At 41.3% G+C, this 235,968-nt stretch overlaps 10 protein-coding genes across 12 annotated transcripts in view; 3 read left to right on the top strand and 7 right to left on the bottom strand.

Moving 5' to 3' along the window:
* Positions 1–937: 937 nt before the first annotated feature.
* On the bottom strand, positions 938–28,245 carry mtnr1bb (melatonin receptor 1Bb; the record flags this gene model as incomplete). Its single annotated transcript, XM_080040939.1, has 4 exons — positions 938–1,375; positions 2,054–2,398; positions 2,519–2,637; positions 28,038–28,245. 4 exons carry the CDS (start codon positions 28,243–28,245, stop codon positions 938–940), a joined length of 1,110 nt encoding a protein of 369 aa, XP_079897065.1.
* An 8,712-nt stretch (positions 28,246–36,957) lies between these two features.
* On the bottom strand, positions 36,958–100,535 carry fat3b (FAT atypical cadherin 3b; the record flags this gene model as incomplete). The annotated part of the gene is made up of 51 exons (XM_080040354.1): positions 36,958–37,751; positions 44,567–44,605; positions 44,890–44,949; positions 45,672–45,764; positions 49,822–50,077; positions 51,966–52,382; positions 52,696–52,852; positions 54,420–54,573; positions 54,877–55,408; positions 55,531–55,697; positions 55,897–56,028; positions 56,349–56,911; positions 57,551–57,828; positions 58,313–58,510; positions 58,600–58,743; positions 58,941–59,078; positions 59,185–59,399; positions 59,998–60,211; positions 61,688–61,866; positions 62,476–62,709; positions 62,827–62,980; positions 64,852–65,048; positions 65,862–66,255; positions 66,388–66,522; positions 66,776–67,228; positions 67,971–68,191; positions 68,552–68,735; positions 68,845–68,952; positions 69,549–69,702; positions 70,011–70,375; positions 71,266–71,796; positions 72,136–72,309; positions 72,886–73,236; positions 73,600–73,881; positions 74,009–74,123; positions 74,458–74,640; positions 74,768–74,889; positions 74,979–75,137; positions 75,324–75,538; positions 75,691–75,901; positions 76,237–76,512; positions 77,151–77,287; positions 78,822–78,893; positions 79,977–80,187; positions 80,845–81,159; positions 83,132–83,193; positions 89,114–89,312; positions 90,483–90,601; positions 96,746–96,947; positions 97,335–97,469; positions 97,569–100,535. 51 exons carry the CDS (start codon positions 100,533–100,535, stop codon positions 36,958–36,960), a joined length of 14,367 nt encoding a protein of 4,788 aa, XP_079896480.1.
* A 1,599-nt stretch (positions 100,536–102,134) lies between these two features.
* Positions 102,135–109,558, top strand: chordc1b (cysteine and histidine-rich domain (CHORD) containing 1b). The gene is made up of 11 exons (XM_080040505.1): positions 102,135–102,319; positions 104,449–104,498; positions 104,578–104,634; positions 104,816–104,976; positions 105,310–105,410; positions 105,684–105,742; positions 107,132–107,202; positions 107,472–107,577; positions 107,731–107,850; positions 107,967–108,029; positions 108,295–109,558. Exons 1-11 carry the CDS (start codon positions 102,256–102,258, stop codon positions 108,466–108,468), a joined length of 1,026 nt encoding a protein of 341 aa, XP_079896631.1. The 5' UTR covers positions 102,135–102,255; the 3' UTR covers positions 108,469–109,558.
* A 1,039-nt stretch (positions 109,559–110,597) lies between these two features.
* On the bottom strand, positions 110,598–115,298 carry LOC307260739 (tyrosinase-like; the record flags this gene model as incomplete). Its single annotated transcript, XM_080041037.1, has 5 exons — positions 114,457–115,298; positions 113,608–113,824; positions 111,361–111,508; positions 111,009–111,190; positions 110,598–110,842 (listed from the first exon to the last, which is right to left on the bottom strand). The coding sequence occupies exons 1-5, from the start codon at positions 115,276–115,278 to the stop codon at positions 110,598–110,600; spliced, it is 1,614 nt and encodes a 537-aa protein (XP_079897163.1). The 5' UTR covers positions 115,279–115,298.
* A 3,346-nt stretch (positions 115,299–118,644) lies between these two features.
* Positions 118,645–135,209, top strand: grm5a (glutamate receptor, metabotropic 5a; the record flags this gene model as incomplete). Its single annotated transcript, XM_080041640.1, has 17 exons — positions 118,645–118,875; positions 119,009–119,142; positions 120,470–120,731; positions 121,587–121,701; positions 122,898–123,147; positions 126,466–126,701; positions 126,853–126,974; positions 127,070–127,194; positions 127,292–127,460; positions 128,643–128,769; positions 129,911–130,028; positions 130,352–130,538; positions 131,301–131,459; positions 131,582–131,707; positions 131,815–131,997; positions 132,151–132,320; positions 134,291–135,209. 17 exons carry the CDS (start codon positions 118,645–118,647, stop codon positions 135,207–135,209), a joined length of 3,633 nt encoding a protein of 1,210 aa, XP_079897766.1.
* A 4,225-nt stretch (positions 135,210–139,434) lies between these two features.
* rab38b (RAB38b, member of RAS oncogene family) lies at positions 139,435–144,526 on the top strand (the record flags this gene model as incomplete). The annotated part of the gene is made up of 3 exons (XM_080040938.1): positions 139,435–139,672; positions 141,397–141,674; positions 144,374–144,526. 3 exons carry the CDS (start codon positions 139,435–139,437, stop codon positions 144,524–144,526), a joined length of 669 nt encoding a protein of 222 aa, XP_079897064.1.
* Positions 144,527–148,700: 4,174 nt separating this feature from the next.
* bach1b (BTB and CNC homology 1, basic leucine zipper transcription factor 1 b) lies at positions 148,701–155,436 on the bottom strand. Its single transcript, XM_080040589.1, has 5 exons — positions 155,312–155,436; positions 154,925–155,174; positions 152,722–154,191; positions 151,368–151,574; positions 148,701–150,895 (listed from the first exon to the last, which is right to left on the bottom strand). Exons 2-5 carry the CDS (start codon positions 155,162–155,164, stop codon positions 150,551–150,553), a joined length of 2,262 nt encoding a protein of 753 aa, XP_079896715.1. The 5' UTR covers positions 155,165–155,174; positions 155,312–155,436; the 3' UTR covers positions 148,701–150,550.
* Positions 155,437–157,231: 1,795 nt separating this feature from the next.
* On the bottom strand, positions 157,232–165,445 carry map3k7cl (map3k7 C-terminal like; the record flags this gene model as incomplete). The annotated part of the gene is made up of 4 exons (XM_080040748.1): positions 157,232–157,409; positions 161,105–161,220; positions 162,257–162,315; positions 165,370–165,445. 4 exons carry the CDS (start codon positions 165,443–165,445, stop codon positions 157,232–157,234), a joined length of 429 nt encoding a protein of 142 aa, XP_079896874.1.
* Positions 165,446–170,766: 5,321 nt separating this feature from the next.
* Positions 170,767–198,964, bottom strand: LOC307260660 (glutamate receptor ionotropic, kainate 1-like; the record flags this gene model as incomplete). Its single annotated transcript, XM_080040937.1, has 17 exons — positions 170,767–170,934; positions 174,176–174,426; positions 177,589–177,814; positions 179,276–179,493; positions 180,855–180,973; positions 181,642–181,865; positions 182,397–182,600; positions 182,939–183,052; positions 186,238–186,285; positions 186,564–186,671; positions 188,341–188,484; positions 188,932–189,102; positions 189,203–189,256; positions 189,968–190,149; positions 191,454–191,711; positions 192,447–192,614; positions 198,883–198,964. The coding sequence occupies 17 exons, from the start codon at positions 198,962–198,964 to the stop codon at positions 170,767–170,769; spliced, it is 2,739 nt and encodes a 912-aa protein (XP_079897063.1).
* A 2,361-nt stretch (positions 198,965–201,325) lies between these two features.
* tiam1a (TIAM Rac1 associated GEF 1a) overlaps positions 201,326–235,968 on the bottom strand; it is a 57,744-nt gene continuing 23,101 nt past the window's right edge. The window contains exons 8-30 of one of the 3 annotated variants that reach the window (XR_013845202.1): positions 235,146–235,370; positions 233,222–233,407; positions 230,532–230,678; positions 230,286–230,360; positions 227,247–227,417; positions 225,908–226,012; positions 224,782–224,863; positions 224,417–224,503; positions 221,767–221,979; positions 220,543–220,676; positions 210,252–210,476; positions 209,874–209,942; positions 209,606–209,731; positions 209,158–209,266; positions 208,544–208,723; positions 208,291–208,409; positions 208,065–208,173; positions 207,248–207,306; positions 206,774–206,870; positions 206,011–206,098; positions 205,757–205,923; positions 203,133–205,237; positions 201,326–203,022 (exon numbers count right to left, since the gene is read on the bottom strand). Coding sequence is in view for 2 of the 3 variants with exons in the window: in XM_080041108.1 (XP_079897234.1) it covers positions 204,630–205,237; positions 205,757–205,923; positions 206,011–206,098; positions 206,774–206,870; positions 207,248–207,306; positions 208,065–208,173; positions 208,291–208,409; positions 208,544–208,723; positions 209,158–209,266; positions 209,606–209,731; positions 209,874–209,942; positions 210,252–210,476; positions 220,543–220,676; positions 221,767–221,979; positions 224,417–224,503; positions 224,782–224,863; positions 225,908–226,012; positions 227,247–227,417; positions 230,286–230,360; positions 230,532–230,678; positions 233,222–233,407; positions 235,146–235,370 (3,381 nt within the window). In the remaining variant the exon portion in view is untranslated. Of the gene's footprint in view, positions 205,238–205,358; positions 205,413–205,756; positions 205,924–206,010; positions 206,099–206,773; positions 206,871–207,247; positions 207,307–208,064; positions 208,174–208,290; positions 208,410–208,543; positions 208,724–209,157; positions 209,267–209,605; positions 209,732–209,873; positions 209,943–210,251; positions 210,477–220,542; positions 220,677–221,766; positions 221,980–224,416; positions 224,504–224,781; positions 224,864–225,907; positions 226,013–227,246; positions 227,418–230,285; positions 230,361–230,531; positions 230,679–233,221; positions 233,408–235,145; positions 235,371–235,968 lie in introns of all 3 variants that reach the window. The other 2 variants (XM_080041109.1, XM_080041108.1) reach the window with 2 other exon arrangements.

Below are 235,968 nucleotides of genomic sequence, written 5' to 3'. Positions count from 1 at the left end.
TTTGGTCAATGTATGGAAAAAAAAACAATACCAAGGGTGGCTTTACTGTACATGCATTACACAGTAACCAATCCTATGAACTGCTACTGCAGAAATGTTACACAATAATCAAAGTGGAGCAGCTGAAATGTAAAGGTGATAAGCAGATTGGTACTGTATATATAGCAGCAATGATAGATGTGTAGGTGTCTTCCAACTGCTACATCACATTCACCATTTGTTTTGGGACTTTAAAAAACAGCCATGCTAATCGGCATGTCTCACATGGTCTGATGCTAGTTTAATTCATGATTGTACCAACCATAAGTGACTTCCTGAATTAATCCATTATGTTAATTACTAAGTTTTTGTTTGCAGTGCAAGAGGGGCAAACCAGGCAGCTTGAAGAATACTGCCACATTATGCTATAGTGTTCAGTTCTGACCACATTACTGTCAAACCCCATGAGACAGTACATTATACACACATGGCAAGATCTAGCATTCATTTGAGGCGAGTTTGTACTTTTTGAGGCTTTTGAAGTTACTAAGGAGAGGTATATCTTTACCAGTGGTTAGCCAGCTCCATGAAATATGTTTAAGGGTCTACAAAAGCAGACATTAAAAGATAGTACATTTTTAATTAAATATGTATGTACCATTCAGATCATTTCTTTATAGAGTAACAGCAAAAAATAAAACTGCAATACATTGCTCAGTTCTCCCAGGACATAACATCCCTTAAATGTTTGCTCTGCTCTGGATTTGTAGCACTTTCAAGATCTCCTTATTGTAATAACATAAAAAAAAAAATTAAAAAAAAAACATATCCACAGATGTGTACATAATGTCAACCCGTAGAAAACCAAGCCATGTATTCTAGTTTCATAAGTCACTTGATATACTCCGTAGCTGCACAACTGTCTGAATGCCACATGGAAAACTATAATTTCACAGGCTCAAGAATCTAGCTGTTCATCTTTGTTAATGCGTTCTCGGACTGAATTGTTGTTGTTGAGGGGCGGGTGGGGCGACTGCCTACTCCTCAGGCTCCTGCCCTCCGTGGCGGCGCGCGAAGTCTCTGTCACAAAAAGGCGAGTCACCCAGACGGAGGTGACGATGCGCTTGTACTCGTTCCTGAAATTCCTGTTGAGTAAGCCGTAGATGATGGCGTTCAGACAGCTATTGAAGTAGGCCATGAAGTAGCTGACCACAAACAGCCACTCTGGGATGAGGGGCACCACGCGGGACGGATCGATGGCCACCGCCAGGCCAATCAGGTTGAGTGGAGCCCAGCAGATGGCAAACAGCACAAAGACCACAAACATGGTGATGAAATTCCGCATATCGCTTGGCCTGAGGCGAGGGCTCTCCTCTGTCTTCACTTTACGTCGCACCTGGACGTAATGGAAAAAACACATAAGATTGGAATTAGATTTCCAGTGATCCCAGAAGGCTGTTGTTTCTCCCAGCGTCTCTCTTGCACACATACAGACACACATAATCAGATAGAAAAATACCACACACACAGTGACATCCACAAATGCACACACAGATACCCACACATACAACCTCTCCAGGGATCTGGTCCATAGGTGCCTGACTGTCAAACACAATATCTCAGCAGAAATCACAGTAACAGACTGTGGCGGGCTGGCGGCCATCTTTGCAATGTTCAGTGTTTGTTTTAACTCCACACACTTACTGACAATTGATTGAATTGAAAAAAAATTATGTGGCAAAAATTATTTCAGCGGTGGGAGGATTTCTTTTGTATGTGTATTCTGGCCTTGAAATTACGCTGACTCGTCCACGACACGTCCAGTGAAAGGTCAACAATTAAAGGTCAAACTTTAGAAAACTTGGATTGACTTTACATTCTCCATTACATTTCCAATTTGAAGACTGATTGATCTTCTTTTTGCTTTGCTCGGGGTGGCCTGTGTTATTTACAACTGATGGCATGTTTATAGGCTTGTTTGATGGGTAATTCAATGCCATTCAAAGAAGGCCACATACCTTCTGTGTGCCTGTTAAGACATAAATAACTGAGAAGGGAAAGCAGAAACACTGACCTGAATCACGAGTACCCAGATGCGTAGATAACAGAAGGTAACAACAGCGATGGGAACAAGGAAGTGAACCACCACCACCATCACTGTGTAGGAAGCACTGATGTCCTGGGCGAAGGTGCACGAGTAGACCCGCGGGTCGTAGCGCAGGGAACCCACAAAGAAATTGGGGATGATGGCAACTATCGTGAGCACCCAAATTAAGGCAACAAACAGCAGAGTGTTGCGATAGCTGTACAGCTTACTGTAAGAGAAGGAGTGACAGATGTAGCAGTATCTGTTCACTGCGATCCCAGTGATGTTGAAAATGGAACCGATGACGCTCAGTCCCATAAGGAAACCGCTGACCTGTAGTCAAAAAAAAAACAGAGAGGGAAGAGTTTGTGTCGGACTGCCTTGGGAGGAAGGTTTAGTTTGGAATTGTATTGGTACTAGTACTGAAAGATGCTCAAAATGATGTGGTCTTACCATGCATTGTGTGTTTCCCAGTGCCCATCCATCGTGGAAGAGAGCGTAGAGAACCAAGGGGTACGGGTAGAACGCTACCACAAGGTCAGCGAATGCCAAACTCACCACAAACACATTACCTGGAGAGAAAGACATAGAGAGACAGTCTCTTAAATAATAACCTTGCTCTCTTTTGGTTGAGGGGTGACATGTTTCTATTAAATATACACTATAAATATACTGTTCTATTAAAGACTGGAATCACTATAATGTGGTTCCGATATTCGGGCTCCTTATCATCTCATACATTCAACCCACTCCGATAGAAGCGGGATTAGCATTCATCCACTTTTGATGGTATTACATTTGAAGTGCTCACATGTTTTGCATTCAAAACAACTGCATTCATATTCATAATCCAGTTAACATGCTTTCAGCTCTGTCGTGTTGCCACAGCACAGCGCATACATTTGTGGCCAACTGCATGCACATTTAGGAAAATGCTTCAAATGGCAACAAAAATTGGATCGCTACACATTATTTGATTATCAATTATTCCTTCTCTGACAGTAACCTAATGTGAGTGTATTTTGTTGTGTATTTTTATTATATATTGTGTATTGTGTATTTGTAATAACTCGGCGTCATTTTAAAATTGGGTCACCCCTCAATTGATCTTTCGGGGTTAAAAGAAAAGAAAAGAGTAAAAGTAATCAAAAAATGCAGTTCATATTGCATTGTTTCAATATTTTACATTGTGTGTGCATTGTCCTAATCCAGCAAAACTGTGCCTGGCAACTTTCAATATACTTGGAGCCTGTCTCAGGTCTGAGATTACATACCAAAGTTTTCCAGCCTATGTACTTAGCCGGAAGTCCACACCAGACAAATTGTTATTGGGAATGCTAGAGTGGCTTTGTTTTGACAGAGTAGGTGGACAATCATGTGGACACAGCTCTTTAGTTTGTGCGACACAGGGTTAGCCTAATCCAATCAGTCTGTCTTTCGTTCACAAAATTCTGCTGGTACGTCACATGAATGACGCATTGCTTTATTCTAGTCATCTTGGCAGCAGCTGCTCCATTCATGCTTCACTGTTAGTGGGATATTCATCGGGTACCGAGGCTTCCAGCTGACTGAAACATCTGATCTCATTTACAGGTGTACAAAGACAGCAATAACTACCTGACTTTACGTTTCTGTATGATTTAATTATTGTGTATATTTTTTGGGCATTTTTTTATGCTTTATTGATAGTGCAGAGAGACAGAGGTGAAATGGGGCAGAGAGGGGAGTGACATGCAGAGAACGACCGCGGGCGGGAATGGAACCCGGGTCTGCTGCTGGGCCCGGCCCGGGAGGGGGACGCCTTACCGACTGAGCTAAAGGCGCCCCCGTCATTCGGAATTTTCTGACACAGTTAATGACTTCCAACGGGTCGTCCCAAGAGTAAGCTATGGAGCGAATATAAATTTGCTAGTGGTGAGTCTGGATTTCCAGGGTGTAATAGGTGACCTTCAAGTGAAGAATTAGTTCTCCCAGCAGAATTCCCATCCCTACTCAGATTCTTTCAGAGCTTCCAAAAAGAATACACCAAGTCTAACTATCACCATTTGCCATAATACAATTTATTTGATGGGGCACTCCCGTGGTGTAGTGGGTAGACCCTGTAACATATTGTCTCAGACAACCTGGGTTCGAATCCGGGGTTCATCCCGTTCTCTCTCAGAATTTCCACTCTGCACTCTATACTTAATCAAATAAAGGTAAAAATGTCTAAAAAAACACATTTAAATTAAGAAAATATATATTAACATGTATTTGAGCTATTGAGGTTTCATGCACATAGGTGCTGTACTTGGAGGTGTACAATTCTGCCATATTTCAGGTTTGTTTATAAGAAACAAACAGATACAATAGTGCAGATCATTGACATGCCTTACAGTCTCGTACTGTCAAGGTATAATGCCTGCAGAGGTCATTTGCAGGGCAGCGTTTATACGCTCAATGCACAACAGTCAGCAACAACTAATGACCGCTCCTGTAGCCAATTCATCAGGACAGAACGGAAATGCTGGAGGGATGCCCGGATGCCCGACCTTAGTGGCAGCCTAAGGACAGAGGAGGAGGGGGGAGGCCACCAGTGGGTTATGTTCTTAGACACCTCTCAGCGGGATTAAGGATATTTGCCGTGGGATGCATAATCCATGTCAAAATTGCACCAGAGCCTTATTTATAGGCTTATACCAAAAAGTGTCCACACATTTCCTTTTGTTACTACAGTATGTACACATGTGGCTGTGGTGTGTGGCTGACACCCTTAAACTGTCACTATGCACTATGATGCACAGTAGAGACAGCAGTTCCACACGTACAAGGGCATCAGTTCCCTCCATTTGCCATTTGCTGATAGAAAAAAAGAGATGGGATTTGACAAGTCATGACTAGCTTCAGGCCCCCTTTAACTGATAAGGATGTGTTTCTGAAACGAGAGTCTTTCTAATGAAACAATAAATGTAAAATATAAAAACAACAAATGTGCAAATTTTGCCACTGTACTTATTCAATTACATGTAATCTTAAAACTCATTAAGGGTGAGTTTAATGCTTGCCATGTGTCTTTAAGTCACCACTGTATTGAGTGTGCCCTACCAGTTTCCCCCATGTATGTTTTGTTGCATGATAGGCATGGGATTTCATAAATAACTAGGGTTGGGCACCGAAACCCGGTACCAGTATGGCACCGGTGCCGACGTAAACGGTAGTAACCAGACCGAATAAGAACGAAAGTTTCGGTGCCTCATTTCGGTGCCGCCCCCTGCTGTAGTCACGTTTGTATTTTGACAGACTGATCGCTCTTTATGTCATGATCGATGAAGCATGTCCGCTCGCGGATACTGTTCTGTGTACACCGAGAGCAGCTGTGAGTGACGAGAACGAGCCCGACCGTCTCGAGGAGTGCGCACACGAGTGCTCAACACTCGCTCACGTTCGCAGTTTCACAGACTGATCGCTCTTTATGTCAAGGCTATTTTTGAACGCCAATGCAATGCATTTCTTTTTGCGAATGACACGCGATCTAGCAGTATTGTCACGCATGTATTAGGCACGTGTAGACTTACGATGAGGCAGCGGCCGTCAGCTGTTAGTGCTGCCTTTACGCACGGCGGTGGAGACGAACCCAAAAAACACACAGTGGGACACGGCGGCCCGGTGATATGGAAACGTTTAACAAGGAACTTCATAAAGACACACTTAAAATAACGATCTCTGCCCATACAAAAAGCTCTGACTTGGATAACTGTATTTCATTTTCATTTAACTTTTATTTATCCTCGAGAGACCAATTGAGGGGTGACCCTCATTTTCAATGACGTCGAGTTCAAACAAATTCAAAGGAAAAACAACAATACATTAACAATATTCAACGCAAATACATCAAATACACAACAACAGGTGAAGAGAAAAACAATTGAAACATTTACACAGTGGTGAAATTAAGTGGTAGCAATTAAAATTAAATGGGTGAGAGTACAATATAGCCTAATTAAAACAGTTACAGGTAGAGTTTGGCAGATTTAAAATAGTTTGTTTAAATTGGTTAAAGGATATGAAGTTATTTAGTTTAATTTGTTGCTGTAAGTTGTTCCAGGAGTCAGGGGCACTGAAGCTAAAAGCTGTCTTTCCTAGCTCAGACCGGGCTTGTGGGACATAAAGCATAAGCATGTCAGTGGAGCGGGTCTGATAAAGCCCATCTGAGATTTGCAGCAATTCAGTTAAATAACGAGGAAGCTTCCCGGTCAAGGCTTTGTAAATTAAAATATGCCAATGTGCGTCACGTCTCTCTTTAAGGGAGGACCACCCAACCTTTTCATATAAAAGACAATGGTGTGTGTCATAAGCATCTCCTGTGATGAACCTTAAAGCAGAGTGAAAAACAGAGTCCAGGAGTTTAAGACATGAATGTGATGCATGCCGGTAAACCACATCACCGTAATCAAGGACAGACATGAAAACTGCTTCAATAATCCTTTTCCTACTAAATAAAGGGAAGGTGGTTTTGTTCCTATAAAAATAGCCAATTTTTTGTCGTAGTCGACGAACAAGATTTTTTATATGAAAATTAAAAGTGAGTTTATCATCTAACCAGATGCCAAGATATTTGTACTCTGTGACTCTTTCAATTAAAAATCCATTATTTGTAAAAATATTAAAATCATTCAAATTTGTAGTTCTTGCTCTGGAGAAACACATATATTTGGTTTTGTCTGTATTTAGAACCAGCCTGAGGTCCACTAGACAGTCCTGCAGGGTGTTAAAAGAGCTTTGTAGGTTCTGAATAGATTGGTGCACCGAATCGGAAATGCAATACAGTACTGTGTCGTCAGCGTATAGATGGGCATGACAGTTTTTTAGCGATGAAACAATGTTATTTATATAAATTGTGAAAAGAACTGGACCTAAAATTGAGCCTTGTGGGACACCATTTGTAACAGTTAAAAACTCAGATTGGTATCTCCCGAGTTTAACTGACTGCTGTCTATCAGAGAGATAATCCCTAAACCAGCTACATGCAGAATGATCAAAGCCAATATGGAGCGATCTCTGTATAAAACCATCCGGTAGGCTACATGTGTCTGATGACGGGCCGTTATATTAATAATAAACAGCGCACTGCACATTAGAACAGCATGTACATTAAAGATCTCGTATCCTTCCTGAGAAGGCAAACATGACAATTTTTCTGCACAAAAATGGTTAATTTGACAAAGTTAATAGTTGTGGTCTTATCTTTACAGAAGACTACTTCGTATTTTTTATGTCAGTTGAATTTTGTTTCAAGTTAAATGCAAATGAGCACTGTTAATATTCCAAAAGGCTAACGCTCTTCCTTGACTGTTTTCAGTCTGTGGTTCTCATTGGATGTACTTATTCCCTTACTGTAGATCTTTCTTATCAAAATTATTACTTTTATCTTAAGTTTTATTTTAAGATTAGATTACCTGGTAGTCTCCACATTAATCTCCATTATTATATTGTTTGAAACAGTATTGTTGTATTAGATAGTATGTAAATTGTGTGAATTTTTAAATAGTTTATTTGTAAGTTACTCGTAATTATATTGTTAAAGTTAATTGTGTTAAATGTGGCACTATTTATAAAAGGGCATTATTTTTTTGACAAAGTGTGGGCAATTTGTGGCTTTAAAGTACCGTTTAAGCACCGGAACCGTTTCAAAAGTACCGAGTAGTAACCGGTATCGGAAAAAACCCACCCGATACCCAACCCTATAAATAACGTCACATTTCTTCTCCGGTTGTATTTTGTCCTTGGGGTGCACCAACACCCAGGGCCGCCCATAAGGGGTAGAAAGTGGGAAAGCTTTCTAGGTCAACCAAACAAGCGTTAGCTATGTATTGATGATGAGCAAGCTAACCTAGCAAGCTCAGTGATGCCAGGATCTGGACATAAATCAGGGTACCAGAAAAGAAAGGAAAAAAAGAGGGAACTTTCAAGGGCTTTAGACCCCCGGAAAATTCCTTAATATCAGTATTTCTGCCAGCAGAAGTGGATTTTCAATTCAGAGATACTGTGATATTTCATCAAGTTTTGAGGTGTCTTTGTAGTATTCTGTTTTCAGGGGCCCAGTCAGTTGTCTGGGCAGGCCTGCCAACACCTGCCGTAGCTTGATGTGTGGTTTTACTGGCGTGAGATGTTTTTTCATTGCCCGATGGACATTTTCTGTGACAGAACACATCTGATGTACATCAGGTGTACATCCCATTTATGCAACCCAATAAACCTGCCTCTCTCACAGAGAGACCATGGTTTACAAGATGGTCAATAATTGTGGCCCTTATCTCATCAGAGGCCACCGTTCTTGGACTTCCTCTCCTTTGAACGCACATTTTCCATCTCCCTGCTACTCAAATCAAATCAGTTTTATGTGTATAGCCCAATATATCACTATTCTTCTTTCCCTCCCAACCTGTCTTTCTTGATCCATGTTTCCAGACAAAATCTTCCAAATCGTTTTATTTTATCCTTAATATTTGGCTAAAATGTCCTAAATACAGCATTTAAATATGACCCTTTCAGAAGTGCTCAACATTTGCCATCATTGCTTTGAATGTGGTTTTTAACTAATTTGATAAAAGAGTTTTAGCATTTGGAAACATTTGAGGCACATACTGTATGTTTTGAATGTGGGTGAGAAATGAGAGTTCATGTTTTTTTTTAAAGTGGTCAATAAATGCATTCTGTGTTGAAGCAATTAAAGTGATTCCCGTATTCGTCCACATCAATGTCTGTTTCGCTGACTTTGTGAAGTGGTGTGAGAATGTGACAAACGCATGTTTGCAATTGAAATTGAAATATAGTCATCATTTTCAATACCACATTAAGTTGAAATTAGGCAGTCAGACTTTAAAAATAGTCTTGAAGTGTTTGAGTCTAAGAGAAAGAATCATCACAGTACTAAGCCAGGCAGAATTAAAAAAAAATTTTTTTAGAAAATTATTTTCAGTTGACTTCAAATTCATTCAGATGTAATTCTCTGACATTCATAACTCAAATTAAGGTTACCCGTTGAATACGGGAATTTTGATTTCCAATTGACATATTGAACTGAGTGCAGCTAGGACACAGCAAAGAGGGCAGCACCATTTGGACTGCAGCAGTTCCGCTGCACTTACTCCAGTTTTCAGTAGTAGTAGTTTTGAAGTCGATTTCAGTTAATTATCACAAAGCTGTCAGAGCCATGTTTTCATTTTAAAACAGGTAATCACTAACCAGAGCCGGCCCAAGCCTTCAGGGGGCCCTAAGCGAAATATGATTAGGGGGCCCCTCTCCAATGTCACACACCCAGTGTTTTCCGCTAGTGCCTCCACTGTGCGGCTGTGTGAAAATATTAGACAGCCGAGATTCAGACCCTCCTAGGGAGGTCCGGGGGTTTGCCCCCCTTGAGATTTTTTTAACCTTTTTAAAGTGAAATGCATGAATCTGGTGCACTTTGAGAGGAAAATTAAGAGGCTAAATCTGAGAAATTTTGTGTGAACCCCCCCCCCCCCCCCAGGCAGCCGGGGGCCCTAAGCGAACCCCCCCCCCCCCCCAGGCAGCCGGGGGCCCTAAGCGGCCGCTTAGTTCGCTTATGCCTCGGGCCGGCTCTGTCACTAACACGTCTGGGATATGTGAAATGACATGAAATGAGCTCTGTAATGGTGGGTCATTGCACTACATGAAAAAACAACACATGTATACAGCTGTTGCGATGCCTTCACTGAGGCATTATTGGGATATTCAACAGACTGGAAGTTGCTTTGCCAAAACCCAGTTTTTTTTCCATCACTTCTGTTGAAGCATTCTTTAACAGAGGATTATGTTTATGCATAATCAATGTATTTTTAGAAGTTATGAGCAGCAGGGCAGTTTCAAGGATGTATATTTATTGACCAAATAGTATTAGGTGTGCTGGTGTAACTTGTGTTAATGTTAAATAATCAAGGAGGAGATGAGAGCCAGCACACATCTCTTGGACATGCATCAGTACTGCCGTGAAAATGACAAAAACTGGTTGTAAAAAATTTAAATATAAATCCTTTACTGTGATAAAGGCTGTTTCTGACTTTTCTGACTACGCAATGATGTTAATGCACAAGGAGATAAGTAGCCCTTGACGCACGTCCACTGGCTCTGGCACGGACTCCTTAAAATCTGTGTCTATGCGCGTGAGAACACAGCAGCTGGAAGTGCGTCAGCCTCGGAGTGGAAAACGGAGAGTGGTGCGGGCTTCGGCAAAGCGGCAAACAAGTGTCTCACATGTGGGGAGCACACATAGATGCATGCTGACACACCTGAGACAATTCTTCAACCATCTGTTCACCAAGCCACTGATTACAGTGACGATCTTGTTTCATAATTATACAGAGGTTAAAGATCGTATGTGGTAATCTTGTTCCAGGGTAGAGCAATGTAAAGTGTAGTTAGATTACATATGACGCATGTATCCAGAAACCCCATCTGGGGAACGGAGTGTGATTTAGAAAACCAACTGTTCAGAAATCTTGTTTTTTTTGTGAATTTCCATATGAAAGCATGTGCACAGTCTCAAGTGATGACTTTAATGTCAAGTAGCAAACTGTTTGGCTGCACCAGCCCAAAAGTGAATGACCAAACATGCATAGTAAACAGTAGTTTGTTTCTCACATTTTTCGTTTGCCTAATACTGTCGGTGGATTGGATATTCCTATGCCTGACGTTTGGACAGCTCTTCACAAGGTCATTCATGTGAACGTAATTGCATGTAAATGTTGACTGAAACTTAATCTTCTTTGTTAAAACGAATGCATGAATGATTTGTTTAATAAACAATATTAGCCCCCAAAAAATGATGATATGCATTTTCCCTCAATGGCTGCAAGCAATTCCCCAGGGGCCCTCATTTGCTTTTTTCTTTAATGTCTTTCCTTTGGGAGGACATGCATGGTAGATTTTCCCTTGTTTGCATTTAAATTTGTTTTCAGTGAAGGAATAGAGAAGATGAATGATAAGGCAATGAACCCGAAAGGAGTGATGTGCAGGGGAAAAAAGTAGTCAGGCTTGATAGAAGTGGCACGGTCATGCAGAAAGGCTTCACAAGCAGGTAAACAATAAGGCTTCCACAGGTAACCATCCGAACAATCAACGGACCTTTTTTAATCTATAATGAAGCTGTCAGCTCCGGTCATTTATTGAATCTCTTAAATAGAAGAACATGGCCCAAGGACAAAAAGAGGGCAATGTCTGATTCAGTCGGCAGAGATTAATGAACCAAGCTGTCAACAGGAAATAGCAAATTAGGTGGATGGTGAAAGATACGAGGAGGTTAAAGATCAGGAAAGAATGGGATTGTTCAGTGGAAGTGTAGAAGGGAGAATAAGCTGAGAAGCAAGACAGATTAAAGACTAATACATGCTCTAATACTTCTGTAGGCAGGACAATAAACGATCATGTCATCGGCACAAAGCCCTCTCCTCGGCGTGCCAGCAGCCTCCTCACTCCACAGCCATGCTATATGTGTCAGTGTCAGTCTGGTACAGCTGAATACACAAAGGGAAGGGTAGACAACCGCCTTTCTAGCACTGTCTCTTCTTTATTTCATCTCTAGTAAAATGCATAAGGAGCATGTCTGTCTAGAACAACTAAGAAAATGACCTTCATACTACACCGTATTTCTCTCTTGACTCTAGTTCACAGAAGAGGAGATACACCAGCGGGGTTTGAGTCTTTTTGTATCCATTGGTTAGAAAATGAGCTGTATGATGTAACTGAATAGCAGTTATCGCTTTGGGCAACTACTGTTCAGTAAGTTAATTAATGACACTCTCATATGCTTACAGTTTCCGCAGGAGCAAGGACGAATATAGACTGCAGCACATCCAAATCTGCTTTCCCGTGTCTGATTCTGACGAAAATAATTAATCATTAAAGCTGCATCTGGCAACGTTAGAAGTTGGCAGCCTTAGCAGGTAACTGTTCAGAAAAAGTGCAACTTTAAAAAGCAGAACTGGTGAGAAGAGCAAACATGTTGGTGTTGAGCAGGCATCCCATCCATCTCAATCTGTGATTTCTTTGATAGCTTAACACGTTATCTAAATAAAGTTATCCAACAAATTTGCCTTTTTTTCAAAACCAGCACTATATTCTGTCTGAGGGGAGAAAAGTCATTCTGGTTGAGATAATTGGAAAAACACCCTAGAGGGAACATTTTAATTAGAAATTTGCAGCAATTTATCCAGTGATAGATGTCATAAGTTCATTTGAGCTGACCATGTCGATTTACCTTTGAAGTAAGTTCTGGACCCTAACTAGCTCTATTACATCAAACGGGGACATGCTCAGTTGGAGTGGCAGAACACGTATTTCTATTTTGAAAAAAGCTAATGCTGCTTTTTCGTTGTGAAGATGTATCACTAAACGTACAGGGATTTGTAGTTTTTATTTTTCTCTGCTTTCCTTGTTTAACTCTGGTCTTGTTTTTCTCTCTATGTCTTTTTGTTAGGTTTATGCAACATGCATTGATAAACAAAGGTCTTGGTTAAGGTTTATGTAACCCTAGATGTCAGAGCAGCACATATGTTTGTAATCCTTTGGAACTCTTGGAAAATCATGGCACTAATAATTTTATCTTGTTGCACGTCTACAAGAGGAAAAGTAACATTGGTCATGTTGTGTCAAACATTTAAACAAATGGCCAATGATGTTTGGTTGCAAGGGCAGTCTCAGTTCCCATGCTTAATGTCATAGAATGGCACCAAGCTGAAAAGCAGTTTTCTGAAATCCTCCAGAGGAAGTACCTCAGATTACCCAGCAATTCATGGTTGGAGGTCAGACAATGTTTTCAGGCTGCTGTTCAGTTACTCTAACAAGAGCAGAAGAGTTGGAAAAGAAATAACTGTACAGAAGTGTGTCAAGGCTATTTGTTGATCATTTCAGAGAATTTGATTTGGCGGTTGGCGGGCTGCCCATTCCTCAGGTCTCCCTCTCTGTCGGCACTGTCACTGATTGTTTTCAGTGTACACAATTTGAAACCCTCAAAATGATTCTTCATTTTAAATTACATTAACTGTAAGTAAGCACACCAATGTTAACAGTAAGCAACTAGGTCATGATGAAATAAACCATTTTGAAGTTTTGTTTTTTGACACGCACAAAAAAACAACACTAAATATTATTGCCCAATTACAAGAATAATGTATTCATTTTGTTTGTATTGTTGCAGTTGCTTTTGAGAAGTCGGAATTATTCCCCCATAGTGTTCAGCCAGGCACAAAGTAGAAAGAAGGTGTAGTATAGGGAGAGACTTCAGACTTCCTCCTCAACTGAGGCACTGAATGAAATGAATAATGAAAATATCGAGGTATGCATCATTAAACAGATGCTTTTCTCACAGTTATAAGAATAACAGCAGCAGCAGCAGCAGTTGGTTCATTTATCAAGTATAATATTAACTGTGTTCAACTATAAGTAGGTGTTATGGTAAAGGGTACACCTGTTTTAATTAAGTCTTAATGAATTTCATATTAGCGTATTATCGTAGATAACACTTCCAATTTACAAGGTTTTACATGTATATTCATATGCAAATAAATGATCCGTATCCGCCAAAAGGAGATTTAAAGAATAGTTCTTCAAATTTGACTGCAGTAAATTATACATTTTTGTTGACCATGGAGGAACTCCATGAATGGCGGATTATCAAATAACCTTTTTTTTAAAAAGCTCTAAGTTATTAGGTCATGTAAAAAGAAATCACAGTAGGATCCATATGATACTTGACCAAAAGTGTTTAATGTTCTGATCATAATGATATAATGCCTATTAAAGTTATGCTATGGCTATGCTATTAAAGTTATAAAGAAATGACATAATTAACATCCAAAACACATCAAGATGTCAGCAATGGTAAGAATATTAAACAAATAAATCGAATAAAATTCCACTTTGGAATAACGCAGACATGAGGAAAGAAAAAATGCACAGGCAGCACATGGTGTGAAACACAACACACGGTGAGGCATTTAGCAAACAGCTGGTTCTGTATGATTTGATCACCAGGTAACATGAATGCATTATCATATACATGAGGGCATGCCGAGTTGGAGTTAGGATAAGCCACTTACTTTCAAAACAAAATGAGAGCAGACAGTGTTGCCTTCCAAATACTGTCTGTCTGGCCATCGCATAATTTAGTGCTGCCAGTGCATATGGTTGTATTGTGTTCAGGTTTGGCCAAAGCGGGCCTCGTGGTGCAAGAGAAAGTCAGCATAATGGACAACACTGGAGGAATTACAATCAATGACGGATTACCGCATGGGCAAAGTGGGCACATGTCCAGGGCCCTGGCCAATAGGGGGGCCCTTGATTTTTTTTTTTATTAAAAAATTTTGACGGGGGTTTCCCCCCTGGGAATGGGTCGTAAAAAGTCGGGTTGTTTTATAATCGGGGTCTTATATTCGGCCGGGACAAGCGTGTGTGCGCTTGGATAGAGAACGATGTGTCTAGAGAAAAAAAGGCACGGGAAATGGCCAAAGAGCTCCACATCCCCGCACTGAAATCAAAGCCTCGACTCATTGTGTTGCGAGTCAACGTGTCAGAGGCACGAATCGGTACAGCGATCGACCTACAGTGGCTTTTCTGCTGTGGCAGTTGTAGTGAGGAGAGTTTGCCAACTGTGCGTTCCCTTTACGCACCAGTACCAGTGTAACGAGCGAGGCGGTTGTTTCACTTTACAGTTAGTCGGCAGTGAGATTGGGGTATCCAGGCTCGGGACATGCAATCAGATCGCGGAGCCTGTCCCCTCGACACCCGTTAACGTGCAGGAATCCCCTGTGATCATTTAGTTTTAAACCACAGAGTGTGTCTGTCTCACTGTGAACGACACCAACACAGCGTTTCACCGGGTGACGCGCTGCTTCGCTCAGACATTGAGTGTAGGCTCCGAGGGGGGCAAGGGTTGTCCAAAAAGCAGGCGCAGAGATCTTACAAAGGCAAAAAAAATCTGCTCGCGCGCTCGGCGCGCGCTCGCATCGTCGGTGTCTCTGCCCCAATCTAACTGTCTAGTAGGCTCCGGCGCAAAGAGTCTCTTTCTCTTGCGCAGCACCAGAGAGACTTTATAGAATTGTATTTCGCTCTATCTCTCTCTTTCTCTCTCTAGGCCGTGCACTGCATTATAATGTGTGTGATTGTGGATTGCACGGTGTGCTAGTGCGTGTATTTGCGTGTTGGTAGGGGTCCATGACTGGTTTGTGTCCAGGGCCCGTGGTCATGTTAATCCGTCCTTGATTACAATACAGTGTTGTGATGTGATAAAAAGGCGTGATGTTAACGGATGAGTGGAGGATTTACAGCAGGTGGGTTTAATCCACACGAAAAGACCAATCAAACCTCAAGGAAACGTCCTGCCAAAGAATGTCAGGCATTGAGCATCCAACCTCTTTCATTTGGCAAAATAGTTAGTTCTTACGGTAGCAATTACAAACACAAAGTTGTACTGTAATGTCAATAAAAGGTATTCAGATAGCCTAATATCAATGAGGTCTTCTTCGTTTTGACCCGTTAATTGACATGAGTAGACAATGCAATACAGGATTGACATACTAAATGCACAAAAGCACTGTGCGATGTTTCTCATAACAGTGTCCTTTCTTCCATGCCCAGTTTTGACTGTATGCTACATACTCTAAGCTCCCACAGTGATAACTGTGTCTGCTCACCCTGTCTTCCAATGCAGGACAAAATAAGGTTATTTTCACATGAACATAACTTAAGGCAGACTGTTGAAACACACTTGCACCATGCTAACATCCGGATGTTAACATGGTGTAGGGTTGCTATAGTATTTACCATGATCACAATCTTAGAATTAGCATGTTAGAATGATTAACAGTTGTTGATTGGCATCCAACTCAAAGTACAGCCGAGGCTGACGGCAATTGATTTTGAATGAAAGTTATTACGTGCCGAACAATAAATGTCTGTAGCTACCATATTTTGTGACAATTTGGTAAACCAGGGACACATGTAGCACAAATGCTGCGATAGGGATGCTCAAATCGACGGGCACCAATTGTAATCGGCCGATCTTCAATCCAAATTACTTGATAGGCAAATTGTCTGAACACAAAGGCCAATCTGTTAATAATTAATAATTTATTTTTGGCTGGAACGCAAAAGCAAGACCAGCCATAAAAACACGTTTGTACCTGAGTGACTGAGGTGAAATTTCAAGACTGGTCAGACAGTCATTACTCTGTCCTCATCGGTTATTGCCCTTTATAAATGAATCTGTGCCAGGGGGCGTTTCTTTTTCAGTATCACACACACACACACACACACACACACACACACACACACACACACACACACACACACACACACACACACACACACACACACACACACACAGGAATCAGCACAGTTTAAAAATAATACTCAGTCTGTCAATACGCTTTAGTGCCAGATTGGCTTCTCTAACAGCTGTGATTGCACCTCCTGCCTACCAACCATGCACAGGTGCCACATTAAGCATGTGTGTGCCTGGCAGGCTTAACTGAAGTGTTTTTAATTATACTAACCCTACTCTAACCACTACACCACAAGCGCCCCCTAAAACAATTCTTGCCTTTTCCCTGCATAGCTTACAGAACCATCTGACCGACTGCAACCTTTGAAAGGCTTCCATCTCTTTGAGAAGTCTATGTTTGAACGGAACACTTGGCATTTTGAATGCACAGAATTTGGGTTCACGGACTGTGTTTCCCCTGACAAGTTATAAAAGAACTGCAAACATGCTCATATCAGGAGTTGTGAAACAGACGAACAGAAAGCAAAGGACATGTAGCCCACTAGGCGGGAAAGTGACTTTGTTTGATTGTATTTGGTCTGTGTTTACGCACAATGACGCTTCTGTTGATTTAATAAAGTCTCTATTTGTTTTTTTTGTTAAACTAATACTTTCTGAGAGCAGCCCCATGATACATTTCGTACCAGTTTCAACTTGTTTTAACTGACATAGAAGAAAAACTATTGAAATGTTCTAATTTTCTCAGTTTTCTGAACCTATTCACCTACAAACTAATCACAGTATATAACAAAAAAGTTCAATATGTGAAGGAGAGGAAAAAATGTGGGCCTATTTGATTATTTAAAAAAAACTATCAGATGTGACTGAATGAATCAGATATTTAAGAAACGAAAATTAAATGTTCTACATGCATGTGACAAGATCAATATAATAGAATGGAAAAGAAGAGCCTTTGGTGATTAGACTGCAATTTGAAGTCATGTTAGAGGGGGACTTCAGGGTTTAAGTTAAACAAAAAAACAAGTTGAATGAAAACTAAAATCTTTAAGTTTATATGGCCAATCATACAGGGTCATGAATACCACTGACACAACACAATTGAAAGATTTACGTAAAAATTCAACTGTGTGGCCTGCTTCAAAGCGTAGATATCCATCTTGAGCTGATACAGTTAAGTGGAAATACATTTTTTTACTGAAAATTAAGTCACGTATACTGCTTGGCGTAGCTTAGCGATACGATACGATATTGGCTGTGCTGCGTGGGTTTTCAATTCAAACATCCGCTGTGTGAAGTTTCTACCACAAAATAAGACTAATCTCATCACCATTAAACTGCAATCTCAGCAAAAAGTCCTTTATACATTAAATATAAAGTCACTTCCTCGATGCATGTAGAATCAGTACACTACTTAACACATTTGGTCTCTAGGCCTTTATGTAATTGCACAGCCTGCATACATCTATTAGGGGTTGTATCCTGTTTACATTAGGAAGGTGAGTCCATCCTGCTTTGCTGACTCTTGCTGAACATTCTGTTCGTCTGCCTTGTTTGTAGAGTTGTTCGCATGAATGCACACTTCTACACATGCTCCTTCATCTTGTTCTTCTTTTCATCTCCTAGATTGCCCTTAAATTCTCACGTCTTTTTCCATTTCACCTCCTGCGTCCTTTCACTCTCTTTCTCCTTCTTGCAGAAAACTCCCTCGCTTCTTCTACCTCTTCACCCACTGCTGCTGCCTAAGGGTTTTGAGAAACTGTTACATAATTTGCTTCAAATCATCACTTTGCATGGTTTATGGATACCGGGAAACACTGGCAGGCTCAATGGGATTTGATAAGGAGTAAAGGAATTGAATTACACTTTAAATTGATCCCTCGATCTGTAGATTAAATGGGTCAATCTACCAAATTCACGGTTATGGAGATTAAAGAAAATTGTTCTGTCAGTGTCTGTGTGTGTGTGTGTGTCGGTGCAAACTTGTGCTATTGAGTCACCCCCCATCTCAGCACTCAAGTACTGATAACAACGGTGTTAATGTGATGACACATGACAGAAATCTTGCCTCTTCCCTTTATGAAACAGCATCAGTCTTTTTTTCATAGCGATGGAATTATATCCTTTCCTCACTAATTTTAAGGTTGGAAAGTCGTTCATTTTACTCTACCTCATTTACCGAAAAAGGGCATTGATGTGACGTCGAGGGGAGGGAGATACGCCCATCTAGCTGACATATACCTCCGAGGCGAAGTGAGGGCTAACGGGCGGCTAGCTGTCACTCAAGAGACCGTGCTTCTAATTATTCATACATTTTAACCTCCAAAAGAATAAAAACTAGCCTGCTAGAAATGGAAATGTCATGGAGATATGAACTAAACATACAGACTAGAATGTTTTTTGAACCAGGCCTCAAATAGGTTTAATTATGCTGTGAAAACGGCATATTTAACAGTCATTGAGAAATTGCTCTGTTATGAAACCTGCTCTTAGTGGCCACTCGGGTTCACTGTAATTTGTGTCACTTCCGCATTGGATGCTGGCAGAACTCCATCTAGCATGGTGTTAGCCCCTCCTATTTTCTTCATCCGATGTTTTTGTTCAAGGGCATGACAGAAATCATTCTCCACCCAACATATAAAGTACAGCTCAGGCAGATGAAGACTCACAGAACACTTAAAACAGCAGAAACACATCCCCGTCAGTCATATCCAACCTTCACTTTGGCCTAAACATTCACTGGGTAAGACAAAAAAAATAAAAAACAAGATGATAAAATAATTATATGGCAAAGCCTCAACACATACAGAAGAAAATCCCCCAAAGCCCCACAGACACTCTCCTGCCATGCATTAATAAAGATCAGTGGAAACTCAGCTCCCCTATGGATTCCACATGAAACGAACTGATGAAAGCCGACTGAGTAGCTAATTTTTTGTCACAATGGGATGTATAATGCCGAATGCAAGTTTAATGCATTATACCAAATGAGTCAATGTCAAGTAAATGGATTCATTCAAATCAAACTAGAGCAACAGAGTCCCTGTGTCTAATGTCTTCCCTTTTTCTTTCTGAGCTGCAGCTTAACATTCCTTCACTTCCATGTTGGCCCTGCTCTGCGATCTCTTCCTTCCTCTGCCTCCTTTTCTCCATCTCCTCTTGCTATGCACATAAAAAGGTTCCCAATAGGGATGCTGGGTGGATGAGCCTGCCTTATGCAGTCTGGTTTAGAGAACTTCTAAAACATTATTTTTTCACCCTTCATCAGAAATCTGATAAAGCTTCTCATGATGAAAGAAACTCTGATTGATCTGAGAACCTGTTCAGCTGGTTGATCTTTTGATTTTAATTCATTAGAATAAAACACCTAAGTGCCCCAATGTCAATGGTCGGACTCTGAAGCATTAATTATAGTAGAAACCAGAGAGGGCCAATGATCTGAGGATACATACAGGGTAATAGAGGGAAATTAAAGGTCACTATGTGAGCAGAATATTAAAATCCATTCTGAACCTACGAGCTGAGAAGAGATGCTGGATCGGGGTAATGGGGTAATTTTAAATGCAGTCACTGTTGTTAGGTAGCTGCAGAGGCGCCGGTTCTTGCAAGGTGCCCCTGAAGGCAGCAAACCCCCAACTGATCTGGGTTCCATCCTATGAGACTGGCAGCCCCTTTACTCTGGCATCCCTCCATAAATCAATGCATTTGTAAAGGTTCTGAATGGGCATGTCTGTATTTCAGACCTGTGTGTGTGTGTGTGTGTGTGTGTGTGTGTGTGTGTGTGTGTGTGTGTGTGTGTGTGTGTGTGTGTGTGTGTGTGTGTAAAACACGTGACATTTTTATTTCCCAGAGATAGCATGTCTTCTCATTCTTTCTTCTTCGCTTTTATAGCAAGTAAGTGAATCAGCTATTTTTAGAGACATTGAAACCATGGGTTACATAGTGCTTTATATGAAAAAGACTATTATATACTGTCCATACCCTGTATCTCACACATTCTTGCATTTGCTGTGGTTTCTGTCCAACATATTAGATGTGGTTTTGCTCCTTCTCTAATTCTTGAGCGCAGCAGTCTAGACTCACAAGGACAAACAAATCTGAAGATTGGCTTTTTATTGAGATTAATGCTCAAGGAGGAGGAAATGAACAGAACTGGAAGAGACGTCACTTTAACAGCAATACCCAACCACTTGTGTAGTTAAGTTACAATTCCCAATTATGCTTGCTCAACGCTTGCTAAGTCGTTTCTCAATTAATCCTGGGATAATAAATCCCATAAAAGGCAGCAGCAGGTAATTACTAATTAAGTCTTTAAGAGGTCCCACTTTTAACCACATATGTCACTCTGAAATATATTGCCAGTGCGAAAGTTATCTGTTATTTCTGCACAAAGCAAGATAAAACAAACGCAAAGCTCATTTTAAAAGAGATTTAGTAGTGGGTAATATGATATATTATCTAAAATAAAAGTGCACTATGTCCTGATATACTGGGGAAATTATAATGGGTTCATATATCTCAGCTACGCTAAAATTGCAACTGATATTTATCAAACAAATCACTTGTGAATGTCTGGCAGAAATCAGCACTTAATGTACAGTACATCTCCTAACAATTATCAGTACAGACAGGGCAGCGGGATAGCGTTAGCCTACAAATAAATTCCTCACTGTATAGTCTGCCAACAGCCATAGGCCCTTTCAAAATGTCTCTGAGCAAGATACAGAAATCCTCCACTTATTCATTGGGGGACACTTCCAGATCAATGTGTCAGCACTGTGCTGTGTGTGGGTGTGTAAAATGTAAAGATGTGTAACGTAGACTTGGGAACTTTCCAATAAACTAAAAAAGCTGAATTTGCAACTTAACAACTGCACTTTTTTTTCTCACATTTCCCTCTCAGTCATATGTGCACACATCTGCACACGTTTGAGGATAATGTGTTGAAGTGCAGTCATTCACTGGGGGCTCACAGTCTACTTACAGGTCATCAAACATAACCACTACACACTCTTGCCGTAAAGTTAGTGAAAGCTGTCAGGACCAGCTGTCACAAACCAAATTATCTTCAGGAGGCCTTGGGTGTTCAAGAGCTGCTTCTTACAAGTATAATTGTATTAGATGAGACACACACAAATGTGCAAGTTTGCCCCTTCTCTCTCGCTGCCAAAGGAAAATCACTTTTTAATGTTTGTTTCAACAACAGCTAACTGAACTTCAGCTAGAACAGAGCAGCAGTATTATTCGTAGTGGCAGTATATGTCACAGAGGACCAAAGCGCTGTTGTCAAAAAGACCATCTAAACCGAGACCAAGTCATGAGTCACACCAGAGTGTATTGAGGCCGAGACAAGAACACGACTTTGAGGGATTAAAACCAAGTAAAGAGACAAGTCCAAGGCATGATAGTGTGAGTTCCACACTACATTACACAGACACTTAGAATAAAATGGGGAACATGCAAAATTAGGCACTCCTTAAATTGATCTAAAAGATCAATATTACCATAAAGACTCCCCCAAAAAGGATTTCCTTCATTCACCTCTTCCATTGCCATACACTGTATCAATGTGTGTATGTCACAGTGTTACAGTTTTTTTCGATCGCTAAACCACAGTGGGCACAACTGGAACGACAAGTGCAAAACTCTAACAACACTATGCACAGCAGCGGTTCATGTGGACCAAACTCTAGATCGTTTTTCATTGCTTAAACACAATTTTCAAAACGTTACACACTTATCTCATGGCTCAACACACTGCTGTCACAACTGTAGACCACACATTCAAAACAGAATGGATATCAGCCTAGTGAATTTTAAACACTGCAGATTGCAATATCAACTGAAACACTAAGAAGGTGTCTTGTTTTAGACTTGTTAGTGAACATACTGTATATACAGTATAGGGAAAGCTCAAAAATAGGAAGACAGGTTGTTGGAGGGAGAAGAGAGGCAGTGAGACTGGATGTGTGGAGGAAGACCTTGAAGACATTGAGCTGTAATTTCTGATGAAGTATCTACAGTAAGGGCAACACTGATAAACCCTGTTGTGAATCATGGTCTCTCATTGAGAGAGGCAGGGTTGAGGGTGCAACGCAATCTGCAAAGATCTAAAGTTGCATCTGTAATACGAATTTTCAAGCAAACAAAAATGTAAGAGTTGCACCCTTACAGTAAATAACAACATAACAGGAATTGATTTCTGTATTACAATTATAGAATATTTACACATATACTACATTTGGAAATGTAATCAATAAAATATAAAATAAAAAGATGTATCTATTGAAGCAAACTTTTGATCTTCATTTATTTTTGTTTACCTAAACATAACTGGTTTGTTATAAAATAAACTATTTCATGTGAACTAATTTCACTCTTTCCTCAAATAAAATATTACTTTATTTGTGTGAAGTAACTAAAATTATTCAAAACTGTAAAAATTAAAAGTTTGTAATTTGTGTATTGGGGTTTGATGCTAGTGTTTATACTCTGAGTGTGTTCTGAGTGACATGTGTGTTATCTCAAAGAAGCTGGTTCATAGTGTTTGCTGCACTGAGCCTATTTTGCAGGTGAAGTAAACTGTTCAGCTCCAGTGACTGTTGGTAGTGCAGACTGTAGTTAGAGTTTTGCACATTGAGCTACAGTTGTGCCCACTGTGGGTTAGCAATCGAAAAAACTGTAAAGGTTGCTTAGTATGCTCATTTTCAGGTTCAAAATTGTAATTTGGGTTTCTACTAGAAACGGTTTTAATTGTGTAGTGTCCTAGTAAAAACCCTTTATGTTTCTCACATTGCCATTGCTAAATCTCCTCTTCAGAATCTGTCTTAAGAAGGTCCATTTTAGGGCCTGTTTCTTTAAGCCCTGCCTTCCAAAAAGCCCAGTCTACTCTGATTGGCCAGTTGGATTCAGGGTATCTAGGGGTGTGCTTATCACAGGTGGAGGTAGTGCTAAGTTAGGGTTGGTCATGGGTTGTGTTGCTTCTTTCCTTATGACATCATAAGTGGAGAGAACTCTGACTGGGGTTTTTGAACACAGGTTTTCAGAAAGGTGGAGGAGAAGAAAAAGAGGGTCCCATACAGTATGAATGGTGAAAAAACGTGAATAAGTGCCTTTTGCAAAATAGATGACCTTTAAGTGATATCTTTGCAGCTGTGGTCTTGAGTCTGGGGAGATGGGTTTAAAGTTTCAGCAAAATGTTAAAGAGTCAGACAGGAAGATTTGAAGGCCTGTTTTAAAACAGAGTTGGGACTTGTGTATTTGGGAGTTTAAACTTCCTGAGTTCAACTCAAATCCAATCCAAACTCCCCGGAAAGCGGCGCAGTTTGCTTGATATGAAATTGGACAATTGGAACAGCAGTTGTCTTGCTCAGCAAGGCTTTAGTGATTTGGCTACACTTCAACAAAACTGTACAACAGTTCTCCGACAAAATACCTCCAGTCCAAGCATTGCTAACAGGATTTATTTTTACGTTTTGCTGCTTTCTACTGGATTGACTGGGATAAAGGCAACAGTTATTTTGACTGGAATGTTTATCTCCTACACACTCTACTTATTTTTCATTTCATTTAGTCTTCTCTTGGTGAAATGCGCCGATATATATACATATAGGCTACAGTACTCAAAGTAGCACTTTTGTGCAATGTTCTAATGGGCATTCATTTGGTTTGAGTGACATGGTGAAACCCAGATGAAAGAGACTGTTTTGTTCAGTGTTTCAGCACCATGGATAGAGGCAGACTGAGGGAGACTGGATGTGAACCGCTGCACTGTGTAAAAGTGTCTTTTCCTTTTCGACCCTCATTCATAACTAACGAATATGTTGAGCGTCATTTCTGTAGAGGCAGAGAGCTTTAGAGAAAAAGGAGCTGGAGAGGAAATGAGGAGGAGAGGGAGAGATATGATGTAAATAAAGTCTCTGGGAACAGAGTCTCTGCAGTGAGTCTGTGTTACTCTCTTTCAAGGTGTTGCAGCACCTACGCTCCTTCAAAGACAAATCTCAGGGAATAAAAACTCTGCCCCACACAACTGTACACTTTTCTCATACTCACACACTCTTTCATTCGGGAAAATTATCACAATGGGATACACAGACCTACAGTATTGTATTATCATGGACACACTGCATATGTGTTTATGCATGCACGGCTGTATGTTAGGGTGCTTATGAATGATTCCAGGCTTTTCTTTTTTTAAATGCTTCAGCAGACAAAAGGCTCAAATGGCTCAGGAATGAGTGCATATAAGTGTGTCTGCGTCAAGAGATTTGCCTCAATACAATAGCACACGATAAGAGAGAGAGAGAGAGAGAGAGAGAGAGAGAGAGAGAGAGAGAGAGAGAGAGAGAGAGAGAGAGCCCTTTAAATGAAACATTATGGTCCTTGAAAAGACAAAACAGGGGAAAAAAGTGAGAGGACAGAAAGAGAATGTGAAATCCCTTTGCAAAATGAATGCAGCGTGGATACAGGATCCAGCGCACGTTCAGTGTTTTGATGAGTGTGAATATGATGCCAAATCAGTATCAGAATATAAAAAAGTCTGTACTATTTACTACATTGGGAGTATGCATATTGGGCAACTGTGGGTAGGTCATACAAAAAGCACAGTGAGTCATCACTCACTGAAATAGCATCTGACGGAATATAATGTCATCCAACACACTACGTTTACTTTGTTCACTGCGCTACTAGTGGGTAAGGCTACCCTTTGCCCTTGCTCTGACTCTTAATATACCATTGTTAAGTCAGGTGTTTCCCTGTCCAAACTGTTGTGTAGGTTTGCTGCAATGAATCTACTGTAGTGGTCGTTTGAGTTCATGACTGTATGAGTTACAGGATCGGTTCCTGAACTGCAGAGTGGGCTGTTTGAGTGGAGATAGATCAGCTTCAAGGCAGAAATGTACCATGTAAGTAGCAGCGAAACCACTCATATATAACACTTTGTGGTGAGATAGGCAACGGGAAAGTAAAAATAGATAAAGAAGGGATAGCCCACAACATCCAGGAACACCCTTGAAAATGTATTATGCAGGCCACTTTTAATTCAGCTATCAAATTGGATTTTTTATTTTATGATAGTCTTATCTGGTTTATTGGCTGGTTTCTATGGGACACATTGCAGACCAGCAATTACATCGAAGATATGAGCAGGCAATTGTTCTAGAAATTGTGGATGAGACTGACAAGTGTTCTATGCGTTATACGGAATACAACATTTACATGTCAAGCCTGTGGTACAGAGGTCCTTGAAATTGACATGCTAACCTTTTCTTCCAACATACAAGCTACAAGCGCTTCCTCTTAAAAGCAAAAGGGGCACTTGAATCAGGCTAAGACAGATGCACATGTTTTGCCTAAGGGTAAACGTGATCTTATCCAATACCATGAATTTTAATCGAATGTCGGATTGTATGTGTTTGGGCTGTGTGAGATTTTACATGGGGAAAGAAACTATCACAGTTATTTATTTTTTATTTTTTTCACTGGGATCACGTGGCTGTATGCACTCGAGTGTGCTCCCAAGACTGCACATGTCTTGTATATTTAAAAAGGTTATATTATAGTAATGTAGGGAAAAAAAGAAAAAACAAACAAGATAAAGATGTTTAACATGGTTACACCAACCACCTCTCTTTTAAATAAGGCACAATCTTTGTGTTATTCACTCAAATGATGTGAATATGAATGTTTGACTACATTAATTCCTCTGAATGCAGCTCCCACAGGTCTGCCACCATGCATAGAGTTTAATAAGAAAATGCTTAAAAGGATGTTTGCAGGTTATGCTAAACAAAAACGTTAAAAAAATCACACTTCACGTATTGCGACCGATTTAAAAATGTGCAACTTTTTGACTTCCACTGCCTCACAGTACCAATACATAAATAACCTTGTTCTCAGGTGATCATGGCTTTGAATAAACTGCACTTTAACCTATACTACGGTTTATAAATAAAAGAAAGTGCAGAATAGGGGAGTCTTTCTCTGATGACAGGGTTGGATTTGAATGCTTCAGTTATTATTGTGTCCAAAGAAAATCTTTGAATAAAAGTAGAAAAGGTTTTCCTATATGAATGAACAAATAAAAGGAGAGGTTCATAATGTCCCTAAATGAGAGGAATGTAGTTGTTTTAGTTGATCCTCTGGGTATTTTGCCTATCGACTATTAAGGAAGAAAGACTCCTGGTTCCATCCTACTGGCTTAAGAAAGTTGCTGCTTCATATTCAAATAAATGCATATTTCCTACCCTAATTGGTGCCTGATAAAGCACAAAATAGCCAGTCAGCAGAGTGTGGGAGACTTCACTGCATAAGATATCCTTCTTTATGTTTCCTCATTTTTAGTCTCTAAATTTTTCATAAGACATTTTTAAAAGTATGCCATTAGGGTCAGATACTAGTTTCGTGGGTACTTTTTTCATTCACTTTTTAAGAAAACAAGTGTCAGAGATTGTATGGCAGGGGCAAGCAAAAAAAAAGAAAAAAAAATGTATGATTCAGTGAAATTCTTCAAAGGGGTTCATTTTCATCAGAAAATAGTTGAATTAAAACCCCCTGTAGTACAGTTTTTTTACCTGGAGCGAGCGGTTCACTGAAAGATTACTTCCATGCATTATGATTTGGCATTATGTTTCACTGTATCCGCACAAAGCCTCCTGGATGGTTTCACACACCCACATGAGAAAATGTTAATCAACATCAGACGGCTTTCAAAACGGGATTCTAGTCACCTGCGCTGATTATGCAGCAGGGGAGTGAGGCTATACCAGCAGCTGTGGCTCAGGGGGGTAGAGTGGCGGCGGTCCCCTGAGCGCAGGGTTTGTGGGTCAATCCCCGCCGCATGTCCAACTATCCCATGGGCAAGACACTGAACCCAAAATAACCCCAGGTATAGCCTGCTACCATCTGTATGTGAATGGGTGAATGAGATGAGTTAAAAAGGCCATGTAAATCCACTCCATTTACCTTTGAGTGGATAGAGAGATGGAGAGAGGGACCTATCTTTTAATATCATGAGTTATCAATCAAGCTGTCACCATAGTGTAATATAAAGATGTGAAGACATAATTGGCAATCATTGGTCTTTAACCCCCAATCCCTTAACTGGAAGGTCAAAACTATGTGCCTTGCAGATGCCCTTCAGCAAGATATGAAGCTGTTTGTGCTCTGGATGATGTTGTCAACTAGAAGCTGTAGCCTTTGCGTTGCCACCCTTATCCGAAAAGAAAGCACGTAGGTTCTCTTTGGAATGAGATTACATGACTAAATAAAGGTGACATTAAAAATGTATTAAAAAAGAATACATACATCCATGTACACTAGGCCTCCATAATTTGTAAATCATTGTGTGATGGGACCCTAATGTTAAAGCTATAACATTAGGATCCACAGTGGTATTTGGGGGCAAAGTGCTCTGAAAGGTCTGTGGTTCAAACCATGAGGGTAGCCTGGGGAAAGAAGTGCAGGGTAAAACCAACTTCATTTATTCTACCCTGAATTCACCACACATGGAGATACACCGTCTTTCATTATTAAACGAAGTCATACTATAGGGAATTGTAGGATCAGGTATAGGCTAAGAAGCAGGTGACTCTTCCCTCACTCACTATTAATGGTTGGGCTCACTGAATCATCACCAGGTGCTTTGTCATTGTCTAGTATTAAGTTGCATGGTGTAGCAATAAGCACAGAAGATCTTACCCGAGTTCCTCAGCTTGCGGTTTCTGAACACCGAGATGATCACCAGGAGGTTCCCCAGCACGTCCACCACCGTGGTGAAGATCAACACGCTGGCCAGGATCCCTATGACCCAGGCGGGGCGGACGCTCGCCTCCGTGGCCAGTGTGCGCTCCAGCTGCCCCAGCCGTGGCTCTGTCCAGTTCGTTATAAGTGGGAATGCGTCCGGCATCACTGGCCTATAGCCCAACGCTGCTTCCCAAGTCCCAACTGCGGCTTTATGCCCCGCCGGTACCAATGTGTCCTCCTGAATGAAACATGGAGCGCACCTGAGTGGCTTCCCGGGGTTTCCTCCAGAGCGCACTCCCCCCGCGGCGTCCTCCTCCGCGTAAAGGCGGTATGAGTCACTTGATATTATGTAGTGACCACGCTTGGCCTATATAAAGTTACACGGACACTTGACTTGGCTTTCTCTATCTTCGCAAAAAGTCATCCATCCTTGTGCCAACAAGATCAGCTGATTGGACATGCGGCGGTGCCACACCTCCTCCCTGGTGAGGACATGTAAAGTATTCGTCGGTTGGGAAATATTTCATTAAAAAAGATCCAGGCCATTCATATTTAAAGTCTTCGTCCTCTTTAAGTGCCCTGGGCGTGTTGGTAGGCATCTACAACTCCCAACCTTCAGCATGCGCCCACGTTAGAAAATAAATAAATAAGGTTTCTCAAATATCAGACCATTGCACCGTATCGTGTGTCTCTCTGATTTAATGCGCTATTCCCTCTCTGAGCTAACAGAGGAACAAATCATCTTCCCTAACCATTCGTGATGCCCTTGCCGCTGACTAGACACAACTGGAGCCGTGCGTTTTATTTAGCCTACTATCTATGGATGCGAGGCGGCACTGGTAAATATCACAGTGAAGCCCTCAGTCAGGCACACAGCAGGATGTGGAGAAATCCTCACAGCGTTGACACGGAGGGACGCGGCTTCACAAACAACATCTTTATTTATTTATTTTTACCTTTCGGCTCGGCTTTATCGCTCCCTTTCTCTCATCCCCTTTGACTCTGTTTCTCTCCGTCCCATGCTGAGGTGTGCGCGCAGGCGAAGATTCCCCCTATTTCCCCCCAGTCATTCCCAGCGTGATTTTCCAGAATCTGTCTTTGATCCCGGCACAATGCTCGGAGTTGCTGTAAGTGTGCACACAGTGGTGGGTCGGCGCGGGACGTCCAATCCAAATCACCCCACTGTCATTTGCTGCAGGTCTTTGCCTGTGTGTGATTGCAAGTAGGCTATAAGTGCACTTTCTGATTTAGGCTAATTGGTTTATCAAAACCTCAAAAACCTAATGCATTACCTTTAAAACACACACACATACACACAAGATAGATAGATAGATAGATAGATAGATAGATAGATAGATAGATAGATAGATAGATAGATAGATAGATAGATAGATAGATAGATAGATAGATAGATAGATAGATAGATAGATAGATAGATAGATAGATAGATAGATAGATAGATAGATAGATAGATAGATAGATAGATAGATAGATAGATAGATAAATATGATCACAAAACACACTATTTATTGACCCAATAGGCTATATATATATATGCAGTGTGTGCATGCATGCCCACACCATGGTGCCATTTTTGGACTCTTGACCCTTTACGTGGGTACCTGGTGGCAACAGTGCTGCAGCCTAAGTCTCCATCAGATCCAGTGGATGGATACTGTTAGCGCCAGTGTGACACATTGAGGCCAGCGCCTTTTCGCCTGTTTAACTGGTGGCTGCTTGGTGTATGGTTGTGTAGCGGATGCCCCCAGAGTGCAGCAGCAGGAGGAGCACATTAGAGCAGCCTAGTGTCAGCCTTAGAGCATGGGTTACATGTTCCACCGGTGTGATGTGTTGTCCAGGAGACAGACAGGTCAGCCAGATTGAGACACACAGGCAGGCACACACAGACACACACACAGACACACACACAGACAGACACACACACACACACACACACACACACACACACACTTTGCGTATGAAAACAAACTCAATAGCCGCGGGACAGGGGCTGAATGAACTCATGACAATATCACACATCTTCAAATACAAAAGCATTAAAACAATCTCATAACTAAAAAACTGCAAAACCGGGATACTGCTGTGCCTGTGCTGAGTATGCTTCACTGACTCCTGAATCCATAGCCAATGTGATTACTGGGTTTGCCTGCTCCGAGCCGTCCCTCGTTCATCTTTGGCACTCACTTATGGCAGTGGAGCATATTGCTGCGGGAATAAAAAGCAGGGATGGGGAGGGGCTCTGACAAACTGGCCACAACATTTGGGTGTCAACACTGTCCTCTACAAGAACCAGTGTCGTAGCTGCTCCATATGGCCATGTCTTTTTTGCTGTTCTCCACAGGACAACATGAATTTATTAATATTCATTAATGTTTGTCGGCTAACTCTGTCAGAGTCATTGTTCGGCAGAGAGCTTTTTTTTTTATTTAAATCGCCAGATGGTGCCACAAAGAAAAATATTTAGAAGTTATATATTTATTTGTTGTGAGTGTCTCTGATAATTTAAAAGTGTGACCATATTGGTATTGCATTCATGGATTCAAACAATGACTTCTAATCTTTTATTTCTACAATGCTAATTGAGCTGGAAACCAGCTTTGGAGGAGAAAGAGAGGTTTCGATCTTTCTGAAATAATTTGAATTCAAAAAGTTAACGTTGGGGCATAGTGTATTCAGGTGTATCCGCGAGATTGCTTTGGCAGAGGTTGGTGCTCTCCAGATGCTCTAGGTGTGGCTGAGCCTGTCACACAATCGTGTGCGTTATGATTGGTTTTTACACAGGAGTCCTCAGATGGACTATAAAGGTTACAAGCACAGATACAGTATTTCACTCTTACACGGTTCAACAAGGACCCTAAGAAAAATCCTGTAGCAACTTCAGATCTATATTCTCATTCTGCTGGCAATCACAAAAAGGCCCTGATGTTCAAAGCCCAATACAGATCAGATCTCCTTCTTACTGAAGTCAGATCCCAGCAATCTCGAGGGTGGACAGAGCACCAATTCCTCAGAGATTCAAAGCTGAGCTCCGCGCTCTGCAGCTGATGCAGCCAAATCTCTTGACAGCATTCCCATCCATCAATGTGTCTCACCTCTGTGTGAGGCAGCTTTCCTTTACGAGATCAGAATGAGCTGGGAAGCAATATAATCAAGACCAACTGTGTAACACTCAACAAGGGCTCTGTCAAAGCAACAATCGGAGCTTGAGCCAAGACTTATAGAGGGCAAAATAAACATATCCCTGATCAAGGTACACTCAGCTCTTTCTGTGCTCCTTCATAGTTTGCATGAAGTGGCCTTGAGAAAAATAATATATTACCGTCCAAAAGAAATGTCCCAAAGTTTGAGCCAACTGCTGTTTTTTTATTGTCACATAATAATGTTCAATACCAGTTGAGTCCGATGACATTTACTGTATGTGCTTTCGTCGCTCAAGAAAAATACAATAACGCACATGAAGTGCAGTGTGGCAGTTCACATTCCTGCCTCGCACATAACCCATTTTGCAGGCATATGCCAGCAGTTTGCCATAGTAATAAACTGTTGGAAAAAGCAGGGGGAGGGGAGCAAAGTGATATGCCTGGTGCATAGTCTACTCTACTCAGTCACACACTGCTGAGGGCAGCTCTCTGATGTGAATTCATATTGTCATATGTGGACGTGGCCCCTTGCCATTCAATTTTCCCATCCCCCTTCCCCTGTCGCCTTGTTACAGCCATGCAGGCATGTTCTGTCTGATTATGCTGGTAAGATTCAAAGAGTTTGTGAATAATACATGCGATGAAATTGCTTGAGACATCGGGCTGCATCTGTAACCATTATGGCCATGCGAGCGTTGTACGTGCCCGTAGGACTGTGTGCCTGCCTGCCTGCCTCTGTCCTGAGAGGCAGATGTTATAGATTAGATCTGACTGGGTGTGTAATCCTGGTGTTATTGAGAAAAAAGGGTGGATTTCTAATCACCCACAATGCTACCCCTCCATAGGCAGGGAACTGGGGGAGTGGTAATCTCTTTTACTTTTACCACTTCACTACCCATTTCTCGCCTTTCTTAGTCCTTAGTTCGCCTCTTCCCATTATGTAACATCATTACACCCTTCTGTCCATCCCTTCCCTGCCCTGCTGTTCCTGACCGGATTGGGAGGAATGTGTAAAACGCAGTGTGGAAGAAGATGGAAGAAAACAAATGTGGGGGTAGGAAAAGTGTTTTTTTTTAAGTGGCTTATATAGCTGACTCTGTGGTGTAAATGCCAGATGGTCAAATGAAAAGCCTGCAGAGCTAAAGGGACTGGCAGGTCGTCATCATTTTTCCTCTGATGCATGATGAATAAACACAACAGACATTCTGTCTATCGCTCTCTCTCTCTCCCTCCCCTCAAACGCCCTTGTGTTTGCCTTTGAATTGACCCTGTGCCTGTCACCAGAACAGCCAGCACGCTCGGAATACGTTGAACAAGCAGGACGGTCTTCAAAAGAGTGTGTCAGAGAGAGTGTGTAAATTATTGGGACACGTTACATAATCCTTGTCATAATAATTGAATAAGCTGTGAATCTGGCCGAATAAATTGCTTGGAGTATTTCCACTCCCTTTGACCAGACAGCCAGACTGTTTTCGCATGTGGTGTGTTGTTTACGTTTTTCGTTTGTATCACACGTTCGGCTGGAGGCAGGGAGTAATGTTATGTAAGGTCTTCTTGCCCCAGAAAATTGAATGCCCTCTTGGTAATGACTGTTGTTTTTATACCCTCTAAAGACCCTAAATGAATGCAGGATCACCACAAATAAAATAAATTAATACAAATTAATGGGTGGATTCAGAGAAGGCTGACACGCCACCTGCACCTTTTTAAAGAACTCTGGCTGGGATCACTTGAGACAATTTTAGCATATTATGCTAATTGATGCAATATCCCTTCCTGTGTTGCCTTGTTGTGACAACAGCAGAATGATGGAAATTCTACTGTTGTGATCACATTGGGGAGCAAAACAAGCTGATTGTTTTTTTTAGGCTGTAAAGTCTTTAATAGATGTTTTAGAATGTCCCCTGCAGTGACGAGTTTCATCAAGTTTAATGTGCACTTTACACAGTAATGCTTTTTTTTCCTGGGCTGGGGGAAAATGGAAATTCATCTCCCTCGAGTTCTGCCTTGTGCTTGTTTGTGCCTTTTGTGGTTCATGGTTCCTGCAAATGTTGGCTGCAAGCCAGCCAGCATTTGACTATGAGCTATATCCAACCATTGCATTGACACAATCTGGCATGCACTAAAAGATATATGAAGTGTTCCGCTCAAAAGTGATACCCTCTGTTACATTTTGTTTTTTACATTTACTGTGACATAATGACTGCTGTTATGAAAATACAGCAGTCATTATAATGACTGAAAGAGGCAGATTTTAAGATTCTTAAAATGTTCCATTATTTCTCTCTTAAATCTAAGATACCCAGGTATGCAAGACGTGACCGAATCCTAAATTATCTTAGTGCATGCATAGACAATATAACTTCATAATATTATATGTTTTAGAGTGGGTGCTTAATCGTGTGTCAAGGAACCCTGCTCTCCCCCTATGTTGCACCGCATCAAAGAAACATGCAGTATTTTGGGAGCTGGAATGTTCATGTGAGACAAACATCACACATGGACAAACACACATACAATACACTTCTTCACCCTTTAATTGAACACAAATATGTTGTATGTGACAGAAACACAACCATGATCAGGAGAAAGTCTGGTTTACACGGGAATGTTTTCTGGCAGAGATTCAGCCCAGTGGTGTTTATACGAGGATGGTTGGATGATAACGAGGACAGAGTGTGTGTGTCAGCTCCACAGGGGGCAGCCATTATCAAGAACCAGAAAGGTTCCACACTGCATCTCATTGTTAGTTACAAAGATCATGAGTGAGGACAAGAGCATGGAACACACCCTGACCATTGCCTGAGTCCAACCATTTTGTCACCATTCAAGAATTAATGACCGGTTATCTTTTGAGGATGTAAAATAAAGCGATTTTAGAAAATGTCAACTTACTCTCCGGTGGCAGACTATGACGCATGCAGTGATTAAAGCTACTTCAATTTGAAATATGTGCTGAGGCGCACGTTCTGTTAATCTAACGGAAACTGACTGAGGCTGTGGAATGTAGTTTACATTTTTCATGTGTGGCTGACGGCTGGTGTAAAAGACTCGGCAGACAGCATTACGTAATCGCAGATAGTTGCTTTTAGAGATGCACGGCCTGCATAATTTGATCATAGCACGGGGTCAGGGTGGAAACAAACTCAAAACTCACAGGCACAGAGAGTAAAGCACTCAACAAGCCAGATGCATCCGATCAAGTCAGCAAGGAAATCAGCTCCTGAGGTAAACAAAAGGGCATCACGACAAGCTTTAAGCTGAGTAGAGGCAATCTAATCATCACATCCTTTTCAAATACTTTAAAAATAAACATTTATTGATTGGCTGAACATACAGTTTAGATGCATTTAACATTCTAGGGGACTTTCTCACGCCTTGTGTCTCCACAGCACATTGTGGTCTTTAAGCTTTGCTGAATGAACCTGCCAGATTCCACTCGGGAAAGGAAAGTAAAAACATAGAAGAGGCGTGACTAGACTGACTTGATAGGATTAAATATTTGATGGGTATTAATAAGTTATCTCTTGTAGTCTGCATTGAGGTTGTAACACCTACAGTTAGGCCTACAGTACACCAGGTTCATATTCATCCTTAAGACAAAAGCCATTTTCTTCCCCCTTAAAGTACGAATGAGCTTGTGTGGAGAATATCTGTGACGTCCTCGTTATGTGGCGCATAAAACTTTGAGCTACAGCTTGTCAGCTACCGGAAATCACTTAGAATCCGGTGTACTTGAAAGGTACTTTGCGAGATGATTCACGGGCATAGGATGGCAATAAAAGTAGAGACACTTGACATCAAAGGTGTCCCATTCGTCCACAGTGCTCTGAGCATTAGGGGTTATACTTCAGCCTGTAATAGCTGCTGTTGAGTTTGCACTTTGTCACAGAATTCCCGTGGCTTTTCGCTTCCACAGTTTGTGCAGTCCAAGTTCCAGTTAAAAAAAACTGTAAAGTGCCCAGAGGTGTGAATGTTTTTCTTTTTCCTCCGTGTGTTGGTCTGACCTGTCTGGGGTATTTCTTTGCTTGTTTCCCAATGCAAGCTGCGGGCAACCCCACTTACAGAGGAGACCTGAATATGAATGAGTAAAGAGGATACATGGATGGAGACCTGTCAGTTTGTATATCAGTGTTGGTGTCGACAGAGCTACTGAGAGTTAATCCATATTTTTGACCTTTTAGTATGAAATTATTTGACAATAATTCAGAAAAAAAATCATGCAAATACCAAAACAGTGTTGCATCTTCATCTTCTGGTGATTTGCTTTAACACACAATGCAAAATTGTTTGCTATATGATTTTATCTTGCCGTTTACATCCTTGAGTATTATGGTTTTACTCTTCAAGACAAGGACAAGGTATTCCTGTTTTTTTCCTTTTTCAAATGAACCACAATGAGTCATGTTTACCAGAAGTTGCATCAAAGGTGTGAGATGGGGGGCAGGTCTGTGTAGCTGTTTCCATTACTGGAGTCTGGCTTGTTCACGATCCATGCATCCTGTCATTTGGGAATACATTAATCTTTAAATACTCCTAAAAACGACCTGCTGCCTGTTTGCTCTGCATGTTTTTTTCAGAGTTGTTGTTACACCTTTAAGGGCAATTCTGTTTACATGCCCTTTGTTGTGTGGGAACTGGGAAAACTGCATCATTTACACTGTGTTATCAGCTAAGGCAACCATGTGTACATGTCTTTGGGTGAGTGGTTTTGTACTTCACGGCTGCATTGTCAAATAATTCCCAAAAGCCTTATGGCACATAAAGTCTGAACATTCATATCACGTGTGGGATAAATTAAATTTGAAAGCTCAGTTTTTCAATATTTACAAGGTAAACAGTGTGTTTTGGGAGTAACAGAATCTGTGTCAATTGATTCAGTCATGAGTTATAATGAGGTCAGAGCTATGGCCATACATATGCAGCCCTAACTAAAGGGCTGTATTTTACCATAGTTTTTAACCAAGTGAAAGATACCCCTGATAGTTTGTTTATGAAAAGGCTCATAAGCCCCCAAGCAAATAAATAGTGCAACTATTATGATAATAAAACATTAAAATAATTAAGTGACGAACAAGATCTCCTTGTAGCAACTAAAACTAATCTTAAAAGCGTTGAGGCGAGGTCTTCGGTGTGTGTTCCCTCTCTTCAAAACAACCCCCGAGCGGGTGTCAATAAGAAAAAAGAAAGTATTACATGGTTGAGCTAACAAAATGATTGTGTTTGTGTGTGTGTGTGTGTGTGTGTGTGTGTGTGTGCCTCAACAGAACAATGTGTGAATACATGATAACAGAAGTGCATACATTGTTAAAAAAAAAAAAAAAAAAAAAAAAGAGGGGCTCCTTTTATATTTTCATGTTAATAAATGATTTGCTCCAGTGAGTCTATAAATAATAAATGTAATAGTATTGATTCGTAGCCAATCCCAGTTAACTCTCATGCAGCACAGGTAGAGGCGTCTATAGAGAACACATATATTTAATTTCTTCTTCAGGCTTATAAATGAGCCAGGGGGATCGGTGGTGGTGGATTAGTGTATGCTGACAGCGGGATAATAGCTATATGTGGTAATATTCTCCTTTAATTATTTCTTTGGGGGTAGGCCTTTATCATGAATGTCACATATAAACAGAAAAGGGCCCACTGCCTGGTTCATGTTCGTTCATAACGGAAGGAAAAACATTACATTTTTAAAGAAGTCAGTCTAGCTGTGCTCATTTCAATCCATCACAGCCCGTTGTGGGTTCGGACCTGGTGGAGGCTCGGTCTATTCGCGTGGCTCTCCTGGCTCGCAGCGACACCAGGTTCAGTAGTCTCTCCAGCTCGTCTCCGGAGCCCACCAGACTGCCCGGGCTGAGCTGTTGGTGCCCCTCTTGCGACCCCCTCCACTCCCCTGTCTGAAGGTCCCAGGCCCTGAGGGGGGGCAGGAGCTGGGCCGGGTGCAGGTTGATGCCTGGCGGGTTGGACGGGTATCCTTCGTAGGCCGGTCGGGTCGGGGGTAGCGTGTCGTAAAGGGCATCGTCTTCCTCCGGGTCGTGGCTGGACTCTCGGTACTCCTCGTAAACAGGCGATGAGGAGGAGCTGTCTTCACGGCCGCCGGGCAGATGCTGCTGCTGCTGACGGCCCCCCCCTCGGTGGTCCTGGCTCGCCCCCACCATGTCTCTGCCTCTCCTGCTGCTACCGCCCGCTGTGCTCTCCTCTCCTTCCCCGTCGCGCCTTCTCGTCTCTTCTCGCTCCAAGATGCGTTTTCTAACCCACTCGCCCGACTGATTCCTCTCCCACTGGAAGGGCCTCCTCTCTGGCTCCTCCTGTGCTCGCTCTGGGCCCCCACCACCACCACCAAAGCCCAGAGCTTTGTAGTCCAGCTGGAGGGAGCGCGTGCTGCCTCCTCGCCTCATGTTCTGCTGGGTGTCACTGAGGTCATAGTGGGAGCCCGCCTCCGGTAGCCTCAAGCGTGATGGCGACAACCAGCTCATGGTCGTCTGAGCAGGAGACTCCCAACGGTATGCTGTAAAAAGAAAAGCACAAAGAGAGACAGAAATAATACATCTTTTACAACTATTTTGGAATAGCTTCAGTGACCAGTAGTTGGGAACGAGTAGGAAAGAAAGACATATGACCTACTTAAAAGAGTTAAGAAGAAGGGATTTGAGTTAATATACTGTCTTAGGAGCCCGAGGCTTTATTTCCCTGGACTGAACCACTGCTGCCAAATCTCTGAAAGTGTATGGCCCTCACTTGAATGTGTGAGCGTTCTGTTACAGTCAGCCTTTTGTGCACTGCACACAGTGGAGTGGAGGCCAGGAACGAGAGTATCTATCTAATGGGATCAGTCCCGCTTAAGGTGCCACATCGATAAATCACTTCACTTCCAAGAACTGTAAGGCTTCGGGGGGGAGTTTGGGACACAGGTGCGGACCAAGGGGTTTCTAAAAGTTATCCCCGGAGGGATAACCACTAAATCGCAACGAAACACTGGGAGGGGGGAGAAAACAAAAAGCACAAAGTTGTGCAGGGCCACACAGGCTACCTTTTAATATTGAAAACTAAAACACGAACCAAACCACCACTGCCAAGCAGCTGAATGGACACACACACAAAACAGAAGACTTAGACACACAGGGAGCACTCAGAGACAACCTCTCACTACCTCTTAAGGTGAGATAATGAGCAGCACAAAGCACTGGGATCTCAGGGCATATATCATCTCCTCACACCTGGGTCCAATCAGCCAATCAGTGCCACACACCAGATTGCAGTGAGGGAATCAGTCACCATTCTCACGGCGAACCTTCCGTTTCCTCACAGGACCACCCCTCTAAGGAACGGCACCTGACGTTCCAACAGGACCCCCCACCCACCCCGGGTGGAGGCCTCCCTGGAGGGGCTAGTGGATCGGAACAGACTGGCTGGAGGCGGGAAACATGAAACAAGGGGTGAATCCTCATGGACCGAGGGAGCAAGAGGCGAACAGTGACTGGGTTTATCCTTCAAATGATCCTGAAGGGACCAACGAAACGTGGCGGCAATTGGCGAGACTCTACCCGCAGTGGGAGATCCCTTGTGGAGAGCCACACCCTCTGCCCCACCCGATAGTTTGGGGCTGGGCGGCAATGCTGTTGTGATGTCTTGTTTCGGGTGCAAATTTTGCAAGCTGCCACAAACTCGCTCACATCTCTACCCATCCGGGGCCACCAGAATCTCCGTTTGAGAAAACCAATAGTGCGACGAACACCAGGGTGATTTGTGAGGTGTGCGGAGTGGCCCCACTCAAGGACTTGTGATCGCACTCGTGCCGGAACATACCGACAGCCTTGGGGCCCCCCTCCTGGGTCAGGCTCCTGCTGTTGAGCCCCCTGAACCACCGAGTCAATCTCGATGTGAGGGTTGTGTTCCTTGAGCCACGGGTGTCCCAGAATGAGGGGTAACTGAGGTGTATCAATAAGAAAAAACGTAATCTCTTCCGTGTGATTGCCAATGCGAATGAAAATCGGGCCGGTGACCCTCTCAACCCTACCCCTACCCAAAGGTTGCCCATCCACTGCAGTAATTGCGAGTGGACAAGGAAGATCATAAATGGGTAATTTGAGCTTTTGGGCCAGGGTTGAGTCCATAAAACTACCTGCTGCTCCTGAATCAACAAATGCCGAGAAGGTGCGCCAGTGTCCATCCCAAAATAACTCAAAGGACAAAGGGGTGCGACTACTGGCCACAGGAGGGGAATTATTAAGACTCTGCAAGACCTCCCCAAGGTCTGACACGCCTACCCTGATTCCCTGCTTATTGTGTTTCTGCGTTGAGGGGCACTGGCGAATGAAGTGACCCACACTCCCACAGTATAGACACACGCCACTGCTCATACGCCTCCGTCTTTCCACGGAAGTAAGCCGTGTGTGTCCTATTTCTATGGGTTCCTGATCATCATTGTTAAGGGACCCCTCAGGCAGGGTAGGTCTTTCACAAGGGATACTAAACTCCTCGGACATCTGGTGGGTGTACGCTTGTTTTCTCTCTCTATTGCGCTCACGAATTCTGTTGTCAATTCTAATAGCCAATGAGATTAAATCCTCAAGTGAATCTGGAACCTCACGGGAAGCGAGCTCATCCTGAACTCTCTCAGACAAGGCATGACTAAAAGTGGTCACTAGAGCCTCCCTGTTCCAACCTGATTGCGTAGCTAAAGTCCGGAATTTAATTGAAAATTCTGCAACGCTTGCAGAGCCCTGACGTAACCTAAGGAGGCGTTTGGCTGCTTCGTGGCCACTAACGTCGTGGTCGAACACACGCCTCATCTCCGCCATGAAGAGGGGCGCGTCAGCGCAGACTGGAGTCTGCCTATCCCATAAGGCTGTAGCCCATGAAAGGGCCTTTTCCGAAAGAAGGGATATTATATATGCGACCCGGGCTCGGTCGGTGCTAAACATAGAGGGTCGTAACTCAAACACTAAACTGCATTGGGTTATAAATCCCTTACACCTCCCTGGATGCCCGTCATAGCGGGCTGGGGTTGCCAGCTTGGTCTCCTGGCCTACAAAAGGGTCATGGGGTGGAACTGGAGGTGCTTGTGCTTGGGTAGGGGTTGGCCCAGGTGGTTGTAAACGGGCCAGTATCTCCCGCAACATGCAGTCCTGTTGCTCTAAAATGGCACGTAGGGTTTGGTCGTGCGAGCCTAACATGGCTCCTTGAGCAGAAATTGCCTGCCTATGGACCTCTAAGCTGTCACTAGCAGCAGCACTAGTGAGGTCCGCTGTGCCCTGCATTGGGCTGCTCATTCTGTAAGGCTTCGGGGGGAGTTTGGGACACAGGTGCGGACCAAGGGGTTTCTAAAAGTTATCCCCGGAGGGATAACCACTAAATCGCAACGCGACACTGGGAGGGGGGAGAAAACAAAAAGCACAAAGTTGTGCAGGGCCACACAGGCTACCTTTTAATATTGAAAACTAAAACACGAACCAAACCACCACTGCCAAGCAGCTGAATGGACACACACACAAAACAGAAGACTTAGACACACAGGGAGCACTCAGAGACAACCTCTCACTACCTCTTAAGGTGAGATAATGAGCAGCCCAAAGCACTGGGATCTCAGGGCATATATCATCTCCTCACACCTGGGTCCAATCAGCCAATCAGTGCCACACACCAGATTGCAGTGAGGGAATCAGTCACCATTCTCACGGAGAACCTTCCGTTTCCTCACAAGAACAACAGTATCATAGCGGTCTTATATGCGTGAGGTAACCGAGGTGACGGCGGAGACAATGCCTTAGTGAATCAGTTAGTGGAATGGCTGATCTCAGAAGGTGCTCCCAATTACAAATCACCACATATATTCAACACAGCCCTCCTGAACACAGCCCTCCTGAAGCCTCAATGCCAGGTGTAAGATCACCTACACAATGAGCCAGGATGTGGATGATTCACCGCCTCCTAATAAGCAAAAGTCAAATGTGCATTACATTAATGAGTAGCCTGTGTATACAGCTTGTTCTGTTTCTTTTCTATTTTTTTTATCTTTAGTCTTTCCTCTGCTTATTATCGACGACTCCCCTTATCTCAGTTTTCTAATTTGCACCAAATTGTTTCGCTTGTTAGTTGTGTTTGCGTGCTGCATTTTTTTGCGTTGGCGATGCACCGGGGAGGCTGTTGAAATGGCTTTGTTTTCTACTGCGGTGTTGACTGCGTCGTTCCCTGGGACTGTGTCTTCAAGTTGTGTAATTGCTCCAATCCTCATTTAGAATTTGTCGATGTGCAAATAAACCCCAGTCAACAACATTCACTTTTTTGCTTTCTATAGCTGAGCTCATGCTGGTAAAATGGACTGCTGCAGAACTCCCCGCTTATCCACCACTGCTTAGAGGACTACAGCATGCAGGTTGCATAATTCATGATTAGGTTAATGAGCTGTGAGTGACAACTTATTATACTGACGAACTGGAGAGAAGCCAGAAGGGGTCATCCTCTGCGTGGGATGGAGAGTAGACTTCATTTACAATGTCAACTACTGGTATATAATGCAAGACACGTGTGTGGATCTAATAGACTGCCTTGCCAACCAACCACAAATAGTATAGCAGTGCTTGCTTACAACATGCCATGCTGTTGAGATCTCTCTACTTCTGGTTGAAGTACTGTATGTTCTAATGAAAAGTTAAGAGGGATTCAGAATAAACAAATGCTCTTACAATCCACAGTGTGCTCTTTGATGAACTCTACACAAATCTCATCTTTGCTCTGCAGGTGGCGAGCCGCTGTCAAGTGAAGTGGAAAACAAAACAAATATCTCATGGGACAGGAAGCCTTTGATGATGAAACGCTATTCTCACAGAAACAACCGAATACAGACAGACAGGGGGGATTGTAACATGGGAGACAACACACTCAATAACGGGAGAGGGAGGCTGGCAGAAAGCCATTTAGCACTGATACATGTACACAGACAGAAGCAGAAAAGAAAGCCTTACACCCAACATAGACAAACTTGTAAACGGCATTGAAAATATGTCAAAAGGAGACTGGAAAATTTCACATGCCATTCCTGCAGTGGTGGCTATTTTAACGTTGATAATAAATCCTAATTCAGACAACAAATCTATTATTTGAAGCAGTTTTGGCCCCAAAAGAAGCACTGTGAAATGATTAAAACCCCCTAAGTAAATATCCCCACAGCGGTACATGGCAGAGGAGAATATTGATTTAACCATTTCTCCCCCAAATTGATTTTAATTTTTGTTTTCCAGTGTGGAACAGTGACCATAGATTATTTTTGAAAAACAGCAGTTCAAAATAATAAGAACCAATTTGGCTCTATTTGGGAAGCTGTTTATCTGTGGGCCCTCTACAGTCTAATCAGTGCTTGGATTGAATGGTTTCAATTATGATTTATCAGTCGTATGTTCATCTGATATTCTGTGATCCAGTTAGTGCTAACCGAGAATCACCTAATGCCTCTATTGTTCAGTTTTAAGAATAGCTTCACTGTAGCAAGAAGCCAGTTAACTCTAGATTGTTAAATGCATTTTTGTGCATTTAACACTGAAACAGGAACCTGTTCCTCTTAAAATCTGCACAGATGTTGATGCTAAGCTTTACATTTCTTTGGCCAAATGCTGGTTATTCTTTTATTCTACTTTCACCGTTTAGAGATATTTCTGTATTTTTTGTTGTTGTTGCTAACCCTTCAGACAAAATAACATGCATCTGTAAAGAACAAAAGCATGAAAGACCATTCAAAAATACAAAGCAGTCCTCCCAGCCATCTGACTGCACCAAATAAAGCTTGAGTGGCGGGCAATTCCAACCTATGAAATATGTTTGAATATGTTTTAAGAACACAATAACACTGAATCCATTGGGAAAATTGGAGAGACCTAGCAGACAACAGCTTCCTTCATCATTCAATTCTTCATATCTGAAAGGATGCTTGTTATGCTTCGGTTGTCTGGCAGTGACAGAAGGCATAAACACAATCTTGCTTGGGGTTACAAACAAAATGCGTTGTGGACCCAATACATGACATGCAACGGAGAACAAACAGACTCGGTAACTACGAGCCAATTAATAGTGTTTTCAACACGTAGCGGGAGCAGCTAAATAGAACATAGGGATCTGATAGGTGAATCTGGATCACCATCTTTGTTTTTAGCGAAACCATTGCATTTGGTAAGAGTGTAAAGTCAGTGTCCCCATGTGGTGTGGAGCAGAAAATGTTTGAAGATGCATTCTTTGCAGCCATTGTATGCAGATGAGTGTTGGCTTGAACTCCGTCCTCAAATCCAGCGAGACGCTCTTGAAGGCCATGGGGGAAGGCTATGCTCAGCTTGGAGAGAGGACTAGTGCATCCAACATGCCCTAACTATTAAAGTCATCAACAAATGATATACAGTAGGCACCTGTGTGTGTTGTAGACTGTCCTGGAGTATGTAGGTGGGGAGGGAATTGTTTTACAAGGAGTATTTTATAGAATATGTTTTGACTAATGTCTTTATTTAAAGCTAGAAAGCTTTGTTATATATGGAAAATGTGTTATAGGTTTGGGTTTGATAACGACGTTTCATATGAACTGAATCCAGTGTTCAATCCACCTTTCAAACCAAATGATTTCAAAATTACTCATTCTCGGTTTAACTTTCAACAGTTAAAAGCAATCCGATACAAACAGTATATTACATAATAATTGAGAGGTTTATCAGTATTCGTTGGTTCAAGAAAGCAGAAACACCACAGCACTGTTATTCTAAAAAGTATAGTTGAAAAGAAGATATATAACCTTTAGCACCCGAAGGTTACAATAACAACAGGAATGCTACATGTGACATTGTGAATACTAACACCACTGGAACATTATTGCTGCTCTGTAAACTTAGTTAAAATGTTACTTTTTTTTGCTTTTAGTCAGCTGACATATTTACTAAAACAATGTGTCTGTGATAAGCTTACATTGGCTAAAAATGACCAGAATAGAATGAAAGTTAATTTCTCTACTGCCCATATAATCTGGGAGTTAACCAAGGAAAATCTACAGAGACGAGAAGTGTGTCTTCTTTTTGCTTGGTTCAATCAGGAAACATAACTAGAATGTGTGGCAGCAGCCTTTTATATTTAAAGTCTGGCTAGAAAAAAAAATAAAAAAGAAAGAGAAAGAAAAAAGGCATGAAAAGAACCAGTTATATGAGCTCTATAGAGGGTATGATGAAAGTGTCCAGGGAAACATAATTTAAAGCATACAAAAGGCTGGGTTTTTTGGATCATACTTGGAGAAGAAAAGCCAAAAGCGACGGAAAGTTAATAAGATGTTTTTCAGTTACGTTGCATCTCACTCACCATGGCTGTTCCGCCGCTGCTCTTTGTCCATATTCGACACTACAAAGGGATAGAAAGAGAGAGAGAGAGAGAGAGAGAGAGAGAGAGAGAGTCAGAGAACGACTGAGACAAACACAGCAACCAAAGGGGAAAAATTGAAAAACACAAGAGAGATCCACTGACAGAAATGTTGGAAATCTAAGCAGGATGTTTTATTGTGAATAGAAAAAGGGTTGGAACAGCATTCAGCACATTATACTGTAATCTTAGTGAGCAAACACTTTGGCATGAAGGGACAGACACAGAAGAGATAAGAGGAGAGACCAGATGATATTCTGTCATACCTTCAGTTTCAATATTATCAACGGCATCATTCACTAGACGTATGACTGTCACTACGGAGGCTAGGCAGTATGCAGAGACAGAGAGAGAGAGAGAGAGAGAGAGAAGATCAGAAACAATGTCAGTGCATTCATGAACAGGAGTGAGGTTTTCTACTGGGGTATGTGGGGAGATATGTTAAGTCTTGACAACACGTTTGAATGTCCGTGGTGTGTGTGTGTGTGTGTGTGTGTGTGTGTGTGTGTGTGTGTGTGTCCTATAGAGGAGTGGGGTTGCCATGACATAAGCACTCCTTCGTTTGCAGCTATAGTAATTGAATGCGAAACAGAGCATCTATATGTGTAGATGTCTTCTGAAAAACACCCACCCACACACCTGCACACACACAAACCAGATCATTAAGACGTTTGGTTTGAGACATTCTCGTACTTAGAAAGTAAGATCAATGGTATTGAGTTATCTGAGAAAAAGACGGGGGATAGAATTCAAGAAAAAAGGTTAATGTTATCGAGTTATCTGGGAAAAATGCCCGCTATACAATTTCAGGGAAAGGGCAATAAAAAAAAGATCTTCCCCTTAGGAGCAGTGCATCGACTCTTGATGCATTTGTGTGTATTCATTTGGTTGCATTAAGGTGCCTCTCATGTTATATTTGCATTGGTCTATTGCCTGCTTTGCTTCTTACTATGTTAATTTAGTCAATGCATTGTACAAGAAGTGCAAACTGGACTTTTCATACATTCAGGGAATCTAAATGGGTCTCTTTTTAGCATTCCAGTCTCACCGTTGTCATCGAAGGACTCTGAAGTGTAGGAGCTGAGGTCCTCAGAGGTGGAGTCTGAGAGACATGCTACCTGGTCCACCAGCTTTGACAGGTCTAATGTAAAAGCACACACACACACACACACAACACAGAGGTACATTATTCATCTTGAATCAAAGTCTGATAAGTTTTTAAAGGATGGGCCTTTATTTCCTATACAATACCCCCATGCCTAGTACTACATATGAACTGGGGAAATTAATACAAGGACCGAAAGTGCTTTCTGGCCATCTGAGTATGTATACAGACTCTGAGAATGTAAAACAATCTAATATATTTATATCCATACTTTCACTCATCTATCCATTTCGTTTGTCGCTGGTTGTAGAGAAAAACGTAATCAACTTAAGCTCATAGCAAAGTGTTCACACCTAAAGGCATTTTAAGTTCCACTATACTCCAAATGAATTCTTCTCTGTTCCCCCAAAGGCTGCCATACTTTGGAGCACAGCATTTCCCAAGCAATCCACTGCCACTCCAGGTCTAGTCATTTAATTCTGTGTGCACCAGCTGGACGAGTCAAAGCAGTCACAGAACTACTTATGTTTAGTGTACTGTAGTGCCGCAGATGTGAAACAGAAACTCCTCAACACAGAAGGCACTTTGGACAAAATGATGGCCACAAGATCACTTGAGAAGTTGGTGTGGCCGGCCTGCTAACACTGCAGAAATCAAAGCTCTTATTTCCACTCAGAAACCTGACATTGTGCGAAACAAGTCAGATGGAACTTCATTTGGAGAAAGCTGCCAGCAACAGGGTCTCTAGTTAAAGCCTTAACACATATGTCTTCAGAGGCAACATTTCAATAGATGCTTTTAACTTACTGTGATTCCTGACACTCTTTTCATTTGCTAAGCTGCTATTTATTGGGGCTCATTACTGCCTCTGAGCAATAATTTGTCAACAACTGCCAGAGGGGCAGAGCAGGTACTTATGTGTCACAATTACTTTGGAAAAAAAGCCATGTCGCTCTGAAGACTCTATATACCAATATCTTTGAAGCTATTCTCTACCAGGTACTCTCATGCAAGTGGTCGCTAGCAACAATAAAACGCCTGGTTGCACTTAGTGTTCCGCCAGACTGATACGCTGACCAACTGAGCAGAAACCATGGGGTATGGGCTCTGGCAACAATTCTTTTTGGATTATGAAACAGTTTGAAAATAAAAACTGGCAGCTTAGCTGATGTGATTAAAAGTAAGTTTTGGTAAAACTAAAGAGGCTTTATGTTGGTTGGTGGAACACATGGGAAAGAGCAGGATGAGACAGCAGTTTGCTTTACACTGCCCCTTCTGCTATATCTCAGTACACTTAATGTACCGACCCTAATGTGTGAAATCCAGTGTCCTTGATCGGCATTGAATGTTCAAGATTCTTGTCTTAATCAAATAATCAAAACATTAGTAATTACAGACGATATGTAAGATCTTGTACAGCTGCTTAAATAAAGACGTTGTGTCTCTGTGTATTTATATATATACATACACACACACACACACACACACACACACACACACACACACACACACACACACACACACACACAATGTGTTAGTGTTCCTTAGTAGGATTGACTGTTTTAAGAGGCTTTGTGGTGGCTTGCTTATCACAACTGCACACACAGTGTCTTTGCCACCCTTGTTTGTCCCTTGTCTTCTAACATTTAAACATTTCAAAAATTGTGTTTACACTATACATTCTGCAGGCAACATATACAGAATAAACAAACAACATCTTGAGAGCTAAACTATATTCTGTCCATGAGAACCAGGATGTCTTTTCATCAACTTTAGCTTTCTGAGGCCGAGCTCTGTGGTCGTCGTGCAATCCAATGCGTATGAAACAAGTGAAAAGCTCCCGTGGGAATTTGAGCAGTAGGGCAGTTCCATCAATCATACTAAATAAGAATGGCAGCGCAGCAGCCACTGGTCTAATGCACAGGAAGACACTTCTAAACATAGTACGTTTCAGTGTTGGGAAAGTTTACTTTCTAGCCTACATGAACAAGTTCAAAGTTCAGTTCACACACTTTAAAATGAACTAGTTCAATGCTATATTTCTTTTAGGGGTCATTTAGCTCAGTGGGTAGGGTGGTCAACCCTCAACTGCAGGATCGGTGGTTCAATCCCCACCACATGTCCCAGTGTCCCTGGGCAAGACACTGAACCCTAAAATTGCTCCCGGTAGTTAGCTTGCTCCCTGCATGGTTGTTCATAGTTCATAGTTCTTTTTTTTCAATATGTTGCTGCAAGAAATTATTTAAAAAAAATATTGCCACAGCCCATATAGAACCACAGACAGCAATTGTTGTATCAGTTTTAAAACTGAAACTATGTCAATTTACACGAGGCACACTGAAATTTGTCTTTTCGCATATCCCCTCTCAAGTTACCAAACTTCGGAGGGGGTCAGAGCGCGGGGTCAGAGCGCAGGATCAGCCATAGTACAGGGGCCCTGGAGCAGTTAGGGGTTAAGTGCCTTGCTCAAGGACACAATGGTAGAGATGGTGGGCACAGTAGATGTAATGCCAGCCACCACTTGTCTTACAAGTAACACCCTGCTGTCCGGTGCCGGGGATCGAACCAGCGACCTCACAGTAACTGGTCGGCCCTCTTTCTAGGCCATCCTACCGCTAAGTAATCCACTGCATCTGACATTCCTTAAGAATAAGTTTAATTAAGTTGAATCAACAATTAACTAATTAGTTATTACAAAATCGGGTTTGGCTTCCTTCACTTTTTCAATTATTTTTCAAAATGTTCCATAAAGCCTTGTTTACAACATTTTAATTGAAAATACTTTTTACCTGTAATGCAAAAACCGACAGTAGGTCTAATCCAAACTCTTGGACGGCATTCAGCAACCATAACAGCCTCAATCATGACTCTTTAATTAAAACTATATACTAAAAGCCTCCTGAAGATGAATAAACTCACTCTGATACATCCCACAATTGCCAAAAAAAAGTGAGCAATATGGGACCTGATTTCTTCCGTATTCCATTATTCATTGCATTTAATTTATTCATGAGCAGCCGGGAAAGACAGACAAGCGACCGGTATGTTTCCTCACGTATTGACTTAGGACTAAGTATCGCAATAATCATTAGTATATCCTGTCTGTGGTTTCTGTGGTGTGAATAAATAACTAAACCGTTTCCAATTGATTAACTAAATTGGCAGTTAACACTGGAGTCATTAACACACTCCTAAGAACATTAGTTAAGCTATACGTTTTAACACAATCACAAACATCAATTACCTCTAATTATTACCCTCTATGGACATGTGCAATTCTTCTTTTGTGCGTACACTCAACGGGGGAGTAACAATAAAACAACCTTTCCTACTACCACAGGAAGGAATCAATATTTAACATGCAGGAAGTCTGCACTGCAGGCTGTATTATTCAAGCAACAGGTTGGACAGGGAATTGAAACATGCTATGTCCACCTTAGCAACGAGATGCAACATTTTTCATTTCATTATCGACAGAGAACAAACTGTGCTGCTTTGTCGTCCGTTTTAGATGAACAAATAAGGAAACTGTAGGAAACTTTGCAGAAAAATAAGTTTTTTGAACAAAGGTAGGGCAAGAACATAGGGCATCAGTTCTGGCTGATTACCCCTGGTCATTCAAACAGAAGTCCACAGGAGATTTAGGAGAGTTACACTGATGCAAGAGGACTTGATGGCAAATCAAATCAGTTTAACAGAAGGGTAAGCTATTTTATTATTATTATTATTATTATTATTATTATTATTATTATTATTATTATTATTATTATTATTATTATTATTATTATTATTATTATTATTATATATTAGGTATTGTTCCCAGGAAGTAAATAGTTCAACTAAAATGAAATGATAAGCAAAATAAATTCCTTTCCTTCTTTGCCACTCTTGCCTACTCTGGCCCATTTCCTTTGATGTGTGCCATCAAAAGACATAAGATCACTGCGAATCAAAGCCCTCTGAGTGGAGATAATGAGATGGGTGAAGCACAATGAGTTCATAACGTGTGTTGTCAGTGCCATTATGATCTCACTTTAGAAGCAGTGTGTGCTTGCGAGTGTTTGTGCACACATGCACATGTGTGCAGTCTTACCCTGTGGACTGTTATCTCTCTGTGTTCTCTCCAACTGAAAAGCTCTCTGCCCCCATTCCTCTTCTCTCTCATCCCTCACCCTCTCCAGCCCTTCCTCCCTGGTATCCTGGCCCTCCCAGGACACTTTGTGGGCAGGACTGTGGTCTGACTGGCAGGCCGATGCCGACGGAAGATTGGGTGCCACGCTGCACACTGCGATGCCCCGCCTAGTAGCAACCCCTCTGACACTAGGCATGTCTGAGAGGAAGCTGCTGAACTGTTAAGAATGAAAAAAAAAACACACTTCAAGGGTTAGTCTGGTGATATTGTGTATTTTTGGTGTCAACAAATCCAAACTACCAACTATTAGAAAAAATAACCCTTAACCCAGCAATGCAATACTGGACATGGTGTTTCATTATAATGGCCATGGGCACTGTATTAATTTTGGGTCAATCCCACATACATCAATCTGCTCCCAAGATTCTCGCAATTGTAGTTATTAAGTGCCTGAAAATATGCCCCAACAAATGCACTAATCAAACTTATTTTGGTTATGTTTGCTAAGAACTGCGGTGCCCAAGTGTTTTAATTATTTAATTTGTGTTATAAAAATCAGTATTTGTGACCCAAGACCTATGTCTTCAATATGAAAGAATTAGCATATTGAGAGAAAAAACAATGTTTATTGGCTTTGGTCTTTTTATGGGATTTGACAAAAATAAAGACAATAACCCCAGCCTTTCCCTTTAACTATTCATTTAAATAAGCATCTGATTCCTAAAGGTAACATGTGCCTTTTTTTGTGTTTTGTGTCTACTAGAAACTGTTTTCATGGTTTATTGTTCAAAACCCTGACTATCTTTCTCACACTGCCCATAGCCTCATCCAGACCATTTATTCCGCAGCCAGGGATCCAAAATAACCAAACTACTTTTCTGCTTATCTAACTGGCTTAAAACGAAGCTCAGCAATAACATTATTTCTTGCGGATTGGTAGACACACTAAATACCCAAATGTATATAGGCGCAATCACTCAAAAAGTGAGTTTTTCATAATATGTCCCCTTTAAGATGCATTTCAATGGATCTTGAATTTCTCTTGTGGCACGAGTTGTATTGTAAAATAATGAGACCATATCAATAGAATACGCTGCAGTTTATTCAGTGCAGTTGCTTTCAGCCCCATGTCCCCAGGTCGGGTTTTCACAGCGGCTACTGCTGTGGGGTGCCAAAGTTGTGCATTGTCAAAATATTTACATAGCGGCTTAAAGGAATAGTTCAAATTTTTTAGTTTTTAGCTTGTTGTCTCACTCTCAGGTTCAACACAAGGCTGCAGAAGCCATTCCTTTAACCCGTGCCTGTATTTTTGAAGAAGAAACGGGCAAAGGTTGCTCATCGCTAGTTAGCTTAATTTACATACTGGAAGTCAATGGGAAGTATTAGCCTGCCTGCACTGACAGTCTGAAGATAAACTTTACAACATCACTTAACGCTCCTGTGTGCTTGTTGTGACTTGTTCATTTACAATTTTTATGATCAAACCACTGCCGATGAGATTGTCAGTAGGTCAACAAAACAAAATGGGGCGACCTGGGGCTCAGGTGGTAGAGCGGGTTGGCCAATGATCCAAGGGTAGGCGGTTCGATTCCCGCCAGGCCACCAAAAATAAACATTTATTTTTTTAATCTTGTAAATGTATTATCCAAATCATATGTACCCTCAACGTGTTCAAAACGTATGATGTGAGTAAATTAAAGTGTCATTGTTCCATATTTATTATATCATAACAAACTTCCATCACTCTAACTTCCTCTGCCATGAAATAGCTTTTCTCGTTGTTCAACCCTGAGGGCAGAGTATCCTTTTTTTAAGCATGCTGCTGTGGCTGTTAATAAGACCATAAGACCGTAAGAATAAGACCATTATCCTGAGTCTCCTTCAAACAGTGAAAGTAGTACAACTGAATTACTGAAGCATTTCTTTAATCAAAAATGAGGAGCTGGAAGACATATATTTTACGACATAAAATCAATATTGTAAATAAAACTGCCATTACAAAGTCTCCCAAGTCCTTTACGGCGAGGGTCATATAATGATACATGAGACACGGGAAATAAACCTAACTAATCATTAATAAAATGCCCATGCAAACGTTTTCGTACCTGACTGCCCTCACTGGAGGTGGTCTTGTCACCATCTCCACTCCTCATGCCGGGATTGCCGAATCCTGCTGGTAGAGGGGAGTGGGTATTGGGACGCACCATGACCTGTGGAGGGCCACCAGTGCTGCCTCCCACCTCGCCATAGGTACTTGTTGTCCCTGGTGAACCTGACACTCGCACAGCTTTAAACTCAATCCCTTCTGACCCCATGCCAGTCTTGTGCAGCATGTAACTAGTCTCCGTGGAAACCGCTGACACGCCAATCGCAGCCTGAGTCCCCGAGCCCGTGTCGGAGTCTTTCCTAAATTTGATTTTCTTTCTAAAGACGATGAAGAGTGCGAGGAGGACGATGATGACGAAGGCAAGGACCCCGATGCCAATTATCTCCCCTGGCCCCACGTAAGACAGTGGCTCAGCCTAGGAGAGCAAAAGTGAAAGAGAGAAACTATTAACAATTTAAATATGTATCACCGGTGAAACAAAAGTCAAAAGCGTGACAACTTGAAATGGAAACTGTGAGTCAGCCATTACCACACCTTCATTCATCTACTGCGGAGACAAACGTACCAAGCTTGTGAATAAAACCTTCCCGGGAAGTCACTGCAAAACTCACATAACATTCTCAATGCAAAAAAAAGCAAGCCTAGAGCTAGTACTTTTCGGATCATGCGTGGGTATGTTCTGTAGGATTTACTCCTTAAGTCATTTCCAAGTGTTGTTTACACCATACCTGCATGTCATCCCCCGGATCACTGGGTGTCTGATCATAACAAAACAGACCCTCGTAGCCCTCTGAACAGTTACAGAAGAACGAACCAAATGTGTTTACACACGCTGCTCCGTTACCGCACTCGTTCTGGTCGCACTCATTGACATCCTCATCACATCTGCAGAGGCACAGACAGATAAATTGCCATGCATGGCAGTGATGAAGTTGACTTGTATCAAAGTGAAAAAGACTGATTGAAGATGAAAGTGGGTTAAAAGACATACGGTATGCTTAAATGCAAAACAGACAGACACACAGACACACACACACACACACACACACACACACACACACACACACACACACACACACACACACACACACACACACCTCTTGATAGTGTAGCCAATTCCAACAGTGAGAAATAAATATCACATCCGCTATTTCATCCCACACACATACATGCTCATCTTAGCTTGCCATTTCAAACATAGTTTCCTGCTGGGACGGAGATAGAAAATAGGTGTATTTCTCTTTTCAGTTATTTCTTTTTCTTGATGAGATTTTCAAATCATGGAACAAGAGTTGGTCTGAGGTGAACAAAAAGCAATTTTGTTGGAGGCTTCCTTGTATAACCGATATTTGCACATAAATGTTAGAATATTTTCATTGCTCATTTTCAATTTATATTCTTGACTTTGCAATACGTGCTTTTTTTATTTATCTCCGTTTATCGAATACCAAGGCAAATTGCTTGTATGTGAAACCTTACTTGTTAATAAACTGTATTCTAATTCTGATTCTAACTATCCAATGGTTTGCTTTAAGTCATTAAAAACATAGGGAATCAGTAAGCATACACAGTTTACTCAACAAGGCCTCGATATATTGACCAGTGATATTTGCTTATGGGCATTTTAGAAAGTGAATACTGTATTCCTCACTTATTCACAGCTTTTTAAAGGGACATTTTCACATTCATAGTGAATTTTACAATTGTATATAACTTTTCTTTTTTATTGTTATTTTAATGCAAATATAATCTGCATTAAAAACAATTTCAAAGCCAATCATACTTAATTAAAATCAAACAGTTTTACTTGAGGCAAATTAAAGTATTTGCTTTAGTTATGGTTTCAATCTGTGATTTGAACAGTCTGTTCCCTAAAAAAAACTTTTTTGTTCATTACTTTTCACTTAAATTCGTTTCTAATCAACTTTCAATTAAATATTTTCTATTATTCTTTGACAAAATAATAAAAATATGTTCTCCTTTGAGGGAAAACTGCTCTCTAGTGGCTCCTCCATTGAACATCCACATTAGCAGAGAGGTTGTTTCAAATGCAATTACTGAGCTGTAATTAAGTAGGAAGCTAGAGAATTATAATAGGCTTTCAACCAAAATGATACCCAATGAAATTAGAAACACTAAATTATCTCACACAATAACAACTTAAACAACACATTGGGTGACGGGGTATTAATATGGGCTAATGAGTATGTGTGTGTGTGTGTGAGTCTTACACATATCATTTAATGTTTGAATATCATTTGTGGTAAAGGGGAGATACATGTTAATATATGTCTCAATCCTCACTAACCCGACTGTCTATATGTGCATACCTTGTAAACAGTCCATGCAATTCATCGTACACAGTTTTTACAATCAGTAATTAAGATGCGATAAAGTGTGTGTGAGTGTGTGTTTGTGTTTGTGTGTGATGTAAGGCTATTTTTTATCTTACATTAGTCCCCTGAGTCCTCTAGGGCAGCCACAGAGGAATGCACTGCCTACAGGCTTACAATCCCCACCGTTCTGGCATGGGTTTGGCATGCAGGATGTCAACTCAGTTTCACAGCGCCCTCCAGTGAAGCTAGCACTGCAACTGCAGATGAAGCCTGATAGAAGAGAGATTCAAAATGTTTCAAATTATGTGTATAATCATACGTTTACATGAAAATAAATCAAATCATATTAATGTCATTTGATTTCATTTGAGTGATATATTATATAGGTACCATACAGACTAAATATACACAAGTGGATTGTCACTACTGAAAAAGAAAATCAAAAATGAAAATGTTGAAATTGATACTGAAAGTGTGAAAACAGATTAACTTGGTTTCATATGACAACTGTTATTTATTTATACACCAAGATGTCTTACTCCCGCAAACATTCATAGTGTCATCTCAACAGACCTCCAGAGGGCAAGCTGTTGCAGATGGCTCCATTAAGGCAGGGCTGGCTGACGCATGGATCTGGGAAAAGCACGCAGCCCAGCTTGACCTCGCTCAGCCCGGCAATTTCGGCGTAACGGCTCCTCTTGTTCTGGAGTGGCAGCTCGTTACCGTTCAGCATCAACGAGCCCAGACAGCCCTGGAAGCCATCTTTGGCTCTCGGGGGGCCCATTACTCCACGCTCCCCAAACGCTTGCCCTCCCTGGCTTCTCCCCTGGCCCGGTCTGAGCCTCTCACTTTGTTCATTGGGCGCCCTCACTTGGGCCCCGAAGAAAAAGGATGAGTCGGGTGCCAGGGGCCAAAGGCGAACAGGGGCCCGGGCTGCTCGCCGGCGCTCCACATAGCTGTCGTCCAATGACAAGAGGGTGTAGTTCCTAGTCAGCTCCAAGGTGACGGCGTGCCACAGGCCGTCGTTGATTGGTCTGCCAGAGATACCCATAATGCCAAGGGTGTTGTCACAGTCCAGCTGGAACCAGAGCCGACCCCCTTCAATCTGTGGAAAAGAAAGATAAACTAACTATCTTTTTTTTTTCAAACGCTAAAACACAGTTTACCCTTCACTGAAAACATCAAGCAATTCAGTAAAGTGTAAGATTAGGATTTAAATGTGTTCACCTTGAGCATTGTACAGGGGTTAACACGTGTAAACATAATGACTCCTCTTCTCTGAAGGGTTCTGATCCTCAGGCCTAGCCTCATCTCTCCACTCTGGACACTCTGGACACCCTCAGTCACTCTATACTTGATGTAACTGTTTCCAGAGAAACTCAGAGAGGTTTGGCCTACTCGTAGAAAAAAAACAACAACAACAAAGTAATACAATATTAGAGGTTAAAGGAAAAGGCTTCAACGTTTTGAGAGAGAAAAAAGAAAAAATCAAATGATGCATAATTAGATCCTTGATGCATGGTGATCTACATGTAGCCTTCAAACAGATACAAAGAAGTGGTACCACCAACGCCAGACATAACGAGGTCATACCTGCACACTCGTCTATTCTCTCAGGCTGACACTGGCAGACAGATGGCGCTGTAGGACCAGAACGGACACACTGCATGTCTGCAGGACAGGACTGACCTTCACAAAGCTCCACAGGAGTGGGGCATGTCCCTCCTGTGTAGAAAGGGGGAAATATTAGCAATATTAGACATTACATTGTTTAAAAAATATGTAATGTATGTATGCATCTTTGTAATTATTAATATGTCTGGCTCTCTGTTATATTTTTCAGATAGACCATATTTCACTACTGTTATGATTCCTAATTCACAACCTAGTTAGAGCTTTATTCAAAATACATACAGAGTATTGGAAGCAAGAATAATAAAAAACAAAAAATCAATTAAAAAAATACAGTGACAGATATTGAGAACAAAAACAATGTGAGCTGGCCTTAGTCAGATTGCAAGAGATCTCACGGGTGCAGTGCTCACCAGGGCAGGTGCAGGTCTCTGTGCGGGCGAACCTGGGTGACACAAAGCTGACCCTCTCTGTGCTGTAGGTGACAGGAGAGCCAGGCTCCAACACCAGTGTCTGTTCACACACCTTGTCCCCACACTCCAGCTCCCCGGAACAATCGCTACTCATCACCACTGCCCCGGCCAGCACACCTCGAATCTGGCCCCTCTCCGCTGTCTCCTCCAGCTTTGCAGATAACTCCTGCTGCGAGAAGAAGCCGCCCACCCGCCCATTGCCTGATATCTCTGGCCTCTCTATGGCCAGAAGCAAGTCCACGTCAGATGTGCCCATCACCGGCTGCACACTGAGAATGTGGAGGGGGTCCTGTTGTCCCGGTGACCATTTCCAGCCGGCTAGCCCCCGTAACGTTAGCTTGATCTGATTCAGATAGCGACTTAGCAAGTCCTCCGGGGACAGGGTGCTGAAACGTAAGTTCAGGGCACTACCCAGGAGCTCGTTGGTCACCTGTTCCACCTGGGCCGACATATCAGCTATCACAGCAAAACGTCCGTCACTCACTGTAGCATTCATCTGGTACCTGAGAGGACAAGGATATTTGTTTTATTTGACACAAAACAATTTTTCCATATCAACTAGTTTAAAGCCTGTGTGTGTGTGTGTGTGTGTGTGTGTGTGTGTGTGTGTGTGTGTGTGTGTGTGTGTGTGTGTGTGTGTGTGTGTGTGTGTGTGTGTGTGTGTGTGTGTGTGAACCAATTTGAGTTTTAGAGTAGTGAGGAAATGTTTTGGAAAGTGAGGTTCTCACTTTGGGACAGGCCTTCAAAGGGTTAGTTAATTTTTATTTATTTTATAAGTAAATTTTTTAGCATTTTCAAGCTTTATTTGACAGTACAGAGTTGAAATGGGGAGACAGAGAGAGAGGGGGGATAATCAGCAGTAAAGGTTCACGGGTCGGATTTCAACCTGCGACCACTGCAACGAAGGCCAGAGCCAATATGGTACGCGCTCTATCCACTATGCCACCGGACCGAAGACTAGGTTCAAAGGTTAAGGTATGAATTAGGATTAGTGTTAAGGGTTGGGGTTAGGCATTTAGTTGCATTATGTCAATGAATGTCTTCAGAAGTACAGCTGTACAAACGTGTGTGTGTGTGTGTGTGTGTGTGTGTGTGTGTGTGTGTGTGTGTGTGTGTATTTGTGTGGGTGTTTGTGTGTGCACCTTCCAGGTTCCAGGCCTGGCAGAGCCACAATGCTGCCATCCTGTCTGCTTATCCTAAACATGCTCTTGGGCTGAAGCCTCTGGGTGAATGACAACACGTCACTGGGATCTCGGTCCGTTGCATAGATCCTACCAATCGGGCCTCCCGGAAAGGTATCCGTTACCATGACAATGAATATTTCCAAGGGGGAGACAGTGGGTTTATACTGACTGTTCCCAATGACCCTCAGAAAAATCCAGGACGAAGAGGTCAGACTTGGCTTTCCAGAGTCACTTGCCTAAGAGACCAAAAACAACAGTACAAGATGTTCCAAATCTCAAACTGAACAAAACAGAATTATAACAAACTGATTAAAGGTTAAACACTCATTACTGCTAGTTGCCTTTGGCTACACTTTATTAGATGATGATGTTTATAAGGGGTCATTTTATAAGAATGTGTTTGCACCCAGACATTACATTTTCCTGGCATCTGCATAAACAAGCAATTAAAAACCGAATATATGGACAGCTATGTAGCTGGCACTGAAAAAAGGAGTGGTGTTAATAGCCTCTCCATAAAATAAATTAAATGTGTTTATATTACTTTTTTAAAACCCAAGACTCTAATAACCTTACTAAGCAGCTAATGATGAGAGACTAATGTCACTAATGGACAGCTCTATATGCTGCTGACTGTGTGTAACAATGCTAACAAAGTAAATTTCAACATTTGGTGAATACATACTGTACAGTAGTGGCGGCAAAACACCCGTCACTAACCTGGATTTCAAGAGTGAACTCTCTGGGGTCTTGAGGGCCAAAGACACGGTTGGACCTTAGAGTTCCAGTCTGGTCCAGGGTGAAGAAATTTCCCTCGTTTCCTGACACAATGCGAAATGCAAAGGGAGAGCCGTTTCTAGGGGAGTCTTTGTCGCTGATTGACAGCTTCACCAGTGTTGTGCCGTCCTCTTGGTTTAGCTGGAAGCGTGGTTAGAGATACGTAGAGATGGCACAACCAGAAAAACACACCAACGCAAAGAAACTGACAAAGAAAAAATGACTGTTACCTGTATTACAGCCGTGGAGTTGGGAGGGCTGAAGACGGGAGGGTTGTCATTAACGTCGGACATGTCTATGTTCAGGGTGACAGTGGAGGACATGGCAGGAGAGCCACTGTCGAACGCCTGCACCGACAAAGAGTACCTTGACACCTAGGTGGAGCAGAAGGGATTGAGAGTGCCACAGCATCTTAAATGTGTCAGACAATATGAAAAGTGCTGTTATGTGCTCGCAAAAGATCATTGGGTGTTGTTGACCTTGGTATTTTTCTGCCTCGGCTGTGCTCATGAACCAGAAAATTAGTATCGATTGTTTATGAGATATTGTACTTAAAAAGGCGCATCCTTACTAGTTCTCTGTCAAGCCGCTTATTGACTTTCAGCAGTCCCGTTACAGGGTCAATCCAGAAGTGGTTGCTACGGTCACCTTTGAGTATAGAGTAGGTGATCCGCCCGTTCACCTGGCTGTCCAAGTCTTCTGCAGATACCTGGAAATCACAAAAAACGGAGTGAAGTTAATGAAAAGGACAGAAAGGTATAGATAGACCCGTTCAATGACGGATATCAAATTAAGCAAATCCGCCACTTTTTTACCTTAGTTATTGATTGCCCAACAGAAGCATCCTCGCTGACCAAAACATTATAAATGCCCTGGCTGAAGGCCGGAGCGTTGTCGTTTACATCCATGAGTTCAATGGTCACCATGGTAGCAGTGCTGAGTGGAGGGTTCCCGCTGTCTCTGGCCTCGACGGTGAGGTAGTAGTCCTTACACACCTCAAAGTCCAAGTCATCAGCCACAGAAATAGATCCTAAAGACATACAGATAGTAGAGTGCATAAAGGGTTTACTGTAATTGTAAAAGTAGGGATGGGTAGTAATTTTGCATTTAGTTTTGGAAGTAAAGTTGGAGTCAGTGATTCTGGAGCATGCTTGTTGTCAAACTTACAAAAATCAGTGAATGTCTCCTCATGATCCGCTACATGTCCATACTGTGTGCTAGCCTGGCACCGCCCGCCTACGTACTTCTGCTAAATTTTAATTTCCCTTCAGTAGTCAGTCTGGGCCTGCAGTATATTCTTAGGTTTTCTACGGACAGATTTTTGCCCGTCCAATCAGCGAACAGAGGGAGTGGCTCAGAAGCCGGCATGTTAACTGGCATGTTGCTCGCTATGGTGCAGCCCCTTTGTTTGCATACCATTTGTTTACATGTCAGTTAATGGAGCTTAGGCTGTGTATTAACACCAGATTTTTTATTCAGCGCACACACAGAGTACGGACAGGTAGAGGATCGCGAGGAGATAATCACTGAAGTAGACAACAAGTGATTTTTGACAACAAGCTTGCTCCAGGACCGCTGACCCCCGTCCCAACTTTAATAAGCACATGTGCAAGGAACCTTCTGCTCACCCAGGTTTCTGTCTATGGTGAACTTTCCCAACTCGTTGCCCGACCAGATGCGGTAGGTGATCTCAGCGTTGGCGCCGATGTCAACGCTTGTCGCCAAGACCCGCATCACCTCGGTTCCCACGGCGACATCCTCTGGGACGGTGACAGCGTAGACCTTCCTCTGGAAGACTGGAGCGTTGTCATTCACATCCAGCACCAAAATGGTTAAATCCACCTTTAGGGAGACGCAGGAGACCGTTAACAAGACTCCCTATCTATTAATATGTCTGTGTGCTGCTCCACTCCCAGAGGGCGTAGTACTTTCAGCACCAAGGACACTCAGCCCACAAACGTTAATGGGAGCAAAAGATACTAAAGCACGGGGGACTGAGGCAAAAATCAAAGCAGTCAGAGAGATAATTTGTTGGCAGCTAGACACATTTTAAAGATTTGTGGCATTACTGCATCAGATAAAAAGTTTTTTTTTTCTCTATGGAATTGGAGTGAAGTTTACCTTTTCTGGTGCTGTCATGTAGGAACGTTTTGTTTTTTGCAAAAGTTTTTGTTGTCTTAGTGTATTTATATTTATATTTCTACTGTTAATTGATCATATTTCACCATACAATATGTTTTCTACAGATTGTTTTAATTAGCTGTAAGGTTAAAAGGGTTGCATCTTGGCATTAGCTCAGATGGTTAACAATGTTTTAAATATAACTTGAATGGCATCAATATTGGGTATGGAAAGATGACGGTCAGGGTAAGCGCTTTCTGCCTTATGGGTTGCTACTTGTGATATTATGATTGCTACTTGCTTTTATGTTACTGTGTCTACTACAAACACTGCTAAAACTCCTGGAAACATTAGTGTTCCCACACTACGCAGTGCTATTGCTTCTATTATAGCTAACACCTACTGCTCTAAATAATAGTTTTCATTTTCAGCACCATGGACAGTGAACCTCACATAAACAAAAAAATCCCATATCTGTTCAAAACGGTCACACCTGAACCCACTGTTGCCAAAGGGCTTATTTTTCGTTTGTGTTTATGGCTTGTCCTGGTAACCTGTAAATGACCTAGATAGAGAAACCTGGACGGTGTAAACCAGCCAACAGTGTCCTAGCTTTTCTTATGGTCTCTCCCCTCCTAGTTTCTGCACTGCCTCTGTCTCTGCAACTGACTCCGTCCCCATATTTCCCCCATCCCATCTTGATTAAATCTACTAGGTTCTTTATCTTATCTCCTCGGTAAACAACACGTTTTGTATTCATTGGCTTCTCCCTCATCCATTCGCATGGACGGAAATACAGATTGCACATTACCTGAAGGATGACGCATAGGTTGTGTAGGAATTGTAAACACATCATTGTGATAATAATCAGCAGTACCTAATCACTTCTTCTTTATATATAATTGATGTTAATAGTTAGACGCTGTGTTAATTACTTTGTACCTAATTGAAATACTCAGACAATGATGATTATATCACCTAAAATATAAATGTTGTGTAGACTGTTGTACATTTCAATGAAGTTAGTTTGTGCAATATAGTACATTTTATTATTGCATTGAGGCATAAGTGGCATCTTTTAATGGGAGTTGTATTATCTTGTGGAGTAACAATCCCCACAGTTAGGTTGGTGGATAAACTAGATAGCGTGGCAAAACATACATCCGAGTTCCAACGTGTGTGACTGGGACAACCAACCTGTGAGGACAGAGCCCCCTGTTGCCCGGCCTGGTCGGCGGCCTGGACACGAACGCGATAGGAGTCTCTGCTCTCTCTGTCCAGTGATCTCTCCAGAATAACCATACCAGACACAGGGTCGATTGAAAAGAATCCACCGACTGAATCCACCAGGGAATAGACCACTGTACGGTTAAGACCTGCGGAGAGAAATGTATGCACTCTGTCAAACAAGACTAAAAAGGTGGAGTCAGTTATTCTGGAGAACACTTGTTGTCAACAAAACCTTGTTCAAAATCAATGAAAATCTCCTCCCGATCGGCTACCTGTCCGTACTGTCTGTGCGCTTAAAAAAAAAGTGTTAATACACAGCCTAGGCTCTGCAAACAGGCATGTTTCTGGTCACGGGCCCCTTTGTTTACATACCTGTTTACAGAGCCTAGGATGTGTATTAACACTGTGTTTTTTGTCAGCACACACACACACACACACACACAGTGCGGACGGGTAGCGGATTGTGAGGAGATATTCCCCGATTTTGACCAAACGTGATTTTGACAGCAAGCGTCCTCCAGAAACTCTTGAATCCACCTTGAATATGTTAAAATGTTAATTTTTATCTTTTTCAGTTACAGGATCATTGACATGTGCACATTGAGTCAGCAGAAGTCTGCAGTGTAAATGCTTTGGGATACAGTGGCTTGAACTTGCATTCAGTGTATGTAGGAACATTTCTGTGCTCCTTATCACCATTACAGTTGACAGGTTGCACTGCCAACATTTAACAGCATCACATCACACCAGCTTACCTTCGTCAGGGTCGGTGGCTTGCAGCCGAGTAAGCAAAGCCTTGGGAGCGGCATTTTCATACACACTAGCCAGGTAGGAATTGGAGGAGAAAGAGGGGGCATTGTCATTCACATCCAGCACTCTGAGAGAAATGTCAGAGCGGCAGAACAGCCCTCCTCCATCAGTTGCCTGGGCGATGAGTTTGTAGGTGGACGTAATTTCTCGGTCCATAACAGTGGACGTACGCAACTCACCTTAGGGCGCAAATGGAGAAAGTTGTATTTAAGCTGCTAAAAGGGACATGTAGTCTGTGGTTTGCATTGTTTTGATCATACAAAAAAACCTGAAGAAATGAATGCTTGTGGGTGTACCAGTGTTTGCATCCATGTAGAAATCTTCCACCCCAATGCCAAACAGGGAATATTGGATCTCGGCGCTGGAGCCTGAGTCAGCATCTGTTGCAGCCACTGTCAGGATGCCCTTGTTAGAGGAAATGTCCTCAGGAAAAGAGGCGCTATACACCGCCTGGCACAACACACACACACACACACACACACACACAGATAAATAAAAACGCAGTGAGTTTTTTGAAACCACTATGTCTGAAAAAGAAAAAGTCCAACACACCAGAAAAACACTGTAAACTCTTGGGCACTGCATCCATTATCCTTGACGAGAGGACAAACAAAACAGAGTTGCGTGCCCTTTCCTGACCTGTCCTACAATCTTGCCAGAGGCTACCTGCCTGTACTAAGGATCTTTGTGACCCCACTGTTTCAGTGAAACACAGACCAGCACAATGGGGAAAACTACTGTATTATGTCCAAGTACACATCAATCACACACTGCTGCTTTTTGCTCTGTACTGCAGAGGTATCCTATCCTGGCACCGCCCGCATACCTACTTCCGCTCAATTTTCAGTAGTCAGTCTGGGTGTGCGGAATATTAGTGGGTTTTAAGTCATATTTCCTCTTCCAACATGACTAAGACTACTGCTTGTAGCAAAAGTGGCATTAGTGAATGCACTTTTACTGCCATTAGATCCAGTACTACCTCTACAACTGCTGTGCCACCACTTTTTCAGGTAGAAATGCTATTGCTTCTCTTTCCTACAAGGGCAACCCTACTACTACTACTACTAATACTGCTTATTCCACTTAATATTAAAGAAAAGTATGAACCATACTTTGACAACACCGTTTTAGTTCACAGTCTGGTACTTAATGTTGTTTGATTAATTTGATGCTGCTTCTGCATAACGGAGTAAACATTTTGTAGAAACACAAACCTAAAATATCTAATAAAATAGATAAAATAAGACAAGAGTAGAGTGGATTGATTTAAAAGAGAATCAGTAAAAGTTAGTAGGCAGAGGGAGAAGGAAAGTTTCTCAGCTAATTAAGTGAAATGGAAGACGTTCCCTTCTAAATGAAGAGGGACATCCCCAAATGACTGCCCAGTCCAATTATTTTCCCCTTTCCCTGAGTTTTAGCCGACTGTTATGGTATGTCTTAGAGTTGCAAGTTAGGAAACTATCGCACTGGGCTAAAGCTTTTCCACCCCCTCTACCCACTAATTAATGTCATTTGTTATTGCAAATGATATCATTTGTGTGAGATAAAGAGAACAGCTCATCCGAATTGAACTGTGTATTTTCAATACACAGAAAAAGCACGATGTACAAGCAAATTTGTACCCAAGTGTAAGTACCTTCCTTGAAATATAATACAAAGACATTTAGTTTAAATGAATTCACATAGAGTTTTTGCTTTGGTGCACCTTAGAACAGAGAATCAATATTTGAATGAACAAATAATTGCTGTTCTACTAAAGCCCCAGATTTTTAGCTTTGTGTATGCAGTATGCAGATTTTAACAGTTGTGAATCGATTCATTTTCTGAGCCAAGCCACCCCTAAACATGACTAACTAAGCAGCACTGTGTGATAGTGTATATTGTCATCAGATATTTTTGGAGTGACTGACAATGATAATGTGAAGAAAACGATTTGACTATTAACCATCAACTCTTCTCAGCAGAACACTTGTTATAACTCTTCATTAGTAACTAAGTTGTGCATTCATTCATACAGATCTGTTTTTAGTATTTAAAAAAATGGAGGAGTGCAGTAAATGTATGTTTCCCCTCGCTCATTAACTAATACAGTAACTTGCCTTTTGACTAATATTCACTAGATACTGACTGTTATATCATATGATGTATTCAAAGGACATTTATTCTTTCTACTTTTATACAAAACATTCGATTGGAATGTGGTCAGCTCGAATACAAATAGTGGATTAAGTCTGTACCATTAATCCTAGTCAAATTTGTAGTCCATCTTACTGGATTCCGCAATTGTATTTAAACCATTTCTATTTGTCTGTGTGCCTGACCTGGTTGCAGATGGGACTGTTGTCGTTGGCATCCATGATGGTAACTTCCACCACGGTACGAGCGACATACAGGCCATCGCTGGCTGTGATGTTGAGCAGATACCAGTCCTGTTGCTCTCGATCCAGCAGACCGCTCACATAAACCTTCCACTCTCCCTGCACCAGAGCCAGGCCAAACACGCCCCGCGGGTTTCCCCCTGGAGATTACAACAGGTGAGGATTAAAAAGGGCACAGCGCGCCGCACAGACAAGACAAAAGGTTTGATAACCAATTATAGCAGACTTGTAGCACAAAATGGAAGTCTTATTAATTCCCAAGATGAGTAAGCATCAGCGCCCCACCTTTCTACTCCCATACACATACACATACACATACACATACACATACACATACACATACACATACACAGACACAAACACACAGACACACAGTGAGACAGACACACAGACTGACAGACACACATACAGACACACATTAACACACACACAAATCTTGCAAGGACCCTTTGGCACACTCAACAAACATCACACATCATCACAGTAAACCATGCAGGTTGGCTGTTTCGCAGCAATTGGCTTTCAACGTTTAAGAATCTGACCTTTTATTACGACACTTCCATTAGGCCAATCAGTTTTTTTTATATGCCAGACCACGGGCCAAAAATATATCATCCTTAGTCATTATCAGACAGTATTATGTGACTAGAAAACATCAAGCTCAAGGTGAGAGCTTTGCTGAGGGGCCTCACAGTGTTATTTTTTATATCACTCCCATAAAAGAAAGAAGTGGCCCCCTGAAAGTCACATGTGAGTCTGTAAAGGACAACGTTTTATTTTCAATTTCAAAGGTAAGTCGTGTTGAACATTTAATAAAAGCTAACTCATTAGGCCAATGCATGATTCCATATGCGACAACACAACCCTAACCTAACTGCATGACGGACAGTTACTGCAGGACAGAATGTTTTGAACTATAATAATAATTGTCAGTGTTCTCTTCACTTCCTCACCGGTGATGTAAAAGCTGACCAGGCGGTTCTGATCGGTGCCATCTCGATCTTGGGTTTTGAGAGCAGCTACCGTCTCGCCGAGGGGATCGCTCTCCTTCACTGCGCCGCGGTACAGCTCCCTCTCAAACAGCGGCGGGTTGTCGTTGACGTCCGACACGGCAATGGTTACCACTGTTGTGGAGGAGAGGGACTGTAACTCCCCTAGGTCTGAGGCCACCACTTCAAAGTTGTAGCTGGAACAGGTCTCGTGGTCCATGGGACTCACTGTTGTGATCCAGCCTGTTTTACTGTCAATGGCAAAGACAGAGCCTATGGTGAGGGAGCCAGTGAGGGAGCGAGCGTCTTTGGTCAAGTCCAAGTTGTAATTGAGCAGAGGTCCGAGGCTGTACGTCACCTGCAATTCAGCGGGAAAGAAACAATACATAAGCTTATCAATGCATCTGCAGTGCTCTACGAACTGAATCACTGTACTAAGAAACACATTTGTATCCATCCAAATATGCAGTTGAACTGGGCGGCCACACACCTGTCCATTAGAGCCCCAGTCTGGATCGAGTGCACGGACTTGGATCACTCGTGTGCCTACTGGCATCCCCTCCATCACTGTGGCTACATAAGTGTTGGTCTCAAAAACTGGCTTGTTGTCATTGACATCTAGGACCTGCAAAAAAATGACAAAATGGGGCATGTGTTGCTCTTAGCAGTGTTAAACGATCCTTGATCCTTATTGGTCACGTGTGGTAAATATTTTGACTGACTCATTCCAGTACGCTCAGAGATACATGATACATCTATATCGATTGCTTTGGAGTTTTCCCACTCCATTACATTTTATTTTATTTCAAAGCATTAAATAAAGATCAAATTCAATTCTGATGAAATGGTCTCTCTGTTAAACTACGTCATTCACTGACCTTAACCTCCAGGTCCACGGTGGAGACGGACTCGATGAGGTCTCTTCGGGTTGTCGCGGCGACCTTAAAGCGGTAGGTGTTGACCTGCTCGTAGTCCAGCGGCTTGAGCAGACGGATCAGACCCGTGTCCGTCTCCACGGTGAATGTCCCTCCCTGGTTGCTGTCGGACGTCTCTCCTCCCACCGTGGAGAAGGAGCCGGTCTGTCCCGTGGCTATGTACACTGACCCCAGAGCAGTTCCTACCGCAGTGTCCTCGGGGATGGTGAAGGAGTACTGAGGCTGGCTGAAGGAGGGCACGAACGCATCGGGCGGCACCACGTGAATGAAGGCCGACACCAGCGAGTGTTTGGCCGGTGAGCCGCCATCCGTGGCTTTGACAAAGAAGGACAACACGGTGCCCTGGAGGTGGTCCACCGCACTCTTAGTCATCATCCAACCGCTGTCCGGCTCCACCTGGGCCAAGTCAGCCAAAGCACAGCCCTATTTAAATCTTTAGTGCCTTCAACTTTGCAAAAAAACACTAGTTATAGACGCTTGTATCTTTCACTCTCAGAGCCTGAACCCGACAGTGTTTCTTAGGCCAACAAATTCTTATTTGTTTCACCTCTTACTTACTAACTTACTTACTTACTTTTATTTGACATCACTTGTGTTTGTCCTTTTATTATACTGTAGCGTTGTTAATAGTGTTACTTGAGCTTCAACTTGATATCTACTACTTCTATTCAATGCATACAGTACTTACTTACTTACTTACGTACGCCTTACACCCCTACTGGGGTATAGGCCGTCGACAAGGGACCTCCAGAGTTCACGGTCACTGGTGTTTGCATACAGTACATACCTTGTATTCTACAGATTTCTATTTCCTTTACAATCATAGGTGTTTAATTGTTTTCGCTTTGTAATTGTGCTTGCTTCTGATCAGTGAAAACTGACCAGAGCATCAATCTTAAAGTAACATTGTTTTGATCTGGTGAGTACAAATTCATAATGATAGATGTTAATCGACCTACTGTAAGTGTTGAGGGTGTATCGGTTGAGAATATCTCCTGATTGACAATCAATACTTTGAGTCTTTTATTAAAGGGGAACTGAGACGATGTTTGCAGTTCTAGTGCAATCTAAGCCCACAGCTATGTAGTGTGTTGTACAATAGCCTAAAGTATACAGTTGAAGAGCAGAACACACTGACCTCCAGCACATCAACCAGTGATAGGCGTGCCTCGCTGTAAAGGGAGTAGGTGATTCTCCCATTTGAACCAGAATCAGGGTCAGTGGCTTGGATCTGTGTGACCAGAGAGCCGCTGGCGACATTTGCTTTAATGCTCATGCGATACTCCACCGCTCTGAACCGAGGGGCGTTGTCATTCTCATCAGCAAGAACCACTCGCACTGTGCAAAACGAGGCACGGCCTGCAGGAATGAAAAGAGCGTATATGTAATTGCGTGATGTTTACAAATGTACGTAGTTTGAGTACAGAAAAAGAACTCGCCCTTATTTTACTTCTGCATTCAACGGAACTAACTCCAGATGATGAAATGTAATGCATCTATAATGGGAAAATACTTAAATTAATCTTCAAGAGTGTTATCATATTAAAGATAGCGTCTTACAGGCGACAGTTACAGTGCATTTGCCAAAAAAAAGAGGGACCACTCATGCATTACAGTAACGTAAGCCAAATGTTTTGGTCTGCCAGATTTATATGGGCCAATTTGAAGATGGCTATTGTCAGTTTACAGTCCGTCTGGTCGGTGTCAATATAATAGTACCTCCACCATCCAGGGCCATAACTGTCAGCACCATGTCCTTGTTGAGAGGGTTTTCTCTGTCTAATGTCTTTACAGAGAATATGAATCCATCCGCATCAATAGAGAACTGAGTTTTCCCCAGATCGTTGATGAAGGAGTAGGTGATCTGGCCAAACAGCCCGGAGTCCTCGTCCGTTGCACGGACCTGAGAGGGTTCACACAGAGATACAGAAGGTAGACATAATAAATAAACAACATCATCCATGTAGGAGGTTTCTGTTGGAAACGTTATTGAGTGAGAAGGAAAAACTTACTTGAATGACCTTTGAACCCGGAGGGGAATTTTCTTGGACTTCGGCCAGGTAGAACCTCTGGCTAAACACCGGGCTGTACAGGTTGGCTCCCAGCACACGCACGGTAACCTGGGGGGGATCAACACCATCGTTCTAATTGTCATCCCATTATCATCATCCTCATGTCTGCTTACATTTTGTTGATGCCAGCCTCACCGCGATTTGTCAAACGCGAGCGCATCAGCCTGATTCGCGGACCGGCGGTTAAGAGCATCAGGCCCGTGACCAAATGGTGATTGATGCAGCTGCAAACACTCAGGCCTCACTTCATTTCACATCACAGTCAGAAGAAGAGGAGGAGGCAAACCAACGTGTCATTGCCGCAACACATTATGTGGACTAGAGATGTGGGAGAGCAGAGTCCCAATTGTAATTACCACTGTGAGATAAATGTGGATGGGTTTTTTTTTCTCAGTTGGCAGATCATCATCACAGTTAATGTGTTATGACAAGAGCGTACATTAACCTCCAGAGCAGCTCGGCAGCCAGTGGTAGCAAGCAAGCAGCTGTACTGCACAGCTGCGAATGTGTGTAACAAATCTGAAGCGAGGGATTGCTAAAGAAGGTCACTGGGCTTGCTTGCCTTTCAATACCGTGCAAAGGTTAAAAAAAAAGAGCAAATCAGTTGGCAACACTAAACTGTAACCGCTGAGAAGCTGTCTCACCTGAGCAGTGTTGGTGAAGACTCCATCTGACACAGACACATTGAGTTGATACGAGGATTTCATGCCTTGTCTCCTCTTGTTAGACAGACTGAGCACCCCTGTATCCGACTCAATCGTAAACATCATTCTCTCATTCCCAGAGAGAATACTGTACCTGAATCGCAAAACCGAAAGAAAGGCACATATTGATTCAATAATTAAGAATCTGCAAGAAACACCAGCATCACAAGTATGAGCCAAGACCAAAACAATTAGAAAAAAAACAAATAAGAGATGGAGCGAAAATAACTTTGTTTTTATCAAACGATACACAAAAACAAGATTGCCTGGTTTATAAAGGAACTGAAAAGTTGGCAACAGTTCCAACTTCGTTCATTTGGTAAAGCATGTAAAAGAAGGAAATCTAATCTCAACAAACCATTACAGAGAAACAAATCCCATAATGTCTTTCCTTTTTCTTACCTCAGCCTTTGAGCATCACAGATGTCAGCGTCGGAGGCCTGAACACAGGTCACAAAGTGTCCTCGGGGAGCCAGCTCGCTGACAAAGGCCTCGTATAGTGCTTGGCTGAAGTTAGGCGGGTTGTCGTTTGTGTCGGTGACAGAAACAGTGACGCTGACATCACTGTTGAGGGCGGGCTCTCCGCTGTCCGTGGCTCTGACTATGAAGTTGTAGCGCTGGACCAACTCGTAGTCCAGCAGGCGTGCAGTGAATACCAGGCCGCTGCTGCTGTCGATGAGAAAGTAGTCGGTGCTGTTGTAGATGTCAGATAGGATCTGGTAACTCACAATGGCGTTCTTTTCCGAGTCTTGGTCCTGGGCAAACACCTTAAGGAAAAGCAACATTAAACCATTGCACTTGTTCCCACATTATTCAAGATAAGGTCTGCTTTTTTTTTTTTTTACCCTGATATACTATATAGCTACAGTACCCACACTGACTTAAAGTAGCAAAAAAAAAGGTTTTGGGTTTCAATTAGATACTGTTAGGATACAACTGCCTCCAGAGCTGCATACAAACATTGTGGAGCATCCAGCATGATTATTCAGGAGAATAACATTTCTTGTTATTACGCTGTATGCAGCCATTGTATGGCTATAAATTAAAGAAGAGTGAAAAAAAAATTAAGAGTGAAATTAATTGTGATTGTAAAGTTTTCTTTGAGCAACCTATAAAATAGACATATATTTTTTGTATTAAGTTTGCAATGTGTCAGTGTTTCATGGCGTAGACATAATCATTGCTGCTGTATGGTGATGCCCCTGAAGCCCTCAACATGCGTTAACGATGCAAAACCTATGTTTTTATACAATTTTGTAATATTGCTCACAGAGCCCAAGTGTTACCCATGCTTGATAAACATTCCTGATTCAAGATGTCCCTCTTAATTCTTAAATCATACATTCAAATAAAGCCATTAATTTAATTTGATGACTGCCTAACCTCAAATAAATTGTAATAGATATCCATGAATTTAACAGTTTCCTTGTGCAAACATGCTCCTCAGTGTGCAACAACAGCACTCGTCTATTATCTCGCCCAAAAGGGCGACAGCTTCCACTGGGAAATGTTGAGAGGAAATATCACACTATCTTCTCATAAATAAAAGAATTGGCATTTACTATTTATCGAGTCTTAAGTGTAAACAGTCATTCCGTTAGAGTACACACTGGACTGACAAGATACAAAGACAAGACACACATACACTTGCACACACCTGCAACACAGTCGTTCCAATCATGGAGTTCTCAGCCAGCACGGAGCAGTAGGAGGTGTTCTGAAACAGTGGCGGGTTGTCATTCACATCCAGCACCACAATGTCTACATCCACGTCAGACTTTGCCCCGGTCAGCGTGTCTGTAGCCTTCACCGTTAATCGGTAGTACTGCATGTTCTCGTAGTCTAAGGGGTAAATCACACTGATGATGCCCGTGTCGAAACCTATGTCAAACTGGCGCGTGGGGTCTCCGTTCATAATGGTGAATATGACGGTTTGGCCCTCGGGACTGGTGGCGTTGAGACTCAGGACGGAGGTGTAGACGGGCACGTCCTCTCTAACGGTGACGCCGTAGAAGGGCTTGTCAAACACCGGCATAGCTTTGTTCACCACGGTAACAGGCAGCTCCACCTCACTGGACAGAGGCAGGTAGCCACTGTCGGAGGCCACCAGGACCACCTTGTACTCCGCGTTGGATAAGTCTGCCTCGAAGGCCCTCTTCAAGGTCAGCTCTCCTGTCTCAGGGTGCACCTGCGTGGAATAAGTACAGTAAATACCAGTTTGACATAAGGACCATAATAACGTGAAAGAAAAACGTTTAAAAGATACTCCGAAGAACTTTCAGTTAATGTTAATTTGTGCGCCCCCTTTTGACAAAAGCAGTAGTGTTTTTACTTGGTGAGTACTGGTTTGTGGGTGAGCGTAGCCATGAAAAAGACATAAAGAAAAACTATATAAAAATAGCATTCTTTGCACTGATGGTCTCATTTGCTGTTACATGTATTTAATGATGATCAGAGGAAAAATGAGACTGTTTCAGAAATGTTTAAAAGTTCCTCGTATAGCATCTTTAAGAGCAGCACATTTAACCTGAAAGTTCCTGTGCTCCTCCTTGAGGCTGTAAGTCACTTCTCCATTCCGAGCATAGTCTTGGTCAATGGCTGAGACCCTGAAAATAGATGATCCTGGCTCTGCTTCCACCTGCACTGCAGCGTAGTAGGGCAGGTTCACAAACTCTGGAGCATTGTCGTTCACATCCTCCACCTAGAGAAAGAAAAGTCATTTGGCTATTGTAACGATATAGTAAAGAAAGAGACTTTGGTGGGAATTGAGGGCTTTTAAAAATCTGTCTCTTATCAATGTATCTACACAATTATGGTAAAAAGTAACCAACCCTAGATTATAGTGAGTAACTTCAAAACTTTTTTTAGTACAACTTTCCCCTGTTGTATCTGTATGTAGTGTATGGCTTAATGAGTGTGCCCCCATTTAATTGATGCCACCATGCAATCATCTATACTGAAATATTCAAAACAAAAATATCCTATCGAGCTTAATGAAACAAAGCAAAAAAATTAAAATAACAACCTTCGGCTTGGGATCCAGAGAACTTCATGATTGAGTTTATATAAGTTGTGTTTCATGAAGCAAAATGAACCAATGCAAGAAAATCATCTAATTATGTAATATCAAACTAAACAGAAAAGACAAGCACACTAAGTAACAAAAAATTAAAAAACGTAAGGGATTTATTTAAAAATAAGACAAGAAAATAAAGTCAAAAAAACATACGTAACAAACAACACACTTTTTACATTATTTATCCCTGTATATACCCACCTGGACTTGTACAGTCACCCTGGCCACCCTTAGAATCTCATCCTCCCTGCTGACCTCCACCACCAACTCGTAACGTCTTCTCTCCTCCCGGTCAAATGGCACGCCGGTGGTGAGCAGCACTCCGCATGTGGGCCGGATGGTGAAGCGCCCGCCGGGGTTCAGCAGACTGTACTTGAGAGGCTCGTTCAGACGGTGGCCCACCGTGTTGACAACAGTCACTAAAGACACATTGGATATGTTCTCTGGGATGGAGGCAGAGTAGACAGGGGAGGTGAACATAAGGCCGCTGTCTAAAGCTTCTCGGACAAGCACTGTGACAGACGCCATGCTGGAGAAACGTCCATCCCATACCTTCAAAAGGAAAAAAAAGAGAGAAAAAGACGGTATAGGAGTGCCTTGTTGGGCCCCTTGGTGCAGACTATAATGAAAGCCTTGTTTGCATTTATATGAGAGCTGCCTCATAGTAAAGTACATTTAATTGTGTTTATTTTATTTTATTGTGTATTCAATAAGACTTTGCATGCTAAACAAAACAACCCCTGGGGCATAAAGAGTCCTGGAGAACCACAAATCTACTCAGGCGGAAAAAAAACCCAAGTAGATGACCCGACCTGTGGGTAATAATTACAAGCTAACTGCCTGCTGTTTATTTTTAAGGGAGTGACAGGATACATAAAAATGATATGTGTCTCTCTCTCTGGTCCAATCACCTACCTTCACATTAAAGCGGTAACGGTCTTTGTTGAGGGCGGGATTGATGACGGTCACAACTCCGGTGTAGCGCTCCACAGAGAAGTATCCCACATTGCTGTCAACTAGAGAGTAAAGCAGCTGGGGGGTCACGGACTTGTCAGGGTTGAGGGTGGGGTCGGAGTTCATGTCAGGGTCAAAAGCCTCAACCCTTAGGACCTCAACTCCCTCGTAGGTGGGCAGGAGGAGCACTGCCTCGTAAGTGTCCTGGGATAACTTTGGAGGTGAATCATTGATGTTGATCACCTAAGGCAAGGTATTACAAAAAGCCGAATGTAATGTCTACAAAATGCAACACCAGTGTCAAAGTGAGTCAGGAATGGTTCATGAGGCTTCAGTGGGCTCTGATTCACTGTAGATGTCATTTACTCACCTTTATAATCACCTCTGCAGGGCTGTCGGCACGTCTAGGAGGCTGACCGCTGTCTCGAACGTGAACCCGGAAAAGGAACTCAGAAAAGGTCTCATAGTCTAGACTGGCGATCGTTCTAGTAGACGAAAAAGTCAAATGAGAAGAAATAAAGTATACCAGTTGAATAGTGGGTGATTCAAACATCCTCTGGTTTCTATCGGTTTAAATTGTATTTGATGTCATTTTAAAATGTACAAGTTGTATTTTATGTCATTTTAAATTGTTAAAAGCTGTATTTCAGGTCATTTTATATTGTATATCATGTCTAATGCATTTCATCACACCCTCCTTCCCTTTTCCTTAGTGTTTTTTTTAACCCTTGTCCGGCCATCATTGCAAATAACTACTTATCCTTCATTACTTGCCTGTAGAAATAAAGATGAATTTGAAAAAAAATATGTGTCACCTACCGTATCGATCCAGTCCCAGAGTCCACGCTGAAAAACCTGCTAGCGGTCTCGTCTACTATCTGGAACACCAACAGGGCATTGTGATTACGGTCCCTATCCGACGCCTGGATGACTAGAGGGTTTCCATCTTCTCCCAGGACCACGCTGTTGACTGGAGCAGCCTCACTGATTGCGCCCACATACCTGATATGATAAAAGAAGAAAAAGCTACTTGTATCCATCCACTACACATGTCCAGACTTACCATGTCTCTAGCAAACAACACAGGAGCATGCCAGTGAATTTATTTTTACCACCACTGATAGGCTACCTGATTTGCTGGAAGACAGGTGGGTTATCGTTGACATCCCCCACCTGGACGATGACAGTGGTGCTGGCCTCCACTCCAGCCATGCTCAGGGCACGGACCACCAGAAAGTAAGATGTGGTTTGCTGCCAAACAGAGAAACTTCAGTGACTGTGGCTGCAGGTGGTTGTAAAACGACACACCTGCTGCCTTTAAAACACATGCTGTAACAAACCTCAAAGTCAAGTAGTTTTCGTGTGGTGATTACACTGGTGTGATGGTTGATGAAGAAGCAGAGGTCCTCGTTGCCCCCGGTGATATCATAAATAAGTGCGGAGCGGCTGAGGGCGTTAATGGTGATCACGTGCGTTCCAATAGTGCAGTTCTCCATTATCTGTAAATACAAAGACATCAGTGATAATACCATAGGCACTTAAGTTTTGTGCAAAATATAATTGATATTTTTTCAGCTACTGTATGTCTGTCCAGAGGCATACCATCCATCCCACCCTACCATCCCTTCCCACACCTCTCCAGCATATACACCCATGTTATCAGCCCGCCATCTGTCTCTCTTTACCTCAGCCTGATACTCATTCTGAGAGAATTTGGGTTTGGAGAAGTCGGAGAGTATCAAGGAGATGCGAACCGAGGCTGTGGCCATTAGCTGAGGAAATCCGCTGTCCGTGGCACGCACGGTGAGGGTGTGAAAGCCCACGGAGGTGATGTCCAGCTCCCTGGCAATGAAGATAATGCCGGTGGCATTATCAATGCCAAACACACCGCCGCTGTTTCCTGATCGTAGCAAGAAAAAGGTTACAGACTTCATTACCGGGAATCGCAATTTGTTTCTCAAGTGACAAAGCACTGTACAGCCAGTCCCAGTTCAAACTGCTGTTTAAAACAGAGTCATAAAAAGTAATACACCCTCAGATAGCATCACACACCTGCTTCCATACTGTAGGTGAGTTGCCCATTAATCCCATTGTCTTTGTCCAAGGCTGTTACTTGCGCTACAGAAGTGCCTATGGGAGAAGATTCAAAGGCAACAGCATCGTATACGGTGCTGGTGAAGTAGGGGATGTTATCATTGGCGTCCTCCACCGCCACCAGGATGCGAGCCAGGTCCCGGTTGAATGGAAACTCCTGATCCTTGACCTGCAGCCAAATGGAAACATGGATAACGTTGGAGGAGAAAAAAATCCAGTTAAAAAGTAAGTAAGGCAGGCAAGCGAGCAAGAAGAGCACCACTTGGAAGAGAGCACAGGTACACAAATATATGTAGTAGCAAACACACGCACACACGCACACACACGCACACACACACACACACACACACACACACACACACACACACACACACAAATCATGCAAGGTCCCTTTGGCACAATAAACAAACTTCATATCATCACAGTGAACCTTGGCTGTGTCGCATTCGATGGGCTTTCAACGTTTATCGACATACTGTATTCCTTCCATGTCTCCGTTCTCACCATAACAGTGAGGATGTGCTGTGTTCTGGCCTCGTAGTCCAACCTGTCCGCGGTGTAGACCACTCCTGTACCAGGATTGACCCTGAAGAGTCTCATACTGGCTGGGTCTACACTGCCGTATATGGAGAAGCTCAATCGGGCGCGCTCGTCCACGTCCGACGCTCGAACGCGCAGCAGCTCCACGTCGACCGGCACGTCCTCCGAGACGCTGACATCATAGGCCGGCTGTGAAAATACCGGAGGGTTGTCGTTGGAGTCTTGTATTCGGATGAACACCTGAGTGAATAAAAGGCACAGACGAAGAAGTTTAAAACCACACAGAGGTTGGTACAGAGTAGAATTGTCCTCAGTATGTTATCCTTCAAAATAAAGATAGCTTAGGTGATTGATCATTTATGATTTAGTTAGTGCTTTCATTTTTTTCTTCTTGTTTTAATTTTTTGTTGTATTTAAAAAAAATATACTATATATATTTTGAAAGATGGAGAAACTAAAAGTATTTACATTAATTCCTTATAGTCAAAGTTGCGGTATCTTTTTTAAGCCAGACCAGTTGTTTAACTCAGAGGGATCTGGGTCCATCTTTCGCATTTACACACACACTTGACCTTTATTTGCCCTGTCTAATCCCAGTAATCCACTGACATCAAGGATTCCCCCTTGCAAGGCAGACCATGCAGGTCGGCCAAGACAGCAGGAACACAGGAAATGCCAAAGACAGAGCGACCAAAAGCACATTTCACGGTCAGCAGGAGATAATTTTAGAAAAAAGGGGGGAGTGCAAGCGAAAAGAGAGGAGGAAAGCTGAGAGTAAATAGCACTCCCGGGGACGAGGTAACAATAATTCAATTTGATGCGGGTCTGGAGTGTGTAAGGGGCACTGCCGGTGCATAACAAATCAAAGGTGTGTGTACCTGTGCCGTGGCGAAGTTGGTCCCATCTGTCACCTGTATTGTCATGTTGTACACTGATTGCACCTCTGCATCCAGTGGCTTGGCCACGACTAGAGTCCCAAAACCCACTTGAAGGTCAAACTGCATGTCAAAGCTCCCTGGAATGACACACACACACACACACATGGTTCACACATGAGTTTCAGTCATTTCGTATTCACTGTGCATGCTCAACTCAGGTGCTCTAAGTTATTACTGTGTAATTGTTTTGGCCAGGTGCCTGCGTCTGGAGCCGCAGGGGCCGTGTAATAAAGTGAACTGAAATGCGGTGCCATGTAGCGCCGAACCCGCTTGGCAACCCCGGAGCTGTTAACAGCAGCACAAACACGTGTCTTATCATTCCAAAACACAACCCATCTCAGAGATCAGAAAAACCCACAGCCTGGGTCTCTTTCCACGGGCGGTGAGTGAACCATTTAGAGGTTTAATGTTTGATTAGAGCGAGGAAGAAGATTGATGCGTGTTAGGTATTCAGTCCCACCCTTCGTCTCATTCCAGCTTCCCTCCTGAGATATCCGGGATCCAGCCCTCCTCGGCATATGAATACTGATTGGGCATTTTTCACAGGACCACTGATGCGTTTAGTCTGAGCAAAGTCACAGGGATACGCTTTGCTTTTGTTAGTTTGTTTGTTGTTGTTGTTTTCCTGGAAGACAGACTACAGCAATCTCACAACATCAAGTAAAACAGAAATCCCAGTCTGTAGCCTCCAAATAAAAAGAAGTATAGTTTATTTTTTGTCTGTAAGAGGTGCCTCTTGGGGCTTTGATCATGCTTCAAAGGTAGTTTTAGTATTTATGGTTGTGTTTGTATTTTACAATCGCACAGTGATACAACATCTGAACAGGTACACAGTGGTTACATGTGTGGTATATGTCTGCAGAATAAATTGTGTAGTAGCCATAGTGGTCAATAAATGAATGCTTGGTTTTCAAAAGGTATGGACATACTGTAAATGTTTTAATTGGTGTTCTGTTAAATAGCAGATAAATTGTGCTTCATTTGACACACTTTTTTAAATTACTCAAGATAACAGCCTTAACTTCCGTCAGCAGATTAGCGACATGCATGATTAATAATCAAAGGTGCCCCAAGGAGTTTTTGATCAATAGTGATAAAGTGTGTTTCCAGGGGGTTCAGGTGTTGTTCGTATCTCATATGACACCATCACAGGAACCTTATATTAATGCGAAGACACACATGGACTATTGCTATGACATTAGCAATCTTTTCCCCTATTGTAACACAACATGTTGGGTTAAGGAGCAATTGCAGAAAGATCATCTGGGACATCACATTAAACACTCTTTCCATACAGGTCCTTCTTCATATAGATTTTCCATTTGAAGAAGTTCCTCTGAAGTAGAAACCTTACATTTACAGGCTGACCGTGTCACAGTACTTTCCAAAGTAGTAGCATAGCGGCTGAACTAAAGATATGAACCCGTTCTGCTGTCTGGGCAGAGATCAAAAACTATGTGAGAAACCTTTTTCACGGTTACATCACAATACCGCCTTCGGCTAAACAAGGTGCCGGTATACTGTAGTATGCTTCATCTTCTGAATTTTCTTACATTTCTCCAGTACAATTACTGAAAAGATAATTGTGACAAAAATGTGCTTTGACCTGACCTGTATCCAGTGAGCAGTTTCCTCCACATGCATTCTGTGGAATGTAGAACATGTCTCTGGCTACCCGTCCGCCTTGACAATGAGAGACAGAAGGAAAGAGAAGAGAAAGAGATCATTAATATTTAGGGAGTCAAGGGAATTCAAAGGTCTGCTTCATCTAAAGTAAACAGAGCAGTCAGCAATGTCGACCTCTTCACATTTAAGTGTATTATTTTAATGTAATGTACTGTGAGGGTACTTTTCCTCAGAATACTTCAGTACAATATGGGAAATGTGATTTATTCATGCATGTTTTAAGAAGTTTGAGAGAAAGGGTAATCACCACGTTTTTACTTTTTGTATAAAACAAGAGAAAAAAGTGAAAGATGAATGAGCTTTTTCTGCCCAATTACTTTCACTTTCGCTGACAACAACAGAAAGAGTGAATGAGAAAAGGCCCACATCATTTGCATTTTAATTTTTTTTTATGTGTGTGACTGAAACAAAGAACAATCAACTAATAATCGAATCCTTTTAATATTTAACATCTGAGTAAAGGAGCTCCGTCACTACAGACATTTTTGGTAATCAGAACTGTTGTGTAGTCAATCAATGATGATTATTCTTTCAAAGACTTGAACCGTAGGGCATAACAAGGCCACTGAGAAGATTCCTTGTTTCCAGCAGAGCCAGAACAGCAGCACAAGCCGTTCTTTTATTTTCCTTGGTTTGCCAGCTTGCTTCTTGTACAGAAGTAAAAAAAAATTGATTATGCACCTTTGCCTGTGTACAATACAATACATGACAATTACAGGAAGTGTCCTTTAGATTTAAACAAGCTTATTTTGATTATTAGAAATATCCATTAAACGTTCTGAAAACTGTCATCAGCACCTCTTCAACAGAGAGGTTAACTGAAATATTTACAATTTCACGAAAAGTAGAAAGAAGCACTTTGAGGTTAACTGACCATCTCTCCTACATGGACACAAATCTGATAGCTTCTAGCATGAAACCAAATTTCCATGTTAAAATGTATCCATTAAAAAGTGGATGGCAGCTTTACCACTTTGCAAGTGTGGCCTGGTAATTCTATTTCATAAGCACAAGACACGTTTTAATATACATCTTCCTCTGGCCTGTTAGCAGTTTAATACCATTCATAAATGTTCTTACCGATTATATTGAACCAGACAGGTGTGCTTGACTGGCTGACAGCGACTACTCCCACCGGCTGAGCTACTGCAGCTGTCTCCGAAATAGAGAAGTTGTAAAATCGCTGGGTGAATAGTAAGGGCAAGGGCGACGGGACAGGTTTTCGAATCCACTCCACATGGAGTTTGACAGTAGACCATAATGGAGGATCACCGCTGTCCTCCGCTTTTATCTAAGAGAAAAGAACAGTACTGAGAAATCCAGACGACACCATCCAGCAGCCAATGAATCAACCATCTGGGAATTTAAACAAAACCATTAAATAATGATAAGCCAGACTGGAAAACGGAATAATTTTTATCGGTGAACGGGCTAGATTTACTCAACGTTGGGTCAACAACACTTCATTTGTTCTGGTGTTAGTACTATGCATGTATTCAGGGGGAACAAAACACCCAGGATGTAGTAGGCTATTAGAATTGCTAGCCTCTCCACTTCAAACAGATGTTCTACTCTTAACTACTGCAAAGCTGAGATATATGCCCATCTTTTCTACTCTGACACTTGTCCCTTTGTTAACTTACACCTATACACCTCAGTGACCATGTCCTATCCATACATAGTATGTCTGCTAACCTCAAAATGGATCCCAGCATACACTGTATAATTTGATGGGGTGGCCTGCTCTATAACAAATATGTAAAACATTAATGAAAAAAACATCCACCTAGTCTTTGGAGGGACTCATTTGTGAGTTAATTGTAAAATATAGCTCATACAGCAGATATGTGTGTTTGTTGTGCTTGTAACTGTAGAAGGCTGCTTCCAACCATTTTAACTATGTGCTTTTTTTCCCCACTTTAACACCTGCAGATATAAAAAAACTCACTGTGAGGATATCGTAGCTTCCGGCTGTCACCATCTTCTTTGACGACACCATAGCCGTCCTTGGGTCAATGCCGAACTTTTCGTCCTCGTTGCCGTCGACGATGCTGTATGTGATGTTGCCATTGGCTCCCAGGTCGCGGTCGTAAGCAAAGACCCGGTAGACTGGTTCCCCGCGTTTGTTGCGATCTCGTTCGGTCAAGCTGATGCGGTAGGTGACCTCTGGGAAGATGGGCGGGTTGTCATTTTCGTCCTCAATGTGAACTATGACCCACACTGTGGACTGGCGAGTGGTCACTGGGCCGTCTATAACTGTTACCTAAGGAGTGAACAAGCATGCATACAAATAAACACATCAGGCAGTCATAGAGATGCATAATTATTATTATTATTATTATTATTATTATTATTATTATTATTATTATTATTATTATTATTATTATTATTATTATTATTATTATTTATTTTTTTGGCTTTTTCAAGCTTGATTTGATAGGACAGAGTTGAAATGGGGAGACAGAGAGAGAAGGGGGAGGACCTGCAGTAAAGGTCCACGGGTCGGATTCGAACCCGCGACCTCTGCAACAAAGGCCGGAGCCAATATGGTACTCGCTCTATCCACTATGCCACCGGAGCGCCCCATAGAAATGCATTATTGTCTCTTGGACATGTTTTTTAGTTTTTCACATGTGTTGGGTTTTTTTTGTGTGAGTTCATATATTCATTAAAGGGATAGTTCAGAAGTTTTGAAGTGGGGTTTTATGAGGGACTTATGCATAGTTAGTATGTTACCTTGTGGAAATGGCAGCATCAGCACAGTCACTATAAGGAGTTTGGGGGGAGACATCGCTGTCAGCCTTGTACTGCTGCAGAGGGGGCCAGCCACAAAATGTTTTCACCACGTGTATAAATACTTACCTAAAAAGGAAATATCCATTCAATTGTACGGTAAATTTAGTTTTCTTCCACTGCTGAGATGCTGCACTTTTTTCAAGGGTACGTCTTCGTATGTATTACTACCCCAACTCGCGCCAGTGTAGCGTATTAGTCCGCAAATCAGCAGTGAAGAAATCCTACGTTTAGTCTACAATTCAACGGATGTCTATTTTGTAGGTAAGCATTTTTTATATTTGGGGTAGAAGTGTTTTTCTGTTGGCCCACACTGCAAAACAAGGCGGACCTCTGCTACAGCGACATCTCTCCCCTTAACTTCTTATAGTGACTGACAGCCATCTCCATAAGATAACACACTAACTACGCATAACCACCTCATACAACCCTACTTAATGCTGAACTATCCCTTTAGACAGCTTCGGCTCACAGTGTGTGGCTGTCGCTGTGGAGTGCGTGGAGCACGTGGGGATGAGCTCACGGGAAATCTCTTTGTATTATTGATCCCCCGGAGGCAAAGGCCGAGGTCTGATCACTGATCAATTGAATCAGATCGGGGTGAGCACCACTGCTGCCAGCCTGACTGCTCACTCGACTATTAATTACAAACAGGCAGCATGGACTGACAGGCGGAGCATCGGGTGGCATACAGTGACTGGCAATCCTATCGACATATCAGGACAGGACATAACAGGACAAAGACCTCACTCCCCCCAATTTCAAACTATGTTTAAGATTATGATGCTGTTAGATGCAAGCTTTTTGTTTTTTACATGTGTTGCTGATATCCTTTTGTAGTAGCTTATATTGCCACACGCTGGTTTCTTATTAAGTACTGGAGCAGAAAGAGTTCGGGAGTCTAGACAAGTCAATTGGCGGGTTCGAAAAAAAACAAACCACCAAGCTGCACTACCGTGGGTCAACTGTGGGTTATTTCATTTCATTTTGTAGAAGGGCAAAGTGCGTGTGGATTCAGCAGCATTTTAATACGTTCTAAGAAAAGTCTGGGGTAGTACTAGAAGTTTGCTCATGTCTCCAAAGTCGAGAAGAATCGCTGATTATCAGGTTCATCTGCATGCAGAGCAGCGGGCAGCAGCAACAGAAATGGTAATCACGGAGCTATCTGTATGCCCAGTGTCTGCGCTTATCAAATGCCGGGCAGACCAACTCCTCTCCTCCCTGTTCCCCGTCCTGGGTAGAGAAGATAACCAATGATGAATGATTACATTTAGAAAATCCTAAACCGGAGGCCCGAAACGACGGCCATTCATCACAGTTTATGGAGCCTTGAGGGCCTGCCAGGGTTTGTCCTCCACGCTGTCTTTGTTAATAGTTGGCTGTGGCAGAAACGGATAAATAAATAATACTACAGATCCATAAAAAGTCAGATGTATCTTTACCTCTAAAAAGTGCTCAGCCTGTTGTTCTCTGTCCAGTTTCCTCGCAGTCGTTGCGATCAGCCCTAAAAATCATCAAAAAGGGCAATTTTAGATGACACAAACACAGATTTGCAGACTGTTCTTTCACAAGATTTTCCTCATCTTTCACGACAAAATATTGCTCAATTAGAGAGGCTTCCACTTAAAATGTTGGGGGGGCGGGGGTAATCACTCAAACGCACAGCACAGCACACACACACACATTGCCCCCAAAAACTACAGCCTGCAGCCTTGGCAGAGGCAATGGGATTTGGCACATGTTCATATGGCCTTGTATAGATGAGAGTCATTCAGTTGGCCAGCATGGCCACCAGGACAGAGGGAAAGGAGGTTATTGATAATAGCTTTGATCGAACCAAATTATCCCGATGAAGGTTAGACAATTTGACATATACCCCAGCAGGCTGCAATGGAGATCACAGGAAACAAAAGCTCCATATTTCCCTGAAGTCTTTTGTTCTCGCTATTTCATTCAGTGTTTTATGATTGTGTCATTTGCTTGCTAGCTCAATGTCATTTTACAACTTCAAAGGTAGTACGCACACAAACACACACACACACAAACAGACACACACACAAATACATGCATGTGGGCGTACACTCACACACACAGACACACACACACACACATACGCAGAGTTTGGGTCAATAAATCAATCATTTCCTGGTTTTGTTGGTAAAACACTTTGTAAGTCAATCTAATCAAAAGCTGACAGGGAAGGGGTGAGGATGGTATTAATCCATAAGCAGATTCAGACCAGGATGTTTGTACAATATTGTAGGCCAGCTTTTGTTTTCCTGAAGAAATAATAGTTGTCGATCACAATCCTTGTAAGCTATTCAACATCTTTTGAGGTTTCCCAAACACAGTGAAATGGGCAGAGACTGGATTGATTTAAAAAGTAAATAAGGAAAATGTATTTTGAAAAAGAATACATCTGTCTGCTGAAGAACTCTCATTTTCCTTCATAGTAGAAAGTACTCTACACCAGATGACAAAGGAACTACATGTAGTACAGGCATGTGCAAACACACACACTGTGGTTGTCAACACTCAATGGATAGACTATAGACCATGGTGCACCCACACTTACACTCTCCTGGCTGCACACATCACGGTGTCACCTTGAGCTGGCTACGGCGGCTAACTTCAATTACGAAAATTAAGAGTAAATCTAGAGCAGCGGTCACAAGCTGTAGAAGAGAGACTTGAGGTGAGACGTGCACGGGGCTTGTTCAGCAGAACACAGTGCGAGTAACATCTCTGATAAAAATCAATTATCTGCACCTCGCAGCACATTTGCAGCTGGACAATCCTCTGTTTTAATTGGATATGAGAAAATCTTCTTTTCTAAATCCCCATTCAAATATTCACACACGTACACACCAAATGTATGTCATGGCCAACTCAGTGGCCTATATGAAATCGTTAGACTTTTCCTCCGTCCTATGTTTAAAGTGTTGTACATTAAATCAATGCGTAGCTTACTTCTAAAGCCTTGTTTGGGAAAAGCTCAGATTTACTTTCTAACTGGAGTAAAAGTAAACATACACACTACAGATTTAACCATTCATACTTTTGTCCATTGTAGATCATGAATATTGACTCCAACACATACAATTGATCCCTTCATATGATGGTGCAAAAGAGCCAATACAATCTAATAGTGGATGGTACAAAAGGTCACACAGCCAACACATGACAACACACCGCAAACATGGTGCTGCTTTTACAGTACAAGAAGCACTCCCTGCATCAACACTTCAATTCTGTTATCACCCCCAAAGGAGGTAGGCTTCAATCACACAGCACCTGACAAAACAGACAGCACCACGAGCTGTCACAGCACATTTACACACTTTGCGCTGTTTTTAATTTCGGCTTCTATGCATTTTCAGGAATTGTTGCAGTACCTTTCAACCCATCAAACTGACACCTCCAAGGGCAACTTGTATGACTTTGAGCCAAGACAATTGAAGACAATTTGAAACTTGAAGAAGTTCAGGTCATGGTGTGGCTGACAGCTGCTTTGTGACAGCAAATCAATCAGATGGGTTTTGTTTATCCATCCAATGAAACCACTGTGGCACACATGGAAAGTTTTTTAGGCTATTTCATATCGAATGCATCTCTCACTCATGCCACGTCTCATTACCAAACTAATAGACTTGCACTGTCGGTCACATCATTGTAAAAAGTCTAGTAGTGATGTATTTCAAATCCCACTTTGTGATTGTGAATCCCAATTCTCATAAGTTATTCATCGGGACTCAATAATCAGATGGAAAGCCAAACTTAAGTGCAGTCCCTGAGAGGAAAGATTGCATCAAACATTAAAAAACGATTGCTCAGTATTGCAGTGAAAGTTAATTCATCACAGTGTGAACCAGATATAAATCAATATCATATAAGTCCCCTTGGGTAAGGAATTAATGAGTAAAAGATAACAAACTACTGTGGGTCTATGACAGAGACAGACAACGGGGCTCAGATGGCTAAAAACTCTCCCTCGTGGCACAACCACACACAGCTCACACATACACAAACACACAACGGCAAATTATATTTATACAGCTGTTAATCCAGGGAAGGCACACACAGAGAGACACACACGCATGTGGATTTGCTCTGGCATACAGGCAGCCCCATCTTTGTCAACTCATTGCCACGAAGCTGCCCTCTTTAACACACTGCTGTGACCGATTCATCAATTGATTACATTCCCACCTGCAGTTGAATGTACGTGTAATCAACTTGGTTTGATTTTGCACCAGTATTAATGACATACACATCTGATGGATGCATTGACGCTGATTTCTAAAAGGTCAAGAGTAAGTGGGAGAATGCCAGTGTGCTTGTTGCAGTTTACACATTAATTACTTTGTCAGGACAAGTGTGTCTCTATCAGGATCAATATTAGTCAATTCACCCCGGTTGAGTGTGGTCCGCTTCCTATAGTTATTGTCAGTATTATATAATAATAATATATTTAACTCAATTTATCCATCTAACTGCAATGCAGAAATGCATGTACATAGCAGATAAAAATAAATACCCTTTTTGATTTACAAACAGAGAGAACATGCAACTGCGCCCGATTCGGGGATTCCTTCTTCCTTTAGCTTAATATATGACTTGCCGCTTGTTTAATGCCGACCATCAGTATTTGATCATGACATTGACATTTCTTTTAATCAGAACAGACAGGTTCCTGTAAAAGCTGAAAGCCTTTTGTTGTTTACCGAAAATACTCATAATTTAATCTAGGGCAGAGACAGAATAGACTTTGAATAAAACATTTCTCTTCAATAATTCTTTAATGGGAGCTCCAAGCAAAGCTTATTCTGGGAATTCATTTGTGGCCCTCCCAAGACGGCCAAAACAGAAACACAGCTGCAACGTTTTTTTATATATATATTTATATGTACGTATATGTATGATAACTCTTTTAAATGTCAAATTTCAATGAATCAGAATTATTAGAAAATACTATAGGACATTGAAATCTATTTATAACAAACCAGGACTGCGAAGAGTAAAGTATGGGATCCAGACACACCCTAAACGGGATCCTGACTTTTTCAAAGCGTCTAAAAGATGTTGAGTTTAGAAACAATGTTCATGTTGTGAGATGCTATTCAGTTCACAGAGAGCAGTTGTAAAGCATATATATTAAAACATCACAGCCTGATAAAAAAGTTCATAAGAGAGGAATGCGTGATCAAAGGGGATATGCACACACATCAAATTCAAAAATATTTGTGGAGCTAAAAACTTGATGAATGTATGTAACCTATGTGTCATAATGTTGCTAATTATGTGGTTTTTTTTTGTTTGTTTTTTTACATATTCACAGGTTCATTTCTAATACAGTATTTTCCAACAGGTTAAAAAGCATAAATATACCACAGGCATTCATTCCCAAAGCTCACAGTAAGGCCCAGGCCACACATCCTGCGTTGTCGAGACCCACGTCTCTTTCAAGCATGGACAGCTTTCAGGTCTCTCTGCTTTAAAGCAGCTCCGAGTAACATTTAAATATCTTTTAAATAGCCTCATGTTTCCTCCGATAATCATAAATTACCTTTAACAGCAAACGAGACCATCAGTGCAATGAAAGACGTGTTTATATAGTTTATATTACTGCGTTTGGTCTGGTCGCACACCCAGTCTGATTTTCGGTTCGCGCGTGCAGGCTCTTTGGTCACATATCCGTATTGGTCGCAGATTTCAGTGTGGCGCAACAACGCGATTTGAGAAGCCTATCCCTCCAGGTGAGGGAAGGGGAGCGGGAGCTTTGTTTGAGACAGTTATTTGTCGTCATAATGACTGATAACGGGGCTGAATCATCAAAGATAAAAAGGAAATGCAATGAAGAAAAGCTAAAAGGGAGAGTGGTAGACGAATCAATCAATCAATCAATATCCTTTATATAACCAGGTAAAATTCATTGAGATTAAAATCTCTTTTTCAAGAACGAGCGGGAGGGCGTTGACAAGCAACGTATACACAATTTCCCGCGAGCGAACTGCAGTGTTTACTCCTAAATGAATGAGCGGTAGCCTACTAAAACAAAGTTTACTTTGCCTCACCATCATCAGATGAGTCGACCATTATTCATCTGAAATAGTCATTATTTACAACAACACAAACACATTACCTCATCATGATCCATACTAACTGCCTTCTCTCGTTCATTCGCTTTCTGTGAGGACACGGAGTCTTTCAGCTCCGTGAGAGTACTTCGGTGACACTGCATCAACTCATTGCAATCAGGTGTGTGTAGCACTTACTGGCATTAGTTGATGCTGTGTCACTAACCACTCTCACGGAGCCGAAAAGAGTCTGGTGCCCTCACACTTTCAACACACGGACATGCACTATATTGCTTCCTGATAATGTGAATCTCGCACGCCCGGGACAGCTGGCGTCGTAAAAATACTACCGCTTTTGTCCAAAGGGGCCGCCAAGGGACCAGGTTACTCGTAGTGGCTTTAACTGATAGAGAAAAACTCTGTTTCACCATTTCCTGGTGTGTCCCTTTCAAAATAAAACTTCCCATTAGCGCAAATGTGGAAAGAAAAGAGAAACAATGTTTTTTTTAAAAGACAATGAGGCACACAGAGTATTGCCGAAACTCAATATTAATAATATATATCATAAAATAACATGAAACAACTTCATATAAATGGGAATTATCTATGAAAACTATGTGTAGAAAGACACGGCTTTTAGAAGCAGCGCAGCAGCAGTAGCAGCAGCTGAGACAACAGAGAGAGAGGCAGCAGTAACAGACGCAGACGCGCTCCAGAGGAAGTGGCCCTGGCGTGACCCTGTCCTGATCTCATAGAAGTTGAGTCATTGTAAGTGAAAGGGTGTTTTGAATAAACACCTGATTCCAAATCCAGGCTAATACTGCCAAAAACCTTTTTTTCCCCTTCAGACTTTGTATAAACATCTGACAAAAACCTATTTCTATTTATGTTACAATATATCACAGAATGCATAGACAGACCCTACGTCTGGGAAACAAAAAATTGCCTTGACTGTGCCCTCCTTCACAATAAAAATAAATTCACCCAAAAAAAAACGAACTACACCATTTTCTACAAAGAAGACCGGAAGCAATATTTAACAGTGAAGATTGTCTGAGCGGCTTATCGGTGTCTTAGCTGTTTGACTGTGCTGGCACAAAGGTATTTTTAAATATGTTGTGTGGGAACAAAAGTCATTTATAGAATGAATGCGGAGTAGGAGTTTGTGATGAATAGCATGTCAAAATGTAAACATAAACGATTCGTCTGATTTGTATTTGTTTGTAAGGCTATACTGCTAATTACGCCATTAGTCTTTACTCTAGACTAGAGCATTATACTGCCAATTATGTAGCCGAGATGAGTCAATTCGTTTCTAAAGGTGTGTAATTTTTTTTTGAGTGTTACCTGTTTTGGGGTTGATGGAGAAGAAATTCTGCGGGTTGCCAGCGGTGATGCGATAATTCAGACGACTGGGCGTAGCGGTAAGGTCAGGGTCCTGCGCCTGGATACGGATGACTGACACATCCTTTGGAGAGTTCTCCATGACGACCGGGTGATAGATAGGATCCGAGGTGAGGGGGGCATTATCATTGACATCTTCTACCTGAGAGAGAAAGGAGACAGGGATTGGTCAAAGGAAAGTCATAAGCAGTGTAGTTTGCATCTATCTTAACCGTCCTTTATCTCTCATTTAGATTCCAATTGGTAATATATGTGTTGATAAAGCCAAACCTTCTAAATCTGCACGTCTGGTGGTAATATTGCGTTGTTGTAAAGTAAAAATCTATCTGCAGATTTTAGTATCTTTAGTTAATCAACAGCTCATGAAATGCTGCACTCAGACTGGGTCCGGGGTTGATCCGTTATCCATCAAGACATGGAAATTTATTCACCAGAAAATGTCGTAGATGTCACACTTTAAATGCGCCGCAAATTAATTCCCCTTCTTACAGCATACATCTAGATTATTTATGGCAAACAGAGTCATGATTGAGTGTTTGCTCGGAGGCATAGAGAGCCAAGATGGTTCAGCCGGTGAATGAGGAGCACCTGTGCCTGATTAATCTCCCTATTTTTGCCTATGATGTAGCGACTGGTCCAGGAGTAAAGTTCCACATCACACCACACACACAAACACGCATGCAAGCACGCACGCACGCACGCACGCACACACACGCACGCACACACTTGAATATCCCGTAGCTAGAAAAGTTTTTTTATACACACCCTGCACTCTTCCCCAAAGGGTGAGTAGTCTTGTTGTAACAGTGATGTGTGTATTTGATTGTTTAGACAGTGGATTAGTTTAGTACCAGATCAAATAGAAGCTGACGCAGAGATTTCCCTCTAGTCTGTATCTATTTCTTACAGGCTGAGCATTGCTACTGTATAGTTATCCTCTGCATCAGGCAACATCAGTAAGTTACACTCATTGTTTAGCATCATTACAAAAATTGCCACTTGCCCAAAGTGACATGTTTGCAAGCTGTAAGAATTTATCAATGAGAAAGACAAACAAATGAGATGAATATATTATTGGAGTAGAAAGATGTCGGAAGTTTCATATGCAAAGAGTGCACAATGAATAACCAAATATATAATTTATAATACATGTACAAGTTAATGATAAGAGTCCATAAAACGGAATAATTTGGGTTAAAAATGTTGTGGTTTGATATTTTGTAAATTTGTGTGACATTAAAACATTTTCTCTGTATAATTCCTGTAATGGAGGCATACTATAATAAGAATGTTGGCAGGAGCATGTGAATACCTGAATGAAGACTTCAATAGAAGCTGACAGGGGTGAAGCCCCTCTGTCTGTGGCGTAGACAGTAAGCCAATAGGAGTCTTTGGTCTCACAGTCCAGGAGACCAGCAGTGTAAATCACCCCTGTTGAAATAGAAAGGAAGATTAATGCAGTTGTCACTTGGGCTTGAGAATACATATCTATCAGGTGTTTGCAAATGGGGGGACGGAGGGCGGGGGGAGTGGGTGTACTCAGCAGAACCCATCCCTTAAATATCTCGCAGGGAAAAGTCTTTGAATACTAAGTGTCCAGATGCAAAGACACATTTGGAGAAAACTTTGTGTCCTGGCTGCAGTGACATTCACAGGCATTAGTGGCGCCGCTCTGTTCACCTTCAGTGTTTCAGATTCTCTACAGCTAATCGCAGCTGACCAAACTGCTCCCGCTGCAATTCAGTCAGTGCTAAACGTGCCCAGAACTGCCCTACAACAATAGCGAGTCACACAGACACTCAGACGGTCACGCACGTTGACTGGCGTGTTTTAGTGGCCTTAAGGAAGATGAGAAGCTGACAGCTATGGTGACCTCTTGAGGGACAAAGAGAACACTCACAAAGTATGACACATCGGTGCCTCTGCTTCACTTTTTTTATATCAGTCATGCTGGACATTCCATACAAACACACATGCGTGAGTTCCCAATGTAGATTTTGGGGTCCAATCGTGTCATTTCTAACATTGCCAAAAGCGCTGAAGCACAGTGGTGCAAAGTCATGAGAGTCACATGCAGTTTATTTAAACATGGAAACTTAGGGTCAGGATCAAAAAGAACATATATCTAATTGAATCATTTCTCTCATCAAAAAACGAATGCATGCAAGATTAAAACTTAAAGACGGAACTTTTCATATTTACTTTCATCATATCTTCAGTTAAATGTTAAATTGTGGCACTTTTAAAGGCCAGCTCAGAAAGAGCTAAGGCATACCAGTATTATTTTTTTCAATTTTCGCAGAGTCTGTGCATGCATCTGTGCTCCAGTAAACAAGCAATTAACCCCAAGAAGACGCTCGACAGAGCTAAGACCCACCATGTCTGTTGGGGTAGCATGGGTATATCTACTGTGGCTCATTTATACCTTCACACGTTACACTTTTTATAAACAAAAACTGTTTGATGCTGGTAGGGCTAGGTAGTGTATGGCCTTCCAGGCTATTTTTGTGCCTTTGCAAAGACTTATGTGCATTCAAATTAGCATTAGAGGTAGTTCTAGTAGTAAGAGTAATATCTGGTGTTGGTTTTTTGCACTGACAAATTTCAGGTCAACAAACATAATATTCATATGTGCCTTAATGTTCAAAGTATGCCCTATGTATGGTAAAGTAGTAAGGTAATATTAAAGTTGGAGTATTTTTACTTTGATCCACTTAACAAGAGAAAACATCAAGATAGATTGATTAAAAACACAATGGATCCAAAATGTTTCCCCCATGCCATTTAGGGCAAAAAAACAAAACAAATCATGGATTACTTTAATTTGACCAAGATTAATAAAGGCCGATGTCCGTAACTGCCGATGCAGAGAGAGCCAAGACGATTAAAACCCTGCCTCACTGCACTTCTTCTTAGCACTCAAACCACAACAAACCACTCTGTATACCTAACTTTGGCCATCCTATTACAACCTTTATTGCTTGATATCATATAAAAAACCTTAAGAATAACTTGTTGTTCAAGGGACATCATCTTAACAGAAAACTTGAGCAAAGGTACTTTGTCGGTGATCCCACCTGAAAAGAGAATATTGTATTTCATAAGATCCTTTCATACATATTAATATGTTTGGGCCGCAGGAAAATTAACCTGATGCCCTTTCACACAGTTGAGTCCCGAATGTGGCCTTCCAGTCCAAAAAACCCCACATGCCCGGGCAACAGTCATACAAGCATACAAATCAGCAACTACACATTGACTGTGTGGCCTTTTTCGTGCACTCAAGTCAGTCTTGTTTGCAGCTTTATCAGCCACATGGCGGAGGTGTTACCTTATCGTCAAAAAGTGCGTGCTCGTGACAGATTATGACTAAGCAGCAGCCGCAATGGGAACGCACAATGCATAGTAAAAGTGTTCGCTGAAACACATCCTTGCGCTGTCGTCCTTGACTGTGTCCTTTTCAAACCACATCTCATCTCTGTCAAATTGCTCGACAAAGAGAGAGAGAAAGAGAGACGTGGAAAAGAGAGCTGGCTGTTTCAAAAGCTCTTTGAACTTTAAGACCGACAGGCACCGTTCGGTGAATTCAATATAAATCTGACTTGACAGCTTCCATTCTCACCATAAATAACACACTCCAAAGAGGGAACAACATTTTCTTTTGAAGGAAATCGTGGCATATTTTCTAATGTAGAAGTTCACTGTATGCTTTTGGCTTACATCCATCTTGTCTGTTCAATTCCTCCATTCTTGAGAAATAGGTTTTGTGGTCCCTCTATCTAATTAATGAGACTCTATCCAATAATCTATCCCAAGATTGATGAGAAAACATTGTGCATATTTCTCTGCATCTTGAGACCCACAACCAAATATCTCTGTGATATCTCTGTGTGGTGCAAATGAGAGCATCAATTAAATAGCCTGTTCTTTCATGAGAAATGCAGAATAGAACCCTTTCTAAAAGTGTGTTTTGCCTGTAACTTAAAGAATGCTTTATCCTGTCTGGGACAAAGCTTGGAACTCGGAAATCCACTAATAAAAGAGCAGCAGCTTCTGACAGCTGCCCAATGAGAAATTGCAGCACTAGCTCGTTGCCTGACCAATGACAAGAATACCAATTTTTGTTTCAAGTACAACGGTGCCAAGTATTTAAGCCTGAGAAGATCCTACCTCTTTCTGATAGAAGCCCTGTATTTTTTCAACAATGGTCATTTTAATCATGTCAATATTAAATTTGCAAACACATGGGGCAACACCAGATGCTTCAGAGTCAATTTATTAAGTAAAAAAGGGGGTTAGTTGCAAAAGTAAACAACAACATAGATTTTTAATTAGACAAGAAATTGATTTACTACACTCTCCTTCTGTCTGTCTCTTTTACACTCTCTCTCTCTTTATCTCTCTCTCTCGCTGTCCATCACACTCTCTCCTCACATACTTTAATTTGGCACTAAGAGACACAGATTGACAAGCAGTCTCGTCACAGCCACTCAACATGGCAGCTAAATGCGCGGTGGGAGGACGGCGCAGCAGTGTTCTTTCGCCGCCTGACAACACTGACTTATACGCTACAAGATAAAATGGAAACTTGATGAGGGAGACTTGGCATGGACTTCACTGTGTCTTCCAATCTGATATCAAAAAGAACACTGGTCAGACACTCTTTCCCCCTTGCTTCTGAATTTAAAGAAAAACAAAACAAAAGCGACAACTTAAAAATAAACTTCCCCAAAGAACAAAAAAAAAAGATTTAAAGAGGCCGGGGAGGAAGAAAGCAGTATTTTTTCTACTGACACTTTTTATGTACTCCAGACTCCCCTACACACTCTGCCTTCCTCTCTTCGCTTCACTTCCTCTCCCTTCTTCCTTCACTTTATGCTCTAACAAGCGTCCTGATTTCCCCTGGAAAATCTGCACTCACTAAACGTTCCTCGCTGGCTCTGATGCTCCCTACTGAGGTGTTAATACACAGGGATCCGTCTAGGGGAACTGTAACACATTTTTTTTTTGTGAGCACTTCATTAACATTAGCGCAGGCGGAATTGCGCATACAAAGTTATGCACTGTATGTGAAGAGGGAGAGGCAAGAGACACCCACTATATCTGTGCATCAGTTTCTCTCTCGCTTTCTCTCACAACTACAGTCAATACTAATTACCCTAGTTAAAGGTCAATACAGGCCTCCAGTGAGCGCCATGTACAATAGGAAACGGTGAAAGAGAGAGGCCAGAATAGGAACACCGTCATGTGCTACCTATAAATAAGTGCTAAAATAGGCTCCACTGACTTCAATTGACCACCATTACTTCTTTTTTAAGCCAGACACTGGTCTCTACAATTAGTCTGTCATAACAAGTCTAGCCACTAGGGACAATGAAAGTTTCCATGGTGCAGAAGGAAAGCAAATCATACTATCTCTAATACAGACAAGTGAAACTGTGTCAGATATGAAAGTAGTATTGGATGGGGAAATGTAATACAAATACTTGACTAAATAAATAATGTCGGGTTACCTCACAATCCCCACAAGGTTCACCATCGCAATACAGGACTTGTCAGTAGCAACACCTCACTGCATCAGTGGTGATTATGAAATACTACTCACCAAGGAGTTCCCTACACAGAATCAAGGCAGGGAAGAGAGAATGAGTGACGAAGGGAGCTTGGGATTTCAGCACCACGGAGAGAGACAGAAACTGCAACAGGCTTTGATGGGGAAGCAAGAGTTCCCCTGCTTTAATTCCCATGGACATTTCAAATATGCTACATTTGCTAACTTGGTATTGGCAGGGCCATCTGTGTCTTAGATTCAACACCATATATTTTCTTTTTGGGTGGTCTGCATGTTTAGTATATGTCTTTTGCAATATATTTTGAATTTTCTAAAGTTACCTTAATAAAATATATCACAAGAACTTCCTTTGCACTTAAAACATGTGCCTTCATGTCTTTAAATAACTTATCATTTATGTACATATTGCAAATACATATTTCCATACTTCCAGTATTTTATTTTATTCATCATATTTATTTTAACTTATTTTATGTAATGTGTTCTTTTATTTTACTTGCAGTATTAATGTCCATTGCATTAAAGCAGAGATTCTGAGTACACACATTTTCATAGCTTCTGTTTTTGTAGAGCACACAACAATGAATGACTGAACTTTCTACTTAGAACACATTTTATATCATGTTCAGCCTTAAGAGTCAAGTAGAATACCTATTATTTATATGATATCTATATATAGTTGGCCTTATTTTCTGTACATGAGCCAATATGAACTAATATGAACTGGGCTTTGTTCATACTGGGTATTTGATTCATTTTATCCCTGGGTGAGTGAGTCATGGCTTCCTGTTTGGATCAACAGCTGGACCGTTGGGGACAAAATGACACACTTTTCTTTGGGACAGGCCTCCCTAAATAAGTCAGCTTGATTTCCCTATTCTTATAAAGAATAGTGGTGCTTTTCAGGACAGCCTTTATCAATGTTATACACACAGCACCCGGGCAGTTGTACTGAGGGGCCTGAGGCCCAGCCAGTGTAGCTGCCATGGACTGCCCTCATTACAGTAATGATCTCCCAGTACACAGCTCCCACGTGAGACTCTGACTGTACCTCACATTTAGTTCACCTCCCTTTCCTCTAATGCACACATATCCGGGATGCAATTGTAATAGGTATTGATGGTATGATTATAGTCGGAAGAAAAATCTAGATTTCACAGTTAATAGGTTACAGTATAATGCATACTTTTCCAGCCCCACATTTTTGTTAAAATAAGATTAGGATTAATTTTTATTGTCCCTTGGGGAAATTTTATCAATGACTTGTCTTATTATCATCAACTCTCATCCTGATTATAAAATCTTTTTATATTCATTTTTAATAATCTATTTTGAATAATTAATCTAGTTTTAAATTTGGCCTAAGAAAGTTGTGTCTATTATTGATTTTTGTTTGTGTGTTTGTTTCAGTAAAAATGTAAAGAAAGATATCGAGAAGATCTCTTATGCAGGCGTAATTCTCTTGTGGGGCTAACATGCCGTTTTGGTGAGCGTTAATTTACAAACGCTGTCGGGTTACGTTGAACTGAAAGACCACCTCTAATTAACCACTGCTTCGTTGATTGTAATTGACACTCTTACATTTAATTCTCTTCCAACTCATATGTAGCCAGATTTTAATTTAGATGTTGCAGTAAATGTTGAGGTGGTGGACCCTTCAGCAGTGAATAAAATATGACGGTAACAAGCTGTGACATTTTAAAGCGCAGTTAATAGTGAAGTCGACTAGTTGCTGAATCCCTAACACACACACACACACACACAAATTCACTCATGGCGATATTTTATGTTTATCGGCAATAGAAAAACCACAATTTGACAGAGGCACAAGAAACAAGCAACAACATGTGAAAATCATTAGCAGTGGTGCAGAGACAGTAGAATTTCCTATTATCTGCAATGATCAGCAATATATTAGGAATTTGATATTCCAGGCACGACACTGTGAGTTATTGGATTTTCACTTTACATAAATAGGCTACAACATTGATCTTGTGTCAAACCTGTGTCTTCGTCAATGGTGAAAGTGCCCAGTCCGCTGCCACCTCTGACAGAGTACCTCAACAGGCCATCGCGTCCCTTGTCGTCATCCTTAGCGCTGAGGGTGAGGACGCTTTTGCCTGCACGAGAGTTCTCCTTCACTGTGCCTCTCACAGCAAAGTCAGGGAAGTAGGGTGCATACAGATTCTCATTGACATCCACCACCTGAAAAAAATGTTAATGGTTCACTTCAATCTTTTAAAAGTGAACAATGTTTGTAGCGTCAAATATTATAAATCGCCGGAGTGGGATTATACCATTATACTAATATTGCCTGTAATGAGATTATTGTTAGCAGCTATTCTTATTATTGTAACAGCTAGTTATTGTTGTGGTTGATATTGGGAGTTTTGGATTAAATTCTGCTAGTCTATCCGAAGAATAAAAACAGAGGATACATTAAAGAAAAAATGTAAATATGGACACAATGTATCAACAAGTGTTAGCTTGAAATGAACCAACAAACTATCAATGCTATTTCATTGATGAAAGTGATAATTAGAATTGATTGTCAGATTTGAGTCTACACGTGTCAGTGGGTTTGCTACGCACCTCCATCTCCACAAACGTCTGACTGCTGAGGCTGAGAGCTCCTCTGTCTTCAGCGAGTACTGTCAGGTTGAAAAACTGCTGTTTCTCAAAGTCCAGCTCCTTCCTTATCCGCAAAACTCCGCTCACTCCATCGATCTGTACAATGCATTACAATCCCATGTGTCATAAGCTGTCAATAAAAAGAGGATCAGTGATGGCAACAGTATTAACAGTACAAATGGGGACATCACTTACCTCAAAAGTGCCATTGAAGTCATTAATCAAGGAGTATCGGACCTGTCCACCGGGGCCAATGTCTGGGTCCTGAGCCTGCACCCAGGTAATCACAGCCCCTTGTGGGAGGTCCTCCGGGATTCGAGCACTATAGCTACTAGGGATGAAAGCTGGGGCACAGTCATTGACATCCTCCACTATTATACTTAGAGTAGTAAGTGCTGACCTGCGAGAGCCTCTTTCGGCCTTGTCTCTCACTTCAATCTTCAATGTGAACATTGGGGAGGTTTCTCTATCCAAGGGGTTAGCAACAAATACACTTCCAGTTTCGCTGTCAATACCAAATTGAGGCACACTGTTCAGTATTAAGTAAGAGAGCTGTCCATTTGGACCCATGTCTCTGTCGAATGCAGTGATGGTAATAACTTCCATACCAACGGGAGAGTTTTCTGAAACAATAGCAGAGAGGCTGTCCTGATAAAACTGGGGGTCGTTGTCATTTGCATCCTCAATGATCATAGTCAACTGTCGCCAATTTGACTTCTGAGGAATGCCCTGATCATAGACAGTGATATTAAGGAAGTAACGGTCTGTTCGCTCACGGTCTAGTGGCTGTAATATGGTTATCATCCCATTCTCCATGTTGATATTGAAACAATTTTCTTTGTTACCATCAGATATGGCAAAGAAAACACGACCATTGAACCCTGCGTCACCATCTCGGGCTCGGACCTCAAAGACACTTGCACCAGTAGCAAGGTCTTCTCTGACTAAAACGCTAGTGGGCAAGGCCTCAAACTGTGGAGACTGTTTGTTCACTGAGAAAAAGTCGGTGTATCTGTCATCTGTTCTTGGTCTAGCCATAGCAGATGCTTTTGTGAGCATTTTTTCTGCCAACAGCTGGGCTACTCGTGTCTCCTTGCAGTTGAAGCCCTTGGGTGGCATCCTACCCCTCACCACCGACACATTCACAAATGTGGGATCGGAGAACATCTCTCCATCTGTTGCAACTACTTTCAGGTTGAATATCCCACTTTTTAAATTTGCAACTGCTAACGATCTTTTCAATGACAAAACCCCAGAGTCTGGATTCAAGTTGAAATAGTCTAACTCGTTACCAGAAAGTAGCTGGTACCTCACCATCCCTAGCTCATCCATGTCCACAGCGGACAAGGTGACAATAGTCTGGCTAACGGGGAAATCACGGTTTATCATTCCCCTACAAGAAAGCCTTTCAAAAAGAGGCTGATTGTCGTTCATGTTTATCAAGCGAATTGTGATATTAACCTCACTCTCCCTTCTGTACGGGGAACCCCAATCAGAGGCCCGCACAGCAAAAGTATAGATATCATCTGATGACTCAAAATCCAGATCTCTTGTGATCCTCAACTCCCCTGTGTCCTGGTCTATGGCAAATGGAAGAGACTGTTCACCGCTTATTGTGTGGGTGACGAACCCATTTTCTCCTTTATCAGTATCCACAGCAGACACAATCATAACAACAGTGCCGACAGGTAAGCTCTCGTTTATTGCAATATCATAGAATTGCTTGTCGAACACTGGAGAGTTGTCATTAGCATCCTCTATGGTAAATTGGATCCGTGTTCGCTGCTGACTAATAATATCAACCACCTCCATCTCCATGTAATCCTGTGATATCCCTGTCAGCTGCCTTGTGGTCATAATAACTCCAGTCAAAGGGTTTATATCAAAGTAAACTGGATCTGAGAGGCTGCTGAAGCTGTAATTGACACTAAGCAGAGCTGGGGAGATTTTCACTACCTCTACAATAGTGCCTGGGGGAGCTATTTCACTCAGCCTGACTACATAAACATCTTTCTCAAAATTTGCCAACACTGGGTCTGACTTGTTAACCAGCAACTGAACAACCTGGGTATTAGAAAATCTGGGAGGTATACCCCTGTCTTTAGCCTGAAAGGTTAAGTTGAAGCCATCAGGGAATATATCCCAGTCGACTAATTCTGATGTCTTAACCATATATTCATTACCGACAGATGATCGATCAACCACAAACTGTTCATAGGGGTCACCCTCGATGATAGACACCCACTCTATATCCCCTGATAATCCCTCATCTTTGTCCTCCACAGTCACTATGGCATAGACTGGGTCCTTTTCCAACCATGATGGAACAACAGCAAGAGCACTGAGAACAGGGGCAAATTCATTAACCCGCTCCACAGTTAGGACCAGCCTAGCAGTGCTGCTGATACCATTGTTCCCATAGAGTTTCATCCCTCTGTCAACCACCTGCACCTCCAGCACAAACCGGTCTTGTTTGTCTATCCGGGGCCGACCCGTTAGGGTGATGACCCCGCTGGTCGGATGAACAGCAAAGAGTTCAACTCTGTTCTTGAAGAAGTAATAGAACTCCCCGTTGGCACCCATGTCAGCATCTGTGGCTGTAACACGTCCTATGCTGGTACCCAGAGGGGCAGTCTCAGATACAATGAATGAATAAGAGGTCGGGGAGAAGAGAGGGCGAAGATCATTGGTATCTAAGACCTTGATATAAACGGTGGCTAAAGCTTCTTGGCCTCCTTGAGCAGAAGCCTTAACTGTTAGCGTGTAATTGTCCTGCACTTCCCGGTTTAATATGGAACCACTGCCTCCGTTGGTGCGTATACGCAGGAAACAAAAATCTCCAATTACAAACTCTTCCGCCTGGAAAAATCCCTCAATGTCTCCAGACTCAATGGAATATTGGATGTTTAAAGACCGAGGTGGAACAAGAATGATGCCCATTTTGACTTCACTTCTTGTAAAGGTTCTTGCAGCAGAGTTCTCGAAGATTGAAGCATTATACGCGGGCTGGGTAAACAGCAGAAGACCCTGTCCTGCCCTAGGTTCTGGCAGGAACTGGGTATGGGTGGATGGGAAGGAGAGGAGAAGCAAGAAGCAAATACAATGGAAAAGAAGAGAGAAGTCGGGTAGAGGAAGCATATTTCCCCACCGATTAGGCTTCATCAATAATCCATCGCCCAGTCACCCTATGGAAATAATAACACAGAAAAAGAGATCTGAATTCGGCAGGGGATCTTTAGAGACATGCACTCTGCCTGCTAAAAATGTGATGGAGAGCGTTGAGAAAAAAGTTAAAAAGACAGTTCAGAGCCATAGCTTTTCACTCCAGGGATGTGAGAGCATAGTTGTATGTTGTGCTCAAACAGTTTGCATTCAAACACTAAATATTGCACTGGAAAGGCTCTGAAGCAAAGAATGACATATCTTTAAACAAACCACATCAAAGCAGGGCGTACTTAGACAGCCTCAGTGAAACATATCATGTCATGTCACAAAATAAAATAATAGGGATCAGGAACTATCACTGAATAAAAAGTGCCTAAAAAGACACAATGACTTGTTATTCTGTGGCAACCAGGGTTAGTGTTTTCACAAGAGAAAATGTAGGATAAGATCATGCTCTGAGAAACATCATTGTGCACTTAACAATATGAACTAAACTAATACTGTTAAAACGATGTAATTAGCTGCATACCATTTCTTTTCAAACAACACACTGGTTTCAAAAAGTTAGAAAAGGGTTACCTCGAATGCACAGCCCAATTTAAAACTCAAATAATAATTGTTCGAAAGGTAAGGGGAAATTAGGTAACCTATTTATAAACATGTTATTTTATCTTCATAGGCCAATCAAAAATGTTTTGAATTATAGCCTACTGCATTTTTCACCTGAGGCTACAGTAACCATTAGCCTTCAACTTCAACGGAATCTATCAATAATAATTAGCCTAACTGATAGCCAAATAATAAATGTAAGCCCACTTATAGGCTACTCTAGCCTATAGAACTAACATGTATTAGCACCACGTTGGGTGCCAGAATTCAACGAATAAAATCAAAAATGTTCAGGGACTGTCCCGGAAGATTATGGGGTAGCCCATGCATTATCTCCGGTGTTGATGCAAATTATACGGGACTCACTTGCCTCCTTGCAAAACGAAGCCATAGTCTGTAGGCTACTATATTGCAGGCTACTATATTGTTCATAGACTTCACTTACATATCTCAGCGTGTCCTACCTTCAGACGAAACAGCTGTCATCAGTGAAAGCAAATCCTTTCCATCCATCCTGTCTCCGACTGAAAATTGTATTCAAAAATAAAAAAGAGAAAAGGTGACACGCGCAAAACATTCTCGCAGAAGTCGGTGGTGATGAGCGAAATGGAAAATTCCTGTGAACATATCCCGTCAGGCAGTATTGTCTACAAGGCTGCAGCCATCCTTGTAAAACTAAATAGCTATTGCGGCCAGTTTCATGCACCTAATCTACTCTAACCGTGAGCGCAGTGGGCTTTTTTCGGCTTTATCGGCAATATTTAACACAAAACTGACGTTAAAACAGCCAGGTGTTCGTTTCCTGAAAGGTTACGGTCCGGGATAAATGTGATGTTTCAAGAACACGTCGCTTAGAGCAAGTTTGCAAGCGGTCAGCATCAGTTGTCGGGACCACTGTGCGCTCTGGGGTGGAGGTGGCGGCGGGCTGGGCACGTTCCGATCTTTGTCGAGTGTAGCCGACAGCATCCGGAAGTGAGACCGGTGTAATGTAGGCTACAGAAGTGTGAGGCAACGGTTGCAGCTCGGTTTCTGTATCTCTCTCACATACTAGCTCTATAGTGGTTAATTACAAATCTAGCCAACAGTTAAACTTGTTTTGCCCAACACCATGTCCGTCTTGTGTTACAATAAGGGATGTGGACAGCGATTCGATCCAGAAAACAACCCAGACGGTGAGTAGTGCTAACTGTAGCTGTGTCCTGTAACTGCCTCTTAGCAAGCTAGCGTTAACCTCTGAATATCCAGACATTTCTACATCAACCAGGCCTGTTGGGCCCGTGCTGCTAACCGGATATTACTTGATACTGTCTCAAACACAACTAGCGACTTCATTCATTAACTCTGCTGCTGTAAGGTAAAAACTCAGGAAGCTAATAACACGTGGGCCTGCTGTGACTTTTACCCGATGTGGTTAGCTTGGTAAGCTCTTGTTGTTAGCGTTAGCATGTCATGGGGGAAATGTTTTAAGTCTTTGGGGAAAACTTTGCACTTTGAAAAAACCATTGTCTTGGACAGAGGCATACCGTGTGCGGTTTAAAGTTAGTCTACAGGTATAGAAACACGGCGTGAAATGGCTTAATGACACGTAGACAATCTACACAACATATTTATCGACAAGTGGTGGAAGAGCAAACTGTGCTCTTGGGGGGAAAGGGAATTTACTTCTCAACACACTCAACTTGTATTTACAGCTGTCCAAAGACTGTCCCTTTACTATCTGAAAAAGATGCTAACACAAAAAAACATAAAAATAGCAAAGGCATAAAAGTGTATTAAGAGAACAGGGGGGTTAATGTTATTAGGAAAGTGGTTTACTGGTTAAATATGCTATAATAATAATCGCAGTGTACAGACATAAGGTAATTCAAGCTTACTTTTGATGGCACAGTAGGTTTAACCCTCATAATTGTGGCACATCTGCTCTTCAGCATACAACTAGTTTATTTTCATAACAACAGCGTATATTAATATCATTACTATTAGAGGTTATCTATGGCAATGTTGTACTGCAAGGGGAATGCTTGTTTAAAGTTTCATTTAGCCAAATGTTTTTTTTTGATATTCATACCACAGACAATGCATGTTCTCTTCTGGGCTGTTTCAGAAAGAGGACATCAAACAAAAAAAGTACTTCTTTCTGTTGAAGGCTAATCTCAAGTGATTTGTTAAACCTTATGATGATAGCTTCAACTTTATTGTTAAGCTTAGTTTGCTTGCCTTGCTTGCTTGCCTCTAAATGTTGCCCCTGTTTTTCCTACACAGAGATTTGTTCCTTTGGTGGGAAGTTCCAATAAATATTTCAAATTAATTTCTTAAAGCCCAAGTGAATAATTTATCTATGCATCTTGCACCCAGTGTTTTATTCAGGACAAATGCAAATCATCCAAATGTTATGTTAAAAGTTTGCAAAGTCTGTGGTGGTTTCGTTTTGTTTTGTTTTGTGTTTTGTTTTATTTATGAATATGTTTTTGGATAAGTTGTTGTTCTGAACACCAAGGATGGTTTTACCCTTCATAGCTTTCGTGTTGTTACCGGTTAAACACGGACCTCCTTATAGAGAGAGAAAATGAATATGTTTATAAATGGTGGCTTACTTTATCCTTGATTTAAATTTGACACACAATTTAACTTCTTTCTTTTTTTCTTCTTTTTTTTAACTTCTTTGCACTATTACATTTTTAATAAATATCTGTTAGAGGCAACCGTGATCCCAGACAGTCATCACATCATATACTGCTGGAAACAATAGAGCTGAGTGTAAATTAACAAGCTAGTGTTCTCTGCTGCTCAACTTCTAAAATGACTTCAAACGGTGTGGTTTGAGGCTCCACCTCAGAGTTCTTTCCGATATGCAAGAATTCATCCTGACAGAAGAACACTTGAAAGCAGCATTAGACACTGCTGCTGACCCTTTGAGAGATGTGCTATACATGAAAGAAGCAAGTGCAGTTGAGACATCACTGATCTAGTAGTGCTTTACCAGGAAAGGATGTGTCCATCAAACAGCTGAACATTTCTATGGAATATGTGTGGTTCTCAAAATGCCTCGCCATGTTTAAAAGAAAGTTAAAGGAATTAGCTTCAGCTTTTTTTTGCAATTGCAAGCAATTTAAGGTACACCATGAAAGCTGAATGTTTTGTTTATTCTGTGAAAGTAGAATGAATTGTAAGTAGGCCAGAAAGGCAAGTCTGTAAACAGTCAAGTTTGCATAATGCTGATGATGTGGATACATTGTTACTCACTTCACTATATTATTCTTCTTCCTCTAAATTAATCAAAGTTCTGTTTTATTTTTAACAGATGTCTGCACATATCATCCAGGAGTCCCAGTATTCCACGATGCATTGAAGGTAAAAGGTCTGGAACAAAATGAACAGAACAGTTGTCTGGTTATCTGGTCAAAGTTAACGTCTCGCTGCCTTCCTCCAGGGATGGTCCTGCTGCAAGAGAAGAACCACAGACTTCTCAGACTTCCTCAGCATTGCTGTAAGTTTTTTTTTTTTTTCTTATTTCATCCTAACTGTCACTGTTAAACCTGGTCATGGTCATGAAATTCCATTGTTTTATTGTTTCATGGGCATTGACTGCCACCCTTGCTACAGCAGCCATATTGGCCCAGGGCTCTCCCTTGTTTGTGAGTCCAACACATTGACTTTCTCCTGTACAGGGCTGTACGAAAGGTCCCCACAACAAGGAGAAGCCCCCTGAGCCGGTCAAACCAGACGTGACGACATCAGGAGAGAAGAAAGACGCCGATGACCAAAAACCAAAGTTTGACGAGTACATCATCTCCGCCCCAAGGCCTCAGGAGAAGATCCATAGACCAAGGTTCTCTACGGCTGGCTTCAAATATCGAATTTATTTTATATTTGAATCAATACCTTTACAAATATTTACTTCCTATTATTTGTGCAGAATGCTGTTTAAATCAACCAAACATTATAACAAGCTGAAATCATCAATCAATAGTAAATATGGGGAACCAAAGGATGGGCAGAAGCATTCTCTAGTATTTTACTCTGGATTCAGGCGATTACTACTGAATAGTAAAACTCCTTTCAACTAGGTCTGTGGCTGGCTTTGTAACGCAGACCTAGTATTTTCTTTTGGTAATTGTTTCATGACATGCCTAATATTTATTTATGTTTGCCACTGTTACAGTGCTGATGAGCCGATGGGGAAATTGCAGCATAAAGTCTCGACTTCCCTGAAGCAAGCTCTGGAGAAACTGAAGCTGTCTGAAAATGCAGAAGAGGAGAAAGGTAGGAGCAGTACTTTTAACTTTTGTTTTGTCCTCTTTATAATGGACTGCCATCCACTTCTTGATATAGTGGACATGAAGGTCATGTTGACAGTGGCAGCTGATGGATTGCCGCTGGGAATCGGCCTCCCTCACCTCCGTCACTCACATCATGACATATGAGTAAAAGCTGACAGGCACAGGACTACTCATCATAACTGTGGATGCATTTTTTTTGTTGACGCTCTTCAAAGTATGGCTGTCATTTCTTTGTCTCTTCTCTCTTTCTTTCTAGAGGAAGATAGTGACGAGATCAAGATTGGAACAATTTGTAAAAACGGTGGATGCGCTAAAGTAGGTGAATGTGTCGCTGTGTGTGTGTGTATATAGGGGAACACGTATTGATATAAATTCTAATGGTGTGTTGAAATGTGTGAAAATGTATGTAAGGGTTTGGTAACTGCATCTTAAAAGTATTTGCTTTTAATTCATGCTTGTGGAATCTGTCGAATACGTTTCCACGTATTCTTAATTTTCAATACACCTATTTAAACAATTCTATGAACAGATGTTATTAAATGAAAACAAAAATGAATCATGGTAATCCAAGCTGATCCTGACTAAACAATGAGAACGCCTGGGAGGAGCTGGAGGCTCTTCCGTGCTTGCTTTGTGACAAATGCAAAGCAAGATCAATTTGCTTTAGCTAATCTGACCTGTCAGAGCAGAAACCCCAAGATTATTAAATAAATTGCGAGGAAACGTTTGCATTACCTTGGTTCTTGTAGAGGCTTGGAGTGGGACTTGCATGATTTACATAACTGTACTTCACCTGATTTGATTGAAAGCCATGAGATGTTCTCTAAAGGGTTGACTGCTTTTAAGTTGAATAATCAATTGGGGATCTCTTCGTAATGGGTACTTATTATATTGGTAATGTGTTTAAGTCATTACTCAATCCCAGGAAATTATACTTTAATTACAATAGAATTCAGTAAACTGCTTTAATAAGCAATAGATTTTAAGATATATTGCACGTTTCCATTCATCTGCAAAACAAATGTTTGATTAAAGTCTTGATGGTTAAATTAACTAATTGGGAATCCAATAACCATTCACTAATAGCAAACATATTTTTTCAGTGCACTTGGGTTTCCGACGCCTATCAATTCATAAAGTGCTAAAATATGACAACCCAGTCAGTTTATTTTTGGCTGTGTGGCTCAGAAAATATGTGATTCAGTAAGTCTATTAGATTTGTCGCCTGTTTGAACGCTTATTAGAATAACAATGTTCATGGCTCACACTCAACAGTTGCTGTGTTCACACTGTCAGACTCCAGAGAAGAGAGGAAAGTAAGATTGTGGAGAGAAACTGTGTGTTGCTGAGCCTCGTTTTAAGCCAGTTATATAACCAGAGTAGTAGAGACAGGTGTCAAAACCTAGTGGTTCAGACAGACGTGAAAGGCTGAAGAATAGGTGATAAAGAAATCGTCAGTGTGAGTAGGATAATGTTTGTTTTTGTTTTTTAACAATGAACCATATAAAACAGTCTCTTGTTAACAAGGAGGATACTAATCTGAACCTGAAAATGAGCATCATGTGTCAACTTTAAGTGTTTCATTAGCTGAGGAGAGCTTAGGTGCCATTCATATGCATTTAAGCCTAATTTTTAGCAAAACCAAAACGAGGTGCTCCAGTCTTTTAAACCGATTGTTTTTATTATATTTGTTGTTATTGTCAGAGTTTTGAAGGACCTACAAGCGATTCGGAAGTGTGTGCATACCACGCTGGATTTCCTATCTTCCATGAAGGGTTGGTATCACTGATTTTAAATCATTTTCCCCATTTCTAAAGAGATTTTAAAATCCAAGACTCAAAACCTTAACATTTCGATTGATTGACGCCAGCGACCTTTGTTGCATGTCATACCTCTTTCCCCGTGTTTCCCTTTCTGTCTCTTAGCTTTCAAAACCTTTAGCTTCCATCTCTGCCTTTCACTGTATTGTCATAACACAGTAGATCTTTTTTAAGTGACGAGTTACAGACTGCTAAGAATCCTTCTCTTTTACTTTTTTCTCCAGGATGAAATACTGGACCTGCTGTAAGAGAAAAACCTCTGACTTCAACACCTTCCTGTCTCAAGAGGGCTGCACCAAGGGAACACATCTATGGAGGAAGAAAGACCAGGTGTGTGTGTACACATGTCGTCAATGGCAGAGCCTCAGCTGTGACTCCATCTAGTGGTGTATTTTAAACAATTACAGAGGGGGAGAAAGATGCTGTGTGGTAGAGTTACTGACTGTTTATTTTTTTATTTTTTATTTTTTTTACTCTTTGCAGGGTAAGAAAGTGGTTCCATGTCGGTTTGACTGGCATCAGACCGGCTCGCAGGTCATTATCTCTATCTACGCCAAGAACGCCGTCCCAGAGCTCTGCTACGTGGAGGCAAACAGCACAACGGTCAGGGATACTCTTCTCCACGTCTAATGATTTTTGTCCAAATCTTAGGCTGCTTAGTGTTCTCATCGTGTTCTCCTCTCAAACCCTGATGTTTAGTTGTCTTTTCTCCCCTTCAGGTCAACATCCATGTTATATTTGAGGGAGAGAAGGAATTTGAGCAGAACATCAACTTGTGGGGGGTAAGTGAACCAGCACCAACCTGTTTTCTCATCAAGACTTTGGGTGGATACAAATAACATTACTGCATTTAGGATGTGTTTGACTTAAGCCCACTGAGGCAAATTATTTATCATGTTCGGCTATTTAAATTAGGATTTCAGCTGGCAAGACAATATCATCTTTTGAAACTTAACCTACTGCTGTAATGGGTTACATTTTGACTACACTGTTTTGCTTAGAAACGAGGTGTTTGTCTTTTGAGACTCTCCCTTCTATGCCTTGCAGGTGATAGATGTGAGTAAAAGTGTTGTGAACATGATGGCCGCCAAGATCGAGGTAGCCATGAAGAAGTCTGAACCCATGTCATGGGCTCGTCTGGACCTCCCTCCCCCCGTCCCCCCACCCAAGGAGAACGAGAAGAAAGAAGAGGAGACCGATAGTGAGGATGAAGTGGATTGAGGAATTTTTTGCTGAATCTAAGTTCCCCACGGTCCATTCCTTACTTCTTTTAAAGAGTCGCCTCTTTTTGTCGTCACGGAACTCTGGCCTTAGCTTTTCAACATTACAGTCTTTCCCTTTCGTTCTGATGCGTCAACTTACTTGATTTTTACCCTTTTTTTTCAAGTTTGGTTCCTTTTAGGTTGGAATGCTAAAGAAACTTCAGATATTATTCACCACAGTTTCTTTTTTTACACTTGACTGAATGACAATAAGGGGATTGTGACTTTTATAGACTTTTAATCAAGTCAGACGATGAAACACTTGAATGCACTGAAAATAACACAGCACAATAAGATCGGAGCCAGGTGTTATGCTTCATCTAAGACCCATAAAGAATTTCATGTGGATTGCTTACATTAAGTCATCGATTTGGACCACATCTGTGACCGTCTTGTATTTGAACAATGTTTGGTTGGTTAAAGATTCATTCCATCCTTTGGTTTCATAAATTGCATATGTTATGTCCAGCTGTATCACATCTGACAAAATGCTGTTGTGACAGATATATTCCATGATATATTCCCACATCTGCCTGATAATGAAGCCTCTCTATATATATAGTTTGAAAATGTCCACACTTGATATGGAGTCTATTCTCAATAAAGTGCGTTATAAGAAATGCAATAGTTCCATTGGACTCCTAAACGTAGATATTTCATGACAGATGCTCTGACTATCTCACATCTTTCACAGATTAATATGTAGATCTGATCCACATTTTTTTTTTTTTTACATGACTGTACCTGTAATGTTTATTCTGTACACGGTTTGCTTTCGAATGATCAATGCTGTATTTATCTCATTTATTGTCCAAACAGCATAGAACAGTTTTAATAATCCAAATGTACTTTACTATCTGAGAATGCCAATTGCATACTTAGTAGGCCTATATTAAGCAAAGTAATGTATCATTATAAATGCTATGCGAGTCAGCATGTTTTCAGGCTTAGAATGTTTGATTTAAATGTGGCTGAATTGAGGCCATGATGTAAGGATATGAATATTAGGTAACCACTTTATCTTATCAAAATAAACTTTTCTGATGAACTTTTAGAACTCCTATGATTTATATATTATTATGTGACTATTATTAATACATTACATGTATCACAGGTTTTGTTAGTGTTATTAAAAGTGGATTCAGCAATTCTGGAGAACCCTTGTCAAAATCACTTTTCGACAAAATCAGTGAATATCTCCTCACGATCAGCTACCTGTCCGTACTATGTGTCTGCTGAAAAGAAATCCACTGTTAACACACAGCCTAGTCTCTGTAAACAGGCATTTCTAGGTGGCCCCCTTTGTTTACCCTTTCATTTTATATCAGTTCACAGACCCTAGGTTATGTATTAACACTGGATTTTTTTCAGTGCACAAAGTGCGGACATGTAGCGGATCGGATATTAGCTGATTTGTATAAAAAGTGATTTTGACAACAAGCATTCTCCAGAATCGCTGACAGTTGGGACCGCATGAAATAATCACTTCTCTTGAGTTAAAGCAGACAGCCTGACATCTATGGAGACGTCACAGTTGTTCCTACTCTAAAGCTAGTCTCACACCACAAACATCAGTCAATTTAAATGTTAATCAAAGTGTGATTCAGTCAACACTCCCACATAAAGATAATACAAAACAGTCCCTGTTTCCTCGCTCTGAATGTCAATTGAATGCCTGGAGTTGGATATCATAACTCCATTATAAATTCCTGCATGCACTACTGATGCAACACACTGCAAAACTTGAGTGTGAAGGTAATCGGCCAAAACCATGTAATCCCAAGGGACTAATATGAAAAGTCATAATTGAACATAATGATAGAACCCAAAAAATGTTGCAACGGTCATGACTGAAAAAACCCAATGCTTGTACTTTTACAAGCTGTGGGTGAAAAAAGTTAAAAGTTGAGCTCAAATACCTCAGGACCCATTTAAACAGGCACAGTTATTTGCACTTATTTAATGCATTGCCATTAACAGAGAATATAGTGCTCATTGCAATAAGTCGATGTAATGTATAATTCACAGTGTATTGATTTTAAAATTCATAGATGCAAGAATCACCACACATAGGGGCTGGCTGTGCCTTCACATAGTTGTTTGGTAGTTGTTCTCCACTCTCTCACTGCTGCGTATAAGTGGCTGTGTTTCAGGAAGACTGAATGTGTTTCTCCAGCTCCAAGGCGACTCTTTGTATCGCCTCTTTGCAGTTAGGACAGCAGCGGCTATGGCCACAACTAGGATGGCTCCACAGAACCCTGCCAGCAGCAGCCAGGGCCACACGCCCTGCAATTCCTCCAGGAAAGGACGTATAGATTCTGATAGCCTCTGGTCTGGAAAGAAAGATAGAAAATCATTCTTTTTTGAGACAGAAATGAACTTCGGTTTAAGACTTTTTAGATAAATGCATTGAAAAATATATTAGCATAGCAACTGAAAAGCAGTTATGGATTGCCTCAAATGAAAAGGAATGTGGGAAATAAGAAAAACTCCACTTACTAGCATCCAGCAGATATGAATATTCATATCCCAGGTCCTTGCTGGAAAGGAAGTATTCTCTGTTTCTGTGGAGGGGCAGGAAGGGAACCATGTGGTATTGGGCGTTGTGCCCTATTGGAGCATTAGCCTCTGGATACTGTGATGGAGATGGTCTGTATCTCCTGAGCCACGCCTCGTATAGGCTTTATTGAGAGTGAAAAAACAAACATGGTTAAGCTTTTAAAAGTGCCATTGTGTAAGTTCACCCAAATGATAAAATGTGTGTGTGTGTGTGTGTGTGTGTGTGTGTGTGTGTGTGTGTGTGTGTGTGTGTGTGTGTGTGTGTGTGTGTGTGTGTGTGTGTGTGTCTTACCTGTCCACAAAAGCATGATGGAGAAGGAATATGGGGTCATTTGCTGAGCCCTGCACCGAGGACATGGTTCCGTTCATGAACACGTGGAGAGCAGCATGCATGCCAATGCGAGAAAAGTTTCCCAATCCAGTCTGAGGATCTCCAAGTCCTGTAAAATAGAGAAGTGTTGAATGAGCTAGCTTCACCGTGCAGAGGTGATAGGTAAACAAAGGCAGTGTAATGTAAAATAAGTTATTGTCACACACAATCTAAAGAAGGAATTGCACTTTAAAGGTGCTACGAGGAACTTTAAAATATTTCTGAAACCGACTCATTTTTCCTTTGATGAATTCCATGTAACAGCAAACAAGACCATCAGTGCAAAGAATGCTTTTTATGTCTAGTTTTTCTTAATGCCTTTGTCATGTCATAGGATGTGTGTGGCAATCTCCATAAAGCTCTCCTACCAACCCAGTCTTTTCTAGGACGTCTGAGATGTTTGAATATATTATATTCAACCCACTATTAATAGAAAATTGGTGTCACGCCTTTGTACGATTGCTGGAATTCTGCCACATTTGTTATCCTGAGCCAAAACATTTAGATTTAGAGATTAACGCAAAACGCAGATAACAACTATGTATTTGCAAGTCACCCGAAACTCAATAGACATTCAGGGGATGCAGAATATTGGCAAAGTGGATGTTTTCAGTTTGTTATTTGTAAGGCCCAGTTTCACAAAATGTCACTTCCACCGCATACTATATAAGTGTCCCAGTGTACATTGTTATTTATGACTTGTTAATCATTAAACAAACAATAAAAGCATATGGGCTCATAACCTGAATGTTACTAAGGGTGTATTCACACATGCCGTGTTTAGTTCGGTTGAAACGAACTCAGATGCACTTCTGCCTTCGGTGCGCATCTTTCAGGCAGGTGTGAATACAGCAATCGCACTCGGGTGCGGACCAAACAAACGCTCCGAGACCCAGCTGAAGAGGTAGTCTCGATGCGTTTCCAAATGCACTCTGCTGCAGTTCGTTTGTGGTGTGAATTTGTTCGGACTCGATCCGACCCAAATGCAGGAGGCACTGTGCCTTTTCTTTCTTTTCTTTTTTAATAAATAGCCGTCAGCTTCACATTATGGGAAAGTGTTGTTGTCACCATTATTAGGAAGATTAGTTGTGGTTTGACCGGGAGCCCAGAACAATATAAATGCTGAATGTGTTCAGCGATCAGATGAAGGAGAGGGGAGCGTCTCTCGCACAGTGCCAACAGGTTCACGCTGCGCAAGAAGTGTGTGTTTTTATTTTGCTTCCCATGTACGGGACCGTCAATACTATCCCCGTGTCAGTTTGGAGCTGAACTGCGCCGACCCAGCTGATACACAGCTTAATCAGCTGAGTGTCAGCTTGAGCCTATTCTTCTCGCGTGACGCGCATCCAGCACCAAAAATACAGTAAAAATGATGTTTCACATCGTAGGCTACAAGCCACATAACGTGGCATTGACATAAGGCTACACATTATGACCATATGAAACAACAATAATTTGATGTTTTTCCTCTTTATTTATAGGTTAGATGTAGGCCCTTTTATTATTTTTAGCCCCATATTATATCAATGATATATATTTCGCAGTTTAAACTTCGTGCTTCCTGTTTCTCTCCACCCCAGAATGTCTGTCCAATGAATGAATTACCTCAGATCACGTGTGGTTTTGCTTCGTAATGCTGGTTCACTTGCAAAAGGGGCAATATGAAAGTGGACCACACCAAACAAAAAAAATCAAAACTCTATTTGGTCTGGACCAAAGCAAGTGCACTAGCGGACTTTCCCAGTGTGAATACACCCTAATACTACCGATACTGCTACTACTACTAGCAGTTTCTTACAACGAATAAGATGCTACTGTATATTGCATTATGAAAACTAATTTGGGTTGCCAGATTATGACTATGTTTCTGTGCTCAGTATCCTTTCACTATTATATCCACACAGTGCAACCACAGTGAAAGTGAAGAAGCCTGTGTGTGTGTGTGTGTGTGTGTGTGTGTGTGTGTGTGTGTGTGTGTGTGTGTGTGTGTGTGTGTGTGTGTGTGTGTGTGTGTGTGTGTGTGTGTGTGTGTGTGTGTGTGTGTGTGTGTGTGTGTGTGTGTGTCTGTGTGTGTGTGTCTGTGTCTGTGTCTGTGTCTGTCTGTGTCTGTGTCTGTCTGTGTGTCTGTGTCTGTGTTAGTACTGTATAAGCATCTTTCAAGCTTCTGACCTTCCATAGTGTTCCTGAAGCTCATGTTGGCATTGCGGTCCATGGCTCCGGTGTCATAGTCGCTCAGACTGAGAGTGAACTCCACCTCTGCTGAAGTTGGCAATCGTTGGACCAAGTTCCGATTGTGGTTTCCTGGGTTACGACGAATCGGGCCCTCTTCACTGGCATCACATAACACACCTCTAGCATTGTAGTCCTCTGCTTGGGAGCACAGCACCTGATGATGGAGATGCACACAGGAACTTATTGCAATTCAGTGCATGAGAGCGCCAGCACACATCCCAGCAATAAAGACAATACCAGACAGGCAGCTAAAGGTGGAGTCAGCAATTGTGGAGAATGGTTGTTGTCAAAATCCCTTTGTCAAAGTCAATGAATATCTCCTCACGTTCCGCTACCTGTCTTTACTGTGTGTTGCTACAAAACAAATCTTAACATAGGCTCTTTGAACTGCTAGCCTAAGTAAACAAATTACATGTAAACAATGGGGGCCCCACTAGCAACATGCTCTGTTACATTGCCTAGGCTAGGCTGTGTATTAACTCTGGATTTTGTTCTTCTCCTTCGCACACCCTACAGCCTACAGCCTACTTTTGGAATCCTCTTGATCATTTACTCATGTAAAGGTTCAAATGTTCCTGAAATTTATATATGCCTATACCGTGGCATATATTATAGGCATATTGATTTCACTTATGGCTACCTATAAAATCATTTAGGTAAATATCAAAATCAGTCCACTCATAGCCTACATAAACTTATATATCTGGTGAGAAAATAGGGGGGGGGATAAAATATTCTGGCAACCCCCAGGAGATAAAGTTGGGGGATTACATGAGTGGCATTTACCTGCCAAGAAGAGAAGACCGAGCCTGGGCTGAGGAGATTGGGATCCTGGGGGCTCCGGTCCCCCATCAGCTCGTCCGTGCACACATCACATCCCTGAGCGTCCCTCCAGTCCCAGTACGGGATGGTGAAGTTAAAGTCTCCGGTCAGTTTCCTGATGTCATGCTCCCAGTTCAGCAAGTACACGCGGTGCCACGGGAGAAACGCAGGTGCCCAGTGCGCAAAGTCCACATTGGTCCACACATTCCCCGGCCCTCCTAACAGCGCGTTCCGAGACACGTAGTAATGCATCCACACATACACATCATACACAGACACATCGGCGAACATCGGATTGGAACCGTTTTCCATCTCCTGGTAGGTCCCAGTGACCACAACATAGTCCCGACTGACTGTGTGCTTGGCCAAGTTCAGGTAAGACACGAGTTTTCTCCTCTCGGCCCTGGACAGGTGAAAGATGTTCCTCCTCAGGGACTCTCTCCTTTCATTGCAGTTGTTCCCAAAGTAGCCGAACTTGCAGTCTGCGCAGCTGAAACCCATAAAGTTCCCCGCACACTGGCAAGTCCTGTTGTAGAAAACCAAGGGCCACTTCTCCCTGTCGTCCAACCCGGTGAAGGGGTACTGCTGCCCGTTGGGCTGGTCCGTCACCTCCACATCATTACAGAAACCCCGACCCGAGTTGGCTCCGCAGGCCGAACCGTCCCCTTCCCAAGGCGGGCAGCACTCCTTGTTGCGCAAGGCTTCACTTGTTGCGCACAGACGGGGGAATTGTTGATAGCTGGGTGTAAAACCCAACATGAAACTAGTGATTATCAGAGCCCACATTACAGCAAGGTATGACTTTAGACACGCCAAGCAGTCACCGACAACTAATCCAAGAACACACAGTGGGTAAGTAAACCCATTTGATGCTTTCAGGCAAATTCCTTCAGTTTTTTTCCCATGGCACCCCCCACCCCCCTCTTTGTTGAGCCAGTCACATGCCGCTTAGCTGCTTACTGATGCACACATCCCAAGATCGCAGCCAACTCCTTTCAGGGAAAAAACTAAAATTACGAAATTCAATGTAGCATTAGCCCACTATATGAGATTTGCAGTATTTGTGTTGCTCAACTAGGGGTCAATGAAACTTTTCTCACAACAATAAATGGAAAATAAATAATAATACTAATAATTTGGTTTGACTTTTAATCAATGTTTGAGTGATTGATAAGTAACCCTATATCCTTACTTCTGCTTGTTTTACAATATATATATATATATATATTTTTTTTTTAAACTGTAGGCTATTTGATATTGTTATTTTATTTACTTATATTTTAATGATTTATGTTAGGCTTTTTATTCACGTTCACTTATTTAGCTATTTTGATTATTTGATCTGTTTCATATCAGAATTATTCATTTTACTCTTTCAATATTTATTTTATTACAACCACCCGGGATTTGTTGTCTGGTGTTCCCTCAAAGAGTCTGAAAAAGCAATTCATGGAATTGGGGTGTGTTGCCTTTACTGGAAAAGTGTTATATAGAAAGTTTGTTTGATTCAGTGATTGATTAAACAATACAGTACTAAAACCTTAGTCATAAAGCTTCAAACATATGGAGGCATATATGAGACCTGAGACTTTTTAACTGCCATTATTTAAGGTAAATGAGAACTTTTCTATTTGTATTAGAATATGTGTACGAAATGCTCCTTTTAGTGTTCAATAAGTTTTACCAAATACACACATTTATGGTCATATGAGCCCATAAAACTGTATTTCGTCATAATAAAGGGACTTGAACAAAGGATTTACTGAGAACCAGCTGATGGTTAAAGCATGATAAACACAAGGCATCGCCTAAGGCAAGACTATGTTGTCTTTGCATCTGTAGGCCTACAATGCTGTCTTTTGAGCTCAGTATACTGCAGCCTCACATGAGTCTCTACACCTTAGACTAAGCACTGTGCCGCCTGACCTATGACCCTTAGGCGTATGATTGTCAAACTGCATGTGATATTCATAGTGAAAGTGTGGTGTTTGAATGGAAAACATGTTATATCCAGTTATGCCTGTAGGGGGCGCGATAGATCAAGTAACTGTGTAACCAGGAGTTGCTCGAAGAAGCCAGTATGTAAGAGAAACAGACATGTTCATTGTTGCTGTACGCCTGCTATTAAAGTTGCCACGTTTCTATGCATATTCTTCTCTGTCGTCTTTCAGCATAAGTATCCACACAGTCTGTAGAGACACAACAGAAAGAACGTCAATTTCAAGACAAGTGAGTTCCCACCAGAGGGCGCCATGTGGCTACTACTCCGATACTACTCTCTCTCTAACGACAGTTCACCAGAGCTACCTCATCTTTCTCTCTGTCTCCCCAGGCAACTGACAAACCACAGTATTTCTGGCAGAAATTCAGTCATTTGGTTCCTCGTAATGAATCCCCATGAAGTAGGCTAACATCCTCAATCACACATTTGACCCCCATTTCATTAGCCTTTCCAAACATCATCTGAGATTGTTGGTCTTTATTAGATAGCATCATGCATCTGCCCTACCAAATGGTCACATCATGCATTCTTACTGTGCTTATTAACCCTGTCCCGAAATGATTTTATTTAAATGTGAGCCCGTGGAAAGCGCTGATGGTCTCTGCATGTTACACCAGCAGAACACACTGAATTCATACACCGCGGATGTGTTCACATCTCTGATTACATAGTCGAATGTAAATGAGTTACTGAGGCTTTCAAGTAGGCTATGCTATTGGCCTCTCTGCTATCAATGGATTAAATGTTCCCAAATTGCACACATCATCGTGTTTGCCCTCGATCTTCTTACAGGGTTCACGTTGTAGCCTCTCAAAGTTAAAGCTATAGTGCGTAACTTGTTGTTCATGTAAATTATTCTCAGTTACATTCAAGCCATCGCAAAAAAGTTGACAAAACCCTCCCTGTATTAGCAGCGTTTATAAACTGGACACTTGGGCTATTAGGCTCCTTTCCATCCAAAACATTACGAAAAATGTAAGGAAAAGCAATGAAGCATCAAGCCCGATAGATATAGCCAAAGTGTTTTGTTGTTGTGAACTTTACATTGAGTCAAATCGACCGCATGTACCTTCATGTCAGCCACAACACACACAAAAAAAACATGGGATTGTATGGTCACTGAAGTGGGTGTTCACAGTATTTAAAATTGTAATTGAAATGGACTCATCTCGGTGGGCAATTGAGCCTGGATGTATTATCACTTCTCAATGGAATGATGTCTTTTTATGGATTCCATCAGTTACCTCACTCAAAATAATGAAAGACAGGGTTGAGGATTTGGGATCATTGGGAACTTTAATTGCAAGAGCATACACGTGATCAATGGATCGTGAGCCAATCGCCCACCGATAAGCTATTAGCCTACTGCATGCACTCCACAATCAACCGCCACTGCTTATTAGTTCATGGTGAGTCTGTTGTATGGCTCGCCTGCCTCCCATAGCTATCCACACCACGTGTAACCATTTAGTCACTGTGCAAGACTGTAGATGCTCCATGCTTTCCACTGTTTTGGAGTAGGAGGTGGAGGGAGGGGGCGCCGTGTGCGTCAGTAAGTCAAATATGTTCCAATAACGTTCTGTACTATCTGCTGCTATTTGCAGTTCGCTGTAGCCAGGCGTCCGACTGAACTCGAGCAGAAAAACCTGCCGCGCTTCTTTCTTTTTTTTTCCCTCATCGCACTTCTGTGATGGAAACGTTCTCAAAAGAAGTGATTTCGTGTGGAAGGCTACTGGCAGAAAAGAGGTAGGGGCTGAAGTTGTTTGTTATTTCGGGGATCTCGTGCGCACAATAATGAATTAATTATTGAATACAGAAAAATGTAGTTGTACGTATGTTAGTTGATGCTTTTGTTGGATCCTCAGTCATTACTGTAATACAAGTTGCACGATGCGCTGTCCACAACGTTTCAGCACCATGGGCAGCTACTTGATGCCATTTTTAGCAGATAAAAACAAAACTGCAAACTTTTGTATCAATGCAGCTAAAATTCATAACTGAGAAAGTCTTATTTGTGTCTGTCAATCAAACACATATCCACTTGCTTATACTGAGCTTATTTAGGATTCTTCTTTTTCTTTTCTTTTTCAGCACCATGCTGAAGACAACACATACATCTAAACCTTAGGAGTTCCAAAAAGGGTCATAGGATGGCAGGAGGTGTAAGGAGAAACACAGGGATGATGGGTAATATATTAGGGTTTCATCTGAAGCTGCTGCCATTGTGTGTGTTGCTGGGATCTGATCTGAGCTGGCTGGGCCTGAAACACCAGGTTGGGGTCAATGCCCAGAACAATGAGAGGAGGGTATTGGCACACATCCCCGGTGACATCATCATAGGAGCTCTGTTCTCTGTCCACCACCAACCACCTGCAGACAAGGTATGCATTCTGTGTGTGTTGAAGTGTGTGTGTGTGTGTGTGTGTGTGTGTGTGTGTGTGTGTGTGTGTGTGTGTGTGTGTGTGTGTGTGTGTGACAAATGTTAGTAATCCAGATGTGTTGCACTCTTTTCAGGTCCATGAACGCAAATGTGGTGCAGTGCGTGAGCAGTACGGCATCCAGAGAGTAGAGGCCATGATGCACACTCTGGATCGAATCAACGCAGACCCCACCATCCTCCCCAACATCACCCTGGGCTGCGAGATCAGGTCAGAAAACAGCCACAAAACAACTCATGGGAATCAATCGTTAGTAGCATGCATTGTTGGATTATGAGTGGACCCATGTTTCGATTTACAATGAGGAATTTGATACAAATGAAAGGCTTGCAACCATTTTGTGACTCATCCATGTTTAAAATAGAGACACAGAAATGACATTGGATCAAATTAACAAGCAGGCTCACAAGCAACCAGAATGTTAGCAGATGTAAGGTATAAGTTAGTTTTTTAGACTTTTAATATAAAAAAAAACAGTGCACTGCAGCAAGGTCTGTTATATTAATTGCAGTGTTTTTCCTAAACCCATATCCAATTATCCTATGAGGGTGAAGGTGTGATTGATGACAGAACTGTATTTTATTTTTATAAAAGAAAATATAAATTCAAACAATAAAATAAGCAAGGCAAAATTGCTCTCAAGGAAGTATTTCTTAATTTGGGGCAAACATTCCTTAAGGATTTTGTCCTGCACCGTATTGTAAAGTCTTACCATTGAAGGAGCCAGCAAATGTCCAGGGAGATTGTTGGCAATTACTGTAAAGAGGGCACTCTCTACAGACAGGTGAACTGTGGCTGCAGAAATTAGGCCACGAGACAAGACTGACGGGTACCAAAAGTCTGAGCAATGAAGCGACATTGTGCCAATTTACAGAGGCACGCGTCCACTATACAGTAACCCCACACTATGTTAGAATTTCAGGACTCAAAGTACAGGTTCAGATTGTTTCATGTGAAGGTTAAGACAGTACTCAAATGCCGCATGTGCAGTATGTTGGAACTGTTGGTCGACTCAATCATTCCTCCTTTCCATACGGTCTGTGAAGTGATCTCTTTTAAGTGCATCAACATGATCCAAAAAGAGGGACAAGAATCCACAGTACAAAACTCAATCTGAAGTTCAGCCAAAGCTATTATGAGGCCTATAATGTTACAAGTGGTGTACCAAAGCAACAAGCTTACATGTGATTATCAGAAAGCATCTCTATGTCACAGCTCAGAAGGACAACACCGTCCAGGGGAACAAGATAATGAAAAAATATGTATTTAAAAGACTTTGGAAAAAGACAAATTAATTGGACTGACTCAGACTGCGGAAACCTGCTATTAGCTTTGGCTGCACTTTGGATAGCATAGTTCAGTAGTTGCCACTGCTTCAAAAAATTGTGTTAGTCAAGTGGTTCTTTCAAAAGCATGAAACTATCCACTTGAATACTCTAAAAGCATCCAATTGGGTACTTCAATCTAACCATCTAATTCCCCATCCTGCTGTTCTAAACCTAAAATGTTTAACTCCATTTCCTTTTTTCTACACCAGGGACTCGTGCTGGCATTCTGCGGTGGCGCTAGAGCAGAGTATTGAGTTCATTCGGGACACGCTGGTGTCCAACGAAGAGGAGGAGAGCCAAGGCAGGTGTGCTGCAGAGGCAGGTAGCGTGCTGGTGCAGGGGAAGAAGCCCATAGTAGGCCTGATAGGACCAGGGTCCAGCTCTGTGGCCATCCAGGTGCAAAACCTCCTGCAGCTCTTCAACATCCCACAGATAGCTTACTCAGCCACTAGCATGGACCTCAGTGACAAGGTAAGACCACTTAAAAGGTAGAGTCAGTGATTCTTGGAGAAGGCTTGTTGACAAAATCCCTTTTTGTTCAAATCAGTGATTATCTCCTCACGATATTCATACCGCTACCTGCCCGTACTATGTGTGTGTTGGAAGAAAATCCATTGTTAATACATAGCCTAGGCTCTGTAAACTGGTACGTAAACAGAGGGTATGTTTACAAAGGAGGTCCACCATAGTATAGCAACAAACCCGTTTACAAAGCCATGGCTGTGTATTAGCACCATATTATTATTTGTTACAGTGCCCACACAGTACGGACAGGAGGCAGATCGTGAGGAGATATTCACTGATTTTGAAAGAAATTAAATTATTGACAACAAGCATTCTCCAGAATCACTTACTCCACCTTTAACCAAAAATAATCAATAATCAAAGTTCTCAACATTTTTCAGTCTTTCTAGGCATTATGATTTTCAGGTTGGATGAAAATCCACTTGATGTTGATATCAACTTCATGTTTGCTTTTAACTTCAAATGAATTGTTTTGCAGAATAAAAACAGAAATTTCATTTTGTTGGATTACCTCAAGTAGGTTTCTCATATCGTAAATTAATTAATGGAAAACTGGTGTTTGGAGGCAAGGTCAAACACATGCAATAGTCTAAAGTACTATGCAGGAGTAGATCTGATTTGAAGTAAATTGTCTAAAACTTGCTTAAACATTGTCCATACATTTTCATTTGTTTTACAAGGTTTACAAGGGTTTATAAAAAGGGGTTGTAGTAGACACGTGTGTAACAAATAAACATGCTGTCACATTAAAAACAGCAAATATACTGCCAGACTTGTCAACATGCAAATTCCTTTCAACAGAGCCTGTTTAAATATTTCATGAGGGTGGTGCCGTCAGATATGCAACAGGCCAAAGCCATGGTGGACATCATCAAGAGATACAACTGGAGCTATGTGTCTGCGATACACACAGAGGGTAAGACTGTGTACGCATGGGCTTTACTGCTTCACATGTATTAAGTTTTTTTATGTCATCATTCTAACCTTTTGTCTCTCTCTATCATCCTCATTTACACACGGGTTATGCAATTCAATAGTTCTACAGTCATTTGTAGCTATAGTGTGCATGTAGTATCTTCTTTTTTGACTTTGGGTCAAAACTTAAAAAACACATTTATCTCTATCAATGCGGGCAGTAATAGTAGTAGTAGTTTTTGAGTTTATTGAATTATTCTCCATTTATTATTATTCTTCAGTTTATCATTTTGAGTGCAAATGGCCTCCTGCGGCAAGCACACTGAAGCCAAAATAAGCCTGCACAGAACTAAACAAGGCAAACATTATGTGCACAATTTACAAGCTTTTCATGTGCCTAAGAACTTGTTTATAACAGACTCTGTTTTGGGGTTTTTAATCTTCATAAATTGTTAGAAATATATTGCTCAACATTGGTAGTCCAACACTTCATTTATAATATCACATAAATGAAGGTGTGTGTTGCTTGTTGCTCTGCATTTCAGTTGCATGACACTAAGGTTTATGATCCAGTAAATGATGTCAACTTTCCCATATGTACAGCTAAGAAGCACACACAATTGCTTTTAAAAAGTTTATTCACATATATTCACATATAGTTCTTTAAATGACACAAATACACCCGGGTACAAAGATGCGAAAAACTCGATTTCCTTTTGCCTATAACTGCAAACAACAAACTAAATGGTCTCTACAGTGTTGGCCGCATGGATGGAAAAAAGGCCTATTGTAGAATTAGAATGGGGATGTAGGAAATATTAAAGAAGGAATTAGGTATGAAGCCAACAGAAATGGCAGCATCATGAACAACAGAGAGTTGAATCGAGGGGAAAATGAAATACTATGTTACCACTGTGTGTGAGTAAAAGTTCCTCGTAGTAAAACAGCGGGTGCCTTAAACAGTGTCGTGCCCAGAGTGACAGTACACTTGCACAGCAGCAGAAAGTAGGTGACCTAATTTCCAGCAAAAAGAGGGAAATCTCACCCCATTCAGTTCTCAAGCACTGTGTTAGTGTAACATCAGTCTACACTGCATATGAAGAATTTTCTGAAAGTATGAACTTTTTGCTTTGTTGGCTGGACCAGCATTTCCCTGTGCAATAATTGCGTATGTGAACACCATTCCGCCCTCTGTAGGTAATTACGGCGAGAGTGGTATGGAGGCCTTTAAAGACATGGCAGCAATGGAGGGGATCTGCATCGCCCACTCTGATAAGATATACAGCAACGCAGGGGAGAAAGGCTTTGACAAGCTGTTGCAGAAGCTAAGAGGCCACCTGCCCAAAGCAAGAGTGGTGGCGTGCTTCTGCGAGGGAATGACCGTCCGAGGCATCCTGATGGCCATGAGACGACAAGGCCTGGTAGGAGAATTCCTGTTGGTTGGAAGGTGAGTGGCGGTTTGCACTTTGTAGAATAAATGAATGCATTTCTCCCTCAATGAGCTTCTTGCTTTTACTGCAGGCTAAAGGAATTGGCTGAAATATTTGTGCTTAAGGATTCATTAGTGTTGTTCATTCGTTTTACAGTCCAGACTTCATTCAGATGTCCAGCATCATCAGACAGGACGTGTTTGTTGACATTGCCATCTTTGTCCTCTCATCTCCATCTGTTTTCTTCATCAATTTCATGATGGTGTCAGACACTGAAGGTATTTGTAATGTTTTTCATTTATTTCATGTACAGTATACATATTCATAATAAACTGTATAGACATGTCAATAACACTGTTATTTATTTATCTTAAATACAATTTTCTTGATCAAACGTTTACATTCATGCCACAGAAGTTGTCAAATGAATAGATAGAGCAGTGATGATTTGTTCAATACGATTCAATATTTCCGAACCCATCTTTATGTAACATGCAAAGGTGTTCATGCATAAAAAAAGACATTTATAAAATGCCTGTTTGGGGAAAAAAATCAAAGGAAGTTGCACAATAATGTAAGTAAAAAAACAAACAATTGAAAAAACAAGTGGGAAAGAGGGGGTTGAACTAGCAGGAGGTTTCACTCGCTCCAAGAATAACGTGTTTTATTTTAAGGTTTAGCTCTCTGGCTGAGTCTCGTTCCTGCTGCTCTATAAATGCCTTTCCTCATTAGGAGCCACATATGTAGGCTGTCGCTCAAATCTGATGGCAGGAAACATAAAATAACCTTGAACTACATTTTGAAAAACACTGTGCTGCACAATCATTACGACCACGCAGTGTTGGTGTTGTCATCTGCTCATTATCAAAGCTTTTTGTGAATGTATTACAGTAAGACTTTGTCTCGGTTTTTCTGTTGCCGTTTGAGTTTTCAGGGAATTTTGATTTTGAGATATACTGTCTTTTTTGATGCACATGCATCAGTGCGTTCGAATAAGAGCATGCACATATTTATGTACGTGTCCTAGCATTCCGTCCTATAAAGTTTTTGACGCCGCTTTGTTGGCTGTATCATCTTTCTTCTGACAGTATTTTAGTTTGGTACGTGTACAAACCATCAAATTCAAGAATGTGTCACTGATTTGTGTATGTACATGAATTCAGACATAAAGAAAAACACTGAAGGAGCCAAAGATTTTTGTTTGTTCAATAAGTTCTGTGTGTTTCTAGTCCAAGCTGTCATGTACACATAAGGAGTGCACATGAGGTTAAGAGTCTCAGCAACCTATTAAACGACAGATATCAGATTATGATGTTTATGTTTGCTTTTAGTCCTATTTGCACACATGCATGGAGTTGTTTGTGCTAGCAGGGCTAGTTGAATATATGGGCACAGCAACACACCAACCAAGCCTGCTTAGGTCCAGGGAGAGTTGTTTCCCTCAGTTCCATTCTGGCAGCTTTTTCACCTTTTTTTTCAATTCATGTCTAATTAACAAAATGGACACCTTTCTAGCCAAGTTTGCAACGCTAAAGAGTTTTAATGGCCACTCAGAAAAGATCTGTCTGGAAAGTTTACTAGTATTGTTTTTGTATGAAAAAGTGTATTATGTGTGTGTGTGAAAGTGAAAGTGTGTGTGTGTGTGTGTGTGTGTGTGTGTGTGTGTGTGTGTGTGTGTGTGTGAAAGTGTGAAAGTGTCTGTGTCTGTGTCTGTATCTGTGTGTGTGTGTGTGTGTGTGTGTGTGTGTGTGTGTGTGTGTGTGTGTGTGTGTGTGTGTGTGTGTGTGTGTGCCTTCAGGCTTGTAGGTGGTGTAGCAATGCGCTGCATACAGCATATTGCCCTCCCAGGTCGATGTGTGGGTTTCAGAGCTCTCGCTCAAGAGTGATTCAAACTATCCAGAGTCAAAGCCCTCCATGCTTTTCATATCCATTTCTGTGTTTTTTCTATACCAGTGTATGATTTATGCGCTTGCTTCTCTAAGGATGTGTTATGATCTCCTACCTCACCCAGAGAACTGGGCATAAATTTTTTTTTAAACGCCCACACTACTGTAAAGTTTATCAAAAATGACTTATTTTGCTATTTTTGTCGGTTAGAAAGAAATGAGTGCACTTCTTTGCGCCAGTGAAGTGTGGGTCTCTACATGTATGCACATGTGTGGAGGTGTTGTCAACATTCCCTTTTTGTTGATTGTAGACAAGTGTCCAGAGGGAGCGGTATTAATAGATGACGTAGAAACCTTTAAAAAAAACTGCTCACTGATGAAATAGCAAGAGTCAAAGCCCACAAGCGTGTTGAATAAATGTGTCTGCAGTCTGGTGGTATTTGTCTGGTGTCTAAAGATGATTGAGCATTAGGCTTTTTTGTAGTTAGAGTCAGAAGGTGTGGTGCTAAATGGCCTTTCTGAACAATAAATATGCATTTCCAAGTACCAAATTAATTCTCTGAATTTGTCGGAATTAAAAATGCATTAAAAGATAGAGCCACAAGAACAGGGTATTTCTGCAAAGCAAGGTGTGTACTGTATCTGCAAATACAAGTAACAAGTAACAAGTGAATCAATATGCTCATCATCTCAATGTTAATCACAGATAATGAGCCTGAAGAGATCGAAATAACTAGATGCAGACTTTGCAAACAAAGTTACATGACCATGGAAGCAATAAGCCTACATACTAAACAAAGCATACAACAAAATTACAGTATTTTGAAATGAAAAGACTCAACAGGCCTCTCCCCAAGCACCATCAACCATTAATTAATCACTGGGGGGTTTATTATAAGTTATCTTAAACATGAACATGATAAAAAAAATAGAAATTATAACTTCACACTTTTTTTTGCCTCGGATAGTGGGCAGAATGTTCTATTTTCTTTAATTAGTGTATCTTGTGTTGGCGTATCTGATTTACCGTTATACATATTTTAATCTTTGTAACTTTCTGCCGAGCATTCATTAGGTTTTTTTCGTGAGGCACCACTTGTCTCCTTGAGAATGTTCTTGACAACTTGAATAACTTTATTTCATTTTATTTTATTTTATTTTATTTTATTTTATTTTATTTTATTTTATTTTATTTTATTTTATTTTATTTTATTTTATTTTATTTTATTTTATTTTATTTTATTTTATTTTATTTTATTTTATTTTATTTTATTTTATTTTATTTTTCTTAATAATACTATTTTAAACTACAAACAGTCATCGCTTTTACCATTTTTTATTTAGCTAAAACCTCGATTTCTGAAATAATTTCCCTCAAAGTACATTTTACTTTAAGTCTTATTGGGACTGATCCTTTATCTTGCTCCCTTTCTCCTTTCTCCTGTCCAGTGATGGCTGGGCAGACAGGTACGATGTGACTGATTCCTACCAGAAGGAGGCAGCTGGTGGAATCACCATAAAGCTAAAGTCGGCCTATGTGACCTGGTTCGACGATTATTACCTGAACTTGAAGCCTGATGCAAACCTGAGGAACCCCTGGTTTCCCGAGTTCTGGCAGCATCGCTTCCAGTGCAAGTTGGAGGGACATCTGCAGGAGAGCAGCAAGTACAACCGCACCTGCACCTGTTAGTACCTCTCAGAGATCATGCTCCACAAACCTCTTCATGCACTTTCAAATCGCCAGCTAGTTTGCATTAACATCCTGAAAGTTTCCACATCGATTCATATTGCTGTGCTTTGGGTTTCTCCTAATTAGCAATTCTCTGTTCTCTACAGGGAAAGAATCTCTGCGCCATCAGTATGCACAGGACACCAAGATGGGCTTTGTCATAAATGCCATCTATTCCATGGCTTACGGCCTGCACGCCATGCAGCAAACCCTCTGTCCAGGATACAAGGTGCAGTAATGAGTACAGTGTATGCATCATTTGTATGATTTCACATTGGGCTTGGCAACATTGACAGTGTTTCATGATCATCCCTTTGCTTCTAGGGTCTGTGTGACGACATGAAGCCCATTGATGGTCGCAAGCTGCTGGAGTTCCTGATGAAAACCAACTTCACTGGCGTCTCTGGGGAGACCATCCTCTTTGACCAGAACGGAGATTCACCTGGCAGGTAGAGGATTATGATGACGGAGAAGATAGGAGGGGAAATGAAGCACGTTTAATGTATGCATATTTGCTGTTTCATGCAGACAGTATATGTTCCTCAGGTACGAAATCATGAACTTCAAGGAGGTAGGCGAGGATGAGTACGCTTACATCCATGTGGGAAGCTGGGATCAGGGCGGCCTACTGATGAACGACGAGGAAATCTGGAGCAACAACAGTGACGTCATCCAGTCAGTATGCTCTGAGCCCTGCCAGAAGGCACAGATTAAGGTACGCACCACTCCAACTCACAAGGTGTTGGTAACTTTACCTAGCCTTTTATTTGCTTGCATGCATAAAGTAAAGCATACAGTATATTAACTTCATCTGGCATGAATTGAATTAATGTCACATAGTCCACATAATTGTCTTTAAGCTTTTGCTATTATTGGCTGCTGTGTGTGTTATGGTAATCTCAAACAAAAATACATGGTTTCATAAATTCATGCTTCACCATTGACCAGAGAACATATTTAGTTTCACTGTGGAAAACCGTCAAGCAAGACAAATACAGCGGCCTTGACTTGTTCCAAAACCTTTACATTTAGAACTTGGTCCAATCCAATCCTCAAGTTTAGCCCACCAAGGACTGGGAAAAGCTCTTTGTTTCCAGCTTTTAATCATGTCCCATCTGGGTTTCTGTAGCTCCCTCCAGCCCATCCAAATCATGGAGAGCGCTGCAGTCTGCCTCCTCTTTATCATCCCAAGAGTCTCCAACATTAAACCCTTCCTACACACTCTACACACTGACTCTCTGTAATGTGGCAGCTTGTAGGAGATTCAAAACTCCAATCGCATGTACAGTATAAGGTTTGGAGGAGATCTGTTTAGAGGAGGCCTTAGTAGCCCAGGTCCCTGTGGATGCTGACCTTGACAACAGACATTCCTTAGACTTTGAGAGGAACCCGGGGAACACAGCGTAGCCTCGGGAAAACATACAAGAAATGGAAGAAAAAAAATGACATTTTAAGACAGAACTCTCTGAAAGTGAGGACATTAACCACTGACCCACCATACGCCCACTGTGCCTTCACTCTCCTCAGCTTATGTTTTATTATATCTCCACACTGATGTGCTGCCTAGGCAAAGAGAACATTTTTAAAATAATGAGGCTCAAAGATATTATATAAATCTTTCTTTTTTTTCTTCTTCTGATCCCCTGATGAAAAAAGAAAATCCTCATATCACTTACAGGGCAGTCAGAGTTTAAGATTAGCTACAGAAAGGTACCTTTGGAGCTTTGAGACCTTTCCACCCTTTCCTACTGGTGTGTGTGTGTGTGTGTGTGTGTGTGTGTGTGTGTGTGTGTGTGTGTGTGTGTGTGTGTGTGTGTGTGTGTGTGTGTGTGTGTGCGTGCGTGCGTGCGTGCGTGCGTGCGTGCGTGCGTGTGTGTGTGTGTGTGTGTGTCTCCAGGTGATCCGTAAGGGAGAGGTAAGCTGCTGTTGGACTTGCACTCCCTGCAAAGACAATGAGTTTGTGTTTGATGAATACACTTGTCGAGCCTGCGTCCTTGGTTCCTGGCCTACGGATGACCTCACTGGTAAAAACACACTGTGTTGTTTATGTGTCTGTTACTTACAAATGCAAGAAGTCGGAAAAGCCTTGAATCTGGGTCACACACTCCGAATCTGTGTCACACACTCAGTGTGCATCCAAAATCCCCTCACATCTTAACGTACCACAAACACAAACTGCCAACACTGAATTAAGACTCATTTGCTACTGCACAGAAATACACATGTACTGTTGACACACCAAGATACTTTAGATCCTTGCCAGTATAAAGGATTTGGCTGTAGTCAGATTTCTGAATTCCAAAGTCTGTGAAAACTCTTCCCCTGCCTGTTTGTAAACACTCATTGTCTCCCAGAACATTTTCAAATTCTTTGTAGTTTGAAAAACAAACAAACAAACACATACATTTAAAAAAAAAATCATACATCTCTAATGACACCACTCTATCTTAAGACTGAAGTTTTTAGACATAACAACATGCATTATTAGCCTGGCACCGCCCGCCTACATATATCCGCTCAATTTTCAATTCCCTTCAGTAGTCAGTCTGGGTCCGTGGTATATTCGCAGGTTTTATCCGTTGAGATTTCTGCCGGTCCAATCAGCGAACAGAGGTAGTGGCTGAGAACAATGACGTTGAGGTTGTGCGCCAGTTTCAGTTGTAGTCAGACGCCGGCGCATGGCATACGTCACGACCAAACGTTATGCGATTGGTTATGGCAGATCCAGAGTGGCACTGGGCAGATCCAATAGTTTTAAACTTCAACAGACACCCGCCTTCAAGTGAGTTAACGTTTGTCAATTGAGCGATTCCAGACCCTCTGTACAAATGAAATGAAGTACTATGGTCTGGTGGGACCAGGCTAATGCATTATTGCTGCCCCAAGTAAATAGTGCAGTATGAGTGAATTTCATCAAGCTATGAGGCGGCTACATATAAACACATGAATAGTTGCTTAATGAAAATTGACTGTAATAAAATAGTGCTTTTTCTCAGAAGCCTCAGACTCAAAGCTCTAACATGCAGTAAGTAGGAGGTGGATTTCGCCATGACGGCTGCTCTACCCCCCTAGCCGCTCCAGAAACACATATCTTTTCACTATCCCTCTTGCAGAACAAACCTAAATTGCCCAATTTGCTAACTATTCTGTTTTTTTATCCCTCAGGTTGTGAACCAATCCAAGTGCAGTTTGTGCTTTGGGGGGATCCAGAGCCCATTGCTGCAGTGGTCTTCGCCTGTCTGGGCCTGCTGGCTACACTTTTTGTTACTTCTGTCTTCATCAAGTAATTATTATTGCCTACAGGTGTTACTAATATGTGTACCCTTTGGGAATTTTGAATACTTTTGTACAGATAACCATACATTTGTGATGCTTGTTGACACTGGAACAAAGAAAATATATTTCAGTTTGAGTGAATAACCCAACAGTCTGTGTTTTAAAATATACTGTATACAGTTATACAGTTCTCTTGAGCATGTACTGTAGAGTTTTGTTCAATCAAATTGACAGTAGATACAAAATATAAATATATTTCAATATGAAGATAAAGATTTTTTAAAATAGCAATACTCTACAATAAACCAAATATGTGTGGTCTCTCTGTAGATTTTGGGACACCCCTGTGGTCAAATCATCCAGCCGCGAGCTCTGCTACATCATCCTGGCTGGAATATGTATTGGCTACCTGTGCACCTTCACACTTATCGCCAAGCCCCACATAGTCTACTGCTACCTCCAACGGCTGGGAATCGGCCTGTCACCTGCCATGAGCTACTCTGCTCTGGTCACTAAGGTACTCTATTTTTCAGTTTTTTTTGTGGCCAGGAAGCTGGTAGAGAAAAAATATGAACAGTTTCACTCACTTAGGTTAGTGTCATTGTACACTTCATGTCACACTTTGAGAGTTAAAGTTCCTGTATATCCATCATCAACTTTATTCGATATTTGACTTTTCTATTGAAGTTGTTGTCACAGTAACACTGCACGTGTACTGTCTATATTGGAGCTTTTGGAAGAGGAGAGAGCTGCCAATGATGCTGCAGACTGACACACATAGACGTTACTGTTTATTATGCCAGACATGCTTGGTAGACATGTTGCATATGAGACTAAATTACTTAAGACACATGTTTTTTCTTCTTCTTTTTCTTTTTGCAATGTGGGATCACCGCTGAGTGCATGATCATTTTCCTGAGAATAAATCAGTACTGACATATCCAGGCTATTTTTATGTCCGTACCTTTCACCCTTGTACAACAACATTGATCAGTCAACTCGTCTACTATCATAGTCCAATGTTTTTTGAGCATTTTAACATAAATAGAAGGGCATCCAAGGATAAGGGCAAGATAAAAAAAGAGCTACCTACAGAGATTGGATGATGGCCAATTGTAAGGGGGGTATGCTACAAGTTCAGAGTTCTGTGTGTGGGCTGGTGTTGATGTTTAAGATCTGGCAACCGAAAAGGGGATTATAGGTATGAATCAGTGCATTACATTCTCCACAGTGGATGTAAGTGAAACCTGCTCAACCATTTGATCTATTTTTGATCCAGACCAACCGTATAGCACGCATCCTGGCAGGAAGCAAGAAGAAGATCTGCACCAAGAAACCACGCTTTATGTCCGCCTGCGCACAATTGGTCATCGCCTTCCTACTCATATTCCTGCAGCTGGGGATTATTGTGGCCCTTCTTATCATAGAGCCACCGCAGGTGTGTGTGTGTGTGTGTGTGTGTGTGTGTGTGTGTGTGTGTGTGTGTGTGTGTGTTGTAAATATGTAAATATAAAATGTTTCATAAAATTAGAGTGACCTCTGCCTTTCTTCCCCTCTAAGGTGATCTATGATTACCCCAGTATCCGTGAGGTACACTTGATCTGCAATCTAACAACTCTAGGGGTGGTGGCCCCTCTGGGTTACAATGGCCTGCTAATCCTCAGCTGCACCTTCTATGCCTTCAAGGTACTTTAGCACAACCATATTTTTTCTGTCTTTGTACTTCTGTCTCCTTCTGATTCAATTTGCACTGCTTTAGAAAAAAACATTTTCCCTATTTTTTTCCCCAACAGACTCGTAATGTTCCGGCTAATTTTAATGAGGCCAAGTATATTGCCTTCACCATGTACACTACCTGTATCATCTGGCTGGCCTTTGTCCCTATTTACTTTGGCTCCAACTACAAGATCATAACCATGTGCTTTAGTGTCAGCCTCAGTGCCACAGTTGCTCTCTGCTGCATGTTTGTCCCAAAGGTAAGAAACGGAAATGTTCACACCAATAGAGTTGCAATAAAAAACACACTTTTGTGTGAAGAAGAATGTTTTATGGTTTTAGGTGTTTTTTTCTGTTTTTTCTCCCCTAAATCTTAATGCTAATTGTTCATTTGTGTACATTTTCATGGGAAGGTTTACATCATGCTTGCCAAGCCTGAAAAAAATGTCCGGAGTGCTTTCACCACATCCACAACGGTGCGCATGCACGTGAATGATGCCAAGAAAGCGGCCCAATCTGCCAAACCCTCCAGCAGCATGGCCAACTTCTTTCGACGTGGTGGCTCAGCACAGGACAACATCAGGTATGTGGGAGGAATTAGGCTATACATATATGTATGTCCAAGTTGCATAAAGATAGTTCATTATATTATATTATATTATATTATATTATATTATATTATATTATATTATATTATATTATATTATATTATATTATATTATATTATATTATATTATATTATATTATATTATATTATATTATATTATATTATATTATATTATATTATTAGGGCTGTCAAGCGATTAAAAAAATTAATCTAATTAATTACAGGCTCTGTGATTAATTAATCTAAATTAATCGCATACTTATATGACACTTTTATACCTGTTTATAAACAGCTGTATAGCCTACTACAGTTTGTTTCTCTCTCTCTCTCTCTCTCTCTCTCTCTTTCTCTCTCTCTCTCTCTCGCGCTCGCTCTCCGTCTCTCGTAACTTCTGTCTCCTCCCCTCAGCCAGCTTTATACATGAACTAGCGCCGAATTTTCTCAAAAAAAACAAGCAGACAAATGACGACTTTCCATCTCCCACAACAGACAGCGTTGCACTGCCACCATTTCGTAGCCTACTTATAGGCAAACATATTGACACACACACACACACTTGTTTAAGTGCGAGACAGCTAGCAAACAAAATTGGAGGAAGATTGAGAGATAGGCCTACTGTTTTGAACCTATAGCCTACATTGTTGCACCCACTAAATCAATAATGCACGAACACTGCGGAGAATTAAGTAAGATGTCTTCCTACCTTCATGTTTATTTGCCGAAGCATCCCATAAACCGTCCATAGAGCCCTCGAGTCGGCCCCTTTCCCCTGCTTCACTCTTTACATTTCTCCCTTTTACCCGCGCGCCCGGCCCGGCAACATGGACATATAAAAGCTACAGGTGCAGCTCCGCACCACTTTTGCACCGGATCAAAGGGCATTATAGAAGTGCGATTAATCTGCGTTAATTTTTTTAATCGCGGTAATTTTTCTGTGATTAATTAATCGAAATTAACGCGTTAATTTGACAGCCCTATATATTATATTATATTATATTATATTATATTATATTATATTATATTATATTATATTATATTATATTATATTATATTATATTATATTATATTATATTATATGCTTTATATACTCTATTTCAAATTATATTTATACTGCACACATGTTAATAATAACATTGGTCTCTGCAACCAATTGGATGATCAATAATATATTACATATTTAATTTGTAACACAATAATGTCTTATTTTGGCATATTCTTTGGCCTAATTTATTTCTGTTTTTAAGAGCAGGTTAATAATTAAACTACCAGCACAATCATGGTTTGCATTGCAACCACCCAGCATTGTACCTTAGCTAATGACTTTATTGGGAATGGTGTTGGGTACAAAAGGATTTATTCCAGCAAGAACATGAAGCTTCAGTGCAAGTAGCAACATGACAGACATAGCACAGTTTACAGTAATAGCCAAGAAATTACCTGCCTGCCTCAAATATTAGGCAATTATGACTCCTCTTCAAGCTTTAGTTGTTTCTGTCCATAAGTCGATGCATAGATGAAGACTGCTGAGATATTTCAAAGAATCCACCACAACAGGCTGGGGTATGCCAAGAAATAAAATGCTCCCTTAGCTGAGAAAGACTACCTCATTTGGGTTAAACACTCCCAGAGGTGCCCCACTGCCTTTAAGGATTTCTCTTTCTAGGGAAGATAAAAGAAAATTGAATGAGATGTGAAATTACACAGGAAGTGAATGATAAAATGGGGGATGGTAGAAAATACTGACAAGAAGAAGTAGAACATGAACCTAGTTTTTTTTGTCATCCTATTGAATTGATTATAAAAAGTATGTAATACACACTGTAATGTAGTGTTATATACAATACACGCAGTACTACACTTTATTACAATGGATCTGTCATATTCATTATGACCTTTTAACAAAGGTGTAACCAAATGTTATGTCTTATCATTCATTTGTTTCGCAGTTCCAATGGGAAATCGGTGACATGGTCGCAGAATGAGCGCGGCCAACAACACAGACCAAACCTCTGGAAGAGGATGTCGTTCCATGTCAAGAAAAAGGACACGGTGGAGGTGAACCAGACGGCCATCATCAAGCCCTTCTCTAAAGGGGGGGACGGAGACACACCCGCCGACACCTGTGTGAACGAGCATTACCGAGAGCCCCCCCAGGTGTCCCCGCCGCCTCTGCCCACCATCAGCCAGCAGCACACAGCAGCCAAGGCAGGGGGTGTGGAGGGTAGAGAGGAGGCACAACAAGCCTTACCCACATGTGTACCATCAGAGCCCCCGGCCGGGGTCCGACTAAGAGGCGGGGACAACGGTGTGGTGGACTTGGGTGACATCAGCGTGATAGGGGTGGGCGACATCGGCATGGGGATGGGGTCGATTGGCGGCCATCCTCAGGGGGGCGCCACCACCACCATCATGGACCAGATCAGCTGCGTGGTTAACCGCTTCACCGCCAACATCAGTGAGCTGAATACTATGATGCTGCCGGGGGGAGTCACCCCAGGCGGCGGCCCCACATCCACCACAGACGCAGACGCAGACGCAGACCCGGGCCAAACTCAATTCCCCAATTCAAGGAGCAGACAGAGCCCAGCCTCCTCCTCCGCGGTCACCACATGCGCTGAGGTGGCGGCCGTCGCCAGTCTCTGCTGTGAGAATCGGCCGGCAGCAGCAGGTAAGGTGTACGAACACCTGGCTGTGAACAGCAGGAGAGCCAAGTGTATGGAGGAGCTGGTGGCACTGACGCCGCCCTCCCCGTTCAGGGACTCATCTCTGAGCTCCGACGGCAGCTCCCCCCCCTCCCCGGACTCTGAGGCCGAATACGACCAGCTGCTGCTCAAACACTACAGCCAGAGCTCCTCCTCTCTCTAAACATGCGCTCTCTCTCTCTGTACTCCTTTTTCCTCCTTGTTTATCTTCTTTTTTTGGAGTAGTTAAAAACACAAAATGACTCTTGGATGCCTTTCTACATGTGGAAATATTTTTAATGTTTAAGCAGTTTTTCAAATATATATTTTTTCCGATTGGATTGGATGTACACACATGCCTCAAAAAAAAGAAAAGGAAAATACAGCAAATTCAGCTGAGCAATTGACGGTGCTTCATCTACAAAATGAAAGAAATACAGGCATTTTTATACACGTAGTTTTAAGCTTTTCGGGCAATACTTTACAATAAGGGTCCATTCATTAACTGTTAATTGTTACTTAGTTAATGCTTAAAGATCTCCTATTATACTACTTTTCTGGTCTTAATTTCTTGTTAAAAACTGCTATAGAGCAACCTGACACGAATCACATCACAAAAAACCATGTAGATTTTCGGGACACTCTTCCTCTCACCCTAGCGAGCACAGCAGTCTGCTCCACACACTGCTTTGAGCTTCTCCGCCCATCCCCCCCCCCCCCCCCCCCCACCCTCCTGCAAACCCCACTCTGTTGTGATTGGTTACCTTCCTTCCGGAACATTTCCAGCAGCGCGCGGGGAGATTTCTGAGAGCGGGAAGGTGGGGGCATGGCCGGAGCTTGCCTGAGCAGCATTACCATACATGGAAACATCCGGGAACGTGACGACACGATACCCGGAAATTTAAACAACTGAATTCTCGACCGGCTGCCCTAGTGTTTAGTGCTCTGCACAGCCACCCCAGACGGTAAGCAGGGAATACGTCTAAATGCATGTACGTAATTATTTGATACGCTAGTATGGTTAAACATGACTATAAATCATTATAACAACGTTTATAGGTCATAAAAGTCGAAAAGTATAATAGGTCCTCTTTAATAAGCATTTACTACCTTTATTGTAAAGTGTTACCACTTTTGGAAAAGCAAAGAAATACTAATAAGCTGAGAGAACAAACGTAAAATCGATCCAATTCAATTACATGTTTATTTCATTATGGAACCGTTTTCAATCAAAAATGGGGGAAATTGACCAAATATTTATGTTCAGTGATTCTTTGGAATTAAAAATCCCATTTACTTTGTTTGGTAAGATTTTAGAAGAGCAAAGATAATTTTTTTTCATTTGGTCATACACACATAAACTTAACATAATCTCAGTTCCTGTATGTTTGGTGTTTTTGCTGACAAATGACCCTGATGTTTGATAATTGGAGAGCGAGGGGGATGCAGACTCTATCAACAGCATAGCTACATGTCTCCAGAAGAAAGAAAACTCAAATGATTTAGCCAGAAATCGAAAGGTCAAAAGTGACACTTTTTTTCACCACATCAGGGAGCATCCCCATGCTAAAGTAGGAATTGAACAGATGCTGCATAATGCAAATCAAGAGTGGATGTTTCTATGTGTCTGAATGACCTTCCCTCTTCTGGAAAAACATTTACAGGAGGTCTTAATGGACACAGGCAGCATAATCGGTCGTCTGACCCACAAAGAGATTATGGACTACTTGGATGAAATATTTAATTCTTTTTTTCTAGATGTGACTTAGTTGACTTAGTGACTGAGTTATCATTTTCACGGGGACCAAAATGATCATGTGTCTGAAACCAAAATACTTTCTGACTTCAACTCCGACCTGCCGAATGTGCGCCGCCCTCTGACGGCTCAAAATGTTTTCCAGTTTGCATGATGTCAAAGATATGTTTGCACTCTTCAATTTAAACTTGTAATGGAATACTTTTTAACATGTATCGTATTAATACAATTAAGGTGAATAGATACAGTAGCAAAGTTATGATACCATTAGTGATATGTATGTGTTTTCAAGGTTAGTTTAAGGAGCAGGGAAAGCAATCTGAAAGTGTGCCCGTTTCTTTTAAGACAAATATTGCAAAACAGCTTGTTTGCAGACTGGCTTTTTAACTACACATGTGCCAATGTCTCCTTGTAGTATACCACATTGCCCATATAGATTATAATCTTGTAGACATTTCAAGCATTTGTTTTTTTAAATATTTGAATGAAATTTTGATTATGCTATTTCCTATGCTTGGAACATATTTGATGAATATTTGATTTGTATGTATTCATTTGTTTTTGTCTTCATATTGGCCTCTGGGGATGTAGATACATGCCAGTACAGATAGCAGATGTAACTGAGGAAGTTAATATGGGAGTTAGCTTGAGTTTGTTTATCAGATATTTTGTGCTTTATTTTTTAGTCTGGTTTCATTCTTACTTTTGCTGTATGATTACACAGGAATGAGCAGTTTTTAAACTGGTTTTCAATGTAAAAAGAAAAAATCATAGACAACTGTCATATGCATGCAGGTGTGTGCCATGTAACATTTTGCAGGTGCATACTACGCTTTATGTGAATAATTCACGCCTTTATCTACAGAAGACATTTTGTCTTGGTCTTATCTCTTCATCTGCCTTTCAGACATAAATCATTTTACTATTTAGACTTGTGCTGCATTAAAGGTTTCCATCGAAAATGCAGTGCCATTCTTCCCAGTTGTTTGTTATTAATTGTAAATTCTTCTTATTTACATTCTACAAATATTTCATCCACATAATGCTAAATCACAATTATAGGAATGAGTTAAACTTACAAAAATCAAATTTAAAAAGTACAAATATAGTAAAATTGAATTTTCCCTTTTCATCAGACCTAAACATCAAAAGTTCCAAGCTACATGTTTATCAGGGTTCCAGGAGTCACGTTTCCTCTTGGAAATTGTGTGCTGTGTTAATTTAACACTTTCTAAGCTGATTTTACTCATGAACCTTTTTCTAAATAAGAAGATAACTGTGTCAAACCGCCTTGCGATAATGAATAAAACCGGGAAACAGGGTTTCTAGGGCACTCTTTATTGAATAACACGTCATATTTCCTATTCTGTAAATAGTAGAGCAAAGTTGATGAGTGGAATTAATATTTTGGCGGGCAAAGTTTATTCATAGTCAGAGCGTAATATGTTTGATGAGCCCATGAGAGAGCAAGACCTCAATGGACCAACTCATTGTTTATCCTTGAAAATCTGATGGTGTGATGCATGCTGTTATATTGTCAGCTTCTTGCTGGCATTTGATTATTCTCTCTCACTCCTACAGACCTGAACTGTACTACTTTAAATTCACACATTGCAAACTAACTAACACAAGCCACATCTCTATCTATTGAGGCTGTTTTGTTTTCAGGAGCATACAGTATGTTTAACCGAGCCTTGTCTCTTTTCACACTTGGCATAAAAGCATGCTATTAAAGGCAACCGAAAACAACCTTCATTATTAGTATTAGTATTAATATTATTATTTATTTGTTATTATGTGTAGGGTACTGCTTTTTGTCCAGCAGTGGTGTGTAGACACTGTCAGATGCTCTCTGTGTGAAAGTACTAAACCTAAGCTCTCAAACCAAGTTGAGTCAAGTAGAGCTACCTGTGCGGTGGAAAAGCGCCAATAGAGAGCCAGGTATTACTTTGATTAGAATAATTTGCTTATATCATACTTATATTTTATGGATCATAATCTGATTAACAACTGAATATGCATCCCGTTCACATTATGTCCCTGTCGTCATATCATATCTGCAACATATGCTAGCTAAATGTGTTGAAAATGTAGCCTATACTTGATAGAGATTTGTAAAGACCTGAAAATTACCTTTTTAAAATTAGACATTTGTGTGCCGCATTCCCTTTTTGGAATTAAGTAATTGAACGGCACACTTTATTTTTATATTATAAAAAAAGAAACTGGACCATAGGGTGTAGAGTAGGCCTCACATTGCTGTATCGTGCACAATTCATACAATGGAGCGACTGTTTCTCAGCGCGCAAAGGGTCAACGTCATGACAACAGTTTTAGCCTACATTTTGTACAGTACTAGGAGATAAAGCACACGAGACTTTCAAGAAGCCCCGTAACAGGAAACTACTGACTGCGCAGCACCTATTCAGCAAACCGTGCGCAGGGTGACGAAGATAGGTCACAAGTTCCCAAGCACAGCCTCTGAGCAGATCACACATTATGCCCCCAGGGAGGGCGGTTCCTTAACCCATCCAAGGAGGGAGACACACACACACGGGATCATAGTGGACGAAGCTTAAAACTCACACTCACACCGAGACGAATCAAAAGTTGCTGAAAAGCTGCTGCCGCGTCTTAAGATCCTACTGGTGGAATGACCAATCATCACCCGTCCAACTCCAACGGCTGCGGCATGCAAAGCCTCCACACGGAGCACCTGTACAAGGTGCTGGTGATTGGAGACCTCGGGGTCGGTAAGACCTCCATCATCAGGCGCTACGTCCACCAGACCTTCTCCACCAACTACCGGGCCACCATCGGGGTGGACTTCGCGCTCAAGGTGCTGAACTGGGACTCTGAGACCGTCCGGCTTCAACTGTGGGACATCGCAGGTGAGTCGGTGAAGAGGTTGATTAGGTGTGTAATGGGTTTCATTTGCTTGGTGTATATAGGATCCTTAAGTCATCTCCTGCTGTCATCCGCAGGGTCCAAAACATGTCATTGATGAATGTTACTCATTTGTATTGCACACTATTTATTCAACTCAAACTTGAGTTATTCGCTGTTATAAATGCGTAAGAATCGTATCATTCCATTATTGAAAAAACTCTAAATGTTCTTTAGCAAGGCTGCCTGCTTGTCATAGTTCCTGAAAAGTCGATAGTTTGGGGAGATTAGATGCAATCTTCAAAATGACAGTGAAGCATGACTGTTGTAAACTCACAGCTCAGAGATGCACCGTCACTGTGGAGAGCTGGTATCTCTCGCGCACGCACGCACACACACACACACACACACACACACACACACACACACACACACACACACACACACACACACACACACACACACAACTAATGGTTGCTCAGGGAAGACCAGCTTGCTGTCATTGAGTCACCCATTAAAGGTATGGTGCTGCATCATGTGATTACAACCATGTGAGGGAGATTTAAAGAGATCATAGGTCACATCTGATTTAGCCTTGTCTACCTGCCTGAAGGATAGACTCACCACTGTCTCTGTGACTGAAAGTCTGGTTTGTTATAGTTTGTGAAGGGGTAAATTGTACAGGCTGTAGTTGGAAGTCATGCAAGGCTTCAAACTGCGCCATCAACACATTGAATGACAGTGTGTCAGATGAGGGTCCCTTGAGTGAGTGATGGAAATTGTTCATAGATTCTCTTGCACAAAAGGAGGAAGTTCTCAATTGCACGTCCTGTCAGATTTTCCATTTCCTCATACTCGCAGGGCAAACAGCAGCATTTTGTCCCTGTATCAGTATTTCTATCGAAAAGCACTTAAGGAGTCTGTGTATCTACCAACTCCTTACGAGAAGAAGCAACCCTCTCTATTTCTGTTTCGCCACCTTTCTGAAAACCTGTGTCCAAAAACCCCAGTTAGATTTCTCTCCCCTTATCACGTCACACGATAAGAAGCCCTACCTTCACCTGTGATAAGCACACCCCCAGATACCCCTGAATCCAACTGGCAGAGTTAGATTCAAACCTGCAGTTCTTTCCAGGGACATTGTTTTCATTTTGATGTGACCTTTTATATTTATCAGCAATATGAACTTTTCTGCTGAGGGCATGGGGCATCATGCCCAACATGCAGGTCATCACACAGACACACTCAGCTTTGGAGCAACCAGTTCTCACATTAGATAGCACAGCACAGGGGTGAATGTCTTGTTGACAGCTTCTCCAACATGCTCCTAAATCATTTCATTTCATTTGCCTGCACACACACACAGGCATCCCTTCACAAACACATTTCACATGGTTATATTCGCAGAGATATTTTGTATGAACATGGTTTTATTCTTGGTCAAAGTACAGACTTAATTGAGGTAGGCCTATTACCAGAGGAACAAGCAGTTGCATTGACCATCTGGTTAAGTGCAACGTGACAGTAAGTAGGAATGTGCTGTTTCATGGGAATGCAGGTACTGCTAGCTGCGGTCCTAATGCCAGCTGCATCAGTTGTTTTGCTGCAAAAAAATATAGGAAAACAATGAGTATCTGTTATTTAACTGATGGCTGGGAGCCTGGTATTGCCACACTGGTCAATGAAGCTTCCTGTGTGTTTTTGTAATTGTATTTATTTTTCGTCACAGGTCAGGAACGTTTTGGAAACATGACACGGGTGTACTACCGTGAAGCCATGGGAGCATTCATAGTTTTCGATGTGACACGGCACACCACCTTTGAGGCCGTCATCAAGTGGAAAGAGGACCTGGATTCCAAACTAATGCTGGCTGATGGACAGAGCATTGCCACTGTGCTGCTGGCTAACAAGTGTGACCAAGGCAGGGAGCTGACCAACAACGGCATCAAAATGGACCAGTTCTGCAAGGACCACGGCTTTGTGGGCTGGTTCGAGACCTCCGCTAAGGTGAGCCCAGAGTAAGCTTTAGGTTTGTCTTGTTTGCCAATCATCCGGATGTGTTGTCTTTAGTCCTGCCTGTCATGCGGCCTTCAAGGGTAACAAAATGGTGGGAGTCAGATGAGAACGATGATTCCACACATATTTTCCACGAAGATAAGTGGCTGTTGGTTGTAGCTCCATAGACCTCATATAACCCCTCAGCAAAAATGCTAATTAGCATATTTCCCACAATGTTGAAGCATTGCTTTAATTATCGACATGACATGAAAGAAACAGATTGTAGGCCTTTGCAGTGAGTGGCTGACACACTCAGCAGAGATCATCTCCCACTCAGGTCACTTCAGTCAGTGATAACACATCCCCACAGGGCCAACTGGAATTTCATATCCTCATGGAGAGTGGCTCTGCGAGATACATTTACAAAGCAGGTTCCGAACAAGTTATTGAAGGGGAAAAGTTTAAAGTATAATATTGTTCCTGCCTGCTGTTCCAAAACTCCATCATTCAGGCAGTTCGGCTCCCGATCAAAGAAGAGTCATTTAATCAATCATGTCCTTGAGTAAAATTAAGTCACATAAAAAACAATTATTTTGTGTCTGGTTAAAAGAGACATGACACTGAAGCTTTATTACATTTTTTATTCATTGCATTATTGAAATGCAATGTTTTCTTATGACAGTGGAATGACATGGAAATAGACAATTCTGTATATTCCTGTGCAACACATTTTTCATCATGGTATGCTCAGTAGCACAGGGATGTTCATTCTTCACATATCCCGTGTTGACACTAGTGTGTGGCAGCAGCATACATGTGCTGCCAATCTTGTGACATCGAGCCTCAACATTCTGAAAGGTCAAAGGTTAGAAGGTGCAGATACAGTCACAAGTGTCAAGAGGTAGGCTATGCAAACAGTCTTCAAAAACTTTTAAGTGCAGTCATGGTGTTGTTCAAACCAAGCGTTTGTGCATCATTATGAACTTTATAGGCCTGGCTGAGGCGGTTATTTAGAATAATCTAGAGTAAAATATTAAAATTAGTTTTTCCAAAGGCCCATCATATGTTTGCTTTTAATGTTTTTGCTCGGGGTTGTAGATATGTTAAGTCTCTTTTGTAATTGTCCTAGTGCAATAATAAAAGTTCAAACAATTAGACAGGATATACAACCCAAAAAATTAAACTGTAAGAAAAAATTTAACTTTACGGAGCAAAAAAAAAGATAAGTAAAAAAATTAAAAAACCTATTTGTATAGCATTTTTCAAAATAAAAGTGCTTTTACAGAGCAGATTATAAATGTATACCCAAAAGGAGGGAGACACACACAGAGTAAAAACAGCAATACATTTATTACAACAACGTTCTTACACTCAACAAAAATATAAACGCATCACTTTTGTTTTTGCTCCCATTTTTCATGAGATGGACTTAAAGATCTAAAATTCATTCCAGATACACAATTGTACCATTTCTCTCAAATATTGTTCACAAATCTGTCTAAATGTGTGATAGTGAGCACTTCTGCTTTGCTGAGATAATCCATCCCACCTCACAGGTGTGCCACATCAAGATGCTGATCTGACATCATGATTAGTGCACAGGTGTGCCTTAGACTGTCCACAATAAAAGGCCACCCTGAAATGTGCAGTTTTGTCTCACAGCAAAATGCCACAGATGCCACAAGCATTGAGGGAGCGTGCAATTGGCATGCTGACAGCAGGAATGTCAACCAGATCTGTTGCTCGTGCATTGAATGTTCATTTCTCCACCATAAGCCGTCTCCAGCAACTTCGCACAGCCATTGAAGAGGAGTGGACCAACATTCCACAGGCCACAATTGACAATCTGATAAACTCTATGCGAAGAAGATGTGTTGCACTGCATGAGGCAAATGGTGGTCACACCAGATACTGACTGGTTCTGAGTCCCCAGACCCCCAATAAAGCAAAAAAATGCACATTTCAGAGTGGCCTTTTATTGTGGACAGTCTAAGGCACACCTGTGCACTAATCATGATGTCAGATCAGCATCTTGATGTGGCACACCTGTGAGGTGGGATGGATTATCTCAGCAAAGCAGAAGTGCTCACTATCACACATTTAGACAGATTTGTGAACAATGTTTGAGAGAAATGGTACAATTGTGTATCTGGAATGAATTTTAGATCTTTAAGTCCATCTCATGAAAAATGGGAGCAAAAACAAAAGTGATGCGTTTATATTTTTGTTGAGTGTATAACCAGGAGAAAGTGTCTTATTTTGAAATAACAAAATCTAAGTAAAACAAGAAGACATTCATTAAGTTTAGTTCTTAAGTGATAAAAGTGAGTTTTTAATTGAAATGTAAAATAAGTCAGTCGAGTGCTGTTAGGATGGGAGTGATATGGTCCAGCCTTTTAGAATTTTTAAGGAGTCTAGCAGCAGAGTTTAGGATGAGTTGTAGATGGAAGATGGCTTCTCATGATTAAAACCCCTTGAATGTAGAAGTATATCAAAACTGAGGTCAGAAGGATCAGACACCTGATCTCGAGCTGATGGCTTAACATCTCAAGGTCAGAGGTTAAGTGTGTGGAACTATCCAATAGAAGTGAAAACACAAAAAAAATACAAAGAAAACCAGGGGAGAACAGTACCAACAGAGTTGTGAAGGTTGTAAATGAGAATATTGTGCAGCGCTCATACCTAACTGCAGTTAATCTCTCCTTTAGGATAATCTCAACATTGTTGAAGCTGCAAACCTTCTGGTCAAGCACATCATGGCCACAGAGAATGACATCTTAAAATCTGTGATACCGGACACCATCTCACCTCAGCTTAACTCCAGCAGGCAGATGAGTTGCTCTGGCTGCTTCAAACAATGAAAGGAAGGAGCAATGGTGGGACCAAAAAATAATGACGACACAGTCGGACAAAGAAGGACAAGCACACCACTACGACCTTCCTTGGATATTCAAGTACCTACAAAACAGTTTGGCTTATTTGGCTCAAAGCAGAGTTGAAGATTTAGAGTTAGCTGCATGTTTTGTTCTCAGTGCCCAATTGCAGAGCTTATTAACTCAAATCACATGTGTTCAACTTGATTGTGTTGCTGTTCCTCCATTATTCACCTTCACCTCCACATTAACTTGGTGAAAAAAACAGAGTGGGAGACAGGCAGGCTTCCTTTACTGTTAGTCTGCAGTAGCCAAATAATGCAGTATTGACCACTTTTAGTGGATCCCAGAAAATGGTATTGTGTATTAATGTGAATGATGTGAATTTATTGCCTTTTTTATTGTGATTTTTAATTTATTTCCAGTATCCTTTTGTGAATGTAATGCTGATTAATGTATTTTGTTTTTCTTAAGCCTTATTTAATCAGGCAATTCAAGTAACAACACTTTCGTTTTTACAGCAACAACTTGGTCAAAGCAGGCAGCTGCAGTGAGTTGAACACTTAGGCAAACAGACATCCTGGAGCTCGCCTAGGCGACTATTGTCTTTTATGGCCAGTGGGTATTTTGGGCAGTTCAAGTTGACATGGTCAAAGGCTCCTCAAACATGTTTGTCTGCTAATGGATGGAAGCAGTTATCCGTCCGTGTTTTTGCTTTATTTTTTTCCTTCATCTTAAGGAAAATTGTCTTGATTATCTAAATGAAAACTAGGCATTCTTACGAGAGTACTTGCTAAAGCCAAAGCTCTCTGTATCCATGGTAACTAGATCATGTCTTTTTCTTTGGGTATCTTCTAATGTATGTGTGAGGCTATTTCTCGCTGCACCCGAAACCACACCGACATGAATGCACACGCACAAACACCCATAGGTACCCACGCTTTTCTTCCTCTCTCCATGTCCTTTCTTTTTTTTTACCTTTTCTTTTTTCCTGTCCCACTTCACTCCATCCTCATTAATGTGGCCGCTCTCTGCGTCTCTCTTATACCTGCTTCTCTTTTCTATACTTTCTGGTCTGATACACAGCATGTACAGCACGTTATATAAACCCCACATGCTACACACCCACAGATGCAGCACTTTTATTGATCTTCCAACGAGTTGACACTGCTTGCATGTACGTGAAGTTGTTTTCCTCTTTCTGGACTTCTGTATTACTTACATAGTAGTGTCATAGTGAAAATGGTAAGGTAGTTGAGCCTACCATTGTCTTATTTATTACCGTAAGTTAAGAAATAGAATGTTTTTGACTATAAAAACTGAAGTTTATATATACAATTGCATACTGTGGTCTGTTGTCATTGACGCAAATGCACAGTGAGGGTATAATGAAATATGTTTATTCCAGCAGTGTGTTTAAGCCCGATCACAGTGTCATTTTGTATTGGGCTATAGATAGACACATACCTATCAGACTTAAACAATTCCTTCTCCACAGAATTACAATTTCACCGTTTTCATATGGCTCATCGTGCGGGGTGTGTGACATAACACACCATGTGATATCAGCAGGGTATCACACAATAGATTTTTTAAACTGATTTGAACTCACTTGAGAGCTCACACACACTCACATGCATTTGCCCACATCAACTCTAGATAACAGGCACACACACATGTGCCTTTCTGCAAGACAATACATTGTGATCTTTTGTAAATTGTAATTTTAGTAAATAACAATTTAACCTTTAAACAATTGTACAGCCTCGTGATCACTGTAGTACTTTAGTAAAGCTTTGCAAATGTAGTGTAAGAGACAGTGACTGAGCCTCAGTTTTTATTAGTTTATACTGAGAAGTGTGTGTGTGTGTGTGTGTGTGTGTGTGTGTGTGTGTGTGTGTGTGTGTGTGTGTGTGTGTGTGTGTGTGTGGGTGTGTGTGTGTGTGTGTGTGTGTGTGTGTGTGTGTGTGTGTGTGTGTGTGTGTGTCCGCAGGCTGATCCAAGACTCTCAGGTTCTCATTAGGAAGCCACATGACTGTTGGATTATTCCCTGCCTGGGGGATTAGATTTGGTCGTCTGCTTTTGGCTCACGTCAAGACATCACAGATCAACAGATCCAAAAAATGCTTTCTAACCACAGAAATTCATCAGGCAATATCTAAAAGACATAAATAAACGAAGCATGCGGTTTCAAGAGACGAGCTCACTCCTCACTGAAATTATGCTATTTATGTTGATTAAGAAATGCAACTACATTTTATAAAAGATGTCATTGAAAATAACTAATTTCATTTTGGAACTGAGTTCTCCAAGTTTTGGTCAGTCAACTCGTCCTATGACAACAGCTGGCACAGATCTATCTATTCATTACTGAGATTATGAGCCCAACATATTGTGTTTGCTGTAGCTCTGCAAGAGAACCACCTACAGAAAACACCCACATATTCTCTCAGAAAGAAAAAGAGAGGAAGAGAGACGGGGAGAAGCAAATGGTAGGGGAAGTCAGATGAAATGGGAGAGGAGCGATGATTAAATCTTGCAGCAACACAAGGTTACAGAGGCAGCTCATTCAGACTGCATGCCGGTAAACAGAAGCAGACACAGCAAACAGATCACCACTTTTGAAATATTATTCGGACAGGAATCCCACATTTTACAACTAATAACATTATATCAGAAGTTCAGAACACATTCAGACATCTTAATCACATGCAGACCAACCGGGTGGTGTGTCAGGTTACATAATTCTTTGACAACAACTTAAGATCATAGAAAAAACAGTAGAAGTGATGTGATCCAGCGTCTTTAGCCCTGTTCTCACCTATCAGTTATTGGTCATGTGGTGCCATCTGTTGTCACATTACTGTAGTAACAGCACATGCATTTTTTAATATGTATAGATAAAAGAGTTGCAGTGTATCTAAAGGGTAATCAGCTCAACACTTATTTTTAAGCAAACACACCCTCAATTTGTCAATTTATGGGTAATGAAGGTGGACACTTAAAAATGAAGCTCACAGAAGTTGTAGTTACTATATAACAACAGCAAGCATTCAGAATAGCTGACTGCACCTTTAATAAACTAAATGAAAGTAGCCAATCGACTCTGAAGAGCAATCAGAGCTAGAGTTGACTCTACCAACCAACCAACCAACCGACTAATGCTACACTTGCGGGGATTCTTGTCAGCATACAACTCCTAACACCTGGTCATCTACTGCACCCAGCAAGCAGTGGAGAGAATGGAACCTCCATTACACGTAGTTATTCATTTCTTAACCCTTTTTAATCTGCTAACCTCTCCTATACTTACACTAACTGAATTTATATTGCCTAACAAAGGGAATCATCACCAGGGCTGACTCATACAGTCCCAAGATGCCTAATTTCTAAATAAGAATCACAGAGATAAAAAAAAGCATACGCACACACACACACACACACACACACACACATGCTGAATTGTTAAAGTGAGGTGCAGTCACTTGAGAGTAACTGGATTTGAAAACATAATTGCGGTGTGTGTGAACACTGAACGCATGCTTTCCCAAGCAAAACACCCTCCTCTATTAGGGTGGCTTTCTCATCCTTTAAGCCCTGGGACCTCAGCGACTTTTGGTTCCCACTAATGAGTGACCAAAATACTTTAGGCCAAGATGATCTCCCTTTATTTCTCTCTTTAGGGACAACAAGCGAAATGGACCACCATTACCGTGAATTACAGATCATAGACGTTGTGTAAATCATCCGTGGAGTATAACACTGTGTTTTTGCGCACATAAAGAAGAAAAATTGGGAGATGAAATAACAGCCTCTGCTAATTAAGTAAAATAGCTCCCCAGAGAGGGAAAGAAGAGGAGTGAAAACGGAAGACTGGAAAGAACGAGAAACTCAGAAAGTAAATTAAAAGTAACAATCAGGAAAAAGAGATGTTGGCGTAGATTCACAAGGGAGAAAGATGAAAGATCAATAATAAACCTGTCCAGGCTGAAAGACGAGTCCTGTGAAGACCCCATGAGCTCTGCTATATTCATCACTCAATCCCAACACTGACAGATGTTACATCACATCAACTTGTATGAGAGTTGTTCAATTACTCTGCATAATACTGCAATCATCTCCATAAGTAAACACAAACACACATTGTTTACTGTTTGGAGCATTTCTTTATGAAACTGTTTTAATGCTTATTAGTTCTGCTAGGAAAATGCAGGAATCAATTTGGACAGTGCCATAGATACATTCATTGCTTGGCAATAAAAGAACACAATACAAAAATCAATCTGTGCAGGACGTACTACTAGTCTATCAACTGTACATGCAATGCCACTAGAGGGCAATAAGCACCTGCATTTTCATGCATTCCTGTGACTTTTTCGGCTTGGTAAACAAATGAACATACCTTTGTCATTACGCCACACTGGTTGTGTAGATTTCCCTCAAACCCCTCTGTCCTCAAAAAAAAAAAAACCTGAATTCACTTTTTACATTATTATTCATTTCACAGTTTACACAAATTCTTTTTTAAGAAAATGCTGCACTGTGGTGATTGTCGTGATTGAGAAGGAAATCCATAAATATATGCACATATAAAACAGTGGACCTTGATCATGAGGAATTGAGAAGTTGCAAAACGGGTTATCTGTAGAGAGTCCTGAATGTCATAGAGCTATACCGCGTCACTGAATAAGCAGGGAGAAAAATGGGTGAAAGGTTATGGGTGAAAGTCAATAGAAAAAAGCTACAGAAAATGGAGACAGGAATGGAATGCACCACACAAATGGAAACGATTGCGCTGTTGATAGTAAAGGAGACACACTATATAAACATAAATCTGCCAGTACCTAATCCATCAATGAGTTATTGCTACATTGTTCTCTTGACTGTAATCCAGATAAGGGCTGTTAAAGATAGACAGGGTGTGGGTAACACATAGTATGTGTCCATCTAAGAGAAACAGAAATGTCCTATGGCTGCCACATTACACGACAGACAAACAACGTTGGACTCGTTCAAAGATTTTCCTTACACAGTGTGAGCCGGCTTTTCACCTAAATGTGTATTCTGTTGATGTATAAAAGCTTTGCCAAGGTCCAGTTTCTTTAGACAGCACTTCAAACACATCAAGGTTCATTTACGAGGCCTCTTTGTGTGAGTCGAGGCAAATATGCGAGAGAAGTGTGCAACCTAAAAGAGCTGTGTCACTGTGGTTAGGCAACCACAATGACAGCATGAATTATGACAGCCAGACATACGACCAGACGGTAAACATGAAACACTGTGTCAAGTCTATTTGTTGAGTCTTCTGGTTTTGTTGCAAGTTGATATTGTGTGTTGAAGGGAAACCCCAACACTGTCTGCAAGAGGTAATGTGTGCTGAATTCCCCTATTGACACATGAGACACCTTACTGTATTAAACTGTATCAAACTGTTTTTTCTCACAAAGTATATACAGTATGTTCAGCAAAAGGATAAGTGTTGTTATACTGAGGTAATCAAGCAGTGAAGCATTATTACTAATACAGTGACCATTGTTTCCTTTGATTCGTGACTAAAGTTGTGATTGTCTCTGTGCTGCAATTTAAACATTACAAACATGCACTATGGCAGTGTTGATTTGTGAGGGGGCACCTTTCCCTTTACTATAATAACCCATTTGCAAAGGTGAGAGCATTCACTACCTGAGGCCATCAAAGACTTAATGTATATGGAAAAGTCACAATTAATGGGTTTGGACACCTGGAATGCATTCCTGACCTCTCAATAAAAGTATTTTCTTTCCAAATTGAAAAGGTAGCAGGAGTTAATTGAAACCTGTGCTGAAAGCTGTAATCACCACAGGTTTCATTCTTTAATGTGTTGTACTATTTGTACGAGTACAATGCATTTTACTTTTACTCGCTTCAGCGTCTGTGCTAATGTCCTTGTAGATGCTGTATAACACAGGGTGGGAATCTTTGGCTTGTCATAGCCTCGGGCTCCTCCTGCAGTATGTGTGGGTATGTGTGTGTCTAAAGCAAATGCTGACTCTCTCCTGTATTTCTAGTATCCCTGCCGGAGCTGCACGACGCCTCCTCAGACGGAAAATACTTATCATTGCCCACCGAACAGGCCGAGAGTGAATCCCGAAGCTGGGGAGGCAAGCCAGGCTGTGAAAGGAGTGCGTCCATGTGTGGGAATAAAGGGGACAGAGGGCAGTCTGGGCCGGTGTATCTGGCTAACACCTGGAGCTGCTCTGGCTGTAGATTGGCCTCGTTGCAAACCCTCTGGCACAAGGCAGAGACACTGTGACATGTTTTCAACTTCTGCTGGCTCAGCTGGCTCTTCTCCATCATCAGTTTCTCCCTCTCTGTCTTCTGCAAGGGACAGAGACATGGAAGTGCACAACATCTGAATAACAAGTCTGTAAAACATAAAAGTGTCTTAAAGGTGCAGTCAGTGATTCTGGAGAAGGCATGCTGTCAAAATCACTTTTTGTCAGTGAATAACTCCTCACGATCCGCTACCTTTCCTTATTGCGTGTGTGTGTGTGTGTGTGTGCGCGGAGAAAAAAATTAAGTGTTAATACAGAGCCAAGGCATGTTGCTAGCTACAGTGGCCCCCTTTGTTTACATACCCTTTTTTACATGCCCGTTTACAGAGCCTAGGCTGTGTATCAACACCATCTTTTTTTTCAGCGCACACACAGTACAGACAGGTCGCGGATCATGAGGAGATATTAACTGATTTTGACAGAAAAGTCATTTTGACAACAAGCATTCTCCATAATCACTGACTCCACATTTAATAAGGATTTACTGAGTGAAAAAAAAGAAAGTTTTGTTTTACCAGCTTGTTGATTTCACACTGGAGATTGTATATGCAGTCTAGTTTCCTCTTGCGGCAGCGCTGAGCTGCGAGGCGGTTTTTGCTGCGGCGTCTCATGTCATGGACAAACTCCAGCTGTTCGCGCGTGAAAACCTGTCGTTTCAGCAGCTGTTGGAAGTCATTTCTGCTCAGATCCACAATCCAGTCCACGGAGCATGGCAACTGCATCTGAGGACAACCGGAACAGGAAATAAAGGTTACACAGGAGAGCACAACGAGGCATCAGTGAAGGACACGCTTCATGACAGATGGAGCCAAAATCAATGATGCTTTTCATATATATTTTCGTTATGAAGTCATGCTACAAAATGTTTTAGTTGCATTGAGACTGAAGGCACTCAGATAACTTGCAAGTTCAATAGGCTACATATAAATCTGCTTTATGGCAGCCTTGCGAGAGAGGTTTGATTTGCTCGCCAATGTCATAAGAAACACTCGTGATCATTGTCAACATGTACTTCTTGACACTGAAGGAAATTGGAACTAATTCTAGGACATCATTCAATGGATTAGAATGCAACGGATAGAATTTTAGAAGTAGGCTATTTAACATACTGTAAGCCTATGGAAAATGGGCCTACATGTGGAGCTTGCTGTCCAGTATGCGACAAAGAGAAGTAAAGTGAGAGAAAAGTCTAAACGAGTGTATAGAGGTAAGATAGTAGGTTTGCTTTTTACCAAGCTGTTAATTATTAACGGCAAAAACCAGGAGTTCACTTTCAAACCAGATCAAACCAGAGGCCAGGTTCTTCTGGGTTATTGCCGCTGCTAATGTGTTACAGGAAACACACGCTCACCAGTTTATCGGAGCAATAAGTCTTGCCGTGTTTTATCTAGGGGTAAATAAAAAGCACTGTTTCCCCTTCAAAATGACCTTAGCTTTATCTGCGCTCTGCAGTTTGTACTTTTAAACAAATCCAAATACTAAGTCTGGACAGTAACATGAGAGGTTCCTCAAAGCTCTTGTTTGTTTCGCCCGTTGCCATTGGTAACTCAACAGGCTGAGCTGTCAGTTTCAGCTGAACTGGACTCTGAACTAATTAGTACAGCAGTCAAAACAAAACACACACACACACACACGCACACACACACACACACACACGCACACACACACAAACGTCATCATCGTCGTCTGTACGTGTACCTGTACCATATCTCTCTGTTATCTTAAACAAACATAGTTGAGACAGCCCGTATAGCTGATGTAGGCCTACTGGTAGGGTGAGCTGTGTAGACACATCTTAACTTCAGCATATGAACTTAAATCAGAGCTGCATAGCCTTGGCAAGACTTGACTCAAAGTTGAACTGGTCACCTGTATGGCCCTCTCTCTTGCGTAGGGCTCACTGTCTCCCTCTGTCTCGGAGTCTCCATCCTCCCCCGAGTTGAGGGACGACACCCCTGACTGAGAAGCCCCCTCACACTCCGACAGCTCCCCGGCTCTCTTCCATTTGCTCTGGTCCAGATCCTGGAAGAGGGGGCAGCTGATGGTGGTTGTGTTGCTGCGGTTGCTGACGTGGAGCCACTGTAAAGATGTGCCCCGTGCCCCTCCTCCGCTCCCCGTATCGGAAGAACTTCCCGCATCCAGCTCCTGGAAGTTCATCAGCTCTGACCCCATCATCCCCTTGGCCAGGTGCTCGGCCACCTCCCTTTCCACCGTGCTCCTTTCTCTGGAGTTATTTACCCATAGGGCTTCTCCACACTTCTCCATGCTGCTCGTTTGTCCTTCTTTTCCTTTTTCCTGCCAGTCACAATTCATCTCTTCACGTGCCCCTTTCTGCTCAGCTTCAACCTGATCCTCCTTTGCGGTTCGATGGATGGATGCTGGTACACTAGAGCCCCTTGTTTTCTCGCCCTCTGTAATGTCCATGACAAACCCCTTCTTCTGATCCGTTGACTCAGTGATTGCAGGGCCCTCGCCAAAGGTCTTCAAAGGGCAATGGTGAACGATTAACCTCTCGCCCGGCACTGTGCTCGCCTTGACACAGGGTCTGTCTGAAAGGCTGAGGTCTTCCTCCAGATCCATGTCTATCTCCTTCTCACTCCATTTTCCCTCCTGACTTACGTTTGGTTCTTTCTTAACCATATCAGCCACCTCACTGCCAACCCCAGCCTCCATTTTCGTGTCATGTATTTCAGTTTTCCATGGTTCATCACCAGCCACTCCTTTGCTCTGTGTGCTGGGATCCGAGGTGGAATTTTCCTGGAATTCAGTTTCATTCTTAGTGTTGGTGTGACTGTTGGAGCGGGGCGAGCAGTGGGGGTCACAATCACTCCTAATTACAGTTACTGGATTGTTCACACTCTTCTCCTGGAGACAACTTTCCTTTCCGCAGGCCAGCTGGAACTTGCGATACTTTGGACACTGAGTAAAATGGTTGTTTGTCCCTTCAGCTACAGGTGTGCTTGTGCTTGTGCTAGTCTGGCTTCCTATTTTGCTGATGACTGATTTGCTACAGACCCAAGCCGCTTCCTGTTGAAATGGTGAGTCAGCAACTGGTTTTTCTTCTTTCTCTTCCAACAATATGTCGTCAGAGTCTTTGTTCACGTCACGGTCTTCCTTTGATAATTGCCTCTTGCATTTTTTCTTGCAACAGGTCTTTCTCGGAAAAGGGGCAGAGCTGGAGAGGAACTTGGGGATGAGGAAATCAAAGCAGGCCTCGTCGAGGTCTTTGAAACCAAGAATGGAAGCTGAGTTTTTTATATCTAATACGTCGCCTTTCCCGAAAAGAAGTTTGGAAGTGTAGGCAAACTTCAGTAAGGGTTCGAAGCCAGCGGCTGTCACCTGCAAAAGGGGAAAAATGACATAAATGAGCACTTGTTCCTAGTTTAATCTCAAGGATAGCAATAATTCTATGATATTTTCTGTCAGATAACCATGCATTGTACAATACAATAGTCCCACATTTGAAAATAGAGTTACTCTGATGTTGTAGGACTGTACTTGCACAGCAGCCAATAGTTGTGATCATAAGATTTACTTTTTTTGGCTTTTGCAGTTGGAGAAGATGTTAAAATATGGTTCATGGAAATTAGTTCTGTAAAACCCAGCACTTGTGGAAAATACATTTGCATGGCTAAACCAAAAGGAAAATAAAGAAGACTAAAATTGTTCAACATTTTTTCTTTTTTGAATTTCTATTTTTGTTTGCCAAACCCCCCACTGGAGTACCCTTTTAAATTATATTGTGTTTTACTTGGATGTCTGGACTAGGGCTAGGGAAACTACTAAGAACAATAGACATTTCAATGTTGACAAGCATAAAGTCAGAGCGGGACAGTACATTCGGGTAGGGTCATTCTACACTGCCCTTCAAAAGGCAAACTTCAGTCACAAATTGTGGCTTTTCAACGTTGCAGTTGCTCAAATCATGGTTAGATTTGAAATAGCATAAAAAAAATCTCATACTGTCAGCCTTTGTAACATCAACACTGAGGAACCAAACCTTTCTGTAATTTTTTCCCACTTCACTTTACACTTTAGGGTTGTTGTGAGGGGACAATGTGTGACACCTCACCTCTTGTGGCAGGCTGATGACCGCTCCATGCTGTGTGAGGGCTGATATCCTCTGTGTGAAGTACTCGCTACAGGACGCCAGCACGGAGCGGTGGGCTCTGAAACTCTGACCTTCAGCCACCACCGTCACATCACACAACGTGTCCCGACAACGCTGCTCGTCGAGCAACAGCAGCACATGGGTGGAATGCACCGTGGACTCAAACGTAAACACAGAAGACCGGGGGGAAGACATGGCCATCAGGGGACACCTATATGCACACACACACAGGGAAAAACACACACACACACACACACACACACACAAGTTAACCATTTACCCTATCTGTCAGGACACATACTTCTAAAAGTGTATGTGACATTCAAATAACAACAATAACATGCTCACCTTACAAAGTTGACCTTATATCCAAGCTTCTTTAGAGTTTTAGAGGGAGCCCCAGCTGTTGAGCGCACATGGTTATTTCTGAAAAGAAAGGCTAGGCTTCCCAGAAAGCCTTATCTCATCTCTAGGATACAAACTCAAAACTGAGGTTGACTCAGTCATATGCCCTGTGTGTGTGTGAGTATGTGAGAGAGGGAGGGAGAGAGAGAGAGAGAAGGAGAGAGAGAGAAAAAGTATGTGTGTTGTGTGTGTGTCGCAACAACTCTGGGTGTAACAGAGCGCTGACTCATGTACTCCTGCTGATATAGGATGAGCAAGCAGTTTTTCCCGTCCATACCAATCCCACCCTTGTATTTTGTCTGGTAAATTCACAGGCTTTTCCCAGGAAAGCCCCTTATATAATTACCCTCAGCACCATTCAGAGATTAAGGTGAAGGATGGCAATATAAAGCCAATGTTTGAACAGGATATTGTCTATTGTCTGTCTCTAGCTGTAAAGCTGTCTGGACTTACTCAACTAATGGCAGTGCGTTTTCAGAACAGGTTTGCGAAGAACAGAGCGTTAAAAACGCTTGTGTGTGTCATAGAGAGTGTGAGAGAGAGGGAGAGAGAGAGAGAGAGAGAGAGAGAGCATATGTTACTGCTGGCAGATATGTCCTCATGGGAATTTTTGCACTTTGGATTTTCTTTGTGGCCTTTGAGGTGTCATCAGCTGTTATGGGCCATGGAAATATTTATCAGATATCTATGATAGGATGACTATCTACACAAACTGTGTAATGTTAAACTTTGCGAGTGAGTGTTGTGTAAAAGAAGAAGTCGGCCTACAGCTCCAAAGCCGGGTAACCAGGCAACAGAATAGGCTACAGCCGAGAGGAGTAATCTTTACCGCAAAGTACACTTGCCAATGTCACATGATTTGAATGAGGAAGAGAGAAGCCTGCCAGAGTCGTCCAGAATTAGCTAATCTCCCTCATGAAAAAATAAAAGAATAAAAATCTAGTTCCTTTTTCCATGTAAACGCGATATGGTCATAGCACACAACAAACACAGCAGCACTGGCTTGGAGAAATGAAACTAAGGAACTCACGCTGGTGTTAAAATAAAATGCATTTTATTAATAGACGAAGAGCGACAGTTTACCTTGCTGTAGCCTATATAGTTCCCCTTCTACAGGTGGGTGAGACACGCTACATCAAAAAAAATGTACAACTCTTACTGTGTTGTGTCGCTGCAGTTTATCTATTGTGAAATAGACAATCACCCTTCTTCTTTTACTGTTCCTCAGAAACGGCTCTAATTCCCCAATCCCTGACACTGCGTTATACACTCATCTCGTATCCTCTTTAAAAAAAAAATCATAACAGGAACTTGACGGGCAAATGTTGCGGGGGACGGGCTAGAGAGAGGGGAGAGGAAGGGGAGACACTCCTCAAAATTCAACATTTGGACCTCATCATAACCACCATTAGCTCCCTCCACTGACCTAAGGTAAAAGGTCTGGGTCTCCGCAGGACCTGAGACGGATATCAGAATATCTGGTCACATTCACAGCAGCTGATATTGTATAGGCCTAATTAAATATACTGTGTGGTATTGCAATAGCGACCAGGGGTAGGTTCTGCAATTTCACACAATAACAAAACAGTCACCAGAAAAAGTGGCCTTATGTCATTGGCTTGGTAGAATCACTCTAACAACTTCACACTAGGCCTACTGATGATGACAGTACGTCTCTGGTTCAAACAGATGACTCAGGCCTAAATAAACACGGCGCCTTTCTGTGTAATTAGCTGATTCACTGACTGTCGTTGTGTAGAATGAGCACTATTAGCTGGGACTTTATTTCAGCTTAGTTCTTTTTCTGGCCCCGGCCATCAGCTGGATGTTGGGAGGTCTCAGGGGTCCACGGAGGTCATGAGGTCACGAGGAGTCCTGCCTCTTCTGATTGGTCAGGCAGAGCCTCTCCAGCTGCTGAGCGCGCTCGTTGTGAGCTGTCACCAAGGTGCGGTTCTCCTCTGTTAAACGCCGAAACTCTTCCTCTAGACGGGCAATCTCCACTGCAACCCCCTCATCCTCCATCTCTGCCAGCAATTTACGCCTAAATACAGTAGATGAAAAAATTATTTTTACTGTAGGCCTACATACTTTAAAAAAAAATATTATCAAAAAACTACCGTAGGCCTATATAAGTTGTTAAATATATCTACATATTTATGCAGTAGAACTTTCTTGTTATTAAAGGTGTGACGTCTTTAAACAATTTCAATGAAGTGTACAAATCTGAGTATGTCATTATACAATGTAATATTTGCATATTTTTGCTTAAAAAAAGATTTGAACAAATACCATCTAAATGCATCAAAGCAGTAAGCTATTGCTATTGCTATAAATCAGTAATTAATTGACTGTCGAGTTTATTTTTCGGTCTCAGGTTGTGAATAGCTAGAGACCATCCCAGTAAACACTTGGCTGTGGGCAGAGAAACACCCACATCAGGTTGGCAGTTTAGAGTGAGGCAGATTGGCAGACGATCACGCACATTCATACCCATGTACAATTCAGATCCTCAAGATGTCTTGTTACAAGAATGTGGAAGGATTCCAGAGAAACCAAAATAACCATGGAAACAATGCAGTCTGAGCTGCTTACACTCTGGAATAGAAATAGTAATATTTAGTGTAATAGTGTAATATTTGTGATGCTCAATGCAAATTGTTCTTTATGTAAATAGAAAAGAGGGTGTGTTGATGTAGGAACATACATTACAAACAGATACAGTATAAAACAGAATTTCACCAAATGTTAAAGAAGGTAACAGGCAAAAAAAAGCAGCATCAAAAAAGAACAAAGGAGCCTTTCTTCTACAATACAGGATGTCTGTGGACACACACACACACACACACACACACACGTGATATGTTTACTATAGTGGTAAGATTAATTACTTTTTAAGCTATTTTTAGAAGCACACCAATGACAAAAAATATGAGGAAACAAAAAACATGTGGGCTAGAGTGTCTGTCTAAAGGGTTTGGGATGTTGATTGAACGGTAGCAGGTGCAAGTGTTTCGAAATGTTGTTACTGTGGCTACTCTCTTGAACATTGGATCACAAACCGTTGAAATATTTTCATCAATCATACAAAAACGAAATGTCATATTTTAGAGTAATGGGACATTTACGGTCAGATTTTCCAAAGTAAGTAAGGCTATCTGATGGTTACAATGCATTATTCGTTTTACAACCTATTGTTCAAATACCTATAAAAGCAGTTTCAGACAATTCATTTCCTCAAAGACCAGATCAACAAGTAAGAAACAAATAAATAGAAAAGACACATCTATTTGGTGGAAACTATGAAATGTATCATCTTCACATCCGCAGTCCATTTACAGTTTCAAAGCATTTGAACACTTATGACGGTCACTTTCGTTGAGTGAGCATAACTTTAAAAGAGGTTACTGTAATATACAACTTTTGATTCACAGCGTCGGTATATGTACTGTGTATTCAGTGAAAAGTAATATATTATTACATTTGCTCATTTGTAAACATCTAAATTAAACATTTAACCATCTCAAATACTTGTTTTTACTACTGTTTCACAATGGAGCTTGTTATTGTGCAATCTCTTGTTGCAACCTAGACTTAATTACATTAGGTCTAAATCTTGGTCAATGTTTTTGTACACACTGAAGTGGGTTTTTCCAAAGTTGAGAAAATCAATATTCCTGTTAAAGTTATGTTGGTGGAATGAGATTAATTTCACTTCTACTTTTGTAAATCAGTGATTCTTGAGAACCGGGACAAAAGGCCGTCTTCCATATGTAACTGCTGTTATCTTATTTAAAATTGTAGATGTTATTAGGGATTAAGAATAGAATGTCTGGAGCACAATTATCCCCTTAAATTTAATTGTATCAATATTATGTCAAATATATGACACTTGTTATCTTCTCACGACGTCCAAAAGATAACAAGTGCAATAAAACATATTAAAAATGTACTTAAATGATTAAAAAGTGCTTTTTCCATCAAATGCAACACTAAATAATCTCTCATATCAATAAAAACTGTTTTTCTTCAACACATTCATGTCTTATATGGCTACTAGATAAATTCCATTTGTTCTGTTTAAGAAACGTTAAATATGTCAACACCGTCAGATGTCAAAAAAATGTATATTCATATACATTTTGAAAATATTTCTTGTGGCCTCTGTCAGTCTTGGTGAATATTTGTGATCACTATACTGTACATCTCATGGGTCTAGCATAAATTGAGGGAAAATTAAATTGTGTTTTTGGTGTCTGATGGTGTTGACAAAAAATAAGGAATGGCAAGCTAAAAAGCCCATTTTGATAAGGAATGGCAAGGTAAAAAGCCCATTTTGATAAAAAGGACAAAAGCTGGGAGTTTGTGTCAAAGCTTAGCTCAGTAGCTTATAGTATATGTTGGATACATACATGTAATTTAATTTGCCTAAACATAGGGTTTGTATTTTTTCAACATTGCACCCTGTTTTGTCCCACTTCTCAAGAATCACTGAAATAATGGATAGTTTAATGGGTTCAAACCCAGAACACAAATGAGAGCATGTACTTGTTTTACAGTATACTGACCAAAATCAGACTTTTTGAAAATCTTTCCACAGATTGTCAGTGTTGTTCCTACTGCCATTCTGTGTGTACATTTCCACTTGTGGGAAATTTTTTTTCTGTTATGCATGTCTGTTAATGGTTGCTGATCAATAGCAGAGAATAGTCTTAATTTACTGCATGTGGGCATCTGCTTATGTGTATTGGAGGATGTTGGCAATAACCACAGAGTGAAAAGAGAGAACCAAGTATTGTTTGTACCAGCCTGACTCATCATGTTCTTATCTTAACTCAAGGCTAGTCATCCCATCAGAGTGTGCCTGCTGTTCTCTATTTAGGAACTGCCAAGTGGTGTAGGTTGTGTGTGTGTGTGTGTGTGTGTGTGTGTGTGTGTGTGTGTGTGTGTGTGTGTGTGTGTGTGTGTGTGTGTGGGGTAACGACAAGGGCCTTGAAAATCCCTCTGCTAAGACTACCCACAGCTGCTGAGGGCATAGGGGACAATATACACTGTGTGTGTGTGTTAGTATTATACACTCTTGATTGTGTGCAAGTATATACATATGTGCATTAAAGCATACAGCAGCTCTAATTCAATTACAACTAATGAGGGTTGGAAATAGCTCAGTATTCATGATCCAAGATAAACTAAATCACTATGTACAATTATTTATGTTGATTCTAGTTTAAAAAATAATCACAATCATACAAAGTATATCTGAAATCAAAGTCATACATTACCAGCTGTTAAAGCATACTCATAAAGAAACTGCTCTGAGTAGATCATGTCCGAGATATTGTATCAAAGCTACATGTGCCATCTAGTGGACACTTTTTTCATTTCAGAATGCCTTGAAGTCTTACATGTTCGCACTTTTGCTAAAAGGGGCCATAGTGGGATTTAAATTCCCAAATCCTGTAAGTTTATATACAAGAACTTGCAACTTTATCACAATAAATTGTTATTATCATTATAAAAATTGCCAGTACCAGTTAGTGGATAGTTTAACATGTCACAATGCATTTTTCTTGTTACTTATGTGCTTAGCTTACATGGCAAAGAAGACTACAGACAAAGCTGCCATAGTATACAGCAAGTCTTAATCTCCCTTGAATATACAACATTTTGACCTGGAGTCAGACGTGCTACAATGGCACCTCAAAATCTCCCATTGTGTTTTATTTTATAGTAACTCACTTGCGGTCCTCAAGCACGGAAATCTCATGTTTGACCTGGTGGAACTCTCTTGCCATCCTGCAATGTTCCTTGTACACCTGCACGCTCTCTCTCAGAGACCCACAGGGGGGCACTGGCTGCAAGAGGTCAGAGAGATGCTGGAGTTAGTTAAGGACCATTTTAACATCAAATCACATAAGCAGCACTATGTACAAACCCAGACCCTTTTATCTGGACCAGCGCTTTCCAAGTTGGAAGCTTTGAAAAAATCTATTGTGCTAATTGTGCTCCAGGGCAGCTAAAGGTCTAATTCCCAATGACTTTTGTGTACCCCATGACCTTTCTCACAGTGCTCTAATAGCAGCACCTTTGACCCAATGGAAGGTATCTTCTTAAGTCACTACCAGTGAGACATAATGTTGGTGTAGATAAGTATAAATAAATACAGTTTATATCAAAACAAAAATCAAAACTTGGATAAATTGGAAGGAAATGTAAACCTGTCAGCATCTATACCCTGTAGTACAGTGTATGAACGCTGTTACTACTGTTGATACTCTAAACCAGCATGCACTTTGTGTGACCCCAGCATTGGCACTTGCTGAAGGATAATTCAATGACAACACTAATAGCAGGGTGACGACGGGCACACAGTTAAGACATTGATTTACAAGGATGATAATGTACAGTTTCAGCTTCTACCATAAACAGAAACAGAGCTTTAAAGGACAATTCCACCATAACACACCCTGCCTGTTTTGCATAATTGTCCTGTAATGACTCATTTACTCAAGAAAGAATGAGGTTCATTTTTGATATACCTTTGTCTCTCAACCTACGCAGTTCTTTTTTCAGTTGATGATTTCCAAAATGTTTTTTTTCTGGCCCGGCCTTCGGTTGTGAGTTTGAGAGCAATAATGAGACCCATAGAAATGTTAACAGATCCAAAATATTTAAAATTAAAACATATTTTAAAAAGGGAATTTATGCACATACGCAAATGTATTCTAGTACCTAAAAGAGTACAGGACAGTTTCCCTTTAAAAAACATGCAGCACTGGGAATTCAAATTAATTTAATTTCCCTTAATTTGCTGCCTATCCCTTGCCCTGCAAACAAAACAAGGTGTGTGTTTCAACATAAAAATGTCATGCTACTCTATGCACTGAATACCTGTAATCGCTGTTCAAGATCTGGGAAGGTCTGAGCAAGGTCCTCCACATCTTTTACATCTGTCGGGACAGAACACATCATTCAATTACAACTTATTATTGTAAATTATACGTATAAATAAAACTTATTACACATTTCCTTTTTCTTTATTGCATTTTGAGAGGAGCCTGGGACTTAAGAATGCCATTGCCAATGACTGCTGCTGTAATTATTGTGCATATGACAAAAAACCTTCTTGATTCTTGATTCTTGAAACATAATACAATTAAGAATGCCACTTATAAAATTGTGAGCTGAAAACAATAACTAATCAGCACTATTGTGCAATCCAATCCAATATTATAAATCAGTCACTGATACCAACAATTTAACATACTATTTGGATGGTTTTGCATTACTAGAAATTGCATATGCAAAGCATTTTCCAAAGCAAATTATTGTGTATATTTCTCACTTGTGTCTTGGCTTTATTTAAGTATCAGTAAAACTGTAAAAATACTATGGGTTCTGCACCGAAATATTAACTTAAGTAAATGTCTCAGCATAAAAATAGTTGAAATCATCAAAAGTATAAGTACTTATTATACAGAATGGTCCCATTCAGACTGTTATTAAAGGCTTTATTGTATTATTATTAAAGGACATGTGGGGCTAACTTTTAAAAGGACATTCATTATATTTGGTATTAAAGCTTAATGAAAGTAACTAGTAATTAAAGCTGTCAAATAATTGAAGTGGTATAAGAAAGTACAATATTCCCTCTGAAATGTGTTGTATTTTATTGTAGTATATAGTAAAAGATAAATCAAATACGCATGTTAAGTGCAACTACCCCAGAACAATCAATAATCAGCCTGCAGAAACGTGCGGGAGATTGATTATTTTGTCAAATCTAGGTCAGAACCATGTGGTGACACCACTGCCAGCATAGCACATGCTTGGAAAATATTGGAAGCATTACAGGAAGCTCTTACATTTGGAATTTACTACAATAAAGTGTTGCAGTCATGAGCTATGTCCTATAAAAAAAACAACAACAGGAAGACACACGAGCATCAACTTATCATTTGAACTGCTACTGCTGAGGACAATTTGTCAGAAAGTCTTCTACTGTAAGCAGTCAAAAGTTTGTTTAAAATTGCTCGCTGTGTGTCCTTGATGTACAGCCAAGTGACATGTCCCGCGGGCAGTTGCTTTAATGCCTTTCCCCGCCTCATAAAAAGTCACACAATGAAACACTATAGGGGCCTCTTACAGTATATGACACCACAACATAGCAGCACAGTGCCACACTTTTAAATGAGCGATGTGCTCTTACTGCACACAGCAGTAATGAGCTGTCAGCCCGAAAGACATGCAGGGCAGGGGTACAGGACAGACAGACAAACACAGCGGGATGTATGGACAGTGAAGGCATTCAGACAGGCGGCCAGACGTACGGACAGACAGAAACAGACAGGTTGCCTGTGCCTCGCCAGTAATGTCCCCCAGGAGTAGCGGAACACATGTGGAGAATCCTGGGCTGATGCAACCTTCTAAAAGCAGGAGTATTAGCGGGGCCGGGCCTGCAGCCATGGGGCCAATTACGATGGGGAATAAATACAGTTCTCATGCTTAGGATTGACACAGTGTGGGGGTTTATAACTATGCCTGGCATGAAGTCATGAAGGGCCTATAGGATGATCCCCAGACAGAGCGGTCTCAGCCCCCCCTGCTGAGAAACACCAGTTCAAAGAGACAACAACATGATCGTCAAGGGGGAAATATCCTGAGTTTTATTTTGGACGTGAGGGACAGATTGTGCCCGAACAGCTCTGGAGCTACATGTAATGCTACACTTAATCAAAGCATGTAATCAAATTAGTTAAAATTATATATATATATTTTATATAAATTATTAAAAATTATAAACCAGCCCACAACTCAATAAAACATTTTAGAAAAGGAAGGTGATTTTAAGCAGTCAGCCCCATCACTAAACCTAGGCGTTGTTGGCCCCCATAGCGACATACCCTCATCATACTAAAGTGAATAAGCAAATGGATGTTTGAGGTTGTTGATGGCAGACAAAAAAAGCAAACAGGAAGCAAAATAAAAATGTGAATGATTAGGAATTGAAAAAGTAATTCAGTACAGGGGCATAGTGTCATGTGCAAACGACTGGCAGAATGTCATGGAGTTCCATGAATCTGTGCTCCGGGTGGGATTTGTGTGTGTCGTTCCTACTCCAGCCCTTCATCTCACTTCCTAAGAGACAGACACGGGGGGATCAGAGATGGGCGGAGCAGGACTGGAAGTGTTAACCGCCCTATAAATATAGTTCAGTGTTCTAAAAGCTGAACACTGAATCAGGCAGCGGGGACACTGTTAGTATTAGAAGGGAAACCTGACTCTACCATTGCATAGCTGCAGCTGCTGTCCCAGTGCCTGGCCCCACTGCAGTAAAACATCCTGACAGACAGTACCTAGCAGCACCATAGGTAGGGTAGACCTTTGAGAATGTCGGTGTGTGTGTGTGTGTGTGTGTGTGTGTGTGTGTGTGTGTGTGTGTGTGTGTGTGCGTGCGTGCGCGTGTGTGTGTGTGTGTGCGTGTGTGTGTGGGACGGATAGGCAGCGACAAAAGGTATATGTTTGCAAATTAAAGATTAAATAAACAAACAAACAAACATGTTTCTGGAACGCTTGTGAGGGGGCATGCGTATGAGTTGTGCAAGTGCACAGCTGCGTACACGCAGGTGTGGTTGTTTTTTTTAATTTTATATGCTGTGGTCCAACAGAAATAGAGAGTGGGCACCTGTCTCCGCTACAGTGTAGAAGAATGAACACAGTTAAAGTGGTGGGGTGTAGGGGAGGGAGGGGGGGCTGCTTTGGGTGAATTGTGCCTGGTCTGTTTTGGTGGGAGGAATGCCGTGCATGTGTTCCACACATACTAGAACTGCAGTGAGAGTAGAGCTCCAAGCTTTGTCAGCTGTTAAATGATCACTTTAGTAATAGGTGTAACTATTACTCAAAATAAGTTGTTAGAATGATTTTGAGATACTGGAGCACAGGTGTTCGTGAAGTACACACATGGTCAGTAGCATGTGCATGGCTACGTGTGTGTGTCTGTTTACCTGATGTGTCTTCGAGGCTGAAGGCGATCCGTACTTCAGATTTATCAGGAGACACTCTTCTTGTTGAGGTGATCATTTATCCCTACATGAGGTCACAGGCCCAAAACAGAGCTGTTAGCACACTCAAAAGGCTCTCAAGAAGGACTAGTGATGTTGCAATGATGAAGTACTTAGCCAGATAACTCAAAATTAAAAGCAATGTTAATCATCTTTTGATTATTTAACGATATTGTGAAATAGAAATTGTGACATTCTGCATTCCTCCGGGTAAAATGACTTTGGGTTTAAAACCAGAGCAATCTGAAGGTGTCACATTAGGTTCTGGGACATTGTGAATGACATTTCACAGTTTACACCAGTTTAAAGACTAAGTAGTTGATATAGCAGAAAGTAATCAGGAGATGATAAGTAGTTATAGTTTTAGCCCTAATTTGATGTGTGCATGTTATGTCCACTCTGGCATGAAAGACAGAAAGTAAGTTTTTTTCCCGTTTCATTAAGTAAGCAGGTGCAGTGTTCAGTTGGAATGAAAGCCTGCAGAGCCTTATGAACGCACACTGCCACCAGTTGTGTCATGCATTTAGAGTTGCAGAGGGATTAAATAATTGGGGGAGCTTTGACAGACTGGCTCTGAGGTCAGGATTTTGTGTGCCACTTTCCAGTGAAGGTACAGGCTTTTTGTATCAGGGCTTTTTAGCCTGCATAAACCCAAACCCTCATTCTCACATTACATTCTAATGACCTTCTGTGGTTTAATTTGGCTATTATAATAACACATGGTATGACAGTAAGAGTATCAGTAAGTGGAAAAGCCAGATATTGGCAGTGCAGATATTGCAGGAATATAATGATGGTGACTTGTATATTTCACACATATGGACTTTATTTACAGCATGCACAGGGTGACTCAGAATGACCCATTTGGGCCAGCTGTTCATTGTTACCTGAAGAGGCACGAACCCAACCCAGGAAATTCCGTATAAAAAAGTGTATAAGCAGGTAGCAGTGTACGTCCTCAATGCTGATTGAATGTCCGTCCCCCCGTCAGACCACTGCAAATGTCTCTTCAGGAAAAGCAGAGGTTGTCTCTCAGTCGTTGCGCCCCTGCGGAAGTTCAGCAGATAAGGGACAACTATATCTCCAAGATTTGACCTCCACTTCCCCCTTGAGTCTATATTATGTTGTATTCAGAAGTTTTCCACCATATTCAAAGCGTCCACTGCATTGATGTCAGTCAAAAGAGACTCCAGCACTTCAAGTGAGCGAGGGCATAGACATTTTATCCCGGACTGCAGCCACGCTGCGAAGAGCAACACAGGCAGTAGAGGAATGCCTTCCGCTGTGCCCCTGTAGCGGCCCAGGGCCAATTAAATGTCTCAGATGACATGACTGTAGCCCGCAAAAATGCCCATAGCCCCAGCACTGCTTTGAGTGACACGGTCATGCCGCTGGGACGGTCGTTGGCTTTGTAATAGCTGTGCAATGAGGCAGTTGCTCAGAATGAACATCTCATGCTTTAATAGCTCCTGCGGGAGCAGAAAGTGTGTTTATGTTTTGGGGGGATTGTTTTGGGAATATAGTGCAGGGCAGGCCCATCTTAACGCGGGCATCGTTATAGGTATCTTTATACTCTGCATAACGTTTTGCAAGGCAACATTAAACACATGATTCAGGCGTCTAATGTGGGCTTTTAAAAGGAAAAAGATCTTGAAGCTTACCAGGCTTTTAGAATTGTGTGTATCCCAGACCCATGCGAAATGCATGCATTTATAAAATAACGAACTCATTGGGAAAAGTGTAATGATCATAACACTAAAGTGCATTGTAGGACCAAAATCAATATTAGGGATATCTCCTCCTCTGTTGCTTCAAATTTGAAGTAAAATGTATTTAATCTGTATCTTGTCAATCCACCATCTCTAAAGATGTACAATGCTTAGTTGAAAGAGAGTATGCCTTTTTGATAAAGATGTACGTGGCTGCTTTTCCTTTATCGTCACAATACAGATTGAAACTCGTGGTCTGTGTGATTTAGAAATGTTTCAGATGAACTGAACCCTTAACAGTTCCTTCCAGGAGTGAGAAAAATTATCCAACTTCTTAAACTGAATGAACCATTTAAAAGCTTTCTGGAGTATCTGAAAATAACCCTATTGAAAAGAGGGCGTTTTTTTTATCAAAAAGATAACCATTTTGAAATTCATTGTTTTACACGATAGCAGCAGCAACGATATGCATTTGATCTTAAGAGTCTAGAGTTCACACTTTTAATCAGAATGTGTAAATTGGCTTTTCTGGTCTGTTCACAGACTGACATGAATGTGCAGGATTCAAATTAATAACGGGCCTAAATATTATGATGATGATGATAATGATAATAATGATAATAAAATAATAATAACAATGCTTAACTGATCTTAACTGAGTCAGGAAAAAAGAAAGAAAAGTATTGTGCATGGGCCCCGCTGTTCTCTGAAATAATTCTTGTTCAAGTTAGGTTTCCTCACATTCTAGATTACTGTCATGCACACCAGAAGATGAGGGCATCCCTGTTACATATTTAAAACCAGGATTTCAGATGGTAGAACAGAGAGGGAGCCACAGATTCACAAACCGAGAGAGAGAGAGAGAGAGAGAGAGAGAGAGAGAGAGAGAGAGAAAGAGAGAGAAAGAGACGATGCTCTGCGCTTCCAAGAGTCGTGATCCTCCCAGTTTGTCTTCATTGACAGGCTGTTGACACAGACCTGCCTTATCAGCCCCAGAGGCCGTTCATCTTATTGTGATGGATGAAACTCACTCAAATGTCTGCCACTCATTCTGTCACAGTCACAGTTCAGATTTGAAACTCCTGTACTACCCGTGTGTGTGTGTGTGTGTGTGTGTGTGTGTGTGTGTGTGTGTGTGTGTGTGTGTGTGTGTGTGTGTGTGTGGTTGAACTCAGACTTGACAGGTTTGAAGAATTTCTACGTGAGATTTAAGATACATTCTAAAATAAATATGCGTTTGCTTTCTGATACAACATATATTTTGTATGATGCAGTTGGTTTTATACAAGTGGTCAATATACAGTATATATACTATAATATGCTGCCCCCTTTTGGCATATTGGAGATGTCAACAACAGACACCACTATTTCTCTCTATCTTGCTTTCCCTGGATTGATCTCTCAATGTATTTCCCTTCAGCTGTGCGAAAGGTACAGAAGTATGGATCCTAATCTCTGACCTTCTTACTGACAGCATAGACAGATGCCACTATCCCTTTTATCTCTCCCCATTTCTCTTTCTCCTCTCCACCGTCACAGAGGGTTGGGGGCTCTGTGTGTTCCAAGGTTTCTGTGAAAGAAACAAACAATGACAAGGACACCGAAAAGACCGAAAAACATTGTCCGGAACCAGAAAATTGTTAAAGTGAGCTGCTTGTATAGGGTTAAGAGGAATGGGAGTCCTGCTCGACACACAAAGGTCGGTGTTGTAATCCATGGCCTCATTCATGACGGATTAGACAATGTTTAAAACAAATACTGACTTCGGTTTTGATTAAGAATTATGGGGTTAGGAGATTAGATCCAACCCAACGCTATTACATTGGACGGAGCCCAATCCCAGAATTAATCTGAATACCAAAAAAGAAGAAAAGTCATTACATGAAGAGATTAAGGAAATCTGGGTCCAATTCTCTTAGGATCCATACAAACCATGCAGTGCACAGAATCCACCGGGAGAAATGTCACAAGAAAAACCTCTGACTCCAGTCATTTATAAACTATTTATATCCATTTATTGCTCTTTTTTTGTTTGAAATGTCATTGCATTCGCTGGTAAAGCCTGAGAATTGGAGGTGACCTTTGAAAGTCTTGACATTATTGATAATGAATTGCATCAGGAAAGAATGCATGCTTATTGAAAAGGTGCCACATTAGCACTCTGTTCCCTCTTTCTTTTTCCTCCTCTACAATTTGTTTATTTCCAAAATGTCAGGAATTCTGAATAGGTGGCATTTGGTACAGATAATTCTAATTCTATTCTAACTTCCACTCTTCCTCAGTTTCACATGACTTAAATCATTCCTGGGGATATAGGGAAGCTCTTAATATGGCATGAAGGTATAGGAGGATGCATTGGAAAATATTGATAGATGCCCTCTACTTCAGCGAGATAATTGTAGTTTGTAAAATAAATTCATCCCTCATTCTGATTACAGCACAAAGGTCAGGCTCACCCTGATTGCCAGGCTATGATAGGTCTTCCCACTTCAAATAAGTGCAAAATAAATCATGTTTGTTTGAGTTTGTCTGAGTGAAAGCAAGAGTTGTGTTCGCACAGTGAATCAAAGAAAATCCATTAAAAGAAATGTGTGACCACCGTTTTAACTTTTTGGAAAATGACAAAATAAAGGTATATGTCTAAGGATCCTAATCTCACACTTAAACAATTGTAATGCACCTTAAATCAGTGGAAGTCATACAACATATACAGTACGCCAAACTTGTACGTTATTTAAGGGAAGCTTTTCACTGTTACAAATGCTCCCATCCACTGAGATTCAAAGTCACTACTGGGAGACAAGATATTCCCTCAGGCTTTCATATTCGACAACTGCAAACAGGGGAAAAAGATGACTTATTGGGAGAAAAAAAGGTGGTTACTCTATGGGGGGGAGGGGGCAAGAAAACTGTGCTTTGTATGTTACCCCCTGCCAATTTAATTCTTCTTATTTTGTCCTTTCCTTCTCCTGTTGTCATATCCTCACTCTGCCGTATGTCATGATCACACACATTTGTGAGGCTGCGGGTGTCTGTGATGTTGGTGCTTAAAGGGTATGGAACAGCAGGTGTGCTCCTGACTTTCCTTAGAGGTCCTTATCTCTTTTCACTGGCCAGGGTTGGCTCAGCAAATTGCCCTGAAGCTACTTTGCTTTGCCGCCTGCCAACAGGCACAAAAGACGCGGCCCTGCCAAAGCATGCACAACAACAACAGCAAGTTGGACGACAGTTTAAAAAATGCAAAAAATCTTTTTTACTTTGAAAATCAGTGATGTCATAATACAGTACATTTTCACATTTACATAATGGGGGGAATCTATAAAGAGTGCAGATTCAACTCTGCAAACTGCTCAGAACAGTGAACTACAGCCAACAACAATACTATGAGAGAGTGTGCAATCATTCTCGTAGTCATCACCTGTTTTAACATTCTAAATGTTGAGACAAGGCCAGGACTTTGTAAACTACAGCTACAGTTTAACATGTTATCCATACACAGTGGGCTATAAAGGAAGGAGTGAGGAGGAAAGTACTTCATATCATCCGGTGGCCCACAAACAAATCTGGGGAGTGGGTGAAACAATCAAACAGCAGTCTCTATGTAAGTTCAATCAGTTTTCAGATCCAAGGCTTAGGGGCTAGAGTCCTGTCTCCTTCCCTCCCTCTTTGCAATGCGTTTGGGTTGACAGAAGATGCAAGCAGACCTTGCTCCGCTGTGGGGTCGGGACCTCCTCCGGATGCCTTTGTAACACTGCAGGGAGATCCCCATCTCCTCCACCATGGCGCTAAAAGACACACACTGTCAAAGAGAAAACAATTAACAGCATGGTATGACAGCATCACAGATATTTACTGTATATATTTGTCATTATGAGAGTTATAAACATTGGCTATGAGTTTAAGGATTGTATGAATGTGCTACACAAATAAATTACTGCTGCCCCATAACCTGGGAATTATTTGATAATACAAGATTAACTGAAAGCTATATACTAATTAAGGTTAACACCTGAGGCGATGACATTTGGTCTTGCCTGCTGCTGAATGTGAGCAGCCAGTGATTGCAAGTAAGCTCTTAAGTTTGAACACACAAACACCAGAGATGAAAAACAATAATATCCTGTACATTGTAAATCTATCTAAAAGAGTTGTAAAAGACTCGTAAACACTGTTGTCTCATCGAAAAATCCAATTTCACAGACGAGATAAAGTGGAGTGTGTGGAGCGATGAATTCATAATATGGTAATTATTTGAAATGATCAAAGCGAGGGCCATCTGAAATGAGAAGCCTCCTGTGTATTTGATTCTGCAGATTAACACGATGCATTGGACTCATTAATTTTCGATCATCATTATTTGCCTTTTTGAAGGGGTGCAAACTATCCAAATTGATTTAGCAAATTATCATTCACAGCACACAAAGCCATCATGATTTCTTCTGTTGGTCTTTGCATCTAAGGACCACAGGTGTTGTTTTTTCATCCTCAGGCGTTGCCTAAGGCTGCACAAAAAAAAACATTTATCCCGCGGCTATCCCACGAATGCCAGTATCACTCGGAACGTCAGTGGTGAAAAAACCACCTCATACCAACCTCAGAACATAAAGACTGATACAATATTTCTGGAATTGGTAGACACTAAACCATAATCACAGACCAAATAGGAACTAAATTCGAGAAAGAACATGAAATTAAACTAATTGTGCCGACCAAACATCGCCAACCAAAGACCATCCGTTCTAAAAACAGGGTTGAAGACGTTATCTAATAAGGTATCTTAAACACTTATTTAGTGGTTTACACAATTATGTTGTATGCATTATGTTGATCTCAGTCCCAGGATGCAGTGAAAAGCTTGTAACACTCTGCGATCCCCCCTATCATTACTTCAGTTGAAAAGCCTGCACTTACTAGAAGTTGTTCAAGAAATCACAACTTAACTTGCGGCATTGAATCTGTCAGGGCACATGTTAAACCGACACGTTGTGTTGTTCCCATCACCGTCATCCGAATTTCCGCCAGGTCTATTAATGAGCTTAATAAGGAAAATATTTGAATAATTTCCCCAAAGGCATTCAAAGACTGCTTCTAAAGTATACACACTGCCTACTGAGACTACAATGAATGGGGCAACGCGTGTGGGCTGGTTTTTGGAAAGCTGCGAGCGAGAAAACAGCGGGACAGCACTGCAGATGCCACATTCTTTCAAAACTATCCTGAATTTTAAGAATCTTTTGTCCAAAACACTTCTTTTAATAACTCACAACTTACAAAAAAAAAGCTTTCCCGATATCCTGAGTGCTTTCTTTAATTAGAGTCGGTATGTTGAGGCTTTCATAGGTGAAGTGCTCCGTAGGTGCTTTTTAACAAGAGTATGCAAATGAGATCACTCATAGTCACTGCATGATGATGAGGTGTATTCCTTCCCTGCATAAAACAAGCGTATTAGTTTCTAAGAGAGTGAAGTCTTTGTGTCCTTCTGCTAAAATATATCCAGTTTCAAAGCATCATTTATGCTTTACAATGTCTTTTGGAAGAAAAAGGTATGAATTTGAGAATACAATTTCTGTTAAAACCAGTTCGAAAAGGGGACATTTTGCAAGGAGGTACCATGAGGAGGAGGGTAAGGTACTGACGGTATAGCGTGGTATTTGGGATTGGCTGTCACAGGGGCAGGTACACAGGGTTATTTTCAACAGAGAGAGAGAAGAACACCTGGGTTACAGACCTATGGTCTAGATTTGTGCATGCAGTTGCAACAGGTGCTGCCTTGGCTACTCTGATTCATCCCCCAGTAGCCTGCCGCTCTCCAGATCAGTGGATAAGGAGGTGCCAGAGGAGGAGGTGGAGCCGCGCCGCTGGAACTGACGAGACTGCACCCCGTAAAAGAAACAAAATGCCTGACACGAGCATGCATAGAACAGAAAGAAAAAAGGGATGGAAGGAGAAAATACAGAAGAGACGAAAACAGAAATGTAAAAAAATTTGAAATATTCTCATAATTAATAAAAAAAAGTGTCAAAGAAAAGAATTATAAAACACACAAGAAAGGCTAAGCAAAGAAATAAAGCAAATTATATGAATGGTACTGGGCTAACCGACGGACAATATTATGGAAAATTAGAACCAAATCATGAAAATTCAGGCATAATCCAGTACTGATGACAGATTGACAAAATTGAGGGAATGGTTAATTTGCCTGTCATTTGGAAATGCCAGCTCACCACTTCTTTATGATATTCAACCCACTGTTTATGTGTGGGACTATCAGGTATGATAAGTCCTACATCCATTTAGTGATTTTTTTGTTTGTTGACAAGACCAAGTGCAAATATGATTTTGTAATAAAATCAACAACATCTAAACAAATATTCTCTAGCTAGACAGTAAAATAATAATTCATTTACAAAGACAACTAAACAAAACACGGCTTCTCCTCAGACTGAAAAATGTGGGTGAGAATAAATTTGCATAAGAATATTTGAATTTCTCCCCCTTGTACTCAGGATTTTTTAACGATCCACGATAAATGAAAGCACATTCTTCCCTCAAAGAAACAAAGATCTCATCACAAGTTTGCCCCGGTTTCCGTGGAGTACACACTGCTTTTAATCCTGTCATGTGTCTCCATGACCCCACCCCACACCCCCCATTCACCCTGCAAGAACTCTGGACTTTGACCTATCTATACTCAGTCTGCACATTGAAATGCCCTTGTGTACACTTTCAATTTCTTCAGTTTACTACATATTGCACATACAGGTATTGAAAATAATCTTCGTCATATTGCACGTTTCAATTGATTTTTCTAAACTGTTTTATTTGTGCCTTACCTTTTGCACCTTATTAAGAATGTATTCATTGTATATATTACCTATTTCATCTTATCTTATTTGATTATTTTGTACCTTTTGCACCGTGGGTCAGAGGGAAACGTAATTTCAATTCCTCTGTGTGTCTGGCACATATTGAAGATACTGACAATAAAGCTAACTTTGACTTGACTTCGACTTGAACAGCAGTTGCTCAGCCTCCCTCACCTCCTCTATGTCAGCATTCCTGCGAGCTTTGTAGATGAACTCTCCGATAGCCACGAACACGGACAGGACCAGACCAGCCGCCAGGACGATGAAAATGCCGCCGATGTTTTCTACGCCTAAAGCGTTGGCCTCTTTGTTGTCCTCCTCTGGACAGCCATTGCCTCTCCACCACTTCTCTTTCATCATGTGCAGCTTCCCTTCCTCCTGCAGCTGAAGGATGGCTATGGTCACTTTATCCCTGTATGGAGAACCTGGCCAGGAACAAGGCAAAAGACATTATGTACGGACAAGTGCAATGACATGCTTTTTCCCTGTTTGTCCTTCCTGAATGATAAGTACCTTTTAAAAGCCCCATTAATACAATAAGGCCTGGCAGCCCTGAGTAGGCATGTTGAGTGTTTCACTGAACAATTATAACTGTTTACTGTGAAATTTAAGCTTTTGCAACTAGAACATAATTAATTGTATGTGACTGGAAAATACAGATGTACATGTATCTTGCGGACATACAACTCCAATGCATTTGCAGTGTTTACTGTAATTTAAAGGGATTTTTGAGCAACACTGCTGAGCTACGTTATTTTTCATGCGAAGATACATTCGCACTCTCTCCTTTTACCAGTATTAAGAAGATAGCTTTTATTCTATCATCACTAATGATTGTTGCTGTCTGCATTTGGCCTGTACACTTTGTCAGTGAAGCTTCACATACAACATCTTCTGCATGTAAGAGGGATCTCTCGTCTGTTGCTCTTCCCTGAAGTTTCACCAATATATCCCACTAAGATCTGTTGGGGGAGTTGAGAGTCTAAGAATAAAGGAGGTCATATTCTCTATACATTTTAATTTGCTGTTAGGAAAATGTGTTATTTGTCATTTTTGGCCATACCGTCCAAAGTAATTGGCGTGATATGGTAATAGAAGACAGAGCTACCAGGAATAATTGCAGGTCTGCTCATGCAGAGTGGAATGAGAACCCACACTGACTACAAGCAGACCAAAGATCAGGTGACTGCAGAAGACATGGATAGGGTCATGTGTTTCAAGGAATTTAACTATACTCTTAATAGGTTTAAGAAATAGGATTTTCTCTATTCACTTCCCAACTCCTCTTAGGCATTCCCCTGCAGCATCAACCAATGACCTCCAAAGGACTCGTTTGTCAGCTCAACTTAACTCAGTCACAGCGGCATCCACCCTGAGGGCATCGGCCTTAGGGTGCTCAAGTGGTGTGTCACTCAGCTGTGTTTAGTTTTCAAGCATGTTTTTAGCCCAAACCGGAATTTGTACAGAGTCTCTGAACTGTTAATTGTATTTTAATCTTTTTAAGTTGTGAAGTAATTGGTCCTGACACACAGTCGAACCCTAGTAAATGCATGTCTGGACTTCTTGGAGGCATGATTTTCGTGCTTTGCATGTGTGTTTGTTGTTTTCTCCCACTAGTTATTTTAATGTTGTATAACCTGACCAGCTCTGGACTCGCTCATGGACATACAGTAAATGTAATGAAAAGGGTAGCACCGTGACTTCCAGAGACATGAAAACATTTAGAAGAATTAAGACATTAAAAATGGAGTGACATTAAGTAATAAATAAGACACTTAGTAATACGTATTAAACTAAAAACCAATTGCAAGAATAAAAATAAAAATACTACTGCAATTGCTAAAATGCTCCACTTTTTGTCATAGATTAAACATTGTCCGACTTGTCAGCCCCAGTATGTAACTGGATCATGACAGCTGTTGAATCAACAAACTCAACAAAGTTGTCTTGCTGGCCTGGGTGGAGTTTCAGTGTCTGGTGGAGGATGAGTAAAACAACTACAGATTAAAATAGTCAATGGCTCTAGAACCCGGCGTGCCACCCTCATCACATCATGCAGGGGGTGAGAGGAATTGCCAAGGATCCTCAGCTTGAATGCTTCAGGAAGTCTTTTGTTTCTGTGACTCCTCAAACTGTACAACTCCTCCCCCTGCTGCTAGGAGGGGGAGGAGTTGATATTTTTTTTATTGTGTACAATTTATAGGTTTTATAGATACTGGCAGCGAGTGAACATCTCATTGTAACTGCAGAAAAGTGGATGGCAAAGCGTTTAAATGGACAAACTGTACTTGGCAGATTAGGCAAGTGCGACTTTTGCAGTTGTGGATAATGTTCCTGCCTGGCAAACACAGATGGTGCTCAGCAAAGCTAACCCAGAGTTTAACTGGCTCTACACAGTGAGGCAGACATTTAAGAGGGAGAATAATTCATTAAAATAAAACAAAATAAGAGCCAGAAAAAAATCTAGAGAGAGGAAAAGATAAAAACACAAGAGAGACACAAGATGTGAAGCACTGCTGAGGTAAACATCCAACAGCACCGCCACAGGCAAACACGGTCCAGTGGGTTGTCTCGCTTCCAGTGTAAATTCTTAATCCAACAAACTGGCCTGAAACCTTACATGAACATTTCAACTGAACAGCTGGCAGAGCTTTTTGATGGAAGGAAGTTCATACAAGATGGCAGCACTGCACTTGAACCTCCATTGGCAGAGACTTCCATTAAAATGTTATTCTCCCAACACAATTGTCAGTTGTCCTTCAGTGCATTTCAATATTCTCAGGAGTATATGGCTTGTAGCCACTAACTTGGAGGCTTGATGTGCACTGTCCACCTCAGAAAAAAAGAATGCCAGACAGGTTATACAATGATAAAGGAGACCCACTATGTTGAAGTTACAAGGGCAACTATGAATGTTTCTCCTGAGTACTGTTTGCAAAATCATAAGCAAAATAATGTGTTGGCAGGAACAACACATTAAAGGTGCAATGTGTAAAGGGAATTGGCATTCTTACCAAGCAACAGACTTGGTAGAAATGGAATATAATATTCAGAAGTATATTTAAATTGGTCTATAATAAAAATAAATACTTTTATTACCTTAGAATGAGTGTTTGATTATAACATAATATGGCCATGGAGGCCACCATGTTGCACCACCATGTTTCTACAGTAGCACAGAATGTACAAACTTAACAAACGTTGGCCTTTTTTGACTGTATATAGCGGGTGTCCTCTGGATATGCACTTAAATAGCCTACAACTTCACCTCATCACTTTATATTGTGGAAAGACTTGAGGCAGTGGTTGATGATCCATCTATAGTAACTAGCTTCTTGCCTTGGAGGCCACCGTAGCTTATGTAAATTCTCAGTAGGGGTAGACAGTAAGTACCTTTCACCACTAGATGACGCAAAAATAATCCTATATTACACACTGTACCTTTAAAAAGTGATACGTACAAGTGCGTGTTTCCTTGATCAACAGTTCATCTAAGGTTTCCGCTCTCCATCAGCTGACGGAGATGGTGGTGAGGAGTAATTCTACAGCATACTATCCTACAGACTCTATGTTCCCATCCTTCTTACCTATAGGTGTTCCCACTCCGTAACCCTTGGAGTCGATGAGACCTCCGATCTGTGTGAGGTTGCAGTTTCTCTGGCTGATGTACTCGATGCTGGTGGACTCCATGAGCATGGCGTAGTCTGTGGTCAGGACCCGGGTGATGCCTTCCCTGTTGTTCTTAACTAACGCTGTGTTCTTCCTGCTGCTCATAAAGGCCCACATCTTCTCATAGGTGGAGATCTTTGATTTCTGCCAAAGGAACCCAAACAGGCAAAGACGATGAAAATAATTGTGGGTACCACTTTACGAATAAGGGTACACTGTTAATAACTACTTAATTAGTTCTTAATAAGCAGTTAATGCTTAACTAAGCATTAGTTAACTTAGCGTTAACTGCTAACCTAGCATTAAGTGACAGTTAAAAAGTAAGCATTAACAGTTAGTTAATGCGAAATAAGCATTAACTGACCATTAATAGCATTAACCAAGCATTAAATAACAGATCATTAATGTACCCATTTGTAAAGTTTTACCGAATTTTGAGTTAGCATGGGCTATATGTGTTTGTGGCTGCCCATAAACACACCATGCACTTAGCAATATTTCAAATGCAATCATAAACACATCTCAAGTTCAACAGCACGATGCGTGGGACTCTTATCTATCTCGGAGAGTGTGTCACGGGGTATACATATATGTATTTGTGTGTATGTGTGTGTGTGTGTTTCTCCTTTGCTCAGCCAGAGAAAATGGGACAGCTGTGTTCTAAATCTCCTCCAGCTGATTCAATTTGTTCGAGCCATCAACACAGCCAGCTTCTTCCCTATCCAGGCAGCCGTAATCACTGGCTGCAATCTGGGAGGATAAAGCCATGCATGGATCAACCCCCCCGCTGAGCCACCAGGATGCAAGGAGGGTGGGGGTGAGGTTGAGGGTAAGGAAATGACAGCTCTGCCTGCCTGAAGACATCCGTACATGCAGAAGTTATATAATACCAGCTTAAAAGTTAACACTGTTCTTCACATCAAAACAGACACCCTAAAAACCAACACAAATTAAAGTCTTAATAGGCATCTCCTCCCATTTCCACCATATGCTCACCTTTTGGTGCATCTACGTTGCCTTTCATTTCAAGTAAACGCAAGTTCTTTTTTTCTGCCTCTTTCTTTCTATATTTTTTCTGTTTTAGTGGAATGTTTGGCACAGATAGAGGATGATGGAGGGAGCAGCCGAGGTAAACCATCCCAACCCTGATTTTATGGTAGTGGAGGTATAGTGTAACACTGACTGGTACACACATCTAAAAGTATGACAGAGATAATAGGATGGGAGTAAACTTCAATTCAATGAACACGACTGTTGTGTCCAGTGGTTTGGTTCATTTGTTACCTATTTATATTGCATATTTAAATACAAAATCACGTACTTTGTGGAAATTACTCAAAATAGAAAGCTAATAGGGGTAGCTTCCTTTCTCATGCTCTTGGTTTTATTAAAAGGCACACATGATATTGCAGAAGGAAATTTTCAAATAAAGGATTTACGGTATAATTCATATGGGACATTTTACTATCCATGAATCAGGGCTTTCATGTGACCTCTGCTGCAGTGCTTATTACATTGCTTGGTAATTTCCACTATCACTTTATATGCTGTGATGACTTTGTTTAAGTTAAAAGCTCAACTCAGAGCCCACACTAGCAGTTGTACCTTGAAGAAGGTCATGGTGGAGCCATCCCTCACTGCCCCGTATTCAATCCTGGTCTGCTTGGCCAGGTCATCTGCTGAGTCGATAGGCGCGTCCATCCTTTCCACAGTGAGGAAGGCAGCCAAATTGGCCGTGTAGGAGGAGATGATGATTAAGGTAAAGAACCACCAGATGCCCCCAACTATACGAGTGGACAGAGCCTTGGGCATCACCTCTGAGCCTGGAAGCATAATGGGGAAAGAGAGGTTTAAAAAAGAAAAATTGCTACAAAGATCTAACATAAGTATGTAACAGCCAGTATGTTACAACCAGAATAGTACGAAGTGTAGTTTATATGTGTACTATGTGTAAATGGTCCCCTTAAAAAGACTTCTTGTTTACTTAAAACCAAGAGTTGCAACAAAAGTAGTACAATTGAAATGTGGCCAACAAAACAAATCTGAATATGAAGGAAGGCAATGAGGGAACACATCATGTCAGATATGTACCCAAAGATAAAACTGAGAAGCAGAATGAGCGCCATTCTTTATCTTTTTTTCTCTGTGATCAGATAAAAGAAGCAATGAAAAAAGATGGATGTACTTGAAGAAAACAATTACGGTTTATATTGTGCCAGGTTCGGGAACATTTGTGCCTATCATCAAACCTTTTTTACACACACACACACACACACACACACACACACACACACACACACACACACACACACACACACACACACACACACACACATGCATATGCAGAATATGACACAGTTACCTCCCATTCCATTAATTCACTATAAAACCTTTCAGACCTCCTTTATGATAAGATTATGGGATGTTTAATGGGAATCCTGCTACCCCTCAGCTGGACACAGGAAACCGAAAGGTTTATCAGTAATCTGGTTTACAGATCAGAAAGAAAACAAATTGAAAAGCGTCCAACTACGCTTCGTCTATCAAGACTGTTGCATTTCAGATGGGCTGATAAATTCTACATATTTAGCTTGCTGTCAGCCTAATCACTACATTTCATCTGCATCACCATTTTGTTGGGGACTGGTGTCAGTATAGGTTTGATGGCCGTCAAATCAGGTATGTCTGACTTATCCTGCTCCAATCTCCTGCCTTTGAGGTGAGGTCAAGTTCCCAAGGAGTGCAACAGCATTCTTAAAACAAGGTATGATTGTAGTGCATAGAGACTGGGTGCAGGATTCATGGAAAGGGAATTAGGTGAAAATAGGTAGAAGGAGAACAACAGCATCAGTCATCTCAGCAAGTGCCCCAAAATGAAATGTAATCGTTTATCATTGAAAGTATGACGACAAAGGTCCCCTTACCTTAACATGTATTTATTTTGATCCAAAACCATGATCTTTCCCCAAACCTAACCAAGTGTGTATCTCTGCCTCACATCTAACTAAACCTTAACCATAGTGTTATATTTCAACAGTGACTTATGGAGTTTTGGACAAACAATGCCAGCAAGGGGTGTCATATCACGAAAGCAACATCTTTCACATACAGGTAGTCATTTAATCCAATATAAATATAAAAACAATGATTAAAATCACTTTAAAGGTGAACTGAGAGTAAATACCTTGCCGCATAAGAGCGCTAACACCGAACCAGAAACTGTTGAGTAAAGTGAAATTGTTCTGTACAAGAGTCGAGGACGGGTTACATTGATGTGGGTTGTACCACTCGTATGGAGTGAACCTGAAAATAAAAGAACAGAGAGAAAAACACAGAAGAATGAAAATAAATGCCAGTATCAGAAGAGAGGGTGCAACATATACATAACAACAAAACCTAATTGTTGTACTATAGCTAATCTTGGGGCCACACTGGCAATGCTCTTCACTTCACTGTGGGCTTCCAGTTATTTTCCTTTGATATTTACACTTCTCCTTGATTAGCATTTTGTTTTGCACAGCAAATATATATATTTTGGTTTTACAGACTACCTGAGAGGGAAATGAAGAGCAAGCTTGCAATCACTCCAACCTAATTGGTAACCAAAACCAAAGCCAATCTGGCAGCTGAAAGCATATTTTTGAGAAGTTTAAATTAGCCCTGCAAAATTAGGAATTTGCTAAACAATCATGCCAATTATTCCAGACTATTTGGGATTCCTGTCGTGTGAATGTGTACCATCCGACCATGTATTGTTTAGTTTTTTACATACTCAGTGCTGGCACCATCTCAAAGCTTCCCTGTCTTTTGTGCTTTCAAATGATCAACAAAAGAGCTTGTGGTAAAGGTAGTGGACAGTTCTGTCAGCAGTCAACATTTATATATCCTTCGGGATACCCTCAGCAACCCATATATGTTTCCATCACATCATACATCAGCTCATTATCATGAATATGAATCCATCCTCTTACCTGGCAATCACAAAGAGCACACAGCTAACTCCTGTGCAGGCTAGCAGCACGTACATCCAGATGTCCGGAGACAGGGGATTAAGGAAGGAGAACACGCCCGGATTGGTGCCGTTAGGTTTGCGATACAGGATGCTGATACCCAAGGTCATGAAGGGCTTGGAGAAGTCAATGCTTTTCTCTCTGACATAGGTGATGGTCAAAGGAGCCACGGCAAGGTCTGCCACCTTGAAGAGCCCAAAGAGGAAGCAAGACTACTGAAGGTAGAACTCAAGGTTACATATTGCTTCTTTCAGTATTTGTTCAACAGTATTTCTATCAGTCGAACAGACAAATGTCCAAGTGTATAAATAACTCAACGACATATAAACCTGGTTAAAGTTGTGTGTTCTCCTCTGCTGGTGAACAAACTGTGATATTGAATAAATGGGTACAGAATAATATACTGTCACACTAACAAAGCTGAAGATGAATGTATGAAAATAACAAATGTTTTCCGTTAAAGTGCTAATAGAATAGGAGTGCAACCTCATGGTTACTGGTCTACCATCTCTACCGTTGTGTCCTTGAGCAAGGCACTTAACCCTGAACTGCTCCAGGGGCGCTGTACTATGACTGACCCTGCGCAATGGCCCCCTTCGAAGTGTGGTAACTTGAGAGGGGATATGCGAAAAGAAAAATGTCAATGTACCAATTGACTAATAAAGTAACTTAACTTAACATAAAGGAACCCTGGAAAATGAATGCTATTTACTCACGTGGTCAATCAGCTCTCGGACCATCCCATTCCACTCTCCCTTGTCATTCTGTGCTCCGTATTTCCCATCACCGACCAGCCTGACTTCATATGTAAAACCCAGGATGTTTGAGAGCTCTTTCAAAAGGTCCAGGCAGTAACCCTCGTAACGATCGTTCCCAATCAGCTCCTTGTCCGACTTTTTAACCATCACATATGGATTTTCCTGTACAGAAAAGAAGGGAAATACTTAATTTCACTGTTTTCAAGATTGTCATTCAATATGCTGTCTAAGTACTAAGTAAAATGCAACTGAATATGGAGCTATAATCTTGAATATGCTGCACCACGTCCTCAGTTCCCATACCTGACAACCCTGGGATAAGTGGTGAAACATCTAAAACAGCAAATCAAATTGTCTTTAAATGACTGTCTGATATTCTTTTTCCACCCCTTCCCACCACCTCTCTCTCATTGTATTTTACTGTGATGACCCCCTGCGTGCGCTCTAACACACCCCATACACAGCCAATCTGCTGTCCTCTATTTAACCTTCTTCCTTACCTGTATCGTGGTGACAACAAGAGTTCTGTTGGCCAGAGAGTCAGTCACATTGTTATTCTTGTCTCGGAATGTCTCTGTCATCTTCATCCCCTTGTACGAGTTCCACACAGCAATCTGGAAAGGCAAACAGGGCTTTAGATTTATTGAACCATTTTCTGCTTTTATCAGACCCAAAGCAAGAAAAAAATGTGACTTCTGCGTTTGGAGTCACTATGGAAAATAACTGATGTGTGTTTCGATGTTTTAAGAATTTTCTGTAAAAGCTTTAAATAAGGCTGTATCGTTAATGACCACTTTTCAAATTGAGGAAAATAATCTAATTGATTATTCACGTTATCTGTGCCACCATACTATTATATATATACTGGGTCTGACCTAGTCTGTAAGTCTCAACACAAAACTCTAAACTGCTCTGATGCACTGCATATTAATCATATTTTCTGATTCGTCGAACAGAATAATGAAAAATAAGTACAGGGGTTACAAGACCTGACACTCCTGGTGCATTGTTCAACCTTCTGCTCAATTCACTAACTAAAATTCCCTTTTGCTCAGCTGTGCTCTGATGATGCTGGGCAAGTTGCCCAATACATTTAAATATATATAATTTATGGGGTGAAAGTGTAAATGAAGAAGTAGTTTGTTCCAAAGGGAGCTTCAGATTGTGTGCCTCAGGCAAAGGTATATTGCGATTTTACAGCAAACCAATATCACTCCTGTTGTGTGCAGCTATTCATCTGACTATATAACATTTTGTGCAGCCTGAACAACTGAAGCTGTTATGAAATAATGTGTACTATTTCTTTATGGTGAATTATTTCTTGGGATTGACGTATGTTCCATATTTTAAATCTGAAATCCTACTGACAGCAGCAAATCCAAATGTTTGCAACATTTAAGTGACTGTTACTTACGTACATATTATTACACGAATATAGATCTGACACGATTAGTCGATCAATAAAAAGACATAAAACAATGGTATTAATAAATGAATCAGTTTAGTCATTTTGCTTATCAATTTGTAAGAGACATTAAACTGAATATTTGTCCTCAACAAGACTGTTGATGAAATTACAATGGGCTTTCAGAAGTTTTACTAATTTCGTTATTAATAGGCCTATATATATGTTTTTTAATGATTCATCGATTCATTGAGAAAGTAATCCACAGAGTAACCGATAATGACAACACTTGGATATGACAGCATCAGGGGACAGTATGAATGAAGAAGGGCAGAGTGTGACGGGGCCGAGTGTGACGGCGTGAATGAGATTGTTTGGGTTCATCAGACCAGGCGGGATAATCCAGACAGTTATCAGATTAGAAGAGGCGTCTGGCGGCTGGGTTTTGACCCTTTCAAATCCCCTCACTGGTTAAGAGCTGAGCAAAGGTCAAATGGGCTCATGACAGCAACACAACAAAGTTAAGGGGGCATTAAATGATCAAGCTTTACTGTAAATAAGAAATAATGTCAAGTGATGGGGGAACACGCTTTCCTCCTTTGGCCAGAACGATGGGCCGTTCACGGCTAAAGAGGATGTGTAGTAGTGAACGCATTAGTACCTCTTATTAAACTGCAGAAGGTACAGTCTTATTTGCGGCTATGGGAGTTTGTCTATTGGAAAAGATAACTTCTCCAAATTAAATTCTATCTAATCCTGTTCACCCAATCAGACAGACAGATAAAGGACTCACTTATAACCTCGCTAAAAGCACTCTGTATCTTCCCTGCGGCACTTTCACAAAGGTTCCACTTTGAGTGGGAGTCCATAAATCTGTCTTATCTCCGGGGAGACCGCACATGAGGAACACAGTGAATTGGGTTCGATTGAATTAATTGTTTTGTTCTCAATCGAAGAGATAAGGGGACAGAGTGAGAACAATATTTCTGGAGGTGTAGAGGGTCTCACACATGTTGTGGAAAACAGTTACTTCGGGAAATATAATCCTCAACTGCACGGGCTGAAGTTTAAGTAATAAATTAATCTGACCATGCCAACTAAATCAATGCTAACATATAGCCTGGGACAACCACACAGTTAAAGTCATCATCTTCTTAAGGCCAGATTGGATTTACTGTGTGTAGCAAATTTATCGTGCGTACCAGGAAAACTTCTAACAACTATTGTGTGCTATAAAAACTGACAGGGCTTTTTTTTCGCCCTCATTCCCTCGGAGTGAAATGTTATCTTTGAATCCTAAAGCTCCATCCAGAACCAAATCAGACTGGAGAACCGTTACCACAGAGCTGGAGACATACTAAGCCGGGCCAGGAAAGCAGAGCAGAGAGAAAAGAGAAGGGATTTCCAGAAAGTCAACAACTTTGAAATAAAGAACTTTATTAACCAGGATACTTTTCACTTTGTTTTGTCCCGTCACCCTCCCCAGAGTGAATGTAAGACTCCAGTGCCCAAGAACCACCTCGACTGTCGCTGACTAGTGATTCATTTTTCATGACCATGAATTCAGGCGTATCTTGGAATGTACGTACATAATGTATTTAAAATATCGAAAGAAAAGGAAGAAAACGCGGCATTAAGTAAATCTCTTTGGTATTGCTGAATATTTTCTGAGACTATATGAGGAGGTGTGCCATTGAAATGCTCTTTAAAGTTCACTTTATTTTACATAGAAAGACATAGAAAGATTTAAAAACAATGCATCCCATTTTTAACAATTGGATTGGAGCGAGGATTCCAATGATCCACTGACTTAAGTGTCAATCAAAGGCCAACAAAATGAAATCTGCAGCATTTCTCGATGCCTGTCTCCTCTGCTTACTGGATCCCCCTCAGCTGCAATTAAATCCTGCTAGCCTGTATGAATACGACCAACGTCTGTAGGCAGTCCAATAGTAAAGCACATTATACGTAGTGGACTGTGCAAGTCTCTGAAGGACAAATTCCCTTTTTTTCTTCGCCATTGCTCACAGCGTTAAGATGCTCGAAAAACTGAAAGCCTTATGTAAAAGTTCAGAACGTATTTCCTATTACCAATGGAGGGACTGTTATGTGTACCTAATAAATACAAAAAAGGAATGTAATATTTTTTTTGCTGCCACTGACTGAAAGTTTTGACTGAAAGTTTCAGAGCAATGCCCGGACCATAAAGACAGGGAAAACTGAAATGTCAAATAGATGGCATTGCTGTGTACACAAAATCAGTGGAGAGAAACAAGGTTGACAAGGCAAGGAGCAGGGAAGTGTGTTGCATACAAAGTGAGTTAAGAAGGGACAGAAGGAGGATTGGGGTAAAAAAAAAAAAAAGCTTGGGCCAAACATGGCACTGGCACAAACCTTGATCCACCTTTTTGTCAGTTTACTGCTGCCCGCCTCCACAATACCCTTGTAAGAAAAGGCAACGGGCAAGATGAAGCGTGGAAAGAAATAATCAGTTGTTGCGGCATATGATATTCATGACGGCACATACTTTAAGCAAATAACAAAAGGTGTGTATGGATATTAAAAATGTAAATAATGTTTATGGAGACAAACACACACACACACACACACACACACACACACACACACACACACACATGCCTTAGTAGTGGAATGAGTCAGCCAATGTAGAAGCAGCATGGGATGGTGTGTAATTGGCTGTACTGGGCCTCTGTGCTCACCCTGGCAGTGCCGTCCTCTTTGAGACTGATGATGTCCAAATCAAAGTCTTTCCGCAGGCCATCTGTCTTATTAAGAACAATGTGCCCTGTCAGTCCATCCCACTGGGCCTATACGAAGGACACATGCAGAGAGAGAGAGAGAGAGAGAGAGAGAGAGAAGAATGGGAAACAGTCTGGAATGCCGTCTGGTTTAGTGTGTGTGCAGAGTATTATTAAGGCTTCGGAGCAGACTCCCTGGAGGAAAGGTTAAGGGGATTGAGACAGCTAGAAGAAGTCAATGTTGACAGACGTTTGGAAGACACACTGGATCAAATCAGGTGAATGATCGGAGGAAATCTACAGATTGTTCTGTGCTGCAATATCAGTGCTCAGGATAGCGACGATAGCTACATTTATTTACATGCAAGGTATTACTTTGGGTCTTTACTGCAGATATTTGAGGTTTGTGGGTAATTTCTGATTCTCTTGTTTTTTGCTAATTACTGTGATGGTGCGACAGATGTGTTCCTGTTCCGCCACTACTGCTTAATCTTAATGCATGTTGAGTATTGACTGAAATTGTAATATTGTTGCGAGCCAGATTTCCCCATTTGGCAAAAAATTCAATAAAAAAAAAGTATTGAGCCTGAATAAGTGGAATGTATTCAGAAGCTGAAAGTTTATCATAATGCCTTAAACAGAGTAAAAACCAAAATCGAGTTTAATTTCTCATGTGGAAATTGAGATATTAATGGATTTCCCACCCTCGAGTCAGCAAAAAAAACAGAATTGATTCTGCGAAGCACTTTTCTGCAGTTGTAGAAATGAACATTTTTACAAAATGTCAGCATTTCGAAAATCAGGATATTATTCTTCTGTGTGTGTTTTCTTTCACAAAATGATGTGCACTGAATAACAAAAATGTATCCACACAATCGAAATACAATCCAGTTCATTTTGTCCAGAGAAATACACTGAATATGGTGGTCTACAATAGATAGAAGAGAGTGACAAAGAGGACAGAGAGGTTATAGTGCCCGGGATTCAATTTCCAGACGTTAATATGAAAGCGGTGTCCTCATCTGTTGCACTCTCTTGTCAGAATTGGTTTTTAGCTGAATGCTGTGAGACATATTAATGGTTCTTGTGATGGAAAAAGCTCTCTTATCTAGTGATGAAGAGCACAAGAGGACATATGCTTCAAAGGATGGGCAGTGGCAAACAAAACCAAAAGCTGAGGAGGGGAGAGAAACTGAAATGCAAAGAAAAGGAAAGAGAGAGAGAGACAAAATGGTTAAGGAAGATGGGGGGGCATAAAGAGGAAAGTATGAATAAGGGGATTGAGTGATAATGTTTCCTCTCCATGGCAGGCACCAGTTCTCTGCTGGATTTAAGACTTAAGAGATCAAAACACTCATGCATCAAAGGCCTCGTTTCTGTCTGTAGGCATCCACTCTGACAGTCGGGCCCCGGCACATGCTTTCAACTTATAAGTACATAAATACCATATATTTTCATGTTGTGTGCTTTTTCGTAAGCAAAGCGCAAGCCTGTCAGGGGGGACCTGCAAAGCAATATATCACACGAAATGATCCCACATCCAGTTTTAGGGAGTTGCAACAGCTCGGGTTACATGAAAGAGCGTGTGCTTTATGAAGCACTTTCAACACACGCTGAAAATATACCATCATAAGTGCATGGTGGTCAAGCCAACGGCAACCGGCACATTTTCTTTAAAGTCAAGCTGGTGATGAAACACAGCAGTTGTCTGTGACTGGAGCCCTTATGTGAGACTGACCTCTTTGAAGAGGTTCATGAAGCGTGGTCCAAAGCGCCAGGGTTTGTGGCGGTGACACTGCAGAGAGCTGACGGTCATCTGAGTGGCCCGCTGGGACGCCACGGCAACCATGAAGACTGCATCGTACATCAAGGCAGCGTCTGTCTGCAGACGGAGGAGACGGTGGGAGGAAGATGTTTGCTTTCTCCCTCACACACTGTGCCCAAAAAGCTCCATGTGCAATTCACAAACGAACATCAGTAACAAGCTGAATTGCAGTAAGAATAACCTAGAAAGTCTTGAAGATGAAACCGTGACAGTTCCTCCAGGCAAAAGTGTGACATTAGACAAGTAAACAGGGTATATACTGAAGCGTAGATATAATAATGGAACAAATATAACCGAGGCTTACACCACACAACATTTTTTATCATAAAGAAATATAGCTCTTAAAAAGTTTTATGGGCTAGCAGATGTTGGTATTCTACAATTGCATGCAAGCGCACATGCAGCATACAAATGTGAATCATCGGCTTTTGATCAGAAAAGCAGGTAATTGTATTGCCAGTGCTGCTCTGTAATGTGATGTGAAATAACATCAAGGGGGCTTACAGTCATGATTCCATCCATGAGACCACTCTCTTGTTTGGGACCCTGCAGCCTTTCCATGGCCCACCTGTCTATGGTGGAGGCTACCGCCGGGTCATCAACATTCAGCAGCCTGAAGCCAGTCATGTTGACCCCGCTGTAGCGGTACGGCTCCAAGTCAAGAGCAAACAGATCCTGCAGGAGCACACAGAGAGAGTAGATGGATATGATGGCTTTGGTTTTGCTTGGTCTGGTCAGGTATCCCGTGACAACACCTTTAGTCACACAAACTCACCAAAGTCGTGAAGAAGAAATGGTAGTACTCGGTCATCATTCCCATTGATGAAAGCTGGAAAATGATAAGAAGAGGTATTGAAATAGGAAGAGGCCATATTACCGGTAACTATTTTAATTATTTAATATTTGATGCAACACATATTTGATACATTTATAAATGTGTGTTTATTTAATTTAAAACGGAGGGTGCCACTATACACAAATAACTACAACAATGAATCATGAATTTCACTTGGTTCCCAGATGCCACAACTGTGTGGCTTAAAAAAAAGGTTGAAAAAATGTTTGTCCCTTGTTATTGTTAATGGTGTAGACAATATGATATAAATGAGACAAATTTAAAAAAGAATTGAAGGACCACAGAGTGGATACGGGACTTTTCCCTGTTCAGTCCATCAGGCATGACGGAATGGATGCACACAAGGAGAGTCACAAATACGTTTGTCGGCATGCCTGTTCATTTCAGAAATCACCTGCTACCACCAGCTGTGTTAAATTGCTCAAAAAGAAACAAATCTATGTGGTGGGAAATAAGGTGCAGACCATTTAAAATCCCGAAGAGGCATTATCATACCCGTAATGGATTCAGGTCAGAAAGTAGGGCCTAGTAAACAGGGTAATAGGTTTCATGAGATTTTCTACATAACATAAAATGAAAAAAAACTAAAATCATTCAAAAGTGTTGGCCTCAAAGGAAACATTACTATGATGTAAAATCTGTATCACAAACTCATAAAGAGAAAAAGTCCACCCCTGTACAAACCTGCTTGAGGAGCTCTGAAGCCATGCGATAAGAGCAGTCAAAGAGAATGAAGAACTCTTTGTCTCTCTTCAGCTCCTTGAGCAGCGGCCGGGCATCCATGCTGCCAGGGGTCAGCTGGCGGATCCTCACCTTCAGGTTGAACTTTGCCGGAGCCTTGATCAACTCCTGCATACGCATCAAACCTAAGAAATAACTTCATTAGTTTAGGTGGCTAAAAGGAACTTTCAGTTTTTGTTCATTCTAGCACCCCCTTAGGACAAAAGCGGTAGTGTTTTTACTACGCCAGCTGTTGTTCCTGGGTTAGCGTATATACCCATGACAAAGGCATTAAGATAAACTATATAAAAATATAATTCTTTGCACTGATGGTCTCGTTTGCTGTTACATGTCATTTATGATCACCAGAGGAAAAATTTGACTGTTTTAGAAAATATTTCAAAGTTACTCGTACGACCTTTAAGCATTCGTTTTATGCCTCCTCTATTCCAGGAAGGTCATTCTCAGATACGGAACATTTTCCTGATGTTCAGGAGTCACGTTATTGCTGTGGGACCCCTATTTACTGCCCAACTTATTTTTGTTCTAAAGGCATCAAAGGCCTGTACACGTGTGGAGAAAAAATAGTGTGTAATTGTGCAGCTGTGTGTCTGAGTGACATTTCAAGAAGAAATATTTTCTGATGAGAAAAAAAAGGGTAAAAGAAAAATCTATAAACTTTGACATTTCAACAGCGGCATCTCATATTCTGTGGGTCGTGGGCAGGGATTCGGTATGGGGACACCGCTGGACTCTGTGATGTTGTTTTGGCTCAAAGGCAGAGGGCAGGAATACTGGCAGCTTTTTGATATGAGGCTCACTCATGCCCTGCCACAGATTGGGTTCACTGACTGGCGGCCAGCACAATGAAGGTGACCGCGGATAGACAGTGGAACCATGACATATGATTACGTTGTAAAGGTCCAAAAAAGCAAACACAAGCCGGGCACTTTTGATCCTCCTCCATCTCAGTTAGACACTTTAATGTAATGCAATGTTATTGTTGGTATCCAATAATGCAGTTAGAAATAAAATCATTGACAATTTCATTGTCATTGTGAGAGTGTTTTTTAAAAAGTAATTATGTTAATACGCTGATAAACATCATATTGGTTTTTTTCCTGGTCTTGAAAACTATATTAGATACTGTAGGATATTCCTAAAGTGAACTGTTGAAAGTGAAATGACCGGTCTGATCATTATATTCACATTAGTGCTGTTTTTAATTCCAGAAAAATTCAAGCGATGACTCAGTTTGATAATACCTTGTGCTGCAAATTTGCATTTATCTGCACGAATAAGGGCTGACTGATTCAGATGGGGTTACCTTCCATTATCCTATGTGCAATTGTATGCATGGCAGAATCTAATGATATCTTGAAGGGGATCTGTGATAATAATAATGTGATAATCTGTGTAATATGAGAAAAAAAAGAACAATGGGCCATACCTGTGCTGTCCTCGTAGACCACTGTTAGCTTCTTCCATTTGAAGAAAGTGACCACGTCCAGGATGGCCCTGGCTATGGCGGTGTATTCTGGATACAAGTTGATGTAGAAGGTGTCTTTGTTGTCAACCGTGGGGTGTTTCCAGCGCGTCTGTATGTGAGGCACCTCCAGGGCGTTACAGATGGACTGAACAGCGCTGACCGAGGAGCTGTGAGACGGGCCGAACACCGCAACCACCCCGAGAGCCAACTGGTCACACACTAGTGGGAAGGAACGAAAAAAGGTTCATGTGATTAAAGGATTCACTGTAGCGTTTCACAACCAAAATCCATTGAAATCTGGATTTACTTTCCTAGGAAACAAGTGAACAACTTTATTCAAGTATTAGTATTTAAGTGAGAAAAAAATATATTTTGTATGGTCACTGTTAGCCGCCTGCATGCGTACTGGCGACATTTTCAAGCCTCACTCAACTTAAGTCATCAGCCGACGCTGGTAGTGAGTGATACGAAATACAAGCTTTTTCTAATAGTGAGGGTTTTATCATTTGTTTATGAAATGGGAAACGTAAGAAATGCATAAAAATTATGTATGGAAACCTTAAAGGCTACCTTCCCGCAACTTTTAAGAAGCTATACCTACTATTCATCCCCTAGGTTATATCCTGTATTTATAGAAAATGCAAGAAATTACTGTATTTCACATAAATCATAAATAAGTAAAGACTGCTTGTAGAGACATCAAGATGGGAGGAATTATTTTATCCCACTCTGGAAAAAGAAAAGACAAATAGGAAAATAATCCTCAAACCAAAGTATCCATTCAAAACTAAAGCCTTTGTTATGTTTTAGTTTTTTTTCCCTTTTTCTCAGAAGATGCTTATTATTTCAGAGCACTTATTATCCACAAAGCACACATGAATATGTTTATCTCTGACAGTAATAACAGATAGGGTCTGAAGCTTAGCAAAGATCTGTCTTATAACAATGTCTTACCTCTCCTGGAAGCCTCAAAGCCATCAAACGGGTTTATCCTCTGAATGTCGTAGGTCAGAGTGGTGTTGGGCATCAGGGTCTTGTTGCGGTTTATGTTATTTACGGCAAACTTAAACGCCAGCTCATCCGAGCTCACTAACTCACTCTCCCGGGTCTCAAAAATACCACCTGCAAAAAGGAAGTGGAAGACAGAGACAATGACACGTCACTACCAATGTGCACAAACATTGTAACTTCAGCTGGCGCTTATTACATGCCATATGGGGCATATATAACATCTTGTAGTATAATGAATGTACTCATTTAGTACAGGCAGCGGTATACTTGATAATAATGATTATAGAACATTTATGATGTTAGATATATGAGTGGGTCCGTAAAACAGTTACATTGATGCCACAAATGATGCCACTGCCAGAAGACAGTGATCATACAGTCTACGTACAGTCAAAGGGATTTTTGACCAACTTGCAACGCAGAAATGATCCCAATGTATTAGAAAGTGTTCCAATATGATATGAGTTATCAGGTACATCACATCACAGTAGACAAATGTATTCTTCATCCCCTTAACAGAAAAGCCTGCTCAAACCCATCCTTCAGCAGCCCAGATCTGGTCAACAACATTACGGTGTATTTATTGTACAAAGCAACATAACAGTTTTCTCAATGTCATTTTAGAAATGACACCAGACATCTGGAGCCTGGCTTCATGAGGGTCATTTCAGAAAGTCATTTTTTTTATGTTAACCAAATCTCAGAGTCATAAACAAAGCCATAGCCACATTATGTCCACAATAAAAGATCATATTTGAAGTTTGAATGCCTCCAGCTCCAATGTTATACGAGCGGAGAATTCATTTGCAATTCCTACTCAGGCATGCAAATGAGGATGAATATTAAGTGCTCAAAGAAAGACAATCTGTTTTTCTATTCTTCGAGGCATAAAGTAGTACATTTCAAGCACTTTGTTTCTCTTAAAGATTAAAAGGTATAGCTGCTGAGGCGCTCTGTGGCGTAGTGTGTAGAGCGTGTTCCACATATGCTCAGTCCTTGTCGCAGCGGATCCGGGTTCGAATCTGACCTTTGGCCGTTTACTGCATGTCAAATAAACTGTCAAATAAAGGTTAAAATACCTAAAAAAAAAAGCTGCTGTTGTCAGTGGGCTTTGAAGAAACAATGCTGTTCAGACTAACTTCTGAAATGTTAAAGTAATTGCGCCTGCAGTGTGAAAAGGGCAGGAATTTAAAAGCTTTTAGAGTTGTTAATAGCTTCTCGTGGAGCTTTCGAAACAAGCTTTTGAAGGAAGAGTGACATTAGAGTGGAAGGGGACACAGAAAAAATCAATGAGCGAGTAATTGTCAGTGTTGTAATTTCCTCCGCAAGTAACAGCCAGTTGTTTGCTCCCTGCAGATGTTTCCTTAGACTGAATCAGATTATAACAATTCAGTCCTGTTTGTTGTTCTATTTGTTTACATAAGATAAGAAAGAAAAAACTGCCAGCCCAAATTAGCACATTATACATTCTTTGTTTATTTGTGCAAAAACCTGAATTTAAACTGGCATTATATTAGTTAGGTTATACTGGGAATTTCATACTGTAAATATATTATTTTTTTTGCCAGGCTCGCTCCACGAAGTCACTGGTTCGGCAAATAAATAGTTCCAGACTTACAGCCAGGCTCTCTGTTTCCCCCCTGCTTCCAGTCCTTATGGCTAAATTAAAGTAATATTTTGCTGGCTGTAGCTTTCAAAATTAAGATATTAGAGTGATAGTAATCTCAAACTCTCAACAGAAAGCAATTATTAAAGCATTGTCGAAACACAAGCTGCCACACAAGAACACTAAATCAATTTGACCAAGATTCAAAACAGAAACTATACGACCAAAGAGAAAAAAAAATGAGATTACAGATATGGTTTCACCCAAACAGCTTCGAGATCACCAGGACTCTGATGTCTGGCTGTGTTAGTTAGCACTCATTATTAATGGCTGACACATATCACTCCCTGATATTAAACAAAATGATTTCTTTCCAACATTTTGATCGCTTTTCTATGAATTAAGGTGGAATATTAATATGTTTAAAATATGCATTCACACCACCAAACACACGTAGATACATTGCCCTCATTCAAAGACAGATACAGCAATCAGATGATGTCACGGTCACAAATAAATCCTTGTAAATGTATTGCCATTTAGCCATCACAATCAAGAACATTTAAAACGGTGCTTTATTCTGAAATTACCTTGATTACCAAGTACATAGCTGTATTTGGGAAAACTGTGCCATAAAAATATGGATATGTGTTAGAGTAGAGTACAACGGTCGGATGGACTTGCCTGCTGCAATGGGAGGAAGACAAAAAAACAAAAAGGCTCAAGAACGACCCTGAGCTTCGAGTCGGCCCTTAAATACAGACCTGATCAATCTCTTCAACAGCCCACGGGGGACACAAAGAAGTCTGTTTGTGAGTTTACGCATTTTCTGCATGGAAAATCACGCCCCGAGCTATCCATCTCTAATTACAAATAATTATGTTTTACTTTAGTCATGCATCATCCCATCTCACGGAGCAGCTTGAACTCTGCTGTAGGTTGTGATTACTGCAGTAATAAAATGGATTTTTTTTTAACAAAGGTGTTTTTCCCCCATTGCAAATGAATTAATGTACCTCAGAGCACTAAAAGCATCCATTCAGCTCCGAAATAATGAGGAATAATTTGCCCCAGGAACATGCATCCATCTGGCCTACGAGACAGCATTAAATGACTGTTAAAAGTTTCAGAGGACCCACGGGACTCCATAAATTGCATTTTAACGTGCATCTAGAGTTCATAGATACATTTTATCTGCATAAAATATAAGCACACTCAAGATGCACCGGCGCTTCTTAAAACACAGAGCGGCTCATTATGGCCAAACCGAGGATGAGTATGAACATTCAATTTAATTATTTCTGTTCCATTTGCCTCAGTGGTGATTCCGTTAGATTTGTGCTACTTTTACAACCCTTTATGGTCCTCTTCATTCAAAAGTTCAAGAGGTAAGGCGAAGCTATGGTACATAAGGGAAGAAATAACTTGTGGGAAAGTTCAAAATCCAAAGGAAAAATTCAGCGGTATATATCACAGTTACGTGTTTTGGTGAAGTGAACCAACAAAATAATCTGTATTTCTCCCTGCAACATGAGCTAAACCTCCATTTGCATAGAGATTACTGAGACACTGTTAATACCCTGGCACAATCTGTGCAGAAGACTTGCAAATGCACAAAATTCAGGGGACTTTGAAATTTTTTGTTGAGGAATCGGATGTTGTCTCACTTATTTTCTTTACATAATTGAAGCTATCTGGCTGCTGCGGTTCTAGAAAATGGTATTCCCAAATTACCGATTCAAAGTGGACTGATAAAGTGCAATTAAGATAAATCAGTGTGAAGGGTTTTTTATCCCTAGTTAGTGTACCAGTATGTTTAGCTGGTTTTCACACTTTCAACAAGAGATAAGCAAAAATAAGCAACAAAATCCTTTCTTCATCATATGGAACTCTGTGTGACCTACAGATGGTGACCACAAAAAAATAGCATACTTTTAGTTGAGTCCTCTTTTCTTTAGCAACATTTCAGTGCAGGGCAGTTAAACTGCAAAGTGCCACTCAGTACCAGTGTTAAAGGGAATGAACTGTATGTGTTTGGAACAGCTCTGTAGAGATCACTGAGCTGGACAATTGAGAGAGTTTGCATTGTTTTCTAGCAGTGCCGGAAACAGTCTCTCTGAAATCAGGGACTGCAGCGCACTTTAGAGAGGTGATGTAGCTGCAGGCAGGAGGAAATGCATATGGGAGGGGGGAGGGGGGAAATGGGATCTCAGGTGTGAAACGATATGATAGACATTTTTCGCTGAACCCTGGTTGAGAAAAACAAAGGGGGGGAAAAAAACAAGGAAAACATACAAATAGAAATATAAGGGAAAATGCAATCAGGGATGACAGCGGAGACAGAGGAAAAAACAGAGACAGGGACAGACAGAAAAATAATTGACAATGACGGCTATGGCAAGGGCACCAAAAAGACGAGGAATAGGCTGGCATCTGAAGGTCATGTCCAACATCAAGAGCCTGTCAGTGTGCACCTCAAGTGAGAATGATGTTCAAGAATAATATACAACATCTGCACTATATGATGCTTATTCAGCCAAATTGATAATAAAGTTAGTCTCAAGTCTTTAGCATGTTGACATAATTATACCAGCTCACTATTTAAGAAATGTGCCCCTCTTTGCAATACCACAAAAATAAAAATAAGTATTTGCAGCTTGTGTAACAGTTTTTTTTTTAAGGTTGAGTTTCTGTCTGACACAGGTGCCTCTAAATCAGACGAAGAAAAGAAAACAAACTAGTGTCTCTGTTGAGCTCACCATCCTGAACTCAATCTGCACAACCAGAGAACAGCCCCATGAGACCACACGATCAATACCAACACATAAAGACCAACGTTATCCGTGCCACTCCTGGACAAACTGCACCGCGCCCTCTCCATTCTCTCAACACAAATATTCTGGGCTTCTGCCAGCAAAAATTAGCAATCACTCAATACTAAGGCGGCCCATTCCGCAGTTTATCTGTGTATATCTCTTCGACACAATTGAGGCCAACTTTCCAAAATGATGGCAATTAGGCTGTGGAAGGGTCATTTATTGTCCTAATGGCCAGCTGTTGGAGAGAAAGGAACTAATGGATACAATTAAGCAGGTCCCCTTTTTATAAATGTAGGTTACTGCTCCAACTTAACTGAAGCAACCTGATCCAACAGAAAGAGACACCTGGGAGCCAAATGTATGTGAGAAAGAAGAACCCTAAAGGTGATTTAGTTATTATTATTTTAAAACACATCAGACACAGATTATTGTTCAAAACAGAGCATTTCTAATTGATCAGAAATCCCAAATACTGTTAGTACTCCTGTACCTCCAAGCTAAAGGGACAAGCCGTCAAGACATGCTGCACCTGAATATATAGGTTCATCACTTGGAACCCCGTATTCTTTATACGATCATAATATAATATGAAATATAATAACACTTCTGTAAAATCAACCTTTTATGCTTCTTTGTAGTACAAGTGGTGTGTGTGTTGATATACAGTAGGGGCTTGGACCTTCATTCTCAGATACATTATTTTATTTCATGAAAACAATAAAAAACAATAACCTAAAAAAATGCAAAACCATCCTTACTACTGCCAAAAGAAGAAGATGTATTTTGAACAGGTGGCAGTGACACCAATTTTCATTTCATTCACTCAATACAATCCACATATTGCAGTTCGACTTTGGTCTGATTCAAAGGCAGAAAGTGAGAAGCTCAGATGATGAACTCGACCCCCTCCTGTCTAATCAAATCTAGGTGAGATCCTGTCACTGCTCTTAACTCCGCTGCCAGGCCTGTGACAGCACGGCCGACGATGATTACATCGCCCTCACTGGCTTCATCCATCTCAGTGATGGATGGACTTCAGCGTATATGAAGATCATCTGCTTGGGGGAGGGCGGGGGGGGGGGGGGGTCATTGTTTGAATGAAAATGACCCCCTCAACAGAAGTCACCAGTGTTCGCAGGAATACAAAGGTGAATAGTCAATAATCTATTACTTAGAAAAGTGTGTGTGTCTGGGTGAATGTGTGTGTGTTTTTTTCTAATTTGATTGTCTGAAGACTGAGTTTCACCTAAAATAGGCTGAAAGTTCTAACAAAAATGTTGAGTCAGAATTAGTATATAAAAAAAATTACTTTCCCCTCATCCATAGCATGTTTGGATATAATGATGATTTAATGAAGGACATGGTTCTAATAATCAGCTCACAGGGAACAATCAGTTTGGATCCTCCACACATTTTATTTCTATGTGTTTTCGAAAATGAGTTTCCGACTATCTGAATGACCTTTGGTCTTCTGCACAGTAATGAAAAAACTACAACACAGACCACAGTATTCTCCTAAACTATATGAACCAGCAACGGGGGTGAAGTTGTCAATGTGTATTTTGTCATTTGATGCTGGTTATCTCTTTTCACTGTTCTGACACAACCTCACTACATTGTACCCCAGATAATAATAAAGAACAAGTAATCCCATAGTCACTTTCATGGGACACAATGGATAAAAACAACACTGAATCGAACCCAATGGGATGAGGGGGTTAAAAATTATATAGTATAAAAAAGTTAAGGTCACACAATTGTAACAGACTTGGAACACGACGTTGACGTTTCCATTTGAAAAAAAGAATGTTTGGTTTTTACTCATGTTACACTGAGATGCTCCCCTATCTCTAACAGAAAATGGGACAACTCATATACAAGCACTGCTGGTTCTGACTTTCTGGCAGCCACATCAGACACGCCGACACCGTGCGTAAACAGTTGTTGCGCTTACCTATTCGGAGGACTTGTGTCGAGCTCAGGCAGAGCTGCGCCGCGATGAGAAGGTAGAAGAAAAGTATTTTCCTTTCCTCCATAGTGCTCCAGGCGAACTCACCGCGGATATTGACACCATGACAGAGAGCAGCAGCCTCTATCCGAGCGCTGAAACACCTGACGTGCCATGGCAGCGCGCAATCCAAGTTGTATTCCCAAGTCGTTCCTTTCCACTCTGCATCACTTCCCTCGCATCAAAGAAACAAAACAAACAATGACGACCACCAATCACATGGGTCCAACCTTCCTTAACAAAATCAATCCAAGTCCCATCTTCTAAAGAAAAACCGGCAGCAACAAAAACAGTCAGCCCGCGTAAACACGTCCCCTTTCACTCACCAGCCTGTGCGCATCCAAGGCGGCAAGCAGCTGGAGGAGGGGGTGAGACAGTGCGCGGATCAGTGTCAGGCAAGCATAAATGTGTTGATTTCCGGTAAGCATTTTCAAAATAAAAATATTTCAGTCATAACCTACACCTGTGCCTTATTGTATTGTGAAAATATACACTTCATTTTCATTTCCCGTCATTAAACCTCGAAAGATCAATTGAGGCGTGACCCTCTTTTTCAATGACGTCGAGTAATCACACATACACAATATACAATACAAATACACAACAAGCTTACAAATAGACAAAAGCTATTAATACCGTACATGCAGATCAAATGAATGAAGCAGAACATAGCCTTAACAAAACAGTTACAGGTGGAGTGGACTTAATGGCATTAAAGGACGCTTTTTTGTTCACTACTGCATAACAAAGATGTGCTGTGTGATGTGTGTGACTGGTATACACTCAAATGGCATGCACTAGTTTAGGCTGCAGCTATCCATCTTGCATAATTCTAAATTATTTTCCACTACTCAACTTGTAATATAATTGTATGTCGTTTGTAGCAGGACTGGTGGTCATCTATTATTTCTGTATTTAATTTCTCCAAATAAATGGGTACCACACTTGGAGCAGCTTTTACACTGGAGGTGGCCCTAGTCTAATTCTGGCTATATCTCTGGCTCTAGCTCCATTCGCTTTGGATTAAGGAGCAGATGGATTGGCAGCGGTCTTGCTCTCCACCGGTCCTGATGAGAGGAAAAATAATCTTCAGGTTACGGGCCAGTCCAGATGACAGATTATCTCTCACTGCAGACAAGCAAGGTCTTTATCTGACTGGGTCATTGGATGCCTTCCCATCCACTCCCATGGACTCTTAAAATAGTGTTAACATAATGAATACAGGACATGGAAATGTATTTGTAATAGTGGGAATAGAGACACCTCATGGCTCTTACATCCAACTTAATGGGAAAATCTTATGGAGGGCCTGACTGAATACCGTATTAAAACAACTTTTCTAGGTTTTGTTATTTGAGTGGCCTAAAACATGCACATTTGAGACTAGAAAACCTCATACATTTAAAACTTTCCTTAGATCGTTAACTCTTTGGGCTGTGGTTTTATATCTTAGCATTTTAAAAATGCAAAAAAAAACATTCCTGACACCAGACATTTCACAGTTTTGCTCTCGTCAAGCAAAATCTAAATTTGGTGTGTTATCAAAATGTTTGTGAACTCTCTCAAAAGCTTAGAGTCGAGTGATCTGGAAGAGAAACCTAGCCAACCTGGCAACTCAACCTGGACTCCTGACAAACTGCCTGTAGACAAACTTAATTAACTAAGACCATGACCATCCAGACTCTCCAGGCAACTCACTAAACCCTGCTCGATATGCATACTGAGCAGAATTATCTCTCTATGGAACATCTGTTACTTACCATACATGTGAATGTCTACTTTGTTGCAGAGATAATTAGACTATGTCATATTAAATTAAAGAATATATTTTAAAATGAAGGGTTATACAGTATAGACTCTGGAAAAAGATTTTCTTTATTTGTCCATTCTGGTCAGGCAAACTGAATTTCAAAGCCTTTTTGCCTTACTTTACTGTATACTTGTGTATAATTGGTATAAATACTTGTGTATTACATACAGTATTTTACTATTTAACCATGCCAAAAACTGAAGCCTCTATTTCTTTGTTATAGTTTCAACTGCCACTACCTTCAGAATAGTCAAACAGTTATCCTTTGTTTCACCTTTTGCAAAGCCTCAAATTCAATAATACATCGTACGATAGACAATACATCTTACTGTAGTATTGCAGTTCCATCTGCCAAATCATCTGGCATCAATCATCTTAATTCGATCAACCCGGATGTGATCTTCCCATAACCTCTGTGGGAAGGTTTATGATGTTAATGAAAACGCTATAGCTCTCTCTTTTAGGGAGAGACTAAAACAATGGCTTTCTAAGCTTTGTTTCAGTGTTGCAGAATAGTTGGAAAGAGACGATTAAATTCATGTGAGAGATGAAAAAAGAAACAGCACTTTCACACAAAACTAAATTTAGAAAATTTATTTTCACATAAAAATGATAATACTCCACAGTATGTATGTACGGACACAGTTTTTTAAAAGTACAAAGGGAGGAGTCAAAAAGGGGTTCTCACAGGATGTGCCTCCAAGGGCCTGGTGATTGTACCTCACAGTCTGAATGTCCGTACTGGGGCATCATCACCCAGTAAGCTAAAATCTAAGAAACCAGCATGATAATAAAAAGACAATAATAAGTTTAACATCCAAAGTGTATCATTTCCGGTCAGTCTCCTCACACTCTGAATCAGAGACGCTCTCAACATATTCCCCTCCTTACAGTTCGGTATTAAGTGCATGTTCAATACATCCATTAAGGTGCGCATGATTACTGTGTAGATCTCAGCAATCAGCGTGTGGTTGTGATGACATATAGTGAAACAGCACAGCCTGGTGGCCAGGGAACAAAATGCAGGAGGGGTTCAAGTGGAAATATAAGTGGGTATTGATGTCAATTGGCATGGATGTGAAGCCAGCTGGTTGTATGCTGCTCTCACATGGCAAAAAAGTCCAAAGGTACTGGAGAGAGCAGAAGTATAGTCTGAAAAGAATGGCGGGTCAACTGCATGATTGCTCTTCTGGCTGGAGTTATAGTACAGTCACTAGAACAGCTCTCTTGAGTACCTCCGTTCAAAACAACAAAGACAATTCAAGTAAAACAGGATTGTTGTTGGAATAACTATTGGCTATTTATCAAGGACATGGAGTATGAAGAAGAGCATGGGCAGGTGTTTTAATGACCTTGATGAAACATTTAAATAAAAACATTTTATTTGAAAAATGAAAAGACTGAACATTCATGTGGGAAGGGCACAAGTGTTGTCTCTCAAGTCTGGTTTTAGCATCAAGCACACAAAAGGTGGTTGGTAACATTGGGCAGCTGGATGTGGTGTAAACGTCACAAATGACAGGAAAAAGGCAAATATTTCCAAAAGGATATTCGAGGAGACAAAGGTATATGAGGGGCTGTATAGGCCATAAGTCATGTTTTACCTTGTACATACACAAAAACGTCTCATACACTATTTCACCTCACACATTTACGAGTTTACCTTTCACATTTACAATTTGTATCGCTCACATAAACTGTTTTACTTTACACATTCACAATTCTTCCTCTTACATACTTTACTTAAGCTCACATACTTTTTATTTTTTTACCTCCAACATACTGTTTTTAACCTCTTACATGCACATTTTGTACTTCTGACATGTGCTTCTGGCGTGGCGGAAACGGTAATCAAACAAGAATAATAATAACAGTTTGCGTTGTGTGTCAGGCCGCTTAGGCTACTAAACCATAAGGAAGGTACACATTGTTTTTATGAATTGTCGCTAACACTTATGCCATAGACTGCATGGTTAATTTGAATGTTTTACAATGTTTATTCAACATATGAAGTGAACTTTGCTTTTAGATTGTGTTAGCTCTTAGCCGTTGGCTTTAAACACTGTTCATTTTTCCAGGTATCAAAAACTCAAATGTGAAAAAATAATTTAAATTTTATCCATTTGTTTATTTCATCATTTTACTTGTATCTTAAATTTAAAGAAATGTTTTCATCCTTTATAGGTAAACAACCCTGTGCTAGGTTGCTTCATGCCTTTAATAAAGTTGGAATTTCGTGAGAACACTAGTGACGTAGTAGGTAACACAAAAAAAACCTATGTGTTAGGTAGCACAAAAAAAACCTATGTAGTAGGTAACACAAAAAAAACCCTGTGTTAGGTAGCACAAAAAAAAACCCTATGTGTTAGGTAGCACACAAAAAAACCCTATGTGTTAGGTAGCACAAAAAAAAACCCTATGTAGTAGGTAACAAAAAAAAAACCTGTGTTATTATTTTTCACCTAATATTGTATATCCAATTGCAACATCCGTTAATAAATTATGTTTCCCTATCAGACTTGGTTAAATTATTGAATTCTAATAGTCATAGTATATTATGTAGTAGGTAACACAAAAAAAACCCCTACGTGTTAGGTAGCACAAAAAAAACCCTATGTGTTAGGTAGCACAAAAAAAACCCTATGTAGTACGTAACACAAAAAAAAACCTATGTGTTAGGTAGCATAGAAAAAACCTATGTAGTAGGTAACACATATCTATGTAGTAGGTATGTAGTAGCTACTACAATTTTGTGTACCTTATTGTAAAGTGTTACCATTTCACCATGATGGGAAGAAGTTAATTAATATGAAATAGCCCAAGTGCTACTGTGCTACACAAAGAATATATTCTAAATGATAAATCACAGTTCATAAGCACTAACCCAAAATGTTCACAACATCTTCTTAAATTTAAGCCATAGAATGAGGCTTCCGCTCTCACACACACTTTCGTACCTTTAAAAATAAAAATACTTACAAAAAATGAATGCAAGAGGTACAAATTGTAAATGTGTGAGGTAAAACGGTGTAAGTGGGAGACGTTTTTGTGTCAGGTAAAATAGAATTATTGTCTATACGTCCCCTCGTAAAGGTGAGCTTTAAAACATTTTCACAGGAGGAGGTTAATGGCACTGTATTGTACTCCTGACTATACACCGGTGTGCGCCTCGTATTAAGTTAAAACAATGAAAAAAGCACAATAAAGCTAGTTAGATCTCGCCATCTTTTTACACAGCAGTCGTTAAGCCAAAAGCCCCTGAAGTTCGGTAACACACAGCCCTTGAGTGTTGAAATACTAACAGAGTTTCGGAGTCAAAAATAATAGAACACCCACAATACTGTGTTGAAAAATAGACATTTTTGGCCACAAGGTCACAGTTTAGTGATGAAGTCGCTTCACTTCGATGTGTGCATGGTACAGTAGCGGCCTGTCTCTGCATCCATGCTTCTGTGTGCTATACGCAGCATACACACTCGCTTGTTTACGTGCGTGTACATGCGGTGCTTTCAAGTTCATACTTTTCAAAATACAATAAAAGTGTGATGTCTGGGTGTCCCAAACAGTGAGGACCCTGTATTCCCTCTGGTTCACTCTTGGGCAGGAGGGGAATCTCTCGACAGATGACGCAGAGTACATGGTATTCTAGGATTGTCAGAACGAGGGAGATGCAGGTGAAGTGGGAAGAAGAGGGTTGTGTGAAGTGATACAGAGAGGACTGGCTGAGGTTTAATACCTTCTATACACATTTGTCTCCACCAAATGCGACATATTTAAAGCTTGTATCCAATATCGTCCCCTATTTTCACCCCCCCCCCCCCCCCCCCCCCCCCCACACACTTTATGTTCAAAGCAGAATTAACCTCAATGTGGTCTGCTTTCTTCAGAAAACATCACTGTTGCAGTCGTCCCGCCGCACCCAGATGTCATGGTCCATGTTTGTGGCTCCCTCCACGGCACACTGCTTTAAGGGGGCAAGCTTGATAGTCGGGGTTGCACAGCGGGACAGAGAGACACCACGTGAGGTGAAGGAGTCTAACGTGTCATCGCCGTGCTTTATTCTATCAACTTCCCCCTCCTGCGTCCCACTTCCAGTGTCTACTCGTCCGTTCAGGCTCAGTTGCTCCATCTTCCCTTTCAGTTCGGCCTGTTGTGCAGACGCGGCTCGGACAGACGCACAATACTCGTCGCCGTCGCTCAAAATGTCCGTTTCCTTCAACTGCCCAATGTCCACGACGTCACCCTGGTCGTCGTAGCGACCCAGGTCAAACTGCTCTTCCACCCAGCGGTCTGTGTCCTCTCCCTGAGCTTTGTGGGACTGCAGTGTATGCTGGGATAGCAGCGAGCAGGAGGGAGTGTAGGTAGAGTGGCTGGAAGGCTCAGAGTCATTGCCAATGTTGTTGTTGTTGCCATGGAAGACCAGGTCGGTATCAATGGTGATGCGGTTCCTCACCAGCTTCCTGCGGGGCAGCGTTCGTGATGGAGCTGATGCTAAATAGACAGAACAAAAAGAAATGAAGAGGGACACCCCATTTCCTCTTGGTAATGTCATGTAAAAACATTGTTATCAACAATGTATGACTGCAAAGGTATTAGCACAACATGTATGTACTTTTTGCTTAGGTCCTAACAGCATATTAAGCTTCCTGTGAAATGGAAAGGGTTCCTGTGAAATGGAAATGTACAAACATTGTTATTTGATTTGTATTCATCTCGAACAATCAGCAATATTTAAAAGAAAAAAAGGAAAATTATAAAAACACAAACATAAAACATAAAGTATCCAATTATATCAAAGCACAAAAAAAGATAAGTTTGAGAAAGAGCAGGCAAAAGCAAAATGCTTATATATTCCTTCCCATACAACAAAAAGTATGAAGGCAAAGGGTATTGGCACAACATGAAGGTACTTTGTTCTAGGTCCTTACAGCATATCAGGTTCCTGTGAAGGAACCATATAAGGTTCCTGTGAAGTGGAAGTATAACTATAGGCAGCTTAGGGTTTGTCACCTGCTCTGTTCATGGTGTGCCCTTTGAGGGCACATAGACGTTTGCCCCCAAATGGGACGTACTGCTGGTTAGGTGGCAGAGACTCTGTCTTAAGAAGCTGCCGGCGCTGCTTTTCCCTAAGAATTGAATGGACTGCTTTCAGGAAGTCCTTCTTGCTATCTGGAGAACTGCAAATGAGACAAAAATACAAAAACGTAAAATACTGGAGCAGGGTACTTCCTTTGACGTCGTACAGTTTTTGAAATTATTCCTACCGGCAGCACAACTGGAAGGTTCGCTCCGGTCTCCCTTCGGATTCGGATCTTGTGTGAACTATCTCGCACACTGCTGTTCCCTCAGAGTCTTAGAAGAGGGAGAGAAGAGATGTGATCGAAAATTATAGAAGCATTCTTACTTTCTGTTAAGTTATTTCCCTTTAACAGGCCATGAAGCAGACAAATGATAAACACTAAGGTCTAGGACATAGGTAGGATGTGAGGAATATTATATTTTGACTTATAACACAGATGTTGGTGCACCTCCATCTCGCATTTTCTTACTGAATAATGTAGAACTCTTGCAAATCAAAAAATCTCCCCACTAAACAAACATTAGTTCATTTTGCAGAGATCTGGATGACAGGGAGCTTTGTGTAAACATTAAATGATTGTTCAATGCCAATTTTAAACTAACGAACAGATAATTAAATTAATGCAGCTTTAAAGTGACTGCATTTTTTCATTATAATAATGAAATTATCAGTTGCAAATTACTGACTGTTGTTTTTTCTACATGTTGATACCTACCTAAATCAATGCAGTAATAGCCGTTTTCTATACTAGTCAGCTAGGTTGGGGACAAAAAAAAGAGGTAATCACTCAAGTCAGGTGTGAGTTTACTGTGAGATCACTAATCTAGAACCAACAGCAGTCCCAGTTTCTGAGAGATCCACCCAGACCTCAAAGTGTTGATGATGCCGCCAAGAGGAATGTTTATGCAAAATGATTGTTTCGTAAACCATTTTTAAATAGACCTTACTTGCAAGGGGACGGAGTTGCAGGGAGTCTGTTGCGATCATGTGACGGAAGCGGAAAGGATCTTTGTCATCGATCACAGACACACGGTGAGATCCACCCTGGAAAAGAGAAGACTAGTTGGATATCTGATACGTAACCACCGCAGTACAACAACTAGACAGCTGGGGGCACAAGAGTGCAAGACAGAAGGGAGGTCTAACAACAGACATAACCATCCACTGTACTGCACAAGGGGGACAGCAAAGTCTCTTTTGTCTTTTCATTTGCCAATAACTACCTTCAGTCTATTGTCCCATGATGAAGGAAATTAACGTTATTTTTTTAGTCTCAATGTGCCACCCAGTGCTTCAAAATGCCCATTTAGAACAGCACTTCAGAAGAAGCCCAGAGCGCCAACTCTCACGGAACTTCTTCCAAGATAGTTTGTTATTTGACCAGATCAATTAACAGTATATGAGAAAAAAATAGTACTTACTATTTTTTTCCTGTGTTTGGAGCAGTCTTTGTACACAAATACAACTCCTGTTTTGAATACTGAATGAGGGCAAGGGAGAGATGGAGAGGAAAATTAGGAGGGCCTGCATTTCTTCATTGCATATATCAAAAGTCATGTCTTCACCTAAAATACTAAAGTGACAGCTTGATGCCACACGTGAATATAGGCTTTTAGTCAGTTGTTGAGGGGGAAAAAAACTCCAACTCCTAATTTTAGCTGCACAAAAGATGAACATGGACCAAAGTCACGACAATGCATGTACTAAGCAACCACCTCCACTTGCTATCGCCCTGCCAAGGAAAGCCTTTTATACCATGTATATGTAATATTTATTGCCGAAAGTGTCGGAGCAGAGTGGCATTTGAGTGTGTTCTGGGAGTGTGAGAATTTCATGTGAAACCTTCAATGGCTTACATGCTGCACTTCACATGAAACGTAAAAAAGAACTCAAAGACCCCTCATGTAATATGCCTAACTGGATTTTCCTTTTACAAAGTCCATTTCTTATCCATCCAAAATAACACAGAGCATCACACTATGCATGACAGTATTATGTGAGATACCGTAAAGTGCCCTGTGCGTGCCTGTAAGTGTTAAGATACTCGTGTATACAATATGCAGTGTTTCTCAAGAATACACTCACTCAGTCTAATTGTTATTTTGTTGCTGAGAGAAGTGAAACTGCATATGGAAAAGATTTGTTACACTCGACTATGAAAAGCATGTATAAATTAAGACAAGAGTAAGTCAGAATCAGTTCCACAATGTTATCCAAAGACTCCACATGGAAGCTTACCAAAAGCAGCCAAATCAGGGTCCTTTTTGCTCTTGACCAAATAGGCTGGAGGGTTGATCCACACCACAGTAGTATGCAGGAGAAGATCCCCCATCGAGAGGTCAGCCACCTGAGAAAAATAGAGGCAAATTGAACAGATTGTAAAATAAAAATTCAAAGTTATTGGATAATCAAATGGATAATGGATGGGTAATCTTAAAATACAAATCAGCATCATCATGTTTACCTCTTTTTTATCCGCAGTCTGTTCATTGATGAGCTGGTCGAAAACGGCCCCATACTCCTCGTGAAGCTTTTGCATCTCATTGATGTGACTCGCAACTTTGTTCATGGCTTTCATTGCAACTGGGACAAACAATCATCATATCACAATTACCATAAATTCTTGAATCCTCATTATAAACAGTTCAATGTGTCTGGAGCATTATGTTATAAATAAAGTGCATGCAATTATAAAAAAAATAAAGGCACTGGCTTACCATCTAGGTGGTAATGCTCCTCACTTTCGGGGTCAGTGAGAGAGTGGAGCTCCCTCAGCAGCAGCGGGTACTTCAGTACCCTCTGGATGGGTTTGATCAGGTAAGACTCCAGGGTGGATGAATGTTGCTGCCTGGGGTTTCTTTCAGCCAGGAAAGCCTTGAAATCTGGGTCGGTCTTTGCTGGAAGAGCAGAAACATGAATTTAAACTAATTTTGTACAGGGGGGGGAGCATGGAAACACAGAAACGGATAAAACTGTATGCAGACGATACGCCACTGTACCTGCAAATAATGTCTTAAGATGACAAACTATATAACTCAACTGATTGCCACTACAGTCTCTCATTTGGTGTAGTGACCGTAGTAGTTAATGTAGAAATCAACTACTTTCGAATGACTCTCAGCTCTATCACTGATCACGCACGCTGTAAGTTTGAGCCTCAGGGTCTACTGATACTAGTTGCAGCTCGCCCTATAAGTACTGCAGGGCATGTAACTAAAACAACATGCTTCCTATACCGCACCAGCCCCTAACATTTCACTGATGACACAGGGTAATAAACTAATGTATAACAGAGGGTGTGGGGTTGATGCCAGTGTGTGCTTGTTTGTACCTTTCGTCAGGACCTTTGGGACCTTGGTGTGGCTGGCGCAGAAGGCGCTGTAGATCTTGAAGCGATCAGCATAATACAGGAATGAGCCACCCAAGGAGAACAGCACTTTCTGTGGAAACAAACGACAATGTAATGCTGCAATCACATTAGGGTGTGTTTTGCCTTTAATCAAGGCTATGCTGTAGGGAATGGGAATTACTTGTTTGAGTGACAGCATATAAGCAAATGTCTGTGTGAAGTAAGAGTCATTTTAATACAGAGAAATGCATTGTTGGTACTTCTGATCCTGACCTGAAGGAGTAAAGGCAAAACACACTGTACAATAACATGAGCTACGAATACATATCACAAATTCTCCAAGTAACAGACAAGTTCTAAACAGCAGCACCTGGAGGCAGTAAGCCTTAAGTGAGATAAATAGTGTTCCAGTGATTCAACCTACTCGCACCTTAAATTGCTCCACCCTTTCCAGCCTTTCCAGATCTGGCACCAGTCTGATGCCATCTTCCAGCGTTCGGAGAAACTCCAGCTGGAACTCCACCATCTCCCCGAGGTTACCAAACAAAATGTCCAGCTGCAACACACACGCACACACACACACACACACACAGAGCATCATTCAGACACTGCTACTATCTCAACGGACACTGTCAATGTTAAGGTTATGAGTTAAGAGTTTCCTTAAACTTTGATTATTTAGATTAGGTAGAACGTACCTCATCCTGTGTGAGGAAGCTTTCTTTCTGCAAAGGTGTCAAGTAGCACTCTATGAGGTAGCTCAAGTCCTGAAAAAAGACAAGGAACATGAACAAGATCAGCCTGTGAGTGAATGTTCAGGGAGGAAAGGGGAGAGGCATGTGTGGGCGTTGATGTGAAGGCTGTTTAATGTGGAGTCATTACTGATACTCTCAAATAACAGTTTTGCAAGTCAATAATAATTATTTTAATACGCCAAAGCTAAAACACGAATTGAGTTTTCACAGTGAACATAGGATTGTGCATACATTGTCTTTAAACATACGGATAGCGGTGGCTGACTCATTCAGTATTGATTTGTGTGGTAAAGACTTTCTGAAACAACTGCTTGTACTTACTTTGACATAGGTCTTCTCCGTCTCCACCAGTTCGCTGATGACCTTGCGGAGTTTGTCTGCGTGGGAGAGCTGTCGCTGAGTGGCAGTGCCTGGTGTGGGCGGGAAAGCCGACACAGGGCTGGGGGAGAGGGAGGAGGAGGATGACGATGAGGAGGATGACATTGGGCACTCCAGGGGATTCATGTCATGGAGACTGCGGCAAAAAGCAGTGACCTGCTCCTTGCTCTGCACAGAAAGAGAGAAGAAAGTACAAAATATAATTTAGGCTTGTAGAGGAGTTAAACATACACAAAGAGGATATCACAACCACCCATATTCATTATGTTCAGACAGATACATGAAATAAAATGGAAAATGTGCAGCATAAACAATACATACAGTACATTCTTACCAAACCTGCCAAAACAACAGCCACCTACATCCTTGGTATCAAAAATACCAAGCGTGAGCAGACCTGCCAGGCCAGACTGGCAGTTGGCCTTATGTTTAAACACTCTGTCTGGCTATGCGAACCGAGGTTAATTAATATTGCAGCTAGTTTTAAAACTAACAAGTCATACATTCTTTAACTAGGCTTTTTAAAGTGAGAGCCAACAACCTCTGGTGAAATCTTGGACAGATTATTTTATGTACCGATGTGTAACAGCAGTTCAGTTCAAGAATAACATTCCGGAGAACCCACGCAGGAACATAAATAGTTGGGCTCAACGAGTTCTGTCCACATCTAACAGTTTATTTCATAGTCCCAAGGCTGTGGAGGTGTACGCACTAGTTTGTAGTGAGCAGAGATAGACATACAGAGAGTAACTGACAAGAGGAGTGTCACCAAAAGCAAGTTTGTGTGTGGGGAAAATCTGAAATGTATCATGCAACATACTTATTGCAATACCAAAAAGAAAATTATAATATATCTGGATTCATGTCAAACACTTATCCAACAGTGGTTTTTAGAATCAAGCCAAGGCAGGCTGTTTCTAGGACTGTGACGTATGTGAATGGTGGAAAGAGGGGAAGAGAGACGTTTAGACATTTATATATTTTCAGTTTTTTTCTCAGCCAGAGCTTGAAGATTTGACAATTAGAATAAGAGAATCTCCTTGAAAAGTGGAGGAATGAATGAGCTCAGCCCTCCCACAGAAGACTAATTGCAAGGGATTCATTCTTAATGTTAAGACCGACACTTACCTATAGCTACTTCTAGCCTTCACGAAACTCAAACCTTAATCACGTAATCAAAATCGTCTTTCATGAAATAAAACTTTACAAGAAATGAAAAGCTTTGATATTTAAAAAAAAGTAGGACAACAAATGGATACTTTGTTTCCTTGTGAGATAGTTTAGACTAAAACAAACAACCACAATGAAACAACTGTAAAGTAGCACAACTGGATGTAGTGACTCATTGCAGTAGAACTTTGCAACTGGTCAGGTGACAAACTGTAACCTGCATTTTCCAGGGAACACAAGGCAGGATCAATTAAATTGTCTGCTGTTACGTCCCTACATTGGGCTAAGGGATAATGGCGCAACATAAAACCAGATTAAAAAACGGCAGGAGTCAGGTGGTCAAATTATATGCATTTATTACCAGATACCAGACAGCAGGCAACATGGCAGTGAGCAGAGCAGGGACCAGAGCTCAGATTTTTCTCCTGCTTTTATACTGTTCCTTACGGAAGAGGATTAGGGCCACACATGAAAAAAAAAAAAAAGTTCTGACTTTATTCTCAGAATTCTGACATTAATCTCAGAATTCTGACTTTTTTCTCAGAATTCTGAGATTAAAGTCAGAATTCTGACTTTTTTCTCAGAATTCTGAGATTAAAGTCAGAATTCTGACTTTTTTCTCAGAATTCTGAGATTAAAGTCAGAATTCTGACATTAATCTCAGAATTCTGACTTTAATCTCAGAATTCTGAGAAAAAAGTCAGAATTCTGACTTTAATCTCAGAATTCTGACTTTTTTCTCAGAATTCTGAGATTAAAGTCAGAATTCTGAGATTAAAGTCAGAATTCTGAGAATAAAGTCAGAATTCTGACTTTTTTCTCAGAATTCTGACTTTTTTTTTTTAACTTTTTTTATATACATGAAAAAAAAAAAAAAAAAAAAAGTCAGAATTCTGAGATTAAAGTCAGAATTCTGACTTTTTTCTCAGAATTCTGAGATTAAAGTCAGAATTCTGACTTTTTTCTCAGAATTCTGAGATTAATGTCAGAATTCTGAGATTAATGTCAGAATTCTGACTTTTTTCTCAGAATTCTGAGATTAAAGTCAGAATTCTGACTTTTTTCTCAGAATTCTGAGATTAAAGTCAGAATTCTGAGATTAATGTCAGAATTCTGAGATTAAAGTCAGAATTCTGACTTTTTTCTCAGAATTCTGACTTTTTTTTTTTTACTTTTTTTATATACATGAAAAAAAAAAAAAAAAAAAAGTCAGAATTCTGAGATTAAAGTCAGAATTCTGACTTTTTTCTCAGAATTCTGAGATTAAAGTCAGAATTCTGAGATTAATGTCAGAATTCTGAGAATAAAGTCAGAACTTTTTTTTTTTTTTCATGTGTGGCCCTAATCCTCTTCCGTAGTTCCTTGAGTGAGCACACCTGACTGTGATTGAGTGACTCAGCACACCTGCACACTCAATCAACTCAATCACTCAAATTTAACTCGACGTCATTGAAAATGAGGGTCACCCCTCAATTGGTCTCTCGAGGATAAATAAAAGTTAAATGAAAAAAAAAAAAATCAGTTGCAAACCAGGAGGAGGGAAAAACACAAACCCATAGGTACACGGCCATATTTTTTTAAATATTTATAATTAAACCCTGCATTCACCAGTGTTATTCAAATAAGTACTTTTACAAATGTACGCCACACAAACAGCCCTCATCTGTTTGGGGGTCAGTGAAAGTGTACATCAATTATAATCTACGATAGCACACTGCGTCTGCTTGTGGGTTTCTAGCGGCTCATTTATGGACAGCTGGGCAGCTGGGAACATGGCATGTCTTTCCCGATTCCATGGCTTGTCTCCTCTTGCGATGCAGCAATGACAAACATCATTTTCCATGGTGGTATTCAAACCAGTTTTGCAAACATTGTGTCACACACGTGTACACACTCATTTTGCTCCTTCAGCGACTAGAAGGAAACCACAGCAACTACCACACACCTAAAATATGTAGTGCAAGTAAAATAATGCATGATTAAGTCAATTAAACTATGTAGTGAGCATTGGGGTAATGTCAGAGTTATGTTACAACATTCAAAGATGCTGACAATTTAAAACTCTCCAAAACTGGTCCCTTTGCATAATTACTTTATGTTTGTATTTAAATATGTTGAATAAACTTAAACAATTATGGTACAATGGATATAGACAGCATATTGAATTACACACACACACACACACACACACACACACACACACACACACACACACACACACACACACACACACACACACACACACACACACACACACACACACACACACACACACACACAAAAGAACAAGGACAGTGACGGTCTTGCCACTTGTAAGCGAGTCCTTGCCCTGGACAGCCAGAGGATTTAGTGCTGGCTGAGTGACAGATGGAGCAGTGACAGAGACAGATGACAGCAAGAGATGGAGACAGAAGGGGACAGTCATCTAACGCTTTATCAACACCACTAATTAAGAAGCTGAAGGCAAGCGTGACTGCAAATCTTTCCAATTGACGGCTTATTGATAAACGGGTAGCATTAAAATAATACAGTTCTTGATACATTACGTAATTAGACTTACATTTAACATTAGCGATGTTCAAAATACCATTAATTGCATCGGACATTTTTTAACAGCTGAGCCCCAACTGATAATAAAAGCCAAATATTAGATTTGCTAAATATTTACAGACACTGTGAATGACTTTTTTGTTTTGTTAAATTAAAATATAAATAGGATGATATATTAAAATCTAAAACACTGCATTTCTTGTAATCATGTGTGATTACACACACATCTGACAATAGTGGTTAGAATAAATAAATGCACACACATACACACACACACCCACCCACACACACACACAAACACTACTACACGGCTTACCAGCTCCAACATATCATAGATGGATTCTGTCGCGTGTTTGGAGCTCTTGCTCTTCCCAAAGGCTGACATAATAGCAAGTCAAACAGAGTTCAACGATACCATGAGTCAGGTGTCCGTTTCCTGTCCAACTTTTCCAGCACACGTAGCTTCCATTCCTCCGTGAAACTCAAATGACAGAAAGAGTTGCTCCTATCTTTCTCCAAACTGTATGACTGACTACTCTGTGCAGCATGTATGCATCTTGAACAACACAACGAGTGTAAATGTATAATGCTGCCTGCTGGTCACAACAATCACAATGCACTGCCAAACACTAAAATCATTACCGCCCGCAGCTGAACACACAGGTCAATACAGAGATTGAGCGTAACAGAATGGAATAAACCACAGTGCACTCATGTCACCTTATCCGACCTACAGCATCTATCAGTTTGTATTTCTCATTCCCCTGATTGCTTCTCTATGCTCCTGTCATCTCCCCTGCATCTTCTCTCTCTCCCTCTCTCTCTCTCTATCCGTCCTTCTTGCCTTCTGTCCAGTTCTTCGAGAGCAGCAGCAACAACAACTTAGAATACAAAATTAAACAGCAAGATCAAACATCACATCCTTGTGAGAGATGGAAGAAAAGAGGGGCTGAGAAAGGAGGGAGGAGAGAACGGGAGATGAGGAAGCAGTGGGTGGTGACAGCAAAACACTCCAACAGGAGAGGACATCTCTCTCTCTCTCTCGCTCTCTCTCTTTCATCGCATCCTCAGAGAGACTTATGTCACACTTAAGGACAGCAGCCATATCAAACAAATGGTAAATATATAGCATCTGCACACATGTTTTTAAAATTAGTTTCTGGAAAATGCCCAAAATGCAGCCGTGTTTGTCAAGAGTGCAATACAATCAGCCTGAGAAAGCTTTTGTTATCAAAAACGGAACAGATCTGTGACATCGATTTGAAATCAACCATACCCAAAAAAAAGAAGAAGTGCCCTGAACATCTCCTTCTGGTAGTCGAAGCAGCTTGAAGAACAATCTACAAATGACATTTGATGCCGGTCTGACAGGAGTTTCAAGTTCACAAACCTTAATTGCTTTCATCGAAAACCTGAAAGTCCCACTCTCCAGTGTGACAAATCAAACCACTGATGGATGAAAATACCACACCTGCTGAGTAATAAGAGTTCCGTAAATGACTTTCCGCAATAACACCATGCCCTAATTCTAAGACTGATTTGCGGACAGGAGAGCGGAGATAAGAAACCATTGAAGACAGCTGTTAAATAAACAGGGGATGTCCAGGATGTTGCCTTTCCCCAAGCAAGGATAACAGTTCCTTTCTCTAAACCTGCCGATTGGGGTTTGACGGTGTGCATCAGTTAAAAAAAAAATGTTTAAAGCCCCTTCTGCTTTGTTGAACAAAAAACAGCACATACTGTATGTGCATACACAGAGACCTATAGACATATGCATTTGACAGCCCTTTTTACCTCGCACACAGGAAAAAAAGAGACAAATATATAATATATAAACAATCAATTAGGAGGTAGGCAGCAAGTAAGTAAAGAGAGCGCCCGGCAGCAATACCTTTTTCTCTTGTCAGTCCGATACAGGCATAACACAGACAGAGACAAACCTTTACCCCTTTACAAAATGTACAACATCCCAGACCCGCCCTTCAGAACAGAGAGACTCATAAGGGAGGGACGTGGAGGCAAGCACAAACCTGCTCCCACACCCCTCAGCTGTAGAGCCACGCACACCGAGAGCACAGCATAAACATTGATTACTCATATCCACATGCCACACAAAGATAATCCCAGAATACACATACATACTGTATATACACCAACGCAGTTTGTATGTATTGCTTTCTGGCATACAGAAATACACATATGCATAAGTAAAATAGAAGAAAAGCAATTCTGATGTTACGTTGTCATTCTCCTGCTCCTCCTTGGACATTGTTACTCAGAGAGAACATGCATGTACTTGTCAGTGAAGGGGGGAGGGAATGACGGGGGAGTGTTTAAGTTCAGTTTCATCTGAAATCAGGGAAACATGCAAATCCATAAATCCCTATGAGGAGGAATGGGATACACGGCATGACAGAGAGAGAGAGAGAGAGAGAGAGAGAGAGAGAGAAAGAGAGAAAGTAATCATTTAATCTGAAGTGAAGGGATGATTATGTTATGACGTTAGGCTGCACAAATCTGCGCAGTGAACATTTGGACTTTGAAGCAGTTCATTTGCAGATTGCAACGAGGGAGGTACAGTATAAAGGCTGAAGTTAGTGTGCTATTAGCAAGGCGTTTTCTTTCCATTCCATAAAACTGCAGTGTAGACAAGAAAATTCCATTTTGTAGCTTTAGATGGATTTAAAATGCAGGTTATATCATCACATATTTGTAATAACAATCACATATTTCAATCAATATTCATTATTGATTCGTTTTGAACCAGATTGGTTGCTTGTCGCATGCTGCAGTGTTGGAAACAATATTGTTGTCTTGCAGCCAGGTGCTATGAATCAGCAAAGTGCTCCCTCCAGCGGAAGACTGTGAAATGACAGCAGCAACTGGGACAAAGCTGTGCAGCTCATTATTCAGCAAGTTAAAGGACAATTTAAATATAGAATGTTTAAAAGCTAGATATGGCCCTTAAATTATGGTTTCTTTAGCGGTCAAAACATTCCATTCCTTTAGCCGAAACTTGTATCGATAGGTGCTGCATGTATAAGCAACAATAGATAGAGAAAGTCTTTCTCTGAAATGGGTGAAGGTGAAGTCTGACAAGGTGAGGCAGTAGTAGTTGTAGGTTTAGTAGTCAGTAACTACATTAAACAAATGTCCTGCATTCAAGAATCTATTTTAGGCGGAATTATTCCACTATTAGTCAATCAAAACAAGCCATGATGAAAACTGCCGCTCCGAGCCTCACAAAATGAATTATGCATTTTCCATTTCAAATGCCCTTAAGACAAACTGATTGAGGTTTTTTAAATTATAACCAGCACTCAGTCAGTGAGGCTGGCTGACAACACCTTGGGAGAACAGCGGCAATCATTGTCATCTCTATTATCGCAAGCAAATCCCCCATTTTATTCTCTGGTTGCTTTATCATATTCGGGGAGGTGGCTCTGTGCTTTGTCTAAAAAATAATGAACCTCGTCACCTCCCCCAGTCTCCTCCGGCTAGCCAGACAGACACTCATTTATCTCAACTAAATGATGTGAAACACTTTGGAGAACGAAGTAATTAGAATGTGGGGATAATTAAAATCGTCCCACTTTGCCTGTTTTTTTTCCTCAGTGTTGCCACCATGTTACCGCAGGCACAGGGTGAAATGAAGTAAGTCTCTCTCTCTCTCTCTCTCTCTCTCTCTCTCTCTCGCTCTCTCGCTCTCTCGCTCTCTCTCTCTCTAAAAACAAAGAAGAGAATTGACTGGGTTTAGGAAGTTCCCAGGGATTCTGTGGAAAAGTTGGGATTGTCTTTGTTGACATAGGAAGCGTCCAAGTGCTTCAGGGCCCTTATAGGTCAGGGTGCACAGCCGGTCTGGGAAGCTCAGGGGGCTAAGCAAGTTTGAGAGCCAACAGCGGCCTCATGTTCTTTATGGAAATGAACAGCAGGGGGTTAAGCAAGGAGGAGGAAGAGAGAGAGAGGGGGAGTAAAGAAAGACAGGAAGTCAGAAGGAAGGACAGACTTGAACTAGACGAGAAACTAAAGTGCTTTCAAAACAAGGGACAAGCAAGGAAGGAGCCGAGATGTTCGAAAAGGACAAACAAGAGTATAAATCTGTTGTGTATGGATGTGGGGACATGGACACATTGTTGCTCCCAATTACAGGGATAAAACATATGTTAATGAATCACTACAGTGGAGGAAAAGAAGGGTAGGAGAGAAAGGAGGATGAAAAGCGGGAGGCTAAACAGAAAAAGAAGCAAATTAGGGAAGAAATGATCAGACGGCACATGTTACACTAGAGAGGGAGGTGAGAGACTGAAAAGGTGACATGATAGATTTCTTGGGGCTTTGCTAATACTGCTGTTTTGATGTTATGACGCCTTGCTCGCACTGCACGGCTTTGTTTTTCCCTTCTATATGTTTTTGTGGAACGGCTTATGATAATAGATCAAATAGCACATGGCTAAGCATTTAACACCAAGGGACAACATAACAGACAAGTGTAAGCGATATAGTAGTGTGAGGCACCCAGTTGTTTCACACAGAGCATCTAGAGGTTTCATTGAAATCAACCTGTAAACAAAAGTATATACGATTTTCATTTTGAGCAAGACCTGAAGCATGCTTTTACTTCAATTGCCTATAAAAGTTGCTGACATGTATTTGTAACAAGGCGCTACAATACATTTCCTTTACTGTATAAAAGACATAGAGCCGCTCTGGGACTGGGGTTGCATACACTTTTAAACTTTCAAACGATTTAAACCGCACACTGTTCAGATACTGTTCTATAAAGATTGCATGCTGCAATTAGTGTTTTCCACTGTTTCACTCGATATCGCGTTGTGGCGTGTTTTTAATAAAATAATACCAAAGTCCTTTCAATGGTGATTAAGAACAGCTCTGGAGGTTCAAACCGTAATGTAAAAGTTTAACAAGCTTTGAAAACGGTGAAAGTTTTCCCACACATCAAAATGCACCGAATGAGACATAAGCAGGCCTCTCGCTCCTAACCAGCCATTCTCGGTGACCCTATTTCTCTCATCTACTCCCTTTTGCTTCCAACTAATAATGGCACATTGGAGTCACAGAACCACCACTGTCCAACCGGGCTCTAGAGTCTAGACCGGAGCCAGCCCGCCAGCTCTGACCTCAGCCATTAGTTCTCCATAAAGCTCACTGACACAAATCCAAAGAGAGAACACTGCGTTGTCCCTTTCTATTCCCTTTCCTTTATCTTTTGTTCATATCTGGGCTATCGACAGTGAGGTACAAAAAAAAGAAGAAAAAAAAATGTGATGGGTTTCTGGTTTATCAGACATTGCCATGGTAATGGAAGTGACAACCGTGTCCAAAGGGAGACTATGCTGGCACACAGTGAGTCCCACCAGTCACTGAGCCGACCCTGATCAGACCAGACATAATCTTAATTAGAAAGTGATGCGCTTCTCTCACTCATTCACTCACCTGTCTTTCACCATCTCCGTCCTCCCTCCCCCGGAGCACACACACACACACATCTGTTCATGTGCAAAGACTGACTCACTATATACACATTAATCTGTTACTTATGTACAGTAAGATGAACATATATCAGTACGTTATGGGTTTCAGCAAAAATGTATTTATAGACTTCATTGCGTGAATTAAATGTTAAGTTGGACTTGTTGAACTGTGTGTGTGTGTGTGTGTGTGTGTGTGTGTGTGTGTGTGTGTGTGTGTGTGTGTGTGTGTGTGTGTGTGTGTGTGTGTGTGTGTGTGTGTGTGTGTGTGTGTGTGTGTAAGAGGGTGTCTATGAAATATGGTGCAATGGCTGTGTGTTGGAGGATGACTTGATGTTTCTTTCCTTAGATCCTTCTGTCCTTTGTGTAAAAGGTCACAAGTGTCACAATAGAAAAAATACTCTGAACACCTCCCAGCTTTTCAGACCATCACATTTCCCTCTCTGGCACACACACACACACACACACACACGCACACACACACACACACACACACACACACACACACACACACACACACACACACACACACACACACACACACACACACACACACACACACACACACACACACACACACACACACAAAACAGAGACGAACAAAGGAATATTTAGGATTAGATCTGCCAGAGGAATTCAAATTAATCACAAACACATGGACGACACATCCAGAATGTGTTGAATTGGCGATTAGTGATATCAGTGTTTACATTTTCTGTCGGACAGCTCCGAGTTTAGAATCCGATAGAAATGAGGTAACACTGAGCCTGGAATTTAGAGGAAAACAAGTGAGCAGTAAGTGTCACAAAGTAACGCAGCCGAAATTGCTGATCCACAGGTCGCTCCCCTTCACACACACATAGAGAGAGACCAGGTCTTTGTCTGCAACAATACATCTGACGGGGTGAGAATGATACCCCAGATACCCCCAGAGCTAGACTGTAAACTGCTCTGGTGTATGCATGCGTCTGTGTATGTGTGTATACATATCAAAAGCTGTGTCTTTGCATGCTGTAAAAACCCACCTTCTGTCCAGTCCCCATGCAGGCTTTGTCTTCCTGATGACCTCCAGGGCTGTTCAGGGTCAGCTGAAATCCTTCCTCCAAACTCTCATCTGGGCTATTCACGGTCAACCCTGACACCTCATCCAGGATGTCCTCTATGGACACAGACAGAGGACAGAGATTACTAGGGAGCAAGTATACGCCGTCTGTACCCACATATAAGGTATTCTCCCTAATACAGGCCCCCCCCCCCCCATCCACCATAATAAATCATTTCACAGTATCCACCATGTTTTTGTTCTAAATTAAACCCCTATAGCCTTTGTGTTTCTTATTATGATATGACTGTATAGTCAAATTGGTTATTATTCCATTCGTATCCATGAGAAATGTCCAATTTGATGTCTCCTCTGTGTTGAAAGGCCTCCTGTGTACATCCTCTTCAAGCATGACGCCATGGATAACCTCCATCTGGCTGCTGACCCCTTTGCGTACGGTAGATTCAACACGGTGACAGCTCCGCACTGCTGCAGGAGTCGCATTAATATTCATACTGCTCTGAGTACCTGTATAAACAATGGCAGCTTGTCAGCCTGCACACTGTAAGTACCGATTTATAAGGAATACAAATGGTGCCCTTGCACGGAGAAAAAAGAGCAGGTCACAGGGAAGGCTGGCGCAGGTTGGTAAGCAGACAGGATCCATGCATTATAACCAGATCACTCTATTCACTATCTGCTCAAAAAAAGATCGGCATCTGCATCTTGGGGGCTTAGAGGATGTGTGATGGGAGAAGAATGGAAACCAAAAAACAATAGGAGCAGTGCAGTACCATGATCTAAGGGATTTTTTTTCATTTTTAAAGGTGTTTGTTATTCTAAAATTCCACAGATCAAACTCTCTAACATGCTTCCCAGCAACAGATCTAGTAGTAAGGGTAACCCTGATCTGACTTTAACTCCAACAGAAACCTCAGTTAGATAACAACATGAAGCACCATGGGGAGTGTGATCGGACTGAAAAACAAGTTTACTCTCCATTCTGGCCCATCTCACTATTTTACCTTAGATAGCCCTTCAGCAAACTTAAGTAATAACTCCAAACTCTCACTAGAGGACACTAGAGGTTTGTATAGACATCATATCATGAAACTTGCCATTGTTCAACAAAAAAAAACACAAATAATAACAACTACATGATGTTTCCACCACTTTGTTTCATGCTGAACAGGAGGAGGTTTCGTACCTTGGCTCTGGGAGAAGATGTCCGTGGCTGGGTCCGGTTCCCCTTCGGAGCGTCTCGGTGGAAAGGGGCACAGCACCTGAGAGTCCAGCTGCGGCAGGGTGCTGACGTTCAAGGTCAACGCATGGGTGACGAACGCAGCCCTCATGTCATCCATTTGGAGGTCGGCTGCAGCTTTACCGTTCAGCAACAGAATCTCGTCCCCAACTTTCAAACCTGACACAGTGTAAGGATCATTTGTCAGGTCACATCAAAGCACTTTTTTTTTGTATGTGGGGCCGTCAACTCAGGAGTATGTTTGTGTACAAATGCTGTACACAAACATAACTTTAGTGCCATAGTCTCCAACAGCAACAGCTCTCGGGCTAATCAGACATGTCGAGGACTGACTAATGTGTGCAATATATTAAAAATGCATCCTTCCCTGCTTGTTTGCTTAAGGGCAAATACTGATCTAACAAGACTGGATGGGTTTAAGGAGGAGGATGCATGGCCTGTCTATTCCTGTCCTGTCATCATGTATATACAGTCCACGTGGTGCTATATAGGCTACTATATGTACATAAAGAAAGCATGGACGTCACTGGAACGAGACTTCGGTTTGAGGCATTTTACTCTCGCCCCTCCCCTCGACCACCTGCGCTAATTGAGAATTAGCGCTCAATCAGTCGACCAATTAGCAGATGGCCTCCCCGAATAAACATGATTGGCTGTGACAGCTGTTTAGGAGCTCTGACAGCAGTCCAACCTGCCCCTCGCCACCGAATTAACTAAGACAAAGAGTGTATGCTCCTGTTGACACACATGAGCTCATGTTTGCTTGTCTGTGTCTTCCGACTGCCGAGTTTCATTTTAGATCATTTATTTACTGTATTAGAAACCGCAGTCGTTTGGTAATATGGCTTTCATAATGCTACAGACACACGCTGGCGCTACACACACAGTTACATATATAGAAGCACAAGGCACACATTTAGCCCCAAGTTATGACCTAGTTGTCTGGGATGTGAAATGTCAGCTGTAGTAGTGGAGTCTTTGTTGGACAGAGAGATAACCCCTCTGGCCATATACTGCTGTGTGTGGATGACGGTGCTTGCCTGGCTCTCTGTGTGTGTGTGTGTGTGTGTGTGTGTGTGTGTGTGTGTGTGCGTGCGTGCGTGCGTGCGTGCGTGCGTGCGTGCGTGCGTGTGTGTGAGTGTGAGCGTGTGCTTGCTGTTGAGGGGGATGGGGAGCAGGAAGAAGAGTGAGAGAGATAGAGAGAGGAAAAAAAAGGAGATAAATAAAACAGCCTTTGGGGTCTCCTTGTCCAGTGCTGACCTGGTTTCTGCGTATATACCCTGAAGAGATTGAAGCGCGATCTCTTTCACTCTCCATTCATCCTCTCTCCCATAGTGAAACACATGTATGCACTAACAGGCTCATCATAGCGTAGTATTTTACACTTGGACCTACTAGTGTCGGGCCCGAAATAATTAACTCTGCCAATCCGTCAAAAATATAAGTGTAACATTTCAAAAAGCATTGTGTTGTCTGGATGCCACAAGCACCCTGTTCTACCGTAGATGTCCCTCAGGCTGCTGCCAGTCCTGCTAAGCTAGCAGCTTTTTTAGATTTCTAATGCACTGGAGGACACAATCTCACACTCGAGTAACCTTGGTCCGACCCTGGGGCCACGATAGTGGGGCATGTTATTTTCAATGCATTAGTGTGGTATCTACAGAATAGCCGTGTGTTTCTCCATCCCATTAGGTCCCTTTAAAGAACTCAAACAGCCGGGCAGATTTAGACAAAGGAATGCTGTTTTTTTTTGTTTTTTTTTCTCAGGAAGAAGAAAACCACAAATTCATAGCTCCCATGCAATCCTTTCTGTTTTTTCATTTCATGGGTTGTGGTTTTGGCACATCATTCCTTTTTAGGATAAAAACCGGTAATCATCAGAAGGATAAACATTGTATTGGGCAGGTGGTTCAAGTCTTTTTAGACGCTTTCATTAGAGCAGTGCACCCAAATGTTTTTTTTTTCACAGTTTTTCAATTTTTTTGTAGTTGCTGTTTCATATCATGTGGACATACCAATGTTTGAGACACTTCTTGGCTGTGAAAGAGCTCTCTATGGCAGTTGACTGCTTTGTAAATCCTAAAAAAGGCAAGGCACTATCAATAGCATTTAAAATTAAGGGCTGCTGCCGAGCAATCGGTGTGCAGCTGCTTGCTAGCCAACACCTTTCTAGATAAGATGTACATTTTCATTTTCTTCATTTCTTCTCTACTCTGTACTCAATCCTAAATCACGCTTCTCTCTCACACAAAAGATATTTAGCAATGTGGGCTCAGCAGATGATGTAATGCAGTCACGCAAAGCTGCACTGATAAGATGTCATGTTGGATGAGGTGTTTCTCAGGTCAAGCGTATGGGTGTTGAGTGTGCAATGTCAACTCAAGACAAAAATATGTACCCAGTTTACACATACACTTTACGTAAACCATTTGTTACTGTACTAAAATGTACCTGGATTTAAAAATATACATATTTTACAGTTTTTTCAATATTTATTTGTATTATTCTATGTCTGAATGTCAACTCTCAAGACATGTACAGTACACAACACAATTTCGATTTGTTTGTGTCAAGAAAGAAAAAACTAAAAATGTACCTTTAGCTGAGGCCAGTCCATCTGCTTTCACTTCAGTAATATGGAGCTGCTGCACCCCATCTTCGTCCAATACCGCCACAGAAAAACCTATAGACACAATGAATTACACACGGAGAGGGATTCAGTAAGTAATGCTTTTAGTCCTCTTTTGAAATATCTCCACTTGACAGTGTTCAATGCTGCAGTATATATAATACTGCAGCAGTGATATAGTAATAACTACCGAGTGATTAGATCCACTTAAGGCAAGATGCACTCAAACAGGGGCAACCCCCATTTAGTCATTAACAGAGTATGAGTCAATGAAGCCTACCATGAAATCAATTCTATTTTTAAAAAAGGGGTACGATCAGAGAGGAGCATACCATATCCGATGCTGCAGGACTCGGCTTTGTCAAACCGAATCACCTTGGTTGCTCTGGGGCAAATCTCAATCTCTTTGTAGAGCTGCAAACACAAGAAAAATTATCTTTAATTGGTGAGAAAAAAAATAAAAGAATAAAAAGGGTAGCTGTGCTGTCGGATGGACAAGGTCAAGGTTGTGTTATCTCTCTTAATAAAGGATGGACAGGTTCATGTATTATTCAGCCTCCTTAATAGCGCAATCACATGTGAGGGTCAAAAATCCAGGTCTAGAAGTCTGAGAAGTTAGTGGGTGCTCAGACAAAGATTTGACCTCACAGCGGGGCGAGCATAGACACAGCTGTGTGTATGAAGCAACAGACGGGAACAGAAGTCGGCAGTGTGTACTGTGTAGTGTGCTTCACTTTGGAGAAATAATAATAGAGTAAAATCATAGACTAGAGGATGAAAGAGGGTGAAATGAGTCCCTGATCAAAGACGAGATGATAAAAAGGCCCCTTGAGGAAAAGGGAAGCGAGTTATACAATGACTTTGCTTTGAGACAGAGTTCAGTGTTTCACCTACAAACCGCCGTCGCAGAGAGAATTCCTCTTTGGGGTTTACATGGGCTGATTAATGTGGAAAGGGGGGTCTTTTTCAAATCGCACACATGGGTAAAGTTCATAGTGCACATAATACATCAGGAATTCTGCTTTGCATAATTATATGTACAGTAGCATATGCGATGAAGCTTGTTTTGCATCCTGGAAAAGTTGTATGCACTCTAATTCAACTCCGCATCATAAAACATGAACGAGCTTGCATCCATTTTGACTGAATTGATACGAAAATGAGTTCATAAAAAGGTGAAGACCTCAACAATCCAAATGAGACATTGTGTCTCAGCTTCGACTGTGATTTGACAAAAAATACAAAACAAGAGGAAAACCTTAAAATACAGTAAAATAACTAGATTTAACTGAAATAAAAATGACAGGTCATGTCTACAGTGCTTCAGTGTGTGTGTGTGTGTGTGTGTGTGTGTGTGTGTGTGTGTGTGTGTGTGTGTGTGTGTGTGTGTGTGTGTGTGTGTGTGTGTGTGTGTGTGTGTGTGTGTGTGTGTGTGTGTGTGTGTGTGTGTGTCCTCACCAGATCAGAGATGTCCTCCTCAAGTTTGGGAACATAAAAGAGCATTTGGTTGTCAATCCACACCTTCAAACGCAGGTAGTGGCTGGAGGCGTCTATCTTATGGGTCTGGAGCCAAAAGGAAAGAAAAAGTTAATGAAGAAAAAGAGACATGTTTAAGGGGGAGGAAACTCCCAAAATACTAGGCAATGGTAACCAATGTAGTCATTATTCTTTGAAGCTAATTGCTTGTGGTTTGTCCTTTACTTTGAGTTAAAGCCAAGCTGTCTTCTAACGTTACACATGGGAAATATTCTAAACTCAACCTATCACCGTTACCACACTATATAGCTCATGACATCGCACTGACAAAAGGACACATACATATATTTATCCATGCATGTATGGAAGCCATGTACTGTATATCTGCATGCATGTAACACACAAGGGGAGAGCGTGGATTAGACGCTCCAGTTCCTTGTGACATTTGTATGGCATGCACACGCACAAACGGCCACACACACACACACACACACACACACACACACACACACACACACACACACACACACACACACACACACACACACAAACGTTGTGAAGATCTACACACTTGTTTCAACAGACGCTGATGTAGGACGCATATGTGTCATTAGGCATCATTATTCTTGCTGAGACCAATTAGGGGAAGATATTTGAGGAGACTGTGGGAGACACTATTATGAAGTGTTTGTTTTCAGGGTAAGAAAAATTACTAAGAAAAGATCTGATACGCTGTCAGTCTAAAGAGCGCAGGCACCCACTTACAGTTTTCACTTTTCCGCCTTCCTAGAAGTATCAAGAGACATTTCACATCCCAGTAGTTCTCAGACTCACATTCGGATTGACATTCAAGTAGACAGATTCCTACAATCTCCTGTCTACATTATCCATGTTGCTTTTCTAGTTACCCTGAAACTGAATTTTAAAACGTTGACTTTTCTACATGCTTGCTTATCTTCAGCAATCACCAGACTGTAAAATGGTGAGATTTGATTACCCACTTATGTAGCCACTTATGGTATATTCTCTATACTCCCCTCGACCGTGCTGCGTGCAAATTTCATGAGTTTGGTTCCTCTTGATTGCATGTGACAAACTCTTTTAAAATAAATGAATAGCACGCTTATTATCTCTTTTGACTGTGTGCGATAAAGCGATGGTCTAGAAGCTCAGAAAGTAAAAAGAAGTTGCACATCACCACCTGTCACTCCAAATTGTTGAAAGAGTACATACTGTTTTGTTCCATACTGATCTGCCTCATATGCAACCTAAGCACAGCATGCATTTCAACCTACTGTAACTGATGTGATGACACACCCACCTTGCAAACGGTGCTCAGGACTTCCAGCGCTGTCTCACCCGGCTGTATGATGGCCAGGACGGGCTGGTTGTTTGGCAGACACACCCATGAGGGAGCCAGGTAATCGGGTACCCAAATGTCGCTGTCTATGTTTGGCTGGGGAACGCTTTTCACCGAGCCCTCTTTCTCTTTCTGGAAATGCAACACACACACACACACAAACACACACACACGCACACACACACACACACACACACACACACACACACACACACACACACACGGGGGGGAGGGGGGGTTATGCATCTGTTAGTAGCCTTTGCACTCTGCATAAACAGAGGGCACCCCATAATAAATTCAACGTTATCATGAAAGCCTTTTCAGTTCCACTTGAGTTTTTTGCATGAGACTGAGAAAAACAACAACAACTATATTCTATTATCCATGATTGAAAATAGCTAAAATCATGTAATGATCTTCTTAAATCATCATAATCCCTTCACGCGCACAAAAGAGACCAGATTTGCTTTGATTGATTAGACTAATATGATGGAAACTGGCGGTGGTCTGAAAGCAGCAGGAGATCTGATTGCTAAAATGTAATTCATTTGCGTTGATGAGAGGACCTTGATACAATTGTCTCCCTGCGTGGGTGTGTGTTTCATATCCGTGTGCATTTGCATCTTCCCGTGCTGTGTGTGTGTGCATTCTGTCTAAACCCTAGTAGTCTGTAAGCCCCAGTAGTATGTAACCTTTAAACCCATCAGTCTGACCTCCGACAATCTGCCAGCCATGTCAGCCCCTCTTCTCTCTGATTCTGTCTCATCTACTCGACCTCACACTGTCTGTCACTGATACCTTATCTATCCCCTTTCAGGTAACAGCATCCACAAACTCGTTTATTCTTTCATCCCCCCCTACTAATCATTGCCCTCTCCTTCTGGTGCCCCTTTCATCCTATCAGTACATCTCTCCATCATCTCCCCTCCTCCCCATCTTCCCATTCATGCCATACAATCTGCTGACTGCTGGCAGTCCGGCCCTGGTGGTCCCTGTTTACATGAACTGAGGATGATCTGTCACTCTGACTGTTGGTTAGTGGGGGAAGAAGAGACAGAGAAGGAGACAGCAGGTGCAAACTATATATGCAGAAGCCCAAACAAATAAACAAACAGTTTTAAAGAAAAGCGCATATAAACACATTTTTGCAGACAGACTACAGAACCATAACTAGTACCTCCCCCCCAACTCCCTGAACACCCAAGCCATGCTCGGCACCATCTGGCTCCCCTCCTGGCCCATCTAGGATGCCTCTGCTGGGGGGTGGGGGGTCCTTGGAAGACAAACTAAACTCTCTTTCATTCGTTTTTTTTTTTTTTTTGTTATCAGTGGGATTCCCCAGAACCAACAGAGAGATAAAAGCTGGGACGAGTCCTCCATCAGATCTGAACATATGGAGCAAACCTTGCCGAAGATGCTTCTGATGCAGCATTTCAAGCTACATCTTACAAACCGACTGTAGAGTGTTAGTTTTTAGTGCTTTTCTTTACTGTCATCCCATAGCCTGCCAGCTTGAAGCTGGGCGTGGGTGGAAGGAAATCAATCTCCCATGGAGCCACTGGGGGCCTCCTCCAGTCAGAGCAGATTAGTGCTGCGGAGTTTTCTTCTATCTAAAGAGTTGAGAGAGAGAGAGGCCTGTCTTCCCTCCCCCTCCTTCATATCTGCTGCCTTTTACCAGTTCTCATAAAATATGGAGCTGGAGCGCTTGTCCTTGTGCAACCCATGGGTAATTGGACATTTTTCCTTACAGTTCATATAAATTCATCATTTACCAGGCTGTGAGGTTCAACTGGAAACGTACGGTCCTATGGTGGATGATATACGGATTCTATTCTCAGAAAGACATTAGTTGTTACTTGCAACTGTCTGTATTTTGTGGTCCATTGCGATGGATACACCAGAGCACAGATGGTGTAAAATTTCCAGGTCCTTTGGTAGCAAATGTCTGCATAATTTGTTGAAACATCACAAAGCTAATGATCTGAACATATCAAGTCTAATTTGTCTCAACGGGATTATCAGACAGAGTTATCCCTTTAGTCGATCGCCTGCGATGCTGATGGAGTTGGAATTGCCTGGAGCTGAATAAGAAGAAGAAATGGGAATCTGTCGACGCTGATCCGAAAAAGGTGTTTGACAAGCTAAGATGGAAGAGAATGAGAATAATGGCTATAGTTCTGCCGGCTGACGCGGAGTGTTGAGAAGTGAGAATAAACAGAAAGCAGTAACAGACCCAAGATTGTCCTCTGTAAGGTACAGTGAAGTCTACCGGAAATAAACTCTAAAATCCTTAGTAAAGCTGAGATTTTGCAGCTTTTCAAGTTTCATAGTCTGCAAAATGTCTCCTTCTTTAGCTAGTGGATCAGTGGATGTCTGAAAAAGATTAAAGCAGGAGCTTGGAAAGACCTTTGAAAAAATGCTCATTGATGCAGAAGGGTGCGGAGATCTGTGCTCCCCCCCCCCCCACATGATGAACCACATCACAAAAAGGATCTCAGTTGAGTGAAAGGAGGTGGAAAAAAAGCGGTGATGTTGTTTCGCCCCGGGGTCTTAAGAAGCCCATAACCCATTATGCAAGTACAAAGGTTCATCAGATGCTCCAGTGATTTTCATGTTGGCTTATGGGAAAGGCAAACAATGACAAGGAATTAGCCTAGAGCTTCTATGAGCTCTGGTTCTCTGTAGTGAATGCCAAACTAAGACAAGGGGAGAAAGAACTTGGCTATTAGCCTTTAGGAAAAGATTATTACTGTATATACATAAACATTCACTGTATCATGTTGTGGCCTGTGTCATCTTGCATTGGGGGCAGGTTGGGGTGGGAAGGAACACAATGGAAATGGAGACAGGTTTGGGGCCTTCTTGCAGTCAACTCTTACATCTAACTTAAGGTTTTCTGGTTACTCCTCATCAAAAGAAGGGCAGATGGAAAATAACACACATCTTATAAATGTCAAGGAGGACGCAAATCTATTGAGTTCACAACGGCGGAGCTCTTACCGATTTCTCACTGGCGGAGTCTTCGAACATGCGCTCCAATGGCTTTTTTACCGGCTCCATCCCGTCGACAAACACCTGCAACCAGTCAGACAGAGAACAGCACGTATCAATAACATGTGATACTATATTTGGATGACACACAACTCATCCAACCTGCAAACCTGCTTTGCTTTAAAAGATCAACTAATTATTTATTTTCTGGCTATGTCTCTAAATTGTTACCATGAATGTTTTAACAACGCAAACCTGGTTAATAGAAGGATGTCCCACTGTCTTCCTCTTTGAAGTGGTGTCCAGTCCCCAGAGGGAGGAGAAGCGGCTGCGGCGTTTACTGAAGGTACGAGGCATGGCCTGGTTCCGCCTCCTGACACTGCTTTCTGTGCGGGCTGACACCTGTGACGGTGACATTTTATAGACAAAATGAATACAATGACTATTTGAACCCTGATAACAGAGTTGCATGACAGTCTATCCAATTGTTATAACAATTCCGCATCCACTTTCAATGCTTGTAACCCATATCGGTTTCTCAGCTTCAATTATTTCAAAATCAAATTGACTCAATCAATCTGTTGAGTAAATGTATATATATATATAGCATGTCATTTCCCATGCAAAAATACATACATAAAATACATAAAATAATTCAAACGAACAAGAATTTCACTCAAGTGCTCCCAATAGGACCTTTCTCTAACCCTTGATATTTGATTCTGATCTCCTTCATATGCTTTGTTTTTATTCAATTGTTGAGCAGCAGTTCAAATGAATTCACTAAGAAAAAATAAAAGAACTGCAGTGGCTGGCTGTTTTCAAACCTCTCATCTCTTTCAATGACACATTCAAGAGAAACCACTGTTGGCACTTCTGGGTTAATTCACATTGAGCTGCAGGGCTATGAGCAGCTCTACATACATACTTTGATGCACACATTACTGTATGTATGTGCACATAGTGTACTTGTGTGGGCGTGTGCTCATTGTTCTTCTCACCGGTTACTGCTCATGAAACACACACACTTCAATCATCATAGGTCAACTGTAATCAAGAGTTTTAGAAGTTCTGTTCTGTATTCCTTACATTTTTTTATTTTACATAAATTATATTTATATATTCATTTTATGTAGCCTATAGTGAATCTATGACTGTCATCAGAAAATGAAATGCAATATATAAATTCTAAATCTGGGAGAAAAAGGGATCTGATAATCCTCTTAGAATGAAAGTAAATGGGAAAAACAGAGATGTTGTGAGACAGATAGGAGGGAAAGGTGGAGGAAGATAGTACAGGGATGAAAAAAGGCAGATAATGAAAAGGTGTGACTAAGGAAGAGAGTGTAGCATTCACGGAGCAATACAAAGGAACGGAGGGTTTAGGGAGACAGTTAACAGAAGGAGGGGGTCAACAGAGCAGAGAGTGTTAAGCCTGTTTATGGGAAAGTGCCTCGGGGATGGCAGCTTACTAAGATAGTTCATATCGATCCACCAATCACAAAAAAGCACCACTATCAACCTCTGATGTGTGTGTTCGGTACGGTGTGTGTGTGCGTGTGTGTTTGTGCGTGTGTGTGTGTGTGCGTGTGTGTGTCTTTCTCTCTGTGCTTTGTTTCCAGGATGATATTTTGCAGAGCGTACAGTCGCATGATACACAGCAGCATACAGATCATTCCGTCTATTTTAGTGGCGTTTCATTCTGTACATTCTCCGAGCGCTTAAGGTGACAGCGAACGCAAGGCACAGAGCATGACACAACGTTTACCCACATGCCACAGCAGTCAACACCGAGAAAGTTTTGAGAAGAGCATGATCAGAATGTGCCTCATGAGGACAGTGTGCGCATGACAGGTGTGTATCTGTCATAATGAATGTAGGTATTCTTCCACAGAGAGAAATATCAATGAAAGGATTAAAAAAATAGTGCAATTCTTCAAAGTGAGAACTATTGAATTTGGTTGAAATGAGACTTCACTGTTAAAAAGGCCATATCATTGAATCCATATAATTGATTTTTAACTTTATTACATATGTCGAGAGTCACAGCTGGAAATAGCTTTATTCTAAGTGAAAATTATTTCCTCTGAGTAAATTAGAAGACATGTACAACACACTCAGTAAACAGCAATTATGTCACAGCTGCAGTGAGTTTCACTGTGGTTTGTTAGTCATGAAAAACTGTTCCTCAAAATGTCTTCAGGAATAACCCAAAATAGCAACCAATGGCGAAACGAACAAAAGGTCCTCTGGGATTTTAATTTAGAAATATTTCTGCAACCTACATCCTGCTTCTGCCCAGATACGAGTCACCACACTTGTGTTCACGCCCATTTTGAGCTGCAAAATTTGGGTTGTTTTTGGAGGGTCGATGTAGGCTAAGATTTCCGATCCACTCAAAAGGACTCCAATTCAAATCCATATACACACAGCTAGTGTGCTGTATGAAATGAGACTTTCCAGCCAAGCTGCAGGCAGCTGTATGAGATATATCAGCTAGCATGCAAAGCTAATACTGGGATGTTTATCATGCAGCCTTCCTTTTCTTGCTTGTTCCTAAGTAATCATTGTTAAGTTGTTGTTGTCTGTTTTAACCCCAGGCTACATGCACTGACTATTGAGTTTTCCAATTTGTCAGGCCAGTAGAAGCTCTTGTTTTCTAGTGAGCGTACGACATGTGACAGGACGCTCACTCTTAACAACCAGATAAACGCGTTACAAGCTGTGCTCAAACTTAAGGTCAGGAATTAGGGAACCTCTCACGCAATGTCTAGTTGGAACATGTAGAGACACGTGGGACAGATCATTTGCATTACATTGGAGTAAAGCAAACCAACGGAAAGGTACGGAGACTGTTGGAATGAATAGTCCAACACGTTACCTAAAGACTGTGTGTGCATACAGTACATGTGAGTGGGCTTGTTTATTGTTTGTTTATATCATACCAGCGCATGGAAGGAAGAAACAGAGAAGATGCCCAGTCGTCCCATGGCTAGCTTGGTGGGACGTGAAGCGAAGCCCAGCAGGCGTTTGGGGTTTGGGGGTTCACCGCCCTGTAGGCTGGCCAGGTAGCACCGGCAGCGGAACAGGTCCATGTGAAAACGCTCCAAGTTCTGCTCCCACAAGAAGATCTAACATAGGGACAGAGATGGGTGGGAAAAGATAGGAACAGAGTTGTGATGATTATGCAAACATGATCAAACTTCGCAGATCAGATCCAAATTTATTTATGGGAATGACTCATCCCAGATTTGGCCGCTGATAAAAAAAAACACAAACAGCGATAAAGACAACCAACAAAATAAATATGCATAACAGGTCGCTCTTCGTTAGATGTTTTATCTGGTCATTTCAGGAGAGGTGAGATGTGGGAGTACTGAAGCCCTCATGGAGAGATATTACTCACCAACACCAACACAACCCACACCAGTCGCTGACCTGCTGTGATATAAGCGCAATGTATCACAAGGTGGACTGTGGGAGGTGGAACAGGGACACACACACACACACACACACACTAGAAACAAAACACAATCTAGAGTTCATTTGCACTGATTCCTGCCTTCCCCATATTTGTTCTAGGGCTTCATACAAAATGAATACGACTGCTGTTTCTTCGAGTCTTATTAAGTTCAATACAGCTCCCAGGCCTGTCTATTTATGCTTACATTTAGTAGATTATTGTGGTGAGAGATACTGATCTTGAAAGAAGTCAGACAACTGATATAATAGACCACTCAGATTAATAAGGATTTCTCGCTCCTTTGATTCCTTTGTTCAAAAGTGCTTTTATAGAAATAAATCAAATGCCCAGTGTTTTCTCGGAAACCTCCTGTTGTATGTCATTTTTTTCTTTTATTGACTTTCAACCCAATGCCACACACACACAAAGACGCAGAGGCTTGCTCCCACAGAGGGGCCTATTGTTTGTGGACACATTCTCAAGATCTCTCGCATTGTTTATATGCAATGCTTCTTGAACATAAAAAAAGCTGTACACTATGCTCCACTGAAAGTGAACAAACCAGATCCAAGAAGAGCTTTGGAGATTCCAGCTGCGACTCGTTTTCGAAACCGCTATTGAATATGCAAGGGATTAGTGAGAGATTTCCGGCTCACCTGCCTGCCGATGTGAGCATCGCATGTGTTTTAATATGTGTAATGAATATTCTGCATTCTACTGTGCTCCGATGTGTTTACAAATGAGCACCGCTTGTAATATTTGAACACATGTAATCCTTATGCACATCTTGTCTCAATGACTCCATGCCGTAAGAAACTTATTTAGAGCGGGGATTTAAAGTTGCAATATGTAACTTTCGGTGTGTCAGAGGAGTGAACATTTTCTAAGGTATATTCTCATAACTGAATAAACAAACTTTCTTAACAGGAACATTGTGAAACCTGGGACACTGTTTGAAGTTAGAAAGCTACCTGAAAAGCAAATGTTTTCCAAGGGCCAAGCATATGCTAGTCTTAGAGGTTTGGTTCCAGGTGCCTAAAAATAATTTTGTTTTGATTTATGAATGTCGAATAATTCAAAACTATAGAAAAAACATGTAGATAAAATATGTTTTGAAAACTTAATGCAGGCTCTTCAAATGCAAACAAATCCCCCTCCCCCTGAAACTGCATACTGCACCTTTAACCTCAGCAGGATGATCAACGGATGAGATAACACACCTGGTTCATATATCAGCATATCTCTTTTAACGAACAAGTATACATTTGAGTACAGTTATGGTCAAAATCCTTTTTGAAACTTTGTCTCGAGTCTATACGGTCTCGATTAAGAAGCAACAAATACCCCTTGTTTTTTGACCTTTTTATCAGCTCCCTTTGGACCTCCTTCCATCAACAGCTGCATACCTGCTCCAGTATGGTCTTCCTCTTCTTGGCATCAGTGACGGTGGACAGCTGCATGTCTCCCATCTTCTTCATCTTCTCGTCCATGTCGATCTTCTGCTCCAGCTTGCGTACCTCGGTCCTCAGCAGGCGCACTGTGTCCTCCCTGTGATGCTGCCGAGCTAGAGCGGCCGCACACGCAGAGTGGATCGCCGTGATCCAGTTCTCCAGTTCAGTCTGGCCTGATGTCTGACGGGAGAGGGGGGGTGGGGGGGGGGACAAGTAATTCAAATTCAAATTCAAAAAAACTTTATTTGTCCCCAGGGGGCAATTGAAGGCACACGGAGCAGCAGCATTACAAAGGAAAAAGGTTAGGTGCAAACATAACAAAAATTTAATTTTAATAAAAAAAAAAATTGGCACCTGCAGTCAAAGAGCTCAAGAAAACATGTAACAATAGTGAATTCGGATGCTATTAATAGCCTTTGTCGGAGGAGGGTGGATGGTGGTCATTATAATCTCATCATCATGTTATTACATACAGTATCTCGCCATTCTTTGATTGAATTTCATTGTGGGAAAAGCTGCCATGAATATAAATAGACACATTTTAATATTACACAATGGTCACCACAGCGGATCACTGTCACAGTGATGACAGTGTGGCCTTTAAACATGTCAGACACATAACAAAAATAAAACACATGAACACAAGGACTGGCTTATCTCACCCACATGGCTAAATGTCATGTAGTAGAATGTGCCATACAGACACACACAAATCCCCCAGGGGAAATTAAGTCTCTTTCTATTTCAAGCAATCTCTGTCTCTATAGTTTTGAACCAC

Source organism: Ammodytes marinus, assembly GCF_949987685.1.
Source record: "Ammodytes marinus genome assembly, chromosome: 14".
NCBI lineage: Eukaryota > Metazoa > Chordata > Actinopteri > Uranoscopiformes > Ammodytidae > Ammodytes > Ammodytes marinus.
This window is presented reverse-complemented; position numbering and strand designations above follow the sequence as displayed.

Coding starts and splice junctions, on each gene's coding strand:
- chordc1b (XM_080040505.1), top strand. CDS start 102,256: ATGTCCGTCTTGTGTTACAATAAGGGATGTGGACAGCGATTCGATCCA. Junction 105,743..107,131: donor AAAACGGTGGATGCGCTAAA/GTAGGTGAATGT, acceptor TGTTATTGTCAG/AGTTTTGAAGGACCTACAAG. Junction 107,578..107,730: donor TATGGAGGAAGAAAGACCAG/GTGTGTGTGTAC, acceptor TACTCTTTGCAG/GGTAAGAAAGTGGTTCCATG.
- bach1b (XM_080040589.1), bottom strand. CDS start 155,164: ATGGCCATGTCTTCCCCCCGGTCTTCTGTGTTTACGTTTGAGTCCACG. Junction 154,192..154,924: donor TCATCAGCCTGCCACAAGAG/GTGAGGTGTCAC, acceptor CCCCTTTTGCAG/GTGACAGCCGCTGGCTTCGA. Junction 151,575..152,721: donor CAAGAGAGAGGGCCATACAG/GTGACCAGTTCA, acceptor GGTTGTCCTCAG/ATGCAGTTGCCATGCTCCGT.